Below are 273,278 nucleotides of genomic sequence, written 5' to 3' on the forward strand. Positions count from 1 at the left end.
AGGCTGGAAATTTCTCTCCCGAAAAAAAACTCACCGATTGACGAGACACTACTCTCGGACCGGTATTAATTATCTCAAAGTTGCCTAAATACGGATGTATTCACGAGTAAAAAAACATCTAGATACACGTAATATTTCTACAAATAATTTCGGCTGGACGAAGTACTACGCAGCACTGTAACGCGCACTACGTACATATGTCGCGTGTATATCGTGCTTCCACTGCGCGAGTCACGGTATTACTGCACCAAACGCCCGCCGAAGAGGGGTCGCTTTTAAGGTGTCACGTTTTTATGGTGGCTCTTAATCGGCCGGCGGTCCCAGTCGACCGACAGGACAGCACACAACGGGAAGATAGACATGTATGGCTTGTCCCACCAGCCTGCCTCAATCCCCACGGTGCATATCGTGCTTTTCACTTATCCGTGCGTGACGTACGAGTTGTCAGGTTGTCTAGACACACTCGTGACCTTATCTTATCTCTGATGCGCAGGGAGAAATCTTTCCCTTTCGGATCGAGAGTTATGTAAAAATGGAAAGTTCTATACCAATTTCGAAGCTCTGGTTAGCAAAAAGTGAAAGTCTGTCCTGAATTAATATTGAAAGTGTATTGGGAAAATTAAGTTTGTATCAATTTCAAAAGTTTCTCCTCGAATTTTATTGAAGTTCGTAATGTTCAAAAATCTATCACCGATTTTTAAAAGTTTTGTCCGAAAAAGCCAAATTTGATCATGAATCTTTCGAAGTTTTCAAAAAGAGAAACTTTCAAGGCTTTTAAAGTGATTCACGGGGCTTCATTAGTAGTTACAAAACTGAAAGAAATCTTTGCCGAACTGGCTTCCGGCAAAGAATTCGAAATCAGGCACGCAAGGCCCAGATTTGGTGGTCGAGGAAAAAAAATTTAGAAACATCTTTGCAGAAGGCTTGACCAAAATTGTCTGTTTCCCATGCCATTATCCGAGGCGCGAGTCCACGTGGCACGTGGGCACCTTCTTTGCGGCAGGTTTGGAGTCCGGCAAAGAATTTGAACTCAGACACGCGCGTCGCTGATTTGGGGTGAACAGTAAATGGCAGCGGCGTCAACGTCAGCAAGAAGGTGATGGTGGTGGCTAACGACGTGGTGTCGCGTGCTGTGCTTGGTGGCAAGTTCGCACGGCGGCAGGAGGAGTACCTTCGGGAGCTCGACGAGGCGCTCGCGCTGGCAGGTGGCTTCTGCCTCGTCGACCTCTTCCCGTCGTGCCCGCAGCTGCTGCTGAGGTGGATTAGCGACGACGAGCGGCGCATGAGGAGGAGCCATGGCCGCATCCAGTGGATCATCGACCACATCGTCGAGGACCGGCTGCTTCTTCCAACGATGATGAGGACCTTTTGGACGTGGTCCTAAGACTGCAGAAGGAGGACTCGTTGGAGTTCCCTCTGACTACGGAGACTATGGGCGGCATCTTGTTTGTGAGTATCTTTTGCCTGCACTGATCATCTATATTGCATCGTGTCGTCTCTCATAGGACATCTACAAGGAAATACCCATCTGCATTTGTCCATTTGGATGTCCATAACTTCGTGGACAAATAAACATTGAACCTTGTTTGTCCAAAATCTATCCGCGTCCCTTACCTTTTCTTTTTGAAATTTGGAAAGATAATAAAGACTGTGTGGCCCACCTGTCATACTCTCTCCATATGAAAATACCAAGAGCATTTTCAGCAGTAGTCTCTAAAACATGACCCTTAAATGTTGTTTAGAGGCTTTCTCCTAAATTTTTTAGCTCCTATTTCAATTCAATCTTCAACAGGAGCCCCTATATTTCAGTACTTAATTTTTCCTTTACACTCACATATGGAGCCCATCTGACAGCGAGAAATTTCCTCTTTCTTCTTCTCGTCTTCTTCCCCGAGCTCGTATGAGAGACCAGCGGGCGGCGCGGCCGTTGGCGGTGGGCGGCGACAGCCAGGAGTGGCGCGCAGGAGCCCCGGCGCTAGCGGCGCGGAGGCCGGCGGGGCAAGACAAGGAGAACGAGGCGGAACGACGGCGCAGGGCGGCGGCGACGCAGCGGTTCGTGGGACGGAGCAGGGGCGGCGGAGGCGGCGTGGCGGCCAAGGGCGCTGCTGTGGGAGGAGGCCGGCGTCAAGGCGCTGGGCGGCGCGGCCACGTGTGCCGCGGCCGGGAGCGACGGGGCTGAGGGCGGACGAGCGCGGTGCGGCAACGGCGAGGCACGAGGCGGATGCAAGGCGCAGCGGCGAGGCACAAGGCGGCGGGGGCAGCCGGCGGTGTGGCCCCTGGTACATATGGTGACGTGGCATGGCATGGGAGGGAACAGGGGCCTCCCTCCAGAGCCCCATGAACGAGGACCAAGAGGGGCGATGCAGGGGCCTTCCTAGTTTAGGGGACCCGTTGAAGACGTTTTTTTACTTCAGTTTCTAAAACCGGAGTAGGTGACTTGTTTAGGGTCCTACCGAAGATTTTCTAAGTGACTTGTATTACAAGTCACTTAGGGCCCGTTTGGTTCACAGGCAATAATTAATCTAGCCTTGTCGACAAGGCCAGGCATGCTGTTTGGAATTGTCAAAATTTTCTAGTTTTCGGGGGCGAGCTAGCTTGAACGGGCAAACAAATCCCACGCGAGCGAGCCAAATTGGCTCGCCTCCGACGGCAAGCACACTTCGTGCACAAAAATCCAACAGCAACCGTCAACCTCCTGCCTCACGTACTTAGTATTTATCTTGTAACTCTTGCCATCCTCAACAAATTAACCAAACGGGCGTCCATGGTAAGCCTAGCACAGCCAGAACGAGCTAGCTGGCTAGCTGGCCTAGGCCAGCTGAGCGAGAGAACCAAACGGACCCTTATATTTCCAAGTGGTGGGAGTACATGTATTTTTCCTTCTCTCTTCCTCTGTTTTTCTCTTTCGGAAATCCTCTGTTTCTCTCGCTAGACCCGCTCCGCCTCTGCCCCCGCAAGTCGCAGCCTCCTCTCGTCGATGACCCCAACCGCCACCTCCTCCTCTCGCCGCTGGATCCTCCCCCGCCTCCTTCTCCGCAGCCTCGCCGCCGCTTCCCTTCCCGCATCCCACCGCCAGATCCGTCGCCGCCCGACTTCCCCTTCCGCCTCGCCGCTGCGCTCAACGGCCGCTGGTCCGATGGCTTCTGTCCACCGCAGTAGTCAGTAGCCGCCATCCTGCTTCTGCGTCGTTCGGTCGAGCCTTGCGATGCAGCGGTTTGCCGCGGAGTCGGAGGGGTCGTGTGATTCCCTAAAATATCTCCCCTGTATCTCAAAATAGGCGGCTCCCTTAAAATATTCTCCCCTAAAACTTTCCCAACTCCAGCAATTCCCCTAAAATATCTCCCCTATTCTATATTGTTAAGAACTTTGTGTAACCAACTCCATCTTCCCCACCGAGCAGCCCGCCCGCACCTCCTTTCTTCCCCATCGAGCAGCCCGCCCGCCTCTCCTGTCTTCCCCATCGAGCAGCCTGCCCGCCCCTGCTCCTTGTCCCGAAGCCCACCTCCACTCCCCTGCTGGCCGCCTTCCCCTTCCTCCTCCTCTTCCTCATCCCCTGCTGGCCGCCGCTCTCCACTCCCCTGCTGGCCATCGCCCCCTTCCTCCTCCTCTTCCTCATCCCCTGCTGGCCGCCGCTCTCCACTCCCCTGCTGGCCATTGCCCCCTTCCTCCTCCTCTTCCTCATCCCCTGCTGGCCGCCGCTCTCCACTCCCCTGCTGGCCGTCGCCCCCTTCCTCCTCCTCTTCCTCATCCCCTACTGGCCGTCGCTCTCCACTCCCCTGTTGGACGCCACCGCCCGGATCTGGCCGCCGCCCCCCTCCTCCTCCTCCTCATCCCATGCTAGCCACTGCTCTCCACTCCCCTCCTGGCCGCCGCCACCCGGATCTGGCCGCAGCCCGCCCCAAATCGTAGGAGAAGGAGGGAGGGCGGGGAGTACCTGCAGGTGGCGCGCGTGGTGGCAGGAGGGAGGGACGGTTGGTCCTCTCGGTCGATTGGGGAGGGGATCGGGCTCCCCGATCAATAGGAGAGAAGGAGCTCTGGATAGGGGATCCCGAAATATCAGGAATGCTTTAGGGGAACTGCTGGATGTCGTTTTTGGGCTTTTCTTCCCTAAATTCGGTATTGGGGAGGCTTTAGGGGAACTGCTGGATTTGCTCTAACGCGCAACGGTTGCGCGGTAGCCTTCGCGCGCGACCGCGCGTACACAGGCAGCTGCATGCATACAATGCTTTGGATATCGCTGGCTCCGCATGCAGCGCCAAGAGAAGATGCTCCACATGCACGCACATGAAGCTGTTGCTGTATGCATGTGAGTGATTAATATTTTAGAAAATTTAAAGTTTTAAAATATTTTATGTCTAAAATGGTGCACTAAATTTACGATATTTATGATCCACTTTCGCTATTAGCTTTGTCTCGACGAAACCTTCAATACTAGATCACTTATGGGTATGCTTTGATGATTTTCTCGCTTTAAAAATTACCACCCAATAATTTATGAAGTTGCCATCTTATTGGTACGAAGTTGCCATCGCAACTTCTTACAAAATAGGATGACGATTCATGCATCATGGCATGGTATCAAAACTCTTACATCGTATACTCAATTTATGATTTATATTCACGATTAGTTTGGTCTCGACAAAATTTTCGAAACTAGATAACATGTTGATATGTTCAACAGAAAAATTAATCTTAAAATTACCATCTAATAATATATCAGGTTGCCGCCCCCGTTAGTAACAAATTACCACGCGGTAACTGCATACAAAATGGGTGGTAATTTGTGAGTTAAAACTACCACCCGATAATATCTAAAGTTACCCCACGGTAATATATGAAGTTGCCATCATGTCAGTAATAAGTTACTACGTGGTAGAAAAATTCAAAACATGATGGTAACTTGTGCATTGTTGTCCGGTAGCAAAATACCAGATTTTTGTTTTGTTGAAACATATTCAAGAGGAATCTAGTCTTGAAGCTCTCATCGATGCGAAGTCAATAGCAACAACCGATTATGAATCGGACAAACGATTTGAGTTAGATAGCATATTAAATATGTAAAGTTAACTAGTGCATGTATATATGCCCTAAAATGCTTGTTGCAAGCTTAAAAAAATACTGCTTGGTACATACATCGACGCTAGAAAAAAATGATGGCGCTAGCTCGCGTGCGGCGCGCGTTGCTCTTAGTGGCAAGCTTCTAAAGTTGCCACCTACTAACATATCGAGTTGCCACTTAGCTTGTTATATACTTGCAAATTATCACATGCTAACTTTATATTTAGTTATACATTATGAAGTTGCCACCCAATAATGTATGAAGTTGCCACCTAGTAATATGAATAGGAGAAATTGAGGATTGGGATGGCATGCACACGTCAATCCTTACGAGTTTTTCACGAGCTCTCATCTAGTGCTAAGAATCCTTAGGAATTAGGTCAATTTTGAATAATCCTTAGGAATCTAGCATTTTTGTTCCTGGGAAACGAATGCTGCACATAGAAAAAACCATAAGGTTTGAAATCCTATATAAATCCTGCAAAACCGAATGAGCCCTAAACGTCCCATTGCGTGTAACTCTCACCTAGCCTCCACGTAGCCCGTGGCAATCGTTGCACCAGGGCACCATGTAGCGTGAAGCATAAGGGATTTGCTTTTAATCTTCATGTGGCTAGAGATATATGCTGCAAATTGGGATCGACAAATTTGTGCCGTAGATCAGAAATACATGTTCTTCTTCAACCGTAGACTTGGTCATTATAGATACACCACTTCTTGTTGGAGGAATGAGAATCCAAGAAAGCAGGTCGGGGTTGTTTGTGGATCTAGAGAGCAAAACTGTAGATTGTATAGGAAGAGAGAAGACATGGGCATAATTTTTTTGGGGGGGATATGCTAAAATCTCAATAAACTTAAATTTTGTTTGTGCTCAGCTGATGCCGGCGATCATTGAGTCCCAACCCCAAGATTCATATAGTTGTGTGTCGTTGAGAAGAGACACGGAAGAAGGGTGCAAGCAGTTGTTATTTCTCAATCGACTGAATCAAAGACTATTGAGAGAATGGTAACGCCTGCAAAGGGCCAATGCATACACACACCAATATGAAGTAGCGAAAATGTGCAGTTCTTGTGTAGAAGTAATGGCGCACAATGTGGTTTAGGCTTCAGACATGAGTGTGTGTAGTACAACTTTATTTAGAATACTCCTCCGTTTCGAAATTTATTATTTTATTATTTTACACCAAATATCATGACATTAGACCACTAATGCATATTATTCTTCCTTGTTTATTTTGTCATCCACCTCTAAATCATGTTGTCATACTACACTCATATTATCATGCAATTTTGTTCATTTTGCAATCTCACCCTTAAACATATCTTCGGCATTTTTCTCCACCATACTGTCATTATCGTTTACTTTTCATGCATTCAACCAATTGATCATGTCACTGATACTTCTCTACCTTTCTCTTTTCCTATAGATGGAAAGCCCACCTTCCTTTGGCAACGTTCCACCATTCACGCGCGTCTACTACCCCTCCACCGACGACGAGCGACTGTTCAGTGCGCCCTTGGCGACACTGTGTGCGATCCTCGACCTAGCGCTTCCCTGTTTCCGAGGCCGCTTCGAGCCCCCCGTGCCCGAAGGATGGCAGCCCCGGTGGGAGATAGAAGCGAAGATCCGCGGACGCAAGATCGCTCCACCAACGGCCGATATCACCTTCATCGCCTGCTACCCCACCTATGAGAAGGGCCTCCAGTTTGCAATGCAGTGGGCCTTCGCACACGTGTACCGGGATTATCGAGACGAGCTCCCCGAGGACTCCCCCTTCCTCCTATTTGGAAGGCGGAACCATGCGTGCTCAGCCGTGGAAGCAGCCCCCGGCAAGGAACTGTCCGAAGTGGCCGCCCAATGTGAAAACATGGAAGTGAACACGGTGGATTTCGAGACCTGTCTCGGTCAGGGCTCACTTAGCCGAGGAGTTTGTTGGCCAACTGTTGGGAGACAAGGCCCAACTGCAGGAGGACAAGACGGTGCTGCAGGATACCGTCCTCAACATGGGCAACGCCATAGGTCAGCTGCAGTATGAGAGGGACCAGGTCCGGTATCACTACGAACAGCTCAAGGCAATCCTAACCGCCGCCGCCGCAGCCGCACCAGCTCCTACGCCAACCACCACACCGGCACCTGTTCAGACCCCACCTCCGCCTCAGGATGAGGAGATGGAGCCTCAGGAGGGGGTGCCGACTGAGGAGGAGCCTCAGGAGGCTCAGGAGGTGGAAACCCCTGCCACCAACACCCGCTCCAAGAAGAGGACGGATGGGGCCACCACTTTTGCCGCACTTCCCTAGCCCTAGTTGGTGACTACCAGACTTTATAATTTATCATATTTATCGTTTTGCGAGTTAGTCATTGACCATACAGACTTTGTGTATGGCAATGCAGATCGTTTGCTTTATTTATTTCCGCACATTTTATTATGGGCAGTGTGCCATCGAGAACAAGTTTGCGGTTTGCTGAATTTCCAAAGGTTTTAATGAATGAATGATTGATTGTGCGATTGTGATATGCTTGAGTTAATGTTTTCTTGTGAGGCATAGATATCCTTAGTCATTGTCTATCTATTTTCCTCATCTATGCTACCCTAAACAGATGCCTCCAAGACGCCAGCCCAACAACAACAACGATGATGTTAACAATGCTGATGCGGATGGAAACGCAGTCACTAAGCAACAATTGTTGGCACCCTAGGTTCAATTCTTCCAAATGATCACACAACAGATGGCCAAGAACAACCAGCAGAACCTCAACAACAACCAGCAACACCCCCCGCCTCAGGTGGACATAGTGACCCGTTTCCTACTGCTACGTCCACCCACCTTCTCCAGCTCACCTGAACCCATAGTGGCGGACGATTGGCTCCGTTCCGTCAACAAGAACTTGGTGACTACCAACTGCACGGATGCGGAGAAAGTGAGGTTCGCAGCCCATTTGCTTGAAGGACCGGCTGCTTCATGGTGGGAGAACTACCAGATCACCACCCCCAGATCACCACCCCCATTGAGGATGTCACTTGGGACATGTTCCAGGAAACCTTCCGCACAACCCACATCTCTGCGGGAGTGCTTAGCCTGAAGAAGAAGGAATTTCAGAGGCTGAGGCAAGGAAGCCGCACTGTGGTCGAGTTCATCGACGTGTTCAACAGCTTATCCCAATATGCACCCGACGATGTGAACACGGATGCCAAGCGCCGTGAGAAGTTCTTGGATGCCCTGAACGATGAACTCTCAGTTCAACTAGTAGTCGCCTACACCCCTATCTATCAGTCCCTGATAGATAAGGCCATTGTCCTGGAGAACAAGCTGACCAGATGGAGAGCCGCAAGAGGAGACTTCATCAAGGAAGCTCTCACACTGGGGCACATCAGAGGCAGCACACCTCCCAAGATGGCAGTGGCAGTTCGACAGTGATCTGGACTGGAGGCCACAATGGTCAACGCCATGGTGGAAATGGCCACAATCGCCATGGAGGACATGGACACGGCTACCAGGGTGGAAGTGGGAACAGGTCGCAACCTCAGCATCAACATCAGCACCCGTGCCCAAACCATCACAATGGCAATGGAAATGGCAAGGGGAACCACAATGGCAACGGAGGCAACGCAGGATAGAATCGGAATGACAATCGCCCCAAGCGTGACCTCAGCCAAGTGGAGTGCTTCAAATGCCACAAGATGGGGCACTACTCCAACGACTGCCCAGGAGGTATTGACGGGAATGTTCACAAGCCCAACAACTTCCAGAAGGGGCACATGAATCATGTGGATGTGGAGGACGTCACCGAAGAACCAGGTATTATCATTGGTACTTTCCGCGTAAATACTTTTGAAGCACTCATGTTATTTGATACCGGTGCATCGCATTCCTTCGTATCGAGGTTATTTGCCAACAAACATAAGCTGCCCACTAGCACTTTAGCCGACCCTATGAGGGTGAAATCGCCTGGTGGTGCCTCGATAGCGGCTTATGGATGCCGCCTTTTGTCCGTAGACATTGGGGGTCTCCCACTGACCTTGTGGTGCTTGAAACACAAGGACTGGACGTGATCTTAGGGATGGATTGGTTAGCCAGATATAATGGGCTTATAGATTGTGTCAGGAGAACCATCACACTCACCACCCTAGAGAATAGGAGAATCCTCTTCAAGTCTACCTATGAACTTAAGAGACCTGAGGTCAATTCTCTTAAGGGGGTTAGCCTGGAAGAGGTACTCATAGTGAAAAAGTACCCGGATGTTTTCCTAGAGGAATTACCAGGCATGCCACCAGACCGTGACGTGGAGTTCATCATTGAGTTAATGCCTGGAAGTGGACCCATAGCCAAGAGACCATATAAGATGGCTGTGGATGAGTTAAAGAAATTGAAGAAGCAATTGGCCGAGCAATTGTCGAAAGGTTTCATTCGCCTCAGCTCATCACCATGGGGAGCACCTGTCATGTTTGTGGAGAAGAAGGACAAGAGCCAACGGATGTGCATTGACTATCGTTCACTGAATGAGGTGACGATAAAGAATAAGTACCCCTTACCTATAATCAACGATCTTTTCGATCAGTTGGAAGGAGCCTGTGTGTTCTCAAAGATCAATCTGCGATCAGGGTATTTTCAGTTGAAGATCCGAGAAGCGGATATACCCAAAACAACTTTCACCACTAGGTATGGTCTATATGAGTATACCGTGATGCCTTTTGGTTTGACCAATGCACCTGCATACTTCATGAACATGATGAACAAGGTATTCATGGAATATTTGGACAAGTTTGTCGTGGTGTTCATCGACGATATCCTGATCTATTCCAAGAGCAAAAAAGAGCATGAGCAGCATCTGCGCTTGATTTTGGAAAAGCTGAGGGCGCACAAGTTATACACCAAGTTCAGCAAGTGTGACTTTTGGTTGTTAGAAGTCAGTTTCCTAGGACATATAGTGTCGGGAGCCGGAGTAGCTGTTGACCCAGCTATGGTAGCAGCGGTCATAGAGTGGGAGTCACCTAAGAATGTCAGAGATATCCGCAGTTTCCTAGGACTCGCTGGATACTAGCGGAGGTTCATTGAGAATTTCTCCAAGATAGCAAAACCCATGACCGAACTCTTAAAGAAGGAGAAGAAATTCGACTGGACTAAGAAATGTGAAGAGAGTTTCCAGGAATTGAAGAAGAGATTAGTGTCCGCACCCATCCTTGTTTTACCCAATCTGCAAGAAGAGAGTTTTCAGGAATTGAAGACTGAGAAATGCATTTTATTTTTGGCACCGCAACATCAGGACGGTCACAAAGATTTTCCTCTATGACGCCAAGACATATAGTATGAAGAACCTTGTTATCCTATTGGCTCACGCCATCATGGTCACAATAGGATTAGCTTCCTATTGTGGCATACACACAACATGGTTTTTTCGTCCTGGATTGGTCATGCAATAAATTGCACCATCCTATTTTCTTGCACCATCATGGTTGCAATGGGATTGACTGCCTATTATGGCATATACACAACATGGATTTTTCGTTGTGGTTTTGCCAAGTAATAATTGTACCTTCGTATTTGATTGGCACCAACATGGTCAAAACGGAATGGATCTGGCATCATGGCATGGATTTCGTTGTGGTCTTGCCAAGCACAAAAAAAAATCAGTAATAAAAAAGTGATGTCATGGCATGGATTTACGCTATGAAAACCGCTTTATCATTGGCAGGCACCAAGTAAGATACTTTCCAATACCAATCCATCCTGATGAGAATCCTTTTGAGTTTTCCGTCAAAGAGAATCCTTTTGAGTTATAGATTGTGAAACTCAATGGAAACAGGCAAGATTTCCGGCGGAGGGCATCATAACTCAGTTTCACCAAGCATAGTGCTAATTGCTACGCATTCGCACTCGGTGAGGGGCATTTGTTCGATGGATTTTTGTCACATTTTTTTTTATCAAAAATGGTAGAAACAAAGACAGAAATTGACATATATAAAGAATGATAGTTTGCAAACAACATGTTCAAAATGCTACTAGTTTGTACATGAATACAAGCCTTCACTTATATTATTTTTGGTTGTCCTGGTGAAGACACGCATGTGTAGTTGTGCACCAAAGAAACAAGCTCCTCAAAATCAATCATACACTGGTTCATGTATTAGTGAGAAGGATTTGCATGACTTGTGTATCATGCGCCTGCTACTACTTTCAAGCAAATAGACTGAAAGTGGGACCCATTGCATGCTTGGAGAAATTGATCGATCAGCTAACCTGGCCGGTTTAACAGCACGTAAGTTTTGAACCATATCCACACCCCATAGTCCATCAATGCTGGGCGGATAAGTCAAGCGTTTTGAAGAGTTAGATGGATAAGCATACCGGCAGTTCGTATGCTAAACGGCAGGAGTCCCGATCGATCTTTTAGGACGGGAGTTTGTTAGCTAACAACAAGAGCGGCGAGACCAAGGATAAGGAGGGCTCGGGCCGGCTGCTCTCTTTTGGGGGGAGCAGGGCGGAGGAGCACCGCGGCGCCCTACACGAAGAGCCTACACGCATCGCAGCTGGCTAATCACAGCGCGTGCCCAAGGCGGCGGCGGCGGCAAGCTGCGGACGAAGAGAAAAGGATAACTCCCAGAGCAGAACACAACACGAAGTACACGCAGAAGCAAAAGAAGTCCTTGAAGTGCTGCTGGTCTTGGGTCTTGCATATGCATCAACGAGGATGCCGTCTTCTCCTCCACCATTCATGGGTATACGTATACTTTTGTTTCTATTGTTTTTTTCCTCGATCCAGATGCAGATGCAGAGATGAGGGCAGTATGAGAAGAGAGCAGCGGGAGGAAGATAGCTGGAGAGAGGCAGGCAATCGGAGGAGCAGCACTATGTCAAGATAAAGAAGAGGATCAGAAGATAGAGGAGGAAGAAGCCAGGCGGCCACCTCCGGAAGATGACTCAGAGGAGGATATTCAAGACAAGATCGCGTCAGGCGACTGCTCCTGCAGGGATTGCAGCAGAAGGAAGATCCTTGAGAGAAGATCAGCCGGAAGGTGCAGGTTGGCCGCCAAAGGGATTATCAAGCTGATCGATGCAGAGTGTTGCAGTTGTGTCATCGAGTAGTCTTCAGTATACTTGATTACGAAGAAGAGTTAGAAGATGGCATACAAGGCTCCTGTACAGCGCCAGCAAGGAGATCATGCTCTTCAATTTCCAGCGGTGCCTTCGTTTCAAGAGCAGATCGTCGGGACGGCCTAACGGTCGATCTCGCATCTTCAACAAGAGATAAGAGATAGTTTTGGCGCCGTGTCGCTGCCACGGATGGACCATCGTACTCGTGTGCTTCTACAAAATTCGTGATGCTCGCGGCTCTACCTGGCACCGTGTCGTCGTCGCGGGCGGTTATAAAAAAAAAGATGTTTTATGGCATCCGTGGCTCTACCTGGTGCCGTGTCGCAGCCACGGATGGATCACCATTGCCGTCTATAAATTTGTGAGGTCTGCGGCTTTACCCGGCGCCGTGTCGTCGTCGCGGACGGTTAATAAAAAAAGAGAAAAATATACTATGGCATCCGTGGCTCTACCCGGCACCGCGTCGTCGCCACGGATGGACCACCATTGCCATCTACAAATTTGTGAGGTCCGCGGCTCTACCCGGCGCCGTTTTGTCGTCACAGACGGTTAATAAAAAAAAAGAAAGAAAGAAAGAAAGAAAGAGATACTATGGCATCCGTGGCTCTATCCGGCGCCGTGTCGTCGCCACTGATGGACCACACTGTTGTCATATGTTTCTACAATCTTTGTGATGTCCGCGGCTCATCATGAGTCGTGCGGACGGTCACTCTTCATTTGTGAAGAAGAGGCAACAACTGCTAGGCATCTCGTGTCTCCACCTGAAGATCTTCATTTCGTTCCCAAGGATCGTCGATTGGAAAGGGCAAAGCTCCAAGGTCACATGTGCTCTATGAAACATGTGTACATCATGGCCGATGGATGGCATACATACACATAAGAGATTACTGCAAGAAGCCCTGCTTCATAGGCCGATCACAAGAACCAGAAAATAGAGATTAATTCATTGTTTGAAGCATCATTGTCTAGTCTTGTGTGCCTTCCGTGGCCACCATCACCCTTCACATGCTGAATGTTGAATAGATGAAGCAAGAAAAGATTAGTTGTGCATTGTCATACTGTTAGATCAAGATGAACTCCAAAGAGAAGTCAAGAGATATGTTGCTAGTCTGGTACAACCGAATATCTTCATTGATATCCTGATGGTCACGGTCGCTAAGAGCGCAGATGAGACCAGAGGTTCAGATTCTCATATCCGACCGACGAGGTTGGGTTTCATGATTTAAATGTCATCTGATATTAATTCTCATACGGCTATACATGAGACAAAATCATTGTAACACCCATTTGTATGTAAACAATCATATAGTGGATTTGGTCTCCGGGCCACCGTGGTTTTTTCCCGATTTAGGGTTTCCACGTTAAAACAGGTGTCCCTTATGTTTGTGTTACTTGATTGGCTGCATAACCTTGCGATGATCTGAGCTCAAAATTTTATAAAGATGACCATTGACACTTTGGTGTAGCTTAATCAGAGGTGTTCTGCGATTATATATACTGCAGATGTAATTAACTGAAATTCTTTCGAGATTTCAGGAATCAAGAATCCTTGCAATCGTCGAAGTCAGATGATTATCCAGGCCGCACTTCAGAAAATACATGTGAAAAGGAAATTTGTAAATTGTCAAGAATCGACAAAATACAAGTTTTCCTATTCCCATTTGTTTATATCAGTTCAATTTGTATACTATAGTATACTGGCACGCCCGCACCCAAAACGCCATAGCAGATAAATTTAAATATTTATCTTGCAAAAACACCTACCTTATGCAGAATTCTCATACAAGAACAGTTTCCAAGCCAGCATTGGAATGTCACCATTTGAAGCACTATACGGCAAGAAATGCAGAACACCATTGCTATGGGATGGAGTAGGGGACAGCAGCTTGTTCAGTCCTGACCTAGTAAAGGATGCCGAGGAAAAGGTTAGACTGATTCGGGACAGACTAAAGGTAGCTCAGTCAAGACAAAAGAGCTATTCAGATTCCAAACGTAGGGAAGTTACCTACGAGGCTGAGGATAGAGCGTATCTCAGAGTCTCACCGATACGCGGAGTTAAGAGATTTGGAATAAAAGGGAAACTGGCACCCCGCTTCATTGGACCTTTCAAAATCTTGTCTCGCCAAGGAGAAGTAGCCTACAAGTTGGAGTTGCCGGAAGCCTTGGAAAGCGTGCACAACGTGTTCCATGTTTCGCAACTAAAGAAATGCCACCCTGAGATGGCCGACACACCGTTGAGGGATACGATTCCGCTGGAAGAAGTGTAGATTAAGAGTGACGTCACCTACGAGGAGAAACCTATCAGAATCCTGGATACAGCAGAGAGGCACACCCGTTCCAAGACTATCAAATTCTGCCAGGTTCAGTGAGATCACCACACCGAAGAGGAAGCTACCTGGGAACGTGAGGAAGATCTCCGAGAAGACCACCCGCACCTCTTTACTAGCCAACCAGAATCTCGAGGACGAGATTCATCTTAAGGGGGTTAGGTCTGTAACATCCCAAATTTTACAAACCTTTCATCATGCATTTGCATTCATAAGCATCATGCCACCTATGCATTTTTGAATCCCTTTTCAAAGCCTTCCTTATTTCAAATCTGATTTTCACCTTCCTTTAGCAAACTGGATTTTCAACCCAATAGCGTTTTGATCATAAAAGGGGTTTATTGCATAAATGAGCTACCCCATAATTTTTGGCATTTAAGTTGGAGTTGAAAAACTATTTTACTTTATTTATTATAAAGCCCTAAAGGCAAGTATACAAGCAAAATTATTTTTAAATATTTTATTTTGGAATAAATCAAGTCCCAGAGGTTAAAGCATTTGAGGATTTGATTTTACAAATTTTTTGGAGTTTATTTGGATTGATTTGGAGTTCCAAATCAAAAGTTTTAAAAGAAAACAGAAGAAAAAGAAAAAGGAAAAAAAGAGAGAAGGAAACGGACCGGCCCGGCCAAATGGGCCGAACCAGCCCGACTTACCTGCGTGCCAGCCCGCGCGTGCCCGAGCTGCCACTGACAGGTGGGACCCACCTGTTAGGGCTTTCGTTCCTGAAGGAAAGCCGCGCTAGTCACGCGCGCGACACCCGCGCGCCCTCCCCGGCAACTGACCTCACCGCGCCATCGCCTCCGTGCCTCCCTCCACTTTCCTTGGGCGTTCCTATAAAGCCAGCAGCCTCCTCTGCATTTTTCCCTTTCCGATTTCGCTCATTCCGTGCCCACGCTGCCCTAATTCATCGCTGGAGCAAGCTCGCCGCCGCCCGTTTTTGGTCGCCGACAACGACACGGTGAGGCATCTCCCTTAAGCCGAGCCACCTTCTTTCCTCTCTCTCTTGCGCATCTTTTGAGACGGCCGCGATTAGATTTTGTTTTTTAAATCGAACCGGTACGCAGATCTGACTGTCGGATCTCACTTAAGTTAGATCCGACGGCCTGTGCTTTATTTTGACCCCGAACCGGTACCGACCAATCACAGCATGCCACGTGTCCCTTGTTTAGGATTAAACTTAATTCCTCGGCCAAATGAATTTGTAACTTTGCAGAAAACCCCATGGAACTTCAAATGCTCATATATTTTAATTCATTTGGCAAAATTTAGTGTTCTACACCTTTTTGGAAATCTCTCGGCCTGTAGAATCTTTTGGAATAGTTTAATTGTAAATTTGTGTATTCTACACCCAGTCAAATTACAGAAAGGTTTTTAATGCCATTTAATTCATATATTTTGTTTTACAAATCCTTTTTGCATGCAACCGACTCTAAAAATTGTGTTTTGATGCACTCTGTCCAGTAGGACCAGAGGATTTTAAATTATTTTACTGTTGTTTTCGTATAAAAACCTTGCTCTATGCTTTTAAAACCCTCATTTTAGAATTTTGCCTTTAACTAGTGTAATAAATTTTTATTGCTAAATCTTTTTGGACCAGAGTTTTATAACCTGTGAGTTATGCAAAACTGAAATCCCTTTTGTTAACTAAAAACCTATCAACTCATGTCACGTGCTTGCATTGCATCATGGCATATTTTCTACTTGTGTATGGTTTGTTTATGTATGTTTTATTACTTCGTTTAGTTTTCTCGGAGAGCGAACCATGTCACTGTGAAGAGTGCTTTAACGCTGACAACTACCAAGGCAAGTTCACTTTGATCATAAATTTCTCATTACATTACTTACTTTAAATACTTATGCACTAGTGTTGTGTAGTTTGCATTGATAGGGTTATTATTCTTATCTATGCTAGCTATATTTTTGTCCTAGTAGAGTAGGATACCTCTGCCGTTACCCTTCCACCAATTGCCATCGTTTGTAGTTGAGTGCTATGCTATGTTAGTATAAGTGGGATGGAAACTCAATTACCATGAAACTGATATTGTGGAGTATTTTGGAAATCTGGTAAAAACAACTTTAATGAATCATCCTGGGTGGGCTGCTTTGAGTATTTGAGATGTATGCGGCGGCAAGTCCATTTTTATGGGTCCATTTCTACGAGTCGTCTCTCCATATCTATGGGAGCGCCCACGTCGCAAATGTGGGATGCCACCCAAGGTAACCAGAGACTGGACTAGTTTCCAGTTTAGTAGATTCTAGTATAACCACATGCTAAATGGGTTCTGGCTTGATGTAGTAGGTCATATGATCCTGGGCCCGAGGTGATCGTGATGATGTAGCCGTGTAGGTGGGAGCGGGTCCCTCGGTATGGGTCTAGGTGATTACTTCTGAAAATTCTCGTAATCGATGCCGTTGCTACTCTACCCTGAGGATAGCAAGGGATTAACCCATCGGTTTCTTGTGGGTAAAGTGTACAACCTCTCGAGAGTGTCAAACTAAGTACTTAGCCGTGTCCCCGGTTACGGACAATTATTGAGCAACTAGATTTGGGGCTGTAAGAAAGGTCTCAATCATTCTAATTTCTAAATAAAATGAATGGTTCAAACTTGGGTTTGGAGCATTGATGTGTCTACTCAATGTCCATAGTTTAATAGGAGCATCGGTGTGTCTACCCGGTGTCCAATAGTTTAATATTATTGTATCATTCAATTGTAGTAGGGTAAATTTATGTTCTGCTTTCACGCAAAAAGCCTGAACTCCACCTTGCCATATACTGCATGTACATTGTTAGGTCTGTTAAAATTACCAGGTGAACTTGCCAAGACGTTCAATGTATTGACCACGTAGTGGCTGCAATTAAATAATGCAAGTGGATCAGACGACGAGTGAGGTTCGTCGTTGTTTTAGGATTACGAGTTTACATTTCAACATGCTCTCGCTGTGGTGTTGATGTGGCTCTCGTTCTTCCATTTGCTTTCCGCTGCCAGACTTTAAAGTTATTTGTTTTGAGCTAACCTGAGGGGTTATGCAAGCTGTAAGTACTATGAGTTCTGAATATGACGATATAATAAATTTGCTTGACCTTTGTATCTCGTATTTCATCATGAAACTATGTGTGCTGGTGCGTCGATCTAAGAACTAGCACTGTAATCACAGAAATCGAACACTAGCCGGGGGCGGTCGCTTTATGCAATGCTCCATCGATCAAGCTCTTCCGCTTGATTTTGCAACAAAATTAGCTATGTGCATCGATCGATTGTTGTCTCCTCTTGTTGATTGCCCCAAGCCCACGAAACATTCAGTCCACGGTGCGTTGGTCTTCGAGAGATTGATCCTTCCACCCATCCATATATTGCCCCAAGCCCACGAAACACGTGTCTTCTGTTGAATGTTGGCTACAAATGGGTACTACACTTTCAGAGGACGACTTGGGCTTTGGAGACTAGAGGGTGTCCTGGTTTCTTCGGAGTTTTGCCCGAGCATCATGATGGCGCCGTGTTGTTATATTATTATCATAGGATTTTTCTGTTGTGTTTTCAAACTCTGTTAGTGGAGTTCTTTATTACTCTCTCCATTCTAAATCATGGGGCGTTTAACTTTTGGTTACAGTCAAAATTTCTAAACTTTGACCAACTATAACAAAGATTATCAACATCTATGGTACCAAATTTGACAGTGAATATGATCATACTTTTTACTGTATATAAACTTGGTCAAATTTTAGAGAAAATTTGACTGTCAACAAAAGTTATATGACTTACAAAGGTGGGTGTATTTATGCAAGGGCTTAGGCCCAGGTTCTTTGTACTCTTTAAAGTAGTGTAAGAGCATCTCTAGTAAGTTTCCTACGACTAATTTTAGAGATAGGAGAAAGAATTAAAAAATTTACGCTCTCCTCCAAGAGGTTCCCAAAAGAAACATTGATAACCAAATGTTGAACTCCAGTTTCACTAAAAGTTCCAAAATCCCATCAATGTTTCACTACGGTTTCACTCTTGTTCTTTTCTTCTTTTTTTTTACCAAGACGGTTTCACTCTTGTTTCGCAACTACTGCAAAAAAAGACTGAAGCATCGACGAAATTTTAAAATTTTAATTGAAGCCCTGGTTTCACCAAAAGTTCAATAATTGAGGGAGGGGCCGCGGCACGTACTTCTCCATAAGACCAGTCGAAGAGATATTTTTGCCGCGGCACTAGTGAGCAGTAGTAGCCTTCGGTCCAGCTTTCGTTTCGCATAGCCTCGCCGGCTCTGACGAGTCACGATCTCTGACAAGACACAACAATTACCCATATCAACAACAAATATTCCATCTATACCCGCAAAAGGAGATTCTCGACATAAATTATAAAGCTGTACTTTGTTGATGTTACTGATGCTGGCTGGTGAAGAAAGTTTCTCCATGCTGCTGCTATGATATGCACTGTATCGCTACAGCTGAAAGCCATTCGACCGTGGAGATGGAGGAGGGGTACTGGTTAAGCTTAAGCTTGGGCTTCATAGCCCTATCCACCACCATACTAGCCTTCTGGTTTCTGAATCCCTCCTTCGTCTCCGGCGGCAATCGCAAGCCCAAGAAGCAGCAGCTGCCTCCTGGGCCATGGGCGCTCCCGATCATCGGCAGCCTCCACCACCTGTTCCTCAGCCGGCTCCCTCACCACCGCACGATGATGCAGCTGTCCCGCCGGCACGGCCCGCTGATGCTCCTCCGGCTAGGCGAGGTCCCCACGGTGGTCGTCTCCGGCGCCGAGGCGGCCGAGCTCGTGATGAAGGCCCACGACCCGGCGTTCGCGAGCCGGCCGCGCGGCGCCACGCAGGACATCTTCGGCGGCGGCAGGTATCTAATGGGATCGATGCACCTAACCAGTTCATCTTAACAGGAAAGGCCACTTAATTAGTAGTACTGTAACGTATATTTCAACAACAGAGACATTACCTTCGCGCCCTACGGCGCCGCCTGGCGCCAGATGCGCAAGATCTGCGTCGTCGAGCTCCTAAGCGCCAGGCAGGTCAGGCGCATGGAGCACATCAGGGCCGACGAGGCTGGCAGCATCGTTCGCTCCATAGCCGTCGCCGGCGGCGTCGTCAACGTCGGCGAGAAGGTGATGCGGGTGGCTAACGACGTGGTGTCGCGGGCGGTGTTCGGCGGCAAGTTCGCGCGGAGGCAGGAGGAGTACCTCCGGGAGCTGGACGAGGCGCTCGCACTTGCGGGCGGCTTCTGCCTCGTCGACCTCTTCCCGTCGTGCCCACAACGGCTACTAAGGTGGATCAGTGACGATGAGCGGCGCATGAGGAGGAGCCACGGCCGCATCCAGCAGATCATCGACGACATTGTCGACGAGCGCAAGGCGGCGGCACGAGCCGCTGCTGCTTCCAGCGACGAAGGCGGCCGCAGATCCGTCAACGATGATGAGGACCTACTGGAAGTGCTGTTGAGACTGCAAGAGGAGGACTCATTGGAGTTCCCTCTCACTACAGATACTATGGGCGGCATCTTGTTTGTGAGTTTCTTTTTCCTACACTGATCATCTATATTTTATCGTGTCTTCTCTCATAGGACATCTCCAAGAGAATACCCAAACTCTCTCCATTTGTCCATTCGGAAGTTTGTAACTTTATGGATAAATTAACATTGAACTCTTGTTTTCCAAACTCTCTTCACTTGTCCATTTGGATTTGGAAGTCCATTCTCTATGGACAAATAAACATTGAACCTTTTGTTTCTCCAAGATCTATCTAAGTCCCTTGTTTATTTCTCAATTTTCCCCTTCTCTCTTCCTCTGTTTTCTTTCCTTTTTTTTTGCAGAAATCCTCTGTTTCTCTGTCTCGCTCGACCCGCTCCGCAGGCTCCTCTCGTCGGTGACCGGATCCGACACCTCCACTCCTCTCGCCGCTGGATCCTCCCCCGCCTCCTTTTCCGCAGCCTCGCCGCCGCGTCCCTTCTCGCATCCCACCGCCAGATCCGTCGGCCGTCGCCGCCTCCCTTCCCCTTGCGGCCCGCCGCTGCGCTCAACGGCCATGCTCTGATGCTCCCCGTCAGCCACCTCCCTCCCTTTCCCGGCGCCATGCTGTTACGTCCTGTGTCCACAGGCCCCGTGCTGCTGCATCGCCCTGCTCGGCTGATCTTGACGAGGGCGCCGAACCCCACGACGTCGTCGTCGCAGCTTCTGGTAGTCCGATGCCTTCTGTCCGCCGCACAGCAGTAGCCGCGGGGGCGAACGAGGCTTGCGATGGAGCGGTTTGCCGCGGGGGCGGAGGGGTCGTGTGAAGCTTGGCTCGGGGGAGGATGACAACAGCAGCAGCAGCACGACGACGGAGATGGCGACGGATATGGGGGGCGTGGAACATTGCAAAGGTGTGCGAGACTTATTTGCCTGCGATAGCACTTAGCTCCATCTACTAAGGGCTTATTCAGTTTACATGATTTTGGAATCATAGGAATAGGAAAAATTGAGGATTGGGATGGCATGCACACGTCAATCCTTACGAGTTCTTCACGAGCTCTCATCTAGTGCTAAGAATCCTTAGGAATTAGGTCAATTTTGAATAATCCTTAGGAATCTAGCATTTTTGTTCCTGGGAAATGAATGCTGCACATAGAAAAAACCATAAGGTTTGAAATCCTATATAAATCCTGCAAAACCGAATGAGCCCTAAACGTCCCATTGCGATGTAACTCTCACCTAGCCTCCATGTAGCCCGTGGCAACCGTTGCACCAGCGCACCATGTAGCTTGAAGCATAAGGGATTTGCTTTTAATCTTCATGTGGATAGAGATATATGCTGCGAATTGGGATCGTGAAATTTGTGCCATATTCATCATCGACTGTAGACTTGGTCATTAGAGTCTTAGAGATACGCCACTTCTTGTTGGAGGAAGGAGAAGCCAAGAAAGCAGGCCGGGGTTGTTTGTGGATCTAGGGAGGAAAACTGTAGATTACGTAGGAAGAGAGAAGACATGGGCATAATTTTTATTTTTATTGGCTTTGCTAAATCTCATTCACCTTAAATTTTGTTTGCACTCAGCTGACGCCGGCGATCATTGAGTCCCAACCCCAAGATTCATATAGTTGTGTGTCGTTGAGAAGAGACACGGAAGAAGAGTGCAAGGACTTGTTATTTCAATCGACTGAACCAAAGACTATTGAGAGAATGGTAACGCTTGCAAACGGCCAATGCATACACACACCAATATGAAGTAGCGGAAAATGTGTAGTTCTTGTGTTGAAGTAATGGTGCACAATGTGGTTTAGGCTTCAGACATGAGTGTGTGTAGAACTTTATTTAGAATACTCCTCCGTTTCGAAACAGTGAACTTTGTTTCAAGTTTCAACACCCTTTCTTAATTTTATACTACTATACATATGCAATTTATATCTAATTATATGTAACATCATCGTTGTTTTCAGGACATGTTTGCAGCTGCCACGGACACCACAGGAACAGTTTTGGAGTGGGCTATGTCAGAGCTCGTCCGTCATCCTAAAGCCATGGCTAAGGCACAGACAGAGATTCGAGAGGTGCTAGGTGATCGAGCTGTCATCACAAATAGCGACTTTGGTGAACTCCACTACATGCGGATGGTCATTAAGGAGACTCTTAGGATGCATCCACCCGCTCCACTAATCCCCCGGACGACCAGAGAGGACTGTAAAATTATGGGTTATGATATGCTTAAAGGCACCAATGTATACATTAATGTCTTTGCTGTCTCCAGGGATCCAAAGTACTGGAAAAATCCTGAAGAGTTCGATCCTGAGAGGTTTGAGAACTTGCACGACATGGATTACCATGGGACACACTTTGAATACACCCCCTTCGGGGCTGGGCGGAGGCAGTGCCCTGGGATACTATTTGGCGTGTCAACCATTGAAATTGTTTTGGCAAATCTTCTCTACCACTTTGACTGGGTGCTTCCTGGTGGGTTGAGCCCAGAGTCGCTGGACATGTCTGAGAAATTCGGGATCACTGTAAGTAGAAGGTCTGACCTGCAGCTCAGAGCTATTCAGCGTCTATGCTAGCTGCAAAGCAATGCTGTCCAAGAAATTATCTATCTATGTGGCATTGTATGGTTTTATAGGTGCACCTTCAGGCTTCAGCATATGCTTTTATTGTAGTTGTAATAAAGGAAGTTAAATGCAAACGTTCTGGTATGGTACTACCTGCAATTTGTATTTCATTGCATTGCAGCAAACACAACGTAGTACTCCATGAGCCACACAGAACATGATTGTATTAGTTGTATGTTTACGAACTTAGTAATTTGCCTGTGGAACTGCACTCTACTACAGTTTACTTGGTAACATTACATATAACCGACTAGTTGTAAACATAACATTTTCAGCATTACCATTTAACAAATGCTGAAAAATATACGAGTGAAGGCAAATATGTATTTTCAAAAATTTCAAAAAACAAATTAGGAAACAGAAGCTTTGCACCAACTGAGGATGCATACGGCTGCTTTAAGTTTGAGATCTAAATGATGTAAAATTATATTGGCACACAGAGTTTAAAAAGTTTTGCCCAATACGTTACTTGTTTGGGCACCACAAGTATGGATGTGCAAGATCTTTTACTTGAAGCAGGAATGCAGGATCCAAATTCTTGACTTAGCAAGAGCAGTTGGTTGAGAAACTCAGGTTGCATTTGCACATGATATGTTTCTTCTTCTCGAAAATGTGTATGCTTGCAGACATGTACAGCTTCTTTTATGAATATATAAAATATTAGCAGCCAAGTAAATAGCATACCACAGGTTCAATGTCACCGATCACCACTCAACTATGTAAGTGTAAACTATAGCTCTATGTTCTCTATAATCTATTAAGAACTGATCAATGGTATTGCCTTGCCAGTGTTTCTTCACACAGCTGGTTCTGCTGACAATAGTAGCGTCTCATGACAGTCTCTCTCAACAAAGCTGCTGTGCCTCGAGTAAATAGGAAGATCAGCTAAAGCGCTCAAAGCGGGAAACGATACATCGAATTGAGTGACCGAAGGATCTGCAAAAGGAAGTATCGGTCAGTTTTGAGCTTGTTATAGGGATTTGCAGTACACAATAATGCATACTACTAGCCTACTATAGCCTACTCACGAAACAACTTATAGCTTCCTGGGTCTTAACAATAACCTAGGCAGTTGTTGACCACATCACTACAGGGAAAACAAACTGAGAAAATGCAAAAGCTTTGCGCATCGATGTATTGAACAGAAAAAATGCTAGAGGAGGACACCCGGTACTCCATAGAGAAGATAAAAATACTATTCAGTGGCGCCTCCTTGGTGTTGCTCTTCTAATACACAATGACACAAATTTAGATGTGGGTTTAAGAGAGTGAAAAAAAAACTAATTAGTGTCGGCAGTCATTACCATTATTTGCAAAAGGCACATCGTAAGCATCATGGCCCATTGTCAAGGATGCTTGCCTCAATAACACTGATCCTGTTATTTCTTTTGCAACAGTAGTCGGGCAATGGAGTGTCACTGAACCTGCTATGTCATTTGCAGCAGTGTTCACACAATGTTGTTCAGTGTCAGCATCCAGGCAGAAGCTGAAGTCAAAAGATGCTTCCTGGGATATTATGATTAGCAAAATGATATCAGATGAAAGGTATATATAGATAAAATGCTACATGACTGGTAAACTGGCCACCGGTGTAGGTAGTAGAAAACCAGGAGATATTCATATCGTCTGAGAAAAAAGTAGATATTCATATTATATTCCATTTGTAGGACTTTTATCTTCTTTTTTTGAGAGAGAAAAGGCAAGAACTCTGACATGCATTAAGAAGAACTTAAAGAAAACAGAGGTTAAAGATGGTTAAAGATCCAGCAACTAAAAGGGAGCTGCAATGAACTACTCCCTCCGATCCATATTAATTGTCGAAATATTACATGTATCTAGACGTTTTTTAGGCATAGATACATACATATTTGGGCAAATTTGAGACAATTAATATGGATCGGAGGGAGTACATCACAATTCGCATGAAAATGAAAATAGCACCATTCAAGTTTAATATGCTGTTTTTAAGTAAATAGAGAAAAGTAATAAGAAATGATCTACATATATGAATCAAGGCTTGCTCAAAGGAAAACTTCTCTGATACTTCCTAGCTGTACAATAACAGGATAATTCTAGACCACCCTCAAAAAAGAACCAAATAATATTTAACAGAGATACACACTAATTAGTTGTTTGGTTCTGGCACAGTGGCACCTGAGTAAATTGTGAAATACTTCAAATTTACTTTGAAGGATAAGGAACTATCTGTATTTTAGTTGCATTAATAAATATATTTTTGAGGAACCTTACATCTTCATTTTGCGTCACTCGAATGGATCCAACCCTTTTTAATGTGCACTGCTTGGAATGACTGCCAGCGGTACCTTGCTGATGATCGGTTTCATGGACAATTCTCTCTGAAAAATCTAAGTTTTCATGTACATTAACCACTTCAGTTACTTGATTGTGAAGTTATTATACTATTGTCAGAAAGATGAAACAGATATGTAGACTATTACTCTGTTCACTGATATGCCCTTCCACAAATTTAGGCTCCAGTATGCTTGATCCAGTGTAGGTACCCTGGTCGACTGCTCTTGGTTTGCCATTATCCATTTCATAATCAGGTTGACGGCAAGTCAGGTTTTCATACGCAACTTTGCTCCATTGTCTCACCCGTTCCTGCAAAGGCGAACCAAGAAAAGAATATATAGCTTTCAGTGTGCACTTGAACAAGTGTCTGCTGCAAAGCAAGAGCAACAGCTATTGCAACTTCCTGCAAAACAAATTTGGAACTTCATATACCCGTATTATCTGTGCATATTACAAAATATACTGAGATAGGGAGTGATGATTGGATTATTGATTGCCAAATGTCTCTGGTTGCTTGACCTTTTGTTGAAATCAAGTTGAAAAAAAAAAGGTTTTGAAAATGTTATAATTTTGTGTCAAAAAACAAATGTATGATCCAGAATAAAACATATGTATTTCTCTACTTTGCACTGAGCTGTAAGCTGTTGTGTGAAAAATGATTAGGTACTCTGTTCTTTAATTATGTTGTCATTTGACACAAGTTGGATGACTCATAAATGCTAAACAGCTTTTATGTGTGCACCAATCATGCAGAGGCCATAAAGTAATAAAGTGTCCCCCCTTATCTAAACACAGAGCTCTGATATTAGAGGGACACCTGCCAAGTCTTATTGAGACCATCAAACGGGGTGTAATAGTCACCCAGTGTCACTCCAACAATCTGATAGAAAGAATTGAAGAAAAGGATAGCATTATGGCCTTCCGCGGCGAAAGAGTATATCTCCTTTCCAGGATCACACAACTTAGCATGATCAATGATTGTCGTCCAACCTAACTCTGTGGCCTTGTGGAGAATCTGAATGCAGGAAGAACGAAAGTAACTTGTTATAGTAGTCAATATTGAAATGAGCAAAATATACACTTGAATTCTTGTCTTACTTTGCGCAGCGCGTGTTCATCCTTATAATAAAATCTCAAGAAGTCTTTCACACAGAAGATTCTACTCCCTTTCAGTGCCTCATGCAAGACACCATCCTTTGAAATTTTCTTTAAGCGCCATAAATCATCATCCAATGATGGAGTGACATGCTTTTTAGATCCTACGAGCAAATGAAACAGCTTGGTCACTATGTTGCTAGTGCAACATATTTAAGGCAACACAACTGAAAAAATTGAAATCCATGGCTACCTTCTCCACGGCGATCTTTCACCGTGAAAGGCTCAGTTATGCCTTCCTGGACTCGTTCACTGAGCTCGCCAACAACCATTACCCCTAGCCTGAACTTACCACTCCTCGTGAACTTGGAATTATCGATGAAAGTAGCGTCACGGAGGTTGGCCTCGCCATTCTTGAGGCTAAGATCCAGCTCTCCTGTCAGCACTGCCCCAACTTTGTCCCGTGGACGCACAATATGTCTGATGAAATCCTCCGATGTCCAGTATTCTTTATCGTCTCTGTTGAAGTCGCCGTCAAGAACAACTACTTTTATTCTGGCAGAAAGAAGGTGTATATTGTTCCCTTGTTGGTTGTCCTCCTCAAGGGATATCTTGAGAGAGTCTCCATTTACCGCACAGATGCCCTTCTTTGTGAAAACTTCATTGCTCAAGCCATTCGTGAATTTAAGCTTGTATCTTGTAGGTCGGTTTGGGTCAACGACCATTCTGCAGAAACTGTGTAACACAGCACACAGGAGCGATGATTGGATTAGTGATTCAACACTAGGAAAAGCAAGTACTTATGTGTAGAGAAAAAGAAAAGTAGTACTGGCGATGCTGAAAATGTTACCTAGGAGCGCTGCTAAAGAAGCCTGTAAGTGCTTTAGTCACCTCTTCTGGTATCTGCCAAAAGGAAGAGGAAAACTTTGAGGATCGGCATGTCAGTAAGACTTGTGAGATTAACGAAATAACAAAAGTTGGTCATAGGAGATGAGACTACTGCTTCTATACTACATCACAGATATCGATTGTACCATATAGGATAAATTAATTCCACTACATAACATGTATCCATGATAAAATGGCAGCCCGAATCAGATTTAGCAGTATCACTACATTGCACCACAGTTGCTGACAAAAAATAGCACAAAATGATAAGTTAAACAGATTTATATCATGATTTCAGCTCCAAAATCTGAAACGATGTGGTACAAAAAATTCAAAACTAGTTCAACCTATCATTTGTAACAAACATGGCTAACCTCTGAATTTACATTGTAACAACCTATCATTGGTATTCCTGGTCTTGAATCTTTTAAATGTGGATATGATCCTCAGACCCAACCTTGGTATCCCGATAATTGTCCATGAAAAACAATAAACAGGCCAAATCTTGATGTGCCATGAAGAACAAATTTTTTTTATCAATATCGGAAGTAAAGAGTCCCGTCTGAACAACATTTCACAGATTGGTATCAAGTACTCTCTAGTTTGTCCTTCAAGATGGTTCAGTAACAGCTTTTTTTTTTAATTCAATAGTCAAGAATATCAGATGTAGAGCTCTGGGTGCCTAAATTTCCTTTTTTGTTTTGTTTCAGGTCAACAGATTCAGCAAACCAATTGGTGCATTCACAAGCTACATGTGCCAATATGTGTCGAACTAGAAACACCATGAACGGCAACCATTAAGATTTACCGCCAAAAAAAGCAAAAACTAAAAGAATTAAGCAGGAGTTGTTTAGGTTGTCACCATTCTGATAGGTTGCATATTACTTTAAGCTTTCTAGACAGTTGAATATTTCCAAATCTGAAGTTGCAAGCAAAATTTTCAATTTTCTTTCTATTCCAACAATAGGCTTGAATGATGATGCGGAACAACAATTGCTCAAGCATCCAAGCTATATCCGAAACAATCAGGTTCATGTGAGTTCCGGATTAGATTACCCGGCTAATCGCGGACTCGAGCGCGGCCTCCAGCCTCCGCACGACGCCCCCGGCGAGCTCCTCCAGGTGCCTGCAACCCCTTACCTCTCTGCGCCCAAACGCGCAAACAGTTATTAATGGATGCCCCTGGCAACGCAAAGCGGAGAAGAGGAGGAGGGAACTCACAGGTCGAAGGACCGGCACCGCTTCTTCAGCGCCGGCGAACGCGAAGCCGCGCCGCCGTCCAGCGGCCGCTTCGCCGTCATGGGAGTGATGGGACGCTGTGCTGCTGCTGCAGCCTGCGCGCAGCCACGGCTGGTCAACGAGAGCTCTTGCTCCCTCGGTTTAGTCCGTGTGGGGCAGTGTTGCAGCTGCTAGCAGGCAGTGTGTTGGTGGCTTCGTGCGCCGTGAGCGTATATAATGGGGATTTGGGGGAAGATGGGAAAAGTAGCGCCGTTTTCCTCGATCGCCTATAGTGCTACGTGTGCTAGAACGAGGAGAAGATTCCTTCCAACAAAAAAGGTTTCAGAGAGAGGTTAACTTTCAGTGACCATAGCACAGGTGTCAGGTTTTGGGAGTGTTGAGCGTTTCTTTATCGTCCTTGGAAAGGAATGATACGGAGATACGATACGACCGCACGACATTTCACAGGGCAAGGTTTATCTTTGGGAGTAGTCAACAAGAGGCGAAGGGGCATTTCACAGGGCAATTTCCAGTTATTCTTGGTTCTTGATAAAGTTGATATGGTGATTTCTTAAAGTGAAAAGAACTCTAGGTCATACTACGTTGCTTCACTTTGTTCACTCATCTACGAGTACGTGGAAATACAGTCACCGGTCTTTTTTAAGTGGGTCATTTTGGTCACTTACCAGTTTGTTACGTACTCCCTCCATTTCATAATTTTTGCCGAAATATTATATGTATCTAAACACATTTTAAAAATAGATACATCCATTTTTGAGCAAATTTGAGACAAAAATTATGAAACGGATGTAGTATTTTCCTGAGTTGATGATTTTAGGAGTTTTAGAGAATTCCCCAATGAATAACAAATGTTGGAGGTGTGATGATCTATAAGCACGCATAGTTTCAAGTTCAAACTAAATGTACATGAATAGTGCCAAGCAGTGGAGATTATTCCAGCTGAATTTGTTTTTTTTTGCCCTGGTGCAAAATGCAACCGAGTTTGGGTTTCAAATTGACATGCCTAGCATCATTTTCTCAACATATTTATATTTTTAGAAATCTTTAAAAACTTCTATGGTTGTTCTCATGGACTTTTCACCATAAAGTATGGTGGTTTTCGCCGGGTATGTGGCCCCAGTTCTCATGCTTCATAGTGCATTCGATGGACCTATCAAGGGTCTCTAGATATGTCTGACATCTAGCCTATCAAGTTTTGATGATTTAATTGCACGACAATGTGTTTTGGCACTATTTCCCCCCCCCCCCCCCTCCTCCCCATTTCCTCCCTTTCTTCTTCATTGTACATGTAGGCCTTTCAAATTTTCTCAAAATGCTTGTATATTTAGGAGTACTCTATATTTAGAGCTGCAACATTGTGACCCTCAGAGTACCCTTTGACCCTACTTAGTTCAACCAAATGAATTAAAATTTTAAAATTACACAACTTTTTGAAAACTAGTTCATTTGTTTGAACTAAGGAGAGTCAAAGGGTACCCTGAGGATCACCATGTTGCACCTCTATCTATATTTAGACTTTCAAAGCCTAATTAAACATTATGTTCCTACCCTCTCTAGGCAAGTTTTACTGATAGCAAAGGTGGGGTTAAGTAGGGATCGGAGAAAAATAAATGCATAGTGCAGTATACTTAATTGCATGGGAATACGAAGACGGCGACCAAGTGGTATCTTGTCTCTAAAAGACTAAGTATAGTTGCATCTCTTACGAATTTACTAATAAGTTCTTTTCCCTATGTTCACGAGTTAATTAGCTTTCATGATTTAAAACTTGCAAAATCTAAAGAGTGGCAAAGTTGTCGGGGCGTCTAGAATTTGCATATTAAATAGTGCTCGAACTCTATAGATGTGTATCTAAAAGGATTTTGGAAAGAGAAAAGTGCATTGGAAGTCTTAAAAATACGTAGGATGTGATTCAAGTATAAAAATGCACATCTAGTCCGTAATTGTGCATTAGTTGGTTCATCACAAGTTATGCTGAAGCGTAACCTATCCATATGGCGCGTTGACTAGTGCCACATTGGACGGCTTTTGGCGGGAAAATTTGCGTCAAAGGTGGTTAGTTATCTTGCCTTTACACCTTGCCATTTATAAACCCTCACACGCTCTAAATTGTCCCCTTCTGCACCCCACTTCATTTATATCTCATTTCCTCCTTTCTGTCTCCCCCGTCATGTTTGAGATTTTAATGCATCTTAAGGCTCGCACGCATCCGTGCCATCTCTAGTAAAGTGCAATCTGGAGGAAAGTGATTCAACCTGTGAGACCCTCTTACCCTCCCCAGAAGCTGACAATGGACCATTGTATTTCCAACCCTTGAATCGTTGGTCACTTAGAATCGCGTCGTACATATGCTGGATTTGGGAAACGTGAGGGAGGGACTGAGGAATAAAAGAAGTAACTATCTGAGTCCTTTGTATTGTTCTCACACTTGTCGGCTATCTAACATGGCATTCTTGTCTATGTGGCGTTAGTCAACACATTGCTCGAGCAGGTTAGACCTGAGTAGGGCCTATGATGAAGAACCAGTTAATGCACAATTAGGATCTGGTTGTGCATTTTTCATAGTTATGTTACTTAGTGGACACTTAAAAAACATTCATAGTTGTACGACATGTTTCATAACATGAACACTTGTCAAATTGAGCACATTATGAAAAATTTGTATTTTACAGAAAAAAAAAAGACAATAGAATGATTAGTTTACCAAATAGCCGTGGATTCTTCTTTTTGCAGTAAAGATCAGTATCCAGTAAAGCGCACTAATGGACTAGATTGATAAGATGCTTTACCAATGATGAAAAATTTCGAATTTTTCTGACAAAATTAACACAACATACATCTACCGTGCCTCAAATTTTCATATCCGAATTAAATTCACAACTCAAGAATGGAATGACAAATCCAATTGTGAGTAGTACCATGTGATGTTTGTTTGCTCCAGATTTGAATTTTTGTTTTGTAGATTTGAATTTGTTACCATCCACAGCATGTTTTGCCTTTTTTATTTATTATCCAGCTATGTATCGAGTTCGGATTTGAAATTTTGTGATACTTATAATATTATATGCATTGTGTCAATGTCAAGAATTACGTTGTGAAAAAAGTCACGGTCATAAAAAAACATACGTATCGTATAAAGACCGTAACTTTTTTCGTTTCCCAAGGTTTGATCCGGCCCCAGATGAAATGCGCTAAACAGTTAGACAGCATTTCATTAAACAATAAACATATGTCAAAAGGTTAGGGTTGTAGCATTTGTGCTGCAAAAAACTGTTTGTGCTGCAAAAAACTGTTAATTAATTTAGTACCATTTAACAGTGAGTGTGATATACTTATCACATGAACTAAAAAATTCCTTTTGACCGATCTCTTCGCGTAATCAAGCCCCATTCGTGCACTGATTCCTGGATCAATTGATGAACGGAAATCCCAGCATGTCCATTTCAGAGAGGAGAATCTAATTACCATAGGCAATTATCAATTCGGAACCCCCATTCTTGTCTTGCACTTCCACATAAGCTCCAAACGCGTGAAGAGGCAACTCTAATTTTTTACGATTGACGCGTAAATGGCGAGCAAAAGTCAGATTGTTGGGCCACGTCTTCTTCTTAACGTCAATATCAAGGACTCCAGTCTCCAGGCATCATTAGCATCAAAACCATCACTCGGTCCCTCCAATCTGCTTAGCTGCAAGTGTGTATGCATCAACGATCTAGAAAACATGGTTTTCAAAACATTCCTTCAGTCTGCTTCGTTGTGTACATCAGACGATTAAGACACTGGAAGTAGCCTCTTCAGTCTCCACTCCAGTTCCCCAGTTATAAAACAAAAATTGTTTTGATTTTTTTTCAGATTTTTTAATATGCGTATTTTTTTTCAAAAAGTTAAAAAAACTATCTTTAAAAAAACAGGCTAACTAGGTCGTGCAACATGCTAAACCTATGCCCTCTCCAGTAATATTCACACCACACAAACACATGAAATGAGGTCCGAAGATATAGATTATTCATTTCGGCAGTCTACCAATAATACATACAACAAGGGGCACAGGACCCCTTCTTACAACATCTCTGGTACCCATAAAACAAAGCTATACATATTATATTATTGTCCATGCGACACCGGCCGGCGTACTAAAGGAGCATCTATATTCACAACATCCATTTTCCTCATCAGCCCACAACAATGCTGCCATCCCTTTTAAATGGCAGATCCACGAGCAGCAGCAACTTTGCACTTGGTATGACACTTCGATGGAAGCAAGAGCTACCTTCCTCAACCAATTTTCAGAACAAGACATTGCTCATAAGATGTCATCAAACATCAGGGACAGCACCAGTCCCTGCACAAATTGGCTCCTCCTAGTTCTCTCCTCCTTGACCTCAGGGAGCAAAGGCTCCTCAGCACTGTTGAAGAAAATAACATAATCAGCAGTCATTCTATGATTATTAACAGGAAATATGTTCATATGATATCACTATTTATGAGACATGGTCCATATATGAGCGCACAAATAGCCTGCTCAAGGCTCTGTTCATTTCAACCATTTCCCCACAAAACCATGTGGATTGGCAGAGATTGAGGGGGAATTTAGTTCATCTTTCCCTTAATCCCTCCCAATCCCTCAATCCACAGGGAACATCGTGAAAACGAACGAACCCTAAAGTGGATGATTTCATGAACTCTCCTCAGTGACAGATTTTCTAAACACGACTGTCGAATTATAAAGCAATTGTATATCTCACATGACAGGAAACTCTTGGTGCAGAGTCAAACAAGTGAATGAAAAATGTTGGTTATGAACAAATTTCAATACCTTTCTGCTGCTTTAGGCTCCAAGGAATCACTTTTCTCAATAACATCATCCAAGAACACTTCTTGGACCTCTTTTGGCAAATCATCATCAATGAAGCTACTGACGAAGGAGGAGAGTAGAGGATCAGGCACTGTGTTGAGCGAGCAAGCACGAGAGGATCCACCATAACGGTACTGTATGTACGCCGCATTCTTTTTCAATTCAGAATATCTTGAAGAAGAATGTGATCCAGATGAAGCTTGTCGGTTTCTCGACCTGCCCTGTATGGACATTTTGTTTAATGGAGTCAAACACTAAATAATTAATAATCTGGTTTCCCTAATTGTCAATCATGATTGATTGATCAATAACCGCAACCTATTCCATACAGTTTCACCATACATTATTGGTAACAATTGATTGACAAATGATGATGCCCATTGAAAGTAATAATACCTTGAAGAAAGTGGGATGCTGCACAGTCATGTGCCCAACCAAGTCAAGCCCAACCCTCTCTGAGCATATAGGGCATCTCTGAAAGAATAAAAAGAGAATACGATCAGTAAGAAGCAAAACTGATGGCTGACATATTTGTGGGCAAGTATAATTGTTCGAATAGATCCTTGCATAAAATAGGAAACGCATACCAAGGCCAAATGCACGCTATAGCTGCTACGAACCTACCATTATTATAACGGTACCAGTCAGAATTATAACATTTTTTAAAAAGGAACCACTTCGTGCCACACTAGATAACAGATAACTAGTTGTGTAAACCATAACTGAGCTTTTACCCAAACAGGAGTTAATCCAAAAATTCTAAAGCACTAAATTCAAGCCCAAAATTGAAAAACAAAATATTGATTCCTCAGCTCTCTCTTATTCACTGCCGTCGGTAACTCGATAATGCAACCAATGGAAACATAGGATTGCTGTCTTGATATTGTCCAGTGTTGAATCTAAATTGTATGCAATTAAAATTCGATTGTGCCCTTTGTTCTTCACATAATCCACGGGAAGTGAGCAATATTGCCTTGTACCCCACGTCATTGAGGGTTTCTAACATTTTGTGCAGTTGGATTCTAATTTGAGTAAGACTGTGTTTCTGAGTTGAGCCCCATGCATCAGGGCCTCACATTGTAAACATTACAGTGAGAGAGCACTGGAAAAAACCTATTTCCTTACAGATAACAGATCTATGGAAATAAATCCATTTAATGGCGTTAAGCGAATGCACCAGGAGGACTCAATAACAGAATGCACACACATTTACCAAAAAATAGCTAACAGAAATTCCTGGCATCAAACTTAACTCCTGATTGTTTACCAATCAGTGCATCGAATTCATCTCACCAACTACAAGTGTCATAAAAGCTACACATTTAAGATAGTAGTTTATGATTGTATCCACTCAGCCACGTCATCTCGTCAAATTCAGCATCTCCTAGAAACTAAATAAAAAAACAACAGGTGAGATGAGATTAAACATTAATCAGATGGATCTAATCTTTACAAGTAAAGGAACAGCTCAATAATACTGCCATTATGACAGATCACATCATTACACCCAAAATTAGCACATTACTGGATCTTTTAACAAATCCATATATTATCTAAACATGGAAAAGCTGAAATAGCTGGGTCTTTTAACGAACTCTTATCAAGTAAGAATGGAATAACAATGCCGCTACTAAAAACCCAACAGAGACATCATATTAAATCACCCAAACTTCCTTGCGAACGAAGCAAAACTGAAGTTCAAAAAAGTAAGCCAAGGTCCAACAAGCTATAGGTTAGGCAGAAGCAACATACATACACTGAAAATGCTACATTAGCACATGAACCCTAAGATCGATAGTCATAAGCAGATAAAAGAGGCACCATATAAAAGCCAAAGCAATCTAAATTCTTAGCTCAAACATCTAATGTGCAACTCAATCTGCTTCTACACTAGCAAAAGAAGATATGAGCAGAAGAAGCTTATGCCGCAAATTCCTGCCTTTGCTACAGAGATATCAAATTAACAACTAAAATCACCACATACAAAAAAAAAACAAGCATTACACCATTTAATACCAACATGCTACACAAAACATTAACCACAAGCCCTAATTTGGAGCTAGAGGTACCTAAAAACTAGGAGGTACTACTGTAGTACACTTATCCACCGGAGGCTGAGATCAAATCAATTACCCCGGCCTTGCTCTCCAGCGGGTGGTCGTCGTCGATGTGCAAGACAAGGCCGACGCTGTCATACTCGTCGTCGCAGAACGGGCAGGCCAGCTCCTCCTCCGCGCCCCTCTCGTCCTCCTCATCCTCCTCCTCGTCGGTCCCCTCCTCGTCGTACTGGATTCGCCTCAGCGCATCTGCCACACAAACAAACAAAAAAACCATAAAGAACCTCAAAATCCCGAGATTTCTATTCCCAAGATCGGATCTTTGGAGCAGGGAGGCACGGACCGCGGAGCTTGCTGTCGGCCTGGAGGCGCTCGAAGGAGTCCATGTTCATGGCGGCGGCTGTCCTGGGAGGAGGGGGGCTCCTCGCCTCCTTGTGGCCGGGGGCGGGGCGAACCAGACGGCGCCGGGAGCGCCGCGGCGGTGGGGCGGCGATCGGTCAGCGAGGTTTAGGGCTAGGCTAGGGTTTTTGCGGCGGGGGTGGGGGAGAGTCAGAGAGAGACACACACCGACACGGCCGGGGGAAGAAGAGAGTGTGGCTGTGCTATTTGGGTGAACAAGAGACAGGCTTTTGCTTAGGGAGGAAGGAGGGGGCGGCGGTGTCGCGGAAAACCCCCTGGAGTTCGGTGGAAATTGTTTCATGGGCTTGTAACGGACGCTAACGGGCTTCCGGGCTGGAGGCCTCACGAAATTACGAGCCCAGTGGTCCTCAGAGGCTAATGCAAAGACGGCATCGTTTTTCTTTTTTTTTCTTTTTTTTTCTTTTTTTTTAGATGAAGACGGCATCGTTTGGTTGGCGTGAGTGAGTTCTTCTCGATTCAACGTGAAACTGATCCGTTCGTTACTGATAACAAGGCCTCAAATTCGTGCCGTGGGCGCGGGCGGTTGTGAAAGAGTCTACTCTTGCTACACCTTTTTTTTTCTATAGGTCTAGCAATGGATGGATTTGTCCATGTACACACTGCAATTTCCTTTTGGAGAAAATTACAGTATACAAGAGTAATTACACACTGCAATTACTGCTTGTGTAGTATGACTAATTTTATCCCAGATAAAGGGTTAGCGTTATAGACCTGAAAAAAGTTGTGTTGTTGAAATTTTATTTGGGAAATATAACATCAAGCTCTCGTAGCTCAGTTGGTTAGAGCACCCGTTTAGTAAGCGGGAGGTCTTGAGTTCAACTCTCAACGAGAGCAACAATGAACCTAATTTTTTTATTTTTTTATTTTTGCTTCTCGAGCTTTAGACGATGAAATTTTCCCGTGGTAGAACCATAGAAGAGGACGAATCTGACTGCAGGCTCAAAGCAGCAGAGCTCAAACCCCCTAAAAGGATAAGGAAGTTTTACAGGGTGGGCAGCCGCTCACGCGCAACCCAGCACCACATTACAGCTACCACAGAGAACTAGTTAGGTGTCCGTGCGTTGCCATGGAATGATAACACGTTTTAATGTTTGATTGTACAAAAAACTATTTGCTCTGCTTTGTTTAATCCTCTAACACAAGAGTTTTGGTAATTGAATGGTCTAAATAAAGCAGAGTAAATAGTTGTGCCCAAGTCAAATATTCAATCTTTTTTATGTCAACAATTTATCATAGAAAATTATTATTCACCATAAAATAGTTAAATAACCTCACATGTGGCATAACCGTGTGATTTGAAAGTTCCACACATTTTGCCATGAAGATTTCCTGATAATTCGCAACGTAAAGTTAAATAAATAGACTCTCCACATAAAGTATCAAAGCATATCCATAGAGTTAAGTTCCTTGTACATCCTATAATTTAGGTTTAGTTAATATCTTTTAACAATATCCAAATAAAAGTAAATATCACAAGTCATCACCTCTCCATCTCACCTCAGCATCAACATCAAGACCAAAGTGCACTCTACTAAAGGTAATAGTATGCGGACAGTGTTCTAGTTAAGAAACAACAAGTCACATATTATAAAATTCTGTTGGTTATATGGTACGTGAAGTGAAAGTACATATGGCAAAGTTACCTACTGTATGTTAAATTATAAAGAAAACAATCAAATAGTAAAGTCAAATGAAATGAGCTAGCTTTACAATCCTGAAATTGATAGCATATTTTAGTTGCTGAAAATTGCAAGCTAAATTGGGTATCCTGAATTACGAGGACACTTTCGTCCTAAAATCCCATGGAAAATTTGATCAACAAAAGATGAAACTCTATATGCATAATGAAGCAAGCATGCCATAAGAAATATATCCATACCGAGATCACTACCATTTGAGCTTTCTCCTCGCCCCAACATGTCTACTGATGAGAGGGTACTTTGAGTATGAAACATTATCAGATTCTAGTTCTCATATCTTCATCCTCTGAGGATCCGCAAGTTAGGTTTCTATTGCTTAATGCCTCAATTGCAAAGCGACCAGTTGGAGTACTGCACACGTCATTGGGACGACATCTCTTTGCTTTTTCATCACTACTACAATTATTCCAATATGAACCGTCAGTGCATATGTTATATCCTTGTATTCAAGACTGGTGCTAGGGCAGCAAGGCAAAGACTTCTTTTCCTTTAGAAGAAATAAGGTTGCCCTTGAAGGCAGAGATACTTTTGTCAAAAGTCTCCTATCTTGAAAGAAGTCAGAGTAGTTATCACATTAGTGTTATCCAACTATTGGAATCAACACTGAAAGAAAGACTCTTGTAACCTTACTGATACCACAAAAGGGATTAGTCCGTGGTTTCATTCACTAGTAAGTGTGTACGTGCACGCACGTCCCCTAAAAGTTAAAACATATCTTTCAGTTTCAAATCTCATTTCTCTTCAAATAAGTTACTATTTTTTATTATCTTTTCTTACCGAGTCTAAAATTTAAAACACGTCTTTCAAATCTCATCTCTCTTCAAAGTAAGTTGACTTTTATTACCATTTTTCTTACCGACGCACTCAAATCGATGTCACGATATATGCTTATCATTGCATTAGATAAAATTCACAAGCACAAAAATATATTGTAATTAGTAGCAGAGATTTTACAATTCCAACCTTAAAGCCATAAGCCATACTTAAAAGACCCCAATAGATCAGAAGTATTTTTCTGTCCATACTTGTACCAAAATTGCTAACTTCTGACCCAAACCCAAAGTATCTTTTTACATAAAAAAATATATGATGGCATCCTCTCCATCATATTTGTACAATCAAGACAATAGCACCTGATTTGCACCCCCCAAATTGTGATTTTTCTAGCACTCATTATTTATGTTTCTATCATAGCCATTTTCTGGCCATCATTAATACTACTTTACATTAAATGAACTTCAATCAACGAACAAAAATTAGAGACACCGAATTACACTCAGCAAGTTTGAGTCGACGCAAGCTTCAAGTATCATCAACAGCTCCTTGGTCTAGCTTGTATACATTGGAATTCTTCTCCTTCACAATCTGGCCAATTACAATTATCTATACCCAATCACTTTGGTTGAGTGCAAGAAATAGGAAAGCCATTACACACGTTTTTCCATAATGTATCACACATTTAAAATAGAGATCGTATCTCACCAGAACCGTGATACTCCGGACCACTCTCTGAAAAAAATAAACAAAAGAGTGTAACCAAAATTATCAACTATTCTTGCTCTATGATTGAAAAAATCAATTCATTCATACACGCAATTTATCTAGTTTCACCCTTGTCACCGCATATTGACAAAAAATAGAGAGGGAGTGACAAAGCTACAGACCATCTCCCTTGCCGCCGCATATTGGCAGCGAGCAGGTTGAGGGTCTACTGAACATGAACTCCAGTGGCGTGGTCTTTTGAAGAACAAAAGGTAGGGGAACTCGTCGAAGTTGACATGTCCCTGCCGTCAACGACGACGCGGAGAAGGCGAGAAGCTCCTGCTCCACCTGCTCCAGCGTGACCGGAGCCCGCGCCATGTCAGGCAACAAAAGGTAAAAGTAATGGAAAGATCAAAACTTCTTCCATCTATCTTTACCTTGTGGTTTATATGCTTCCCATCAACGCCTCCAAAAGGAGTTCAAGCAAGCATCCCCTTCTCAGTCCTAGCGGACAACCTCCATGCTAAAGCAGAAATGGCAAAAGGGGAACTGCCTACATACAAACATAAACAAGCATCCTCTTCTCAGTCCTAGCGGACAATCTCGATGGTAAAGCGGAAATGGCAAAAGGGGATCTGCCTACATACGAACATAAACATGACCAAATCAAAAAATAGATGACTTTTTATTGTTAGTATTGTACAGGACTTTGTTGATGCTTTTTTTGGATTAAAACAGACTCTGATATCTCACATTAGTTCTAAAAATTCTTACATAACTTCAATTTTTGACAATCCTCACATTACCCCAAGAGAACTTTGTTTCAGAATAGTAATGTCTACATTTAGTTCCAGTACATTAGCTCAGGCAAAAAGGAGAAAGGCCAACAACCGAAGTTCCACCGGCCACACTCAAAATAGCCATCCAGCACACACATCCCTCCATTGGAATACATGAGAGACCATAACAAGTAGATGCAGGCTTCACAGAATTACAGAAGGGTACAGCCAAGCTAATTGAATTATTGCTCACAAAAGAACTATTAGCTCTTTCTGTGTATTAACAATTGTTTGTATCCAGTTTGTTCTAACCTGTAATATGCCATGAAACCAACTTATCGTGGTCTACCTCGAGAATAAGATTAAACAGATTCCAATTAACTTAAGAAAGAGAAAGGTATATGGTCCTTGGTAAATCTGATATGAATTGCTTTGCATTACTATATTGTCGGAGAAATCAATGGTTTGAAGTAAAAATGATTGATCGGTTCAGAGATATACCTTTTTATTCACATGAGTATCATCATGGGATTTCATAGAACACCTTGCTGGCAGTCAACATGAAGAAATTAAGTGCTGCCATCCTGTGCATTTGAGACTGCAAGGTGATCTTGTATAGAACTCAAAACCAGAAAAAATAAATGAATATGCGGGGAACTGGGAATACCTTTGTTGCTTGCGTTTTGAGTCTGAAAGTTTTTTAAGTATACTGCCGAGATAATTAGCCCCTATGTGTGTCATCCAAACTGCTAAGAGTTCAGTCAGGCTATGGTACCTAGTTATTGCCTTGGAGGCTGTGGTGCTACAAATTCAGGTTGATGCCTTACCTAGTTATTGCCTTGGAGGCTGTCATCTACCCTCACTCCTTACTTCTTTATTCTTCTGCCTTTTAGTTCCCTTGAGCTCTTCCTCCGTTTCCTTATATCTCTTCATTACCCTGAAGCAAAGAAACTTCTGACCAAAATCATTTCTATTACTCTCGTAATAAAATCTTGACCAAGCAACGGAATCAACTAATAATTCAGTCGCCCCAAACACGTTTGCATTTGGATTGTGCTTTTGCCATTTGAAGTAAAAATGAAGCACAAATCTCGAAGGCGTGATTCTCAGCGGCGTGGTGCGCAGGCCGGTGTGACGGTGGGGAACGGAGGTTGCAGAGGGGCGACCGCGGCCGGCGTGGAGTGCGACGGCGGGATGGGTGGCGGCGACTGCGGCGCAGCGCGCGGGCCTGTGCTGTGAGGGTGGCGGGGCGGATCTGTGACGGGGGGCACGCAAGGAGAGGCGCGACGGGTCGCGATCGGAATGCCTGGTCGCGTGGGCCGAGGCTTGGGGGTGGAGATGGACGGCGACGGCTAGGGAGCGGGAGGTGAGAGGGAGGGCAGAGGCGGTGCAGAGGCAGGCCGGGGAGGGGGGGGAGGGAGAGAAGGAGGCGGCGCCCGCATGGGAAGGGAAGGAAGAGGAGGTAGGTGGGGGAGGCGGGCCGCAGGGAGGAGGAGGAGGCGGCGCCCGCATGGGAAGAGAGGGAGGAGGGGGGGTGGCGAGGCGGGCCGCGGGGTGGAGGAAGCGGCGGCGGCGGCAGGGGAAGGAAAGGAGGAGGAGGCGGCGTCGAGGCTGGCGGGGTGAGGAGAGAAAAAAAGAAAAGAAAAAACGTTTCGGGACGAAAGATTCTCTTGTGGGGTGAAATTTCAGCCTCAATAGCTAATCACTAAGCGCATACGGTTAACAAGTAATCTATGTTTAGTGAGTCTGATTGTGGGACTATTAGTATTCCGTGTACGTTTAGTGAGGTGGACATTGAAATGAATATATTGGTGTCTTTACAAGCAGCAGCAGATAACCCCAAATTCTTCCTTGCAGAGACCGAACTGTAGCAGCAAAATGTTTTAGACTGAATATAATAGTAGTATCAGCGTTCTGCTTGTCTACATGGAATAGCATAATTTCTTTAAATTTCAGCTGCGGGGTGCAGGCCAGACTGAAACTGCATTGCGTCTGACAGGCAAAGGCATGAATATATTATTTCAGGATGATAGAATTCGATGCCAAAAGTATGGGTAAACATAGTGGTGAACTTGTGCAGCCACTGTTTTTCCAACAGATACAAGCATTGCATGAACTTGTTACTTTATATAGTGGTGAACTATATAAAATGGACCGAGGTAAATATAGCTGTGAACTCTTTTTAGTGGTGAACTTGTGCAGACTGAAACTGCATTGCGTCTTATATTAGTCCAGATAGCTGTGTTGTGGGCTTTTCTTATATTACTCCCTCCGTCCCATATTAAGTGACTCAAATTTGTTCAAATATGAATGTATTTATACCCAAAAAACGTCCAGATACATGTAATAATACGTCACTTAATTAATATGAGACGGATGGAGTAGATTCCAAGAATGATAGATCAGGGTAGATACTAGCTGTGTTGTGGGCTTTTCTTATATTAGTCCAAACAGATTCCAAGATTATTTTTTTTGAAACGGAGGCAAAAGCTTTGCCTCATCTCATTAAAAAAGAAGGAGTTCGAACAAGGTTGAAAGGAAAAACAAAAAGAAAAAAGGCAACAAAAGCCTACTCTCCCGGCATAATACTACTCAGATGCTTAGCGCCCGCGAGCATCCAATTGCGAGTTTCATTCTTGATCTTGTAGAAGATAATAAGCGGCATGGTCGAGATGTTACGGAAGGCCCTCGCATTTCTTTCGTTCCAAAGCTCCCAAATGACCAGCATGGCGATAGAAGCAATCGCCTTACTTCTCATGCCAACTCCCAAGATGTTGGAATCCCACCACTCCCGCACCGAGTTGATGTCTTGCCACGAACTTGGGTTGAGCTCAGCCAGCCCCAACCAATCCCTAACCATCAGCCAAATGCGGATAGAGAATTTGCAAGAAAAAAGAATATGCGCCGCGATCTCAGGTTCCCTCTTGCAGAGCTGACATATACCGCAATTCAGCCAACCACGCTTCTCCAGCCTGTCTGCGGTCCAAACTCTGTTGTTGAGCACGAGCCATGCAAAAAACTTGCATTTGGGGGGCGGCCAGTTTCTCCACACCACTGGATTCATGGAGGTGGAAATTAACCCGGCAAATTGCACCTTGTAGGTAGACATGGTTGAGTAGACCCCAGAATTAGAGAGGTTCCAAGATATATCGTCGTCGATTCTGTCATAGAGGTGAACGTCTGAAAGTAGGGTCCAGAGCTTAAGAAAATCTTGCGAGTGTTGGGTGGAAAGACCATGCTGAACATTGATATGAGACACCCAAGCACGGTCCCGCGTGGCATCCCTGACGCACATGCCTCTCTTCTTAGAGATAGAGAAAATGGTCGGCGCAATATCCTTAGACTTCTGACCTTCAAGCCATGGCGAGTGCCAAAAGCTTGCCTTACGGCCGTCGCCAAGGGTGATAGATGTCACCGCGCAGAAAAGGTCCATGTCTGTGTCATCGCACGGGTTGCCAGAACCCACCCAAGCGCGCTCAGTCTCCTTCCACTCTAACCAAGGCTACCGCAGCCTAAGCGCCCTGGAAAACTTCTCAAGGTCAAGAATCCCCAACCCACCCAAATTGGTTGGGCGACAGACCATGCCCCAATTAATCTTGCACTTGCCACCTGAGACTTTATCGGTGCCGGCCCATAGGAAGGCCCTTCTAACTTTATCAATGCTCTCCATGACACCTTGGGGAAGGGCCAGCGAGGTGAGGTGGTAGGTTGCCTGGGCTGAAATGACAAATTTGACAAGAGTGGCACGCCCGGCAGCCGTGATGAATTTCCCTTGCCACGTGACTAGTTTTCCAGCAATTTTATCCTCAAGGTGTTGGAAATCAGACCGACGAAGGCGATGCACAGAGAGGAGGAGACCAAGGTACCACATAGGGAAGGAAGAACGCACAGCCGGAAAGCATTGAAGCACCGCAGAGAGGTCAATACCGGAGCATCTAATGGGAGCAACCAAACTCTTCTCCAAATTTGTCACCAGACCAGTGACTTCGCCGAAGCCCTCGAGAATATGTGTGAGCTGCTCGATGTCCTCTTTGAAAGGGGCCACAAAAATAGCCGCGTCGTCGGCATAAAGGAAGGTGAGGATGCAAGCGCCACGCCCCCTCAACCTGTGCAGATTCCCCCTCTGCGTCGCCAAATCAAAAAGATTCTGAAGAGAGTCGATAGCGAGCACAAAAAGGAGAGGGGAGAGGGGGTCCCCCTGACGAAGGCCCCGACCATGCCTGATGGGCGTCCCCGGAATCCCATTGAGCAGCACCCTAGAAGAGGAGGTTCAAAGGAGCGCCGAGAGCATATCTCTAAAATGATGTGAGAAGCCCCTTCTCTGCAGAAGATCAAGAAGGTAGTCCCACCGGATAGAGTTGAACGCCTTCTTTATGTCAAGCTTGAACGGCAGAGTTGGGGTTTTATGCGCTGAAGCCTCCTCGCGAAATTCCGGACATATAAGAAGTTATCATGAATGTTTTTTCTATGAAGGCACTCTGGAACGAGATACGAGGCAATTCTTTACAGATTCCAAGAATAGTACGTACTCCACTTATTTTTGGGTGGAAAACCTACATCTGGTTGTTCCCTTTCGAAATGGAGCCAAAAGATTTGTCTCGGTCCATTAATTAAGTGAGAGCAAGAGTACAAGCAAGAAAGAAGCAAAAACAAAGAAACATACTGCGCGTCATAAGAAAAAACTCAACTGTCTACCTTATTCGTGATGCCTAATTCCATGTCTGAACAATTCATCATCAGGTCAGGTCTGCGAGAAAAATAAGCGGAGTGTGATAATTATCAAGTCAGTCAACAGTACAGGCGTACGCGCCTACGTAGTGATCATCAGGTTGATCAGTCGCATACGTACGTCAGTAATCGCTGCGACTGAGGCCTGCTTGGAAGCTCGTTTTTGTTTTCTTTTCCGGCTGGATTTAGCCCATTACACGGGATTCCGAAATGGCAAATGACAGTCCGGAAGATTCGCGGCCCAAAAAACTCCCTATCCAAACAGAACATGTTCACAGGAAAAGAATTCCCTTGTTTCTGTTTTTGTCCAGCAATACACATGAGTGTAGGAGTGTCGTCTTACAACCGGAAAACAACGCCAAAGTCCCAAGCTGGGCCTAATCGGTATTGCTAAATACGCTAGTACATTCGTCCCTGCGTTCATCGCACATGAAAAGAAGGAAAACGGTTTTGCTATATCCAAATCGTTGTTTTTAGTTAGAAGTCAGTCGATTGTTCAGCCATTTCGTAGTGATTAAATGTACAGGGTTTACTATTTAGACATGGATCGATCAATGATCATTCATACTGTGGATGTGAAACACACTCACTACTGCATAATGAAATAGGTACTAAATTTATATAGATTTTAATACATATCAATGTCACTTATTTTGACGTCATGTACCTTTGGTTGGAGCATGAAGTTGCCGAACAGCAGCAACGTCCCGTGAGGTGAGGAAGAGAGCAGTGGCCATGACGAGACACACCACCAAGACGGTTTTGGTCGCCATATACACTGTCCAATGAGACTTCACCTTCAGTTTCCTTTCCTTTTTGTGCTTTTCGCCCCTTGCTCCTCTCAGACTCGAGCGTCTGTATTCCCTTGCCGTGCAATGAAAATCAGCAGTCTCACGGCTGCTGTTTCTTTCAAAATAAAAACTACTGTTGTTGGTTACACAAATTGGGCTGACGAGAGGAGTAGGAGTAGTGCCGTGTAGTGGTGATATGGCTTTGGAGATCTCTGCCTGTCTGGTGGCATATTTATAGTTTTTCTGCCACACCACCTGTGTAGTCCTGTACCGATCTTATTCGTGGATGCTTCCATATGTCTTAACACTATCATCTTTGGTTTGTTCCTCGAAGAATAAACATATACTCCCCCGTTTCATATCAAGTGACATATTATTACATGTATTTAGATTTTTTTAATATATATACATTCATATTTAGGCAAATTTGAATCACTTAGTATGGTACTGAGGAAGTATTACTGTATATCTGATTGTATATCAAGTCAGTCGTCGGGCGTACTGAGATCAGTGGTTGGTCCAGTATGTTGAATCGATCAACGGAAGCGGGCAGCAATTTTTGTAATTTTGTGGATGCAGGTCCCGGACGGATTCGCGGAGCCATCCCAGAACTATGCACGAGACTTACCGGCGAACCTTGGGGTTGACGAGCCAAATTAAAGCCAAGATGAGGGAGCAAACACGTTGGTCTCCGTGTGCCAAGACCACAGATCGATTGCATGTACGCGTGGAACGGAACGTCTTGTCACGCAATTTTCGTCGGTTTTGTTAGCCGAGAGAACCTGCAGCGGGCTCTTTAAATTGCAAAAGAACTCCAATCGAAAAAAAAAGACTTCACTTATATACTGAGTAGTATAAACTGATATGGACCATTAGATCCACTAAAATGGGTGGCTCACGTTTACTTGAGGGCACTGTAAAAGACGCCCCCAAAAAATAAGGTGCTCAAATCAACCAGTGGTCAAAGGCAGCAAAAGAGACTCTTGATACGTACCGCAATCTGCGTTCAAGCTTTTATTCACCAACTATAAGTTACTGCAAGTGAATATATTTTTTTACTCCTTAAAACATTACGGTTCACTTAAAAATAGTTTTACGGTTTTTATTTTGTCCGGGCAAAACAGTAATAAAAAACAAGTTCTGTAAGAAAATTTAAAAAAACATCTCTCTAAAATTCGAATAGACAAAGTTCATCCTCTTCAACTTGTTCACCGTCATCCAACATCATATATTCCATCTTCAACAAGACATTAAGTTAGGTAAACCTAACAAAAGGTTTGAACTTCTCACTGGAGCCTTTGGACACGCCGAACGCCCCTGGAGAGCTCCCCGGCTGAGGGTCTGTGTCTTCGTCTCTGAGCGCCAACACACTGCCGTACTCTCGAGCTCCTTGGACAGCTCGATGGCCCGCGTGGTCGTCTCCTCATCGATCTTGTGGCAGCGCTCGACGTAGGTCTGGAAGGTGACACTCGACTCACACAGGGCTTTCGGGATGAAGCACACCTCCCCCTCACTGGAGTCGCTGTCGGAAACGGAGGTGGCACGTGATCGGTGGCAGGAGGCGGACCAGGGGCGCCTCGGACCCAAGGCGGGCGGCAGAATGGGAGCAACCCAGCTCCTCGGGGCGGGCGGGCGCATTGGAAGCTCTCCAGTTCGGTGGCGATTTGATCCTCCATCCGACGACGCTTGGCGAGGACCTCCTCCAGCCTGATTTCGAGGCCGACCGGACATGGTAGCGCCCCACCCAGCTTTGCGCGGCAAGGCGGAGCGATCTTCCCGGCCTCAACCCGCCGCGATTGAGTTGTTGACGGGGTACATTGGGTTGTGGGATTGCTGGATTTGGTGGGGGAGGGGGGGGGGGTTATTTTGCTGGCAGCGGCGATGGCCGATGGATTGGGTGGATTTCGTGGCGGCGGTCGTAAGATGCTCTTCACCCAGACTAAAATTTTCTACCTACGATAATCGTAGGATGAAAGTTCAAAACATCACAGATCGATTATTCAGAATGCAAACCTCTCATCAACCGCATGGGACGGTGGGAGCTTCATCTATCATCCGGCGGCAGGCAACTTTTTTTCTTCTTCTTTTACTGGCAGTAGGGCTGCACTTTGTTGTCATTAGTGTTTCTATATTAATATTTCGTCAGTTAATGGAGGGATTATATTTTTACGAAAAGTGGAGCTAAACAATTAAGAGGAAAAATACGCTTTTACAAATTAAAAGTACGCATTGCATGGTGGGCTTACCACGTACGTGAGGACCGTGGATTGAACGATGGCATTTTTTGAACTCCAGTAGTACTTGCAATGGACGGGCAACGTGCCTAAATTTGTGTGCAAATAACTTTCATTTGAAAACATATGCTTAAGTTGGAAAATGAAGGATATTAAGTATTGAATTGACTGCTCTGATCCATAAGTGCATTGGATTTAGCACAAAATTGCACTAACTTTGTACTAAATCCGAAACACTTATTATGAATCTGGGAGTACTACATAGTATATATTTTTAGGCAAGAAATTTGAATGGATATTAAGAGAGAGGGTTTTGTACTCTCAAGCACTCGTGATCTCTGAATTTTATAAGTCCAAAACGTGTACTTTTAACGGACGGTTTTTTATGGGATACGCAGTGCCATTTTTGTTCTTTTAAGCGTATCGAATGAGCTAACTGGAGATCTTCAATTTTGAATCGATCTCAGGCTTAGTACTACCACTACAATCCTTGGCGCTAAAGATATTTGATTTCGTTTTCAGATGTTGGAATCTACGTACACGCTCCAACGGTTGGAATCGATACAAGTCAACTTGGTCTGCAAACGATGTTGACCTTTCTCAGCATATCCGGGGATATGATGCCGTCGGTGGGACCCAGCTGATGCCGTCGGAGATATGAATGTGCAAGGAAACACTCACAGGAAAATGGCCGCGGGCATCTCTATGCCCGCCGAAGCCGCAGGTCACTTCTAAGTAGTCCAATACTTAGCGATGAATGTGTAATATCTATCTGCAAAATTTTGTTGACAAATATTTTAATTTGTAGCATACACAACAAAGAAACGGAAAATCTAATTGCCAGCCGTCTGCCATTTCTCCTTACGCGCAGACGCTTTCTGTGTCGTCCGATCGTTATCTTCTGATCCCAAGCGCCTTCTTCTTCCTCCTGTTTTTTCCCTGCACCCAGCCCGTTCTCTCTGTTAGCCCGCTTGCTTTCTTCCCCAGCACGTGTGTGCTCTCTCCCGACAGCGCGCCGCCGTCGCTTGGTTGCTGCCTCCGCGGCTAGCGCGGCCGGGTATCTTACCTTCGCCACCGCAGAAACTCATCGCTCTCTCGAGTGCCGTGAGGGAATTCGTGTGACCAGACACAGGCTTAGGGCAGAACCGCTACGCCGTGATGAGGGGGGTAGGGGGAGGGGTCGAGGAGCTGCACGGCGGGCCGGGATCCAGGGAACGGCGCCCCGGGGGACTGGATCTAGGCGGGATCGGTCAAATAATTCAAGCAGTGAGGCCATGCCTGCGGTGAGTAATACTAGCGAGTAGGCACTGGTTGTGCGGCTTGGTTTCCATCGCCAGCTCTGTGTGGGCTTCTTGCTTCTCGACGGCATCTCAGGCTGGCCGTCTCTTCCTTTTATTCCCCCAGCAAGACCAAGACTGCTCCCATATCTGACACCACTGCTAGCTGGAGCTCAACGATCACCCCCTTGATCCACATAAGTTAGCACATCATCCTTGCTTCCTCATACGATTATAATTCTAGGTGTCATTTGTGTTAATGCTACCATGACATGCTAGTTGTTTTGGTTCTTGTCTTGCTAAGAGTAGTTAGTCCGTTCAGGTTTGTATGGTGACGTGAAGATGCACAATATATAACACTAGCTACTACTTCAGTCTTTTTACAGAAGTTCTTGAATTCTGAACATGGGCAGTCCAAGTAATTTTATTCAAGCTTTACTATTTTCTCTTCTAGACTTCTAGGTGATCCTGTAGCATGTTTAGGTTACAGTTACCAACATGACACTCATGTAGTTATCCGGTCACTGAAGTTACCGTTACCATCTTGACACTCAGATAATTATCCAGACATTTAAGTTGCGGTTGCCAAAACGACACTCATGTAGTTATCCAGTCATTTAGTTACAGTTACAAACATAACACTTATTTAGTTATCTGGTTATTGAGGTTACAGTTACCATCTTGACACTTAGATAGTTATCTAATCGTTTAGGTTACAGTTACCAACATGACACTAATGTAATTAACTAGTCATTTATAGGTTATAGTTACCAACATGACACTCGTGTAGTTATCCGGTTATTGAGGTTAGCGTTACCATCTTGATACTCAGATAGTTATTCAGTCGTCTAGGTTACAATTACCAACAAGACACTCCTCATGTAGTTATCCAGTCGTTTATGTTACAGTTATCAACATGACACTCATATAGTTATCCAGGCGTTTAGGTTAAGGTTATCATCAACATGACACTTTTAAACTTGGAAAAAAAAAGTGGCCAAGAATACCCAACTGGATCTAACTTTCAAAATAATCATGAATAGCCCAATAACTCACTTTTTATTGCCCGGTAACTTTCAAGCTCTAAAAAGGTTTCGAAACACCCCGAGTAAGTATAGTTTTCACATCAATAACTAATAGTGAATATGTCTGGTAACTCGCACGGTTATGGTTGGTAACTCCTGAGCTTGAAAAAAAGTCATCGAAACATATCTAATCGGGATCTTGTTTCGAAGCCCTCGCCGATACGAAGTCAACTGTGGAAACGGATTATAAATCAAGTACACGGTTTGATCTAGACAAGTTTTTAAATTTTCTAGAACATTTTAAATGCACGTGCGTGTTGATGCTACAGCCCCCTTCTCACTTCTATTTGCATGCACGGATGCAACCAGTGGTTCGTTCCACACGGACATGGAAAAAAGCAAGAGGTGGGGGGTGCCGCACGATCGGGTTTGTGAAATGGATCGGGGGGAATATTGGCAGGAAGCGTGCGGTGGCTATGGTAACTGCCACACACGGCTGTTATATAGTCCAGTCCATGTGGATTTATGGTACGGTATATGCATGGTTCATCTAGGGCAGATCGATGAACACATTTGTCTTTTTTTGTGTACCTCACATGTTAAATTATTTTTAGTGAAATTTTAAATACATGTAGTCTACATGCATATGTACATAATTTTTTGGAACTTTTAAATACTACTTTTGAATTTCTAAAATTACGGGTCCCATGGAGCCTGATCCCCAAACGTCCCCTTTCATCAAATCAATCCTATATTCTTCATCTCTCGGCAAAGCCTGCATCTGGGAGGCACCCATGAATAACATTTGAAAGCAATGATTTTAGGCCTTCCATAACAAAAGAACTAGTGCAAACTAGAAAATGTGGGTCCTAGAAAAAAGCAATTCCCTTGCCTCACCCAAACCAACCATATGAGCTGCTTTTTCTCCAATTCCATCCTATTTTTCCTCTTTCTTTACTCCCTTGGACCGGTTCATGTACATGGACCGACCCATGAAATTGTTTTGTTTTCTCCACATGCACATTGTGATGTGTCATTCACATGAGTGAAGTTTACATCGTAATAAACCATATTGTGGAGAAGGCTTTAGAGGCTCACAAGCGGGTCATGTGATTGCCTTAGCTTTTTAAAGTTTAAGACTAATGTTTGTTTTATAGGTGGCATGTACATTTATCTTCGTGACAAAGGAGATTGAAAGAAAAAAGAATAATAGTGTATCATCTTTGTACATAGATAGATGATTAATATTTTCAGGGTTAATTTGACATATGTCGCTGCAATTCCTACGTATTCGGAAAATGCCACTACAATAGGTTGAAAGATGTCATTGGAGTGGCTTTTTTCAAAAAATGAGAATTGGGGTGGCACTAATTGAATTCGCAAGAACTACAATCGCACATATCAAATTAGCCTTTCTTTTAATCGCTAATCTAAACATTAATTGTATAATGTTATTTTTCTCTATTGCATGGGATATCTTTCTTTAGCCATTTGTTTTTATTTAATTCTAATCATGACATTAAATAAGAAGGATAAATTGCAAGATAAGCATTTATCTAGATGACGTGGAGATCACTTGAGAAAACATCCTACATTAATTGCAAGATAAATGATATGAAAAGGACAATCCATTTGCATAGCAAAATGTTATTGTCTCATTACATTAATATGAACATTAATTGCTAGACAGGTGACATCAAAAGACAACCCATTACAGAAATTTTTCAGTATCGCATAACATTAACACATCATTACTTGCTAGGTTAGTGAGATCAAAAGATAAATCATGATTTGGCAAATTGTTATTGCCTTATCCGAGCGACGTCTCTAATGATAGAGAAGCGCTTATCCGTCATCGATAAGTTTTCTAGTTTTATCATAACATTACTAGGGTAAACATTAATTACTAGATATGTGACATCCATGGATAAACCCATTGTGTAGCAAATCGTTATTGTCTCATAGCAATAATACAAGTATTACCACTAGACAAGTGACATAAGAAACAACCATCGTATAGCAAATTGTTATTGTATTACTACCCGAGATGCCCTTGTCGACCCAAGCCACTATTCGGTTGGGCCCACACGACCGTGCAAGCTTCTTCTCGTAACGACTAGCACATCCTATTGGAGATGCTCTAACACACAACCGCTCGAAGCGGCCATACTCAAAAGTTGTACACATGTGCAGTGTATGCAATGATACATACAAAGATTGACCCCATCTCGGGTAATCCTCCACTTAATCATCACTTCATCACTGAAAAGCTAATCTACTATAGACAAGACAAAAGAAACCAAAAAATAAAATAAAAATCCCAAACACTTTCAACCGGACATCACTGCACTACATCAGCGCTGACAGTGCACTCCCAGCCAAACAACGGCTAGCTCTCTCTCCCCCCGCCCCCCCCCCGCTCTGTCGAAATCAAACCCCAGCCGTCCGATCGGGCATCCCACGGCCAAATCGCACCGACCGTTGTAAACATTCGAAACGCTCGCACGTCAGAAGCCGACCGTTGGGCTCTCGCCGGTTTCGAAAAGGGAGCGAGGGGGAAATGAAATTGAATGGGGATAAATAACTCGGCGCCGGCGACAGCCTCTGCCACAGCTCAGAATCCTCCCCTCGGTCCCCGAGCCCCCACAATCGATTGCTCAATCTTCGAGCTGAGCTCTTGTGATTGAGATCTCGCTATAATTTCCAGCTCGGCCCGCCGCGAGCAGCCTTTCCGTTCCTTCTGTTCTGCTTGGCTTTCTTGCTTGAGCTGAGCTTTGCTTCTTCGTTTCTGAGCTGAGCTGATTTGGAGCTTTGAGCTGGTTTGGTGGTGGTGGGATGTCGCGGCGGCTGTCGTTGCCGGCGGCTTCGCCGGTGACGGTGACGTTGTCGCCGGGCCGTGGTGGCGGGGGGAGCCCCGGTGATGGGGTGGTGAGGAGGGGGTCCGCGCTCACGAGCCCCGTGCCCAGACACTCCATTGGATCATCGTCTTCCACGGCGACGTTGCAGGTCTCGCCGGTGCGCCGGAGCGGGGGCAGCCGGTACCTGGGCGCGTCGAGGGATGCCGACGCGAGCGCCGAGTTCGTGCACTACACCGTGCACATCCCGCCGACGCCGGACAGGAACGCGGCGTCAACGGACGCGCCGCCGCCGCCCGTCGCCGCGTCCGAAGAGGACCGGCCGCAGAGGAGCCACGTGTCCGCCACCATCTTCACCGGCGGGCTCAACTGCGCGACGCGCGGCCACGTGCTCAGCAGCTCCGTCGACGGCGGCGGCGCTCGCCCGGCCGCGTCCTTGAACATGTGCTGCAAGATGCGCGGCTGCGACATGCCGGCGTTCCTCGACGCCGGGCGCCCGCCCTGCGACTGCGGGTTCATGATCTGCCAGGAGTGCTACATGGATTGCCTCGCCGCCGCCGCCGGTAACGGCAACTGCCCCGGCTGCAAGGAGGCCTACTCCGCCGGCAGCGACACCGACGACGCCGACTCTGCTGACGAGGACGAGGACGTGTCCTCGTCCGAGGAGAGGGACCAGATGCCCATGACGTCCATGGCGAAGCAGCGCTTCTCCATGGTGCACTCCATCAAGATGCCCACGCCCAGCGGCAACGGCAAGCCGGGCGAGTTCGACCACGCCCGCTGGCTCTTCGAGACCAAGGGCACCTACGGCTACGGCAACGCTCTCTGGCCCAAGAACAACGGCCATGGCGCCGCCGCCGCCGGTGCCACCAGCGGCTTCGTCGGCATCGAGGAGCCGCCCAATTTCGGCGCCCGCTGCCGCCGCCCCCTGACCAGGAAGACCAGCGTCTCCCAGGCCATCCTCAGCCCTTACAGGTAACCAATTTCTTCTCTGAATCTTTGACTAAAGGTGAAATGATTTTTGTATTGACGGCTTCATCTTCTTCCTCTGCTCCGGTGACTGTAGGATGCTGATCGCGATCCGGCTGGTGGCGTTGGGCTTCTTCCTGGCGTGGCGGATCCGGCACCCGAACCCGGAGGCGATGTGGCTGTGGGCGCTGTCCGTGACGTGCGAGGTCTGGTTCGCGCTCTCATGGCTGCTCGACAGCCTCCCCAAGCTCTGCCCCGTGACCCGCGCCTGCGACCTCGCCGTGCTCGCCGACCGCTTCGAGTCCCCCAACGCCCGCAACCCCAAGGGCCGCTCCGACCTGCCAGGGATCGACGTCTTCGTCTCCACCGCCGACCCGGACAAGGAGCCCCCCCTCGTCACCGCCAACACCGTGCTCTCCATCCTCGCCGCCGACTACCCCGTCGAGAAGCTCGCCTGCTACGTCTCCGACGACGGCGGCGCTCTGCTCTCCTTCGAGGCGCTCGCCGAGACCGCCAGCTTCGCGCGCGTCTGGGTGCCCTTCTGCCGGAAGCACGGCGTCGAGCCGCGCTCGCCTGAGGCCTACTTCGGGCAGAAGCGGGATTTTCTGAAGAACAAGGTGCGGCTGGACTTTGTCCGCGAGAGGAGGAAGGTCAAGAGGGAGTACGACGAGTTCAAGGTGAGGGTCAACTCGCTCCCAGAGGCCATCCGCCGGCGCTCCGACGCCTACAACGCCGGCGAGGAGCTCCGCGCCAGGAGAAGGCAGCAGGAGGATGCCATGGCCGCCGCCGGCGCCTCGCTGGGCACCACCGTCCGGTTGGAAGAGACCGCGGCCGTGAAGGCGACGTGGATGTCTGATGGCTCCCAGTGGCCCGGCACCTGGCTCGCCGGCGCCCCCGACCACTCCCGCGGCGACCACGCAGGCATCATCCAGGTGATTTGTCCAATCCACACATGAATTTCACAAAATTCCTCAATTCGATTCGCAGAATGCTGATGTGTGTTTGAAATTGAAACGCAGGCTATGCTGGCGCCGCCGACGTCGGAGCCGGTGCTGGGCGGGGAGCCGGGGGAGCTGATCGACACGACGGGGGTGGACATCCGGCTGCCGATGCTCGTCTACGTGTCCAGGGAGAAGCGGCCGGGGTACGACCACAACAAGAAGGCGGGCGCCATGAACGCGCTGGTCCGGACGAGCGCCATCATGTCCAACGGGCCCTTCATCCTCAACCTGGACTGCGACCACTACGTGCACAACTCGGCGGCGCTCCGGGAAGGGATGTGCTTCATGCTGGACCGCGGCGGCGACCGCGTCTGCTACGTGCAGTTCCCGCAGCGCTTCGAAGGGATCGACCCAAACGACCGCTACGCCAACCACAACCTCGTCTTCTTCGACGTGGCCATGCGCGCCATGGACGGGCTCCAGGGCCCCATGTACGTCGGCACCGGCTGCGTCTTCCGCCGCACCGCGCTCTACGGCTTCAGCCCGCCGCGCGCCACCGAGCACCATGGCTGGCTCGGCAGGAGGAAGATCAAGCTGTTCCTCAGGAGGAAGCCCACCATGGGGAAGAAGACGGACAGGGAGAACAACAACGAGCACGAGGTGATGCTGCCGCCGATCGAGGACGACGACCACAACCAGCTCGGCGACATCGAGTCCTCGGCGCTGATGCCGAAGCGGTTCGGCGGCTCGGCGACGTTCGTGTCGTCGATCCCCGTGGCGGAGTACCAGGGGAGGCTGCTCCAGGACATGCCCGGCGTGCACCATGGCAGGCCGGCCGGCGCGCTCGCCGTGCCCCGGGAGCCGCTGGACGCGGACACGGTCTCCGAGGCCATCGGCGTGATCTCGTGCTTCTACGAGGACAAGACGGAGTGGGGGCGGCGCATCGGGTGGATCTATGGGTCCGTGACGGAGGACGTGGTGACGGGCTACCGGATGCACAACCGCGGGTGGCGCTCCGTGTACTGTGCGGCGACGACGGCTCGCCGGGACGCCTTCCGCGGCACGGCGCCCATCAACCTCACCGACAGGCTCCACCAGGTGCTCCGCTGGGCCACGGGCTCAGTCGAGATCTTCTTCTCCCGGAACAACGCCATCTTCGCGTCCCCCAGGATGAAGCTCCTGCAGCGGGTCGCCTACTTCAACGTCGGCATGTACCCGTTCACCTCGGTGTTCCTCCTCGTCTACTGCGTGCTCCCGGCCGTGTCGCTCTTCACCGGCAAGTTCATCGTCAGCCACCTCAACGCAACCTTCCTGGTGTTCCTGCTCGTCATCACCATCACGCTCTGCCTGCTGGCGCTGCTGGAGATCAAGTGGTCCGGGATCACGCTGCACGAGTGGTGGCGCAACGAGCAGTTCTGGGTCATCGGCGGCACCAGCGCACACCCGGCCGCCGTGCTGCAGGGGCTCCTCAAGGTCGTCGCCGGGGTCGACATCTCATTCACGCTCACGTCCAAGCCCGGCGGTGCCGACGACGGTGACGACGACTCCTTCGCCGAGCTCTACGAGGTCAGGTGGAGCTTCCTCATGGTGCCGCCCGTGACCATCATGATGGTGAACGCCCTGGCCATGGCCGTGGCGACTGCGAGGACGCTGTACAGCGAGTTCCCGCAGTGGAGCAAGCTGCTGGGCGGCGCCTTCTTCAGCTTCTGGGTGCTCTGCCACCTCTACCCGTTCGCCAAGGGCCTCCTGGGACGCCGGGGGCGCGTGCCGACCATCGTCTTCGTCTGGTCCGGGCTCATCTGCATGATCCTGTCCCTGCTCTGGGTCTACATCAGCCCGCCCGCCGGCGTCAGGGAGGGCATCGGCGGCTTCAGCTTCCCCTAGTATCAAGTTTATCTGAACTGAAGAAGAAGCTCACATGAAGGAGTACTCGCTTCATGGGGTTTTCAGGTGTTGTTAGTTAATGATTAAATTACTGTTTGGTGCTGGATTGTTAAGCAGCTGAGCTCTGCTGCTGCTTTTACCAGGATTTTAAAAGCTTTAGCTATACTATATCTAACTATTGTGACTGTATACTGTGACTGTTGCTACTGTCCTAGTGTATCATTGTTATTCATCTGTCAATTGAGCAATTTCAGACATGGCAGCAGAAATGCTGAACATTGCAAGTACTATTCATCTGTCAAAAGGAATTTTGCTTGTTCTAACTGTATACACTGGCTTCTGAATTCATATTAATCTGTCAAATGAGCTAGAAATTTCAGTTGCAAGCAATTCAGGGAAAATGGCATTTTGTATGTAGGTTTTACCTTTCATGTTATATCAGGCATTATGAACATAATTTTCTGGCAAATTTCAGGCAGTCTGCTGTAGCAGGGGATCTCTTCAGACCCAGTGGCATTTTGCATTGCTGTAGTTGTAATTCGATACTGATGTTACTTCTTCTTTTTGCGGGTAAATACTGATGTTACTTTTTTTTTGCGAGAAATAAATACCGATGTTACTGCATTTGCAGTACATAATTTTCAGGGAATTTTCAATGCTAGAGAAAACTGGGTAGTGTCATTTTGCATTGCTGTAGCCTGTATCGTGAACAACATTAGTGAGGAGTGAACTCTACAAGTAATTCAGAAGTAAGAAAATGTTGTTGCGATGTTAGCCTGGATTATGAACTGTGGAGAATTGCTTGTAAATGGAAAAGGAGCTCAGTAGAAAGAAAATTCAGTGGAGCTCAGTGGAGAATTTTTTTTTTGGGTACAAATCCGACATTTCAAGGGAGCGCAAATCACCCCCGCGTCGCTCCCGCAGGGGCGACACGGGCGGCGCCCCCATAGCCGCAGCTCCCGGCTTTCCTCCCTCACCGCTGCCGGTGGTCGCCGCCGGGCAAAGCCCGTGCGGCTGACGGTGGCGGCGGGGCCTTCTCGTGGCGTTCTTCTCCGGAACAGCGGGTGCTGCGCCGGGAGCTTCAGAGGCGGCTGCGCCGGTTCCTCGGCCGCAGGACTAGATCCGGCGGTGGCATGGCCGGATCCGTGGACGGCGGGTCCGGATCCGGTGTGGGGGCGGCGGGCCGTGGAGGTTCGTGCCCGCGTGGTGCCACCGGTCTTGGGGGCGCGTCTGCCGTGCGGCGGCGGCTTCCTGTAGGCTACTGCTGCGGGAGGTGGCTGGGGTGGCCGGCGTGCGGGGCCCGCGGCAGGGCGGCGGCCGCCGGTGCTCTCTGGCGGCGGGGCTTGTGTGTGTGAGCCGGGGCGGTGGCTCCGGTTGTGGGACGGCGGCGCCCCTGCCGGCGCGGTCTCCGGTAGGCGGAGGCGGTGGCGGGATCCGGTGCTGGTGGGTGTGCGGAGCGTTGGTGGCCAGGTGTGTCGGCGAGTTCTGCAGCTGGGGGCCGGTGCAGGGCGGGATCTGGCCGTGGTGTGCTGGTGGCCGGTGGAGTTGGGTCCGGCGATGGCCGGACTGAGGTGTGCGCCGCTCGTGCTGCGGGGCTGCTTTGTCGGCGGCCTGGCCTGCCTTGATTGGCGGACGGCGGGGATTTTTGGGAGGCGTCCTTGATTGCTGATCTGGAGCAGTCGGTGCATCCCCCTGCCCTCGCGTGAGGCTTCAGCGCGCATGCTTCTGGCCGGCGTGGCTGTGGCAGTGGATGCCGGGACGGCGGTCCCGGGAAGTGGCCAAGGCAGTCTTTGCAGTGGATTTGGCGTGTGGGCGCGTTTTTTTGCGAAGCCTTGCTTTGGCAGAGGAAGGATGTCGAGGCGACGGCCTCGGAAGGGGGTAAAGGTGGTTTACTGCGCGGGGCGTGGTTGGGTATCGGACGCCGGAGCGGCGGCTTCGGGATGCTTCGGTCCTCGGATGGTCAGACGAGAAGAGATTTGCAGGGCTCTTGAGGCATGCCTCGCCTCCACCTTTGTCGGATCGGCCCAATTCTGCTCCTCTCATAGCACAATTGGTTTCTCTCCCCTACAGAGGGCGGTAGTGTGTGCAGTTGGATGGTGGTGCACTGGCAAAGGTTCATCGTGCTCCTTCGGAGCCTGTCAAGGCCCTTCAGCCCCTTTCTGGTGGGTCATGCCGGATCTGGCTTGCTAGTTGGGGTGTGTGATGTGGTTGCTCGATGTGGCGGGGATCTTCTTCAGCTACTTCCTTTCGTTTGTTGGAGTGTAGGTGGTGCGTTTTTCTTGTCGTCTCGGTCTCTGTCGACCGTTGGCGGCTTCGTCCTCTTTGTATCTGGTTTTTGCCCGGTTTTTCCTAATTAATTGGGCAACTCTTTCTCATATAATGCAATGCAGCTCCTGCCCCTTTTGAGGTGTCCTAAAAAAAAATTCATGCTAGGAAGCAGCTCCTCTGCCGTGCCGGTGGCTGTCAGTTGGGGCTGGATCCACGTGTCAGCCACCACAACGTAAGGCACCGTACGGCAAGCGATCTGTCTCCTTCATGTTAATATTGCCGTCTAATTGAGTCTGTTATCTTTGTCATGTTCAATGAACATCAAGACTATTTTGGATTCGGTGGTGTTGGATTCCCGGGCGAACATTGGAAAATCAAGAGCTTGTCGATATATTCAACACAAAACCAAACTATATCTTCTTCATTAATCGTTGAAGCAAATCATACAAGAATTACAATCTTAAAACAGGGATTACAAGCTCATATAAATTAGTACTTAAGATTACAGCTTTATTCTTCTCATGAACTCGACCACAGAGCACAGAAGATCTTGTAGCGTGGTCAGATTATTCCGTGCAGCACTAATGCTGGATGTTGTGACTAATTCAGAACCCAGCATTTTGTAGTATTGCTGTGGGTATGTTTAAAAAAAAAACAGTATTGCTGTGGGCAAAGGCGGAGCCAGCGTTCCGGCAAAGCCTGGGCACATGACAAGCTAAACCAACATGTTACAGTTTACCAATCGCAACGTCCCTCTATCCCATATTATTAGGGTCTGTTTGTTTGGCTCCGAAGAGCTGCTCCAACAGCTTCTAAGCACTAGAAGCTGGAGGCCAAACATGATATTAAATCACTTAAAGTCGTTTAAAAATAGACGTATGTATATACTAAAATACGTCAAGAAACATGTAATATTTCAACACTTAATATGGAACGGAGGGAGTATTTAAATATAAGTGGTAATGTCGACATTTGTCAAATAAAATTCCACGGACAATATGTCAATTAGATTATATTAGTATCTGTACATGGATAAACGCAAAATCCGATTAAAAAAAGCCACTAGCTAATAAGCGACCATCAATTTACAAGTCACAACAAAAGTCCAATATTTTGGTTTGAGAAAGGGTTTTGGGAGAGGAAAAGCCAGTCGGAGCTCTCGTGGAAAGGAACAGAAAGGGTTCAGGACTCGAGGCAGATCGATTGATTCGATGCGCGTCAGCCTAAGTCTCGCTCGAACGGGCTGAGTAGAGACCAATCCAAGCCCAAGCGAACATAGTGGGGTGGACCTACCTAATTACCAAGCCCAGGAGAAAAACAACTAGGCCCAGCCGGCCTGAGAGGAAATTAAGAAGAGAAAAACGGTTTGAGCCCAAAAAAAACCGGATCGACTCTTCGTTCTTAGGGGCACGATCCGTTCCTGACCAGTCGATCCGCGGTTCGAGCTCACCGGAGCTCCGGCAGCCGGCGCCGGGGCAGCCCGGGCACGTGCCCTAGGTGCCCCCACGGTGGCTCCGCCCATGGCTGTAGGTAGGATCATCAGACTGTACACTGTGACTGGTTTTACCTATCATGATATTCATGTCGAAATGGGATACAAAATATCATGCAGTGCACTGCAGCAGGGGGATCTTGTAGCATAGGAGGTAATTCAGAGCCAGTGGAATTTGCATTGCTGTATCCTGGAGGTAGGAACAATGGATCATCCTGAACAACCTTCAGATATGGCAACAGAAATGCTGAACATTGCAAGTAATATCTACCAACGGCAATTTGCTTGCTGTAGCTGTAATTTGTCACTGTATACTTCGTCTGGTGCTAGTTACAGGTTACAGCCAAAATAGAGAAAATTGGGTAGAAAAGTTTCAGGCAATTTAGGGCAGGTGGCATTTTTGCATTGCTGTAGTCTGTATCATTGTGAACTACTTTTGTTCACCTAACTAATCTGAATCTGTGATGGACCAATTTTTCATTTGTATGCGTTTCCATAGGATCATTGGAACGCACATAGAAACAGAAAGGCATTTTTATTTGATTTAAAACGCTGATACGGCCGATGACCGTGATAGGAAATCTCTGTTAATTCAGCTAGGAAAGTCACCTTGTGATGAGAAAATCCATGTTAAATATATCGTGACTGGTGTAATGTCATAATACTGTTGTTATTCAATCTGTCAGATGAGCTAGACATTGCAAGTCATTCGGAGGCAGTGCACTGCAGCAGGGGGGGTCTTGTCACATTGGAGGTAATTCAGAGCCAGTTGCATTTCGGATTGCAGTACCCTGTAGGCAAGGATCATTGTCATGGAGAACGCATCTCAGCTAGAAAATTCACCCCGCGATGTTCAGAAAACAAATAATTGAGTTGGTCCGAATTTTGCAGACTGTATTTTCCTTACAGCAAACAGATAATTTCCTTGGCCTGAATGTTGAAGACTGTAATACAGTAACTAATAAGAACGCTGACAGAAGGCCAGCGTTTCGCTAACAGGATTTGCCGTTTGGCTAACAGTTATGATTATCTGAACCTGTGATAGGCAATTTCTCATACATTCATCACAAAACCAAATTACAATCATATTCAAACTTTATTACAAGCTCAGGATTACACACTCAAAACAGGGATATTACACACTCGCATGTACCTTGCTCTGATTATTTCACCAAAAACATTTACTCAACCGTAACATAACAGGTTGATTTATTCCACTCCTCTTCACAACTTACTCTCTGTTGGCTCAATTTAGGCGTTGCACGTACTACTCTTCAGGGTGTGCGACGAGGTAGGCCTCGACCTTCTTGAGCAACCCAAGATACCCAGAAGCCAGGCTAGCCTGATCCTCCGCCGACAGCGCGCCGCCGCCATCGATCCTCTCATACTCCACCGTGAGCTTGGCCACGCATCCGGCATCAGCGGCATCCTCGACGAGCCTCACCTCGGCCACCTGCGACTTGAGCAGCCCGCTGACCCGGCCGCCCTCGAGCACCTCCGTCCGGATCGCCATGGCGGCCGCGTCGCGGGACACCACGCGGCTCTTCATCGTGGCCGCCCCACCGAAGCCCGCCGCCACGGCCGGGCTCAGCGTCATGGTGGTCACGCTCCCCGGCCCGCCGTCGCCGTTGACGTCCACGGCGTCGATGAAGCCCGCGCAGGCCTTGCGGAGCGCCGAGTGGCCGTCGGCGCCGGCGCCGGAGAAGGCCACCTTCCACACTCGCTCTGCTGACACGGACAGCGGGCAGTCCTCCGTCATCACGCAGCCGGACACCATCTTGATTCTCGGTCAGTCAGTCGGTAGCTCACTGATGCTTGGTTGATTAGTGCTGATGGCTGATGAGAGCAATGCAAAGCAGGGGGCCTTCATTTTATAGCGGCATTACTGCTACTTAGCTGCTAGGTGCAGAGGAATTTGGATTAAGGACTGAGGAGATTAATTCAAAGTAAGAGCAAGTTGTTGGACTAAGGAGATCACATGGTTGGACGTCTAGAGCAAATTCATGGGGTTTTATTTGTGTTTTCTTTTCTGCGGCTTTTAGTTGGATCATTTTTCCTATGCGTGCTGCTGACTTGACTATGGGGGTGAGATTCTAGAAGGGCTGAAATTCAGACGGGGCGAGTGTGTTTTTTTTAGGGGAAACGGGCCGAGTGTTGTTCTTCTGCAATTCAGACGAGGAGGAGTAATTCTAGGAGTACTTTTCTTGGAAGTGGGCCTGGACCTGGGCTTTCTTGGGCCTGGACCTGCGCTTTGTTGGGCCTGGGCTGCGATTGGCATACTATTAGTCCGAACATGGATGTCTGTTTGCAGATCGAGTCCGCAGATGAATTTCCGGTAAGCATGCTGCATATGGGAAAGATATCCATATTAAGTGGATTAGTATGATGTTGCAATTTGATACTTTGGTTTGAAACAAGGGCCGCAATTCGATTTTATCTGTTTGGCTTGGTATGTGGAATCCAGTCTAGTTCAAATCAAAGTTATAATCTTTGTGCTTGCCAGCACGAGAGCTTTGGTGCGTCACCGGTCGGTTCGAACTCTTCCATGCCAAGCATCTACTCCGTATTTGCTTAGATTGGATGCCTGCCGGCCGAAGGCCGTACTGCTGGTCCAATTTCTTGTCATCAACTTGGTCGAAGGCACCACGATATGGTCCTCCCACAAATCCATCAATGCGCTCATCCGATCCAATGGAAAGATACCAAGAGCTAGTGAATTTTCTTCCTGTTGTTCTCAGCAGTAATTCCACTGAATTCTGCAGTAGGCAATAAATTCCCACTGGAACCTCTGCAGCAGCTGCATTCTTCTACCACATCCAGTTACATGTGATCAGCATCTTCTTCCTTCCTTTGACTGCTTTCAATTCAAAGGCTCTACTCATCTGAAACTTTCTTTTTGGAATGGCATGCTGTTGCATCCCATCACATGAGCAGCTCAGTTCTTCAGTTCTGACCCAACTAGGATCCAATGTTGTTGTTGTTATTATTTTTAACTGAATCTACTGTCTTGTTCTTACCTTGATTTCCTGATCAAGGTACTGCAGCTTCAGCAAGTGAGACCCGCTACTGCAGGAATACCATCAATTATTTCATGAGCAGCAGCAGTACATGCATCAGGAGATTGATTGCTCCTCAGTGTACAATCTTGGAAAAGACAGCAGGTTGCACATGCTGCCCAAATGAGGCCACATGAGTACAGGAGCTGCCCAAACAAGGCCACATGAGTACAGGAGCTTCACCAGCTAAGAGCACCAGCGCCAGCTCCTCTACATGGCTTATAATTTAGCTTGTGAATGGTTATGTGAGAGAGAGCTGGCCAAGCTTGCACAAATGGCAACCCCAGGATGAGCATGGCGACAAAGCGAAGGTAATAAAAGCCCCAAGGAGGGGGACAAAGGAGGCCATCAACATCGGCCTAACAACTCCATTGACACCTATTTACTTGACAGCAAGGACAAGGTGCATGCTGGACTATCAGACGCCAGCCTGTGCATTCCAGGCCAACATGTGAGGTTGTTCTATTGGATGCTCACAAGAATGATAGGATGTACATGATGACTCAATAATGGTGTATTTATTTTATGACCAAATAGACAGCAACTCTTTGGACACAACCTACCGAACAAAATTTTCTTACAGATTGAATGAACAAATTTAGCTGTACATGGAAACACCTTGCCTAGGTCCATACCCTGGTGCACTTGCTCATCAATAACGCGGACTGAAATGTATTATGAGCCTCAAAGCTGACTGTACGGGAATGATGATTCTTTTGAGGCGCCCATTAGGAAAGAATTTGGAGAAGACTGTGATCGAAGCTAGATCCTAGATGTCTCCAGATTGTACATGGACAGAAACAGGAAAGAATGAATATCGGGTCCTCTGTGCATTTACGCTGCCGCAAAGGCATGATAGCTAAAGTGCGAGGAGCAGATGGAAGAATTTGAAGATGGACTCTGGAGGTCTGTGCATGGCTCGGGAAATACCAATTCGGAGTATCCGGAAATGTTGGAGCAAGACCAGGAGGTGGAATGTGCCGAATCAGGTATGGAGAAATTGACATTGGAGAGGCAGATATCGGTGAAAGGGTCACCATCGATTCCCGACAGAACTCCTGCAACTGAGATGTTTGTCCCAACCATGTTCTTTAAGGTGATTCCACTGATCACAGGGAGTGCAGAAGGATCAAAGTGCTCATCTGGGTGGCTCGACCAATCACCAGTGAACTCAATGGCCACATGGACATCTTCCATTTGGACATCTGATATTATCACATCTCTTATATAACCTCCACGTCCTGGTGCAGTTCTGAAAGAGACACCTTTGGATGAAGCATGGATATGAAGGTGATCAACATGAACGTCTGAGATCCCACCAGACATCTCACTGCCTAATGCCAGAGCAGCACCCAATGAGGCTTGCAGATCCACTCGGCAAATGTGAATGTCTGAAGTTGGCCTTCCAAACGTAATGCCATAGTTATCCCACCCACTTTTTAGTGAGATGGCATCATGACTGACACTAATGCGGCTGTCCTCAATGCACACATTTGAGCACGAATCTGCAGCAACAACGATACATAAATTATTTCAAACTTTCAGTTTCAGTCATGCTTCTGCACAAGATCAATGTGCGCAAAAAATAACAAAAATCAACACAACAAATTCAAATAAACAATAGGTTATCTTGGTGTACTGTCAGACATCTGATGTATGTTATCTTGCAGTCCTGATAATTCAATTATTTTTACTAGCTTCTCAAATGCATCCAAATACACATAATATCAACTTTAATATGGGTTGCATGGACTTAGTAGTTAGTAATAGCGTGTAAAGATCAAATGCAGTGTTACCTGGAACAATTCCATCGCTGAGTGGAGCATCCAATGAAGTCTGAATTGTGATGTTATTGACCGTCACATTACTGGAAAAATAGTTTTAACTTGTCCTTAAACAATTTGCCAATACATGTACCAAAATTAAGCAGATGGGTTTAGAGTATATCTCTGAAAGAACAAGTCAAAATACCTGCAATACACAGGATGTATAGCCCATGCCGGGGAATTCAAGAATGTCAAGTTTGAAATCACAATTTCTTCAGAATCCTCAAATTCCACGAGATGAGGGCGGCTGTAGTTCAACTTATTTGAGCGAAACCAGTTCCACCATGTTAAACCCTGGCCATCTATGACTCCATTGTTCCCTGTAGAAAATGTATATTAAGATGCGATTGCAGAAAGAATATACTAAAACAGATAACCAACCAAATAAAATGTTTCACAGAAGAATGCATTTACCTGTAATTACAACATCAGTAACATTGTGCCCATTTATTAAGCTGCGATGCCTTGCACCTGGAAGATCGATGCCTTGGCCGTATGATGGCAAAGGTTCCACAATTGGCCATTCTGTCACCTCCTGTAGTGAAAATGTTACTTTGATTAATATGTGCAGATAACGATTTGTTTCCTTTTATATTAATTTATGCCACTTGATATATTCCTTTTTCTTATCATTTCAAACTTCAAAAGTATGTAGCGGAATACAACCCCAAAAACGCTCTCCATGTCTCACTATGCACAAAAATATTGTGTATTCTAGGCAAACAGCCACAATCAGCCTACTAGCAGGCATGATTAGGGGAGCAGCTTGACTTCAAAACAATGCAAACCCAAATTGTCTTTCCTTGGTCACTGGTCTCACATGGACCGCTCAGTGTCACCATCTGATACCCTTATTTATAATTAGGATTTAGGAAAGACAAAAAAAGATAAATTGGCAGTTGAATACTAATATAGCTAGTGTTAACTACGATCTACACACATAAAGACCCTAGGAAGAAGAAATTAAATGATATTTTCTAAATACGTGCAAGACCAAAACAATAATTATACTCACAAGAAAAATGCCTTTCCAGGTAAATTAAAACATCACATATGACCTTTACCTAGAAATATGTCAAAATCATTCCAACTAGACATCTTCCACCAACCATGCAAGAACAAACAAATGAGCTGACAGCTAAGACCATCCCAATTTCCTAGCAGTTCTCAGAATTAGCACCGTCGAAAACGACAGATAAACCTACATCCATGCAACAATAATCCATCCAGCCAATCTCCGTGCATGCTAACAAGTCAATTGTTGGCCGCAAAACATCCTAAACTCCTACTGCCAATGTAAACCAATAGCGGTAGATGGTAGGTATCCCCGATCAACCCATGGAATCAACATCACTGCAAAATGCTCATGCTGATAAAATGAGAAGTCATGTAGTGTCATAAATGTGTGAACAACCTTGGTGCCGACAATGACGGCGTCCTTCTCCAGGAAGAGGGTGAGATGGCTGGTAAGGTTGAAGCTGCCGGTGAGCCACCGCCCCTTGGGCACGTACAGCTGCGCGCCACCCTTATCTGCGAAAGACCGCAGGTAGAAGATGGCGTTCTGGAAGGGCACCGTGTTGACGGTCACGCCATCGCCAACGGCGCCAAACTCGGTGATCGTCACGCTATGCGGCCGCGTCCGGCCGACGTACCGCGAGCATTGCGCCTCCGCCCGGCCGAGGCTAAGAACTGCTAGCACTGAGGCCAGAACCACCACCTGCAACACCCAGAGCGGCACAAGCACAGCAGCCAGTCAGTACAAGTGAACTGTAACTCCACCGAATCCAACACAAATCTTCAATCTTCAATCTTCCAGACTAATCAGAGCCGCAAACACGCATTAAAGCAAGAAACAGCACACTCGGTCGGAAGATCTCAAAAGGTGCCATTCGCACGGAAAGATCTGGAATTTGGGGGGCGACACGAAGCGGCGCATATCAAGCCCCGGCTCCATGCGGCGTGGGGGGTAAACACAACTAAGCCCATTCGAGAAGGAGACCGCGAGAGGGAGAAAAAAGACTCCTCCGCGGGGCCGAAAACCACGGGAAACCCCTTAATCCAAGCGGTGATCAGACGTACTTACTACTAGCCTCGCCATGAGTGTCCCCCCTTTGCGGCGGAAGGGGGGAGAGCGGAGCGGCGAACCAGAGTGGGAGGGACCGAGACGGCGGAGCTCCAAGAACCGCAGGTGAGGGAGACGAAGGCGTGTGCTAGTGGCCTGGGTGCTGAGGAATTGGGTTTGGGATTGGAGAGAGAGGCGGCGGAGAGAGAAGAAGAAGGAGAAGCAGCAGAGCCGAAGTTTTGATTGGCAGTATGTATAGTTTAGTTTCTTTTGACAAGGGGAATATTTGTTTTTGTGCTTATTTGTGTAGTCTTTAAACCTTTTCAAACCTCCATCTACGGTTGTTGGACTGTATTATACCGAGTTCATTAATAATTTGCTGTGAGAAAAAAATTTATATATACACAAAATTGTTGAAAATTAGTTGGCCACGAGATGGGCAAACGAGATCTATCGCATTGTCGAACACACTCTAACCGGTATACATGTAAAGAAAAGCATAAAGAGGCCCACTATTTTCGCATTGCCAAACTCAAGCTCAGTTGTTGCGTTGAACTTATTTTATATAATCTGTTGTGAAAAAATACACACGAAAATAGAGAAAAATTGGTTAGCCAAACACAAAAATAGTGAAAAGCGGGTAAAAATGGGGATAGTAAAGAAAACCTAATGTATAGCGTTTTCAACTCCAAATCTATGGTTTGACCAGCATCAATAATCCAAAAAATATAGTATTTAAATTGTTTTCAATAGATTTGTATTTGAAAACACTTTCATATCACCATGATTTTGTAATTATTAGGAAAATAATAAAAAATACAAACCGAGTTTAGAATTAGACGTCCAAATACACATGCATTTTACTAAAGTAACGATGGCTTTTCGTACAAGCGGACATATATAAAGCACTTTAAGGAGCCTGCAGTTGCATATTATGTTGCCACACATTACCTGTGCTTGACTGCTCGTTCCCCCTGCATTCATACAATCAAAACAATTGATATGTTCTCCTCTCGCTGAAACAACGACCATGTATGAAGCTAGTATGCATAATGGTAAATAACATGTATAGAAGGGGGAGAAGTTTTTCTCTAGTGGCTGACTTCTTGTGTTCGTGTATAATGACTACATATATTTGTTCTAGAACACAATCAAGTTTGCAATTTGCATACCATTTAATAAGATGATGGTCAAAGCAGCCATTTGGAAGTGTCCACAACGATGTGTAACTAAATTGACAGCACAGTGGCTAATATTATAAACAAAACTAGTAGGAGAAAGCAGCTAGCAAGAGTGTAAAGTAATCAGCTGATACAAGCAATGATTTGTACGAGACATAACGTAGTATACTGTACACCTTTGATATAATTGTTGGTCTACTAGTGCCATGTTATACACCTAATGTTGGGACCCACGGGGCAGCTGGCACAATTATAGTGACACAGGTGTGAGGCTGTGCCCTCTGTAGGTGGGCCCAGTTGGGGTACTCCCCAATCCTTAATACTACCATACATGGATGCTTAATTTGGGGTTCCTTTGCAGCTAAACTTGGCAAACTTTCCCACTGGTACAAGATTATTTCTTTAACAAATACTGTTGAACCCCAAGCTCAAATAATAATATTAGGAAGAGACCATCTGGAAAGGTATAGGACAAACAAGTGGGTTTTTAAGCTGTAACACAAACCATTGTTGTCGGCTACATCATATCATCAATTTGTCATTTGTGTGTGGTACCATTTTCGGCTATAAGCGTAACAGAGAGTACCATTTTCGTGTGATCATTGTGGAATTAAAAATATTGAAAAACCTCAATTACAAAATTCTCAAAAAGATTGAGCATACAAGAAAAACGTTTTAGTAACACGGCAGGGTGTACACGATGTCAAAAAGTATTAGTGTGTTTTACTATATTAACTTTACCCGGTTAAGTTTACAGCTTTGCAATTGCAATCTAAGTGGAGCTAGAGCTAGATGGTAAAACAACTCATGCAATGATTTTTATCTTAAACTGACTCTACAAAAACGAAGTTGAGACTCTACTGATGGGTCTTAGTTGACTCTTGGTTAAAACCTGATTTTTTTGTGAAGGGCCGTTTCCTTTTTCTGTTCAAAACACTAGCAATTTTTAAATAAGAGTCATCTGAGAGTCATCTCTGTGGTTACTCTATAGAGTTGAAACTTGAAACTCTGGTTCCATCTTTTCGAATTAAACTAGGTTAGTGAAGGCCCGAACACAAGCACGTGCCATTATGCATCAATCATGGTAGTACCTAGCTAGTTTTCACATGCCATGCCCACCAAGTACGTAGATCTAGACAAGAAAACTCAAAATAAATCAGCCCATAGATCATGTACTGAAAAATAATGCACATCCGCGGTCGAATCAAACCCTTTAAAACGTCCATCAGTTCGCTGTTCTACAGTAGACGCTTAACATAGAACAAGCGAGAACGTGACGAAGAATGTCCAGATAATTGTATATATGGAGAATTAGACGCCCTAGGGGACCGTCGGGACGGACGCCTGCTCTGAGTGAGTGTCCACAGATCAGAAGTAGTAGTACGTAGATCTTGTGCGGGGATTGGATTCCTAATTAAGGTTCTCAGATTAACGGTCTATTAATTGCTTCTGGTCGCTAGCTGCAGCCTGCAGAGTACGATATAGAAATTGATCAAAACTTGAGGGTCTTTTCTTTTTAGATTCTTTTCTATCCTGGTCCTGGGCTCCACAACCGTCTGATGCCTCGTACAGAGCCCAAATACATTTTCATTTCGTACAAACCGGCCGAGACTAGATCAAAATCCCCTAGTCAGCCCGCCCAGCTCAGCAAGCCTAGAATCAAGTCGATGATGCGGTTCCTTAATTCACACGTACAAAGTTGGCATTCGATCTTTACCAAGAATTGCGTTTCGAAAGCCTGTTTGGAGAGCAAGGTTCTGAAATCATTGCCGGGACATAAATTCAGTTCTATGAGAAAAGGTACTACATGAATTTTGCAAGAACCAAAAGAGAAGATTTACGAAAGTCGCAGAAGTCTTTTCATTCATGAGATGCATTGTCATGTTAGAATTTGGTCAAACTTGATAATATTTGACTAATTAGGACAGACCTAAATATACAAACATTATCTAAATCGGTTTGGACATCTGGCCATGGATTCGTAATTAGGTTGTGAGATTGAGAAGGAAAGGCACGGGTCGTGCCTTGGGCAATATTTCGCTTCGGATCGACTTGAAGATGAAATATGTCAAATTTGAGATGATGAGGGATGAAAAAATACAAAATTTTCCTCAAAGATAAAAAACGAACTCTGGAACAATTGAGAGATGGAAAAAGTTTTTCGTTGATTCGTTCCTTCCCAGCATTTGAGGGTGTTAAAAAACAACTCTTGTGACAGGGTCTGTCTTTCGTCGATTTGTTCCCACATGCTGATGGACGAGACCACGTACGTGCTCCCGACGAGCGATATGGCTTTCTGAGTAACTGGGCCCACCCGGTGTACTATGTTTACTCGCCCGTTTGTATATCCTCGTATATCATGCTAACCCGCCCATATGTGAATTTATGAAAAGCGACAAATAAATCACAAATCACTAGTAATATATATACTCCACAAAAATAAATAACAGATCAGTATGACTAGGAATACCAAACGCGGTTATAAGTTTTAGGGCTCGTGCTGCTGGGGGCGCCCTTTTCAATTCCATCAATCGCCTGTCCCGATCCTATCCCGTTCTCGATCTGTTCGCCCGCCATACGAATCCGCCACACACGACGGAGAGGGAGAGGGAGAGGCGTCGGGATCAAGTTAGTGGGCAAGACAGCGCACGGACTCACCGGATTTCAGACCTGCTAGCGCTCCGTCGCGGCAGAAAGCAGGGGATCGATCCCCGCAGCCATGCCCACGACTGTGAGGACCCGCGGGGATGATCGAGGAGGAGAGGGAGCCGCAAAAGATATATCGATCTGGGGATGGAGGGAGAAACGGGAGGAGGGGTCTCCTCTCCACCCATCTCATTACCCATCCGTCCAGAGCTATTTCCCCCCCTAAGGCTACAAAAGCCAATTTTGAAGGGGAAAAAAGGTAATTTGTTCGTCAAGCCCCTCTGTTTCTCTGCCATGAATATATGAATATACTGCAAGTCATGCTAACAATCGGTTCTAGTTATTTTATTTTACTAGTACAATGCCCGTGCGTTGCAACGACACAACAAAATTAAGCATACGAGCACCGATAAAAAAATCATTATTCACAAACGACTACATTGTTTGTGACTTATCACTCATTGATATTGCGCATTGCATAGAATCAGCGTCATCTCTAGCGTTGAAAATGGAATTCTTGTGAAATTAATGATACTCCCCCGGCTCGAAATATTTGTCGCACTGCCTTATATGGTATTGTTTTAACAAAAAAAAACCATCTAATTCTAATCTTGTCAACGTGGCACATTTCTCAAACTTGGTCTCCTTCTTCCGTCGTCTCCACCGAGCTCCGCGCCCGCATCCCCTCCCTCTCCGCCTCCCTTCGAGCGTCCGCATCCGCATCTACTTTGCTCGCCGTCGGAGGTCTCATGTGGGGGTCGTGCCACCTCACCCTGCTCGCTGCCGGCAGGGGGGTTCTCCCTCCTCGGTTGACGCATCCTGCAACTCCAGTGGGCCAGCCTGATAAAATTTGATCTACACAGCAGCAGCAGGGTGATTACTCTGAGAAAATTTGATCAACAGATCGCAAAAATCACACAACAGCATGAAGATTACTCATGTAGTACTTTGATAAAATTGGATCAACACATAGCAAAATCACACAGCCACATCAAGATTCATGTGTACAGCCACATCAAGATTCGTTTATTACTCCTGTAGTCCTCTGTTAACTCCCGTAGTCTGCCACCAATTCATGTTCCACGTACTGTTAACTGAACTGATATGAGAAGCACTACTACTAACTGGCACTAAATAAAACAGGAAAAGTTAGTCTATTCAAAGGCTATGTGCAAATCTCTTCAGCAAAACACAGTATTGGTGAATTAACAACAGAAAATGAACCCCCGCAAAAAACAACAACAGAAAATGAAGTTCCTGTTTCAGTTCGTGCTATTCTGCTTGAAAGCAATCTATTGCAAAAAGGAGAGAAGTGGCGTGTTGCGCGATCTCGGAGGCCGTTGGTGTGCCATCGCTGCTGCGGTCTTCCTCCTCGTGACCCTCTTCCCGTCCCACTCCTCCAGGACCCAGTTGCCCCCGACGCTGGACGCCGCTCGAGGGCGCAACAACATACTGCAACGTCTGGATCCGTGCCCGCAGCGAGATGATGGGGTCGCGGCCATCGGGCTACCTCGTCATCGTTCCCTCCTCCTCTGACGCGTGATCCATGCCGCGCCCCCTCCTCTGATGCCTGATGCATCGGCCTTGCCTGGCAAAGCAAAGGGAGGGAGGGAGGCGAAGGCGGGGGCGCTAGAGGGGGGCGATGGCGCAGATCGGGAGGGCGGAGGCGGAGTGGGGGCGGGGGAGTAAGGGAGCGGCGGCGCAGAACCAGGTCAAGAGATTTTTTTCAGTGGACCCACACGGCTCGACCCGGTTGTTGCGGGGGCGTCCGCGGGGTTGGATGTACTTGCCCGACGGTTTTTTTCCTCCTTTTATTATTTGGTAGATTTTACTTTGGTTGTTGATCCATACAGCCTGTTGAGCAAGATGTACCTGCATAATTGCGTCTGATTTATCAGCATGATAGACAATTTCATGTAGGACCAAAGAGATGGTGAGCTAGCTAAGAGATGCAACAAGTAAAATAGCGCATTATAAACTTGAGCAAGTAGTTTTACTTAATCAAATTATTAGCCAGCATGTATGGTTCGGAAGTTTGGCTTTCTCTAATGATGCCTGTGCTCATACATTAAATGGCATGATGATTTTATCTGTGCTTGAATGTTCCTTGAGGATCTTTATTTAACGTATATTTAAGCAAACACCTGAAGTGGTGTACTGAAATTGGTGTGTGTGTGAGAACCTAGCTGGTTGCACAAGCAACCAAGAGGGGAAACATATGAACCCCAAATTTGCAATGATTCATAGCTTAGTTGAGCATAGATTGCAGTACCAAATTCTTCAGCTGAAATGTCCACAGGGCATGATCTCAAACAGCCTGCTCTATTTTGTTGTTAACAACCACTATCTGCTTCTAAATAGTTCTTGTTGTACGAGTAGTATATTGCCATGTCAAATTTTTTTTGAGGGGTATTGCCATGTCAAGTCAGCCGTTACCCTTTGGCCTTTGTTCTTTACAAGATTTTTCTCTTTTACGAACAAGTGAAATACTCAAATGCAGAACCCTGCGTCTCTATTTCTAAGTGCTAATTTGTACTCGAACTAAAACCACAACAACAATTTAGGATCGGAGGGAGTAGTATTTAACATGCCCCAAATTTATAATCCATCATTCTTCTAGGAGTAGTAAAATCATTCGTTTTAGTTTGCCACTTGTTCTGTTAATTTCTTCACAACATCTTGATTCTTCCATATTTAGGTACCGTCGAGGCTTTTCTGGCAATGGGGCAAACTGAGCTGATGTTGCGGTGGCATATATATCAGCGCGTCTTGGTGGCATATATATCAGCGCGTCTTGCTACGTTGAGCACCTGTTTGCGCCATCACTTAATAACTTCACATTCCTTTGAATTTAGTAGTTTTCGTAGGGCACAAGCTTAAGCTTGAATTAGTCAGACAGTAGAAGTAGTATGTAGTTCTAAAGAATACCTTCTTCCAATAAATGGTCAAAGGACCACTCCGGTGCGGACAGTACTTCTTGCCAAACTCCTCTCCTCTCCTCTCCTCTCCTCTCTGCGACCCCCTCCGTGCCGGCAGAAATTGGGATTGTTGTGGTTGAAAGAGGGGGACGCGAATACGCGCTTCTTCCACATGCATGCAAGCCACCGGCGACGAAAAAAACTACATCAATCATCTCCAGGTGGCGGATGGTCAGTTGCTTACAGGGCATGAGGAGAAGGCGGCGGCTGCGGGCGATTTTTTCGAGGGCTTGCTTGGGGTTTCCTTTGAGCGACCTTTCACCCTTGATCTGAACTTCCTGAATGTGGGTTCACATGACTTGAGCTCTTTGGAGCACCAGTTCACGGAGAAGGAGGTTTGGGAAGTGGTTCGAGATCTCCCGATGGATAAATCGCCGGGACCGGATGGCTTTACGGGTCGTTTCTACCGGGACTGCTGGTCCATCATTAAGGGAGATCTCATGAGATGCTTTCAGCAACTCTTTGCTTTGAGAACATGTGGCCTTGAAGCTCTGAACCAGGCATTAATCTGCTTGTTGCCCAAGAAACCTAATGCGGTGGAACTGAGGGATTTCCGACCGGTGAGCTTGATTCACAGTGCTGGGAAACTGTTCGCTAAGGTGCTCGCTTCCCGCCTCGCCACCAAGCTCCCGGATATCGTGGGTTCGCATTAGAGCGCTTTTATCAAGGGAGATGTTTGTACAACAATTTCATGTTGGTTCAGGGATCGGCGAGACGTCTGCATGCGACCCGAGCTTCTTCGGTGCTCCCGAAGCTTGATATTACTAAGGCATTCGACTCGTTGCACTGGTCCTTTCTGTTTGACATGATGATCAAGTTGGGGTCAGTAGAAAGTGGATGGCTTGGATCGCCGGTCTACTTGGGATGGCATCAACGGCTGTGCTCATGAATGGCTACCTCGGAAGATTCATCGTAAACCAACGGGGTTTACGCCAGGGCGACCCCCTGTCACCAATGCTCTTTGTCATGGCAATTGATTGCTTGAACAACTTTCTTGCTCGGGCCACGGAGGAAGGGGCTTTGTCGGACTGTGGGCTCTCTAGGAGAACTTCCATCTTCGCTGATGACGTGGTGATTTTTTCTTGCGACCAGAGAGGGTGGATTTGCAGGCGTGCTCGGTGCTTCTTGAGAGTTTTGGAGCTGCTTCTAGGCTGCATGTCAATCTCACTAAAAGCTCCGCACATCTGATCCATGGCACGGACCAGCACAAGAGTCTGGTGGAGGATCTTCTGCACTGTCCAACCAAGAGTTTTCCTTGCACCTACCTCGGCCTTCCCCTTGGTGTTCGAAAGGTCTCAGCTGCGCAGTTGCAACCGCTGGTGGACAAGGTGGGGGTTAAGCTGCAGAGCTGGCGGGCGACTATGCTCTCTAATGGAGGCCGACTTACTCTCCTTAGGTCGACTCTCTACGCAATACCGCTTTATGCCATGCTCTCGCTTGACATACCTGTGAAGACCATCACTAATATTGACAAGATCTGCCGGGGGTTTTTGTGGAAAGGGAGGAGGAACAACGTGAAAGGGGGACATTGTCTCGTCGCTTGGGAGGATGTTTGCTCCCCCAAAGAGTTTGGGGGACTGGGTGTTCCAAACTTGAGGCTGATGAACACTGCTCTCCGCACTCGTTGGTGCTGGCTGAAACGAACTAAAAGAAGGCGTCCTTGGCAAGGTCTTCCAATAGATCTTGCGGAGAATTCGGTGGAGCTATTCGAAGCTGCGACGTCGGTGACGCTGTGGGATGGTAGGGGCACTGATTTTTGGGACGATCCTTGGATTAATGGTCGACGACTTCAGGACTTTGCACCCCTCCTCTTTGCGGCGAGGGTGTCGGGAACCGGCCCCATGTCGATGGCCGAGGGAATTGAGGGACAAGCTTGGGTGAGTTCCATCTCACCAAACCTTCACACCGAAGGGATACATAGATTTCTGGCCCTATGGGAGTATGCGAGGCAGGTGGTTCTGGCTGACGGGGAGGACTCCTTTTGTTGTGCGTGGTCTCCCTCGAGGATCTTCTCTGCGAGATCCACCTATCTGGCCTTCTTTGCAGGGAGGACAGGCATGGCGGGGGCTGATCTTGCTTGGGATTCTAAAGCACCGACAAGGTGCCAGTTCTTTGTTTGGCTTGCATGCCGGCGCAGGTGTTGGACGGCGGATCGCCTGCAACGGCGAGGTTTGGATCACCCGGCGAGCTGTTCGTTGTATGATCAGGATCAGGAGACTACTGATCATCTGCTGCTGGGCTGCGTCATGGCGAGAGAGGTTTGGACGAACATCCTTACCAGATGGTACAAGGAGCGCTGGATACCTTCCTCCTCCTCCGTTCTTGCTGATTGGTGGAGTCAAGTGGATGCTACCGGCAAGGACCGAACGGATGCTGCAACAGGTGCAACGCTGGTTCTCTGGACGATTTGGAAACACCGAAACAATTTTGTTTTTGAAGGTGCAAGACCTAGCCTTGGAGTGATTCTTGCCGACTTCGATAGGGAGTTTAGGGCTTGGCGCATGGCCGGGCTCTTTGTAGCGGCCGTTAGAGAGTGGAGGGACACGGGCTAATCGTGTAACTCAACTTTGTAAAACTGCATCGCAGTTCTTTCCCCTTTCAATAGATGATGTGCTAGCTTGGTGCATTCTAAAAAAAAAAGTTATTATGTTCTACGTTCAAGATTATGTATTAAATTGTTGCATCTATCTTGATAGTTTAGGAACGGGCGCCTTCATAATTAGTTAAGTTCAAAATGTATCGTTGCAAGCTCACTAGTGAGCTTACATCCGAAAAGATCCTCTATATTTTTTTTTTTAGGGGATCGTCCAGACGGTGCATGCTCCATTTTTTCTTTTTTTATTAGGACGGTGCATGCTCCAAATGTGCGCCCATCCCGAGTCCCAACGCTGCTCATCTAGAGCCTCAATCTTGGGCCGGCCCATAATCACCAGCGTGGCAGGGAACAAATCCGTCTGCCAGCTTCTTGTCCGTGCAACCTCCACTGGGCCGGGTCCGTGGCCAGGAGGCCCAGGACTAGCCTGGGACGGTATATAGCAGTCCCACCCCCTCCCGTCAACCCGGATCGTAGAAACCCTAGCTGGACCTCCTATCTGAACTGAATTACCTACGAGAACGCCGCTCGTTGGTACTCAAAATAAGAGATATGGAGAGAGGGGAGGCGGCGTCGCGGGGATTGAAATTCGAGGCGGATTCTTCAGCTACAAGATATATGCTGTTCGAAGATGATTCTTTAGCTACAGAAGAAGATATTCTGGTCGCGGGTGATTCTTTAGCTACAGGAGATATGCCGCTCGAAGGTGATGACGACGATTCCTGGATGAGGGGATTGGAAGTTGATGAGATCTTCCCAGCCAACGAAGCGGAGGAGGAGAAGGACAACGAGTCCGCCTCCGACGAGAAGAATTATCTGCCTCCGTTGCTGGACGGGTAAACGCCCGGCCCACTACCAAGACACTAGTAAGTGCAGCTTATCTCATCATATTTGCTTAATTATTAATCTGTCTGCTTCTTCCTGACCTTTTGCTGCATATATCGATATATCGATCTATATAATTTGTCTCTGCAACATATATCTATTATTCCTATTCTTGAAACTCGATCTTAATTCTGTTCTTCGGTAGTTCGTTTATATGCCCCTATACCTAGTTTTTTTCCATGTCCTTAATTCGAGATGTACATACATTATTCTACAAGATATACGCTACTAATGGAAGTTATTAACTTGGTGCGATGCAGCGGCATTTAGTTCCATGATGTTCACATACGCCACGCCGGGACGGCTCCCAAGATTGGCTACCGTTGCCACCGCTTTGCAAGTCTACTCCTTACGGATCGGACCAGCCGATCGCGATATTTATGGAAACCCGACGATACAAGAGGATTACTTGAAGTGGCCACTACAAGTGTATGGTGTGGTTGCTGCCCGAGACTCTGTGGATTACTGCCGCAACCTTCTTCTTGCGTGGAAGGAATCATTGTCAAATCCTCGATGAATATGTATATGTTCTTTCTCCCTCTCATTTTCTTTTGTTGCCACCACATATGGCTAGAGTTGTCCAAAATCACACATTTAGAAGAAAAATTCTCATGGTCTTGCAATTCCAGTTTCCATTCATTCATGTGGATTGGTTAGATGCATCCTGCCTGCAGCTGCATCATTTTAAAATTCTGTTGGTTAATTTGATACTAGCAGTTAACTTAAGGTAAATGATGATGTCTGCAGGAACCCTTTCTACAGCTGATTGGCCCGTCTCGTGCCATTGTGTTTGACAGCCCTGTCATCTTTGAAATCGAACTAAAACTCAAGGGCGCCACAAACTCGAAAGACAGACCATTATTCACCGACACCTTCCAATACAAGGGTACTTACGGTGGCTTATGTACTCCTCTATCCAACGACCGTTGCACAGTGACATTAAGCTTCGAGGAACTTTGTGAGACGGTTCAGGCTACTATCTTGAGTGTCAGAGTTTCTCAAGGGCCATGGCCTTTTGAAAATGGATGCCGAGTTGCTGCATGCACGGATTCTTCAAATGCTAAGCTTGTGCTGCTCGAATCTTTTGACCCCCTTGTTCCTGATGGGGATGGTAATTACCTTGATCTGCCCAGACGTGTGGTCTCTGTTGGGCTGAAAGGATGGCTGCATGTTTACGTGTGGGCAGACACAGAAACAGCGGCACCGCTTTACAGCTCTACAGACCGCAGAGGCGTGGTCTCCTTCGCGCCGAAACTAGGCGGCGTTAGCCAGGATACATGTGTTGTTGGGGACTCTACGGTTGAAGTCATTGTTGCTTGGTCCCTCGTCCTGAGGACGGACACTATCCTGGCGAAGGGACACTTGCGTGATAATGCCCGAGCTTGAACTGCTCATGTGAGATAATGTCGATATCGATATTTAGTCTTGGTTTCCAGTGGGTTTGTTAAGATGTCATGCTATGAAGAACTATGTATTCTGTACCTGTGGTAATCGGTATCAATATTTAGTCTTAGTTTCCAGTCGGTTTGTTAGGATGCATGTCATGCTATGAAGAACTATATATTCTTGTATCTTGTCAAGTCTGGCTATGTATGTTGAGTACTAATTTCGGTATCCTACCAAGGCTGGCACTGTTCGTGTATCATATACAGGCTGGCTATATATATGTTCCGGATTTAGACTACGCTGTGCATGCAATCTGCTTGGATTATTCATCTTCAGTTTAGCTTTTCTTGCAAATTGCTTATTTACCATGCGTAAACGTTTGGTTACTATGCAGCCAAAACTTCCCTGCCAACACGCCCTAACTAAAGTGGATTCAGTGAAGTTGCTCTGTAAAAGGACATGTCTGTCCTTGCTAGCAAATAAGCAAATTTGGGAGGCAGGCGCAGTCTGCTGCTCAATGCAATCCAGAGCACAGGGGGGTTTGTGGAAAAGAAAAGGGCTGGATTAGGCATGACGCATGGGTCTTGTAAGTGTAAAAATTGTAGTAGGACAACGATTACCATTTGATTTCAATCGGACGATGCAGAATCAGGGGATGCACGACCCTGGCGGGATTCACAAGATACGTGCCCAGTGAGAAACACAAATTATTAGTTCAATGAAATTTGTGTAAAAAGAAAAGGATCTTACGATCTGCCAAATTTGTCGATGCCTTCATGCACCAAGTAATGTTCTGCCACCGCAACTCTAAAAAACCATTAAGAAAAAAGATGACGCTGCAACTTTTTAAAAACAATAGGAACATAAATCTGAATGTACTTCGTGAAGAAAAAAAGGTGCTCCAATTGTTTATGAAATATGTTCCCTTGGTCAAAAAGAAAATCGTTTATGTACATCACAAAAACATGTTCCTTGCTTGCAGGTACTAATTTGTTCACTAAATTCGAAATAAAGTGGGCTATTTCTAAGAAAAGTTACCACTGAGAAAACTCGTCAAAATGTCGGCAAGAAAAAAATTGCAGTTTAGAATCTTTTCTTAAAAAATAGGTGAATCCAAGTTTTTTTTCACCCAAGAATTGATGCATGGACACTATCTAAGAAATGCAACAAATATACATTTAGAGTGCAACTTATGTGGCCCGAAACTGAACCGATTTGAGAAGACAAAAAGAGGGCCAGACTCGTCTCCCATGCAACTGATAGCTTACCACTAACCTTTTGTTTTCGTCTTTCACTAAATACTACATTTTGCGGTAAATTCATCATCTAAACCTTCCAAAATTGTGAAGACATGTACTCCGTACAATGTGATGATGCCAGCCTTCTCTTAACATTGTAACATTAGATTAGATAATTGCTAATGTTGGAGGGAGAAAAGACAAATTTCATATTTATTTAATTAATTATATACTAGATTACATAATTAATACTCCCTCCGATCCTAAATTGTTGTCGAAATATTACATGTATCTAGACGCTTTTTAAGAATAAGATACATATATATTTGGACAAATTTGAGTCAAGAATTTAGGATCAAAGGGAGTAGTATTCATTCAAGCATTAATCGAGAACTATTATGAGAATAAGAGATGATATATTGTATATCATGTTTTATTGTCTTCTTTAATGACGAAATCAAAAAATATACGACTTGTCCAATCTTCTACTTTAATGCGATGAAATAAGGTAGTGAATGTCGATACCACATCCACTTACAAAAGGCTTGACATTGTGTTCGTTCTCCTTCACAATACACAGATCAGGCAACAACAACCGGTACCTCTTTCCGTAAACACCACAACTAGTTAAGATGAGGACAACCCAGACGTTGCTCCTCCTGACCCTTGCCTTCCTCATGCTAGCTTCAGGTACTCATTTGTTCCTGTAGTATCTTTCTTCTTCAGCAAATTGTGCAGAAAACCATGGTCATGTCGTGACCCTCTCTTTCCTTCGTGGTGAGATTTCACAGATGCGGTAACGAAGGCGTCAACAGAAGGTAGCATCAAACCCGACAACTGTACGAAGAACATTATCCCATCACATGTTCCATGTGATCCTCAAGATTGCCAGAAGGATTGCTACAAATCGGTCCATGGAAGTGGTGAGTGCGTTCCTCGAGGGTGCGAGTGCACATTCTGTATATTTGCCGAGGAATAAACGGGTAGTAAATAGCTAAGGTATGACAGTATGTTTAGAGGAATAACAGCAATGGAATAAATGAAATTATATGAAGTGAGCTATATGGTGTTTGTGTTCGCAGAAAAAGCTATATGGTGTTTCTGTGTAGTTTCTGCAAGCATGTGTTCGCAGAAAAAAGCTATATGGTGTTTCTGTGTATTTTCTGCAAGCATGTGTTTGATACAGGGAAATAAAACTCGATACTCAATTGGTGCTTAGCACACATATATGTAGTTTTGTATTCCAGATGGAGAAGTGGAGACAGAATCAGCTTTGGTAGAAAGCACTCTGAAATATCTAGATTTTCCCTTTGGTACAACTTTGGGAAAATAGTTTATGGATCTCAAAGCCATTCATAGTATATGAACAACATCTGGCTACCTACCGTGGTAGCTATATACGCACACACCTACACTGTCAAACTGGCAGCATGCAGTTATATGAAACCTTAAATCGCTGCGGCATCAACCTAACGAGGTTTACATCATGGGACGCACATGAGGACTCGTTCAATTTCGCCGTTGGTTGTTATACTCTTTGATCTGATTCACATTGCTGGCTTTGTCTCTGCACCGATACACAGGCCGTGGTACGGGCCTGATCTTGATTCTAGGACAGTATAAAGGTCATGTTGAGTATATAGGCCGTGGCTGAGGACATGTTGAGTGCTGCTTTAACCAGACGTCGATGCAGGCCAGACGTTATCTTCATATTGAGTATATCAGACGACACACCTGCCAATGAGGACATAAACGATTCAGAATATAGGTTTTGTGTAATCGGAGTATAATAGTTCATATTATACTCACGAACCTGTCATACCATACCAATCAGATCTAAAAGCACAAACTTAATACTACATAAACAAAGTTGACAACAGATAATGTCAAAATCAATAAAAAAAATCACCTCAGATTGCAAACATGTGGAATATCTTCTAGTGACAGATTGTTGATCTCATACACATGAAGACAGTAAATTTTCTCACTTTGTTTTCTCAAATAAAAATCTCACTTTGAAGGTAATGAGCACATGGTGGCCTGCCTCAAGGCTGTAGAAACATCCATTCAGTTTCAAGCCTCTTTCTTGGTAATGCTTTCTGCGAAGTAGGCATGCATATACATGCAAATTTGATCAGGAGACATAGCAGAACCTCTCAAAACCAAAATCAGGGCCATTAGCAGAAAAATAAATATACTGAGGCATCAACAATCACGAGGGTATGCAGAATGGCTCGTTCAAAAACAAATTTTACAATAGGAAACCAAAGGAAATAGACAAATTTAGAAGAACTAAGTACTTGTTTAGTCAGCCCTACAAGCTTTTTCTATTTATAAATGCAAAAGAAGAAAACACAAGAGGTTTCAGAGGTACATTGTCCTGGACTAGGAACTGGTGCCATATGTGCTGAGTAGTTACTTGAAAATATATACAAACATGACATACCGTGATCAGCATTCAAAAAAAATCTGCCACGGAATTCTCTGAGCAATCCTAAGAAAACATAAAGGTGATTTGGAGACCGTGCGGAGGAAGGACAACTTTCTTTTACTGATTTACCCATCTTTCTCTTCCGTACTTAAAGGAGAGCTGCAGAGGAAGAAACAAAAGAAATTGGAGAGCCGAAGGTGATTTAGCTGCATATATCCTCTTTGACTTTTCATTTTATGACCAAACAGTAAGTATCTAACATATGCAACGAGTTTAACACAGAAGTGATTCAATATGATTAATCTGCACAAAGCATCATATCTAGGGATCCTATCTAATAACAGGCTTTATAGGAAGAAATAGTGATCTGTCAAGAGTTTGTAGGTTGCATATACTTAGTGATCTGTCAAGTATTTACCAAAAGATTATGCCCACAAAAAGATTCACAGTTTTAATAGTTCATAGTTTGAACTTAGGGAATCATAGGAAATAGACACATATAGAAGGACTGAGTAATTGTGCGGTCAGCCCTATAATCTTTTTTATAACTGAAAAGTAAGAAACTCAAGAGGTTTCAGAGGTTCATTATCCAGGACTAGGAACCAGTGCCATAGTGAGCTGAGAAGTTACTTGAAAATATATAGAAACATGAGATATCTTGATCAGCTTTAAAAAAAACTCTGTCATGATTCATGAATCTTTGATCAATGCTAACAAAAAAGCTTTGCCTGGTACAAAGAAGGGTCTAGTCAACAAATAGATTACACTGCTTGGGAATTCAAAGATAATACATGTAGGGAAGCACTAGCATGGTTATATGACAGGTAAGTGCGATAATTACTGGCAAGTGAATATATATATCACCATGTTAAACAGTTTGCTGCATCTAAAAATTATTCAGTTGTTTGATCTGGTAAGTTGTATCAAATCTTTGGGACATATCAGAGAGAAGAATTACTATGGAGGTTGCCTCAAGCCTCGAGCTCTTTTGTCTTGCAAGCGAGCTGCAGCATCAGCGTCTCATTCTCAGCTCTCAGATACTGACCTGTACGTACAGAATATTACAGCCAAATCACATGTGTTTTTATGAAAGTAAGATCTAGTGATGATTATTTTATACCATGAACTTTTTTGTTCTGGGTCTCAGTTCCAGTTGTCTGCTGTTTGATGGATGCCATGGTTGCTTTCCTCTTCATTCCTTGACCCGACCCCACCATGAAGCTCAACACAGGTATGCAAAGAAATCTCCTCTGCATTTGAACATTCCATTTTGACACACATTCAAAACGCAATCCACCTCATATAAAGAAGCACGGATTCTACTCAAAATAAAACTGCAACAGAAGACATGAATAGTGTGTTCTATAAGTGTCAATCCCAAGGATAATCAATATTTGTATACCTTGACATTTTCATCTTGGGTGATTGGGTCTCAGTTCCAGTAGTCCACGGTTTGTGTGTCGCAGTTACTATTCTCTTCCTTCCCTGCAACCCACCTTCAATCTGGAAATGGCTATCCTCAGAAATCTCCTCTGCAATTAAACATTCCATTTGCGCACACTCAAAATGCAATCGGTCGCAAAGATACAGAAGCATATATTCTACCCAGGATGAAAGTACCAATTGCAACGAGGCATAAGCAACTAGTTTCTACCTTAAAACTTTTTTGTCCTGGATCTCGTTCTTACTAGTCTGCAGTTTATTGCGCGCCACGACCACTTCCCTCTTCCTTCCAAGCAGCTCATCTTGAAACTGACCATAGCCATCCTCAGAGACCTCCTCTGCATTTGAACATTCCATTTGCGCCCGTCACTCAAATTCAATCAATCTCATATATAAAGAAACACCCATCAATCCTACTCATCATGAAACTGCTCAAATCACAAGAACAGTGTACAGATTGCAGCAGCAAGCGACGATTAATACAATTTCTAAAGTTCCATCTAATGTAGAGCAACTGCAAGACCATTTGAATCTGGTCAGGTGGTGAAATGGTGTGCTCCTGCAAACTGTGTTCACTAAGTGCACGTAGCATTTCCTAATCCATGATCGATTCAATAGTTTTCTCGACAAATTAAACCCTAATCCATTGGCTGATCGTTGGTTAGGATCGAAATCAGTGTCTTTCATATAAAAAACCAGCGGACGCGATCGACTGAATTCTTTCCTAGACAAAATCCCAAACTAGGCAAGGTTTCCTGCTGGATGACCGAATTGAACCCCCTCACCCCACACACCTCACCGAAAAAGAAATTTAAAAAATAGAGTACTCCCTCCACCCAAATTAACTGACAAATCCACGTCAGATAATTCGGGACATCTGGTTGTTGGCCCAACTACAGCCATTCACAGGCCTGGCAAAACCAGGATAGTACTCTAGTGCTCAACGCCTCAACCGCTCATGCACCTTTTTCATGAGTAATAATTAAATGGTGTGCATGCAGAAACTATAGAAGGTTAAGAACGATTAACTCAATTCTGATAAAAAAATACTCCCTCCGTCCCATATTAAGTGACGTAATATTACATGTATCTAGACGCTTTTTGGTTATAGGTACATCCATATTTGAGCAAATTTGAGTCACTTAATATGGGATGGAGGGAGTACATGATTGGTTTGCATGCACTAGTTTGGTGATTCAAGAACACAAGCATAATGCATGTTCGTACATGTACTTACTGCCAACAATTGAAATATGAGTGTGATATGCTCACAGAGAAGCACCAAACATGGCTTCTTTAAAGATTGAAAAGTATAACAGTGAAGTATCACATGCTGCAGTAATAGACAGAAGGAAAAAATGAAATCAAACACTGCAGACTGCTGAATGCAATATAAGCTCAGTTAGATGCACATGATGCACTAACAAAATTGCTCAATGCCTTTCTAGGCTGCAAATAGTGACATGCTGCAGGCGTGCAACTGAAACATGCCAGCGATGCTTTGAAGCGCATAGAATAATCTTGTAAGGCGGGAACAACAATAGATCAATGCTGTTAGGAAAATAACAGATAACACAGTGCTCGCGCTGATGAAGTCCATGACTCCTTACACCAGCAAGAACCAATCACATCCTCATGCATTAGCCTGCCTCTGACAACTAAGACGCAGCTGTAGTATGCCAGAGATGCAGCATGAAGAGGGTTATTCATCATGTAATGTTGCCACACCCATGCGCATGACAAAGCTATCTAGATCTATCACGCAAAATAAATCCTTCTGAGTTTGGCTCCGATAATGAAGACATGACAGGCCCATCTACTACTCTTAGATGTATGAAACTATAAGCTAACAGTAAGGTAGCATAAACTTGCCTTGTAGATGGGTGACAAACTCTCAGCACTTCAACTGGCAAGGTTCCTGTTGCCAGTAGGATCAAGTGCTAAACTGATTCCGCCAGCATTCATTAACCAGCTCATCTTTTCTCATTGCCTTGTTGCATGCTCACCGGTCTCATGATCTGGATCTGGATCTGACATTAAACTACACGCTTGCAGATGAGTTTGCCTCTAATAATCGAGACATGGCAGGTTTATCATAAACCCAACTAGCAACTAGAATTAGAGATGCCTCTTCCGCTGAGTACACATAAAAAATCAGCAGCTTGTCCTGAAGATGGTTGGCCGGCATTCATTAACCAGCTCATCTTTTCTCATTGCCTCGTTGCATGCTCACCGGTCTCATGATCTGGATCTGGATCTGACATTAAACTACACGCTTGCAGATGAGTTTGCCTCTAATAATCGAGACATGGCAGGTTTATCATAAACCCAACTAGCAACTAGAATTAGAGATGCCTCTTACGCTCAGTACACATAAAAAATCAGCAGCTTTGTCCTGCAGATGGTTGGCCTCTGGGGATGGCAGCACAATATTCCATGATCAACAAGATTCTGGCTGTCTAAAAGTCCTCTACATTGTCCGCAAAGCTATGGCTTCTGCTTCTTTCGTTATATATGGGTAAACCATATCTGTACCATCACCATAACAATACGGTTTCACTTCTCTTTTCTTCCATTTCCAAACAAGAGTGTCTTCCAGCCCCTGCTCCAACGAAATCAACATCGAAGAACTGCTGCAGATCCTGAAGGCCAACATCTCTTCAACTTCTGCGACCATTGACACAATTCTCGATGGTTTCAGAAGCCAAATTACCTTTCGCCAGCCACAGCAAAGGAAAGCCATGGAGCTCGAGCACTCTCTTGCACTGCTTGGCACATCTGCAACACCATCCAAGAGAGCTTTTCTGAGCTCAAGACGAGAACTCATGAGATGCAGTTGGTTCTTAAAAGAGGAGATGACAAAGCTATTCTAGCCAATATACAGTCTTCCATCCGTCTGACCAACAAGGCGCAACAACAGTTCAAGAAGATAATCAAGACGTGTGATTCAGCTGACCAACAGAGCTGCAGGGTGGTCATGCTGTAAACTGAAGAAAGAGAGGCCTCTGTATCAGTGCTTGAATCATCCTCACTCCTGTTAAGGCAAATTGTGAAGCCAGCTTGTACCAAGTGGCCTCTTATCTTCAAGATATTCCAGAAGAAACAATTTGCATGTGATCTTGAGAGCGGTGTTGAGACTTTGTTCAGGAGACTGATCCAGATCTGAGTTTCTCTTCTAAATGCTCTGAGCATGTAGATAGACGATACACCAATTCTGCCCCCGAGGTGAGTGGCATCTTTTAGTGGACCTGCTGATCATAACAATTTTCCAATGTGTAAATTACTAAATTACAGAAATTGTACAGAAAAATATAATCAGTTGAGATAGAAAATCAGTTTTTGATCTATTTCCTATGACATACTTTACTATTTATGTTTGTTGTGAAACAATCACCTAAATTTGGAGGAGTTAATTCGGACGGAATTTTTAGTAAATCAGAAGATGCTGATAATTGTTGCTATTAAAGAAGCAGATAGCTACGTCTTGCAATATGAGCTTTGAAACGCTTTAGTATGAGATGGCCATGCGTTTCCTCAGCAACAGGCAAAGGATCCTTGAGCAGTGGATCAAGCTAAAAGAAGCCAGCTCCAACGGTCGAAGTGGAGCATGCAAGTAGCATGCATTGTGCAGAATAGAGCACCTACTAAATACAATAATTATAAAATACCTACATAGCACGGATACCACCAATAAATACTCCATTAGGACTCCGTTAAAAGTGTGCGATCACGTCAAGATCCACCAATAGAGCAAACTCCCTGCTGATTCTTGTCGCCAATAGCTGAAACATGGCAATGTGATATCTCATTGGAAGAACAGCTAATGCACTAAAGAATTTGAACCACACATGAGCAAAGATTCCTAATGTTGCTGCCAGATCTAAAAACCTTGATAGACAGCATCTGTGAAGATGAATTGGCATGATTCCTTGTGTCTACCATTCAAATGGACTTGCATCATACAGTTCCTAAGTATAAATAGGCCTCAGGAGAAGGGTAAACACATCAAACCAAAAGGTGCTCTCCCATTCTCATATCCTCAAACTCAACACAGAGAAAAGAGTTTCAGAATCAGATATGGCTTGCCATCTTAGATCAATCAGTCTGCCTTCTAGGCCTCACACCAAAGTTGAAGAGGAGCTGCAGAGCCTAGAGGCATGCATCTCTTCACCTTCCATGACCATCGAGACAATCTCTGACGGTCTGAGGAGGCTTGGAGACATCTATGGAACTATTGAGGAGATCATGTGTCTTCCTAGCAATCAAGTTTGCTCCAGCCAACAAAGGAAGATGTTGGACGGAGAAATGGGGTGCTCCCTTGAGCTCCTAGATCTCTGCAATGCTATGCACGAGGACTTCACCGAGCTGAAGGCCATTATCCAAGATCTGCAAGTTGCTACCAGAAAAGGAGATGAAGCAGCCATTCAGGTCAAGATCCAGTCTTACACCCGGTTGGTGAAGACAGCGAAGAAACATTTCAAGAAGGCCGAGAAGAAGGTTACTTCATCCAAGGATGGTTGCAGGATGGTCAGGCTGTTGAGCGAGGCTAGAGAGATCACTACCTCTCTGCTTGAGTCAACATTGAACCTCCTGTCCAAGCAAATTGCAAACCCTAAACGATCTCTCGTCTGCAAGGCATTCCAGAAGAAAACCTCAGTTGTTTGCAAGGAGGAGCAGTTGCAGGTCCTAGAGTGCAGTGTCGGAGATCTTGAGGCTGGAGCAGGAATTCTGTTCCGGAGATTGGTCCAGAGCAGAGTTACCCTCCTAAACATTCTTAGCCCATAGATACTCCACATCTGTTAGTCTTAACACCTGCGATTGGCTTCCACCTTTTAAAGGATTGCCATTCCCATTGTATATGTAGAAATGTACAGAAATCTCCATATAGAAAAGGAAACAGAAGTTTTGATCCAACTCATATCGTGTACTCAATCCTCGTGTGCTTCTGAGATTCATGATGTGGTTATGCACTCTGGTATAGGCTTCCATTTTTATGGAACGAAAATGGATAGCACATATAAAAAACGATGTGATTATGCAATGTGATGCTGCAATATTGCCTTTCTGGTGAATATACAGGACAGAACCTAGCAAGATAATTATGCAATATGTACTACCTTAATCATATGACCTCCAGATATAAAGATTTGTCAGGCAATTTAATTTGGCCATTGCATGTGGCCATGTTGCCCAAGCTTGTTTACAAAATATCATAATTAGTGTGTGATCCTTGTTTGGTGCATCTTGTGCTATATCCATCATACATGCCAGGTCCGAGCCTCAATGGCAAGCTTGCGATTACAATTAGGACAACATATTAGCTGGCCAAATTTACTGCACGATCACACAGCCTAGCCTGGTATTGCTTTCTTTAGTTTGTATATATCCACATCATGACAAATGAACTCTCCAACATAAAAATATAGTTACAATGAACGAGATAACAACTTCAGTTTGTTGGTTGGCACAACCATGGTGGTGGTGGTGGTTGCAAAACGATGTCACAAATTTCTAAATAACAATTTTCCACTGTGTACACATAAGAGGAATTAATCAATTGAGAAACAAAAACACAAATATATTTTTCCCACTTCCTGTTGTACCTACATGTTTTACACACTTCGGTACAATAACTAAGTTTGGGGTGGTTAGTTCAAGAGATTGTTTCCAGGAAAGAAGAAATAATCTATTTAGAAGATGCTTATCATTGTTGTTCATGCTTAACTTTAAAATAACTTAATATGAGATGGCCATGTTATTCAGATGCTATGTGTTGCAGCAGAAAAAGCAAAAGATCTTTTCTAGTTGACCTTGCTACCACATCTAAAACAAAGCCAGCTCCAACCCAAGTATCATGAATTGTGCATAGCAGTACACCTACTGGAATTAAAAACTGCACAAAAACTAGATAACATGCTTGTAACGAATACTATAGTTAGCACTGGAGCATGCAAATATGTCAAGATCCCCCAGTAGACTGAACTGACGTGCTGTTCCTTGTTGGTGATAGCTGGAACCAGTCCTGGCTGGAACATAAAGAACACGATGGCTCATCCGGAGGATACTTACTGCTAAGTGCACTAAGAAGTTGAGCTACACATGACATGAGTGATTAAACAGATTGTTACTGCCAGTGACTGGAACACGATAGCATCAACGATACTACTCAGTTATTTTATTTGGAGCATGCAAGCTCCTATATACACTCATTCCAGCTGCTAGTATTTGAAACATATAGTTTGATTCATTCAATAGTGGGAAATTGGACAGCACATGGGTCACCTTGAGATTGGAATAGATCCCAAAGGCTTCAAAGCACGACACGTGCACAAAACATGCCAATGCCACACAAGTGATCGAAATCAAGATAAACACTAGAGGCGAAGTCAACTGCTCTTTGATTAGAGAAGTCAAAGCTCACGGATCTCATGATCTGGGTCTACACACCCGTGCAGATGAGCTTGCCACCAAAATCGAGACATGGTAGCCTTGTAGCCTCAATTAGAGAGATGCTACCTGATGAAGATGGTTGGGAGCTAGATACAAAAGAAGAAGAATCAACTTGTCTTTGAGATTGTTGTTATTTGTTGCACCGGCAGGCAGCAAAGAATATCATCATCGATAAGATTCTTGTTCTCTACCGGATCAGCAATGCATGCCATGGCTTTCTGCTTCTTTCAGTATATATAGGGCAAGCCATGGCCAGATCTCAACACCATTGCAACACAAGCTTCTCTTTGAATCTCCTCTTCCATTCCCAATTAACAAAGTTAAAACCCCAGGAAGTAGGCAATTCTGAACTCCATGGCCTTCTGCTGTTCAGTGGTAGAATAATTCTTCCTATCTGTTGGAGGTTGGTGCTGCCTTCTTTCACTATATAGAAGGTGCAACTGTTACTGAAGAGAGGAGATGACATGGCAGACCATGCCAAGGTTCAGTGTTGTGGCCGCTTGGCAAGACTCACAGGCAGTTGAAGAAGATCACCAGCAACAATGCCTCTGACATGGAGGGGTCCGGGTTGATCAAGATGATAGCTAAAGTGAGAGAAGTCACTGTCTTGATGCTCAAGTTGATGTTGCATTCCTTGTCGAAGCAGAGAGCGTGATACCAAGTTGTGCTACCGGGTGGTCTCTTGTCTTCAAGGCGTTCCAGAAGAAGAAATTTGTATGCAAATGCCAGGAGGAGCAGTTGCAGGTGTTGGAATCAGACATTGTTGATCTTGAGAGGGGAGTGCAGCTTCTCTTCAGGACATCGATCAAGACCAGCATGTCACTTGTGACACTCTTAGCTTGTAGTGATTGATCAAGGGATAACTCCCTAACAATAATCTGAATTCCCACGTTACACTTTCTTAAGTGCCACATAAGATCGGAATACGACTCTTGATTCTTGTAAGCACTATTCAATATCTTTTTAAAGAATATGGCAATGCCTCGGTGTTGGAGTCGCTATTTTCAGAGTTTGATGTTGTTCCTGGTTTTCTGTATAACATTGTAAATTCAGAATTGATCTCGTCTGAGAAATAAAAATGAGGACATTTGTTTAAAAAAAATCAATGTCAACAAATTGGAAAGGATGAAGTCGGTTACCTTCAGGAGACAAGGCGGCAATACCCTGGCTGTGCCTTCAGTGATACCCCGGAGAAGGGCAACAGGGAGGTCCTGTGCAGGGGGTTAAGAGAGGGGATGCGGTGGTTGCGGAAGGGAGAAGGCAGACAGGAGTCTCATGAATAAAATGGGACTGGGGGGAACCCCTATTTTTCTAAAAAAGAAGGCAGACAGGACAGGGGCACAGCTGCCGCCTAGGGCATAACACGGGAAGGCACAGGAAGAGCGAGGGGTAGACGGGCTTTATGAGCAATTTCATATTTTGTGATGCAGATATGATTCTCTGGGGCTTTGTGATGAATATGCATGGCAAGAGGAAATGTACAATAATGTGGTTTCTGCTAATTAGGAATTAATGTGGTTTGGATCTCAAAACCATGTATCTTCAACTATGATCTTGTCACTCAATAGTGGTAACATATGTCTAATATAAATCTGCAGAAAAAGTACGTAATTTGGGCCACAAAGGTTTCTGCACTTGAACACCGACTCGTTTATTAGCAGTACAAGACTGATTTGAAAGTGTAATTACATTCCGAAATTTGAAAAGGAGCACTAGAGACAGACCTCTGATGAAAGCAGGGAAGATGGAAATGAGCTCGCTGGTGGCATATTTCGTTCTTCTGGATATCTGATTTTTGGCCCATCCTCATCTCAGATCAAATTCTGACCCGACTCCACCCATTCACAGGCCTGGCGAAAATCAGGCTAGTAACGATTAAATGGCGCGCATGCAGAAACTATACAAGATTTAGAATGATTAACTCGGTTCTGATAAAAGGAAAAAATAACATGATTGGTTTGTGTGCACTTGTTTGGCGATTCATGAACACACGAATACTGCACCTTTGTGCATATACTTACTGCCAATAATTGAAACATGAGTGTGCTATGCTGACAGTGACAGAGAAGAAGCACAAAAACGTAGTTTCTTTAAAGATTACAAAATATAACAGCAAATATCACATGCCGCAGCAATAGACAGCAGGAAAAGTGAAATCAAACGCTGTAGACTGCTGAATGCATAAAGTATTGAATCTTGATACCGATATTTTGTGGTGGAATGCAATATAAGCTCAGTTAGATGCACATAATGGACTAAAAAAATTACACAACTCCTTTCTAGGCTGCAAATAGAGACATGCTGCAAGCGTGCGACTGAAACATGCCAGCGATGCTGTGAAGAGAGTAGAATGATCTTGTAAGGCTGGAACACCAATGGACCAAGCTGATAGGAAAATAACAGATAACACAATGCTCAAAGCGCTGATGAAGTCCATGACTCCTTACATCAGCAAGCACCAATCACATCCTCATGCATGAGCCTGCCGCTAACAACTAAGACGCAGATGTAGCAAGCCAGCGATGCAGCATGAAGAGGGTTAGTCATCATGTGATGTTGCCACACTCATGTGCATGACCAAGCTATCTACATGTAACACAAAATATCTCCTCATGAGTTTGGCTACAAAGAAGACATGACAGGTCCATATACTCGTAGATATATGGAACCATACGTCAACAGTAAGGTAGCATAAACTTGCCTTGTAGGTGGGTGACAAACTCTCAGCACTTCAACTGGCAAGGTTCCTGTTGCCTGTAGGCTCATGTGCTAAATTGATTCCTCCAGCATTCATTAAACGGCTCATCTTTTCTCATTGCCTCGTTGCGTGATCACCGGTCTCATCATCTGGATCTGGATCTGACATTAAACTACAGACTCGTGCAGATGAGTTTGCCTCTAATAATCGAGACATGGCAGGTTTATCATAATCCCAGCTAGCGACTAGAGTTAGAGATGTCTCTTACGCTGAGTACACATAAAAAATCAGCAGCTTGTCATGCACACTATTCAACGATTGACAAGATTCTGGCTGTCTACAACTCTACATTGTCTGCAAAGCCATGGCTTCTGCTTCTTTTGTTATATATAGGTAAACCATATCTGGATCATCACCATAACAACACAGTGTTGCTTCTCGTTTCTTCCATTTCCAGACAAAAGAGCCTTCCCGCCCCTGCGACAAAGAAACCAACATCGAAGAACAGCTGCGGTGATCCTGAAGGCGATCATCTCTCCACCTTCTGCGACCATTGACACAATGCTCGATGGTTTCAGGAAGCTTGGAGGGATGTACAACAACACCGAGGAGATTGTGTGATCACCAAGAAGCCAAATTACCTTTTGCCGGAAACAACAAAGGAAAGCCATGGAGCTCGAGCACTCTCTTGCACTGCTTGCCGCATCTGCAACACCATCCAAGAGAGCTTTTCTGAGCTCAAGACGAGAACTCAGGAGATGCAGTTGGTTCGATAAAGAGGAGATGGCAAAGCTATTCTATCCAAGATACAGTCTTCCATTCATCTGACCAACAAGGCACAAAAACAGTTCAAGAAGATAAGGAAGAACTGAGATTCAGCTGATCAACAGAGTTACTGGGTTGTCATGCTGTTGGCCGAAGCAAAAGAGGCCCTGTACCAATGCTTGAATAATCGTCTCAGTCCTGTTAAGGGAAAATGTGAAGCCGGCTGCTACCAAGCGGTCTCTTATCTCCAAGATATTCCAGAAGAAACAATTTGCATGTTAGGAGCAATTACAGATATCGGAGAAGGGCATTGTCAATCTTGAGAACGGTGTTGAGACATTGTTCAGGAGACTGATCCAGATCTGATTTTGCCTTCTAAATGCTCTGAGCATCTAGATAGACGATACACCAATTTCGCCCACAGGTGAATGGCATCCTTTAGAGGATCTGTTGATCATAACAATTTTCAATGTGTAAATGACAGGAATTGTATAGAAAAGATATAATCAGTTGAGATATAAAATCAGTTTTTGAGCTATTTCCAATTACCAACTTTACTGGTGCACTTATTTCGAATGGATTTTTTTAGAAAATAAAATCAGAAGATGCTCATAATTATTGCTATTAAAGAAGCAGACAGCTACATCGTGCAATGTGAGCTCTGAAACACTTCAATATGAGATAGCCATGTTATTTAGATGCCATGTGTTTCCTCAGCATATAGCAAAGGATCCTTGTGCAGAGGATCTTGCTATCCATAGCTAAAATATGCCAGCTCCAACGGTCGAGGTGGAGCATGCAAGTAGCATGCATTGTGCAGAATACAGCACCTACCAAATACAACAGTTATATAATACCTAGATAGCACGCATACCACCAATAAATACTCCATTAGGACTGCATTACAAATTACTTTAAGTGTGCAATCACGTCAAGATCCACCAATAGAGCAAACTCCCTGCAGATTCTTGTCGCCAATTGCTGGAACATGGCAATGTGATATCTCATTGGAAGAACAGCTAATGCACTAAAGAATTTGAACCACACATGAGCAAAGATTCCTAATGTTGCTGCCAGATCTAAAAACCTTGATAGACAGCATCTGTGAAGATGAATTGGCATGATTCCTTGTGTCTACCATTCAAATGGACTTGCATCATACAGTTCCTAAGTATAAATAGGCCTCAGGAGAAGGGTAAACACATCAAACCAAAAGGTGCTCTCCCATTCTCATATCCTCAAACTCAACACAGAGAAAAGAGTTTCAGAATCAGATATGGCTTGCCATCTTAGATCAATCAGTCTGCCTTCTAGGCCTCACACCAAAGTTGAAGAGGAGCTGCAGATCCTAGAGGCATGCATCTCTTCACCTTCCATGACCATCGAGACAATCTCTGATGGTCTGAGGAGGCTTGGAGACATCTATGGAACTATTGAGGAGATCATGTGTCTTCCTAGCAATCAAGTTTGCTCCAGCCAGCAAAGGAAGATGTTGGACGGAGAAATGGGGTGCTCCCTTGAGCTCCTAGATCTCTGCAATGCTATGCACGAGGACTTCACCGAGTTGAAGTCTATTGTCCAAGATCTGCAAGTTGCTACCAGAAAAGGAGATGATGCAGCCGTTCAAGTCAAGATCCAGTCTTACACCCGCCTGGTGAAGAAGGCAAAGAAACATTTCAAGAAGGCCGAGAAGAAGGTTACTTCTTCCAAGGAGGATTGCAGGATGGTCAGGCTGTTGAGCGAGGCTAGAGAGATCACTACCTCTCTGCTCAAGTCAACATTGAACCTCCTGTCCGAGCAAATTGCAACACCAAAGCGATCTCTTGTATGCAAGGCATTCCAGAAGAAAACCTCAGTTGTTTGCAAGGAGGAACAGTTGCTGGTCCTAGAGTGCAGCGTCGAAGATCTTGAGGCTGGAGCGGGAATTCTGTTCCGGAGATTGGTCCAGAGCAGAGTTACCCTCCTAAACATTCTTAGCCCATAGATACTCCACATCTGTTACTCTTGACACCCGTGATTGGCTTCCACCTTTTAAAGGATTGCCATTCCCATTGTATATGTAGAAATGTACAGAAATCTCCATATAGAAAAGGAAACAAAAGTTTTGATCCAACTCATATTGTGTATTCAATCCTGATGCGCTTCTGAGATTCATGATGTGGTTACGCACTCTGTTATAGGTTTCCATTTTTGTGGAACGAAAATAGAGAGCACATAGACTTACAAAAAAATGATGTGATTATGCAATGTGATGCAGTAATATTGCCTTTCTGGTGACTATACAGGGCAGAACCCAGCAAAATAATTATGAAATGTGTGCTGCCTAATCATATGACCTCCAGATATAAAGATTTTTCGAGAAAAATTTAATTAGGCCATTTAAGTTCTGCGCTGGTCTGAACTACCTGCTTGTTTCTATATGCATGTGGGCTGTGCCCATGTTGACCAGGCTTGTTTAATCTCATAATTAGTGCCCGATCCTTGTTTCGTGCATCTTGTGCTACATCGATTGTACATGCCAGATCCAAGTTTCAAGGCAAGGTTGCAATTAGGACAAATTATTAGCTTGCCAAATTTGCTGCACGATCACCACACAGCCTAGCCTTGTGTTGCTTTCTTTAGTTTGTATATATCCACATCATGACAAATGAACTCTCCAAGATAAAAATATAGTTACGATGAAGGAGATAACGGCTTCAGTTTGTTGGTTGGCACAACCTTGGTGGTAGTTGCAAAACAATGTCACAAATTTCTAAAATCCCCGTATACTTCTAAAGTTCTAATTTCAATAATATCGACAACATCCCGAATATCAATTTCGAGCACTTACACAGTAGTGCACACAGTATGGTTTGCATTACCAACACCAACCAAATATATCCCTAAAGCGAGAAGAACAAATTTGAGGGGGAAGATGACGAGATGAGTGAGAAATTGCCTGCAGAACCGGATGGTTCTTAAGCTGAGCAAGAGGATTAAAAAAACCCAATACAATGCGAATTTCGCAGAGGACCCAACAACCGCTCATCAACCAACCAACGAACTGGGCAAGCTATCAACAGTACAGCTCAGGTAGGTCACAAGGCATTGCAGCATACTGCAGAGAACTAAGGGCTAGCTGGATGCGTACCACGATGGGGAAATCTGGCTCTTCCAGGGGGGGCGCGGCGTAACTTTCTTACGGAGGGGATCGCCGGTGGCGGTGGGCGCCGCCGCCGCGGTTTCTCTCCTCCGCTTTTCCTTCCCTCTCCGGTCAGGCGATCGAAGGGACGGAGAAGAGACGAATGAAGTTGGAACTGGACCCCTCTGGGCTTTTACTTGGGCTGGTGTTCTGGGCCCCGACGATGTTATATATTAGCCCTTATATATCAGGAGCATTCAAAATAGAAAGACTGAAATAGAGCAGTTGGGCCCTTAACCTTGCCTCCTGGGCCTGGGTGCCTGGGCTGAGTCTCTGTCCTGCAGCCTGCAGCCCTGCTTCTCGGTTGCTTTCTTCTGCGGTTCTTCCTCTGGCTGTTTGCCTGGCTGCGTGCTTCTCGGTTGCCTGGGCCTGGGTGCCTGAGCAGAAGGAATGGGAATGGGCCAGAAAATGGACTGAAAAAAAAACATGTTTCTAAATTTCTGCATTTGGGTTAATACTTTGATGGATATATAGCTGCAGAAATATTTGTATTCTATGGGCTTAGGGCTTTGCTTCCGTACCTTGGACTAAATTCTATGGATCTTAAAGAAAAAACAGTTATCAATGATTATCTGTACTTTAGACCCGAGGTAGAAGTCCCTGTCCCTCTTTAGTACAAATGCATTGTGATTTCTATTTCAAATACATAACTGGACCAATGTCCAACATAGCCACACTTGACATTTTGTTCTTGGTACTTCTACGTGCGTGCCCTCAGTTGAGAATGATCACACCAATTACTAATATTGAGTAAGTTTTACAAAAACTACACTTTTTGTGGTTATGCATGGTTTCACAAAAACCACGCTTTGACACTAATCACCACCGCTCTTGAGGCAGACGTTCTCAAATAACCCAATACCAGTACTTCCAAACCCATGGAGTTGCAAATTAAGAAAGTGATAGAAAGAGGATATACCCCACCAAGGAAGGAATTACAATGGAGGAAGAGCAGGTTCCATGCATCGGCAAGTAACAGTTTGCTAAGCACGTCCCACAAATTACCACAAATAAGGAAGTTAATGGAACCATTAGTATTTGCAATGTTGTAGCAGCTTCTGAATTATTCCACCACAAGGCAAAGCTGTGTCAGCAAATGCAAGCAACAAATTCGGTTATTCAGAATTTAGGAAAATTTGGCTCGAGAAGTGAACTGGACACGCGAAGAAAACAGTAGCACATCAAAAGCAATTGGTATGCAATCAAATCGGTAGTCAAAATCATATTCAGAAGAAAAAAAATTAATTAGCCAACGCTACCTTCAGTAAGAGCACTTTGGGAAGCTACTATCACCAAAATCTACAAGGCCTTGAATCAAGCACTGTTTCAGATTCATATGGAATATGCAGAGAAAATTAAGGAAATGCTGTTTGTACAAAAAACAATCCTTCAGGAGAATAATTCTCCCAGGTTGCATAATGTAACTTCCATTTCAAAAGTACTTGTGCAGAACAATTTGCTCCATTTGACAACACATGACAAATTATTGGAGAGCGGCCTTTCTCACCAAACTATGCTGAATGAGGCCTTGAATCAAGCACGCTTGAGTTTCTTTGCGGCACGAGCGAGAAGGTCAGTGAGCACCGAAGGGCAGCTTGCTTCCAGGTGCCTATACCCCTCCGTCGCCATGACGGCGTCAAGAACCGTTGGGCTCCCGACGATGAACTCGACACATCTATCCTTGAGCTGCCCACACCCGTGCTGCTCCGCCAGAGCCAGTGTCGCCACAGCCGTTTCGACTTCAATGTCAGCACAGAGCTTGGCTTCACAGATCGCCTTGAGCCTGTCCAGCCCGTACCTGTCGGCGGCTGCAAGAAGATGCTGCGCCATCACCGCCGACTCCGGCACGGTGTCGTCGTCGGCGTAGATGAAATGCAGGAGCGCCTTGAACACGGCCGCGTCCATGTCCTTGATCTCCACGCTCGGGCAGCTCTTCTCCATCATGTCCCCGTAGAACTGGGCCATCAACACGGGGGACCTCGCGGCGAGCACCGCCTTGTGCGCGGCGAAGGACTCGCCGGAAACCAGGAACTCGACGTCCGCGCCTTTCTCGCTCTGCAGGAGCTCGGCGATGTGCTTGTGTAAGTTTGAAGATGGAACGGCAGGTTTCTTGGAATACAGGGAATTTCTGGACCGGCAATTCCTTGAGCACCGTGATGGTGCACTGCAGAGTCAAGGCATCGTCCTTGAGATACCCTGACGCCTCAAGATCTTGCCTCTTCATCAGGAGCAGCGTAGATGAGGAATCTCCTGACCTACAGAACAGTCGTGTCTCAGTCTTCTCTTTGGATGGTTTGAGAATTCCCCTCGGATCTACGAGCCGGCAGCCGAGAGTTGCCCTCACATACGGGCGGCCGGTGCGGGGTTGATGACTGCGAAACGTAAGATCTAGCGCTACCCACGAATTGGGGTGAGGATAGGTTGAGGCATCAGGGTAAATACGGATCTCCCAGCCGTACCCATCGACATGCCATTCAGAAGCGATCGTGCAGCGGTCGTTGCTCATGGCTTTGGTCGTGCCGTAGCCGTCGATCTTGAGCAGCTGCACCAAGCGCGCGGCGTCGGTGAGGCTCGTTGTGCCCGCAGTTTCCATGGCCAAGGCTGGACGCCGTGAGTAGTGATTGTTGTGGAGTTCTGTTCCCTCTGGGTGAGAATGGCTAGCTGTGGAGCAGTAGGCAGGGTTCCACGCTAGGACAATTTATACGGGCCGGTATACGCTTTTATAACTAGCTACCGACTGCTCGGGTACCGGGTACGTGCGGATGAATGCGAAGCGAATTGATGGACTTCGGGAGTCGAAACGAAGAGGTTTTGAAGGTTTTGAAGAATCCAAACAGATCCCCAATTGATCATTTATATTACATGCATGACTAAAATCTAGTGTGCGATCAGATGGCGTGAGACCCCCACGGATCGGCTTATATTTACATGCACAGGAGTAGCTAACGACGAACTGAAACTGATCGGCAGACCAGTCGAATACAGTATCTGCCAGGATTTCGGCAATTAATATCATTTTTGCAGCGTGCACCAAAAATCGCTCTTTGTTCGTGCACAGGATTGAGAAAATCCGACGCTTACGGTAGAAACTTACGTACTCCCACCGTTCACAAATAAATGTACTTTTAGATTTGTCCTGAGTCAAAAAAAAATTAAATTTGACCAACTTTGTTGAAAAGAATAACAATAGATATGACATCACAATCCAAGATATTGTGAACTACATTTCAAAACGGATCTAATGACTAATTTAGTGTCATAAATTTTGCTACGTTTTCTAAAAAAAATTAGTCAAACTTTAATATTTTTAACTTTAAGACAAACTTAAAAGTACACTGATTAAATTTATAGAAAATGTGCACGGAGGGAGTAAGGTTTTACGTGTTACTTCCTTAGTTTCTAAATATAAGAGGTCCTATTTTTTTTGTCATCAGTCAAATTAACTTTTTAAACTTTGATTAAATTAATTTATAGGAAATTTACCAACAGCTACAACTCTAAATTAGTTTTATGAAGAAACTCCATATATATCATTCATAATTTACCAAATGCTCGAATGCCACTATGAATTTCCGTCTTCCAAATTTACCACTCAACTTTTGCAGCGCGTCAAAATTAACCACTACCATCAGGTGACCGTCGAGTAGCTGATGAAAAGATGATTTTGCCCCCAGCAACAATTATTCTTTTTTTTTTTGCACAAACAACTATTCATTATGATGTTACATAATTTCGCCATGAGTTTAGCAAACAAGTTTGTAATCGACTTTAGCAACAAAATAGCAAATGTTAATAATTTTTTGGCCTGAAAAGACATGAAAATTGAGCCACATTCCCTTATTTAACTAAACATCACAATTTTCACGATAAATTCCTGAAAAATAATATACTCAAATTCATCATAATTACACAACCAAGATAGTGTTAAAAATATCGCAACAGAAAATATGTTGGGGATAATTGGTTAAAGGTGCTAGGGCCAAAAGCGTCTTTTCATCAATCACTTGACGGTCAACTGGTGGTCAGCTAGCGGTCAAGTGGTGGTCAACCGACGGTAATGGTCAATTTGTATGCGACACATATATGGAATGCTTCCTAGTTTTATTAAATTATCATCATGATATATATTTTCATAATATACTGATGTGTTATTATGTTTTTCTATAAACTTGTTTATAGCTATAGCGAGCTGTAGTATGGCATGAGATCGACGGTCAATCGATCGATCGATGGGCTAAACAAAACAAAAGTGGTTTTGTTTGCCTCCATCCTGTTTAGTCTCTCTCTGTTTCTCACACACTCACACACAAATATGTGTGGATATCAGTGATACATATATTGTCATCTGCAGAATGATAAGTTGAGCTACACAACTGTGTTCAAATATATGGATCAGACATGTATGTAAGGATGATGGGGTGGTTTCTCTACTGAAAATCAACGGGGGTGCCCATTGTTTTTTTAAAAAAACTGCAAAACAGGAGATAAAATCCCCGCAAAAAACTACCCTGGCGCCGCCGCCATCACCCCGGCGGCCCGGCCCCCCGCGCCGCCATGGCCGCACCGCCTGTCGCCGCCAATTTCCGGCGCTCGCCGCGCAGCACAGCCTCCGCCGCCGATGAGGGATGCGCCCTGCCTCCTCCCCCTCTTCCTCGGCGGCCGACGGCAGTGGAGGGCCGCTCGACTTCTCCCTCCCGCGTTCGCGCCGCAGGCCGGTGGGTCGCTCACCTCTTCCGACCGTCCCCGCGGCGACCAAACCGTGGGCCGCAGCTCCCACAGGCGCCTCCGCGTCCTCCTTCGTCCCGCTGTTCACCCACTGACGCCGCTGATTGATCTCTCTCCCTGGCTCCCAGAAGACTTCTTCAAGGTTAGGCCGTACGTACATTGCTTCGCGCTTCGCGGGCATCTCTTCTGACTTATTTCATCTTCAGAATTACTGATAGTCTTTCAAAAAAAATACTAATAAAATTACCATATCCAGGACAAAGAAATTATTCTTGAAATGTGATGATAGTTTGTCCTCGACAAGGCGTTCTGCTTACAGATTTCATTTCAAAGCCTTTTTCTAGCTGGTTGTCTCCTGGGATCCATAAAACAATTACCTCCCTTGACATAGATGCATATTTTTAAGGTCTGCTCCAATAGATGTATATTTTTCAGGTCTGCTCCATAGCAATGCTGCCCTGGCTTGACTTATAAAGATTATAGCCGTAGATTGTGGAGTAGTTTAAATGTCATGCAATCATTGCAATTTCCAGTCACAGCTATAGATTGTGGAGTGGTTTGAATGTCATCGGCCTTGATTTGTTATCTGGGACTGGGACGCAACACCTTCTGTCAGGAATAAGATTTGATAACTTTGTTTTTTTTTTCCTCCAGACAAGGAAGGAATAAGTCGGAGGTATTTTTACCGCCTTCGTCCCGCTCTTCTCTTTGTCTAGCTGATTTTGCTAATGAGCCAGCTATAGCATTGTAGTGTCCTTTTGAATGATGGAGAAAGATTCGGCGCATTCTTATATTGTGTTTGAGTGAGTAGCAAAGATGGATTTAATCTCCAGTCCGTAGAGTCTTCAGTAGGGTCATATTTGTGTTCATTATCTGAATAGAGATAGCGTTCTGATAAATTGAGGAGCTCCATTATCTTGGTGGCCGGAAGTATTCTTGAGCTTCTGTCTGGCTCGCTTAATAAGCACCATAGAGTTTAGCTTATACTTTGATGTTACTTGCAAAATTTCCATTTTGTGCAGTGATAAAAATACCAAGCCCTGCCCCTGTCAGGATGGTATTCAGATTTGGCGTGATAATTGGGTACCTGGTGGGAATCTCAGGGTCTCTGCCTGGCGCACTAGAACTCCCTGTTGTCGTGTGGCTGACCTGCTTCAACCGAATTCTTATGAATGGATATGGAACAGCCAGCTGGTTAGGAACATTTTTCAGAGATTTGATGCCGACGAAATTCTGAAGATCAGATTGCCGCCTTCGGGGACGGATGATATCCTTGATTGGCATTATGAGCGATCGGGGTCCTTCACGGTTCGTAGCGCCTATCGCCTTGCTCTGAACATGAAGCACCATCTTGATGCCACCAGTGGAAGCACTAAGGCATCATTGCCTTTGGTACCTTATTTGGAAAACCCCGGTCCCTCCTATTAAGGTTTTTGATTGGAAGTTAGCGTCTCATTCTCTGGTTCAAATGAATTTATGTAGATGCTTCATGGAGGTTCTTCCCACCTGTTCTATTTGTGGCATGGAACCTGAGGATGGCTTTCATGCGATCATGGCCTGCACCAAAGCTAGAGCTCTCCGTACAAGTCTTCGTGCGAAATGGCGCCTCTCCCCTGAGGATGATTTAAAATACATTGGTGATGACCGGGTTCTTATACTCCTTGACAGGTTTGATGAAGACTGCCGCACCAAACTCTTGTTCTATTGGTGGCGTGCCTGGCACTTGTGCAATGATGTAATCTTTGGTAAAGGAGATGCGTCAATCGAAGCCTCTGCTCAGTACTTGTTTAAATATGCAGATATTCTGTCTGGGCTCAGTCAGCTCAATCACCCTGCAATCTCTAAAGGTAAAAACGTACTTGATGGACGACCTAGGCCACCTCATGCCACAACGATGAACTGTGTACAGGAAAGGTTGACTCCCCCTGTTGCTTCTGTCCATTCTAGCTTCTTTTCGGCAGACAACTCGGCTGCTTGGGGTGCTGTTCTTTGTGATCACAGAGATACTGTTTTGGGCTCAGCTTGGAACTTAATTGATCACTGTCCAGATGCTGAAACGGCCGAAGCCACTGCTTGTCTGTCTGGTGTTCAGAGTCTCTGCAGGTTCTCTTCTCTACCTATTATTGTCAGAGTGTGACTCGGCTTCTGTGGTTCAAGCGATCAGCAGTCCAGACCTCTCACGCTCTGCTATCTCAGGCTGATCTGCTAGCATTAAAAGGTTGAAAGTTTTTTATCTGGGTATTTCTTTCTGTAAGATTAACCGCTCTGCAAATGAGGTTGCGAATTGTATTGCTCGTTGGAGCCGTAGTGTGTTGAGTGGTGGTGTTATGCATGATGATGTGCTGTCCTGCGCAACGAGCCTCATTATGCGTGATTGTAATCCAAACATTATTATTAAGTAACATGTAACCACTTAAAAAGAAACACCAACCCCTGCAGGTTGGTTGCTTTTGTAAGAAGCATCTGAGCTACGGATGTAAATGGCGCCGCAAGGCCCGTTAGGAACTTTTTTCCTTCACATTTTTTCTCCTTCACTTCGCTCATTCTGCTTACGTTGGAGCTAAACGGGCTGAAACGGGCCCTTAATGGCTGCCCGTTTACATCCCTGATCTGAGCAGAAAATAGGAGAAGGAGAAATGATATTATAGTAGTTTATTAGGAGAGAGTAGATAGAGAAATTATTATTTCTCCTGTTTGTTAGTATATGATTATTTCCATAGTCATTTTCCTGCAGTTGAGAGTGATCATGTTCGTGCTGCTGGATAACCTCTCTACACACAGAAGGGCGACAATATATTTTTAGTGGGAAGAACTGAGCTGGATAATTGGCTATAATGGGCATGGACTGTTTGTTTAATCCATTCTTACATACAGAAGGGTGATTGTGTTCTTTTTTTTTAATTTCCTTTTTAGGTATCTCGTGTAGAATTTCATCAGTGTGGGTGGTGTCCAAATTTACAGCAGTGATTACAAGCATGCCCTACATGTATCAGTATCAGTATCCTTTATATCCTTCAGGTTGGACATGGGAGCTTATCATAGCAAGTACCGGTATATGTTCTAATCAGTTTCAAGAGTGTTTTTTCATATGAATTGTTATAGGTATGCCTTTTGCTAGTAAGTATTCCCTCCGATCCTAAATCCTTGACTCAAATTTGCTCAAATATGGATGTATCTATTCTTAAAAAATGTTTAGATACATGTAATATTTCGACAACAATTTAGGATCGGAGGGAATAATAAGCAGCGATAAATACAGATGTACCATTGTTGGGTTATATTTGGGCCCATCGTGGTTTTGTTATCTTAGCCCAAAAGCCCAGCTCGGTCGACAACTTCCATCTCCATCTCCAGATATAAAAGTCGCCCCACCATCCCCTCTCTACCCAGATCTCTCTCTAACCTAACCCTAGAACCCACCTCCCCTCTAAGATCCTCTCCATTTTCTAGCGCCGCCGCCTTCTCCCTCCTCCTCGCCCTTTCGGCGCCACCGAGGAAGATAGAGCCTCGAATCCAATGGCTACCACACACGTTAGGGTGGATCCACTCCGCAACCTCTTCTTCTCGAATGGCAGATCTAGTCACGGTTAAGGGGCGGTATGAGGGCGACAAGGCCATGGTGCTGTTGCGCTTGCCGTCTCTGCGGGGGGTCACGTGAAGTACACCTACGTGCACGGCACCAAACGCCTCACCACCATGGAGCCTGCTACGATAACGCTGGCAGCAGCTATGGTAGGGAAGGTACGTGTATGGGGCCATCCTCGGCGCTCACAAGGTATGAAGTTTTTTTCCTCTTTGTTTCTTCACAAGATGTCATATTGTGTGTCGTATTGTACTATTGTTCTTGATTGTGTTGTGTTGATGGCTACTAGAGGTGGCAACAACATATGTGGGTTGTATTACCATTCCTGATCATGACCATTGATGGTTTCGCGTCTGTCAATATTTGTATTTTCTCCTTACATGATAGGTTATGTTGATTCAAATGTGCAGGAAGCTCACTTCATTTTTGATACAATAGTTTTTGTTTTTATCCTTTTGTGTAATAATCTTGAGAAAAACCCTGTAATTTTTCCTTTGCCCTTTAACTTGATTCCTGATCTTGTGGTGGTCCATATGCAAACTGCCACCCTCAACATCTTCGACGAGCTGCATCAGGGCTGCCCTTTCTTGCCCTTATCCCGTGTGGTGTTTTGTATGGTTCATAGTGCCCACTGTAGATCCATGGCAAACTGTACACGAGAAAGATGGGTTTGCATCTCATTGGTGCCACAGATGACAAAGACAAGCTTTTGGCCGGCCTCGCCGACACGTCGGAGGACGATGACGAATTTTGAACATTGCTGTTGAGGTCTGCTTCTCCTCTCTTCCAGCATCTTCTTCTCATGTAATATTTTAATCCTCTAAATTTCTCTTTTCCTCTTGTATGTGTGCTAGGATCCGAACTAGAGATGGGACACGGCACCATCGATCGATCAAGTTCCACTACTCCAACGAGCTCAAATTCATTGGTAATACAATTCTTCTATACGTCCACCGATAGAATTCATGCATACTTCTAGCATTCGATGAGAACATACACAGGAATTGCCAATTCTTCCTGCCCTTGGTAGCAAGGACAATATTGAATTCCTCTTGCTTGTGAAACCTTGTGTTTTGGAAAGGAGAAATAACAATCCAACCAGCATGTATGGCACACACTTACTCACTTGTCTTCACCCCCATGATCTCTATGCACTTAACTCTTGAAATTCTTTCCATTATTCGATAGGATCATCTAGACCTAATATCCCTCTCCCTAGCCTCGTATCTGTTTTTTCATCATGTAGAACTCTTGCTCGATCTTCGGGAACAACCAACCATTTCTCTCTCGATGAGCATGGCCGGGCTAGAGAGGTTGGCAACCAGACCATCCCTATGAAATTGATTAATTTGACGTGCAATGGCTCGGATGGTCGGATATCATTTGCTCAGATGATATTCCACCCTTGGTGACCGATCCCGACCTCGTGGAAATAAAAAATCATACCTTTGTGCGTAGCCGATCCGCACTAATCTCTAGATAAGAAAGACATATCCTTTTGTATGGCTGCCACTCACGCATTGTCCCGCGAAGCCACCACCTTGGCACACCGTCCCATGAAGCAACCATCGTTGCGCGTAATCGTCTTCCCGCAAAGCCACCGTTGTCACCATCCCATGAAGCCGCCACCAGTTACGTTGCGTGCCATAAGCCACCGTCACCGCGCACCTTGCTGGAGCTGTGGCGGAAGCGCACTCCGCCAAGGTTCCCCTTCACCACCGCCCCGTGCCACTTCTGCCCGATCTTCAATGTAATGTGCCGCTGATCCCTACCCATCGACGTGTCGCCACCCTGGCGTGCACTCCCGGGGGCTAGGCCCACAAGACGCTCGTGTGAGATGTATGTGGTGCGGTGGACCGAGACGATAACATGCTCCTCAGCAACCACAGTTGCCACACCTTCAGCCGATGTCTGTCCTCGTTGCTGTGCCGCCCGGCTCCTGGTTCTGCCTCAACTTCGCCCCGCCAGTCCAAGCCCGTCATAAGTGCGTCACCCACCTCGTCATTTCTGTTTGGGGGCACTTCCTGCTTTTCCGTACGCATTTTGTCGCATTGTCTTCCTAGTGGAATTTAGGTTTTTCTGATGAAGAAACGGAAGATAGTTGCTTTCTTCCGGATCCATGAAAACACCATGCTTCTGGATCCGGAAGAAATCGACGATCTTCCCTTGCTTCATTGGAAACCCTAAGATACACCATGAAAACAATGAGAGAACAAATCCACGAAAAAAAGGAGCGAGTACCCCAAACATAAATGAGAAGATAGATCAAGGGTGTTGCATGGTGGTGAAGCGTTTATGACGGCTTGGACGGCGGGACGCAATTGGGGCAGAGCCAATACCCGAGTGGAACAGCGCGGAGGATGATACTTCGGAGGCAAAAAAAAAGTGTGGCGTCGCGGTTGCAGAGGCCGGAGCATATCCTCGTCTCGATCCACGGCACAGCACACCTCCCACGCGAGGGTCTCGTAGCCCTGGCCCCCACGATCTTGTGCCACGGGCGGCGACATGTTGACAGGCAGGGATCGAGTGAGTGACGCATGATGTTGGACATCGACGTGAAGCAGCAGCAGGGGCAGTGGTGAAGGGGGTGCCTCGGCTACCCTGCACAGCGAGGGTGCACGACGGCGGCGGCTTCATGGGACCGCGCACGATGGCGGCGGTGGCGGCTTCATGGGACAGTGAGCGACGGCTTGATCTAGAGATGCAAAAGACCAATGTTCTTTTTCTTGAAGAGTGAATTCCATTTTTCTTTTACTCACAAGTTTTAGTTTTTTGACGGTTTTGATCCCATTTAGTGAGATTTTTGTTTTTTGACCCCATTTAGCAAACGTTTTGCCATAAATGACCCCATTTAATTTATGTAGTAAATGAAATTCACTCAAAAAAATTTGGAAATCTCATTTAAGCTTTAACAACTGAGACCACATGGTACAACGTCTGCGCCCTGCAAAGAATCCAAAAAATAATTAATCATGCGAAGCAGAGCAGGCACGTACACACGAAGCAAGCTGATCGATTGATTAGTATTCCTTCGATCCTAAATTCTTGACTCAAATTTGTCTAAATATGAACGTATCTATTCTTAAAAAATGTCTAGATATATGTAATATTTCGACAACAATTTATGATCGGAGGGAGTAGCTGGCTAGAGCCGCACACGCGAAAAAACGATTTGGAGAGCTATACGAGCTTGATCTTTTCTTTATTTTCTGGGCGAATGTTACACGGTACGGTGTGTACCGTATTTATACATGACGAGACGCAAACTGACTCGACTAACCGAGCTAACTCAGATTAGGTAACATTAGCAACAATGAGGTGGAACTAGATGGCATGATCCACTTGTCAGAACGGAGAGAAATTGGGTTAAAAGCTTAAATGGGGTCATAACTGGTGGAAAGTTTGCTAAATGAGGTAAAAAAAACGGTAATCACTAAATAGGATCAAAACTGTAAAAAAACAGAAATTTGAGGGTCAAAAATGGAATTCACTCTATTTATTAAGGAGGTTTATGCAGACATCCATGTTTGTTAAGGTACAAAGCATTTTATCACTCAGGACTGAGTAAAAATAATAATTCTACAACATCACTTATCCTTTAATTGTGTGCTCTCGCACCCATACCGAGTCAACGGGCTCCGTGCTATGTGGTTGAATATACTTCCTCCGTCCCACAATTCTTGTCGCTGTAACAACGACAAGAATTATGGGGCGGAGGGAGTAGAAATCTAGTGTATCCTCCACATCTGCACGTTATGGTAAGCACCAAATGTTTTTTTTTACCAAAGCACCAAATGTTGTTACAACGGGGTAGACGAATGATCCGCAAATAACTGGAAGCTCTAGTTTTGTTAATAAAGCGAAAACTTCCATGAGAATTTAATCCTTAATTATATGTCGTCTATTCAAGTCCTGCTAGGCCATTCTTAACATATTTGAGACTTAGTCGGTGGTAATTAAAGTTGAAATCTACCAGCACCACGGGCCACCACAAGGCTAATCAGCAAGCAGTGGTCACAAAAGAAATTTGTTAAACCTTAATTAATACAACGGCCAAAAGGGGCGTTTTATCTTTAGCCTAAATAAAAGATCATCTGTTAGTTAGTTCCTCACTCTTTTCGACCATGATCTGATTATCCTACGTAGCATGGTGTCACTGAGAATGGCCTATTGCTTTCCGTCAAAAAAATAATAATACTGACATCACCCTATGTAGCTGTAGCAAAAGCCCAGTGTTGGAGCTATGAGCATATACCGTGTCGACCAGATGATCTTTAATTTCGAATATTCAGATCACACGCTAGCTTCTACAGTACTACTAGTTGTCTTTACTTTCGGTTATAGCTGTTGGAATTCTGTTTTTAGAAAGGACCATGCATGTCCGTGCCCACGGCTATACGTAGGCGCGCTCCAGCCTAGGAAATATTCTACGGGGGCACGCACGCCTGTTACTACGCGTTAATCTTGTCGCGCCCTAGCTAGTGATCATGCATACACGGGAATATTTATTTTTCTTCTTTTTGACAAGAAGAACACGGCAGAAGAATTGTCCATAAGTCCATATTGATCAAAGAAGAGGAAAATAATTGGAAATTGTAAGATAGTTCTAGAGGGGAATCTCGCATATATAGTCAAAAACAACACAAGGAGGAGGGGCTAACATCGTATAGAAGCGACTACCTTTTATTGGAAAATCTGCACATATATTTCTTCTAAACAAATTGCCCACACCAAGCAGAGGAGAGAGGATTCTCGAAAAAAAAAAACAGAGAGAGGAGCATTTGGCTAATAAAGTCTTGTGACACTCTGACAGAGGTTCGGACCAAGGGACCACCCAACTGCCCAACTGTCAAAAGCGAAGGGAATATTTATCTTTGTTTTCTTTTATTTGTCATTCTTTGAGATTCTTATTGAGATATTTTGGTCTGGCTCGCTGTTTGTTCGTTCTGTTAGGCAAACATTGCGCCAGCTCTGCTCCACTGGCCACTACAATAGGCCGACCGAAAGTCTGGAACTCCAGCTTTCGAAGCCAACGAAGTGATGGGAGAGGTGAGATTATCTCATTATCCCCGTCGACATATTAATCTTCTGGCCAGGGAAACTGATGCCATTGCGGCCATATGCCTATTTTTCTTCCATATGCCAGGGACCGTGCTACGTGGATCAAAACCAGTCAAAATTGTTCGAGCCAGGGACAGGACAGGAATCAAAAGTATCCGGTTTTCTTAATCGAGAGACCAAGTACGTGTATATGATTTTGAGTTCAAAAACCATTTCTAGACTTCGTTGCTAAATGAAGGACCAAAAAATATACTTTTCTCCGGTTTTTACAAAGATTTACGAGGTAAGTCATTTCTACCTGTGTATTATCTCGCATGACTCTTTTGGAATCGCTTTGGAGTACCGAATATATCATGTATGACTTCGATGGTTGTTGGCTAACTTTGGTGTTTCGTGTGATGCACTCACATCTAATCTTTGTAATACTCCATCCGATCCATAAGAAGTGTCGACTATTTTGTACTAAAGTGCCGATCCATGCTAAGTGGATGACACTTTTTGTGAATCGGAGGACATATTGATGTGCATCATTCATACGATTGCACCGCCGATGCAAGAGTCCGGCCACCTTTTATAAGAGCCTCAAGTGGTAGGGTTTTCCGCTCAAACTATAGAACATCATGTTTTTCTTTTCTTCATATTCTCAAACTCCCTGTTTTAGATCCACCATGAGTTTGTGAGGGAATGTTGAGAGCATTATTATCATGTGTACATCACGACTCACGCACATGTTGTTTTAGGCTCACAAAGTAGCAAGCCGGCCATAAAACCCACGTAATCCTACGATATATATTCTTCTACTATTCAGTTAACAGTAATCAATGTTGTTAAAACATTTCATGATTCATAAAAAACATCCATTGGGAAAAAACTGCATGCAGGTGCTGCACCTAAAAATATCCGACCGTTGAGAAAGTAAGCATTTTTTTTAACTTACCCTGTACACTGGGTACAGTAGAATGGCTCAGTTAGCGTGATTCGAGAAAACCCTAACCCTAAGAAGTGCGATTTGTGAAATTTACTCTACTAATATAGCCAGTTGTTGGCTATAGGCCCATGTCATGTCATCTATATCCAATAAAATAGCCAACATATGTAATAGTTAGTTATAAGGACGTACTACTTTATTAACAAATGGCCCATAGCTCCCTCTCACAGGGAAACTAAGAGCATGTGTTGTAACCGGTTGTTAGCTAACTTCCTGCTTCTCTCTTTTCTCCTCCACTCTTCCCTTCAATTTAAGAAAAATATAGTACATCCTCCGTCCAACAAAGAATGTCTCAACTTTGACTAAATTTGAATGCATCTATACACTAAATCATGTTTAGATATATTTAAATTTTAACAAACTTGAGACATCTTTTGTTTGACGGAACGAGTATTTAAAACCTTACAGCTGCCCACGTCACTCTGCATCAGCGCTTAATTCACAGCCTCTACTGTAGCTACAAAATTAAGCTAGTACTCCTTCTTTTGCTGGTACGATACAGTAGTACGTAGCATTTTGCTCACCCAATTAGTTTGGTTATTTTATCTCCTTCTTTTGCCGGTACGGTACAGTTAACTGGGACGGTATTGCATTTGTGTATTGGCTGCTCTGTTGTTTTGGTTTTTCTTTTATGAGGTACATGAGCGAAGTGGGGCCGTAGGTTCGAGGATTCATGTTCTCGATGGAACACGTGGCAGCCTAACAATAGGCTTTCTAGTCTACTTTCCACGCCTGGGCTGGGCCGGGTTTTCCTTTGAGCCCACCTCACCGTTACCGAGAGGTGGTCCAGTGGCCCAGCTAGGGGTGCAACATGGTGACCTTCAGGTTACCCGTTGATCCTTCTTAGTTCAAACAAATGAACTAGTTTTCTAAAAAATTGTATCATTTTAAATTTTTACTTCATTTGGTTGAACTAAAGAGGGTCAATGGGTATCCTGAGGGTCACAATTTTGCAGGTCTAAGCCTAGCGAATGATTGCTCTGCTTTCGCGAAAAAAAAACAAAGTGCTCTGGTTAACTAGCGAGCATCGTTACGATAATTGTGCCAATATTCCATCTTGATCTATGAAAAACAGTGCATATCTTTTCTACTCATAAAGTTTTTAATTGGTGGCCGTCAATTCATCCCCATGCATCTCTTTCCTGAGCATTGGCAAGTGACACCAATCTCTTCCGGTATCTTTTTCTTTCTGCTAGCCTCCTCCCCCCAATCAACCGACAGTTGCCGCCTCCACTCTCCAATCCCCAATTCCCCATCAACCAGAAGAATAAAACAGAATAAAAAGTAATGACAAAAATCAAACAACACAGAGTGTTATGGTTCGATGGTACCGTCGCAATTTAGATGTTCTGTAGCAGCGCACGGGCACCTTGCTAGTACAAGTATATAAAACGAGGTTAATTCACCTTGCTAGTACAAGTACATAAAATGAGACAAGGATTTTGTGCGTGAGGTTAATTCACCTTGAGTCTACATCCATTAGCTCTGACTAGGGGCAATCCTCCACAATTTTAAGACAATTGTATGAGTTACGTACATCTCGCAGTACTCGTTCGTATATAAGGGAGTCCAGGTTAAGCATCTATACTCAACTCAAACACTAACCCTAACCACTACACAAAGTCCAACCTTAACTATACATAAAATATTCGACACAATTCCAACAAGCTTTGGATAATGATTCGACATCTTGAGGTTGTCCCACGCGAACCTCCATGCATTGTTGGACTTGGTCTTCTCTTTTACTCGCTTGATTGAGCCAGTCACCAAGCCCTCCTTGGACTCATCAACCAACACCTCAAAACTTACCATGCCTAGTTCCTCAGCTCCATCCACAACAATATGTACGCACCTGCATCTTGCACAAATTGTTATTTGCACTACCATAGAAACAACCTCTAGTGATGGTCACCACTAACGGGCAACCATAACAAGTCTGTACCACAAAAGGGCTGTATTTTGGGCCTATAGGTGTTCCTATTTTAGCCTAAAAGCCCAGCCCGACCAACAACGCCCCCACCAAATATAAAAGCCATCTACGCCAATCGACTCCTAACACTAGCACCCCACCTCCCCTCTAAGTTTCTCTCCCATTTTCTACCGCCGCCACCCCTCCCCCTCTCCCGTGTCCCCTACCACCGGCGCCACTTCCTCTTCGGACTTCCATTCTTACTCGTCGTCTCTCTTCTGGTGCGACCGAGGAAAATGGAGGCTCGAATCAGATGACTGCCGCTCACATCTAGGCAGATCCATGGCGTCTCCGCATCCTCTTCTCCTTGAATGGCTGATCTAGCCAAGGTTAAGGGCCGGTACGAGGTGACAAGGCCATGATGGCCATTGCGCTTGCTATATCCGTGATAGGGGACCTCCGCCATCAACGCCACCTTCACCTACCGCTTCACCTCCCTCGCCCGCTCCCCATCGCGTTGTCACGTGAAGTGCACCTACCTACACAACGTCGAACGCCTCACCACCATGGAGCACTGCTACGATAAACCCAGCATCGTCTATGTTACGGAAGGTACCGACGCTCACAAGGTATGAAGTTTTTCTATTTCTTCACAAGATGTCATGTTGTCTGCATAATTGTTCTTGATTGTGTTGTGGTGATTGCTACTAGAGGTGTGGTGACCGCCAATATGCATTGCATTACCTGTCTTGTTGATCACCATTGATGTTTTCATGCATATATGTCAAGATTTGTAATCTCTCTATACATGGTAGGTTCCTTAACTATGTTTCACCATGTTGTTAATTTCGAATGTGTAGGAAGCTCACTTTTGTTTTGATCCCTTTGCCCGCTTGGTGTTTGGATGGTTCATATCGCCCACTTTTAGATCCATGGCAAGATGTACACGAGAAAGATGGGTTTGCATCCTCATTGGTGCCACTGACAACAAAGAAAAGCTTTTGGCCTCGCCGACACCTTGAAGGACAGTGACAAGTTTTGAACATTGTTGCCGAGGTCCGCTGCTCCTCTCTTCTAGCATCTTCTTGTCCTATAATATTGTAATAAATCCTTCTCGTTTCCTCTTGTATGTATGCTTGGATCCGAACTAGTGATGGGACAAGGCACCATCAAGATCCACCCCAATGAGCTCAAGTTATGTTCATTAGCAAGTACAATTCTTCTATACGCCGACCGAAAGAATTCATGCATTTTCTGGCATTCAATGAGAATGTGCTCAGAAATTGACAAATCTTCCTAGCCTTGGTGGCAAGGAAAATCAATGAATTCGTCTTAGCTTGTGAAAACCTTTTGGAAAGGAGAAATGACAATACAATATGTATAGCGCTCACCTATCTTTATCCCCATGATGTATGTGCACTCAGCTCTTGCAATTCTTGTTATCATTCGATGTGATCATCTAGACCTAATGACCCCTCTTCCTACTAGTGGCGGAGCTTCACAAAAAACTTTACGGGTACGTGATCAAATTTTCCTAATTACTAATGTATTCCTATCTCCACTTAATCTGCTTCTAGTTATTGTTGCCCACTGTGCTCTATAAATATCACACATGTTATGCAAGCTAGATACAACAAACAAAAGAGGAGAATATCGATAATGGCCGCTAGCTAGCTCCAGCACATACCAGACCATCCCCATGAAATTTATTGACTTGACTTCAAATCGCTTGGGGAGGATCTGGTCAGATCCTTTGCTCTGTTGATATTCCACTGTCGGTGGCTGATCCCGACTCGTGTAAATGTAAAAGCATACCCTTGCACATAGCCACCACTCGCAGTCACGCACCGTCCTGCGAAGCCACCACCATGGCATGTCATCCCATGAAGCAACTAGCTGTTCCCACTGTCGCACTGTCCCATGAAGCCGCCACCACCCCCGGCATGTCCCATAAGCCATAGTCATCGTGAGCCTCAATGCAGCTGCGGCTGAAGAGCACTCCACCAATAAGGTGCCCCCTTCGGTAGTACCATCCGGTGCCGCTTCTACTCGATCTTCAGTTTCATGTGCCGCTCCCTGCCCATTGACGTGCCGCCGCCTATGGCGTGCAATCCCGGGGGACATGCCTACGAGACCCTCATATGAGAGGTGAGTGGCGTGGGGGACTGAGGCAACATGCTTATCTGCGACCATGATTGGCACACCTTCTGCCGCTGTCCATCCTCACCGTTGTCCTGCCCGGCTACTGGTTCTGCCTCAACTTCACCCCGCCGTCGAAGACTATCATAAGTGCATCACCAACCTCGCCATTTCCGTTTGGGGGTACTCCCTCTTTTTTCATGGTTTTTTTGTCTAACTGTTTTCATGGTGGAATTTAGGTTTTCCGATGAAGAAATGGAAGATGGTTGCTTTCTTCCTGATCCAGAAGGGCGCGGGCCATCCAGGCACGAAATGTGTGCTTCATCAAGGCAATTGCATAAGGAAGAAGATGTAATGTGTGCACATTGTTTATGTTGGAGCATGTGTCAGATGACGGATGTGGCAGCCAGTACGCTATTCGATTGACTTTGTTATATGGCCTAAGCATTAGCATTGGTGATAGAGTAACACATGATAGGCAGGCTGCATTACCATCACATTTTCCATCTCCTTGTTGGTCCATTTTCATGAACAATTTTCATGGTAATTCAAATGATGTAGCTCGAGACTGCACGCGCACACGACGACGGCCACTCAGGCTCGAAACAATTATCTTCTAAAGTTTTATGCGTGCACATGTGTTTGGCTGCCGTCGGCCTATCTATCATGCGACAATTGGTTTGAGCCTGACTGGACACCATCGTGTGCATGCGTGTAGTGTGGAGCTACAGGCTCTTGAACATGAAATTGGTTCAGGAATATGGATGATGAAGGATATGGACAATTTGCACTCAATAGATGGCAATATGCAGCTTGCCTATCTCATATGACAATATTTCATCACCAATTCTAAAGCTTAAGCCATACAACAAAATCGATAGATCGAATGGCCTACTGACTACTGGCCTCATCGATCATCAGACACAAGCAATCAAAATTCCAAACATAAACAATGGCGCACACATTTCATGATCTCCCCTATGCAATTACCTTGAGGAAGCACACACTTTGACGCCTGGGCATCCTCCATGCCCTTCTGGATCCGGAAGAAATCAATGATCTCGTCCCTTGCTTCATTGGAAAACCTAAAATACACCATGAAAACAACGAGACAACAAATCCACGAAAAAGGAGCAAGTTCCCCAAATAGAAATGGCGAGACAGATCAAGGATTGCATGGTGGTGACACGTTTATGACAGGCTTGGACGACGGGGCGAAGTCGGGGCAGAGCAATAGCTGACCAGAACAGCGGGGAGGATCGGACGGAGGCAGAAAGTGTGCCGGTCACGGTCGCAGAGGAGAATGTCCTTGTCTCGGTCCACTAAGCCCTACACCTCAAACATCAGGGTCTCGTAAGCCTGCCGCCTGCATGCGATCGCGCGCCACGGCCGGTGACATGTTGACAGGCTAGGAGTGGTGCATGGTGGTGGTGAAGTTGGCACATCCATGTTTCTTATAAGGTTTTAAATTACAAAATGTTTCATCACTCTGGACTGAGTAAAAGAAATCAAAAGCCGCAACATCACATATTCTATTTATGTGCTCCCACACCCATGTCGAGTGAACAGACTCCGTGCTATGTGGTTGCATCTAGAATCCAGTGTATCCCACACCTCCTTCACGCTATGATAAGCACCAATATGGACACAACGGGCAGACGAAATGACCCGAAAAGAACTGGAACCTCTAGTTTTGTTAATAAGGTGCTCCCATGAATCCAAACCTTAATTAGACGTCTATCGACAATTCGTAAATAAGTGGAAATCGACGAGCACCATAGGCCACCACAAGGCGAGCAGCGAGCCAATTGGCAGGTGGTCGCAAAAGAAACAAGCTTATTACTACGTAGCACAATGGAGAAAGGCATTTTATCCTTCCAAAAAAAAAGAGAAAGGCATTTTATCGTTAGCCTAAGAGATACTCCGTCCGTTCCATAATTCTTGTCAAAATATTACATGTATTTAGACATTTTTTAGAAATAGATACATCTACTTTTGGGCAAATTTGAGATAAGAATTATGAAGCGGAGGGAGTAATCTGTCAGTGAAAACAAGACATTTTTTTTATTTCTCTCTCTTTTAATGTATTGATTGTCTCGATGTACTGATAACCCTATATATCGTCGCATATGTATCCCTGAGAGGTCACATTGTGTATTGTGCCTTCCTGACCCTTAATTTCGTGATGTACGTTTTTTTCTTTTCGAAAATATAGAACCTTCAGTGCACACGCTTCTATAATTCGAAAACACTCTTTGGCGCTCGTCCGCGCTTGCGATAGCTTCTCCCCGATTCCCCCTTTCCCTTTTCTCCGACAACCGAAAGCGCGCTGCGGAGGGAGAGAGTGCCCTTTCCCCTTCTCCTCTAAATGCACCAGCACCGAGCGATCCCCTTTTCCCCTTCTCCTCCAACTCTCCAAGGCACCAGCCAGCGCTGACCGCCGCTTCTACCCGCCGCAGGTTGCCTTCGAGCCGTCGCTCACCGCGGGCCGCACCAAATTCCAGCGGCTCCTCGTCCAAATTTCCCTTCTAATTTTCCCCAATCCTCTGTATTGTTTGCTGCCAAATCAGGCGCCGCCTCCCTGCCCTTATCCTCAAGGTGACGCCTCAAGCAGGCTGCAGCGGCGCAGCTTTCCTGTCCTGTCTCTTTCACTCTCTTGGCGGCGTGCCATGTCGTGTTGTCGTGCCGCTGCTCTGCAACCCATCGAAGTGAAGAAACATCAAGAGGAGAAGGGGCTTGTGGAGGCGGATCCAGTGGGCTGAACTCTACTGGAAGTATGGTGAGGTCTGGTGAGGTCTTCATTGCTTTTAATGTTCTAGTGATGAGCTTTTTATGATCCCAGGAAGAGTTTTTAATTAACAAGTCGTGTCATTTTTTTTTTCAAAAATCCTTGAGCTTTAACGATCTTAAGATGAGATTTTAGCATTCTAACGATGAGCCTTTTTATGGATCCCATGATTAACTTTCTAACAAACATTGTGCTTTTAATTTTAAAAATCCTTGAGACATGCTTTCAATTATTTTTCTAAGTTCATAATGAGTTTTTGATGATCTCAGCACGAGCTTTAATGATCTTATATATTCTATATCTTTTTTAATGAACAAGTGTTGTACATTTCAAGGAACAAAAATAAAAAATCCTTGAGGTGTGGTTTCGATTATTATTCTAGGTCCATTTTTCGTGAACTTCTCGTATAACTTAAATTTTGGGAGCTCTATGTAATGATTATAAAAGCTTGAATAATCCATAATCTACATCATAACAACCAGATCTACTAAAATTTGTAAGGTTATGTCAAGACTTTAAAAGTTTGAATATTTGTGAGGAAAGGCATCAAATTCTGGCATCAAAAACTTCTTATGTGATTTCTAAAATTTTGATATGATTTGAAAGCGTCTAGTCTTTTTTATTGAAAGTGATATTCCCCACCCGTTTAATTCCCTGAAAACCACTCTCCCAAAAAGGGAAAAGATGAAAAAAAAAAAGAAGCCCAACAGCAACATTTTTCTGTTGTACAAAAAAAGCCAAAATAGGAAAAGAGAAGAAGACTGAAGCGGGCTTGTAGTCATTTGGCCTAGCACGAGTCCCAGGATGCTGACAAACTCAGGCGTGAGCACGGGACCAGGCGGAGCGTAAACTATAAAAGGAAGCGAGGAAGCGGGACTGCGACGCGGCCGAGCGCGCGGGAGTCTGGTCGGAATCGTCCGCCAGATCGTGTACTGGCGGAGCTCCGCGGATTAGCATCCCCTCTATAATTGTCTTTACTTTCGGTTATAGTTGCTGATGTCTGTTTTATATATAGAAAGGACCATGTCGGTGGCCAGGCTACGTAGGGCATGCTCCAGCCGGGAAATGTTCTACGCGTGCACGCATGCATGTTTACGCGTTAATCTTGTCGCGCCGGCCTAGGCGATCATGCATGCACGGGAATATTGATCTTTCTTCTTTTTGACAAGAAAAACACGGCAGAAGGACTGTCCATATTGATCAAAGGAGACTAGGAGAGGAACATAATTAGAAATTGTAACATAGTTCTAGCAAGAGGGGAATCTCGCAGAGTCAAAAACAACACAAGGAGGGGGCGACACCGTAGAAGCGACGACATTACATATTGGAAATTCTGCATTCTAAATTGCCCACACCGAAGCAGAGGAGATAGCAGCATTTGGCCAAGTCTCGTGACAGTCTGACAGAGGTTCCGACCGAATGACCGCCCAAGTGTCCAAAGTGAAGGGAATATTTATCTTATTTTTCTTTTAGCTTGTCATCCTTTGAGATTCTTGTGAGATATTTGTAGCTGTTTGTTCTGTTACGCAAACATTGCGCCAGCTCTGCTCCCCTGGCCACTACAATAGGCCGACCGAAAGTCTGGAACTCCAGCTTTCGAAGCCAACAAAGTGATGGCCTGATGGGAGTGGTGAGATTATCTCATTATCCACGTCGACATATTAATCTTCTGGCCAGGGGAAACCGATGTCATCGTTGCTATTGGCTACCAGGTAGCAGCTCCGATGCCAGACTCGAAATCGTATTTTTTTTTCTTCAAACCAGTTCTTGAGAAATGTGATGAAATTGTGGTAGCATCCCACGTGAAAAGTCCGGGGAAAACCGCGCTACCTGAGAGGGTCCAAAAGTATCCGGTTTGCCAACAGAGGAACCAAATGTATACGGTTTTGGTTAAAAAACATGTATTTTCCAGTTTTACTAAGGTTTTACAAGGTAAATCCTTTCTACCCGTGTATTATCTCCACGATTGTTTTCGAATTGCTTTGGATTATCAAACATACCATGTATGATGTATATATGACTCCAATCGTTGTTGGCTGACTTTGGTGTTTCATGATACAACCAAATCCAATCTTTATGATAATACTAATGCTATTCCAGAAATGCAAACGATCCAGTCAACATGATCTGACCGAACAAATTGGTGTGGATGCATCATTCATGCACTCGTACTGCCAACAATCCACCATTCATCTTCAATATGTTCCTCTTTTCCCCGTTCAAAAAGAAAAATATGTTCCCTTTTCAGACATTCAAGTGGTAAACTTTTTCACTACGGCACAAACTAGAGAACAACATGATCTTTCAAATTCTCAAACTAAATGTTTCAGATCCACCTTGAATTTGTGAGGGACTGTTAAAAGCATTACATTTATATCGCGTACTATACATGTAGCTTCAGGCTCACAGTAGCAAGCCGGACATAAAACCCACGTAATCCTAAGATACATAATCCTAGGATACATATTCTCCTCGTTGCAATATACTCCCTCAGTTCCTTAATTCTTGTCGTTGTTTTAGTATAAAATTGAACTAAAACAGCGACAAGAATTATGGGACGGAGAGAGTACTTCGTAGATGGTTTGGTCAATAATACTCCTCAGTTAATAGTATCGTTGTTGTTAGAACATTCCATGACTTTTTAAAACGTCCATTCGGAAAAATTGCGTGCACGTGCTGCACCTAAAAATATCCGACCGTTGAGAAAGTAAGCATTTTTTTAACTCGCCCTGTACACTGGGTACAGCAGAATGGCTCAGTCCCACTATCCCGACCAGAATTCCAGCTCCCAACCACACTAAACAGGGATTGAGATTATCCCCGTACCTTCGTTCGTGAAGAGGAAAATCATTGCCATCGATCGATCGAAGGCCAGCTCCAAAGCCGTGATGGCACGCCTCGATGTCTGCTAGCTGCTAACTGTCTTTCCAGCTCAGTTTAGCTATGAAACAGCATCAGCGTCTTGATGATAACGAGATGAGATGGTGTATACACATGAAACAGAATCATTATTATACTTTCTCCTTTCCATATTAAGTGATACAAATTTATCTAAATACGACGTATTTAGATACTAAAATACTCTAGATTTACGTAATATTTTGACATTTAATATGGGACGGAGGGAGCAGGTGATGTGCTGTTGGAAGCAGATTATGGAACAAAAATTCAGGTTTTAGTTTCTAGATTTCCTTTTTCAACATAGAGTGCAAAAGTTATTTTTTTCCTTCAAAATTTTAGATGTACAGAAAGGGGACACGAATACGCGCATGAGTAATTCTTTTACATTGACATTTTCTTTACTTTTTTTTTCAGGTACGGTAGACATTTTCTTTACTTGAGAGCGCGTGCTCATGGGTGCAGATTTTTGAATTACCCTGTTATATGGGTGCCCAAATTGCTAGTGAATGACACGAGAAATTCTAAAGTTTTTCTTTTGTATGCATATAAGTTTTCTGGAAGAAATAGTTAAGCCTTTGGCAAAAAAAGAAAACTCAGTGCTCTAAAAGCAGTTCTTAAGTACTCCGTACTAGATTTACTTATAGTGCAAAAAAAAATCTCAAAAAATTTAGGTGTAGAGAAAGGGGACACCGACAGGAGTACTTAATAAAAAGAACTGACATTTTAAAATCATTTTCTTTTACTTGAGAGCGCGTGTTCCCGGACGCAGAACACGTGTACCAAATTGCGAGTTGACAGTACGCTCACATGGTATTTCGTGAGAAAAAAATGTGTTCTGCACTTTCCAAAGGAGAGGAAGTAGAGGTAGTTCAATCAATCGAAGCTACTCTCTCTTTTTTTTGTCTTATTTTGCTTTGTCAATCAAATCACTGGGATTTCAAATCCAAGCCTGCAAGAATGGAATATCCAGGCATAAAAACGGAGAGATACCGAGAGAATATACACGATTCCTCCAGGGTTATACCTTGCCCCCAGGCATGAGCTAGCTAGCTTCTCTGCTGCTGCAAACCCCAAAATCCCAAATCACACGGCCTGATCCAAGCTGATCTCCGCACAATAACTTGTTAATTGAAGAGATCTCTTAATTAAATCGAGTAATTGCGGATGCGTGGTAGCGTGTAACCCTTTATCTTCTTCTTCACCGGGCTGTGGGGCCACAGGCCATTGTAGAGCTTTCATCCCATGCATATTCTCCTCAGTATTCTCCTTCACCAATCGCAGATTCCAGCTTTCAGAGAAAGGCAGGCAGCAGCAGCATCCTGCCGTATGGAATGACCAGGGTGCCCTTGCAGAGAATCTAAAACAAAAATATTAAGAACATCCTTTGTTTGGTTGGCCGGGTTAGACCAAGTCCAAAAAAATGGCTCAACACAAACGGAATTTGTAGTATGTACAAGCTTGTTTACGAAGGGCGATGTGTTCGGTCAGTTTGAGATTGTTAAATCTTAGTACGTACGAGGAAATAACCATGAAAGAGGAAATGGTCAGTTGGCCCAATAGTACAATAGACTAAAGTTGGTCGAAAAAAGTTGTATTATCATAATCCATCCAACTCAAACATAGCTAATTCCTTGGAATTAAGCTGCTCCCTAATACCCATAGTTTTGATATCAATATAGTCTACAGAATTCAACCTTAACCATTAATTTAATTAATACGGAGTATATTTTATAAAATAATATACAATTTATGTCTCGAGAGTTCTAATTTTGACATGCAATTGACTAGCGAGCGGACCAAATCCAGAAATTTATTGTGAAATCCACATGAGTGCAGGACAAACATTTAAGCAGTGAGATCAACTTCACCCGGAAACCGCATTTGTTTGTTGCAATTTAAAACATGTGTTTGGGACTAGCTAGCATCCTAGCTCCATGTTAGGTTCTCTCTTTACCATTAAGGACAGAAGAGGAATGATCGCAGCGTCCGTATTAGGACGGATCAGCAAGTCGACGACAAGTAGTACAAGCTACGAAGAGCTATGTTCGATGTGAGGTTAGCTAAAAGCTCTTTGTGTTTTATTTGTTAGACGTGAGCTAAAAGCCTATCCTTACTTGCCTGAGATGGCAATAGTAGTGAGCGGTAAGCATGTGCATGCAAACGTTGTATGGTTTGTCCGGTCATTTTGGGGATTTATTAATTTAAAGCCAGGCTCTTGGAACCTTTGGTCTAACCGTCTAAGAGAAAGCATGTGCATGCTAATAATTCAACTCACAATCATAAATTAAATGGAATGATGTTCTTATGCGCAATATAGTTTGATGACATGATTAAGATGCACGAGAAAACTGGTATAGCTAGGCTCAATTCAAAGACTTAAAGAACACCTAGGAAAGCATGGAACACTAGGATTCCCTTTTGATTTGTACGAAAATACTACAAGAGACGTAGGAACAAAAAGAACATAAAATTACATATTAAAATCATATGGAATTCATTTGCACAATATTAAATGAGAGGAACCTTGCTCAAAGAGGTTGAAGCCAACTTCTTTCTTAGAACAAAGCCAAATAAGTTTGCATATAAAACTTGGTGCAAAGGAATCCTTCATTAAGGATTCCTTTGCACCATAGGCACACTCTCATGACTGCACCCGCTTAAACCATGCCAAATGGCGACAATTTTTTTATAGGAAATACAGCTGGTTGAATAATGATGTTATCAAGCATCGTGCCAAAATTCATTCCAAAGAATGAGTTAAAAACAGATCTAACTATATATCAGTTCTTTTTTTCATTTCACACATTTTAGTTTCAAGAGGATGGTCATATTTTCTTTCTTCATGTGTACATCTATTTTGGTTCAGAAATATTCTGTAACAGTCAACTGATTCCATAGCAACATTATAAGAGTTTCTCGAATTTTTCCATGACCATTTGACCCAAGAGTCAGTACACACACACACTTTCTTAGTACTTTCTATTCTTTCCTAGTCCATTGTTGAGAAAACTTCCAGATTTGAAAACTTAAAGTTTAAGCCTGGGATCATCCAACCTGCGATTCGCCGAAGTCCTAGACTTCATCAACAAGCAAGAAGTCGCGGTCGCCGCCGGTGTGCTAGGAAAAAAAAAACGAAGACGTCCCTTGGCGGGGCCCGGGCGGGCAAAAGCGTCTTTCCCCAAACATTCTCCCTTCAATTTAGCCGTTCCGCCGGCAAACCGCAGCAACGCCCCTCCTGTTTCCTTCCAAGTTCCAGCTTCCAACACGACGAGGCGACGACTATCCCCCTCTCCCTTGTCCCTTCTGCAGCTCTCCTCTGAGGGGGGCGCCCCCGTACGTGCTTCGATGGGCTCGCCGGGGATGGCGACGGCGGCGGGCACGGCGGTGCTGGTGTACCTGGTGCTGTCGGGGCGGCTCTGCGGGGACGTCGACGGCGGGAGGGGCGCCACCGAGGACGAGATGATAGCCTCCGCGGTGTCGTCGGCGGCCGCGGCGGCGAGGGCGCGGCGGAAGGAGGAGGAGCGGAAGGCGAGGCGGCGCGCGCGGGGGCGTCGGCGGCGGTGGGCGCCGGAGCGGGCGCCGGAAGGGTGGGGCAAGGCGGTGGCGGAGGCCGCCAGGGCCGTGCGGTTCGCCTACGGGGAGACGCTCGGCAAGTGGCCCCTCGGGGAGCTCGCCTTCGGGATCAACTTCTACATGCGGCAGCAGGTGCGCGCGAGCCTCTGCTCAATTGCTGATCACTGTATGTAGTTAGTACCGTAGCTCTGTCGCCGACGTTACGCGAAGGAGAAATTTGACCTTTCTCCGTTCTTGCGCGAGATTTTTTTCGCTTCCCTTCTCTGTTTCTGTTGCGGTGGTGCGTACAGGGGAGAGGATTGGTTGCTTCCGTACGTACGTGGGGTTTTTCTTGGTCAATATTGTCGCTGTTACTTTTTATCTTGTTTGGATTTGCGCGAAAGTTTTCAAGGTGATATTCCCCTTCTATTTATTTTTTGGAAAGCAGCATTCTCGTACTACTTGCTTGCAAGCAAAGAAAACGAAATATGCTCTTGAGTTAATCGATCATTTTCATACCGTGATTTTTTTTTGTCATTTGTCTGTTTTTTATTGCGATTACAGCGTCCATGGTTAGTACAGAAACAGAAAGTAGGAAGCAATCTCAGATATTCTAGTGGATTTTATTATTTCTGTTATCGGAATTTGCTTTGCTGATTTTTATGGGACATAATTTAATTGTATCATAATAATAATAATTGTAGGAGCTTCTAGCTTTTAGAGCTTATACGTGGGTGCTCATGCCCATATTAAGCTGAATGGCTCTGTATGTGTGGGTTGTCACTTTTGATGCTTGATTTGCTTAATGTTAAGGTTAAGGAAAGTTTAGTTGGTTGACGCTATCGACTACTGGATAATCTATGACCGTGACTCTATGAATGTTATCTAGTACTCCCTCCGTTTCATAATTCTTGTCTCCAATTAGCCCCAAAATGGATGTATCTATTCCTAAAAAGCGTCTAGATACATGTAATATTTCGACAAGAATTATGGAACGGAGGAAGTATCAATTTATCACTGAATATATTAGCTCGTATGTGATGTCTGTTTCTTTGTTGGATTGTTACCTGCTAGCTATGAAGCGTGCAGGAACACGATTAAGATTAATTACATAGATTACCTAATTGATTGTAACATATGTTTGGTTGCTGGATTACTACTTGTTAGAAGCATCTAGGGAAAAATAGACTATGAAGAATCGATGCGAGAACCAATTGAAGAATTTGTGTAAACATTCTAATTTTAAGGGTTGAATTAGTATTTTTGCTCCTCCCTCCCTTCCCACCACCGTCTTTTGGAAAGTTTGGTTATTTTTTAAAATAGATATCACTCCCTCCATTCCGAACTATAAAACATAATGGCAAGCTAAACCAACCCACCAAAACGTCTTATAATATGTAACAGAATGAGTAGTAGTTAGGTCCTCTTTTGGATATACTCCCTTTGTTCTTAAATGTAACGAGTCCTAACTTTGTCCTAAGTCAAACTTCTTAAAGTTTGACCGAGTTTATAGAAAAATGTATTAGCATCTAGAATATTAAATAAGTTAGGACAAAGTTAGGACATTAGAAACGGAGGGAATAGATATTTAGCAGTATTTGTTCTGTTTGCCTACTAGGTCACTTGAAGGAAGCTCAATCGTGCAATGCTTAGTTTTCAGTGCGTTGCCGCTACTTTAAGTCTTAGCCTTCCCCTTAAATTGGAATCCACAATCTTGAATAAAAAATCATTTTATACTGCAAAGAATGGAGCACTCTGTTTCCTGCTTTAATTAATTTAGGCTCCAGTACTGTAAAAGTGAAGCAATTATTATGTTTGAAATTGTGTACCTAACTTTAGAGAAAAATTAGCTGCTAAACAAATTGCACTCCAGAAGGATCAGAACAACACACTAGGTTATTTGCTGGTCTTCCTCTTTTATCAACTTTTTATGGGAAATGTTGGTAAAGTACATATTTTAGCATGCATATGACTTATGATTTTTCTTTACCAGGGTAATTTGCAGCATGAGTATGCTGGGAGTGATTCTGTACCACTGGGAGGGTCTGGGGCAAGGGAGGAGCTGATTTCATTGCTCAGATATATGAGGTTATGCATGTATTTCTCAAAGAAGCCCTATAAAGTGTTTTTGGAGTTTGGCGGATGTGATGAAAGTGATGTTCTTATCAAGAAATCTAAGGCCAGGGTGCGTAAGTACCACTGTACTAGACAATGCTCCATTGTTTAAAAATTTACTCAGATTTTTATCTACACACTAAAGTTTTTGGTGTGTCAATATATTTGCTGTTCCTTTTAGTACAGATTATATATCAGCACATCTTGGTTGAGATTATGTCCTATTGTGCAGTTTCTGAAGCCTGCCTTCACAGTTGTGCGTGATAGAAGTACCAAATGCTTTCTCCTTTTTATTCGAGGGGCTATTAGTGTCAAGGAACGGTTGACAGCAGCAACTGGAGCAGATATTCCATTTCATCATGTTGTGGCTAAAGATGGCCTTGTATCCAACGTAGTGCTGGGATATGCACATTGTGGAATGGGTGCAGCGGCTCGCTGGATTGCAAACCAGGCCATTCCTTGCCTCAGTAAAGCAGTGGTCCAATTCCCAGACTACAAGATTGTGGTAATTTATTGCAGTTTTCTGACTCTTTACAGATGCTTTAATGTTCTGCAGTACAGAAAATTAATCATTTTATGTATTGTCAAAAGCACATGCTCTTGAAAAATAATCAGTTAGAACCTTTTTTTCTTTAATTCGAGACACAGAAAAAAGCAGTGACACTCATCAACAATTTAGACAATACTTTATGATGCAGATTATAGATTTACCCTTCTCTCCTTAGGACAGGGATACACTGCCAAACAAGGCTTCTTTGCTTATAGCTTCACCTTGACACACATTTCACAACAGATGGAACTGCAACTTGTAACAACCAAATATCCACTACAGAAATGAAATTGCTTAGCTTACAGCCAAAGTTAAAAATGTTGATTTACTCGTATACATAAGTTACCCTTATGGATTAACTAGAATTCTTGAGTGCTGAGGGAGACAGGTAAAAATTAAGCATGGCCCAAACAAAGCACTCTGGGGTTAAAAAATGTTATTGCTACAAGACACTAGTAGAAGCAACAGCTAATGAGAGTGAAAAATATGCTTTGCACATCTTCTAAATGAGCCACTTCTTTTCTACTACCCCCGTTCCATAATTCTTGTCGAAATATTACATGTATCACATCCATTTTTGGGCTAATTTGAGACAAGAATTATGAAACGGAGGGAGTACCAATTTACAGCTATATTTAATTTAGTATTTAGTTTAATTTATTAAGCTAAGCAGTGCATTTCTATCTAATCCGCATCTGTTAAGAGAACCCTAAAAAGATTTAGAAAATGATTTGAAAATGTTTGTGCTTCATGTTATTTCCAACCTACAAGCTGGATTGTTTTGTTCCTTATGGATCTTCCATCTAGTCTGGCAGCTCCTGGTACTAGAGTTTTCTCAAAGTACATGATGCTTGATACTTGTGTGCTGCATACAAATCTTATTTTAGTTTTGTTTGTTAACTCAATCACAGCATTTTTTTTGTTATTTCAGATCATTGGGCATTCAATGGGTGCTGGTATCGCGGCATTATTGACATACATTCTACGTGAGAATGATAAGTTATCATCAGCCACATGTATCGCATTTGGGCCAGGTATGTTTTTAAGCACAATGACATAAAAGGTTTACTGCTCCTTATCTAATATAATGTGACAAAATAATCATTTGCACTTGTGAATTTGTCCATCATTAGAAAGATGTATTGGCTCCTTACAGAAATATACTCCCTTCCTCCCATATTAAGTGACTCAAATTTGTCTAAATATGAACGTATCTATATACTAAAATATGTCTAGATACATGTAATATTTCGGCCTTAATATGGGACGGAGGGAGTAGTAACTTGTAATGACAGGTCCCTTATGTTCATATGTTGGAACTTGTAAGCCTGTGACCTCTAATTGATGACCGGAAAATATATATATGCTGTTCTTCATGTAATGAGAACCAAATGGTGACAGAAAATAACCAAAAACAAATCAAATGTATGCTTAATGATGACGACGACGACGATGATGATATGATATTTTAGATATATATATCTACAGACTGACATATCCAAAATAATTAACTTTCGATTGATGTATAAGCTTTTGACATCTGTAATGTAAGGAACTCACTGTTCTTTTCTTGATGCTGCAAAATCATGATGTATGAAATTACGATAATATGTGTGACATGTTGACATTGTCTCTACAATTACTGTTCAGCTGCTTGCATGACATGGGATTTGGCTGAGTCTGGTAAAAACTTCATTACAACTGTTGTCAATAGAAATGATGTAGTGCCATCTCTTGGCAGAGTTTCAACTGCCAAGCTCCGTAAAGAGGTACCTCTCAGCCACCTTAATTTGTGAGCTCGTTTATAGGTAGTTGTTTAAAAGTGAAGTGGTTCCTATAGAATGTTTTTGCCTGGTAAAAGCATCATATATTTACTGTTGGGGTCAATTATGGCAGGTTATGGCATCATCATGGGTACATGAACTTCGTGAACAAATCCATCAGACTAGATTCTTAGGTTTCGTGAACCGCTCTGTGAGCTTCATGCGATCTCATGTGCCCTTCATATCTGACCCAAGATCTAGAGTTGTAGATGCCGATATGCTGCAGCCTCCCACTTCTAAGGTATAGTAAATATGTTCTTCCCAGCACTATTTTTAGAACAGATGAACAGTCTTGTTGCTGAATTATTCTGTCATATGGTTTGATTTGCCAGGTTGAGACTGAATCTTCAGAGGATGTCCATTGTGTGGTTAAGAAACGCTCCACTCTCATTTGCTGGTCATGTGTTTCTGCACAGAACCAGACTATTGACCCTGCAAAACATACTCAGGACATGACAAATCAAACTGATGTTGATGTCAAAACTGAAAAAACGGACACTGAAGCAGCTGCTGCAGAGCTAGTCTCAATTTCTTTTGGGGAGTTAAACATTGAAGATACTGACGGAGACGAGAACGAATCATCTCCGAAAGGAATAGATGAAGGCCAGCCAATGGAGATTCTAGAATCCTTGACCGATAAGCATAAGGAGTCATCATCGTCAAGCCCTTCTGAAGATTCCCTCCAGCTATACCCTCCAGGAAGAATCCTGCACATGGTTGCATTGCCAGTTGCAGAGCCAAACACAAGTGATCAAGGGGGGCAGCAGGACGTTGTCGCCCTGTACGAGACACCTAGACATCTCTACAGCAAGATTCGCCTGGGGAGGTCCATGGTAGGGGAACATTACATGCCCAAATACATCAATACAATGGAGCTGTTGATTGAGAAGCTTGCAGAGGAGGACATCAAGGGCGGCCAGCTGGGTTTGTTGTAGCACTTGACCAGTGTACAGAAGAATTGGTGTACAGATCATGGAAAGGAAAGGCATGATTTCAGATTGCTAGTACACTAGATCTGATTGCTACACGGTTTGTTGTCATAGAAACCAAGAAGCTGTACAATTCCTAGTCATTAGAGCCGCAGGATCAGCTCAAAGAGCAGAAGCCTGATGATAATTTCAGTAATACAGTATGGTTATTTTTTTAGCTGTGAATATTAGTCACTAACTGAGGTTAGCTAACCCATGATAGTTCTGAAAAATGCACTGTTTGTTAGGAAGGTATTTGATTCTGAAGCTTTATCAGATTCATCCATTGTGTGAACTTTTATCAGACCTTGTTTCTGCGATTGATTTTGTTCATGGAAGTGCCTCATGTACGATGAATATTGCTGCAATTTTTTGTTACGCATGAGTGAATCAGGTGAGAGTTTATTTCTAATCTTCTAGGCCTACAAAATCAGATTAGTCTAATTGTAACTAAATCGTACGTATTTTGTGGTACATGTATCATCGTTCTTTTGTTCAACATATGTGTGCAATTTCGTAAAATGTACTCCCTCCGTCTCATATTAATTAAGTGACTTTTTATTACATGTATATAGATGCATTTTAGGTTTAGATACATCCATATATTGGCAAATTGGAGTCACTTAATATGAGACGGAGAGAGTAGCTAAATTTCGTTGATTTTACTTGCCGTTTTCCTAAAAAATTTAAATCCCACTTTATGTCTATACCATGTTTTAATTTTTCTCCTGACATATTTCTTTTCTGATTTCTTAAAATGTTTTTTTCACGTGTTTTGATTTTAAAATTTGTTGAGTTTTCTGTTCTTTGGCCGGCTTCATATATATTAGTTTTACTGACAACTATATTAGCAAGCAAATCGGAGAAAACACATAAAAAATTAGAAGGAAAAATATGCGAAATAGTACTATGGAAAAAATGTGCAGTAGAATTCTTGGTGGGCTCATGATGTCGCTCAAGGAGTCGACCACAAAGAAATGCCACAATCAGATATGTAGTAGATAATGGACAATACTTTAGTACGGAATAGATAACAATAAGCAAAGTGCAATGGAGTAACGGACACTGATAGAAAAACTCAGTAGAGAGAACAAACTGCAGTAGTTAATTAAAAAGAAGTACTTCGTAGTGTAGAAGAACAATATAATGCATCTAGGAATATATCCGATAGACAGTTATAAATATTTCCGTAGAGCCATAGCATGATTTCAGAGAAAAATATAGCACAACAAACTGTCAAAACATATTTGATCAAGGTCTAATTTTTAATATCTCGTTGAGATGAAAATAATAGTGAAAGCAGATAGAAAGGTTAGGTGTCCAGTTTTAATAGTTGAGGAGGCACATTAAACTCAAGAGGCTTCAATATTTTCCATTCGACAGATTTAACGTGTTGCCACCCACGTTGACGTGGTTAATAACTATTAAATCTTCTTTAAAGCGGATAAATTACAAAAACAGAAACTATTTGCTCTAACAAAGTATACTTAACCATTTTTTTCTTTTGAAGTAATAACACTTGACATAAAAAGAAATTATAACGGGTGAGCATTTTAGTACGGCAAGTTAAAAAATTGGCTTAAGTGGCACGGTAACTTGTCCATCGGATGCTTATGAACGATTTAGTCTTAATCTACCACGTCCACGTGGCTCCATGCTGGAACTCTGGTGGAGTTCCGAGAGAATTATCCTTTCGGTCCCCAGGATGTTTGGGACTGATGCAAATTTACGAAAAGCATCTCGGTTTCTTTGCTTTCTCATTTTCTTTCGTACCCTTCAATCTTCACCGCGATCGATTCGCCTTTCACCTCGAGCGCGTTGGTGGCAACGACGTCGCACGAACCACACCTATGAGGTTGGGATGGCCTCTCACCGCAATATGCTATGTTCTTCCTCTTTGTTTGTGTCAACTCCGATGCGATTCTAATCAAATATGAATCGGCAACCAAGTTACTGTACCACTTGAGGTGGTATGCAAATCATTGCTGTCATACTTGATCTTCTAAAATACACAGTATGTGTGTAGATATATTTTTCTACTCGCTTGATATGGGATGGAGGGAGTATAAGGTTGGACAAATTTTAAATTGATTCATGTTTTCGGACGGGGTATTACGAGAAAAAGAAATGCACCTTACCAGTGGGCCCACCCTACAGCCTCTCCAGTCTCCACCCCGGTTCAGCGCCGGCCTTCGTCTCCACCAAAACTCAAGTCCCCACCCCTCCCCCTCCCCCTCCGCATCTCGTGACGCCCCCCCGCCTAGCCCCTGTCTCCGGCGACCGCTCCGCGGAGCGCCTCATGGAGCAGTAGTGCTAGCGAGGCAGCTAGCTCATTACCCATCCCGGCAGCGGCGGCGGCGGCGGCAGCGTCAACGATGGCGAACTACCTGGCGCAGTTCCAGACCATCAAGTCCTCCTGCGACCGCGTCGTCATCGCCGGTATGCCACACCCTTTCCCTAAACCCTACCCCGTATCCCCTCGGATCTCACCCCTTCCGTGATAATCGCTCTGTCCCGGGCAGCCGCGGCTCGGATTACAGCGCGATCTGCGCACCGGGGCCCGCGTGATCTCGGGGGTTGTGTGCCCGATCGGGCAGCTATTGGAGCTGAAATGGGGATATTTCTAGGGAATAGAGCTCAAATGCTGGTTTCATGCTTGCTGGGGTCGTCTAGTTTAGTGAGATTCAAGGTGGTCGTGTTCAGCTTCCTGCTGGTCGCATCTCTATTAGTGCCTAGTAAATTCGTAGTGCTTAAGCTAATGGGAAATGAGGGGAAGTCTCCAATTTCCAGTTTGTACGCACAATATTGTTTTGCATGGAAACCGCATGTAATGCATCAGCTGATCGGCATATTGGCACAAGCAGACTTGTACTAAAATTATGTGAAATTGAACACACCGGCGTAGCGAGTAGGTGATAGACAGGCGGATGTTAATGGGTATAGCCTGGCCAGGTACATCGAAAGTTGATTACACAACCACTTTAGTTCCTTGCTGTACACACAGACTAATGTGAATTCAAGTTCGTGTATATGCATAAATTCCTTCTCATACCACAAATAACCTTTTGTGACAGTTGAGGATGTGAGTGACTTGTGGCTCAACGTCAGACAGAGTTTTGAGCAGCGCTTGCCTGTCAAGAAGGCATGCCTCAATAACAAGGCGAGGAACCCTGTTTTTGTGGAAAACTTGCCAGCTGAGTTTATACAGACTACTGATTCAAGGCTGCGTAGTCGATTCCCACAAGAACAATACTTATTCTGGTTCCGGGAACCATATGCCACTGTTGTTCTTGTTACTTGTGAGGTACTCTCTTCACATTTCTTCATATCATGCTACAGGCAGCATGCTCTGCTGATTCTTTTTAAATACCACTTGTGGAACATGACCTTAATTTCCATTCTTCGTATATAAAAAATGTACAGGATCTTGATGAGTTCAAGACCATTCTTAAGCCCCGTCTCAAATTAATTGTGCAAAATGATGAGAGGGAATGGTTCATCGTATTTGTGTCGAAGGCCCATCCTGGCAATGATCAAGCAACTAAGATGGCAAAGAAAGTATATGCTAGGCTTGAGACCGATTTCAACACTAAAAGAAGAGAAAGGTATCCATAGTAGAGTTGTGTGACATTCATACTGTGTGCTGAAAATTTATATGTATTTATCGCTTTAATGTAACATTCTGCCATTGATTTTATTTTTATGAGGATGCTTCCACTTTGAGTTCTCAAGGAACTCTTTTTTGGGGGTTTTGGTTTAAATGTTACTACAAATAGTGCTGAGTTATATGCAAATATTAAAAATGCCTGTTTATGGTATAGATGCTGCAAATTTGATCTTCATGGAACTGATGCGGATTTCTGGGATGATTTTGATTCAAAAATGGTGGACTGCATAAGAAACACATTGGATAGAAGGGTTCAGTTTTATGAAGAGGAAAACCGCAAGTTAAGTGAGCAGCGATTCACCCCAATATGGAACTTCTGCAACTTCTTTATTCTGAAGGTATAACAATGCAACCATCCATGATGCTCGTCAATTGTTGTTTCATTCTTGGTGGCACTGGGTTTATTTACCTTTATGCTTCCGTGGCTTCATTTGACTTGACACTTTTTATTGTCCAGGAAAGCTTGGCATTCATGTTTGAGGTGACTAATCTTCATGAAGATTCACTACGTGAATATGATGAGCTTGAACTATGCTACTCAGAATCAGGTTATCTCGAACTTTGATACGGCAGTTATGTTGCTTTAACTCTTGAGCTTCCACTAATTAAATTTGCATCATAAAAAGATTTTCTTTTCTAATCTATCAGGATTTCTTTGTAAGGTGACTTCAAGAGTGATGGAGTTTTCCATGAATTCACAGTAACTACATACTGCATATGATCTATCCATTAGTTATGTGCGGTTAATTCGTAGGTTATAGGGCTGGCACACCGGTGTTCGATGCTTATGGTGGTGGTTAGGCGCTGTTGCTGGCAATTTGGGATCAAGGCAAGAGAATTAGAGTGGTAGGAAGATAATTTGGGAACATGGATTTTTGTCATTGCTTGAGAAATAAAATGTACAATGATCAAGGCAAGAGAATTAGAGTGGTATAGCATTTGCAAAAGATCTAGAATATGGCAGACATCCAGCCGTGAAAAATTAGTTCAGAGTCTAGAGGAAGAGGTTAGGAGCGAATCCATTATACAAGAGTGCAAGTAGTCCTTCTCCAACACGAGTTCAAGTTGCATTTTCTATTATGCTTGTGAGCTGTAGTAGTCTGCTGTGGCAGATCCCGCCTGCAGCGCAGCACCCCCTTGCCCCCTCCCCGCTCCCTTGGCATGTCTGAATTTGGTAATGTCCTCCGAGATGGTTCTTCTTCTGAGCCAGTGATTCCTTCTCCTTGTTGTCTTCTCTGATAATGTTGAACCCAATAAGAATATGCCACAGTTCATGTTTATAGGCTAACTGCTAACATGAAATCATATTTCAGAACTGCAGCACAGATACTTCATCTATAGCACATGTAGAGTGTCTATTGGACCGTAGGTTAGAATTAGTTTGCCTTTAGAAGGTTTGTAACTTGAACCCATCTTCTGATAGCAGATCATTTAGATAGTTCGAATGCCAATATGATCATAAACCATTGATATTACTTCCAACCGTAAACTAATGGATCTATCTGTGAAAGCTTGCTTGTTCTTTCTGGAGACAACTGTTTATTTACCAACTATTTGGCACGATTCTTGCTTTAATACTATACTGACGATATGGTCAACTAAGTTCTTTTCTTTCTATGTTAAGAGAAACTGTTACATTCTGACATAAAGCTTATCACGTTGGTACCGTATCTAAAAATTGGGCATATCTATTTCACATTATAGCTACTCGTTGGTATTGGTATTCATATGTCTGCATGAATGCAGTAAATCTCCCTGGGAAACATCGGGAATTCGGAGGACTGGATACTGGTGATGATCAAGCTGCACTGTTAAATCCAGGGTTCAAAGCTTTGACCCAAATTATTCAGGATGATGTATTCAGGGAATTTGAGTTTAGGCAATATATATTTGCTTGCCAGGCTAAGGTATGTACATAATGGATTATTTGGTTGCTGAAATAGTTTCTGCAATATAGCACTACTGCTTACTGTTTTGTGTAAGTATCTTATTGCTTTTTTTGCAGCGACTTAGAATTATACATCGTTTACAATTAGGAGATGGGCATTAAAGAACCTATGCTTATTTAATTACTTAGTAAAAGCATGCTATTGTTGTTCTGAAATGAACTGGGTTATATAAAACTACACATCTGATGTTTTTCTTTTGTGCTGTAGATAGTTTTCTATATTTTCTTAGTACTTAATTTTAGGGAAACTGACAATTACATATTGTCTTTACCGTTCATTTTATTTCACCTTTTTCAGTTATTATTTAAACTGTCTCGTCCGGTTGAGGTTGCTGCAAGAGGATATGCTTTTGTTGTTGGATTTTCCAAGACGCTAGCCCTGCATGAAGTATGTAAACATGGTTTTCCTATTTTCTTACGTTTCAAGAACCATTTATGTTCTTGCAAAATACTTCTTTCTTAATCCTGATTTTGCTTCCCCTTTGCCCTTCAGAATGCTCTACCATTTTGTTTCCGTGAAGTATGGGTGATAACTGCATGTTTGGGTTTAATAAAATCTACAAGTGCACAGTATGACAATGGAATTGTTGCTATTGACTCAGAGAAGGAGTTCCATCGTCTTCAGGGTGATCTTTATTCTCTATGCCGTGTTAAGGCAAGTTTTAATACTCCTTGTGTTCCATTATTGATCTGCAATATTGTTAATTGCCTTAGTGTCCTGATTTTATCATTTTTCCTTTCTGTAATTGAGAAACTTAAAACGTATACTCCCTCCGTCCAACAAAGGATGTCTCAACTTTGACTAAATTTGAATGCATCTATACACTAAGTCATGTCTAGATACATCCAAATTTTGACAAACTTGAGACATCTTTTGTTGGACGGAGGGAGTAATTGTTTTGGGGCCAAAGACTGTTGTCATGTGCAGCCCATCAAGGGACCAACTTGGGTACTGTTGACGTGTGATAGTTGTAGGTGTGGTGTAAATAGTACACACACAGTTACTCTTCACATAGCATCGACATCTATACAAGGATGGGGTTTTATCTTTTTCAGAGGCAAGCGCCAAGAAATATATCAATCTAGTCCTACTTTTCTTCCTTGCCCCTATGATGTGGTTACCGTAACACATTTACAGCATGGTCATGCTGCTTGGTTCCAGGGCCATCTAGTTCTAATCCATGTTGTGCCTAAAATTCTGTGTGTGGTACAGCTGAGGTATTGCAATTAAATGAACAATAAAGTCGAACAGTGTGGTGTTTTCTGCAAATTTTCAGAAAATATGTTTCACTATTGGTACACAAAATGATGTGGTTTATTTTTTATTGTTTATCATTTTAGGAGTTACCTAGCAAGTGTGGTTATTTGCTTACAGTTGCTTTATACAATCAACATGAACTATTTTCTTTCCTTCTATTGGCAATCATATCTTTCGTTTATCTTAAGCTTGGGACTTAGGACTTATGAGTTTCCTAACAGTACTGTCCTTATTTTTGCAAAATTGCTGTTTAAAATTAAAACATTTATATGCAGTGCTAATGATTTATTTACTGATGGTCAACCCTACTCCTAATGTTTTATTTTTCATCAACAGTTTGAAGTTCAAATAACATACTATTCTATGCTTGCTTTGTGTTTTGGTACTTTATTATTTATTAGCTTCTTATTGCAATCAAATTCAACTGTGTGAACTCTTTTTTGCTTATCTTTTGGGTTACATTTGCCTAATTGGTTGAAAATGGGCAAAACTCTTTGCTTATATATTACTTTTGATGGATATTGCAGTTTATGAGGCTTGCTTACTTAATTGGTTATGGTGTTGAGATAGAAAAAAGCCCAGTCAACAGGTATAAGATCAATGCCAGTGCCACTATTAGATTTTCTGAATTCACCTTTCCATCCAGTTTTACGTCCAAACTGACTTGTTTGATGTATATGTAGCGCATCTTTAAGCATGCTATCTTGGCCAAAGCCAGCTACTTGGCCTTCAATTCCACCTGATTCATCGGCGGAAATCATGACAAAAGAGAAGGCAAGCATTTTTCAGCTTTACTTCATGCCTTCTACTTAGATTTCATGGCAAAGGAGAAGGTTCTTTTGCATTCAAATGTCTTGTGGGGTCTAATTGAGCCATACACATACATACAGACAGCATGAACATGTTGCAAATCAATCACTGAACCTAGCTGCCCCCTTGCTCTTTAATTTGGTATGTTCAAAAGGCAAAAATTTCTATATCAACTGGCATAAAATGATGTGTGAAATATGGAAATGGACAATGCTATTCCATATTGAGTGACCGTACCGTTTTTATTTTTATTTTGTCGGAAGGAATACCTCTTATTTTTGTCCATGAACATGCAACTTTGCATGGCACGCAAACTTTTCGGTTTATAACAAATATAAATTATGCATTTGGTACTGGTGTAGAACAAAAGAAAACCCATGGAAAAGATCTCCAAGTAACATAGCACTGAAGAGTGATGACCAGTTACCAAAGCTGTTGCATTTTCTAGATCTAATTAAACATGGGATGGAGTAGAATATGTAATCATAGAGATGCCGAATTCTGGAGTTGAAAACGGGAAATCCTTGTACCAACTCCCCCTGTCTTGGACAAACGGAATGCTTGTGATGTTTAGCTGCTCATAGCATGCTTAATGCAAACCGTGGCCTAAAGTTGTGAAACTTTTCCCTTATGCAGATAACTCTTCAAGCAAAACCAAGAGAAAAGCTCTTCAACATTCAGAGGAAACCACTGCCATTAGAACCTTCTTTTCTTCTTCGTGAGGCTAATAGGCGTAGAGCTTTTCTTTCTGTTGGAAATATGTCTGAATTATACGATTCAGTTGATGGGTAAGGGTTGTCGTTCTCCCATTTAGTGATGCATTTATATTTGGAATGTGAATTTTGGCGTAAACTTTGGATTATCTTATTTATTATATATATATTTGTGTTTATTTTTGTCTGGGCAGTTCAGGTTTAGATGCACATTCAAAACTTCCTTCCAACAAATCTTCTTCTAACTTGATGATAAGAACTATGTCCGGACCAGCAACCTCGGAGACTTCCCTACCAGTTGATCGGCCCATGAGGTTGTCAGAAATTCATGTTGCAGCTGAGCATGCATTGAAACAGACAATATCTGATCCTGATTTTATGACATCACTTTCATCACCAGAAGAATTTGAGGTATTTATTCAACCATGCTCATCATGATAGATTTTCTTTTACTGTTCCATTATAAATTTTAAATGTTCATTACATGTTTGAATTTTCAGCCAGTGTATTTATGCTGCTGATTTTTTTTGTTTTCTCGTATCAGATAATTTAGTTTTCATTGCTTTGTCAAACTACTTAATTTTAGAGACATGTGATTGAAAATTATGTTATTTATAGAATTTTTCCCAAGCAATAGATAAAAATAAACTGCAACAGTAATTGTTTTTCTGTTACCAGAATAGATATATGGAGCTTACTAAAGGTGCAGCTGACAATTATCACCGCTCTTGGTGGAAAAGGCATGGAGTTGTGCTTGATGGAGAGATTGCAGCTATATTCTTTAAGCATGGAAATTATGATTTGGCTGCAAAATCATATGAGAAAGTCTGTGCTCTTTATTCCGCAGAAGGCTGGGAAGAGCTGTTGGCAGATGTTCTTCCTGATCTTGCAGAATGCCAGAAGATTCTTAATGATGAAGCTGGTTATCTGGCTTCCTGTGTAAAGTTACTTTCTCTAGAGAGTAGCTTGTTTTCGTCTAAAGAGCGGCAAGCTTTCCAGTCAGAGGTTGTCCGGCTTGCCCACAGCGAAATGAAGCATCCTGTGCCCCTTGATGTTTCATCACTAATTACTTTTGCTGGAAATCCTGCTCCACCACTAGAATTATGTGATGGAGATCCTGGTACACTATCTGTAGCAGTTTGGAGTGGCTTCCCAGATGACATCGCACTCGAGTCTCTCAGTTTAAGATTGTCAGCTTCCTCTAGTGCGGATGAAGGTCTTAAGGTACAGTTAGTTTGTAATTACATTACCGATAGCTTTCTAATTTTTCCCTGTGGGATGTATACTTGTTATTTATAGTCAGATATACTAGTGTATCCAGTTCAAAACTTCAAATTCAGTTCCATCATTTCTTTGCTGTCACCTAATGGATTAATGCTGCCGTGTCATGCAGGCAATAAAGAGTTCAGATGCACGTGTTCTTGTACCAGGTAGAAATATTATCACCTTCGCCATTCCTCCTCAAAAGCCTGGTTCCTATGTGTTGGGTGCTCTCACTGGACAGATTGGCAAGCTGTCATTCAGATCGCATGGATTTTCTCAAGATGGTCCAGTGGACACTGATGAATTCATGAGCTTTGAGAAGCCAACAAGACCTGTTTTGAAGGTAATGCATTAAAATAAGCTGGATAGTTGTGACAAGTTAGTCCCTGTGAATCATGTCAACTAACCACCCGTCAGTTAGCAATATTTTTCAAAACTAGATGACACCCCGTGCGTTGCTGCAGGATATTTGCTCAAAATAGACATTGGTGTGCGTAAGACAGTAAAAATGTAAAGAAATCCCCGCATAAAAAGAAGTAAAATGTAAAGAATTGAAGATCAGTACTAAAAGATTTTGTGGGCATTCGTAATATTTCGTGCAACTACCTCAGATATTTTATCTAGGAAGATTAATAATTTCTAAAAATTATTGTACTGCCATTGAAGGATATCCGAGTTCAGCGTAAATTACTATTGTCCATACTAATTCACAAAAAATCTGGTAAATCAATAGTTTTTTTTTTTTGCATGTCAAAGTTTTCTTAAGCACATAAATGTATGTCGTGCCTATATATGTAGTGGCATCCACAAATTCATATGTTTATATTAAGAACAACAAAAGCTTTGTGGTCTCTTACAAACTTTAAATAACAACAATTAGGTTGGGTAGGTATAAACTGCCAAATGATTTAATAAATGGAGTCATTGGCCAGATTTGCTTAAAGGGCCACAAAACTAATTGATCTATTTCAAACTTTTATCCAACGATATTTTTTGTGATAACAAATGTTTGGCACTGCTCAAGCATGGTAAACTATAGTAGTGGAGGCATTATACCAATCGAAATGAGGATGAAGCATCTGAACTTATCTGTTCAAACCACTTTCAGTCAATGGAATTTCAAAAAGATAAATATTTTTAATATCAATGAGAAAACAGGAATTTGATTGAATATTTGTGTCACTCCTTCAATTCCAACGTAACCTATTGTGAATAGCACTGATCTATTCATTCTCATTGAATGGAGCAAAGTTTGAATAAAAACTATTGACTGGATCATCAAGTTGTGTATATTCACTAAAATTTTCATGAAACAGCATGCAACAGAAATAAAAAAAACTGCACAAAGATAACTGCGGTGGCACAGATAGTTTATTCTGAATTTGAGAGAAGTGAAGAAGGGACATGAGTAAAGGATTGATAAGGCTGCTCGGTTTGGTGGAAGCAAGCAGAGCGATGATCTTGACGGACTGGCCGGAAAGCATGCGGAGCAGGACGTTGGAGATGTAGATCCTGGCCTCTCCTTGTGGATGGAGCAGGCATGCGTACCGAGATGCAGGCAGCATATCCATCAACAGATCAATGACTAAAAATAATAGTGATGATGTGGCTTCACCATAGAGCAAGACAAATCAGTAGTGGGTTGCAACTATTTATTTTCGCAAATAATATATATATTAGTAATAGAGGATTAAAGAGGGAGGCCGCATAACAGGATAAACCTTTCTTATATTAATGAAACACTGTAAGTTCTATTAGGCCTGTCTCACTTTATTATGTGCATGCGGTCATTGTAGGTGAGAAAACCGAGGGCTTTGGTTGATATTACTCCTGCTGTATCCTCTGCATTACTTATGAATGAACTCCAGTGGATCGGGTTGATTGTCAAGCCTATAGACTATTCTTTGAAAGGTGGCATATTGCATATAGATGCCGGTGCTGAACTGAAAATCGAGGAGTCCCAGATGATTGAGATTGAAAGTTACAGAAGCAACGGGGAGCAATCTGGTCCTACTGATGCTTCAAAGGCATTATCAAGCTCCAGTGAACCTGGAAGGGTTGAGAAGGTGCCCATCGAAAATGGGAAGATAAAACTGCCAGATTGGGCTAGTGATGTAACCACTCTTGTTTGGTTTCCTGTTCGTGCTATTGACGATACCATTGCAAGGGGAACATCCCCAGGTCCGTATGAAATTGGTAATAAGTCTGGTATGGTAGTTCATTCCAGCCATATGGTTGACATTTTTGTTTTTTATTTGTCAGCATCTCCTCTGAAACATAGCATAGTAGATGGGATGAGAATGATTGCTCTCAAGCTTGAGTTTGGAGCCTTCCATAATCAAGTATTTGAAAGGTATACTCTCAAGTATTTGTGCTCTCACTTTGTATTTAGATATGCCAAGTCAAATATTTACCATTGTGATTGGTTTTCAGGACCATTGCCGTACATTTCACTAATCCATTCCATGTAAGCACACGTGTTGTTGACAAGTGCAATGATGGAACTCTACTTCTGCAGGTATAGTTTTCATGTTCACACAATTGTTAGCTGATACATTGTTAGAAAAAAGGCACATAAAAACATGGTCTCGTCTTGTATTAGGTCTCAGCAACAATGCTGGCAACTCTAAGAATATGTTTCTGCAAATGCAAGTATTAATTGAAAACTATTTCTCTTGGATTGGATTCTTGAATTCCACCAACATATGTTTATTTCATGTTCAGGTGATATTGCATTCTGAAGTGAAGGCCACTCTGCATGTAAAGGACGTATCGTTAGACCTACAAGCTGGATTTGAGCACTTAGGCAACGGAGATGGACGGCCGACCTCAAGTTTGTTCCCTCTGGTTATTGCTCCTTCTTCCAGAGCTGGAATCTTATTTGTAATACGTTTAAGTGGCACAAAAGGTACATCTTTCTAGAAAGTACACTTTTCATATTTACATGCCAGGGATGCTCATGTCCATTACTCTTTACTATAACGATAAGTCATACTCCCTCCGTCTCGTATTAAGTGACTTTCTATTACATCTATCTAGACATATTTTGTATATAGATACATCCACATTGAGACAATTTTGTGTCACTTAATATGGGACGGAGGGAGTACATTATACTGGAAGTTATTGTCTATCGTTCTATTTTTGGACGAGTATTTCTTTACGAGAATGTGACCAAGAAATATTATTCTTCCAAGAAGCCCCATAGGGTTGAATAGAGTAGTACCAGCATACAATAATGGCCATCCAAAAAATACAATGTAAATTCCATTTTTCTAATTTTCTTATAATATACAGCTCCTTAACATGAATCATCCTGACTAACTTTCACATTTTCAGATCTAGATGAGCTGGAAAATTCAGACAGCATGATGACCATCAAGTATGGGATATCTGGTGATAGAACAACCGGAGCACACTCTCCAGTTCCGGTTAAACCTGATGATTCTGAAGAGCTTCTATTCAAGATTTCACTCAAACTGAAACGCCCTGTCCTGGATCCTTGTCTGGCAGTTGGATTCCTTCCATTTTCTACCGATTGCCTGAGAGTTGGTCAATTAGTCAACATGAAATGGAGGGTTGAAAGGCTGAAGGACCTGGACGAAGCATCTCTTCCTGACGTAAGTCTGCTGAGCATTCTTGTGATTTCTTGCATCTCATTCCATGCTATTGATCCAGTTCAGTAGGCATCATGTTAATGCAGTAGATGAGTAAACTCATGTTTGGTTTTCTTTCCTTTTCTTGTTTTTCTTGCTGAAGTTTTGTTTAGGCTAGGATGCCTTTTTCTTCTTTTGCCTTTTGGGTTCATTTTCTAAACCTTGTGTCGTCTCAGTTGAGAAAAAAGGTAAACACCGAGGACAGAACACAGTGGAAATTTTCTCTAAAACTAAACTTGAATTTGTTCGGCAGGATGAAATACTTTATCAGGTCGATGCTAATCCACAAAACTGGATGGTTGCCGGGAGGAAATGCGGTCACATTTCATTCTCGAAGGCACAAGGTTAGGATCTACCATTCAATACACTTGTCATCCATCTTTGTCCAACACCAATGGAATCCATCTGTACAAGTACAATTACAACGCTAAGCATCGATTTTACCCACAGGATCAAGGATTGAGATTGCTGTGACATGCGTCCCGCTGGTGTCAGGGTACGTCCACCCTCCACAGCTAGGCCTTCCAGACGTAGGCGAGGCGAATGTGAGCTGCAATCCGGCAGGTCCCCATCTGGTGTGCGTCCTTCCTCCCACCCTCAGCACCTCCTACTGCATACCAGCTTGATCCGCTATTACAGTTGGATGTAATAGAGGAAGCTGACCATTGCGCCCCGAGAAGAGGCGCGGGGTGTGTTTTTTTGCCAGGGCCTTCTTCTGTGCGGATGAGAGTAGGCAGAAATTGAGATTCTTGTATTTTTCATGTACATTTAGTGGACGGGAATCTGAATTCTTGTTTTGAATCTTGTATTTTGCATGTACATTTCGTGGATGGGAATCCGAATTCTCGATTATGTAACATGGTTTCTGTACATGTACATGTGTCGCTAGTTAGTGTCTTAGTGATGAGCTACGTCCGAGGGCTCTTGCATTGGAGATTGGACTAATGTCATTTTTATTTTGAAAATACTCGGTAATTCTTTTTCAAGAACACTTTTGAGTAAACAGTACTCCTTCCGATCCATATTAATTGTCAAAATATTAAATTTATCTAATCTAGACGTTTTTTAGTTATAGATACATCCGTATTTAGACAAATTTGAGACAATTAATATGGATTGGAGGGAGTACTTTTTCTCGGGAATCTCATGTTTGGAATACGCCTTACATTTGAAAAACTTTCAAACCGCTGAAAGAATCTGGATGGCCCACCAAATTTGTAGCCAGATACCTCCGTTTCATAATCTTGTCTCAAATTTGCTTAAAAATTGATGTATCTATTTCGAAAAGTTGTCTACACGTAAGATTACGACAAGAATTATGAAACAGAGAGTACTTTATTTCAGTTGATATTGAAAGTTAGCCAAACAAGTGCTCCCTCAAATCCAAATTACTTGTGGCAGCTTTATCCAGAATTCCAGATACCTGTGTCTAGATTTAGTAACGAAAACTTATTGGTACTGCATTTGCTAACAGTTATTTGCCTACACTCTTATTTGCCCATATATTAAAACTGTTGTGCAAGAATTAGGTTTTCACTGGTGTTGGCTATTTACTTTTAGCATCTGATAGCAGCATAGAATTTGCTATCTGACAATCATCACTTATAGAGTGCTGTTAAATAAGTTGGGCACTTCAAATTGAGAAATTTTAGACATAAATTACAAGTTAGCAAGTTCAATGTAAGTAGTTGGTCTTCAGAATAAATCTGCCTGTTGAAATGGCCGCCCGGTACGTCTTCTGCTACTGCACAAACTGGAGCAGGGTAAACTGCTGCGTTCTCTGCTGTCCAGTTACACGTTGGCAATCTGGTGGTTTTAACAAACAAAAAAAGATCTCGGAAAACAAAATATCGAGACCAAATTCAAAAAAACAAAATGCATTTTCAGTTGTTAACAAATGTGCCAGAAGACAGGTAACACGACGCAGTGTGATTATGCATCGTGCTGTTTAATGCTGGCTGGTGTTTCCATTCATCTATGCTTCCCTCTACAGGATGACCAAACTGTTATCAACAGGCCATTCTTCCAGTTGTGAAGCAACATCAACAACAAAAGTGTTTTTTGCTACGAAATTTATTTTCATTTCCAAATCCACAATAGAATAAAGCATGAAGAAATCAACAAAATCAATTGTACTTGTTACTTATATTGGCAAGATATAAAAAGTGTCTCCTCAGTTCAGGTCTCCAAATTGCTTCCGCACCGCGCCATGAGATAGCGCATCAGAAGAACGAAAGTATTTAGTTTCATCATCATCGGAGAACACTCAAAAATAGATCTTGCACACGAAGATAATAAACAGCGCACAAAACAGTGGATTAGATTTGCTCTAATGGCAACCTCAGAACATGTGCACAAATAGTATCAACAGATTGATATTTCTTCAGACAAGGCTGAAACTTAGAATTTGTCCAGTCATTGGGAGCCGATAAAAAAAGATGCACAAATTCGCAGCAAGAAACAAAAACAAAAGATAACAAGATCTGGCAGACGGGTGGTTCAGATCCCTCTGGGTGATAATATAGATCTCATCAACGTATGAATCAGGCCACTACTTTTCTGCATCACAGGTCTTCATCGAGATCTATGAACACCCATCTCCAACCATTAGGAAAACAAATATCAAATTGATGCGGGTCTCCTCAGTTCAGGTCTCCAGTTCTTCCACACCGAGAATTTCAGAAGAACGAAAGTATTAGTTTGATCATCATCAGAGAAACACCAGAATGATAAAGGCAAATCAAGGAAACACCAGAATCAAATCGAGAACAACGAACTTCCAGGGGCGAAAAGATGGGTACGGAGAGAGAGGTGACCTGCGGCGGCGGCGGCTGGCGGCTGGGGGTTTGTTGTGTTTTGGATGGAGGATTTCGTTTGTATTTATAGGCTCCCTGTTAGGGCTGGGCCGGTTGCCGTTCAACTCCTGCCTAATCTGCACCGTCCGATCTGGAGGATCTGGTTTTCCTCTTGTGTGCGGAGCGGACCGTGGAGAGTCGATTCAGCGCGGAAGCAAATTTTCGAATCGAACGGAGAAGGAATACGAATTGAACTGACAATGTCTTTGCCACTGATTCAAAATCTGAATATAAGTTTAAGTATTCTTTTGTATGAAGAAAACTTGGATATGTGTCTGGAAACTAGATCTAATCATGCCTCAGGCCGGGCCAGGCTTTGCAAAGCTGACCAGTAGCAAATTCCAATCCTAAGCCTGCACGAAACACATAAGCATGGTTATTTAATTATTTTGATGCGCCTTTTACATTGATATTTCTAGTGTGATATAATAACGATTTGAGAATTAGATATCAGCCAGATAAGCTCTGCTACAATCATGACACATACGGATGATATGAACATGTGGGAGGGGAGGGGGTCATGTGTACCATCGGATCTGGTCTTGGGAATTGCACACTCCACCTACCAGTCACGCCACTGTCGATGTTGCACACCGTCAGAATATGGTTTGGAATAGCGCACGACCAAGGATCATCGATGGTAACACCTTGAACACGAATTTATACAGGTTTGGGCCCTGGAGAGGAGGTACACCCCTACTCTTGTTTGTGGCTGCTTGTATTGAGCTTGTGCTCGGTGGGAGTTGGAACTCATTCGTAAGTCTCTGCAATTGTCTTGGGTGCCACTCCAGGGCTCATTCGTGAGTTGGCAGTTGTCTTGGGTGCCACTCCAAGGCTCATTCGTGAGTCGAAACTCCTTCTCGAGTCTCTGGTCACCCTGGGTCGAGGGACTCGAGATCAACCCTTGTGGGTACAGTCAAGTTCCATGTCTTCGTCATAAGGGTACTAATATATTTTCTCCAGTTAATCCGCTATGTCTCCTTCCCGAGCCCTCCGTGCTCAAGTCATGCCATGTCATGGCCTTCGTTTGGGAAGGATCGATCCCTTCGTCGCATTATTCCTCCTCCACACATACCTCCGCCTCAGTGCCACGGCACCCGGTCTACTGTTGCGTCTTACACATCCTCATGCTCCAGCAGCAGGTCATGACGCTCCAGGCCTAGCTCGCCTCACTGCGTTGTTCGGCCACATGGCCACAACAAGGGCAACAACCTAAACCGAAGAAAGCTCCAATAGTAGCACCCCTGGAGAACCAAAAACAATAAGATTAGAAGATTCAATTGATGTGAAAAATTAGAGGAACAGGGTTACGATAGAAGAGAGAGGAAAGCCGAGAGCAGGCGCACAAGAGAGTGGAAGGCAGAGAACAAACGCTGGAGAGGGAGAGGGAGCTAGTAAGGAGAGGGGGGCGCTTATAAGTTCTAAAATTGTCTATCTAGCTAGTTTTTATGATAATAAATTCAAAGTTCAAAAATTCAAGCCAAGAGATTTACTTTTTACAAAAGATTAGATTCATGGTTTAATAAAGTATACGAAAATATGAAAAATAAGAGTTTCCGTTCATAAATTTGTACAAAATGTCGACTGATTCGTAGGCGTAGCCGAATTAGAGTTATTTGCTCCAATCCGAAACAGAAACAAAGACAGGTATAATCTTTTGAAAAAGCACTTACTATCGAAAAAGTAAACAAAAAAAAGTACCCACAGGAAGTTTAAATTCAAAATAAAATAATTTAAAATAATTAAAATAAAGGGTATATTTTACCCCGAAACGGATATCGTCCTTAAATCTACACCACTTATTTCGTCGTCGTCAAACCCGTCGCCCCATAGCCGAAACGTTTTTTTTTCGGAGTTCCGCTGGAAGAAAAAACACCCCGCCTCCTGAACCCCACCAGCCACCGCACACATCCTCTCCCGCCGGTCGGCCGGTCGCTACCTTCTCTCCCCTTCCGCCTGTCAACCCCTACGTCGTACCCCTTCTTCCCCTGCACTCGCTTCATCTCCTGCCTTCCACTCCGCCCGCCGCGCCGCCTACTCTCACCCCACGGTCGCCTCCTCGAGCCTCGGCCCGCCATGGGCCCTGCCTGCTCGGCCGCTTCCTCACGCCCTTCGCTCATCGCGGTCGTGGCGGCCCACGCGGGCGGTGGAGGACACCACGGAGCTGCGCCGCGGCGCGCTCGGGGTAAGTAGGCGATGCCGGCACGGTGGTGATCTCCGGTCTAAGCCAAACAGTTGCCCGAGCGGTGGCAGCAACGTCTCCCAATTTCGTACTTCAGTTCGAAACCCTGTTAAGGCTACGGTTGTTTCGTTCCTAGAGATTCCGCGCTCGTGTTGTTGCCTCTCAAAAGTAATGTGGCAAACCCCTGGGGATTATCGATTGCTGAGTGCTGCCGGGGCGATGGCCTGTCCTACCTTGATCTTGGTTAATTATCCAACCCCGATCCGGCCATCCCAGTTGCGAAGTTTTGATTTTTCACATGATACTCTGCCATCACCATAGGATAGCTGTGATTCTACTTCTATGCATCTCTCCCTCTGGAGGAGAGATACTATCTGATACCCTTGGTCAATTTTGCACCTGAGTCAGTATGAAATCCAGTTCCTGTACCTGATTCTCCTGCTTCTGTACCTGAACTTCATTCAGTTTGTAGCCAAAATTCTGTTGCCTGTTTTCTTTTCACTCGAACAAAATTTGGCTGGCGTGATTCATGATTGATTCACATTCTAAATTAGCGGGTGCTGCAACCAGACTAATATGATGTGGTATCAGGAACTTTGGCATCTGTTCTCCCTTCTTGCCACTCAGATTTTTTGGTTTGTCCAGGGAATATAGGGCGGTTTCCCCATGATATATTAAATCAACTACTGCTGATCTCGAACGTGCTTGCTGCATAAATTAATAACAGTATGAAGTTCTAACAAATTCCTGCATTGGTAGTACTATTAATCTACTGTGCATAACTGATGGCTGGCAACAGTCTGCTACCTAGCTAGCTTCGACAACACCATCTCCTCAGTCTAATTCAACGGAAGAAAACTGGTATACCATCTTTTTTTTTATTTCAACAATATCAAATAATATACTCTGTGAAGTGGTAGTGCATTTGTGTTTTTGGTTCTCTGTCCTCTTGCGCATTTCATGTCATGTCCTGAACCTGGGCTTACCGGCTTTTAGGGTCTTCACTTCTGCTATACCGATATTTCGTGTCTATCTAAACCTGGCTTCATGAGTACCATGTGATCAATGCAAGCATGTCGTAACTCAGAACACCTGAGTACGTTGTCATACCAAAATTGTGGGTATCGCTGTTTGCATACTTCAGTCGGAACTTTCTTCTACTGTGATCATTTGATGAGTTAGCTTTATGCTACCATAAAATTAAGGGCAAGACCTTACGATAGATACCAATCATGTTTATTGTTAAAGATTCAGCTTCTCTGAATCTTAACATTTTGGTTCTTCTGTGCTTGCAAGTGGAAGAATCAATTAGTGTGTGTACCAAATTAGTTTGAATCTTTTTTGCAGATTTGAGTATGTGTAGAACTATGGGTGGTCACCAAATTAACACCATGTAATTTGTTTGTTTTCAAACAGTGTCAGATTGTTGACTTGTTCAGTTTTGAAATGCGAAAAATATCCAAATCTAAAATGCAAAGGTTAATTTTATTATTTTCAAACGGAAGATATTGTTGTCTTTTGAGAGATTAGACTACGTAGAGACAAAATCTTCTGAAGAAACATTTTTAAAATGATATTTGGTGATTGTCAAAAAAGATCAAAAGAAGGACGAGGCATTGAGTGTGTCATTTTATTTTGTTATTCCGTTGCAATCTGATCTTGGCTGAGGAGATGTGTACCGAAGCAAAAGTGTTGAATAGGATATGGAAAACAACACCGACAGACGGAGACCGACGTTTACAGTAACTAAGTTCTAACTCGAATTCATGTGCAACTCGATCCGATAGTCCACAGCCTTAAAAAGTTCCTCCGATCGATATGTGGACTCTCCGATGACGTTTGTGAGATACTACGATCGACGATGGCATGCCAGCGGACCGCATGGCCGGCCCTGCCGCGGCATCTCCTGGGCTCCGTCCTGTCCCGCCTCCGGTCCCTCGCCGACCGCGTCCGCCTCCGCGCCGTCTGCCGCCCGTGGCGCATCAAGCTCCTGGCCCTGCCCACGCCGCCGCAGCTCCCTTGGCTCGCTCTCCCGCTCGCCGGCACCGTCTACGACGTCGCCAGCAACAAGACGTACCGCCTTCAGATCCCCAACCAGGACTCCGCCGGCAGAGACAACATGGTGTTCCTCCACCACAACGACGGGCCCTGCTACAGCGCCGGCGGCAACATGTTCTTCTTCCTCCACCAGGACGCCGACGACGACGACGACGACGGGCGGTGCTCCTGCTCCCTGGTCGACGCGCTCTCCGGCGCCGCCACGCCTCTCCCCGAGCTAGCCGCTCTCCTGCAGCCCCACATGGTAAACACCACCAACAAGATGAAGATCGAGAAGGCGACCATATCCTCACGGCCGGACCGGCTGCTGGCCGTTCTAGCCAGGGACGGCAACAAATCCAGGGTCTTCATCTCCACGTGCCGATCACCGGCCGCCGGCGAGATCACCAACACGTGCGCCGTGATGCGGGAGATGCCCCGAATCGTCGACATCGCCTTCTTCCAGGGCAAGCTGTACGCGCACCTCGCCATGTACTACGAGCTCGTCGCCGCCGACCTCAGCAATTTCGAGGCCGACCTTGGCCATGGGCCCCGTCTGGGCCGGTGGATCAAGAAGGCCCGCGGCCTCGACGGCGGCTGGGCGCTCTTCGTCGGCAAGCCCTGCTCCAGGGCTGTCCGTGCTAGTGGTGTCAGGCGGGGAGCTCGAGGAAATTGCATCTACTTCGTGGGAGATTACGGGAACCCCTTTCAACATTCCGGCGTGTATAGCATGGCGGACGAGGTGGCCAGGCCTTTGTTGAAGAGCTCGGTGTCGCGCAAGTTTAAGCGGACTAGGGATAATTATCAGCGGTGGCGGTTTCCGGCGTGGTTCTTTCCGGTTGAAGTTTAGTGAGTACTGTACTAAATTAATGACACAGTTCTCTACAGTCTACTGTCATTACGTTGCTTAGGTTAGCGCCTTGGCCGCCTGTGGCTACTTGATTAATTATGTTTCTCAAGTTTTGTAAAGACTTAACAAATCTGCACTTTGGTTTGAGGTTTCAATGTAATTGGAATTCCCACCCCTTTCTCTCTAGAAAAATGCAGTGCATATTTCCTAAGAATTTAGTTATCTGTCGCATAGAAAAATGCAGTGTAAATCCCCTCTTCTTGCACCTGGTGAGCTGAGGAAAGAGCCAATTGCAGAGGGGGCGATCAACAGCAGTATGGCCAATGTTTTGAACTGGTTCGGGTCTGTGGATGACGCAGATAGTGGGATGCGTGATCTTTTTGCGTTCTCTGAAGGAGGTGTTGCTACTGAGATTGTTGGTCTGTCAGTTGGTATTTTTTGGTCTGAAGTTACTGAAGATGTGGTGCTTACTGGCCTACCTGACGCCGCTGCTTGCGGTTATGGATACGGGATCTGCTGGTATAAGACTTGGGCTAATGGGAAGGATAGATGGGTTTTCTTGGGAGATCACAGACTTAGGCCGGCGAAATGGAGAACCCCAGAGAATGGCCTATGGCGATTTGGTTTGGGCCGGGCAAGAATCAGTCAGTTTTGGATAACAGAAGGGGGCGAAGGATTCCCGGAGCAGGAAAGGAGAGAGGATAAGGGAATCAGAGTCGGGCGTTGTTTTCTCCAGGTGATCGTCGGACAGCAGGATCATCAGGATTTCTGGTATACTGTTTTGGTAATATCGAATCCCAACATTATCGTCCTGGGTTATGGAAAGGACCCCTGTAATTCTGATGCCGAGTTTTGCAAATCAGAGGGTGGGGCGCGTTTTTATACCTGCAGGTCTCCGAATGCAAGTCTCAATACCACCTCTGTAGACCATCCCACAAAGCTGCCATGACGGAGAGCCAAGGAAGCGCTGCTGGCAATGGTGCATCCGAGTTCAGACGCCACCCTGATAAGATGCCGATGAGAGAAGCGTCTAGGAAGCCGGCGGCTCTAAGCAAGGGGGCGGGGCCCTCCGTTGTCAGAGATCCTCTCGGCTGGGAGCTGCCGGGGGAGGAGAAGAAGATCCTGCGCGTGAACATGGAGGCGCTGAGGAAGGAACTCCCTAGCGAGTGGATGATAGTTGGGAAGTACTACACCACCCACACCTTCAGCTCCACTGCTCTGTTCAATCACTTGCGTGATACCTGGCATCCGAGGGGGGGGCATGGAGTACAAGGAGCATGCTGATAGCTGGTTCCTGATTCTGCTGGAGCAGGAAGGGGATTACCACCGTATCCTTGGAGGTGGGCCATGGACACACCTGGGGGACGTGATGGTGGTGGCTGCCTATGACGGCCATTCGGCCGTGGGGGAGATGAAGCTGGACATCCTCCCCATATGGGTCAGGATTTTTGGTGTCCCTGTTCCGATGATGAACGAGAAGGTAGGAAGAGAGATGGGCGAGATGGTCGGGAAGGTCAGGAACGTGCACGCTGACAATAGAGGGAAGATCTGGGACGACTTTGTCCAGGTGAGGATTGTACATGTTATGTCAAACCCACTGAGGAGATGCATCTATGTGGAGGAGGAAGGCAAGCCGGGAGTTAGAACCTGCCAAGTCAAGTATGAGAAGGTGCCACGATTTTGATTCTACTGTGGGCAGATTGGCCACGCGGCCAAATCCTGTTTGATGCCGGAGGAGCTGAAAGCCGTCAGATTCTGCACGGAGCAGAGGGCGTCCCCATATCGGCAATTCGAACACCGGAGCTTCTACATCCCGAAGGCACCAGTCCAAGCAAAGAAGCACCTTTGCTTCGGCCCACCCTCGCCAGGCAAGTGGAAGACTGGCGCTGTTGGGCAGAAGGTGGCACAGGTGAATGCTGCAGCTGAAGAAACGGCGTCGGAGGGGCGCACCTTCACCGACCCCATTGCTGCTGCGGTGAGGGAGGTGGTCCAGGCGGTCGGTCAACTACAAGTCGAGGAGGGAGGAGACAATGAGCACCACGGAAAGAAGGCGGTGAACCAAGATGGAATAAAGAAAAGCAGTAAGACAAGGGGGAGCCGAAGACGCAGCACTGCAAGAAAGGACAAAGCTTTGGCTGGATCGTTCCTTAAGTCCAAGACCCTGATCCTAGGCAAAAGGGGGGAGATGGAACCTGTGCTGGAGAAAACAGATGAGGCTGAAGCCACAGATCAACTGAAGAGAGCCAAAACCATGGTGGAGGAGGGGGAGCAGAACAAGGAAGTGGAGACGGAAAAGCAAGCTGAGGAGGCAACCAACTCAGGGGCCACTGGTCAAGCACGCCTGTCAGGAGCCATGACGATCCTATGCTGGAACTGCCGAGGAATTGGCCAACCTCGGACAATTCAAGAGTTGGTCCGGCTCGTGCACACTCACAGACCGAAGATGGTGTTCCTTTCTGAAACCAGGCAGCACAAGGATGTAGTGCAGAACCTGAAGTGGAGGTTGGGTCTTAGAAATGTCGTGACTTTTGAGGGAGAAGGAAAGGGTGGGGGTTTAGCTTTATTATGGGAAGAGGGTTTAGAGGTTTAGCTTCTTAAAATAAATAGTCGTTTTATTGATGTTTGCATTCATAATTTGCCAATTGGAATAAAATGGAGGTGCACGTTTGTGCATGGGGAACCGAGTAAACAGTTGAGGCATTGTATGTGGGAGTTGATACGCAGGATCAGACCGATGGCCGATGGGCCTTGGTTAATGGCGGGGGATTTTAATGAAACACTGTGGCAGAATGAACACTACTCAAGACGAAGAAGAAGCGAGAGACAAATGGCTGAGTTCAGGGATGTGCTCTCAGAGTGTAACCTACATGACCTGGGGTTCTCTGGAATCCCTTGGACGTTCGATAATAAAAAGCTGAGTCTGCAGAATGTTAGGGTGAGGCTTGACAGGGCCGTTGCCTCGCCCGACTGGTCTGAGATCTTCCCTGAGTGTAGAGTTGAGCATGTCGTTTCCTCCAAATCTGACCATTGCCCGATTCTCATCGTCACAAGCCCCGCTCCCAGTAGCTGCCCCTGAGGGAAATGCAAGAGGTATGAAGAGTTCTGGGAACAAGATAGCGGCCTCCCGCAGCGAATCACTCAAGCTTGGGAAGTTGGGCCGAGTGGGGGTGACCTGGGCCAGATCTCGGAGAAGCTTGCCTCAGTCATGGGCTCTCTCCAAGGGTGGAGCAAGAGGACTTTTGGATAGATCGACAGAGAAATTGCAAAATTGAAAAAGAAGCTCGCATCGATGGCACATCTGAGAGACCCGAGATCGCAACGGCTGCAGAATGACATCAGAGTTAAGATTGATGAGCTGCTTGAGATGGAGGAGGTTTTCTGGAACCAGAGGTCTAGGGTGGGATGGATTAAGGCGGGCGACAAAAACACAAGCTTCTTTCACAGGAAAGCCACGTGGCGAGCAAAAAAGAATAAGATTTCCTTGATCCAGAGGGATGATGGTTCTGAAACTTCACAGATCGAGGAGATGCACGGTCTGGCAACAAGTTTCTTCCAGGACCTGTACACTGTCGACACCTCAGTTGCTCCAGAACGGGTGCTCGACCTGTTTCATGAAAGGGTGGATGCAGATATGAATGAACAACTCTATGGGGACTTCTCCGATGAAGAAATAAGCAATGCCCTGTTCCAAATTGGACCAAGCAAATCTCCGGGGCCGGACGGTTTCCCGGCTTGCTTCTTCCAAAGGAACTGGCTTCTGTTAAAGAAAGACGTCACCGAGGCTGTTAAGAGGTTTTTTCGGGAGGGGAAGATGCTGGTGGGTGTGAATAGTACAGCGATTGTGCTTATTCCGAAAATAAAAAACCCGAAGAGATTGAAGGATTTCAGGCCGATTAGCTTGTGCAACGTCATCTATAAGGTGATTGCAAAGTGCCTTGTCAACCGGTTTCGGCCTCTCCTCCAACATCTGATTTCACCGGTGCAGAGTGCCTTTATTCCCGGGAGGATGATCACAGATAATGCGCTGATCGCGTTTGAATGCATCTTTGCCGTTCAAAAGAAAGATGCGAAAGGAAAATTCTGCGCGTACAAGCTGGATTTGACCAAAGCCTATGATAGGGTGGATTGGAACTTTCTTAGAGGGGCACTCCAAAAACTGGGTTTCCACACCAAATGGACCAACTGGATTATGGAGTGTGTCACGTCCGTCTCCTATTCTTTTCGTTTCAACGGTGACCTTCTGGATCAATTCACTCCGACCCGAGGGCTTCGCCAGGGGGACCCCCTGTCACCTTACTTGTTCCTGATAGTGGCGGAAGGGTTGAGCGCTTGTATCCAAAATAAAATTGCAGATAACTCGCTCAAGGATCTGAGGATCACTAGGAATGCACCAGGTATTTCGCACCTGTTGTTCGCCGACGATAGCCTCCTTTTCTTCAAGGCCACGGCTGACCAAGCACGGGTGGTTAAGGAGATCCTCTCAAGATATGAAAAAGGTACAGGACAGTTGCTCAGCCCACAAAAATGTTCCCTGTTTCTGGGTGGTGCTGTTACAACGATTGATGGAGCACAGGTGGCTGCCATCCTGAACGTCGATAATGTTGGACTTGAGGAGAAGTATCTTGGACTCCCTATTCCTGAGGGTCGGATGAAGGATGGGAAATTTCAAGCAACAAAAGACAGAGTGACTAAAAGGCTTAATGACTGGACAGAGAAGTACCTCTCAGCGGCGGGAAAGGAAGTTCTTATCAAATCAGTTATACAAGCTATACCAACCTATAGTATGAGTGTCTTCAAATTATCCGCTTCATTGTGTGAGGATCTAATGTAGCTTACGAGAAATTTTTGGTGGGGCGATGAGGAGAACAGGAAGAAAGTTCATTGGTTGGCTTGGGATAAGTTGCTGCAGCCAAAAAAACCAGGGGGGAATGGGCTTCAGGGACCTCAGGGTTTTTAATCAGGCGCTGCTGGCCAAACAGGCCCAGAGAATCAATGCAAATCCTGAGAGCCTCTGTGCTCAGATTCTGAAGGCAAAATACTTTCCTAATGGACATCTCCTTGATACGGCTTTCATCCAGCACGCCTCACCAAGTTGGCAGGGCATCATGTATGGGCTTGATCTGCTGAAAAAGGGTGCAATCTAGAGAATTGGAGATGGAACTAAGGTGCGGCTCTGGAGAGATAATTGGCTCCCAAAAGGAAATCTAAAGGCGACGGGCAGAATTGGTAGAAACAGATTTGGATGGGTCTCGAATCTCATTAGGACTGATTGTCCTGCGTGGGACGAACAAAGAGTGCGAGACACCCTGCTCCCTTTCGATGCAGACACGGTGCTTAGTATCCCTTTGATCTCGCGAAACACTGAAGATTTTGTGGCCTGGCATTATGAGAAGACGGGGATTTTTACGGTGAGGAGTGCGTACAGATTGGGGTTAGCACTCAAGAATGATGAGGAGAACTCGGGCCAGGGAAGCGCCATGCACAATGGTGATCGGGCCTTATGGGAGATGCTCTGGAAAATCCCTGTCCCCCCGAAAGTTAGGGTGTTCGCTTGGAAGCTTGGAACAGAATCCCTTGCGGTGCAAACCAATTGCCACAAACGAGATGTTAGAATCACACCGCTGTGCAGGATTTGTGGTGATGAAGAGGAGAACGGATACCATGCCGTCATGAACTTCACCAAGGCACGCGCACTCCGCCTTGAGATGAGGAATGTCTGGGACATCCCTGCAGAAGAGAAGCTCACAAACATTGGCCTGGATTGGGTTATTGTTCGGCTCAGTCAGATGTCCAAGATCCAGGGAGCGTGTATGCTGTTTATTTGGTGGCGGGCCTGACACCTCCGAAATGATATCGTGTTCAAAAAAGGGGAAGGCACCATTACTCAGTCGGTGGGCTTCCTTCAGAGCTACCTTCAGACGCAGCTAATGGACGAAAGGTGTGCGCGTGTGGATGACAGAAAGGGGAAGAGGGTGGTTCATGGGATCCGGGCAACCCAGCTGAACGAAACCGAAGACCCTCCCAATCGTTTCCAATGGGAAAGGCCGGAAACCCGCTGGCAGAAGCTGAATGTGGACGTGAGTTTTAATGCTGATACTGGGCAGGCGGCCTGGGGGTGCATCCTCCAAAATCATTTGGGACAGATCGAGATGTCAGCCTGGGGGGAACTACCTCGAGTTCCTAATGCGGGCATGGCTGAGGCGCTGGCGTGTTTTCACGGTCTCACAGACGCCTCTCGAGTCACCGCTTCCCCCATTGTCCTGGCCATTGACTGCTTGCAGCTGGTTCCGTCCTTTCAAAGGAGGAGCCAAATAGATCCGATATTGCGATGATTGTCAGAGAAGTTAAGCTCCTGTTTGATAAGTTCCCCTAGTGGGCGGTCGGGAAAGAACCGCGTCAGGCGAATGTTGCGGCGCACGAACTTGCTAGACTTAGTTGGCAGGGTCTTGCAGACGACTGTGTTTTGGGGTCAGCCCCTAGAATTGTTTTAGACGTCTGTCTAAAGGATTGTATGTCTGTTCCCGTTGATTAATGAAAGCCCTGCTTTTTCAAAAAAAAAAGAAAAAGAAAAATGCAGTGTATATTTCTTAAGAATTTATTAAGTGTACTCCCTCCATTCCACGGTAGTTTACATACACCATATGCTACACCAACTTCAACTTCTGAAACTACACTTGGATTCATCTAAAAAAAGAAACGCAATGCATAATACTTCTGATGCTGAAAATACTTGATGATTTCATAAGCAATCTGAATGATATTTTCAGAAAGTTCAGAAGGGAAAATAAAATTGGTGAACACAGATCAATGTTTAATCTGAACATCCAGAAGTACGTTTAAAAATTGACAATTTGTTAGCAGGCCAATGTGCATCTTAGACCTGCGATTCAACAATACGATGTAGGATCCAAGATTGGGAGGGAGGGACAAAAATGAACATCCATGAACTGTCAAACGTTTACAAGGAAGTCTAGCTAGATGATGGGAGGTGGAAGCGCCTCCCACACATCCACCACATTCTCCTCGTTATGTAGCGCGAAGAGACGGTCGCCCCCAATGGCCAAGTCTCCAATGGCGCCGCCGCTTCCCCACAACGTCGACGTCAGGACACGGTGCGGGCCACTGTACACCGACACGGTATCATTCCTGGACGCCACGAGCAGCCCCCCGTGCGCGGCGAGCTTCGGATAGTGGCTCACCGGCTCCGCCATTGGTCTCCACGACTGCAGCACGCCGCTGCCGTGGTCGTCGTTCTTCCGGACGTCGAGGAACCCGAGCTCGTGGAACTTGTTGACCACGCAGACCCACCTCCCGTCCTCCATCATCACGGCGTCAACCACGTCGGCGAGCGTCGTCCGGTCGGAGCACGACCAGACGACGCTCGTGTCGCGGGAATCCAGGAGGGCGAGGAAGGGGCGGTCTTTATTATTAATCCCGGACGCCTCCGTGGAAACCACCAGGAGCGCGCCGGTGGTTTCCAGCCACTGGAGCTTGGCGGCGTCGCTGAAGGCGAAGCCGGGCCGGTCGGGGAAGAAGGAGCCGGCCAGCTGCTCGCCCGTGCTGCAGTCCCAGGCGCCGATCCCGTCGTGCTCGCTGGGCAGGTACAGGCTAGCCTTGGAGCTTGCGAAGGTGGATTTCTTGTCGTCGTACGCCAGTGCCCGAGGCGTGAAGGGACTGCGGGTGGCGCTCCGAAAGTGGTGGGTCAGGCCGCCGGTGCGCGTGGAGAAGGCGGCCATGCCGCTGCCGGCGCCGACGACGAGGGTGGACGCGTCGAGGTAGGCCGCGTCACGGACGGGCGCCGCGGCTGGGGCCAGTAATAAGCCGGGCGGAGCTCCTCGAGCATCCAGTTGTAGAGGCGGACGGTGGATCCCTGCGCGACGCAGCACCCTCCGTCGGGCGCCGCGCGCACGGCGGTGGCGTCCGGCGGTGGCTGCAGGGACGCGGCGAGGCGGAGCCTGTCGTCGCCGTCCAACTCCGGGACGCGCGCGGCGCGGACGCGGTCCAGGAGCCCGTAGTAGAGCGCCTCGCGGAAGAGCTGCCGCTCCGGGACGTCCGGCGGGACGTGGAGCTCGCCCGAGCAGAGCATGCCCAGCAGCGCCCCGAAGCAGGCTGGGTCGCGGTCGATGAAGTACTCCGGCATGCCGCTGGCGTTCCAGGACGCGTCCACCTAGGGGTGCAACATGGTACCCCTCAGGGTACCCTTTGACCCTTCTTAGTTCAAACAAATGAACTAGTTTTTCAAAAAGTTGTGTCATTTTAAAATTTTAGTTCATTTGGTTGAACTAATAAGGGTCGAAGGCTACCGTGAGGGTCACAATTTTGCAGCTCTACGTCCACCATGGCGCCCAGCATGGTCACGCGGCCCGCGCTGGCGAGCGTGGACGCCGCCGTCTCGAAGACCCGCCCGCCGACGTTCACCCGGACGCGGCCGGCTGCCTTTGCAGGCTCTGGAGTAGTGCACACTGCTCGCCGTATAGTAGAGCTTAATTACGGCTTCGGTGTGGTTCAGATTGGTTTTAGTTTGTGCAACAAAAACTGGCGATTATTGGCTGTATTTATGGGCATTGATCCAGGTGAAAGAACAAATCTGAGTCCGAAGAGGATTACGGGATACCTGCGTTCCGAGTCTGCGTCCTCATATGACCAAGTAGTATATCGTTCCGACGTTCACCCGGCGGAGGCGGCCGGCTGGCTCTGGCTCTGGAGTGCACATTGCTCGCGGCATACAACTCAGGGCTTTTGGGCGTGGTTCTTCAGATTGGTTTTTGCAACCAAAACTGACGATTGGCTATATTAATTTATTCGGATTGATCGATCCAAGCGAAAGAACGTATCTGAATCCGAAGAGATACTCCATTAAAGTTACATATAAGCTAATCACGGCACTAAAAGATACTCCATTAAGAAACTTCTGAATGTGAGAGAAAATAAAACAGATACATTTTGAGATATTCCTCCCTCCTAGTAGAATGCACGCCAATTGAAAAACACCATGGTACTTTGAGGTTGAACAAAGGATATACGAGGAATCCTCCCTCAGCAATAGTTCCTGAGATCGATCCGTGTATTTCTAGTTTAAGACAAGGCCCCTTCCACTCCAGCATACTAGCTGTGAGCTGAATAATGGCTTGTGCGAGTAAATCTCAAAGTTTACACACCCATGGTCGCAGAGCTAATACAGGCGTGAGTTGCCACCAATAAAACTCTGTTTAGAATGGATATGGTTTTGCCAAGCAGAATGTTTATAGCTCCTGTGAACTTTTGTTAGGAGTTTGGGCATACCAACCAAAGCTCTTGTTTCTCTTCCCGAATTCGCGTGTTCTCGTGCCTGCCTGCCTACCTGACCCGCGTATCAGCACATGCCTCTCATGTCCGTGTTCCGATGACACCAATAAATGGAGAGAGCTTGGCGTTTTTTGGGTTCAAATGATAAAATGATAAAATGTGGTGCTGGCCGTCTTTTGCGCTCTCTCACTCCATCTATCATCAAACTAATTTTCTCTATCGATCATTATTGGAGGAGACTGTGAGCTTGGATCTTGACCATGGCGGCATCCCAAGTCAACACCTTGTCACAACTCTCTGTGGAATATACTCCTCTCTATTTGATCGACCGAGAAAACAATGGAGGCCGTGCCCGTGCCCGAGGCGGTGACGATTGAGGCGAGGGCGCGGTTCGTGGTGTGGCTGCACGGCCCGGGCAACTGCAGCCGCGCCAACGAGCCCATAGCGGGCCACTTCTCCTCCTCCGCGTCCGCTGGGCCTTCCCCACGGCGTGCATCGCAGCTATCACCTGCAACCATACTTATACATATATGATTTTCTGCTTGATTCATAGCCTGGCCAATTCGGTCGCTTGCTAGGCAGAATTGCCAGTTGATCTGTGTGCTTGTGTTTGTGTTCCGGTCTCAGGTGATATGCATATGCCTTCGTGGTTCGACATTCACGACTCGCTAGTCTCGATCGAGGCCGGGCATAACGGGACCAAATTCCTACGATGAATCGGCATGATCAGCCTTGAGTTCAAGGCGACTTTCAGATTATGATGTATTTGGCCACTACTACAAATTTTTCATCGTCAATTGACATATTTCTTGTAGCATCCAATCATTACAAAAACACAAACTCAATCCAGCTAGTCTAGTTATGGAGGGGGGCCATGCCCCCCTCTCCCACCACTTTCTAGACATGCATATAGAGGGGGCAATGCCCCCACCCCCAATTTTTTCGTTGTAAATAAAATTGGATTTAGTGCAATATAAGTTGTAGAAAAATAGTATGAGCAATACAATATGATTGTTTTTATTTGTGTAGCAAGAAGTATATGGAGTATTCCGATGTTCAACACCCTGTCAACCATTTTAGCCATCGTTTTAGGGATACTTCTACTAGGAGAGAGCCTCACTGTTGTGAGTTAAGAAAGCATTTATTAGACGAAATGTTATAGTTTTAATCCCCTTGTTGCTTTAATAACAAATACATTTATCCATTTTATGACAGCTTGCTGAAGAGTATTGGTTTTCTCTGGGCTATACCTATATCTCCACGAGAAGACCAGAACTAGAAGCAGCGAAGATGGTATCAGAGGTTTATGTCGATATAGAGCGAAAGTATGTTCTCTAGGTTCTATATCTATGCTTAAGTTAATAATCAAAACACGGCGTATGTTGTGTCATGCTCCTGATTATTTTTCCTTGTTGAGTTTTGCTCCATGCAAAGATATTCTTAATGATTTTAGTGTTGTTACTAATATCTAGATGCACTATTATAGAAAATAAAACCGGAGGTTAATGAAACCAGCTTGAGATCAACACACTTAGTGTACTTTTCATATATTTCTTTGTTCTAGGTGAAGGACACTTGCAGCCTATTTTGGTTTTAAACAACAAGTGTCCTTGATAGACTGCCAGTAGGTATTGTATATTTATTTTCATTTTTTGTTAATATGAGAGTTGGGTACTCCAGTTCTCAAGGATCTTGATGTTAACACATTTCTTTCCTACTCAATTCCAATAACCAGTAGACGGTATGTTTTTCTTCTGATTTATCTACATTAATTAAGGGCTCTTTGATTCACAACGAGGGATTCCTAAATCACAGTGTTTTTCTAAGAACGCCACTTACTCTTCAATCGTACATGACTAGGTTGCATCAGATGAAAAATGATTTATTTTTTTGAAAAAGAGAAGATCTCCGGCCTCTACATCAGTCGATGCATACAACCATAAAGAGGATGAAACTAAGAAGCTAAAGAGGCTGGAGGAAGATAAGGTATCCATCCTTGCTCAGATGGTTGAACTGAAGAAGATAATCTACGGGAAGTTTAAGGATGCCATCATCAACTTGGAGGATTGAAGTAGAGTATCGGGCCTTTTTTTGGGTGTTGAATCATCTGATGCCCGATCTTACCGAGTGTTTAAGTTTTAGATGATCGTTATCCAAATCCCTGTTATGCATTGACATGTTTGATGGTTGGACCGAAATAGGTTAGTGTTGCTTGTCCGGGAGAAATCATGCAATTGATTACTTAAGAAAACAACGAGGACAAAATTACGGACTAACTCATGCTTGCACAGGTGAAACGAAGGTTTTAGTTCAGTATCTGTGCAATTAAATTATTATAGGAAATACGAAGTGTCAAATTGGATGAAAAATTGAACTCTTTTTTGTTTTTGTCTATCAATGTTTAGCAACGTCTCGCTTTGTAGGTTGCCTTGTCCGCATCCCCTTGCTCCGTCCCCGCCACCATCAAATCTTCATGCCGGGGCTGCACGGCCTCGGCGACTCCAAACCCGCAGATTGTAACTCAACTGCTAGAAAGAAGATTGACCGCGGCAGGACAATGGCACTAATTGATGAATTGCTCACTGGACGAGAAACACAGAAATCTGTTGTCGATCATAAAATTAGTTTGTCAACCAGATAACAATCAAAGCTGTAAGGTAATCTCAACTTGGGGAATGGAGGGTCTTGGAAAAACCACTCTACTCGGAAGCGTCTATCGTAGCCAAGAGCTTGGTGGCTAGAAGTATGCTTGGGTGACTACATCGCGTTCTTTTTAACCCTCAAGTACTCCTTACATCTTGTTTGCGTCCTTTTTAACCCTCAAGTACTCCTTACATCTTGTTTGGACGTAGACATTGAGCCTTGGTATTATTCTCAGTTTCCGGACTTGCCACCCCCTGTTCTGTTCTGGCACTTGTTGTGAGAAGAATGCTTGCCATTTGTGTCCGTGAGTGAACCTGTTGACCTCAGCAATGGAATCGGTCAATCGGGGCCGGGGATCCGTTTAGCGTCGAGTACGTTCTCTTGGGAGCATCGAGCCGTGATCCCGCCGGCGTCCTGGGAATGGGATGGCAGTTCTTCGGAGGAAGCAAAGCAAAGCTCTTAATAACATTCGTCTCTTGTCCGTGTTGCGAATTTGCGATTCTACGCGACGTCACATCGCACGCAACATCGTCTCAGCGCACGCCACGTCACCGGGTCTTCTCTCTACCAACCTTCCTTCCTCCTCCACCGGCCGTACGTTTGTTGCTCTGTCGGTGAGTTCATCAGCCATTAAGCCTCAGCTTCAGTGGAGGAGTAATTAGTTGCCACAAGGCGCAGCGCAACCTAAGGCTCCTCTCCCGCCGGCTAGACCCCAAGAAACATGCCGGCGGCGCCTCCTTAATTGGAGGAGATCAGGAACGGCGAGCTCAAGCCTCCAGGTCAGTCCAGTAACTGCCGCTCCCTCCCAACAACCTCTCTTTCGCTGCCTGCTTCAAAGATTTTCCTTTTTCCGACACTCCGTAGAATTTTAGCACTTCCTTTGGTCGGGCAGATAAGTGCCTTCCTGACAAAATCCACGGGTCCAAGCTTGTTCCAATCTAGACTGCTTTCCATTTGGTCAGAGTCAGGGGCTTCCGGTTGGAGCTAGCACACCAAATCCTGACACTCCATGGAACCGTAAAGAGGAACCCAGGTCTTCTATGGCTAGAGACCAATTTTCTATTTTCATCACCTTGGAATGGCCGTCTCCTATGACCAGAACATGTAGTAGTTCACTAGAGCCATATATATCAGCGCAAATTGTTCATCGAGAGAGCAGAATATATGGGGCGGGTTACCTGCCTCACCACAATTTCTGTCAATCTGTGCCTTGCCGTGCTACTAACTTCATCTGCCTTTTATGGTCTGAGAACTCTTCACATGCCTACCAACCAGCCTTTTGTACCTACCATGCCACATGCATTCTGCTAGCCAAAACAAAAAATTGATGTTAATCTTAGGTTAGGTATGTTAGCATAGCTTTTATCGAACTTCACCCTTTTTCTTCTAGTCTAACTTCACCTTCTCTTCTTGTCTGAAGCAGCTAGCTACCTGTCATCACGGCATCACCACATATCTGTCATTCATCATTTGTGCTTTGAGTTCAGTACAAGATAATGAGGCTGGCAAGTGTAAACGGCCTGAGATTCAAGCACGTCAGGCTTGTGATCCTGGCTGTCTTCACGGTGTTCCTTCTCTGGAAATGGGAGAAAGGGTCACTGTACAGTATCGATTTCCTCCGGCCGGAGCCATTGGTCTTGAGTGAGTTATCCAGGTTCTCTCATACCATAAGCTCAAGAAACTGATAGTACTGTGTTTTAAGTTCCTTTGTGTGGATCATTTTTTGGGCTGGTTTCCCTGTAAATTTGTGTTGCTAACACATGGTTTATAGATCGAAATACCTCCAATGAAGAAGGTTTCTCCGTTACCCATCCGTTGGTGCGGCCAGTCGCTGAAATACGAAAGGAAGCCACTTCTGCACCTCCACCTCTAAGCATAATTCGTGACGTCGAAGATGTCGCTGATAAAAAGAAAGCAGCAGCTCCTCAGAAGAAAGGTAATTTGCCATCTCACAAATAATGTTTTGGTAGCTTTTTATGATTTTAGAAGATTTGAAGATGGCTTTGGTTAATGTTTCTACTACACTTAATCTACCTTGCAGAATGTGACTACAAGAATGGACAATGGGTTCCTGATGATCATAGGCCACTATATTCTGGTCTCAGATGTAAAAGATGGCTCTCTGAGAGCTGGAATTGCAGATTGACGCAGCGCAAAGATTTCGCTTACGAGAAATTTAGATGGCAGCCCGAAGGCTGCAAGATGCCAGTCTTTCAACCAGCCCAATTCTTGAGAAGGTATATGCTTCTACTTCCATTTGAATTTGCAGGAGACGAGATATGTTTCAGAATTCAGTTTCTTGAGTCTTTCAGGCCACACTAATTTGGACATGTTTCAGAATGCAGGATAAAACCATTGCTTATGTAGGCGACTCTTTAGGGAGGCAGATGTTCCAATCGATGATGTGTATGGTTGCCGCATCTCAGAAAGATCATTCAGATATAGAAGATGTTGGCTCCAAATATGGATTGGTTCTCAAACAACGTGCGAAACGACCAGATGGCTGGGCCTACCGATTCCGAAGAACGAACACAACAATCCTGTATTACTGGTCATCAACGCTTTGTGATCTGGAGCCTCTCAAGCCATCGAATCCAGCTGCCGGTTATGCCATGCACCTTGATCGTCCACCTTCATTTCTTGACAGGAACCTTCACAGGTTCCATGTCCTGGTTCTGAACACTGGACACCATTGGAATCGTGGTAAACTGAAGGCGAACAAGTGGGAAATGTATGTCTCCGGAGCACCAAATAACAACCGAAAGACCGCTGTCATCTGGAAAGCTAAAAACTTCACCATACACAATGTGATCAAGTGGCTGGACGCAAAGCTTCCTAGCTACCCCCATCTGAAGGTCTTCTACAGGTCATTGTCACCAAGGCATTTCTTCAATGGGGAGTGGGACACTGGAGGCACTTGTGACAACACAGATCCTTTGGCCATGGGGAACAAAGTATTTCAGAATCATTCTGAAGATGCTGACGCTGAGACAGCAGTCAAAGGCACCAGGATCAGGCTCTTGGATATTACCGCGCTTTCACGCCTAAGGGATGAAGGGCATGTATCAAGGTACAGTATCAGAGCTACACCAGGGGTTCAGGATTGCTTGCACTGGTGCCTCCCTGGTGTTCCAGACACGTGGAATGAGATCCTGGCCACTCAATTATAGGCAGCTATCTGCTGCTGCCAGCGCAGGAAAACCTAACATTGAGCTTAGATTGTTTTGAGAAGCTCTTCTCATCTCAAGTTATGATCTGAGAAAGGTCTTTTGATCATCATGTAATACTCTATGTGCGGCAGTACAGTTCAAGAACATTCTATTCATCTATGATGGAAGTACAGTTCAAGAACATTTTTCTTTAGCATGTAACACTAGATATGAATGGAATCCAAGAAAATCTGTACACAACATTGCTCAAGGAAACTGATAAAAGCACTAGTATGGTGAATCCAGCTGAAACTGGTTTACAAGAAAACCCCATGAAAAAGTACAAAACTGGGAACAACCAAATGGTAGATAGTAGTAAGATGTAATTTTAATATCACTAACACACCAAGCTAAAAACTACCGGTGAAAAGCACTGATGGTCATGCCATAACTTGAAAAGAACAGAACAAAAAGCTTCTGCGGTCACCAAAAGCACCAGGAACTAAGCAGTAGTATCAAGATTAATCCAGCCAGTATCACCACTACTAACTAACTGTCAGTCGTAACTGGCATTCAGAAACTTCAACAGTTCATTGCGCTTGCTCTCGGCAGCCTTATCTTCCTTGGATTTTTCAAGCTTCATCATTATCTACAAATCAAGTCAAATAGTTCATACTTCACAGTTCACTGAGATTGGAATGATTTTCATTGCAGCAGGCATGGTATCCTATTGTCAGCCAAGTACAACTCTGAAGGTACAGATGAAAAATAGTACAAACTGTGATCCTCACCTTTTTACCAGAGATAACACTCCTTTTACCGCCCTCATCTTTCTCACGAGCAAGGAACTGGTTTACAAAATAAAATTAAGTTTGAAAATGATCAAGAATACAAACAAATTGAAAGTTCAAAGCGAACTATATATACCTTGGAAAGCTGCACAGGACCGCTAGAACGTTCACTCTCTTTCTTCTGTATAAAGCTCCCGCATTGAAGAGAACAAAACCAACCAATCAACACAACCAGCAAGCCAATCCACCATGTTGTCACCCGTTCACGAATCCCAGCTCCAATGTCAAAGAGCCAACCCAGAAACAGGTAGCAAGAAATATAAGGACCTCTCATGTGGAAATATATAAATAATAAGACATATTTCTGCCGTTCGGACAGTGCACATGACACGACAATAAGATGTATGTTCATATAGATAGTGTATGATCCATCCAATCCAACCAGCAGTTGCGGATTTAAGGATGATAATTATTACGTGCAATAAAGATTTATTTACCAAAACTTTCAGCCAGGACAAAAGGTAGGTGTTTTCGGAATAAGTAGAAAATTTACCTCTCTATGTTTACCCTTGTCTCGTTTATGATGCCTATCCTTGCTTCGCTCCCTCTCCCTAGACTGTCAGATGAGGGTACAGTTAGTCACAGAGAAGACAAAAACATACTGCCTGCGCTGAAAAAAACTAAAAGACATGAAACATGTATGCATTAAAGGGGCAGTACCTTCCTTGATCTACTGCTCTTCTTATGCTTACGTGATCTTCCAGATGCCTCGCGGTCACTGTCATAAGAGCTTGCGCTACTACAAAAGGAATCAGATATTTTAATATGGCAGCAGTGGGGCCAACCTGACAAGACTAAAAATTTGCAACAAAAAAAATATATTATTGGATGTAGTCTAAGACAATAATCCATATCTCGTTCATAAATCCCAGACAGAAGATTAACAACTGGAAATTAATAGTAGAATATATTTGTTCATCCAACACATTTACCCAGATTAAACCACGATCTGAATCTCCTCAAAACCTGGTCTTCGCCATCTAATACACTACGATCATGAGCCATGACTAAAGATTTCCCCTGGAGTTGAGGGATGTTAATTAGTATATGGTTCAATCAAGTTCACATGACATTATGATAACTTTTATCTTCCTTTTTTGCGCAAAATGACAACTTTTATGAGGATGTGGCATTTTCTATTCCAAAATTTCTCTGGAATGAACTATCTTTAGCTGCCCAAGCTTGACAACAAAATAGCTCTTATACCAGAGAAAAGTAGCACCACAGGAAAAATTATTCATGGTCAATGACTAGATGAGCCACTTCATAAAACATTGTATCTTTCATCGACTAGAACGAAATCGCAAAGTGTGCACTCATTCTGAATGAGTCAGCAAGCTCAACTCATACCTACAAAGCCCTGGTCTTACCAAAGATTCCTCTTAACTGAAAGAACCAAAAGCCTCTTATTGACGTTCAAGATCAATTGCTCCGGCTTAACAGTCCTACTACAATTGTTGCCCACACGGATAGCAGTCTGATGTGGAACCACCCAATTTGCTCAGTTTCGAGCATTTATTACTGCCCTGATTGGTTGGTCTTATCCAGCCTAGACAGAGATACCCCCTTGATCCGATTGTAAGCCTCAGGACGAGCTAATGCAGGGATGACAGACGTTGCCATCCCGGACCATCCCAACTTGGCAATATCCCAGATCACGAGCAAATTCAGCCTAACCCTAGCCCAGGAAACCTACACACAGAGAGAGGTTGGGGAGGAGTGGGGGGAATCACCTGTAGCTGTCGTCGTCCGACCGGGACTTGCGCCGCTCCCGGCGACGCCGCTTGTGGCGGGACTTCCTGTCCTTGCGCGCCTTCAGCGCGGCGGCGGAGGAGGACGAGGACGGCGCGGCGGCGTCCTTGCGGCGGCTGTGGCGGCGGCGGACGCGGCGGTCGCTCCCCGAGGAGGAGGAGGAGTCGCTGGAGCCCGAGCTGTCGGAGCAGGAGGACGAGGAGGCGCTGGCGGACGGCGCCATGGCTCGTGGCGGCGGGCGGCGAGGGGGAGAAGGAGGGGGGGTGTTTGACGATTCTTCTCACGCTCTCCCGAGAGGGGAAAGAAAAAAGGGGGAAAGGGCACGGCAGCGACTCCGGCTCGGTCGGTCTCGGTCGGACTTTGACACGACCGGCAAGACTCGGTTCTGGTGGCTCGGACCGGACCGGACCGGTTCTTCGTCAGACTTCTGGCAGACTTTTGGTTCCGTCGGACCATAAAAAAACCCAAAGGCGTGCCGTGATCCTTTATCTCCGAGGGTAGCTATATACTTCTCCGATACTTAAATTGTTAAATTGTTATCGAAATATTACATGTAAATATGCATAACTACATGATATCGTAAATTTTGTAAGTGTGTGCATATGAATACATGCAAAACATTTGTGCAAATTCGACTTTGTAAATCATCACACCGTGCAAATGATAACTATAAGTACAATTTTTCAATTTAATGGTATTCTTGATTTTTCTTTCCTATGCAGGACTAGTGTACAAGTTATTTTGTACGGAGCATATTTTTTTATACAGTAGTACAATAACTTTTTGCATGGAATCTTATCCGAAGTACTCGTATTTCTTGAAGCACGCTAACACCAAATTCGTTTTTTTTTAAATCATACGATTCTAAATACCCATGGTAGGTATCCGACTGTGCAACACCCATTGCCACCACTCTTTTGCTTCTGTATTGCGTGTACGAGCAAGACCGCATGAACTTTTTTTTTTCACAAAGCACCATATTCATTTCGCTTAACTTTAATCCTAGTTGGGCTTTGGATGTGTTTTGAGTGTTCTGAAAGTGCAGATGCATTCATGCATGTAGGGAATTCTATGAACAGTCTATTTCTGCCATGTGCGAAAATCACAAGAAATAAATAGATTTTTAATGCCTTTATTTTACAGAATATATTTTTGATGAATTTTTCAGGCTCCTACTCCGTAGAGATATTTTTCATATTATTATTTGGCAACTTATAATTAAGAAAAACTAAAGTTCTTTTTTTGGCGAGAAGCCTCCCAGAGTTCTCGAAAAGAAATGAAAAAAAGGAACAATCCACACTTTGTATAAAATACAAAGTGAGAGCCGCAAATAACTGTAAACCAGCATCTGTGTTCCATACAATTAACACAAAGATGAACGAATTTCTCATATTTTTGCACATGAGATAAATAATCACATTTTTTATGAATTGTTATGGGCTATCATTTCATAGAATTTCTACATATTGTTTTCAGGCTGATATCCAGTATCGCTTTTCGAAACAGTCTTCTTACCTTCATTTTAAACATTTTCAGAAAATTCAGGGTTTCATATAGACAGTTTCGCCGTCAAGGGTTTTTGTTCATGATTTCAAAAATTTACTTACTTTTCTCGCAGCAAAATATGGCGCACAGCCTCACAAGCATGGAAAAGAAGGAACGTCCTGAGAAGTACCAAAGAACGTTCGCTAGTTAGTTAACTGCTGGGAACTTCAGTGTTTGCAATTGATCACAGAAAGAACAAGTAAACAACTTTGCACGTCACAGAAGTACCACGACTTCATCTGAAGATCATGTAATCATGTCCCTCTCAGATGGGAATACAGGCACGAGATGATGTTTACTCCGATGGTCACCGCGAAGATGGCGTTTACTCCGATTGTCACCGCCAAGATGATGGCAAGAACGGCCATAGAAGCAGCCCTACGATCCACTGTCACCACGGCTACTCCTCCCTGCTTTGTTCCCACCTTGCTCAGCTCACCGTTGCCGCAATCTTGGTCTTGGTACAGCTTCATTCCCGACTCCTTCCATTCCGGATTTGCAGGTCTCTTCTTCTCGGCTGACTTGAGAAGATACTGCGGCGAAGAGATCACTGATGAGTCAATGACGGCCGCGACCGCCGGCTTTTCTGCCGCCTGTTTATGCTCCTCATGTTCAGACACATTCTCCTCCATGGTTGTTCCTTTTGCCAATTCTTCTTCTGCTGCCTCCTGTTCAGACACATTCTCCTCAACGGTTGTTCCTTTTGACAATTCTGCTTCTGCTGCCTCATGTTCAGATACATTCTCCTCTATGGCTGTTCCTTCTGCCAATTCTACTTCAGCTGTTTCGGCCATGGTATCCGCTTTCGCTTCCTCTGAGATCAGCAGTTGAGGTGCCGTCGCCTGTGTTGATGCAGTCTCTTGAGGACCATCATTATGTTCTTCACGCGCGATCTCCAGGCTACTGATGGTAAGAGTGCTTTGATCACAGTTCTCCACACTCTCCACGCCTTCGATGGCCTAGATGATCACAGTTCAGAAGAAACAAGCAGGATAAAACCACTGTAATGCATATATCATAGATGATCACACAAAGCAGCTTTCAACAAATTTAACGAAGAACGAGGAGCCATACATTTGGCATGACCTCTTCCTCGATATCGTTCTTCCTTGAATTCTGGTCAGCCTTGTTCACGTCTCCACTCTCCTGAAGCCAATTGGTTGGATTTGCACAAGGGAAAGAAAAATAATGCCATCAGACAAATGCAGGGCATTTTAGTTTTCACAGTTGGGTACAGAAAACAGAGCTGACCTTATTGGTACAGAAAGCAGAGCTGACCGTATCAACTGTGACGATTTCGGCAAGTCCCCTGCTTGAGTTCGGATCAAATTTCTCTACAAGTTTGCTATCCTGAAACCCAAGTTCATAAAAGTTTGCACGAAGTAAGGCATCCAAAATCCGAACAACAAATATTGCATACAATACATGCATGTTGTATCTTTGATTTAGGCAAATTTATCCAAAGATTTGCACAGGAGACAAACCAATTTATCAGCATTGATCTCCTCCTCCTTTTTCTCCTCTTCCTGATTCTCATGTAGATCGTGTGTTTCCTTACCATCCTGAAACAATAGTTCATATGAATTTTCACAAACAATTTCTTATTTCACCAGAACAATAAGCACATAAACTAGAAACTACTCCCTCCGTCCCAAATTCTTGTCATTGTTTTAGTTCAAACTCTGTCCCTGCTCGAATTATTGTTTCATATCGAGGAAGTATAACAAAATTGGCAACACTACATGCAGATTACATAGACTAACCAATCCATTGGTTCCAACCTCCGTATCCTCCCTGCTCGAATTCTCATCAGATTGATCAAACTTGCCCTGAATCTACAACCAAACGCATTTCAAAAACATCAAAATTTCACCTAAAAAAGAAAGAGGTTAAGAACACAACATCTAACTAATGAAGCCCGTCAGCTCTCAGTTCTCACTTCTCACCTGCTCATCCTCAACAACTCCACCATCCAAAAACCCCTCCTCCTTGCTGCAAAATCAACCAAAGAAAAGACTCGATCTTTTCAGCTCGGACGCAAGAAAAACAGCACGAATCATACGAACTGAGGCAACTAATCCAAGTCAAAAAAAAAAGGAAGAATCGTTTCTCCGTACGCAGGCTGCTTCTCGCGGTGTTGATGGTGGTTGGCGCCCTTGCCGTCGCCGCGGCGCCGCCACGCAACGACGGCGGCTCCGACGATCGCGCCGCCGACGAGGAGCAGTGCCCCGACGCCGTGCGGCGTGCGTACGCGCGCGCACACGCGGGCCCTCATGGCACCGCCGCCGCTCCTCGCCTTCTCCTCCTCTCGCGATTCTTGCGCGGCGCAAAGATCACCTTCGCCGCTTCTTGTGCTGCTGCCGGCCGAGCTCCCGCCAACTTCCATGACAAAGACGGCGGGGCAATTAAAAGAGCAGAGAGGCGCTCCAGCAATAATACTCTCGCAGTTAAGAGGTGGGAGTTGGGACGGGAGTGGGGACTCGGACGCTTCCTTCTCGTGTTCTTGAGGGAGAGAGGAGGGCGGAGAAGGTTGCGAGGTTTTAGGTGCGGTGTGCCGTATGCCTAGGGCCGGCGGTCGGATCGCGTGGACGACCCACGACTCTCGGATCATCGACTGGAAAGTCTCTTTGAACTGGCGGAAAAGGAACTTACTTGTGACTGGCCTTTGTATGTAAAAACATATGTGCAAAAATTAAGTAGGAGTACTTATTTTATCTATAAACTGGCCTTGTATGTAAGTCCGACCTTGACCACTCTAAACCGGCCGAAGGATGAGATTTGTCTAGCATTGCAAGTTGATGGATGAAGTTTCTCCAAAAATTAGTTGAGGGACGAAATTAGCATCCACCCGCAAGAGTTGAGGATGAAAAAACAATTGTCTCCATTTATATTTTTGGTAAATTTTGACTAACTATTAGACAAATATTACGAAATCATCGTGATTCAAAAGTAATGTTGTTGTATTGAAAAGCACTTGTTAGTGGTACAATTTTGTACATATATTAAATATTAGTAGCATTTCTCTCATAGTTGGTCAAATTATTTTACTCTAAAATATGTATTGTTTACATATGACTTGTCTTAGACCAAATTGTACTAAGAGCAAGCATAATAGCATAATGCATACATGCTGTAAGAGTTTAAACATTATTATATTTTTGCTGAGTTGGTGAAAAAAGAGAGGAAGCGGATTATTAACTATCAATCGGAAGCAACACACGTTTCAAAATCTTTGTGAGAGCATAAGGCGGGTTGGGTATAAGTAAAATAGTATTTCATCCGTTCCAAAATTACCTTGTGTTGACCCTCAAACTTTTAAAAGTCGACTAACTTTATGACAAAAAATTGCAACATTTATGATGGCAAACGAAGATCATTAGATCTGTTGTGAAATATATTGTCATAATATCTTGATTTGACACTGTAAATATTGAATCAAATTTTAAAAATGTTTGACAATCAATGAAAATTATAAAATTTATACTTCTTTGAAAGAAAGTACATTTTAAAATAAAAAAGTGCTTTATATAACAAAACTAATATACGTACTGACTATTTCAGTCACTGTAAATAACATGACAACGATCAACAAAATATAGACAGCGTTTAGCTACGCTATTGTATTGCTTTAAGCTGCAACTGCTCTCAAGCTGCCGGTTGCCGACGTCTCGCTGCCGCCACGTGCAACGGCGGCCCTGTGGTTCATGAGCACGTACGCACGCAGCCGCTTCCGGCCGGACAAGACGAAATAATTATACTCGCCCACGACCGGGCCTGTGATAGCAGTGAAAAAAAATCCAAGCCTAAGGGCTGAAGAATCATTTTATTTTGAGAGATGCCCAAGGACAGAATCTGAGTTCCAACGACTCCGGATGGTGTCGTGACTTGCAGCGGTGGCGCCCGCACGATGGAAATTAAAAAAAAAGAGGAGCGACGGCTCCACGTATGGCTCCTTTGAAAACAAAGATAAAATTGGGTTTTATCGACTACAGTATTGTGCATTTTCGGTGTGATTGTAATGAACCAACGCTGAAAATGTCTGTGTTAAAAGCAAGGATAATACAGTACTACTCAAGTAGGCTGGACCTGTGAAAAATAAATCCACACAATTACGCAATGGCTCATTCCGATGAATCGATAGGTAAACCAGGGACTTCAGAAAATAATCCACAATGTTGGTTAGTTCAACGTCTAGGACGGAGCTCAAATTCGATTTTGGAAGGACGCTGCGTTTGGAGATGTTCCATTCCCTGGACAACATCCACACCTTTTCCAACGTTGTGAGGAAAAAAAAATTTAAAATTTCATAAAATCACACTTCTAGTGATCGAGGAATCCGGCTCATTTTCGTCGCCACATCACCTCCTGATCCAACCCGTTAAGGGTTAACTTAGCCCGATTTGCCCCTCCCCTAAAATCCCGACCTGACGTGGCGACGGAAATACCATCAAACGTCTTTAATCCTCCCGATTTGGGTTTTGTGAGAAAGACTGTCGCAATAATTGTGGTTCCTTGAGATTATTACCAACAACTGTGAATTTGTAAAACTTTAGCCGCAATAAGTGTGGTTTTGTGAAAATTACTGGGGGAAAATGACATTGTGACCATGTCCTGAACATGGATCCCTTGAATTTCTTCTCTAAGAGGGGCATGGCATCCCTCGATTTGTACCTTATCACACGAGTAGCTCAACTGCATTTAAATGGCAGCAAGGACATATTCAGATGGAACCTCCAATAATATTTGTATGAAAAATTGACGCGCTTGGATGTTCCCATTATACGCGTCTAACAATGTTCTGAGCTAACAAAAAAAACCTAACCTTTGTCTTTGATCACTTCAAACTTCGGCATTTCCTCTCGTCTCTGACAACCGATCTAGCATTTAGAGGCACATGGGGCACAAATCAGCATGTGGCATCTAACTTTATGTGTTTACATGATCATAGCGGTGGCGTTTTGACCGTGGAGATAATTTCGTCTAGAAGATTGGTGTCATGGCTCAATTCTCGTCTTAATGTAGGCATCGTGCCCTACGCCATGGAGTCAGTGCTTCTCTCGCAGCTCATCCTTTTGTCTCCCCCCCCCCCCCCCCCCTTCCCCCGTCAATTCATCATTGGATCAACGTTTTGCATCTTGCTTTGTGAGGGGTGTCTCCTCCGCCATGGTGCATTTTACAACCTTAGGATTCCAGTATCTGAGACGGACGGCTCATGCAGCTTTCCGAAACCTGTGAGGTTAGTCTAACTTGTACAAACGCGGTATTCTGCAATTTCATCACCGAAAACTTAAAGTAACGTCAAGATGTGAAGGATTGATCTAGAGGCATTGATTTCGAAGGTACATAATGGAGCTTTTAGTTTTACCGAGTGTCTTCGTTGTTTATGTTTGTTTAGGTTGTATTGATCTGCTGTATTTTTTTCATGAATCAACAAAGCCGTTCTAAAAGTATATTCCTATTATCAACCATAATTTTGAAGTTAAATTTCTAGTACTTTATTATAAAAGTTTTTATGTATGGTACTTACTTAGGTGAGCTATCCTCACTACCCCAAAATGTTGTTTCACTGTTTATCTAATCAAGATTGATCTATTCAAGGCATAATAATCAAGATTGATCTATTCAAGGCATATTTTTTCGCTGCCCTGTTGCTCGTTTCGCGTAGTCACACAAGCAAGCAAGGTCTACAGATGACATGTTTGGGCCGTGGCTCTACAGTTCGGGAAAATTCCTACCCGCACTTGTCTTAGTAGAAGCATCTGCTTTGTTTTGGTCTATCTGACTTTACAGACATGATATTATTTGACAAACAAAAAAATATAAATGCTGACTGCCTCTTGCACACGTGCAGGCTCTGAAGCTCACATGGAAATAAAACAACTCTTCCTCATCTGTGCAACTCATATATCACCAGTTTTAGTGCCATTGCCTGGACCGATGAAAATCAACAGAGCTACATCACAAAACAATGGAAACACAACAACTCTCCACCTGGGATTATACACAAATTTGGGTCATTGATATGCCATCTTCCACATGTTGAGCACTCTGTTGTACGGAGTACCTATTACATGTTCGGCATCAGATGCCATGTTGCGCAGCATAAGAGGCTTCAGTGTTACATATCGTATGTTTCACATCAGATGCCAGGTTTACCCACCATCATAAAACGCGAACACCATCTTGATCTCAGGGATGAGAACAGGCAAACCATGCGATTATTATCAAGAATTAGCTATAAAGCCATGGGAACTTAAGGTTCAGATGTTGACGATATGTAGATCTTAACACTCCTCAAACCTCAGGCTCAGATGCCATCCTTGTAGACGAGAGGCTTGTTGACCCATCTGATGCGGCAGCCACAGGCCTGCAGCAGCTGGAGCAGCTCAGGGGACAGCACAGACTTCAGACTGCTAAGCATCTTCAGCTTCTTCAGCCTGCCGCAAGCAGCTCTCAGTGCCATCTCAAACCCTTCTATGGAGACCCATGAGAGGTGCACCATCTTCACGTCCTGGAGGCACCTCAGGGAGCTCAGCAGGTGGCACAATCCCAAGCCAGTAACTTGGCAGTATGATATGGTAAGCTGCAGAAAACGACAAGCTACTGAGGTTCCTGTCTCATCAGAACTTGCGTAAAGGAAGAAGCCAAACTAAGGATAAATTTACCTGTCTAAGGTTTAGGGCATATCGTGCGAGAGCCCACAAGCCAGAATCATCAACAGAATAGCAACGCTTCAAGTCAATTTCTACCAGGCTCTTGCAACCAATGGCAACTGACGAGATTCCAATACCTGTAATGCGGACCAGGCACCTCAGCTCAAGGTTTGTAAGCTCCTCCAGAGAGCCCAGGTGGCTCAAACCACCATCAGTAATCTTGTTGCAGTAGCACAGGTTCAGCATCTTAATCTTTTTGCAGCCCTTTGCTAAAGTTGCTAACCCATCGTCGGTAATAGAGTTGCAGCTGCATATAGCAAGATAAAATACAGGTTATTCTCATGCATAGAAGATGCTGGGACTCACTATAAAGGAATAGACCAGGAGATCAAATTACCGATAGAGGTCAACTTCTGTGAGTTTTACACACTTCGAACTAATAAAACCAAGGCCTTTGTCAGAAATACTTGAGCACAAGCCTAACTTCAATATCAGCAGTTCAGAGCACTTAGCCAAATGCTGCAGCGCTGCAATGGAGTTGATTTTATTTGTCAATATTCAAATCATGAGACAGGCTTAGATGAAAAATAATCATACATGTAATAAGCGGCAGCACATACCTGCATCATTCACTCCACAGTCAGTAAGATCTATCTCACTAAGATTGGGGCAGCAGGTAGCGATTCTCTCTAGTCCTTTCTCACTTAATGAAGAGCAGGACTCCAACAGGAGGCATTCAAGCATCTTACAGTTGTCAGCTATTGAAACAAGGGCATTGTCAGTGAGTAGATTACAGCATGTGAGATCAATTTTCCTTAGGTAGCCACACCGAGCTACAAGCGAAGAGATGCCTTCATCTGTAACACCATTGCATTTGCTAAGTCCAACCTCAACCAAGTTGTTACAGCCTTCAGCAATCGCTAAAAGAAGAGAGGATGAGACTTCAAAGCCGTCAAGTCTCAACATTGTCAATGTTTCCTTCAGTGTTGCTAGCTTGGATAGAAAATTCTGCCCAATCTCCTACAAGATTCAACCAAATAGAAGGTCAACAATCATTGGCAATTAAGTAGTTGTCCTCTGTCCTTTACATTATTAATTTACTTATTTATTCATCATGAGGGATGAGTCTCTCTCAATGAAACATGCCAGCTTTTTTAATCTAAAGATGTAGCCAACGTGTGCACCAAGCAAGTAACATTAGGAGTACTAACTCACATGCAAACTATCAGCAGCATTTAGCTTCTGGAGAAAACTGTGACCATCTATGAGTGAAGCTAAGCCTTCGGAAGTCACGTGATCACATCTTGACACATCAACACTCTGCAACATAAGACAATATTTAGAATGGACTGATGCTTACTAATATCGAAAAGAATAATGAAACATTCAAATGCTGGTAAACTTGAACACTCAAAAATATTTCCAAGTAACAGAGACTAAGCAATATGACTTCAGATGATCAAAGACATAACAATTGCATGAGACTAAACAACAGCATCCCTGCAAAGTGATTACCTGCAGTGAATTACTTCCTCTGCTTAGCAATTCCAGGCCTTTGTCATCTATACATAAGCAACCAACCATCGACAACTCCTCTAGCTTTTCAAGAGTCGATATTGATCTAAGAGACTCATTGCTCACCTGCGACAGAAAAATAAAATGTAAGTACCTTCATGAGTAAACTTAGCAGAAAAAAAGAGAGGTGTTTTTCGAAATTTTAGATCTTCACGATGGAATCTAACTAATAACTTAAGTACTCCGCAGGTTCCTCATGTGAGTATACAATCCATTGTCAGGATAATCTCCAATAGGAAGAGTAAATAACTATACACTTTTTGATCTAAACTGTTCCTGCTTCCTGCCAGTAGTAGATGAAACTAAGAAGTAATGAAATAGTGCTGAAATACTAACTTATAGTCCTACTGCACGTTTGTCACAGCTAGAAAAATAGTACGTGTATTTTCTGTAAACAGGAGTCCTTCCTACCTGAAACATGAGAATGGTATATCATGTTTCGAAGTAGAATTATATTGGCAATCTTTCCTAACCAGATTAGGCTTTCGGTTGAACGTGCATGAAACTTGATAACATGGATTTCAAAACAAACACTATATACCAAAAAGATGCATCTACGTCCACTCATTCCAATAGCTTTGGTACAGCTTTTCTTACAAATTGCACCACATCTTTACAGATATAGAAGACTCGTGATGGCAGCGGTCTGTCACATTTAGACTGCGTCACTTGATTTTTATTTTCCATCACTTTCACTTGTTGATTTGGCACAATCATTGAGATGCAAATGAATATGGATTATACGATAGGATAATCGATGATTAATAGTATAACATTTTTTGAACATATTATTTTGTGTAGTCCATAGCAACGCATGGATATTGTGCTAGTTAAGACCGAAGGAATATTTAGTCTACTCTATCCCTGAGCCCGGCCTAATTGCCACCACTCAATATTTTGACTACTCATCCTTTTCCAGCAGCATGCGAAAGGGTGGGCTAAAGTTTTATAATCTAATACTGAAGAACATGGCCAAATGATGAACATATCCAGTTCTATTCAGTTCCATGACTGAAAATGTACCAAAATAAAACTTCTCCTAATGTGCCCGAAATACTTATCTAAATCGCACTCAATACCAATTCACTCTGTAAAAGAGTCTAGACTCAACAGAAACAGTTTCATAATATCCTGAAGTAAACTTCTACTGGTGCATCATAATTACCTAATCAAAAGGACCAAAGACAGTCCGGATTAAAATCCACCCTTCCTATAACTCTACTATCACATGATTCAATTTTCGCAAATGTACTTTTGCCATCTGGTACCAAAATTTAACTTTTCTTCAGAAGGAAGATGCAACTCAAAGAGTGATCCAAGATGTCAGGAGGCTTTTTTTTTCTAGCAACCTATATGCTAGCAAACAGAAGAAAGATCTAAGCAAATTTTCGTATTCCAATTGCATTCCTCAAAAAACATCTCCAATAAATTTGACCCATACTATCTTGAGAAGCACCTCTTTCACTCAAATGCCTCAATTTCTAAATTGGAAGAGTGCCCAATAAGTGCAATTTTTTGTTTTGATGCTTTATTGATTCAAAAGCAATCAGTACACGACGAAGTCCCCATTTACTCCGTAAATTCGTTGTGCTCGCGGCGGTTATGGCAAGTCACGGCTCAAGTGTTCAGTCATTCGCAAGGTTGGGCCCCTGTGACGCAGCAATTAACAATCTGAAGAAGTGGTTCATGTGTGAGCTGGGGGATGTTGTGCTGCTTGGAAGATGTCGTTGTTCAGAACTTTAGTTCTGCAGATTGTCCTGGTTCCAGAAGATTTAGTTTAGGGTTCGCCTGATCTGAGGTCGCTCTTCAGTTTGTTTGCTTTAAACTAGTACTCGTATTTATGTAAGTAAGACACTGGTTTCCTTTAATGAAGCCGGAGGGGTGGCCTCTGTTATTACAGGAAAAAAATCTCTGTATATTCGTCGCCAGCTCATGCTTTTCACCTTTCTCTCAAGGATAATGATACTAATGCTAAACCGAACCAATCAATAAATGGAGTAGCAATCAAATAAGAATTGAATAGTTCGAATGGGAATAACCTCTAGGTAGGAGATATCAAGGTTGCGGAGCTCGCGGCACTTCTTGACGAGCAGATCAACACCGATGTCGGAAATCTCACGGCACCACTTGAAGCTCAGCTTCTCAAGCTTGGGGCAGCCCACAGCTACCTTGGCGAGGCCCATGTCAGTGACGCCGAGGCACTTCTCCAGATTCAGCTCCCTCAGCCCAGCGGCCGCCGCCAGAGCCGCGGCCTCCCTGTCCCCAGCGCCGACGCAGTGCGACAGGTCGACTGCCTCCAGCCTGGGGCAGGCGGCGACGAGGGCGTCCAGGCCGCGCCACCCGACCCCGCTGGCCCGCGCGAGGCAGACCTGGCGGACGGCGCCGAGGTCGGCGCCGGCCACGGCGGCCGCGAGAGACGCGTCGTCGAGCGAGGCGCAGGCGGAGAGGTCGAGCAGCTCGAGCGCCGGGAACGCGCGGAGCAGGCGAGGGAGCGGCTCCCGCCGGAGCACCCGCAGCGCGCGGCGGTGCGCGGCCTCGGCGCGCGCGAAGGCGCGGCTGACGAGGCGGCACGCCTTGCGGTCCCGCCGCTCCTGCACGCGGTCGAGCACCTGGCAGAGCAGATCCAGGGACAGCGCCCCGATGCCGCCGCTGCTCCCGCCCCCGCCGCTGCCGCCGCCGCCGCCGTACCTCTGCGCATCCTCGCTCATCTCCGGGATCGATCGATCGAGGATCGACCCCGTAGGAACAGCTGACGATTCCTCCACCAGGAAAGCTCGGCGGCAGGGGGACAGGACGCGCCGGACGCGTGGAGCTTAGGTGGGGATGAAGAGGAAGGAGAAGACGGCGACGAAGGGGTGGCCGTCGGGGATCGGGTGGCGCGGTGTGGTGGCCCTGCGGGGTCGGTATAAGGCGGGGCGTCTCAGCATGGTAGGATCCGCAGGGCAGAGGCGGCGCGCGGAGCTATCCTTCCTGATCCGGCCGGCGGAGGGGGGAGGAGGCAGGCGGCCGGTGGTGACTGGGGGAGGGTACGGAGGTGAGGGAAAGAGGAGAGAGATGGAGATGTGGATAGGTAGTGCCTGTCGGAGTAGCACCTGCCTCAGCCCTCAGGCGACGGGGAAGGAAGGTAACACCTGAGAGAGACGGACAAGGTGACCACATTGCCCCTCACCCAAGAACAGATTTCTTTTTCATTTCTCAATCCCCGCGTGTATTTTATCTGTCTAAACCAAACCATGATAAAATCTAACAGCCGTTTGCTAACCATCCTGTCATTTCATTTGATAGAAATAAAATAAAATCTAATTTTTTATAGGATTTCATTTGGTTGAATTTGAATTCATTGTTCAAAAATCATGTTTGTCTACCACATGAATTTGTAGAGTGAGAGATAATTCCAGAAAAATGATGGCTTAAGAGAGAAATTGAGATTAGTTATAGTACAATTTCATGGAATTTGAGATTGAATTCCCGTGGCGAATTCCGTGCCATCCAAACAAGTTCGTTTCTGGAATTCGAAATGAATTCCTGAATTCTAAGCTCAAATGATGGGTACCAAACGAGCGGTAAAAGTTGGGTTTTAGGGTCTCTTTGATTTATAGGATTTTAATGTCGGTGTCCACTTGATTTTCACAGGATTTTTGTTTGTAACAAAGCTTGTTTGATTGCACTGTTCTTCGTAAGAGGTTACCGAAAAAATCTAGAGGTTCGATTCTTAATCAAATGACCCGTATAAGAAAAATACGTAAGAATTTTAACCCTCTAAAATTCTCATGATTTTTTTTTAATCAAAGAAGGCCTACATTAGAATGATTTTGTTAATATAATATCGCTTTTGAATAATGTTACTTTGCGGGTACGACATATGATCCACGTGTGTCTTCCATGCCACATATTTCTTTCATAATGTTCCAACAATTTATTAGACCTAAGAAATATAAAATGGAAAATGGGAAAATTATATGAAAATCATATATTCCAAATTTATTTAATTTCCTACATTTTGGAATAGTTATATTTTCAATGTATGTTCATAAAAAAATATGTTATTTTGTAATTTTTGAATAATTTATTAATTTTTCCGGATATTTAAGAATTCTTTTAATATAAATTTGTGGATTTGTACTGCGCTGCTTGCGAAGTGATTCGCAAATACGTTCATCTATTTAGGATATCAAAATTGTATATCCCCGAAGGCTTCTTAGGGTTTTGTTCTCGGTCTTCGATCCCGTCTCAGCAGCACTCTCTCCTTGTGCTGACGTAAAGCCCGAAGATTTTATGTAGGCATGTATACGCGCGCGTGTGTGTGTGGCGGGCACTTAGAGCTATGGATCAAGATTTCAAGCTGTCACGGCGACCTTCTCTAGGAAGTCGGCCCCATGGATCATAGCCTTGACTTCCTGTCTATGGGCAACTGGTGCACCATCTTAGGTTTCAGAATGAAGTGGCAACGCGGTGCACCATCTTCAGACGGAGGGAGTATTTTCTTGTAACAATGCTGTTGTTTAATTAAGTTTATTGCTTTTTTTTGGAAAAAAAAGTTACTACTCTTTCCGATCCATATTTATTGTCTCAAATTTGCTCAAATATAGATGTATATATAACTAAAAAACGTCTAGATACATGTAATATTTCGACAAACAATATGGGTCGGGGTGGAGCAAGCATTACAATTTACAGAATCGTCTCGGGTCTTCATCGGTTGGAACGCGTGACGTGATAGCGATGCACTCACGTGTGTAGATTGCAGTGGTGTGAGCGCGCTTACTGGTCTGTATCGTAACCATAAAGAAAAAAAAGGAGAGAAAAAAAAGAAAGAGATAAGATGCATCAGGACGTTGGAATAAAAATTTTCCACGGGCCGGAGTTCAACGTTTGGTTTCCCCTGAAAACTCGCATGAAGAGAGTAGGAACGTGTTCGGGGGTCAAAATCGTGACGGAGAACGCGTACGATCGGCAAGTATATTCCGTTGCCTCAAGAATATCCCTTCTCACCGTAGGCCCCAGCTCGGCTGAGCTCAAAACTCAAAAGCAGCTAGTGCTACACTTCAAGAAGTGTTCCCGTGCAGGCGCGGCTGCACCCGGTGACCACTTAATTATGTACTGGAGAAAATCCTTCCACGAAAACAACGATTCCGGGCGATCTCCCAGCCACCAGAAACTATCGTCCCCAGGACATGGATTCTGAGCAAGAACTTATCAAGAGAGACTAATTAGCTGGATTAATGTATTGGGTTTCTGGTCTCGTCGACCTTGACCAGCTTATATTAGTTTTGTAAACGGAGCTCGAGGAATCTCCACGTAGGGAGTGACTGGGCCGATCACGGCACCGAATTCCAATCAATCAACGGAGCACGTACAAACCTTCTCCAATTTTCTCTCCTCTCGCTAATTACTTATTCATGACCGGCTGTCGGAAGCCGGAACCCCCTGAGAGCGATAGGCCACACGGCAGATATGCGATAAGGCGACGAGACCCTGAGACGGGTTCCCAGCTCCCCACCACCACCACCACACATGGGATACACGGCACGGCATATCAAATCATTAACCGGCAATCCTACATCTTATAGCCTCGGATCAACAACACCTGTAGCCAGCAGGCCGCATTTAGGCTATATCAATCAGTCATCTTAGTACTGGAATTTTTTTATCTGATGTCGATGTATTGATAATGGCCAGGCGCATTTCACTTTAGACATCTAGCGGCAGTGCGCTTTGGGAGGACAATGTCAATGTGATATTTGTGATGTGCCGAACAAATAATTTGGACTTGTGATGGGTGCATTCTGTGGCTGGAGTTGGGTAGAGAAAATTAGGTGCGAGATTTGGTTGATAAGGGGAGACGAATATTGGACTGTATCCTTCCTGGAGAAATAAAAAAGCGAAGAATATTGGACAATATCATGGGGTTTTGTTTAGAGGAAAAGAGTCGTGGATTAGATGCCTGGACAATGGACATCTTTATAATCCCCACTGAGGTGTGCAATGAATATTTGCAAACTACACATTCAGGCGGTTCACGTTATCATCCACCTCACCAACCACAGCATTCACATCATGCAACTGACAAGCAATTCATTTTGGTCACCGGAAGAGCCACCGCCCGGCCAGTTAGGGCAATTGCCCGGGCTCCAGCACGTTATATACACTATCAATCAGTGTTGATTGAGTGATTTAAGGTTGATTTTGTTGGGCAAATATATATGAGAATGGCCACTTGCTGGATCTGCCTGGGCATCGGGAGCCGCCTGTGGACAATTCAATGTTTTTAGCACCCAATATTTTTCATCTAAATATTTCACCAAATACTCATTTTTTTGTAGGAATTGCGAATATTCAGGTTCCGTAGCTTCTCTTCTTTCATTTTTCTGAAATAGTCAGCGTTCATGTACATAAAAAAATGCTCATATTATTTTGCTGTATATGCGTTTCCTATGACAAAGTAGTTTGGTTCTACAATATTCATATTTCTTTTACATTTGATCATTTTATTATCACTAGTTTGTAACATCAAATGCGAAAATGCAAATAGAATTTTTTCCCTGCTACGCGCGGAATCATCTAGTCAGGTAGAATATTCGGCACGCTTGATCTAATCTAGTTTAGTGATCTTGGCTTAGATATGGCCTACGTCATCACTTTCCAACACAATTTCTCCCGACGTTGCTCTCGAAGTCTTGATCCCGTGCTATCATGGAGTACCAGTCTGAATCCCGGATGGTGGGCTCTTCCGGTGACATGGGCCGTTCCCGTGGGCCTTCAGCAACGTACCGAGTGACGGTACCGTTTCTTCTCCAGGCCGAGGCGTCGTTGCCGTTTTCATTTTCTCTCCCGACGTTTCTTTTCTTCCCATGTCTGTTGCCCTTCCAATCCAAACCCATCTCCCCCTACACCCCAGAGTCCCCGGCCCTTGGGTTCACCCGTCGCCCCGCCTCCGCCGCCATGATGCCCCAGCCACCGCCGGCCCCGCAGCAGGCGCCGCGCCGACCAGCGCGCCATGGCGCAGTGGGGCACCATCCTGCCCCCATGCCGCCGCGCCATGGCGCAGTGGGGCAGTTCTACTGTTTGTCAAGATCGAGTTGACTGCAACAATTTTGATTCATGACCGAGGTGAACGAGCCGCCAGTCTTTTACTTTAAAAACCTAGCCAATTTTTCCTTCGATCACCACATCTGAGCTACCTGCTACTGCTTCCCAGACGGACTCTCACAAAGATACTACTCCATCGCCTGCAAATTCCAAGATCAGCACCGGGACTGGAATGAATGAGTGCATGACACGTGCAATGGCCATCTGCTTGAAGATCTTGCCCGTACTAACATCATCAAGGGTATTGCAGGTGGATTTTCTCTGTGATTTTTGCATCGGAGCTTAGTTTACATGTTTATTTAATTATAATCATCCTGAAAGGCGTCGTCTTCCAATGAGATGCTAACGTTTAGCGTGCATGTTCCTTGGATTCCTGTCAATGGTTTCTTTGCCAGCTCGCTGCATCTTTCTGGAATAAGTTATGTTATTGCATTCATCCTTGTCTTCTTTTTGCTGCACTGTTCGAAGTTAGAGGGGCATTCTCGATTTTTATCCTAAATCCTAAATCTAATTAAAAGGAGGATTTCATGCAGCAGGTGGAATGGAATTCCATAATTCCATTGTACATATATCTGATCAATGATGTTCAGCTTTCTTGCAATCGTGTGCTGACATTTGGAAAAGGGCAGTCAGTCAATTTGTCAAAAAATATACGACAACAATCTTTTTTTGTGGGAGAATGAATACCAACCGAATTGTTCCAGCAGATTTCAACTATTTATGCATTACAAGAGAAATTAAAAAAGATGTGTTTGATGGGGCTTATGGTTCCAATTTTCAGAGAGACCAGGGAGGCGAGTTTTCATAAAGGACATGACTGAGATTTGGTCTCTCCATGTAAAATGGTGTTTTCCAGAAAAGGAAAAAAAAACATTGACACTACACAAGCAGGATTGGGGCAGCTATCGAGGAGGGCCATTTATACATATCAGGTATACATTGTTGCAATATTACTTTGTTTAATTTAGATTTATATTGTGTTTTTTATTTATAGGGACATCAATGGTGTTCCCCATTAGAACAATACATTGACACTACACAAGCAGGATTGGGGTGGCTATCGAGGAGGGCTATTTATACATATCAGGTATACATTGTTGCAATATTACTTTGTTTAATTTAGATTTATATCGTTTTTTATTATAGTATGAATGTTTTATATCTTTCAGTTTCTAAACAACTGAACTCAGAAGTTTGAAATTCTCCAAGGAGGACCATTGGTTCCCTCTTCACCAAGATGTGTTTACTGCAGTATATATAATTTTCGTTTTACTTCTTGCTTATAAATAACCATCTCTATAATGATTCTCTCATAACAACCTGTTTTGACTAAATCCTAAGTATTTGCAAAATCGAATGTTCTTTGCCATACACGTTTACATATATCGTTAGTATATAATTTCTACGCATGTTTCCCGCGGCAACGTGTGGGGTATTATCTAGTTCGTTAAGATGTCCAGACTACAATTTTTTTTCCTCAAAAGACCCGGTTCAAGTTCCAGGGCCAGGAGGCCGGATTTAGCGAAAGAAACTACATTGGGTTTAGAGAGGATAAAAATTGAGTATAAAATACTACTACCTTCGTTTTTAAACATAAGTAGTTTTGCTTTAACTCAAATTTCTTAAAATTTGAACAAGTTTACGGAAAAAATATACTAATATCTGCAATACTAAAAAGTATCCTAGGAAACTATATACATCGTGAGGGATTTAATGAAACTAATTTAGAGTTATAGAGGTTCATAGATTTTTTTTTACAAACTTGGTCAAACTCGAAAGATAAACTTAGAACATCTGATATTCAGGAACAGAGGGAGTAGCATATTTTTGTTTTCTCAAATACTATGCAATTTGCTCTTGATATATTTTAGAGGGCACATGGCCCTTGCTTGCCCTTCCCTCTCTTGTTTTCTTTCCTACACACGTGTCCTGGATTATATTGGTAAACCATAGGTTTTCTACCTGGTTATCATCTTCTACAAGCGTGGCGTTTCTTTATACTAATAAGGTAGAGTTCAACGTTGAGGTGGATTATGATAATCTAGCCTCGTCAACCAGATTTTGTCACTTTTTTTTGTTTTCCTGACAAACTTTTACCGCTATTTCATGTGTATTTTTCCACGGTAGATTATAAAGTAAATTCAGCACGACATTGTTCAGTAACCGGAAACTGAGCCGAAGGTGTCCATGCATTGCTACAGGGCAATACAAAGATATATATCAATTTAAATTGCTGTTCACTTACGAAATACACTAGTCAAGCACGATTATACAACGGTAGGCTGGTAGGTCTCCCGGTTATGTTGGGAATCTATGTACACACAACTTGGGTTTGGGAATGAGATAGTAGAATTTTAAAAGATCATGTGTGTAACAATGTCAAGCAAGTCAAAACAAATTAAATAAATTTTTGGTGATTTTCAAGAAGCACTAAGCTAGAGCATAACAAATGGTGAAACGGAAGTCGGAGAATATGGATTGACTAGAGTTGATATTGAAGACTCGACAAGAGAAATTTAAGTTGTTACTTCTCGGCGTCACAAGGCCTAACAGGAGCTGATGAAGATGGCTTCTATGGCAAAGGCAACATAGTCAATGAGGTTATGTAGAGTTTGGACGGTGGTACTCCTCGACCAGAAGGCGTGGAGCCAGCTTGTCTGTTGTCAAAGATTTTTTTCTTTAAAAAAGTGTACTCAATGTTTTTTTCCTTGAGGAAAGAGATAATCCAAGCTGGGTTTTTTCCCCGAGGGAACAGATAGCCATTGTTTTCTTTTTCGAGGAAAGATATCTTACCTTGAATTTTTTCCATTGAGGCAAGAGATAATAAATATCGAGAGATACTTTTTAGGCAAGATATAATCGTATTTTTGTTTGAATTAGATAATCCACCTTGATTTTTTTTTCTCTAAGACGCCTAATCTTTTCTGATTTAAAAAGCCCGTCTCTCTTTCTCCGTTTCGAAGCAGAAGCACACACCAGTTCACGTCGCCTCTTTCTAACCCCCAACCTATCATATCCCAATCCCATCCCACCTGATCTAAAACCCTAGATCCCGAGAATATGACGGATTGTTGAGGTCATGGAAGACCAAAGGGAATTCGACCATGCCAAGAGAGCCGCCATTGGATATCATATCATCCTCTACGAAGGTACGAGGAATTTGTATGTTTTATTCTTCTGGTCTTGTGATCTACGTGTGTTAGGAATTTTATATACAGACTCCCATGTGCCATGGCAAGCAAGCTAACAGTGCTGCTCGGATAGTAATATTATTATTATGTATTCCTTGTTGCTTTTATGTTGTTGGACCAATGGTGTAATTTGTGCTGTGCTCGATCCCAGAAGTTTGCCAATATCTGAGCAAAGAAAAGAAATGGAAGTGGAAATCCAGATGAGGATTTGCTTGCTGACGAAGATTTTATTGCCAGTCCAAAAACTCCCGAAACAACCAAGGGTGCTGCTCCTTCAACTCCCATGTCATGGTATGATCTCAATAATAAACATTCTCTTCTTTTTCTTGTTGCATATTATAACGTTGGTCTTAAGTCCAATTCATGTTAATGCGCTCTGAAAAAACACTCTTCTAGGACTGTGGATGAGCAGGACAACAAGAGCAAGAAGAAAAGGAAAGACATGGGAGGGACCCAAGGTATAATTTTACAAAGAGAATGCACTTGCTCCAGCTTCTTTATGTGTCAACTATTTATTTTTCTTCTGTACAAATTGTCGCAAACACACCACTCCAATGGGCATCTCTCCACTGATGTTGTATTAACCGGCAATATCAATACTAACTTCAAACTCTTGAAGTTGCCAATCAATAACAGAATTAAGGCATTCTATTTGTAGTGTTGGAGGTTTGTCTTGTTTGTCATTTGCCATGGTTTATGCCGATTGACATATTGCTCATTCATATTTTCATTTTCAATGTGATGTTCTTTACAGAATGTATTTGCCTTCTCTAGAAGTGTGTTCCATCAAATCTCCCTTAGTTCTTGCAGCTCATTCCTTGTTGACTTCACACATGACATGGCATTTAGGATGTTTTGATCATTCTTTTGTAAAGACTATGACAAAGTATTTGCACTTCCTAATATATGCAGTGTCATATGCAAATAAATGCAAAGTCAAAGGTTTCAAAGTATGCTGCAAGACCACTTGCCTGGCTTTTCTTATCACTTTTGCCTTCCTTCTCAATATATTTCAAATATGAAACAATAGCCGGGTACATTTTCACTAGAGTTGAGAGGGTTCTGTAGTGTGAACCCCAACGCGTGTCACCAGCTCTTTGAAGAGTTTGCTCTTGATTTAACCCTGTGCCACTGCATGTCCGTCCACTTCCTATGGCTTTTTGTACCTCCTCTAGATGTTTCTCCTTAATCATGTCTTTTATTTTGCATGAAGGTCCAACCATATTAAACAAAAGGGAGATCATCTGGAAAAAATCTGCAATATCTTCATCCTTCTTTGCTACTGCCACAATAACCAATTGGTGCTGGTGAGCAAAACAATGCACATATGCTGATCTTTTTTTTTTTGCAATATCTTGGCTTCCAAGCCATTGAACTCACCACGCATGTTGCTTGCCCCATCGTAGCATTGGCCTCTCACCTGTTTTATGCTAAAGCCAATATCAGTGAATAATTTTTGAAGAGCAGTCTTGAGACATATTCCTGATGTTTCCTTCACATGTACAACCGCAACCAGCCGTTCAATGATAAATGCATCTTTGCTAAGATACCTCAAGACAACAACCATTTGCTCTTTGTCAGACACATTGGAAGCCTCGTCAATCAGCAAACAGAACACATCACCTCCAATTTCTTCAGTAATAGAATTTATAGTTATCTCAATCATAGCTTGTAAGAAAACAAAAACAATACATAACTGAATTTAATCATGATATTACCTTTGCAAAATAACTAGTAATTTCCTTTTGAATATCCCCACATATCCATTGACAATTTTCTGGAGCATTTCTAATTGCCTTCTGAATATCATCATTTTGATTTCCCAAAGTCTGTACCAACTCTCAAAGTTTCCTTTATTTTTGCACTCTTTTGATTCATCATGGCCTCGAAAAGCTAACACGCCTCTAACACCATGTCGAGAAATATGATCGGTACAGGAAACCAGTAAGAAAACATAACGTCGTTAGACAAAATATTTGCAAGCAAACTAACTGAACATTTATAAGATACTTACAAATAGCAACAGTGCATTTCCTTTTATTGTTCATGAAGCTAGTTTCACTCCCTCTTCTTTCCATCTCATGATACCGGCTATCGAAAAGTCCACAGAGAAATCGCACAACCATAGCTCATTCAGTTTAGCAGGCCACAAGGGATCGAAAAACTCTTTGTTCATAGACAAAGTGGCATTTGGGGTCGCGAGGTGACCCAATACCAGAATCAAGTATGTCCTCACTTGGTTATCACCCTGGAGCCCGTTAAGTTTGCCCGACAACGAAGACAATGTAAGAGACCTATTCTTATTATCAACACCTGACTTGGTTTTATACGCTTGTTTAGCTGGGCAATGACGCCTTCCAACGATGACTCAAATCCTGAACTAAGCGGCTAATAGAGAGCAAAGAGTCTCAAAGCGTTGCTGCCACGGTTGACGCCAAGAGCGTTTGTGGAGCCCACGCCGGTGCCGTCCGGTGTGTTCTCCGTGCGGCTGAGGTAAACGTTGACGCGTTCAGTCAAGTTGGGGCGCTGCGACAGCGGCGGCTGCTAGTGACGACGTGCTCGAGATGGTGTATACCACGGGGAGCGACGAGGACATCGCCGTCATGTTCCAACTGGCCAGCACTGTCGTGCATCGCACCGAGGGCGCGTTCCGCAGGGAGCTCTGCGGGCTGCTGCAGTTGGTGCCGCAGTTCCGTGCCCTCGGGATCACCGACGACCAAGATTGGGACACCTTGCTGTCGGCTGACGCAGTGTCGAACATCCTCGCCAAGGCCTGGCGGGCTCATCGCCTAATGACCTTCAAATTCGATGTGACCCTGCGCCGTCATGTCATTCTGGACCGCGAGGTTGTGCTCTTGATGGCATGAAAGAAGAGGGTTGCGACAATGAGTGAGCATGACGGCGGCAAGATGGGCAATGACAAATGTGCGATCTGCCTCAAAACTTTAGCAGGAGATCGGTCCATGTCGGTGGAGCTGTAATTCGATGTGACCCTGAGCCGTCATGTCATTCTGAACTGTGAGGTTGCGCTCTTGATGGCATGAAAGAAGAGGGTTGCGACAACGAGTGAGCATGACGGCGGCAAGATGGGCAATGACAAATGTGCGATCTGCCTCAAAACTTTAGCAAGAGATCGGTCCATGTTTGTGGAGCTATAGGAGTGCAAGCACGCATTCCACTGCAACTGCATTCCCGAATGGTTTTCGGAGGTCACCATGTGCCCGGTGTGTCCTCATGATCTAAGAATTAGGAAAACCAAATGACCAATGTCACATTGACTTACGTCAAACCAAATCAGTCTCGAAACATGATAGTAATTGCGTAAACTTACAAGTAAGTCAAAATGTTAATACAGAGAGGTTGTTGCCATTACAATATCTCATTTTTTGTTCACTCGAACACCGTGGAGAATCAGTAAGCAAAATTGCAAGATATAAACTAAACAATCACCTTTAAGAATGACGAGTTGATACCCATTTATTCTTCTGGAGTACTCAAGAGAGGCTGGTATGACACTCCTGAAAATAATATATCACTATATTTATCTTCTACATCTGGAATAACTCGAGGGACCTCATTAAGTAGTCGTTTTTTCTTTTCTTCTCGGGCCCTGTTTTCAATATCCTGTCTTCAGTGCACTCAAACATTGTAAATTTCAGTTAAGGATATAACTGTCAAACTTCCTACCTTAAAACTTACAAGTAATGTGAAGTAATGTTTGAGCGCATTGAAGACCAAAGGATATTGAAAACAAGGGCTGAGCAAAAAAAAAACGACTGCTTGATGAGGTCCCTCGAGTTAATCCAGATGTAGAAGATAAATATAGTAACATCATTTTCAGCATCAGAGGAGTGTCGTATCAGGACTCTTAAGTACTCTAGAAGAATAAATAGATACCAACTCATCATTCTTACTTTATATCTTGCAGGTTTGGTCACTGATGTTCTGCGCCTGAAAAGATGGTGATTCTGCTGTCCCATTCTTGTAATATAGTGTTTGGCTGGACAAACAGATCCTCCACGGTGTTCGAGTGAACAGAAAATGAGCTACTGTAATGGCAACAACCCCTCTATTAGCATTTTGACTTTTAAGTTTAAGCAATTGCTATCATGTTTTGAGACTTTGATTTGGTTTACCGTAAGCCAATGTGACATTGGTCATTTGGTTTTCTCATATCAAAGCCCTCTCTCAATGTATAGGTTCTTTATCTTGCAGTGCCTCAGGATACCAAGAACGCACACATCCCTTTGGCTACAATGATATCAACCCAAACGATTACAATAGTGGTCCGTCTGCACCCAAACCAAATTAAGCCGGTACAAGACACCAAGCATACAAACTAGTTTTCCTCAAACAGCTTACAGGCTACGCTTGACAATTTAGATAATCTTCTGCATGACATAGAATTTGATATCGTGGCGACACATTGGGCACGTGGTGGCCTCCGAAAACCATTCGGAAATACAATTGTAGTGGAATGCGTGCTTGCACTCTGGCAACTCCATGAACATGGATTTGGGACATCGCTCGAAAGGCGCGCCGTTGCCCAGCTATATGAGCGTATAAAACCGAGTCAAGTACTGATAATAGTCTCATACATTGTCTTTGCAGCCGGGCAAGCTTAAGAGGGCTCCAGGGTGCTAACCTAATGAGGACATATTTTCTTCTGGTATTGGGTCACCTCGCAGCCCCTAATGCCACTTTGTGTAAGAACAAAGAGTTCTTCAGTCCCTTGTGGCTTCTTAAGTAGAGGAGCTAAGGTGGTGCGATTTATCAGTGGAATTTTTGGTAGCCGGTGTCATGAGACGGAAGGGACAGGGAGTGAAACCAGCTTTGGCAACAATAAAAGGAAATGCACTGTTGGTATTTGTAAATATCTTATAAATCTTCAGTTCTCAAGTAGTTTACTTGCAAATAGTTTGTCTAACAACGTTATGTTTTTTTACTGGTTTCCCGTACAGATCATATTTCTCGACTTGGTGGTGTTAGAGACGTCACTAGCTTTTCGAGGCCACGATGAATCAAAAGAGTCGAAAAATAAGGGAAACTTTCGAGGGTTGGTATAGACTGGGAAATCAAAATGATACTAAATTCATGGTGCCAATTTGGATGGGATTGCCGATTTTGCTAAATTAATGGTGCAAACAAATAAGCATAATACTTTTCATTTGGTCTATCAACTTCTTAAGTTAGTATTGATATTGCCGGTTGCTACAACATCAATTGAGAGATGTTTTTCATCTATGAATGTTCTCAAGAAAAAATTGCGTAATGAAATGGGTGACCAATTCATGAGTGATTGTCAAATTTGCTATGTGGAGAAAGACATGTTTTCTACATTTACCAATGAAGACGTGATTAATGTTTACAAGAAAGATGAGAAAGCGACAAGGAAAACTTGGAGATGTGAGTGATTTACACAGGCCTGACTTTTTATATATTTAACCTAATTGTATTTATTTTAATACTTGTAAAATTAACACTATCGTTTTTTATTTTTCAGGAAGAGCAAAACTGTCCCCAAAAAGCTACAAACTTGTTTATTCACTATGTTTCATATATGTAAAAAGGTGGTTATAGAATTTCATTCAACCGGTATGTCTTTGTCCTTTAGTTTTAATGTGATGATTATACATGATATGTTATTTTCATTTTTTATGCTCCTTTGAGTGGTATACTCTTGTTTAGAGATGGTCTAAGATCGTAAAATAGTATAGTTAGTTTATGCCCAAATTTTGAACGAACCCATGGACCAAAATTTCTGGCTCCACCCCTCCTACTACGTCGGTGTTGTTCTTCCAAATATAATGGTGCCATTGTATATTTACGAGGGTATTTTGCTAATTTTATTGAAGGATGGTAAAAATCTATTGGTGTGGCTCTATTGTAGGTTAATTCGGCCTTGGGTTTGAGTCCTCGTCCTCAATACACCATCACACCCACTCGTATAAACTACACCTTCGTCTACATAAATCGCATGTGCTGCAATAGATTCCTGCCACTACACCATTCACGTACAAGGAGTTGCTAGTGGAGGTGTCGCAAGGGTCACGAATAGTCAGACTGAATTTTGGGTTTACCGGAGGTCCGGAGCAGGTGCATACTTTTTTTTCCAGAGCACGAGAAACACTAGTGTTATCTAGATATGTGTAAGCGCAAACTTCCTAGAATATCAAATCACCAAGGTCGACATTCCATCTTGAAAGCTTAGGGAGTTCCTACTCGAGCGAAGTTACCAAGGACGCTGAAAAGCATGCAGATTGCCAGTTGAGAGGTTGGGAAGCACATAGACATCCTAAAAAATATACGAAGTAGCATGAAGGTGATGGATTCTTTGTGTGGTATTTCTTTGTCTATCCGCATGAAGTATGACATGGATCGGGGATTTCATAATTATCGGGAGACGAAGCTCCTCTCTTAGAGGATGTAACCTCCCAAGGACATTGACAATTCTGAACCTCCAATCCAGACCGTCCTTCATGTGCGAAGACCATGGGTCTATCACATGAGATGCAATGTCACACATAATCCTTTCCTTCATGTTTCTAGACACTTCTCGCAAATTCTATGCTTCGGTCGAGAAGGAACTCATATTAAACTCTTGAGATGCCATGTCAGCCTTGTAGATTTGATATACTAGGATTTTGTGGCTATGCATATTTGGATGACAACGATCTTCTGTTTCTCGTCCTCTCGAAGTTATTTTTGTATGCGGACTGGCTTTGCCTTGGTGAACTCGTCATCCAATCAACGATCTGGTGCGGTGCATCGTCCAAAAACTCATGGAATTTACCGATAGAACTTAACACTATCTTTGCCTTTGTGGCGTACCTCACGTTGAGACCGATGCCATCGTAGAATCTAGCTATAGCAACAGGGAGGACTTACATAAATGAAGGCGCCAATGAGGTGGTACGACGGTTCATCGCACCTAATTTGTTGGCGCCTAGCGATATCTATATGCCTACCTATCTAAAAAATACGTAAGATTCCCTTTGCCACGCGTTTTCGTTGTTCGTCAAGCCCCTGATCTCGCTCCGTCTTTGTTCGCTCCCTTCGTCCACGTCCTGTCTTCGTTCGTTGGTTCATCCAACCCTTCGCCCCAAAGTGGAGGCTCAGGTCCGCCACCGATTGATTTCTTCTGCTCCCCCGATCTTCGTTCCACCTCCTTCTCCTGGGCCTTGCAGCCCATCGCCCTCCCTGTCCCCAGCCATGCCAGCAGAGCGGCCCTGCCCCCGACGATCTCCTCAACTGGAGTGCCAAACGGAGGCACCGGCAGCAGGCCGGGCCAGTGGTACTAACCTCGTCGGCATCGTAGTGAGAGATGGCAGAGGTCTCGCCAGCCGTGAGATGTCGTCGGCCGCTGCCTCCATCCGTGGTGTTTCTGATGAAAGTAAATTTCAATGCAGTAGGACAGATTCTCCAATATCCCCATGGTAGCATACAGGAGACCGCGCCACCAAATATATTTTCGAAAAATGAAATGCAGCTAGGTAAGTGAGTACCTTGATTTTTCAGGCCGAATGGAATACATGTATATGTACAGTTGAGTTTTCTCCATTGGAAAAATTTTCAGCCACCAGATGGGTACACCAAACGCAGGTTGCAGATTTACAAACTGACTAGATTTTTTATAGATTTCCTTTGTTTGCAGCTTCATATAGCAGGAGGCACATATGTGATAATTTCAAGAGTGTCAAGGTTAGAGATGGAATTGACTTTTTGCTATCTACAATATCTTCTCTGCCTCTTATATATATGTTCTGAAGTTGCCCTTTTTTATTTGAAAAAATTGTACATCAACAATTCGAAAAAAATGGTGATCACCGTAACTACAGATTTAGCTTCTGACTTGAATTTACTGATTTCATTAATTTGCTGATTCATATAGTAGGATGCCATCATTTGGATATTACTGTTGTAGTCTTAAGTGTCACACTTACAGATGGAATTTACTTTTTCTATATCTATGCCTCCTACATCTATGCCTCCTACATAAACATTCTGAAGTTGCCAGGTTAGTGTTCATATCTTTGGGAGGCATGTGAGAACCAAATTAGATACTCTGGTTTATCATCATTTCTTGCTCTTCAAATTGTAATGACACTGCAAGAGATGACAAGAATTGCGAAAGATATGGCAGGTTGTTGATGTATTATAAATCTTACTCATGTTCGTGTCTAAATGAACTCTTCTGATACGGCCAGAAGAGTTTTGCTCTCAGGGACGACAGGTAGAGTTGTTCCTGGATGCTGATGTGATGTGTTCTCTGTATTTAATTATACAGAAAAACTGAGATAAAACTGTTGCTCTGGGGAGAGCGAGCTGAAGAATTTGAGGATGATCTGGTTCAACAAATGGGACGGGAATCTGCAGCGGTTGCTATTTTTGTGGTTGTTCTCATGAAATCTTACAGTAGTGAGTCCATGAACAATTTAATTTTGGAATTCATCCTTTTAATTTTTGTTCCAGCAAATGGTTTGTTACATGACAACTGAATTTGTTATGATGAGACAGTGACCAGAGGCTCGGTGTGCGGGTGGTACCTGAACGAGGATTTACCAGAGATTAACAACTGCTTTGAAAGGTCGGTGTTCTTCTCTGCCTGCGACTTGTCTATTCTCCCATGTTCCACATAGCATGACAACTTTTTGTGATTACTTAAGATTTGGTGACCAGCTTCAAAAGGTTCAGTGGATAAGCATTGGAAAGCAATTTACACCCGTTCGATCAAGGGTTGACCTTCCAATTAAGACAGTTGCCGAGCTTACATATATGGATCCCTGGGAAACGGAGGTGCCACTCTTTCTATTTCTTAAGCGCCATTGTATGTCACATAACCTTCCAATTTTTTTAGCAAAGGATAATTAAGTTTAGAAATAATAACACAGGAAGGATAGTGGAAAAGCAGATAAGTTTGGTTTCCAAACTGCCGGTGATAACGACATAAATCCTCTTACTCCGACACGGCTACGTTTGTCTAATCCTTCTTCCCGATGTCAGGGTAATGATCCAAAAAAATTAAGAATTATCTAGTTTTTCTCGTTGCATTTATATTGTTCATCAGTTGCTTCCTCAAAAGGATCGATCAAACTGATTCTAGTCATTTGATTCTAGTTTATGACGAATCTGATCAGGAGAACAATAACAAAAAGGAAAAGCGAAAACATGGGAGAGATGCAAGGTAGAAACTTGAGAAAACTGGTTCATATATGCGGTTGATTAATCATTAACGTTTCTCGTGCGGATGCCCTCACTAACAAGCGTGGTTTGTTGGTTCAGGCCGTGAGAATGCCAAGTCCGCCTTCATGTGGGTCAGTTTAAATGCAGATGAGAAGGTTTGTCAAATTACTTACCGAGTTACGTTAGTGCTTCTGAAATGAGCACACTGCACGAATGCTAATTATGTAATGCTGTTTACCTTAGCAAAATTATCGTTGGATACATAATTGCAATTGGTTCCAGTAGATGAACCCAGTCCTATTGAACATCCTCAGATTTGTTATCTTTGTACAGACCACAAATAAATGTATTTTTACATGAAAATATACAGATATGTAGCATACGTCTTCATGAAGTTTGGACTGCAGAGAGCATTGGATCCCGGGAACCAAAATGGATTTCCTCTGGGCTAGTCCCTTCATGCCGGACCAACAACAATCAAGCCCAGCAAGTAGCCTGTCAATAACAACTGCCTTCGACGTCCGCAGCGGCCCAACCTCTGATAAGCTTTTTTTTTTGTTTTTGCGGGTTAACCTCTCATAAGCTTGGTGGTGCACGATGCTGGAGCTGCCAAACAGGCAACCGCACCTCTTCAGCCTGTCCGATCTCTAGCTTCTTTGTGTACCCCTCAACCTCAAGGCACCAACAGTCCTCCTACGGATGATCGAGCGGCGCCCATCGTATTGTGCATCTTGAGTTTTCCTCCGGTTCGACTTCGAGCTGGGCCTTATGGAGTACAGATCTACGAACCGCTTTTGCAAAAAGGTAGACCAATATAATTTAATTTTTCGCTAGTCCTATATCTAATATGATATCTGTTCCTAATTAATTCGCGTCGGAAATTTTGCAAAAAATCTTTGTTATTTCCTGAAATCGACCTGCAGGTCATGTTCTATCAGAACTTTTGCAAAAAAAAACGCGCAGTACACGTTCAATTGAAGATGTATAATGCAGGTTGATCTCATAAATTAATAGATTTTTTTTTTCAAAATGGCTGGGCGGAACTGAGCTAAATAATTAGATCGGTGTGCATTTGTACTTATTTGCACATATTGAAGCGGCAGGCATTTATATCATCCCAAGTCAGGACAAAGGTGTGGCCAGCTGATGTAGCCTTATGGATGGAGTACAGACCGGCAGATCGCCGCTGGAAATTGCAACCAAACCACTCATACGTGCGCATCGATCACATGGCTGTCCATGTGTCATGCTGCATGCACACCACGCCAGCTGCAGATCACATATCCCCACCGCCAAGTCGCCAACAGACTCACACAGACGCTATCTATATATGAACACCTCTCCCAAAATCTCAATCTGTCTTGCACTCTTCTGCTTCGACAACAGCAACTAGCTAGGACATCATCAGATTACAGTACTAGAACAAACCATGGCGCTTCTTCTGCTGCACGCTTTGCTGTTGGCAAGTGCAGCAACGGGGATGAGGCTAACCAACACCGGATCCGGATCAGCTGCTGCAGCATCAACAAGCGGCAACGCCGCCACCAGTGTAGAACTGCATCCTCTGCCGATCTACGGAGGCCCTCCGCCGTCGTCGTACACACCGTCGCCGGGTGCACCGGCAGCCCCCGCGGGCATGCCGCAGCAGCCGCCGTGCCCGCCGCCGCCGGCGGCGGTCGTTTGCTGCGGCGGCGGAGGCGTTGCTGGCGGCCAGACGGGCCAGGGCCAGTACACGCCTCAGCAGCCGCAGCCGCAGCAGCAGCCGTCCAACTACGCACCTCCTGGCAGCTACATGCCGTACTACAACAAGTCTGCGTCTCCTCCTTCGGCGCTGATGCCTGCTCCTGTCGCCGCCGTTGCTTGCTTCGCGGCCGTGGCTTATCTCCTGTTGTGGGTTCTGGTCTAGGTGAATGCTCTGGGTAATTGATGTCGTCCCAAATAAATTAAGTGAAAACTTGAATATTTCGGCATTTATGTATAGTAGTTATAGATGCAATATGTATACTTGGAAATTGGAATCAGGAAATCCTTTGCAAGTACTAATATTTGTTCTATTTTTCATGCAAAAGAGCTTGTCCTCTTTTATATGTAGTATAAAGATCAGTGTATTTTTCGTCTCTCTACTGTTGTCGAAGTGTGGACTTCATCTTAACTCTTTTTCGGGACAAACTTTGTCCCTCAACGATCAATAAGGGGTAAATTTCATCGTGCTGGTTTTAGGTTGGTCAAAGCCGGATTTGACCCGACGTTGCATGGGTTGTTGGTGTCTTTGCCATGCCGGGAAATGATGCGATGAAATTTTTCATGGGAAGGGATGGTGGGGTTCACGAAAGTAGCCATATGACCATATAATCTCTTGAAGTGTAAATACATGTAGTGGAGGAAGAACATTTACATTTGTTTTTGAAGACAAGAAAAGAAGAACACTTTACAGTTAGAATGAAATGAAAGAATGATCTTAGCAAGCACCACAATTGGTAGAAGACAAGAAAAAGAACAAAAATCAAATTTTATCTTCATGAAACACCATCAATCTCGTTCTCTTCAGTAGTGTTTCCTGTTGACCCTCCTGCAGTTGTTCCTGACCTCGCCATCCTTCCCGGTCAGCAGACCGATGTTCCCCATCTTGATCATGGACGCGGCGAAGTTCTTGAAGAAGTCCTTCTCGCTGTGGGAGAACCAGAGAACAATAGGCGCCGTGGTCGTGGCCGCGGCGGGGTCGGTCAGCATCACTTGGTCCGACGCGATCTGCGCGCGGCCGCGCAAGAGATTGCCGTAATACTTGTTGTCAAAGACGTCGGGAGTAGCCTGGTCCAGGTTCTCCAACGCTTCGTCAGCCTGCCCCGCCGTGCAGTTCTGCAGCGTGAACTGACACTGCACCCGCCCAAATGTGTGCGCTCCTGCAAAAATTAGCACCGATTAATCAGTTTAAAGATGTCGCAGTCTGTAAACATTCTGAATATTTCGAGATTTGATTGTGTAACTTGGTACGTAGGTCCTAGAATGTTTACCTTGGAGGGCGACGAGGTCAGTGTTGTCAAGGCCGAAGTTTCTGAACTTCTCCTGAAGAGTCTCAAGGGGGTCGAAGGGGCTTGGGAGATCGTTGGCACTCTCAATATTGGTGCTCGTGCCGTCACGGCGGCCAAGAAGCACTCTCCAGTGTGGCCCTCCAGCCAATTGGACGGAGACCTCGGACGCAATGGCGAGGATGTCGGCGCAGGAGACGACGCCGGGGCAGGCCTGCTCCAGAGCGCGCTTGATGTCATCGACCACGGGGAACCCGCGCGCCGAGTTGTCGTTGGCGGGGACTCCCTTCTCGCTCTGGATCATCATCTGGAGGTCATCGTCGAGAAGAATCGAGCCGTCGCAGCCCTGGACGAAGCAGTCGTGGAAGTGGAGCCGGATGAGGCTGGCCGGGATGCGCGCGTCGGCGACGCGGGCGTCCTGGATCACGCGCCGGACTATGTCCTGCACGCCGGGGCAGGACTTGTCGTAGAACGTCGAGCTCAGACCTCCTTTGGAACCATGGCCGTGAGCTGATCCGATTGTCAGTGCTAGTAGCAGCACTGCTACTGTCACCAAGAAGCTGCAGCGGGTGAAGGAGGCGGCCATGTGTCGGAACTGGATGTTTAGAATTGAAGAAGCTGATCTTGTCTGCTCTGCCGAATTGGAGAGAGATGTCTAAGAGATGGATTGATGTGAGGGAAGCTTAACGCAATGGAAGCTATTTATACTCTTTTTCTCTTGAAAAGTACATCATCGTGTTGAACCTTTAGTTTTCAGGAGGGATGTATGGGCACGCGTTTGACATGTTCGTGCGTGCGCATGTGTTTTGTCAAGTTGAGTATATTTGGCATGCACTGCCGATTGGCTGCCGCAGCCTTCCTTTTGCTGCACGCGCCACGCGGTTGCTCATGTTAAGTTATTTTACGGCGACAGAAGAGGTCATCATGGATCCATGCCATTGCACTATCATATATCATATTGTAGTTGGTATTATTACTTAAATGAGGGCGTGCCGTGGTGGGACAAGGAAAAATGTGTTGGCAGGTTGCTTCATTGACTCGTATGGTACACCATCAGTACTATTGCCGTTTTCCACGAAAGTGTTGAGACCGGGTCATAAAGTTATTAGTGGATAAATTAAGAAACACACGAGTTGGTTGGTGTGCCTCTATTTTCAATCTGTGTAGTCTGTTGGGAAATAAGGACGAAGCAAGGCAAAAACAGGTCAAGGGGTCATCTCTCCTATATTGATTTATCTTTCATAAATAAGCATGCATTCATATTGATTTATTGAAGATATTCCTAATTTCATCGAGTCAGTAAGTCAGTTCATAGTAGTGTCAGCTTTTTTTTTGAGAATTAGTGTCAGCTTTTACAGCCGCTACAGCTTCTTGTGATACAATTTGAGAAGCTGGTCTGGGCTAGATGGCCAACAGGCCGCCCCGTCCAGGCCCCAGGTAAACGGGCCTAGACCGGGCCCAGCGGCCCCAAAATGCATCCCCCTGGCCCAGGCGCAGCACGAAGCCCAGTCGGGCAGGCCCAGCTCGTTTAAGCCTGCCGGGCCTGTCAAATAGACCATGCTCGTCCAGCCCAACAATGAGATAAACCAAAAAAGCGCTAATTGGACCCAGCCCCAACAAGGAGAAGAAAAGAAAAAGAAAAGAAAAATGCTAATTGGGCTAGCCCAGCAAGAGAAGATGCCAAAAAAGTAAAAGAAAAGGAGGAAAAGAGGCCCAGGCCCATCTGCTGGAGGCCCGTTATGGGAATATGTTGTTCTTGATGTCCCAGATCTGCACAGAAGTCCCCTCAAAAAAAAAAAAATCTGTACATAAGTGTTTGTAGTTTGGGATTGGTTGTTTTAAAGAAGCAAAATGGCCAAAATTCAGGATGTTTACCGAATTTCAGATCCATCAATTTGGTATTTTTGAAATATTTTTACAAATTACAGTGTGCAGCAAACTAGTATCAGCTAGTCAAAACATGGCAACAAAAAATACTGTCCGGTACTACACTTGGAATGCAGTCACTGTGCGGTAACTGAAATTACCAATACCGCCCGGTAACCAAAGACGTTGGCTCTACATCGTCACTGAGTGCAAACGAAGATTGACAAAGAGAATTGAAGGCGCCACAAGACAAGAAACAACTGATGATACTGTAGATGCCTGAGATGTCCAGTACTCTGGAACTAGAACGTTGATGGTTGATCAAACTGAGCTCAGAAGATGTCCCCTCTGCAGTCTTCATGACGACAAGATACAGTTTTATGTTCAGAATAGATAAAGAACAAGCATGCAGTACAGCTACCAACGAGGACCATTTCGGGTACGCGGAGCGCGTTTGCTATTGCTGTGAGGCCGGCATCCCGATTGATCGAGTCAGATATCAAGTTTTTTTAGCTAGGGAAGTCACACATCATTTGACCAGGTAGTATGTCCACACTGGTTACCAGGATACGCGTTGTACACCCAACAAACAAACACCTATATATACAGAGACCCCAGCATGGCCAGATATCGTCATCCCACACAACACCATCGATCCATCGTCTCTTTTGCTAGTCGACAACACACAAACTCACAAAATCCCTGATCATTCAAACCATGGCGACCAAAGCTCTCCTTCTCGTCGCCATGGCCGCAGCGGTGCTCGGGACTGCATCCGGCGCCACCCACACGGTGGGCGCGCCGGGAGGATCATGGGATCTCCAGACCAACCACGGCCAGTGGGCTTCCACCGTCAAGTTCCGCGCCGGTGACCAGCTGGTGTTCAAATACGCCCGGGCGGCGCACAACGTCCTGGAGGTGAGCAAGGCGGACTACGACGCCTGCTCAAACTCCAGCCCGCTCGCGTCCTTCCACACCGGCAACGACGTCGTCCCGCTCCCGGCTGCCGGCAACCGGTACTTCATCTGCGGCGTCCCCGGGCACTGCGACGGCGGCATGAAGGTCCGGGTTAACGTGCAGGCAGCGGCTTCTTCCACCGATGCCCCGTTGCCGGCGGGTCGCCGTGCGCTCTCGCCGGCATCGGCGCCCTTGCCGAGCGCGATCACACCTGCCGCTGGTGCCCAGGCGGTGCCTCCGTCGAGCTCGGCGGTGGCGGTCAGTGTTGGGTCCGTGGGTCTGTCTCTGGGTGGCATCTTGGCAGCGGCTGGTCTCATGGTCTTGTACTAGAATCAAGTCGATCAACACAAAGAATGTCGGTCACTATTGTTTTTAGTTTTTTTTTACACGTATAATTGATCATGTACGCTCGTTGCATTTGTATTTAGTATTTGTTTGTTACATATATACTTCAATTAACTTGATTGTGTTAAATTTGTTAGCTTTGTGGATATGGCATTTTTTGCGAAGGACCATCCATCTGTTATAATCATGGATAACAGTACAAAGAGTTCTAAAAGTAATAAAAGTTACAAATATGTTATTGGACCACTCAGCGATAGCGACGGGCACTAGAGCAAGCCGAAGGCGGGCCACCGTTTTTGCCCCTCCATCACCGGAGCCCTAAAAGTAATAAAATTTACAAATGTGGTATTGGACCACCTAGCAATAGTGACGAGCACTAGAGAAAGCCAAAGGCGGGCCACCGTTTTTGCCCCTCCATCATCGGAGCCCTAAAGTAATAAAAATTAAAGATATGTTATTGGACCACCTAGCGATAGCAACAAGCACTAAAGCAAGCCGAAGGCGGTCCATTGTTTTTGCCCCTCCATCATCAGAGCCGGGCAGATCTTGCCAAACGAGTGCCTGTGGTGGCAGACTTGGGGTTGTCGTCGTGCTAAGGCCCCAAAGGACCATCGCATCAGAGTAGCAACCATCGTCAAAGATGAGAACCTTATATCGGCAGAGCCGGATCATATGAAAAAACACGAAAGCCGACCGAAACCCAAGAAGATTCGTCGGAAACCCGAAAATCCAACCGGATCTCAAGTGATTTGAAGGACACAAAACTCCCCGCAGCCTCCGCTGGCGCTCCGTGCTCGCACCACCAGAGCGAGGATAGAAAGGGGAAGACCTTATTCTGGCTGCAAGATGTCGCCGCCTTAGCATCTTGAAGAAGACACAGAAAAACCATAAAACAAGAAACGAGAAGCCCTTCCGCTGCGATCGGCTGGGATCCGCCATACCTCCGAAGCCAAGGAAGCTATCAGAGGCGGGACCAATATGCAGCGCTGGCGGTGGAGGGAAAGGCAGAAGACCTAGCTAGAACCACCGCTAGAGGTTCCTCTGCCTATTAAGGGGTCATTAGCACACCTATCATAACTTATGAGCATTCACCTCTTAAAAAGGTGAATTCCAACAACCAAATGATGGCATTCATAATGTTTTCTCCTTACATATAACAATGCATCTTTGTTAGATCATAGATATATAGGAGTTCCATCTTCCACTTCATTTTACTTGTTAGTACCAGGATCCTATTATATGAAGTTTGTGATGGCAGTCAGATGACCAAAGCAATGTGAGGAGGGGGAAGAAACGAATAGATGCTAGAACACGCAGGAGTGGGAGACGTCGAGAGAATGCAATGGCGAAGTTAGGGATTTCTGACACACACACTGCACAAACTTCTGCCCGGAAATGCTATATATTGTGACCATGAATACTTCAAAACTAATTTGGTTCTGAGGAATGATCGATCCGGCCTAGAATCTCGCAACAGTTTTTTCAGTCACATTGTTCTTAGCAGCATGCAGCGACGAGACTGAGAGACAGAGCGTAGTTGTCTAGTTCGAAAAGGTATCTGGGAAAGGGATTACCCATTCTTCGTTTTGAAACATGAAAATAAATGAATATATGTGAGGATTGCAGCTCCTAATTTTACCGTCTGAGGGCCATTTTGGCTTGTTTATCATGTAAAACAATGCTTAGGCATGTGGTAGGCTGAAATAGGAATTGTTTGCACATGTTAGGAAGCTGAGGGACTGTTTGCAAAGCTTTCTTTATAGTATTCTCCCTTTCCTCGAAAATAGACAGTGAGGTGTTGTTATTCTTGTTCCTGAGAACTCTAGGGTTAGGGTGAGAGGAGAGTCATTTGATTTACCAAATCCACCTAAATTTGTGAGAAATTATTGGGGATTTGAAGCATCATCATCTTTGTTGATTTTCACCTTGTACTCTTCACATAGTGAAACTTCGTGTTCGCTGCCGCCCGTGGCTTTTCCCCCATAAGGAGTTTTCACGTAAAATCTCATGTCTCCTCTTGATTTGGTGATTCCCATGCTAAAATATATGTCTGTTCATCATCTTTACTTGTTATTGACATAAATTGCTCAAGTTTGGTGCTACTCTGAGTTAGCACTTGAGTTAATGCATACTTGTGTTATTTGATATGTGAATGATTCCGTTAGGATTATTATGTTCTAGTAATCTATCCTTGTAGTTGTTAATGTTGTGTTCAGTTTGGACAACTCGGTCTTTTCAAATTGTTCGACCAATTCAGATTTGTTCCAGCACACAAGGTGTTTGGTGAAATGCTTGTAAGTAGAAGTTTGCTGTTTTGACTGTTCCACTGCCACTCTGTGCTCACAGACTGGAAAGAGGATCAATTGAAGTAGAGAAAATTCAGGAACAAATCAAACTAGTGAGGTTTTACAAATCAAACTGCTCAGGTGACCACTACTACAATACTACTCCTGCTCGTTCGTAGCCAAGTCAACCATTATTAAAAGGAAAAACAGGACCCCAAATAGCTAACCATGAGATGGACGGATAGATAACGCTTCTTCAGCCGAGTCGATATTCTTTTCCGAAACATGTATACGTCTCACACTTAGGTAGAAATAATTCATCATCACACGTGGGAGAAAAGATGAATGCTCCACCAACCTCTCCACTACCATCCTATTTCACCTGAGTACATAACACACACGGTATTCACTTCATTTTAGCTACCGCATTAAGGAACGTTCCCTCAAAGAAAATTCCCGAAAAAGATAAAAGCGTTAAGGAAGGAGATAATATATGAGAGAAGAACCAGTGAAATACATGGGGATAGGAGGCGCCAGGAGCATGATCAGAGCCAGAAACTCCTCAGGGAGAGAGAGATATTTTGAAACCACTTCATTTACCGTGGCAAAAGGTGCGTCGCAGAATTCTGAATACTGATAAGAGCATAATGACACCTACATTCTCATCTATAGAGTCCCTTCCGAGGCAAGATTCACACACTTTTGTGAATGAGCTGATAGGTGGAGTAGCCTTTTTGTGTCGACGAACGGCTGAGGAGGTAGCTTGATCTTGAGTAGACCCAGATATTCAAGGTTTGAGCAGTGACCCCTGGTTTTTCTTAGCGGAATTTTTTTCGGTACTATATATGCATGTGTGGTTGTTTACGGTTCGCAAAGGGACTGTGCTAATGAATAATCCAAACGTGTGCTTCTCATAGGTTAACTTCAAGGGAAAAAGTAGGAAATCCTATTGTGTGTATCTTCATGAATTTTTGGTTTTCATATATATGTATAAAATTCAAGAACGAAAAAACACCAAAAATTATTCTTAGTGCCTAATTTTTTTTCGGACACTTCTGATGCGCAACAGAGTGGTAAAAACCAAGATTATGCCCGTGTGCTTTTCTGACACTAAGAACACATCTATTTTGGTAGCAATTATAATAGAGTGTCAAAAACAAAGATACTGTCGATCGGTCTCTTGTTTTCCTTGTGATTTTTAGCGCTGGCCCATGAAAACATGTTGATAAGACAAGGACTTGAGTAAGCAGAGCAGAAACAGAAACAGAGAATTCCCAACCTCATGTTTAAGGATTTTGATGCAACCCAACAATATAGATTACAACTTACCTGTTCAGTTCAAAGAGCAGTTTCGCCTATTTTACAGCTGAAAACCCCAATCCTGTGCAAGTAAACATTAAAACAAAAAATAGATGCAAGTAGAATTTGACGAGACGGCATAGTTGAATACTGAGATGGTCCAAAGAAACTTGAACCGTGTCAACAACTTTTTTTTGATGTATCATTCGTCAGGATAAGAATGACGTATAATTCAATACCAAAACACAAGAAACTGTCATATGAAGCTATTGCGACATTCTGTAGCAATTCCACAGTACCTCAACATCTGGTGTACCATAAGGTTTTTAAGCTGTCCCTAAGTTTCTTTAACATATGACTTCTCCATCATTGCGGCATCCTCAGTTGTCGCAGCATGAACAATTGCTGCTCAGGCACCAACACCATTGTTCAAACCTCATTAACCAGTTTTGACGATGTGAATTTAAATGGGCGGTACCTTCTTGTTACGATCCCTTTGCAACTGGCTATACTGATTCAGCAATAACTGCAGATCCTCTTGGGCAGAACAAATCATCATCACTTGTCAACCCTCCCGCCGCCTCCTACTCCCATGTGTTCTTTTGTCCCTTGGGTTCTTCTCTGGATGTAGTCATTGCCACCTACTTGATGGTGCAGTAGCTAAGCTAGCTAGTGTTGTTAGCATGTTAAAATGAAGTGGAGGACCGAGTGTTTCGTGTGGTGAAGATGGGTGACATGTATATGAATAAAAGGGTGTTGCTCCCGCAAGTGAAGTTTGTTGGTGCAATGTTCCATGTTATCTACTCCGGTGATAATGCGGCATATATAAAGAAAAAATGTTACTTGCACATGTGAAGGTTGCCGCGCATTTATTTTTTCCCATATTATCTACGAGGTGACAAGTTAATCCTAAAATTAGTAAATTGCATATTTAGGTCCCAGTATTTTGTAAAGTGGGTCATGACAGGTCCTAAGCTCGGACATGAGTGTTTGACCGGCCTACGTGGCGCGGTGACCTAATATACGTAGGCTAAGGGGCCCGCTAGACGTGGACAACCACGTGGACATGCCGTCATGTAATGTTTGCAAATAGCCCCTCCTCTTCTAGTCTCAACATGGAACACATCCTCTTCACCACATCCTCAAACACGAGGCTGTCCGTGGCCACGGCGGGCTCATCGGTGCTACCGCCGCCGAGCCATCGGGTGAGCATCTCCAGGAAGGCGTGCTGCAGCGACTTCGTCTTGAAGTTGGCAGTGAAGGAGAGGAGGTAAAGGTTCCAGAGCAGGTGGCTGGCATTTCGATGATGGGGCCCAACGCCGGCAACGAACTCGCTGAGCTTGCATTACTTGCGTCGGGAGATGTAGGCCAACCCGATGCTGCGGAGTTAGTTGAACTTGAGGTCGACCCACTCAAGTGCCGCAGAGTTGGGAATCGCCGGCGAGATCGGGCCGGAGAGGTAGTTCGACCAAAGGAGGAGATACTGCAGGCTAAGGAGGTGGCACTTGTCGGCGTAGGGGATGTCGCCGATGAAGGATTGTTAGCGAGGTCCATGTACTGCAAGGCGGAGCAGTTGCAGAAGAGCGTCACCGGGATGCCGCCGGTGAGGCGGTTGGCGGACAGGTCGAGGTAGTAGAGCTCCGGTAGGAGCCTGGGGCGGGCAAGTATCGCGCCGGAGAGGAGCTTGTTCGTCAGGCTTAGCTGCCTCTCCCCGGCGCGCACAGCTCCGATGGGATCTGCCCGCCCTTGTAGTACTTTCGACGGGAGATGCAGGTCGACGCGATGCGGCGAAGGAGCTTCAGGAGGCGCGGGAGGAAGGTAGGTGCCGCCGGGGTGGTGAAGACGGTGGTCACGCGCCGCAGGAGGTTAGCCGCCTTGAGCCTAGGAGGCCTCAGGCTAGGGATTTGGAGGAGGAAGAAAATGAAACCTCTTTTTTTCATTCATCGTGATTTTGCAATTAACCCCTCACATATTAATTCAAGGTGTTTTTTGTAAATAAGTCCAATTGTTTAAATAAGTCGAATTGTTTTAGTCCACGTCAGCGCAGAAACATACGAATTCGTATTTTTGACCTCACGTGCTCATAAGTGCCAAGTTATAACACTTGAATTTAGCATTTTTCAAGTACGGTGACTAATCTGCACATATGTGCCAAGTTAATAGACCGACGGTGCATTTACCTCTATATTTTATTGGCATATGATATATGAGTGGTATATTTTATTAGTATATGGTATATGGATAATATATTTCATTGGTTTATGGTATGTGAATGATATATATAATAAGTACAATTCAATGGTATATAAATATTATATTTTATCGGTATATGAATTAAAAACACATGGATCCAGGTGGGAACCACATGGCACCGTGTGGTCCTGCATGCCACCGGTAGATGACCGAGCGCGTAGAAATGACTTTCGTTCTGGACGGTGCATACTAGCAGCAGATAACATATGGGACTGAGCCATTTCTCTCCTTTCTTTCTCTCTCCTCCTACCTCCCAGGTGCTCTCGGTCCTTCCAGTTCGTCCGCCGCCCTCTCTCCCTCTCTCCTCCGCTGGCTTCGCCGGTGTGAGGGAAGAGGGAGAGGGGCTCGGCCCCTCCCTCTCCTATGTACATCCACCTAGTTTTAGGGTTGTTATGGTTGCTTTAGAAGCTCGTGGCGTAATGCCGTTATTGCTCCGTTCTCTGACGAGTAGGAGCGCTCGCCGGAGATCCTGGTGTGTGAATCGAGGCCTTGTCCTCCCCGTCGGCTTCCCTGTCGTGGAGCTCATGGCTCTCGTGCAACCACAAGTGGACCCCAATAAATCGTCGTCTCCCTCTGATCTAGCTATGTCGCAATAGTGCTGCTGCTTGCTTCGTCCCCTTCGTTCATGGCGGACGGGGGCTTGCCGAAGCTGAGCCGGGCAGCCAAGCTTGTAGGTCTGGTGCCTTTTCCCTCTGGATGGTGACCTGGTATCTTCTCCTTGCCATCCTGTCCTCTTTTTTCTTCTTTAAAAATCCCTGCAACTTTTGGATTTTGTGGCCGGATAAGCTTCTCAAGATCTTCTTCTCCGGCATGCATGCTGTTCCTAGTGTTCCAATCTCTTCTTCTTGGTTTTCCAAGCGTACAGGTCTTGAGGGGATGCATACCATCCTTGCCTTCTTTTGGTATTCCTCTCTTCTCTTCTTGGTGATGGTGTTCAAAAAATTCTCACGCGTCAGGAAGAAACCTGTTCTGGCTAATTTCACCATCAAGACTACGATGCTTACCCTCCTCAACCTCTGGTGTGGAGGCCCGCTCAGTGGTCTTTGGGGGCACCGGCCTCTTGGTGGTGTTGGAGGCATGGCTTGGAGGGCCGCAGAAGATATCAATCAAACTAAGGGGTTCTTTGATGCGGCTGAAGAAGGGGTCCATTGAATCATATGACTTTGGCTGCCTTTTCTACCTCTGAAATTCCTTTTCAGGGTTCTAGCGGAGGCCGTTTCTCTGAGGAGCTGCTTCGTTTGCCGGTGGCGACTGGCGCTAGAGCTCGTCGATGGCGAGATCGAGACTGGTCGGCAACAAAGCAGGACTTTGGACGCGTGTTCATACGCGTGGCATCCTGTGCAGAAGAGTTGGACGAGTTGGACGCGTGTGCTTCTACTTGGCTATCTCTTACACACGTGTGTAACAAAGGCTTGTATGTGCTCTGTAAATCTTTAGTAGCCTCTTCTGTATTCAGATGTAAGTTGGATTTTCTCCACTATGCTTATAATATAAATGCAGGGTTCTTTAAAAAAAAAGCAGCAGATAACATATGGTGGGGACAGGCATCCATAGCGTGTGGTCACGGAGTAGACGCTGGTTGTCCCTCCTAACAATTTATTTTACTTAATAATTATTAGTCAAATCATTAATGAACAGCTTAGCTCTCTAATTTCCTTTGTCCTAAGCCTAACTTAACAGTAAGTCTGTCCCTGCATGTGGCTCATTGCATAATCAATTTTGAACTCGGAATATTAACTCGTGTTCTAATCATGTGCTGTGAACGGGAATGCATCACGAACACACGCCGGCGAGCCGAGAGCTTTCCAAAATACCATGTTTGAGTAAACAAAATGACCGAGGAAACCTGAAAGGCATCAAGCCGCGAGTTTGGAAAATCCTCTGTTTTCATCAGCTGCTCTGCTTTTCGTTTGAAAATCTTCATGTTTTCAGTTCAATAGTGCCAATCAAGATGCTAGGTCTTCTTCTAGCGTAATGAGGTTCTAGCAGTACTCTTTTGGTCCTGGGTTCAACTATTCTTGGAAGCGAATTTCATACCAGTGAGTTAGATGGGGCATTAGGTTTGGTGATTTTTTTAAACCTGTATCAGAATGTCTTTTTCTTTAAAACGATACCGGGAATTTCTTCCTCCCCGCAGGCCTAGTTTTTAGTTTAAGACCCACCTAGTAAACAAGACGTAGAAAACCACGCTAGTGCCACTTGCATGAAAATAAAAAAATGCACATATGACTATATATATAGGAGCGCGCATTCCTGCTTCTTAAGTTCTTAGTCATAATCCACCTCATACAAAATAAAAAGAGGGGACATTGTTCAGTGAAAAATGATTACACTACGCATGCAGTTAATCACCAAATATTAGGCGCCTATGCTATGCTTGAAGCGCTGGGCATGACCTAATTAAGTGAGCTTGCATTAATTGCATGTGCAAGCAGCACAGCTGCAAACAGAAGCACATGGCTAGTAAAACAATCCGTAACTCACTCGTGTGACCCAATGTCCTTCAAGTTGTGACTCTCTGGCCGATCATAATGCCTCATGTTCCAGTGTTCTTACAAAAAAATTAAAAAAATTGGGTTGTTCTCTCGTACTCTTCTCACCCTTGTATATCCTTGACACCCATTTGATGTACTAATTAAACTAGTATTACCAGCAATGTTTCGAATGAGGCGAGGAAACTAACTAGCTACCTTCGCGATAGGAACACGGACAGAAACCCATGGAATACGGTTCGGTGTTTGGTGTCTGGTGTCGGTTTTTCTGTTTCTTTTGCTCTGTACTAGCAGCAAGCTCAAGTTCATCCTGCATGAAAAATAACCCACAAATCCGTCCATGTTTCCCGACGTCTTCCATTCTCATATATTTTGCGTGGCTTTGGTTCTTCTATCATGTGAAATCCTCTTTGTTTATGTGATTGTCACCTACCTACTTAAAGGTCCATTGCCACTAACATGCTAAAACGAAGCAGATGACGGAGGGCGTTGTCATTTTGGTCAAAATAGGGTGTTATATATAAGGGAGAAAAATTGTTCACAAAGTATGGATTGGTGGGGCATTCCCTTTTCTGTGTGATGAATGCCCATAAGTTATGATAGAATATTGTATGATTATATTTTATAGTTTGTAAATTTTATTTATATCTCGATGCTATAATTGTGGTTTTTGAATATGAGATTCAGAGGAAAACTTAGTTGAATATTTTCACGATAGTTGGAGACCGAAAATACATTTCTTTTTCTCTCTCCATATAAGCGCACGACGACACGAGAAGTCAAGCTCAGTAACATTTCATGCTAACAATCTAGCGGCAACAAGCTAGTACAAGAGAGCAAGATTTTTTTTTTTTTTTGAGGGAAAAGACAGTAGATCAAAAGACCTACTGCCATACGTTAACAAACATGGGATGATCCATTCGAGATAGAAGTTTGATTGCTCTACATTCTGTCACAACCTTGCTTACCTACTTACTTAAGCATTCATCCAGGATTATGGCCAACTAAACAGAAATCTCAAGTTCTGTGCGCACATACTTTGAATTTAGAGCATGTCATGCAGGAGCAACAAAAAACTAGCAGGGTCACAGGTCATAAAGTTTTGGATAATTTCAGATCCAGGTTTATTCATGGTCCGTGTCAGTTATACACTGTGTTAGAGGAAAGCACTTGCATAGAGATTGTTTTTTTTTTCGAGGAGTACTTGTATAGAGATTGTCATGAGTAGTGTGACAACGTATGTGCAGTTGTATACATCCATTCCTCCTCATGATTGATACATTTGTAGTAGTAGAGCAGCAAACCACACTAAAAGAAGGACAGAGGATCACATAACCGCAAGGTTTCTTTGTTTCAGCTGCATATGTGATCTGTTTTTTTTTTATGCAGCGGCTGGGGGCTCCTTTTTGAAAAAAAAAATGTATCTACTTCCTCGGGCTTCCGTATTCCCCAAATGTTTTCAATATGCCATCCGGTGTCCAGAATCCACGTGGAAAACAAGACACGGACAACTTTTCTTTTTACCACTCTATGATTGATATCATGAATGGCTGTATTTTTTTTTAAGGAAAATTGGTTGCATTATTAGCACTCTGAAGGCGGAATACCAAGCCGTGAACCACCATGCACCAAGCTGTAAATGGTCTTCTTTGGGAAGCCGGACTGGACCTTTACCCGCCAATGCACTTAGGCCTATCATAATATGTGTTGGGCTTGGCTCCTTCATTGGACCGGTTGTTGTGTCCAATCGTATTACTACTACATTTTGTCGAATCTAATTAATTCGACAACAAGCATAGGTAAATCCTCTCCTAATGCATTGTCTCTTGGTTCTAATAATAGAAGACTTTTACAATGAATTATCATTCAACGTTGTATCAAAAATAATTATTATTTAATATGCTTGTGAGAGGGATTTAATGAAGAGACCGTGTCCACCATAAGAGACAACATCATGCTTGATCTCTCCTCATTAACTCTGTGCAATGTAGGCAAAGATTTGATTTGAACAGTAGAGCCATGTCAAAACGTTAAGAGAGACCTAACTCTCCCAAGTGCACATGGCAAGTGCGCTTCTGTAAACTTTCTGACGAGTCAAATAAAAACGGGCGGCAACATCTCACTTTTGGTAAGATGATTGCTCACAGTTTGTTCTTAGCCCTCACTACTTTGCCTCCCGATGTCTTCTATTCACACTTGTCGTATCCTCTTTCCGATCCTGTGCATGTGATTGTCCCCCTAGTAGATGCACTAACTAGAGCTGCAAATATTTATAGAAAAAAGCTAGGGATATAAACATGTTTAGTTAATGAAATGGGAAAATCAAAGAGTGTTTGCTATTTGCTCACTGGCAGATGGAGTGGTGTATATAAAGGGCTAGAGGTTGAAAAGAGCATGGAGGTAGGTAGTAGACAGCTTGAGGTAATTGTTGGGTGGTTTATGCATGTCCTCTCAGAAAGGTGTGGCTATCACTTAATAGATTGTGTGGTACGTTAGTAGTTACTGCCATCATTGCATTTGTTAATTTTGTAGTCGGTGGAGACTTCCGTAGTCGGTGGAGTGCACTTCAATGCAGAGGACAATGGACCTACAGAATTATTCTGGCGAGTTGAGATTAGTGGAGCATTAATACAGTGAGGTGGATACCATGATTTGTCCTAACTCTGTACTCAAATTATAAAAAGGACTATTTTGCTTGCAGAGTGGGCCGGGTGAAACTCCGCCAAGTCATCACAAACCGCCTTGCAATGATTCGAAGAAAAATGAACGATGTTGACCGTTTAGAGTAAAAAATAATAATATATTTTTAATTTAAGGAGAAAAATTACATTGGCTGCAATAATAGTTAAAGGCCTAAAAAAGCTATTTTTCCGAATAATATTAATTACCTGGATTACCATACCATGTGGGCATTCATCTCACGGAAATAATGAATGCTCCATCAACATTGACTTGTTTGAATATGTAAATGTTATTCTTTATATATAACACTCTATATATCTTGGTCACCTGCGTATGTAACAAGCTCCGTTGTCCTGTTCTATTTTTTACATGTTGGTGGCACTAGAATATTAGTGAATCAAATAGTTGAAAGTCACACATGCAAAGACCAGTAAAGAAATGGACGAGAGAGGAACTATATATACAAGAGAGGTGTATGGGAAAATCGTTAGGAACAGAGGGCATCGATCGGGCACAATGATGGAACAGTAGGTCTAAGAGACCGACCTAGGACTAATTTGGGAACGTGTGTTTCCCTTTATCTATCTCATATGTTCAGATACCATGAATATACACGTGGGCACATTGGCGCGGAAGATATTCTAGTGGCGCATGTGGTTGGCCGGGCGATACTTAACCTGTTTAGGCAACTACACTGTGGGCCGAGGAGATATACTTCATCGGTACTACTCTATCCATCTATGCGAAATGGTCTATGCACAGAAGTACAGAACCACTTCGGCTTGAAAAACACGCGATTGATCAGGAAACACGATTATTCATACGATCAATGAGAGCACGGACGTACGTTCGATGACTTCATTTCCACGATCCACGGTCCATTACAATTAATGAAGCAATCGATCGACTAGGACTAATTAGGACAGGCTGCTGCTTGACAAATTAATACAGATGAAGTATATCAGCTAAGCTCTATGTATATATATTCTGGTTGGTTTCCTAGAAAATAATAATACAGATGAATCACCTAGAATTGCCATGATTAGGAGTTCAATTCCTCATGGGCCCGTGCATTGGCATTCATAATTGAAGCCGATCCTAGGCCACGTTGCTGCTAGCTACTTTGCTTAAGTAGTCAAGCATAAATTTCAAAAGCATGTTTAGTGTTGTTGAAGAAACACGTGTTTAGAGTTTAATTAGATTCCCACCTGGCTGCTAGCTGGCTAGCTAGCTTGCTTGCTTAAGTAGTTAAGCATAAATTTCACGTGGTCAACGAACCTATGATGGCATGCCTAGTAGTTAAGCAGCTAGCACAAAATGGCTACGAATTTTTTCATAGAAATCAAAACTTGCGGGGACGGCTAAATTAACGACCTTCATCTCTGTTGTCATCTCTTTCTGCCCCATATAAATCAAAACTTGTGGGGACAACTAAAGCTCCGTCGAAGAAAGAAAGAAAAGAAATGCATGTCAGGGAACAAGGGACTTCCTTTTTGATTGCATTTTTAATTGCTAAAAGGGACTTCCTGATAAACACGTGGAGCACCCTGCAGGTTTGTTTGGAATGGACAGCCCTCACAAAAAATACATGCAACCTAAACAGGAACTTAAATGAAATTTTTTGCTCAGATTTTTAAATAGTGCACGTGCTCTCGTTAGAAAACTGAATATAATTTCTCCACCAACCTCCACTTGTGTGAATTATTATGTGTGGTCATTTTCTTTACGGATTTGTGATAGCTTGGACTGATTGGTGCCGTTAGGTGTTTTGGGTTGGATGCATGAGGTTGCAAGTTCAAGTCCCTTGTCCGCCATCTTTTAGTTTTTTTATTTCTTTTTTCTTCCTTTTCTTTTCTCATTCTTCTTTATTATTTCCTTTTCTTATTTATACTTTGTTGTTTTTTTTGTCTCTTGATTTTTCTTGTTTTCACTATATCTCTTGTTTCTATATGCTCCCTCTGATTCTAAATTCTTGAGTCAAATTTGCCCAAATAAGGATGTATCTATTTTTAAAAGTCGTCTAGATATATGTAATATTTCGACAACAATTTAGGGTCGGAGGGAGTACAACTCTAATTTTAAGAATGCATTTTTTTGTTTTCCTCTTTTGCTTTGTTTTTTTTCTTGCCAAGCGTGATCTTTTTTTTTTTTCATTCTGCAAAAATGGGATATGTATTTGAAATAGATGTCCAAGTTATCACGTGCATCATGATCGATATAGAATCGAGTCATCTGTTCCTTTACCCAAGAAAAATAATTTCTATTTTTTATGTCCAATCGCAGATCCCATAATTTCTACTGTAAATTAGATAGGTAGCTAAGCTAATCTAGTTTCACGTGTAATTTTTGGAATCGTGCATAAAATTTCAGCCGCAATTTTTATGTCCAATCGCAGATCCCATAATTTCTACTGTAAATTAGATAGGTAGCTAAGCTAATCTAGTTTCGCATGCAATTTTCGAGTCGCGCAATTTCACATGCAATTAGAATTGCGTGTAAAATTTCACGTGCAATTGTTTGAATCGCGCACAGGGATAAAATTTCATGCAATTTTTAAAATCTTGCATAAAATTTCACGTGCAATTTTTAGAATCAGGCATAAAATTTCACGTGTGATTTTTAAAATTTGGTAATCTGAAACCTGATGTCATTAATGAATTCAACAAAATAACCACAAAAAAACAAAATACTAGGCTACCTATCAACAGCCAAACACAATACCCATCCATGCGTGCAAAGTGGCCGGCCTAGGCTGGTCGATTGAGAATTCTTATATCTCAGTCAACTGAGACTAAGGCAGTCCCAATTATATATGCCACTTCATTTTCCCATGAGCAAACAGCAAGCGTCATTGTCCCATTTCCTTTTAACATGCTCGTAGCACTTTTTGATGAAGTGTTGGTAGCACTAGTTTTGTGTACATTACTTTGACATGCCTAGATCAAATAGAGGATGTGAGAGCATGAAATTTTGGGAATAGGAGACAACAGCATGACTAGAGAACGAGCTGGAATGGAAAATGGAGAAGCCCGATTCGAAGAAGAAAACCTAGAGAACGAGCTGGTAGCTGGACAGCTCCGTGGAATTTGACACCTATGATCTTGACACGTGCAACGGTGTAGTAGTCTTTCTAAATACCAGCAATCCTAGCTTGTGCTTTCGATCGCTGAAATAATACTACTCCCTTCGATTCATAATAAGTGTTTAGGACTTAGTACAAAATCATACTAACTTTATTCTTTTTTTTCTTTATACTAAACCTGGCAAAGCAGGATGCTTAATGTCAAGTGGCACAGTTCCAACTTCTGTCTCATTTACCATCATATGATTCTTACGGCTTGCGTTCATACAAAAGAACATGTGGAATTCCCAAATTTGTGGTTCGTGACTGCCCTTGTTTTCTTTTATATTTTTCTTTTTTTTCTTGACCTTAGTCGTATCATTCAGGGTACCTGCTATTGAGAGTTCCAGATTTCCTGCATGAATTTAATTCAAGCTCATGCATGGGGAATGGAAATTGCGTGTACACATATACGCGTGTGTCTATGGAGCTTACAGGATGAAACTGCACACACTCTCAGTGTTAATTATTAGAGAGTTATATATATGCTAACCAGCCCATTCCGCACAAAATATCATGTACTCCCTCCGTTTCATAATTCTTGCCGTTGCTTTAGTTCATGGGACGAGGGAGTATATCTTAATTGCAATTACACATAATGATGGGAGCAATCCACTACACATGTCAACCTTGGCTAGCTCAAGATTTAAATGCAAACTTATTCGTACCAGCACACCCGCTGTAACTCGCGGGCGTTGATCAGCTATTGAAAAAAATGAATATTACTCCACCAACTTTCGCTGGTGTCAATAAAAAAATTCTCCTTACATATAGCACTCTGCCTTCATCAAATCATTGACAGAAAGCTTCGGTCCCCTAATAGCACAAACTGATCGAGGAGTGAATGAGGGAAGAAACAAAGAGATGCAAAAACAATTTGGGACTGGAAGGCCTCGGGAACAATGGCGAAGCTAGGTGTCGGAGGAAAACTAGAAAGAAGAAAAATTGAATTGAGACCCTCTTGAGATCGACCATTGTGAGATGTTGAAACTCATCCGGATCTGTCGGTGAATCTGAAACTGTCAATGATGAATCCGGTCAGGATTTCACTCCACCAATGAGGGAGGATGAGTGAGTGACTAGTCTTTTGTCGACTACACATGTGAACACTAAATCTATTGTCTTTGTTAGCTTGAACATTAATTAAGCAACCGACTCGTACCTTTCTTTCCTTCCACCAAGCAACGCAAGTCTCAATCTGCTGGGTGCAACCTTAAACATCATGTCAGCTCAATTTCCACAAGCAGCAACTGTCTCTGTTAGCACTGATCATATGCTCCCACATACGTAGACACAACTTAGTTGGTTCTATTGTCATCGACAAGGTTGAAAGAGGTCAGTATAGTCAACTAGAGGGAGGGGTGAATAGATGACTAACAAATTTTAGTTTCTTTTCAGTTTAATGGGGATACAAGCAACAATCTCAATAGGTTCACTAGATATACTATTCGTTGAACAATCCTATTATGATGCAATACCCTAAGCATATACACACAATTACACCTGCTGACAAAGGCATGACTAGGGTTTCTTAAGGTAAGCTCTTTCTCCCTTTTAGTAATGTTTTACATGGGTGCAATTTAGTGTTTGCATACGTGGAGTTGAATCGCCCAAACCATTCTCATGTGTACTCCCTCTTAATAGTACGGTTTTCTATGACACGATCAAACAAAAAGCCGCTGAAAACCCTTCTACGCTTCATTCCTTGTTAAGGGTCAACAAATCGTCTTGTGTCATTTGATATCAAATCTAAAACAGTTAGCGCAAGTTAGTCCACTAATCATGTTGTGATTAACACCAAAATACTTAGGAATAGAAATGTCCTTTCAATCTCCCCATCAGATGTGTGGTAGCTTGGCAGGTTTGGGCCGTTATCCTTGGTCTTTTGGGGAGACTGGATTGGCTGTCGAAGGAGCATGACTCTTTGGCAAGCTTGTCGACTTGGTTGTTTGTCATTGGCAAGAAGGACCGCCACGATCTTCATACAGGTGTCACTTTCGTGTGCTGGTGCATCTTGAAACATAGGGATGCTGTCATGTTTGATGGTGTGTGGCTGGCTACAAACCATATCCTTCATGCCATTGGGCAAGAAGTAGTGGTGTGGAATGTTGCTGGTCCATTTAGGGGCACTAGATTCGGTGTTTTTGGTTTAGTGATTGTACCGTGGAATGTAAGTGAGTAGTCCGTGTAGGACCGGCCTACTCGCGGAACTCTTCTTCAATATATGATACACCTGCTTAGGTGTATTTCAGAAAGAAAAAAAAAATCAGACATCGTCTATGAGTCTAAGGTTCGAAATAGACTTTACCAACAAAAAAATATCTGGAAGCGTTGTCAACTCCAAGGGAGGCCACGTCCCTTTATATTGATGATCCGGATCATACTGGATAGATACAAATTTCAACTCGCACTCCCAATGCACCGTGTCTTATATTGTATCTGATGCATTAGATACACATTTAGATACAACTCTTTCAATGCTTTGTATCTTATTGTTATATCTAATTAAGTGATACTTTAGATACAATAGTAAGAGACAATGCATTGGAGGTATGGTATCTTAGCATTTATTATGGGCTAAGAGACAACACCTAAGAGACGATGCATTGAGAGTGGCCTTAGCCATCTCTGCAGTCAGGCTTCGCCACAGCTCCCGGTGTCTCGTATCCTCCTTCTATTCCATGCATGTGATTGCCACCTAATTGATGCACAAAACTAGAGCTATACAAACATTTTATATAAAAAATATATATAGGTGCTATATAACAGCTCAGTTGTCCTACTTCATTTCTACATGTTGGCAGCCTTAGAACATCAGTACATCAAATAGCTGAATGCCACACACGCAAATTAAGACCAGTCAGGAGATTGACGAGAGAGTCAGACAGACAGGAACTATAAGAGTATATGAAAATATCGTTGGGAACAGAGGGCATCAGGCACAATGGTGGAATTAATAGAAGGTACGTCTAAGAGATCGACCTAAGATTGATTTGAGAGAGTCATGCATGTGGTTTTGGCCGGGCTGGTACGTACTTAATCAGCTTATAGAGTGTATAGAGCGTATGCAGTTTCGGTCGCCAAAGAAGTTGGCAACTACACACCGGCAGTGGTACCTGTTAAGACTGTTACTGACATTTTTTGTTTTTCAAATGGCTGCAATTCTAGAATCTTCAAAAAAAATTGTTTTACTTGCCTCTAGAGTCATGATACTTGGATTAACTAACCGTGCTTTAAAAATTGTCATCTTCAGAAACAGATTGGCTGAGAAGGGAATGTGACAACTTACACCGAGGAACAAGTCAAATGCTTAAGGTGCAGAGGATAAAATCAGTTGAGGAACTAGTCGGCACTGATACTTGATTACTGAAGGAGTAAATTGTATATATATCCAGTGAAATGCTCGATCGCTCCGACGACGAACTACAAACAAGTCTGGAAGAAGCCATATATCTTTCCATGTTGCTGGGCAAAGTAGCTAGACCCGCTAGCTGGTTGAACCGAGAGTGGAATGTCTAGTACTTTGGTTTCGATCCATCACCGACCGGCCATGGTTACCGTTGATTTCGTGCATCTCTTTAGGAGCGAAGACCAATCAATCTATGTTCTGGCCCGTTGTCTAGAAAAGAAAACTGATGCATCGCACACAACCCTAAAAAAAGAAGTGTCATGACTCGTGATTAGGAGAATTCCTCCTGCGCCTCTCTGCGCATTGGCATTCAGATGGAGCTGGCCCATGTATTTTCCGCATAAATCGAAAATCCCGTGACACAGACACCAGTAGGCCTGGGCCTTCGCCGTTCCGCATAAATCGAAAATGTGGTTAGGAAAATTCGGTTTATTTTGAATCTCGGTTACCAGCAAACCCTAACCGAAACTAGGAGCTTGACAGGCAAAACCGAAATTTCGTTCAGTTAACAGTGAAATTCAGTTCGGTTTTCAGTGTCTATCTGTTTTATTATCATCAAAAAAAGTAGACACGTGCAGCCTCTTGCGTCGGTTGCGCCGCTCAATGGGGCCGCCGGCGCCGGCCGGCGAGGGTTGCTCCGGACAAGACGGCGGCCGACGCAGAAACAAGCTCAATCTGTTGCTGAATCTCAAAGTGCAATAGGTTGTACTCACTCGTTCCATATTAAATGCTGGAATATTACATGTATAAGATATTTTTTAGGTATAGATACAATCATATTTGGACAATAAACATATGAGTCTAGCAAAATAAACTGATTCGGGTTTTACAAAATCCTTTGTCTCAGGCTTTCAGCTGCAGTGCTTCTTTTAGGTTACACAAATCCTATCCTGTTTCAGGAAAATGATAGAAAATGGGTTCTCTGTCTTTCCACATGACTTTTGTTCACTGACGAGGCTTACCATGAACAAGACAGAGAAAGTTATGACTTAAGAGGAGCATCAATCCTGAGAGGGGACACGGCTCGGGTGCAGGCCAAAACACCAAATTATTTCATCACGTCCAGGCTGGTTGAGTTCTGAGCTTTGCCACTGTTCCCAATGTCTCATATTCCCTCATGTTCTTGCTTCTCTTTGGTCTTCCCTCGTCGTCTTGTTGATTTATTTATGTGACATATGGGACAATAATTTCTTTATTTTTGGAGAATATGAGACCTATTAGGTGTACTGGGCTACTGATGCGGTGCTACCAACATGCATGTTAAGAGCAAGTGGGATGGCATGGCACTGCTTGCTATCTACTCCGTAGTCAAGTGAAGACTGAAGTGAAGTGGTATACAACTATATATGGCCGGGACGACACTTGAAAACTGGTGAACGGAATACGATAGACTTTGTACTCCAATATTATATCATTTTTTTCCACGGTATTTGTCACTGGTGGAATTAGTACTCATTTTTGCTCCCGTCACGTACATGCAATTAATTACTCCCTCTCGCGACGTTGAATTGAACTATTCTCAATCTCACATTCTAATTAAGCATGGGCTTTGAACAGGAAAAGCATGCATGAGACGAGCGAAAATAAATTGGTTCTAGTATAAACAAAGGAGGTAGAGGGAAAAAAAGGAAACGTCAGGACACAGGAACCACAAGATTGGGACATCCTCTGTTCCAGCCAATCTGTTTTCTAGTTTCACAAATCCACATATTTTGTTTCAGAAGAGGAAAAATATTAAGAGATCATTCCTTTTCCACTTGATTTTCAGCCTCTTTTTACGCATATACATATAACTGAATTTGTAGCTATGACGTGAGCGGTACTGCAATATTTTCAAGGTTGATGTAATCAGAATGTATGCTTGTGAGTTGTGACAGGCTGAATGTTATTGTTTGGGACTTTAATAATATATTGTTTATGTGCATCAATCTATGACTTGAGATGGATTATTAATTGTGGGCAAGGTCATCACTATCGACACACCTTTCACAAAATTGCTGCATCTCATGAAGGATAAGTAAATATTCTCCCCGATTGATAATAATCCCTTCGTTGCTTCATTTCGTATACACAAGCTGCTAATTACAACTATGTGCACCTTTAGCGACATAATTATCAAGTATGCATATACACATCTGCACTCTCAGAAGAGCAATAGGGTGAGAAAACTCGTGAGTGATCCTTGCGCCATGTCGAGAGACCAAGAAGGTTCCTGCTCTCTCAGTTATGTATTCCTGGCAGCGCCAGCCTTCTGAACGCGAAAAGAAATTACCCCGATGCCTCCCATTTCCATGTACTGTTGTATTTTACATGTCTATATTGTTCTCTCATACATATGTATATGCAATTATCCACCGGCCGGCATACTAAAATGAAGTGAAAGGACGACGGAGCATGCTACGCCTACGGCTACCTATTCTTGTTTATATATATGGGGTGATATACATACACGTAAGAGAAAAGACATTATTCACAACCGGGTTGTTGGAGCATTATTTTCCTATGTGATGCTATGAGTTGCAAATGGGTCAGTTATTAATTTATATTGGGGTGCATGCACGAGCCATTTCACCCCGAAATATTGAATCGGCGCGAAAATTTTTACTCCTTATTACTTCACTCCATGGTATTAAAAGGTGCAGGAGACGAGATATATATTAGTACATCAAATAGTTGAAAGTCGCATGCAGACGCAAAGATCAGTCAAGCGATGGACGAGAGAGGAACTATAAGATGTATAGGAGAAAAAGATGTAGGCAACTACAGGAGCGTATGCATTACTTTGAGATACATAGATCAAAGAGGGGATATGAGAAACGAAATTTGTGGGAATAGGAGACAACAGGAGTAGTGACCGAGCCAGGGGATAGGAACGCCTAGGTTGAGTACGTTTGAGTCCAATGATCTTGACGCATACAACGTTGCAGTAGGTTTTCGAAGTACTATTAAAATATTCTTTGATTCGCTGCGACTTCAGCGTTTGCAGAGACTATATGTGTGCAGGCTTACCCCTCGTGTCATAGAATTAATTAGTCATTGGAACAATTCCTGCAGTATATTCATAGAAATAAGAACTATGCTAAGTTACATATCCTTATGCTTTACTCACATAATGATAGCATGGTTGTGACTTTTTTTTTTTGAGTTCTGGTTGAGATCCTAGCAAAAGCAGGGCGCTAACTTAATGTGAAGAGACAAAACCAGTCTCTGTCTTTTTGGCGGGGTTTTTTTTACAGGACCACAGTCTCTGTCTTATGACCCTCTAAGCTATGATCCTTGCAGCTTGCAGTCACAAAAAACCATGTGGAGTTCCAAAATTTGTGGCTCTTTAAAACCCTTGTTCTCATTTTTTTTTCCTCTTTTCAGCTTGGTCGTATGCATTTATCATTCAGGGTACGTGCTATTTACAACCTGAGAATTCCAGCATGAATTTAACTCAGGCTCGTGCGAGGAATTGCATGTACACATCTGCTCGTGTCCATGGAGTCTGCAGCCAGGGTGGACACGAGTCAAACTGAGCCGAGCAGAGCCGGTCCAAGGCTGCCACCAGCCAAGGAGCCCGATTTTTTTTTTAGGGGATCCAAGGAGCCCGAATTACTCAGCGCGTGGTGGACTGGGCCGCTTTGGGGCACTGGGCTGGTTAAATTTTGAATTCACTCCGGGCCGGTCGTCGGGCTGGACCGAGCCCTACTATGAGTCAGAAAACTTGGCTTGGCTTGCGCTGACTGAGAACTGGGATTGGGCCAAGGCGGACCGAGCCACCGTACTCAAGTCTAAATTCCAGACTGGCTTCGCAGGATGAAACTGGGCGCACTCTCAGGATTAGATTGGCGTCGGCCGTCGGCAGTTTTGAAAAGAAGATCATGTTAATTTCTGAAATCAACTTACAGTCCACGTGATATCTGAACTTTTGCGAAACACGTATCTTGTTGTTTTTTGAATCAACCCACGGTCCACGTCCAATTTGCATGTTGATTTCAGAAATTAACAGAGATTTTTTTACGAAATTGCCGACGCCAATTAGAAAAGAAGGAGTATTACATATAGGCCACCGCCCCTTTCCGAGTAAATATCATGCATCATGATTGCGACTGCGCATGATGATGGGTACAATCACTACACATGTCCACATTGGCTCAAGATTTCAATACAAAATGATTTGTGCCAGCACACAGCTATTGTAACTCGTGGGCATTGATCACCTATTGAAAAAGTGGATATTACTCCACCAACCATTGCTCGTGTGAATAAAAAGTTTTCTACTTACATATAGCATTCCATCCTCATCAGATCATTGACGTAAAATTTCTTCCCCGATATCAAGTAGGTGGAAATAGCACAAACTGGTCGAGGAGAGGATGAGGGGAAGAACCAAAGAAATGCAAGAAAATTTGGGAGTGGGAGGCCTCGAGAGCAATGGCGAAGCAGAGTGTAGGAGACAAATTACGTAGTAGAAAATGTTGAGTTCAGACCTTCTTGATATAGACCAATGTGAGATGATAAACAACATCTTGTACTCCGAGAGATGGGAGCCAGTCTAGATTTCACCGCATCGATGAGAGAGTAACTATTTCTTAGTACTACGTACTCCAGTTGACTACACATGCTTCCACTAATCCACTACATATGCACAGCTGGATCCGAAGATGGCTGCAACAAACCTCTTCCCGTTTCGCACTTCGCAGAATGCAAGCTGAGTCGGTATATACTCTCGAATAGACCTGGGCATTCGATCTTTTCGGTTCGGTAGTCCGCCTGTGCGCGCCGCAGCGGCCAGTCCGCGCCATGCCGGCCAAGGTCGTAGCTGACATGGACGGCCCGGCGTGCCCGGTGCTTGTACGCCGACAGGAAGCACTCCCCCTCCTTTGTGGCGCGCCAGAGGACGAGCGGGCGGTTGGTGATGTGCCTGGATCCTCAGCAGCGCAACCTCCAACCTCTCCTCCTTCTATCTGCAACCCTTTGCATGTTCCGTTGGCCGATGAGATATGAGCATATCCTGCTCAGCAGACATGCAATTTCCACCCCCACAGACACTGGCGGCATACCTCTTTCTTTTCTCCGAGGAATTTCTAATCATACATCAGTGGACATCGATCTTTCTGCAAGGTTTATTTTTGCAACGGTCTACACACACAAGGACCGGAGGTTAGGATCATAGCAAAGGCTGGGTGTTCGATGTCAAAGGGACACAGACGCTTATAGTCACACAAAAAATAATTGATTTCCAAATTTGTGGCTCGTGACAATCTTTATTCTCTTGTTTTTCCTCTTTTTCTTGACCCTGGTCGTATGCGTTTATGTTCAGTTTATCGTCCAAATCGGAGTGCATGCTACTTAATTAGAACTCCAGATTTCCGGCATGAATTTAATTCAGACTCCCATGTAGCTTGTATGATGAAACTGCGCACACTCTCGGTGTCAAAGGGTTACATATAGGCTAAACCACCACATTCTCCACTAAATAGCATGTACATCTTAATTGCGATTACTTACCCGCAAAAAAAATCTTAATTGCGATTACACACGATGATGGGGACATTCCACTACACATGTCCATCTCGGCTCGCACATATTTTAACTGGTGGATATATATTAACCTATTGAAAAAAGTGAATATTACTCTACCAACCATCGCTCATGTGAATAACTAAAAAATATTCTCATTACATATAGCACTCCATCTTCGTCAAATCATGAACTACAAGTTTCGCTCCCCACTTTATGCTAACTTCATTTTACGTGCCACTAGCTTAGTAGTTAGTACATCTAGTAGGTGGAAATAGCACAAAAAGGAGAGGATGAGAGGAGGAACAGAGACATGCAAGGAAAATTGGGGGTGGAAGGCCTCGGGAACAATAGCGAAACTGAAAGTGACAGACAAACTAGAAAGAAAGAAAATCCGGGTTCACCTCATGACGAGGCGATCCGAGAGATAGGAAAAGCCACCTCAGTAATGCTTGATCTTGGTTTTCTGCCCCAAAAAAAAACAATCGGCATGGGGAGAACAGTGTGATGTGCCAATTCCCAGCTCCATCAAGTTGGGCAGTGGCGAACGAAATCCATTGGTCTCGACAAGCCCTGCGCGGCTGAAAATCATACTCACAATGGAATTGCCATTACATCAGATTGGAACCGTTGATGCCTTGATGGGGCAGATTGATGCGAGGACCGAAATTGAAATTAAACATCAACAAAGAGTAGAGTAAATTTCAGAAAGCTACATTTTTCTTGTCTCACAGAACCACATTTGTTGCTAATTTGTCGGCTGTGCCACGGCCATTCGGGCAAATTGTAACAGCGAGCTCAAAGTACACGAGTTAGCGATTTTGACGGGATTCCGCGAAGAGTCGGGTCCACGCATTGAACGTAGCTTTAGTATACACCCACTTAATTAAATGGTGTGCTCCATTTTGTAGCTAGTATAACAAATGTACTGATGTCAACCGGACATGAGGCGAGAGAGACTAATTTTGTGTTCCAACTATTTCTGTGAAGCTAAGCGGAGAAGACTGAGGCAGCGTTTGACGGTTTGAGTGCATGGCGAGGAATTTGCTATGGATGATGACGGCATATAATTTAGCCTCCATGCGAAAAGGATGTCGACCAATGTTCAGTTCCTACTTCCTAGCGCCGGTGGCACCGAATGCGAACGGGGAGAAAACAATGGCGTCACCTAATATTGCACATTGACACATACATGTACCATATATATCCTTAAAATTGACATCGACCAATGTTCAGTCCCTCGACGGCTTGAAGCATGGCAAAAGCTTACTATTGACTTTAACCTCGAGACTAACACATGTAATCACATTTTACCAGACAGTACATGGACTAAATTGTTCGGCGTCTCAAGTAGTTGGACTGCTGGTGTTGTTACCTGTTTTGATGCCAAGGCCTTTGCAAAAATAAAGAAGGCAATTTCTTAGAGACATTGATGAGAGAAAAGGAAAAATGCCGTCCGCACCGTACGTGATCTTAGGCCGGTTTGGAATGGACATAGCCCCTACAGAATATATATCCAGCCAAAAAAAGGAACTTGAATGAAAATTGTTTTCTCGGGTTTTTTAAGGACACGTCATATTGTTTGCAAATCTGGATTTTAAATTCTCCACCAACCTCCACGTGAATACTTATTTGTGCTCATTGTTCTTTATATATAACACTCGCTTTTCACATGAGGAGCAAGCGCTAGCACCAGTCATTTGTTTTTTTGTTGAAGTGTTGGTAGCTGGCTATAACATGCATAGATCAAAGTTAGAATGTGAGAAAAGAAATTTGTGGGAACAGGAGACACCAGGAGTAGCGAACGAGCTTAAGTCTCCAGTGCTTCATTAGTAAAATCAAATAAGTAGTGAGATTCCGGTCGCCAGATCCCTGACCGCTGGAGACGAATCGCCAGATCAAGTTCGGCTTCAAAGGTATCAAGACAGCGGCGCAGGACCCTACTAACGACAGAAAATTATTTTTTCTTGGAACTTTTATTTTTTAAGTCAAAATTTGAGCCTCGAACAAAATATGTCATTTTTTGGTGGTATGAAGGGGGTTTCCTATCACCCGCAGGACACCATACACTTATGGGAGTGGAGCTGTGGCACGGCACGGCTGGGCGGTGTCACGAGTGACCTTGATCAAAAAACAACATGTTTACGGAATGGCCTTGAACAAAAACAGATAGAGTTTCCTCGCAAAAAAAACATACAAATATATCTAGTTGCAAAATCTATCTGAATTAAAGTCAAGAACATGTTGCATACATGGGGTTTTGCTAGGTCTCTTTGATTTGTAAGAAACGGTGTAAGAAAACGTGGTTACCATCTATGAGAACAGTTTACGCATCCCTCTTACAAATCATTGCCAAAATACTTGGCAAAGTGAGGACCAATGCAAGAAATCTGTAGCATAAAATTTGGTAAGCCAATTGGTTGAGTTGGATTTGTCACAAAACAAACAACCCTAAACACTTGCAATGGAATCTGCAAAAGGAATTGCACAGCAGAAAATGATCATACACGTTGGGTTTTTCACTCGTTAACGAGTTCTGTGTGCTACGGTGCTAATGCAAGCAGTGGGGATTTATTTTTGGTTACATGTCCTGAGCCGACAAAAATCGATCCAGGAGCGAATGATTGGGCCGACGGGAACCAGTGGGCGCCTCCGGTCCGACTGGCGAAACCATCCCAGTGCCCACAGTTTCCAGAGGAGTCGCGAGCCACGTGGCCAGTAGCCAACCAGATCACGTGACGCTGCAACGGAGGTCCCACCCGTCAGACCTCTTCTCGCGTCATCATCGCCGCCTGGCCGGTTTAAGAGTAGTACACGCTGCTGCCTGCCTGCGCTTCCTTTCCATAATTTCCGTTCGACAAGTCTAGACCCGTCGAGACATTCATCCAAGAGGGTTGAATTGCGTGCCGTGTCGTGGAAGAGAAGCCAAAGCTTGGTGGAGAGGAGAACCAGCCATGGCGGCGGAAGCGGGAGCGACTGCGGCGGCTGGGGGAGAGGGGGGAGCGGCGGCGCCGGCGGGGGGGAAGATGACGATGGTGGTCGGGGTGGACGAGAGCGAGCACAGCTACTACGCGCTGCAGTGGACGCTCCGCCACTTCTTCGCGTCCCCGGACCCGGCGCTGCAGCAGTACCGCCTCGTCGTCGTCACCGCCAAGCCCACCGCCGCCTCCGCCGTCGGCCTCGCCGGACCAGGTGCGAATCTCACCTCGCGCTCTTCCTTCCTCCTGTCTCCGATTTGGGGATTATCGGTGGGTTTGTTCGGATCAATTGGGGGGATAAATTTGCTGACCGATTGAATTTCCAACCAATTAGGCGCCGCCGACGTGCTGCCGTTCGTGGAGGCGGACCTGAAGCGGAGCGCGATGCGCGTCATCGACAAGGCCAAGGAGCTCTGCGCGCAGGTACAGATTAGAGATTTAGCACTACTCTGTTTCTGATTTCTGTACTAGGATTTTGGCTGCGGGATCATTTCTGTATATATTTCGGTTGCTGCTGTCAGTCATAACGATTTTTGGCTGCAGGTGAGCCATGCTGTCTTTGAAGTGATGGAAGGGGACGCGAGGAACGTCCTGTGCGAGGCGGTCGAAAGGCATCACGCGGAGATGCTGGTTGTGGGAAACCATGGATATGGAGCAATCAAAAGGTGTTTGCCGTTTTTACTACTACTTATTATGCTCTGTTCTTCCCCTGTTTTCGGTTTAGATGATTGACATGTGACAGTTTTAGAGCAAATGTTATTTAGCTTACCATGCACTATATATAAGCAGTACAAACAGATTACTCATACTTAATTTGTCAGGACTACAATTTCTCATAGTTAATTTTTCGAGAAAACATTTTCTCATAGTTCTGATGATGAATTAATGAACTAGACTGGACTATAATTTGTCAGGGTATGGTTGTGTTAACCCACAAAATGATCCAGAATCTGCTTCTTCAATTATCCATTTCGCTTCGAATTCTTCTTATCCTCACCAGTCTCATGTGTATTGCTACCAGACTTACCTGAACCTCCTTGCAGGGCTGTTCTCGGAAGCGTGAGCGATTACTGCAGCCATCATGCGCACTGCACTGTCATGATCGTGAAGAAGCCAAAGCACAAGCATTAATGAAGCAATGCTCCAGCTTTGCTTAACCCTGCAGTGATCAGTACGCTGTTTACATGCATACATGTGAATTTGGGGCCGGATTGTTGTTTATCAGTGTGAATAAATGGCTGGTGGATCTCACATCTATAGTGAAACTCCTGCAAGTAGCATATACTATCCTGAACTCTGGATTGATAAGGCCAATAATTTCCTGCCTGGCACATAGAGCAGCGGATGTCTGTGTACATCCTTGGATGCAGACACTCACTGGGAGAGTTTCTTTCTAGATATGTATGTAAAATAAAGTGTGTTCTGTGATGTATGCAGTACAGTGAAACCCTGTTTAATCAAGATTGGTAATTCCATGCATATATGCCACCTCTTCAGAAAAAAAACGGATTACTCTGTTTTTATTTCTTCCCTTGAAAAGAGTTTGAACAGAGAAGGAAAAAAGACAACAGATTTTGACAGCCACAGGACGCAGCAGAGGGAAACCCGTGCTTCCCGCGCTCCCTCCGAGCCCTCCTCCCAGCCGTTGGTCCCACCCGCAGAGACAGCCATCTTTGTTGCATAAATAACTCCCCTGCTCAGCCACTTCCCCTGTTTTGTTCATCGATCAAGTCCAGGGCCATGGCGGCGGAGGCAGAGTCCCTCATGACAAAGGAACCGCTAACGGCGGAATCTAGCGGGAGCAACAACAACAACGACAAGCCGGCGGCGGGGAGCGGGAAGCCGGCGATGGTGCTGGGGATCGACGAGAGCGAGCACAGCTACTACGCGCTGGACTGGACGATCCACCACTTCTTCCCCCCGGGGACGCACCCGCAGCCACAGCAGCAGTACCGTCTCGTGGTCGTGAGCGCCAAGCCGCCCGCGGCCTCCGTCATCGGCATCGCCGGCATCGGCACCGCCGAGCTGCTCCCCACCGTGGAGCTCGACCTCAAGCGCGCCTCCGCCCGGGTCATCGACAGGGCCAAGGACCACTGCTCCCACGTCGCCGACGTGACCTACGAGGTGAAAGAAGGGGACGCCCGGAACGTGCTCTGCGAGGCCGTCGACCGGCACCATGCCGACATGCTCGTCATGGGCAGCCATGGCTACGGCGCCTTCAAGAGGTTAATTCTCATTGATTTTGACAGGATTTAATTTGATTCGTCGATCATTCATTCATTCAATTCATTTCCCTGATTACTCTAAAAATTCTTTAACTGCAGGGCAGTGCTTGGGAGCGTGAGTGACTACTGCAGCCACCACGCCGACTGCACCGTCATGATTGTCAAGAGGCCCAAGCACCACAAGAAGCCTGAACATTGGAGGCCGTTCCACAAAAAAGAAGCCTGAACAGTTTATATATGAGATCCCTGATCGATTGGGAGCTTGTATTAATTAGTTGTGGCAACTTAATTAGCATCCAGACCGTGTCTGAATGTGTGCGTTTGTAGTGTACGAGTTGTTTTTGTGGTTCAAGCTCACACGGTAAATGTAGAGCACGTATGTTGTTTTAGGGCCTGCACAGTGTTGGCTAAATAGCGGTTCCAAATCCTCTATTTGGCATTTGGCACCCCTGGACAACATTGTGAGGCTGATGCCAAAATCGAAATTTGTGGAACCGAAGCAAGTAGCTGCTCCGGTGCCAAATTCGTTGAAGCAATAAAAAATTCAGCTAGCTCCTGTCTCTCGCGCGGATGGATCCCGGGAAGGCACCGAAAAAGCACCATTGATGGACTGTGCACAGCGCACCTACACGCATCTAGATCGGGGCGGCGCCGGGTTGCACGGGGACGACACCTGCCTGGGCCGCCGCCTGGGAATGACGCTGACAACAGCGCAGGTCTCCAGCCACAGCCTTCCTGCCCTCCCCGACCATGCCGCCGGAGAGCAGATCTTCGGTCCCGTCCGGCACAAGGTGCCTGTCGTCCCTCCGGCCTCGGGAAGAGAACCACGGCAAGCGGCCGCTCCAGCGGTCCAGCTTAATTTCTCAATCGGCTTGGTCTTGGCTGTGATTTGGGAGTGGAATTTGTGAAAAGTTGAGCTGGGAACTTGGGGGTGGAGAGAGTTCGTGAGAGCTCTCACGGGGAAAGAGAAGGGGAAAGCTATGTTCTTTTGGATTATTTTATTTTCAGGTGGGCCTCTTCTTAGCTAATTTGGCGCTGCACACATTGTGGAGAAAACTGGCATTTGACACCCATACTAAATTAGTATGACATGGCAAATTTGGTTTTGGCACACTATTGAAACCCTTAGAAGCTGCATAATACGAACTAGGGTTGATTTATATCTTCAGTTCCTCTTTTCTGCCTTCTGCCATGGCGTTGAGGCAGCTTGTCAGCGAATTAAGATTGGTGCATGGGGTGGAAAGGGAATCAACAAATTAAAATAATATTGAACAAACATCTTGCCTTGGTGATTAAAAAAATAGGAGTATAGAAGACAGAACAAACTGTAATACTCCCTCCGATCCTAAATTGTTGTCGAAATATTGCATGTATCTAGACACCTTTTAAGAGTAGATACATCCATATTTGACCAAATTTGAGACAAGAATTTAGGATCGGAGGGCTAGCTCTATCGTTGACCTAACCTTGTGGTCTATCCGCTTCACGAAAACTACTCAAAAGGAAACTGCTACTCTCTTGGGGAATTTCGTCTCCGCTTGTAACTCAGACTCATAGAGGTTTTGGAACTTTTCTCGGACTCTATGTTATCCGCAACTTTGACTTAATGAAATTCAGGTGGGGAGTGACTACTCAAAAAAACAAATATCCCCAATAAAATTGAAGGTCACACAAAGATTCTTGGAATACAAATATTAGATATGTCAGCCGCATCTTCATACTTATGCATGTCTTTGTTGATGAAAAGACTATAAGATTGGACCTGAACCAACCTCGTAGGTTTTGAATAAACAGGCGCATGTCTCAGAGAATGAGAACCTAGGACCATTGAATGCATTGTGACCAAAGATATATTTCTTGCAAGACAGGTTTTCAAAACGCTGCTTTGTGGCCTAACTGACAAGGAAGAATGCCAAAATAACAAAAGTATATAATGCAAGATGTACTAGCTCTATGGAATCGGCCACGATGGCTATGCCTGACGGGAAAATAGTCCGGATACCTTTATTCCACATGACACGGCCTCGACCATGAGACGTCATCGCCAAGAATATAAAAACTTTACAAAGTATTTGCTAGAGGTTGATATGTAGTTCTCCGGTCTTATGATGATGCTGAATTAGTAGTCGGAGATGATGGTAACGTGCTAAGATCAAAATTTTAATGTCTAGGGTTTGTGAAGGCTATTTTCCTTCCGACACATCGATATGCGGCCCCTCATTTCTTTGCCTCTGTTGACTCTGATCGAATTATTAGAGCACAGGTGGGAAGGGGATTGGGTGGAAGCACATTATTTCGAGAGGCTCATGTAACCAAGATTACTCCCGTGGAGGAGCGAAGACAGAGATGGGGCAGAGCTTGAGCCCAAGGCCCGGACCTAAAAACCCTTTGAAACTCTTCCAAAAAAAAACGAAATACTACATATGGATAGCAATTGGGGTAGGATAGCCCATGACCAGGCCCAAAAACTCTTTGAAATCTTCCCAATAATGTGAAAAAAATTACTCTCTCCGATACAAAATAAGTGTCTGAGATTTAGTACAGTTTTGATCTAAGTTTGTACTAAATCTGAGTCACTTATTATGGATCAAGAGAGTATATAAACTTAGCAATTCGGTTGTGCTAGCTGGCCCAAGACTAAAATCCCTTGGAATTCTTCCACACTGCAATCCTGGATGGTGTACCACGAGTCAATGACGCAATCTTTCCTTGCATTCTCTTGTCCCGCAGCACGCAACATATATGTCACTACTGCCGAAAATGTCCCTCACGACGATATATAGGAGTAGAAAAGCATGAGCAACCGCGTGGATCAGTTAAAAGAAGGCTGCGGCCGCCAACAGCAGTGCCAAATATACACAAGTTAACAAAGCACATGCGCGGCACGGAACATGTCAAATGCGTACCCATACATCCAACCTACAACTAAAAGTTCAACACGCTGATGAACTTTTCAAGACAAAACAATGAGTATAAATAGCTTCCATGGCGTTAAGCTTCCCTCACATCCAATTCTTAGACATTTCTCTCCAATTCGGCAGAGCAGACAAGATCAGCCTCTTCAATTCTCCCCTCCACGGCTCCACCTGTGTCAGCACAGACAAGACCAGCTTCTTCAAATCCTGAACATCCAGTTCGGACACATGGCCGCCTCCTCTTTCCTTGCTCGCTGCAGCTTCTTGGTGACACTAGCAGTGCTGCTAGTACTAGCACTGACAACCGGATCAGCTCACGGCCATGGCTCCAAAGGAGGTCTGAGCTCGACGTTCTACGACGAGTCCTGCCCCGGCGCGCAGGACATAGTCCGGCGCGTGATCCAGGACGCCCGCGTGTCCGACGCGCGCATCCCGGCCAGCCTCATCCGGCTCCACTTCCACGACTGCTTCGTCCAGGGCTGCGACGGCTCGATCCTTCTCGACGACGACCTCCAGAGGATGATCCAGAGCGAGAAGGCAGTCCCCGCCAACGACAACTCGGCGCGTGGGTTCCCCGTCGTCGACGACATCAAGCGCGCGCTGGAGCAGGCCTGCCCCGGCGTCGTCTCCTGCGCCGACATCCTCGCCATTGCGTCCGAGGTCTCTGTCCAATTGGCTGGAGGCCCGTACTGGAGGGTGCTTCTCGGCCGCCGTGACGGCACGAGCACCAATATTCAGGGTGCCAACGATCTCCCAAGCCCCTTCGACTCCCTCGAGACTCTTCAGGAGAAGTTCAGGAACTTCGGCCTTGACAACACTGACCTCGTCGCCCTCCAAGGTAGTAACATTCTAGGACCTGCGTGCCAAGTTACACGACCAAATCTCGAAATATTCAGAATGTTTTACAGACTGCGACATCTTTAATAGACTGATTAATCGGTGCTAATTCTTGCAGGAGCGCACACATTTGGGCGGGTGCAGTGTCAGTTCACGCAGCAGAACTGCACGGCCGGGCAGGCTGACGAAGCGTTGGAGAACCTGGACCAGGCTACTCCCGACGTTTTCGACAACAAGTACTACGGCAATCTCTTGCGCGGCCGGGCACAGCTCGCCTCGGACCAAGTGATGCTGTCCGACCCCGTCGCGGCCACAACCACCGCGCCTGTTGTTCAACGGTTCTCCAACAGCCAGAAGGACTTCTTCAAGAACTTCGCCGCGTCCATGATCAAGATGGGGAACATAAGCCCGCTGACCGGAAAAGATGGAGAGATCAGGAACAACTGCAGGAGGGTCAACAGAAAATGATCAAGATTGATGTTGTTCGATGAACATAAAATTTGATTCGTTCTTTTCTTTCTCTTTTACCAATTATGGTGCTCGTAAATATCATTCTTTCAATTTCATTCTAACTGTAAAGTGCTCTGCTTTTCTTTTCTCCAAAAACAAATGTAAATGTTCGTCCTCCACTACAAATTATTTACACTTCAAGAGAGATATTACACCCTTTTTCAGCTCAAAGATTTACGGTGCCCAATTAAACTTCTAACGCATACATAGTATGATTGTAAACAAAAAGAGGGAGAATTAATACGAGATGAACAATGGTACAGAGTAACAACATTGCAAAACATTTTTTTACCATTAAAAGAAGTTTTGCATTAATCAAGTTTCAGGTTTCCTTCTTTAAGAACAGGGAGAGAGCAATCAATAAAGCGAATAATTATTGTTATCAAGTACCAACAACACAAAATTCATCAAAACAAAATTACAAACTGCAATAGGCCGGAGTAATTGAAAAATATTGTGCTCGAGGATTAATCTACAGCACTTTTTGTGGCCGTACGTTGTTATAGGCCGGGAATGTTTTGTTACCAAAAACTTATGGATTTGCCGGTGTTAAATATCCATGGGTACATTTGATACATTTCATAGCTTATACTATATGTTCACTTCATTCGGTGATATCTTAATTAGTTTGTCGTTACGTACTTGTGTCATTATTTAAAATTTGTGATGTGCACAACTCCTATGTGATGGTGTAATGTCTATGCATATGTTTGCGTTTTGAAATATATATCCACTGCACAGGTAAATTGTGCGTGAATAGAATCAATTAATGGCGTGAATTTGGTCTTCGCATGCATCCCACCACCGACGGGCATGGCTGCACTAGGTGTTGTGAATGTGTGAAAATTGTCCTGTGTTTGGTAATCCACTGACAAGCATGTTATGTCGGCCCGTCAGCAGACGTAATCCCATAAATTCCCCTGCTAGATTTTCGCTGCTGGGCACACAAACCATGTGTTATGAGGTAGTGAGCGGCTGCATGTTTCGCTGGCTGGTGTTGTCGTATTATACCAAGGAGCCTCCGAAGTCATGCCCTGAGACGTAGGGTGCGGCTTAACTTTATTACTCCCTCTGATTTTAAATTCTTGACTCAAATTTGTCCAAATATGAATGTATCTATTTTTAAAAGACGTTTAAATACATGTAATGTTTCGACAACAATTTAGAATCGGTGGGAGTAATAAAATATCGTTTCCTGGTGTTGTCTTTGTTCTTGACAGGTTCAGTTTTTTTTCTTGAAGAAAAACAGTAGGCGAATTACCTACTGCGCAAATATATTCAAAAGAGCAACCAAAATTGTACAGCCAATGAAAACGGAAAGGAAGAAAGAAAAAGAAGAACAACTCCATGTATCTAAGTCTTAACACCCTGTAGGCTGTAGCCTGCCTACTTCTTTCTTCTGGCCCTATGAAAAAACAAATTGAGCCCAGCTTTAAAAATTCTTCTGCAACTATATAGACTTGACAGGTGTAGTTTTTTACTCTTAATGTTGACGCATGAACAACTCATACTATATGTGGGACCCCTAGCTTGTTATGGATATCTATCCTGCTTGAGTAATTTGTCCTGGTTTAGCATATTGGAATCGATCAGCCGACGAATGGCATATTCGATCGAACCACTACAGGGACGTTCATCGTGCCCGGAGAAATTTGTCGAATACGAATCTCCGGCGAATGGTGTCTTCGAATCAGTGAAACTTACTAATTTTGAACACATCTGAGGTGATGGACTTTTGCAGGATCTGAAGGGACGAAGAATAATAATTAACTTGAAGAAGATGACAACTAATTAACACAGACAAAGAGTGGCGCGAAAGAAGGCAATTAGTCGGGCAAGTGACACCGACGTCTCTAACTCTCTCTGATCTGATCTACGGAGTGCACTGTATATATATATAAATCTCTGTCCTTCCCGGTTGTACGTACAACTGTAGGAGACGATCGACCGCGCGCTCTTCTTGGTGTTCAGCTGAGAAGTGGCCGGGATGGGTGAGGAGACCGCCGTGGGGATGTGGTACTTCGCGGCGGTGGCCATGGCCGCGGCGGTGCTCGCCGTGGTTGTGGACGCCGTCGTTCGCAGGGCCCACGCGTGGTGGTGGACGGCCTCGCTTGGCGCCGGCAGGCGGGCCAGGCTGCCGCCGGGGGACATGGGTTAGCCGCTCGTCGGCGGCATGTGGGCTTTCCTCCGCGCGTTCAAGTCCGGCAAGCCCAATGCCTTCATCGACTCCTTCGTCACACGGTGAGAGCCAGTCCGCTACTCCACTGCCAATGTGCCCGCTCGCAGGAACCTTTGAGGTCCTTGGCTCCTTGCCAACTCTTGGCACCACCAAACACTCTTCAGTCACGTAATTCTGTTTGAAGCTAGTAATATAACACAGTTAGAGATCCTTTTGTTCCCGGTGATAAAATGTCATCAAAAGATCATCTAAAAAAAATGTCATCAAACAATTCTGTTTCTGTATGGCAAGTTTGTCAAAAACTATCTTACGACTATTAAAGATGCCCGTACGAGCTTACTCTGACTCATCGCGAGTGGACATTCAATTAAACTTAAACCTTAGTTTTGTTTCATTATTAAACACGTACGAGTGGACATTCAATTAAAGATTATGTCTAGAACTGACTTTTGCATATTTTCTAGCATTAACTCTGATGGTGCGTAAAGTTAACGAGATCAATTCTTAGCTTACTCTGACTCATCGCGAAGAATCGGTTTCCTTATCTCTGTCCTACACGTCATTTATTTCAAATAAGATACAATTATGAGTCCACCTTTATGTGAGAATGTCCTAAATTGCTGACAAATTAATGAACCCAAAACGAAATGCTAATAAAAATATCAAACTTTTGAAATTTATCAGTGTTTGATCCCGGTTTGGATTTCACCTCACTGAAATTTGAAAATCTTAATAAAATAGAAGTGAAATTTTATTAGTGAAACCAGGATAAAAATATAAACGAATTTTGTAATTTTTAAGTTTTACTTTCATTTCACTTAAACCTTAGTTTTGTTTCATTATTCAGTGGATGGGTCTATAGGTGGACACTGGGCCAGCCTGTTTTCAAAAAAGCCCACGAACACATAGGCCTTGCCAGCCCCGACTCGGCTTGGGACGCGACTGGGGCTCCATCTTGCCGGATTCAGTCGGCTCCATCCAGAGAAAACAGAAGCGAACTTGCAGACCAATCCGGCGTCGACCCACCAAGCCGCGTTTTCTCCCCGCTTTGTCCACCCCAGAATTCTTCAAATTGGCCTGAATCGTCGGTTCCTCCCACAAATTGATCCCTCCATCAGCATCCTCACGGCATTGCAACCCTGGTTATGCCCTTCCTTCCCTCGAGTTCCTGCGGAACCTTTGTTTCACCTAGCGGGCATTTCGTCGAACATGTGTCGAGGAACTCGCTGCCCGAGTTGGGAGGTGCATGGGTGCGGAGATGGAGGAGAAATGGTGGCCAATTGACTCATGGATATGAAGGGAGGGAAAGAGAGTGTGGGGGACTCCGGGCAGAGGCCGGATGCCTGGTGCCGGCGAGCGCAAATCGGGCGACGAGACGGCAGCGCCGGAACCAGGTGGCAACTGCTCTGAATACATGTAAAGAAATTAGCTAGCGATTAAATTGAACTCGTTTAGCGACTTTAGTGACCGCATTTTGCACTTCTCTGAATACAGTGACCAAGTCGAGCCGGGAGTAGAAGTTCAGTATTATCGATGTATCTCACTCGTGGGTACAGTGAGTGCAGCAGTTTTTGTTTGGAACTTCAGATGAACTTCAGTTTTTTGTTTTTGTGCTGGGCTAAACAAAAACTTCGGCTGCATTAATCGGCAAGGTTTCTTCAATCTGGTCTGTACTAAAACTGTATATTGGGCTACAAGCAGTAATTCAGTTCTTGAGGCTAGGCCAGGAAAAAGTAACGGTGAGTTGGTAGCATTTTTCGGTCTACATGTCTTGCTGTTATATTTTGTTATATTCTTCTGATGCTGATGCTTTCTGTTATATTTCCTTTTTCTCTAATAAACTTGCTGTTATATATAGTTATATTCTTCTGAACCAAATGCTTTCTGTTACAGTTTGTTTTCTCTAACTAGCACACGGCCCGCGCAATTGCGCGGACACCATCTAAATCGTCTACAATAATACTTCCAACGTTTTAAATAAGATGTTCTAACTTTGTCCTAAGTCAAACTTCTTCAAGATCACCAATTTTATAAAGAAATCTATAACACTTACAACTCCAAATTAGTTTCTTTTTATATCCATCATGATATATCTCTCCATAATATCCTTATTTAATATTGTAAAATATTAATATTTTTTTCTAAACATTCGGTGACACTTTAAGAAGTCTGACTTAGTTAGACATAAAACATCTTATTTTAACACGGGTAGTATATTATAGAAGATAGTTAAAAAAATGACTTTGTAGGGTATTATTTTGTTCTTTTTATTCATTTCCTGCATTTCTTTATTTTTCCTTGGTTCAATAAATAATAGAAATAATTAATCTTCAATTCACTGTCATATGTCTCGGCCATACACACCGGCCTCTCCTATATATTTTCCTTCACATTGGCATACCATTTCCCCTAAAATAAAACTATAAAGCATTGCCTATTTTTTCAAAGCATACACCACGAAGGAAGTCCTTACTTTGTCCTAACAGAAACTTCTTTAAGCTTGATCAAGTTTATAAAAAAATTACTAAGATCTACAACATCAAATGAGTATACTATGAAAAAAAAAAGATGGATTCAATATAACTTATTTGATATAGTAGATTTTCCTCGGCCATAGACACTGGCCTCTCCTATATATTTTCCTTCACATTGGCATACCATTTTCCCTAAAATAAAACTATAAAGTATTGCCTATTTTTTCAAAACATACACCACGAAGGAAGTCCTTACTTTGTCCTAACAGAAACTTCTTTAAGCTTGATCAAGTTTATAAAAAAATTCATAGGATCTACAACATCAAATGAGTTTACTATGAAAAAATAAATAAAGATGGATTCAATATATCTTATTTGATATAGTAGATTTTCCTATAAACTATGTCACATCTAAAGAAATTTGACTTGGGACAAAGTTAGAACTTATTATATTTAGAAATGCAGGGAGTAGAATACATCTACAAGAAAACAAAAGGAAATTTATGATCAGGTCACGAAAATATGCCTAGACCCAAATACTTTTCTAAAAATGTTAATTTTATTTCCCTTCACTATATTTTCTTGGTTACTCTTGTAAATCATCTAAATATATGAAAAAAATTTAAAGAGAAACAAATAAAATGAATAGAGATGTCAAATATTCACCTTTTTAAGCGTCTAAACGGATAAAATAAATCAAATTACTGAGACGTCATACTTTTATGCAATGAAGGTAAGAAAATAAGAAAGCAAATGGCCGTTCAATATAACCGATAAATGGATATTATGCATTGAACTCAGCTTAGTAATTTAAACCAATATGGAAAGAGGTCCCATTGACACATTTTCTTACACAAATGAAGGGACCCAATAGATTAAATATCTAAGAGCTGGTAACCAACAATTCTAAACCCATGTTGATCTACAGGAATATAATCTAATTCCCTGGTGGACATTGAACACGAATATGAGCATTCATAGCATAGTTAATTAATGCAACCTAAAATTTAGATTTCATATATACACACAAACACACCAAGGTAGCAAAATAACATTTGGCAATTGAGCTATATAAGAAGAAATCATCCGATGATCAACCGGTTGGCGCTAAAAGCTTAGTGGCCTGGCAAAAAGTCTGCGCTCCCAAAGAGTATGGTGGGCTAGGCATCCCTGATCTCGTTTGCCAAGGCAGGGCTCTCAGAGCAAGATGGTTATTTGCAACATGGGAAGAGGGATCTGGCAAAGATTATGTCGCTAGCATCGCAAAAGATCAACGCACCTTGGCTCTCTTCCATGCAGCTTCCTCCTTCACTATTGGCGATGGCTCCCGGTGTTCCTTCTGGTTAGACCCATGGCATAATCAGCAGACAATGGCCGAGAGGTTCCCAGCTCTTTTCAAGCACTCTAGGAGAAAGAGAATTTCTATAAAAGATGCCTTGGGAAATCACAGTTGGATTCGTAATATCAAAAGACAGCCATCACATGAAATCCTCCTGCAATTCATTCTATTATGGGGCATTGTGCAAAATATTAACCTTTCCGAGGCAGAGGACTCAATTTCTTGGAAGCTTCATCCCTCTGGTCTTTACTCTGCGAGCTCGGCTTACAAAGCTCATTTCTTCGGTCGAACTCTCTTCTCCGCTGCTGCCCTAATTTGGAAAACTCAAATCCCAGCTAAGGTCAGATTCTTCGCTTGGACTGTTACCTTGGAAAGATGCCTTACTGCTGACAGATTAGCAACCAAAGGTATCCTGCACAACCCGACGTGCCAGCTCTGTGGATCTTCTCCTGAAACTGCCAATCACATTTTCATGCTTTGCACCTTCTCAACTCAATTCTGGGCCAATTTCCTCCCCATGATCAACATCCGCATCCGGTCGCCGCCTCACCTCTCCGAAAGCTCTATTGCTGACTGGTGATCCAATGAAGATCATCTCTGCCGATCCATTTTGCATCGCAACCGCCTGAGGGCTGCCGTGATGCTCGGTTGGTGGATGCTCTGGCTTGAGCATAACCGCAGGGTGTTTCACTCCAAGCAACGCTCAATGTCCAGTCTCTGTGACCTTGCCCGCGAGGAGCTCCTCTCATGGAAATCGGCCGGTTGTGCTGCTGTCGCCTCCTTTTAGATGATTGAGCAAATGTGGTTTCACAGGGTTCGCCCTCCCGAGTTACATGCTCTTGTTTCCCTCCAGCTGTAGTTGCTCCCCACCTCCCTCTCATCTGTTGTTCCATGTTTGGATTTAAATCTCTAACTCCCCCTTAAGTAATGAAAGGCAGCGCTGCTGCATTTTCGTCAAAAAAAAAACTTATCGTTAGCAGTAACCTACCTTACCTAGGCCTGAAATATGATATGGCCGAGTGAAACAAAATCAAATGATAATAGTTATATTAGTAGCTCAAGAGCCCTTACCTCCGTCTGCATATGTGATCCATAATAAGTGTGGTTGATTTAGTACAACTTTTATGAGAGTATTAATTAAGCAAGTTCTCCAATCTTAATCAAGATAACAATGTGCTTCCAAATGACAAGGACCGTAATATAAGCAACCAAAGACATGTATATATGAGTACACAATATAGATTATCAGGCTTTATTATAAAAACCTGATGCATCTGGTTAACCAAGGTAAGAAGTAGATAGTATCCTTTTATGGGACGAACTATACACTTAGCAAGCCCTGCAGCTTGGTTCATACAGGAAAATGAACAGGTCGGTATTCTTACTCTAGCATAAGAGCATGATTTGTAAATGTAAAGTTCACCAAGAAGAAGATTAATTCATTAAGAAATGAAGTAGCACATCAATGCAGATGCTCCAATTGAATCATCACTAACAATTTATCTGTCAAGATAGTACACTCTTCCTAATGCAAGTTGGTTTTCAATAACAGTAACACAAATTTTTATGTCACGATCTCTTAGATTTATATAGTGCATCATGGTTTTATATTTCTAAAATCCTAGCACAGAAACTAAGATGATTTGACATAACTTAATTTAAAGGAAGATTTAAGATAGATGGAAACAATTGAAACCACCGGTATCCCTAGGGGGGGGTCACTTACATCGATCGAAGATGTCTATTGCTTTTACTCCTATGCTGAATTCTTCAGAGGATTCTCCATTTAGTATTTCTGTGCATGGTTCAAATTGGTAGTAAATTATGTGTCTCTTGGAAGTACATCTCTAAAGAAGTATAAGTAGGCATGGGCAAACTGAATATGCACGTGCCAGCTGCAGGCATACAAAAATGAATGGCGTAGTGAATCCTATATGCTAACACAAGTATCAATGACATGTTAATGAAATATGTTTTTGGCTAATATAGTACTTGTAACTCCGTCATCTTGCTGAGGCAAGAGCCAAGGTAAATTTAGCTTAGTTGGTGCTTCTTGATTAGTAATTTTTACCGAGGTGGTCATTAGGTTAGGAAAAAAAGATTCGTTAGAGTAAGATATCAACTTACATAATGAGAATTTTGACTTAACTCTATTAGACATATAGTTCTTGCGGTGAATGATACAAGCAGCTATTATTATTGATGATATATGAAGTACAAGGTTATCCTTCCAAGAGATTTATCCAAATTCCCCAAATGTTGCATATGTAAGAGGAAATTCTCTAGACTTGTTGCGCTTTGGAAATCTGACATAAACCCACAATTTTGCATCAAAAGGTTAAGTTGATGTTCTCATCGTTGATTCATACCAAAGTAAACAATTTACTTGCCCCTAAAATCTTGTCGTATGTGTCGTCTGTGGAAACGAATAGACAGATTGGAGACCTATCAAATGAATTGAAATTGGAAAAAAGTTAAACTGCAATTGCTTATTATGCTTATGAAAACAAAAAGGAAGTCTCTTACGCTTAAAATCCTGAAGCCTCTTCACATATATGGTTGTTGTGAGACCACAGCGAAGCAGAGCCAGATCCAGACCTTGTTCCTGCAAGCTGTTGCTTCCGGATTCTGTGAACTGCTAAAACCATTGGTGTAATTAAACCTTTCAAAATTGGAACCCTGTCACACCACACACTTGAATTCATTTGAAAAAGAATCAAATTGCATAAGATTTCTGTTCCTAAAACACGTTATGATTACAAAAGAAATTAGATAGCCCCCTGGAAAATATTTGCAAAGTTCAGAAGGGAAAACAAAACGGGTGACACGTATCAATATTTAATCTAAACATCTATCACGGACATTCAAATTTTTTGATAATTTGCATAAGATTTCTGTTTCTAAAACACGTTATGATCACATAAGAAATTAGATAGCCCCCTGGAAAATATTTGCAAAGTTCAGAAGGGAAAACAAAACGGGTGACACGGATCAATATTTAATCTAAACATCTAGCACGGACATTAAATTTTTTTGATAATTTGTTAAATACAGTAATATATAGGCCAATGTCTTACTCAGACCTGCGGTTCAGCAATACAATGTAGGATCCTGAGATCAGTGAGGAAGGGGATTGATTAAGTAAACTTCTCGTCTGAACTCCAAAAGCTGCAAAAATCAGAGAAGAAAAGAAGAAGCGGACATGCATGTTGTTTAGATCCGTGCTTAATTAACTGGTAATCTTCCCTCGAGTTTATTCGGTTGCTTTAGAGACGTTGTAGACGCACTGCAAAAGGTGCAGAATCGGAGTAGTGTCTAGCAACCGTGCCCATCTTCAGATGATGCCGGTGGCTGCTCACTGTCGCGGGATAACCTGTCCACGGGGCGCTGCAGGCCACAGGGCACGCCCAATCCGAGAGATAGAACTGGAGCTAGCGACGTACGTGGCCAGATCGGGACCGTAGGAGAAGCGGCCGGGTGAAGGGTCGCCGGCGCCCTTCTAGGAGACCAGCCGCGTGCCGGCGCGCGTCTGGTTCTTGTACGTCTGGTCCAGGAGATGGGATGGCCTGCCAAGGGCATGGGGAAGGTAAACGTGCGGCGGCATGAGGCGGCCTGATGCTGTGGCCAAGACGGGGGAGAGGAGAGGTGCGTGGAAAATTAGCCAGGGGTACACGTGGGTAATTTATTTCAACTTTAAGTTGATGATCCAACGGCTGTGATTTAGTGATTCTCTAAATAGAAGGTCAGATATTTTGCTTTTTTGTGGAATTTTCTAGTAGCCTATCTTTTTTGTGGTTGCTCCGTCATGTACTTTTAGTATATAATAGATAAAAGAATAAACATATTGCTTTGGTACAAACACATCATGACAACAATCAGAGTCGAATTTTATGTACTACTACTAATCTGACGAACAAGAGAATCAGACAAACAAGAGATGATAATGTATTGAGCTGAAATTTGCATGGCAAATGGCAGGTTTGGACGGACGGGGCTGTATAGGGCCTTCATGTTCAGCAGCCCAACGATCCTGGTGACGATACCCGAGGCGTGCAAGCAGGTGCTCATGGATGACGAAGCATTCATCCTCGGTTGGCCCAAATCGACGGTCACACTCATTGGCGCCAAGTCTTTCATCGCCATACCACATGAGGAGCACCGCCGGCTGCGCAAGCTCACTGCGGCACCCATCAACGGCTTAGATGCACTCACTGCCTACTTAGGCTTCATCGACCACACCGTCGTGTCCACACTGCAGGCGTTGTCTACCAGGGAGGAGGAGGTCGAGTTCCTGACAGAGCTGCGAAGGATGACGTTCCGGATCATTGTGCAGATCTTTATGAGCGGTGCTGATGACCGCACCGTGGAGGCGCTTGAGCGGTGCTACACTGACCTCAACTATGGCTTGCGCGCCATGGCCATCAACCTCCCTGGCTTTGCCTACCACAGGGCCCTCAAGGCTTGCAAGAAGATGGTGGAACTGCTGCAGCACGTCCTCGACCAGCGGAGAGCAGCGACAGCTAAGGGGTTCCCGCGACCGAGTGTGGACATGATGGACCGGCTGATCAAGGTAGAGGACGAGCATGGGAGGAGGCTGGAGGACGACGCAATCATCGACATGCTCGTCATGTACCTCAATGCTGGCCATGAGTCCTCTGGCCACATCACCATGTGGGCCACTGTGTTTATGCAGGAGAACCCGGACATCCTTGCCAAGGCCAAGGTCACTATCCTATGAATGAAAGCTTCACAACTCCGAGGATCAATCAATCGGCAGACGTGTTTGAACGCTCAAGAGAGTGACAATTTTTTTTTTTCTTATTCAGGCCGAACAGGAGGAGATCATGAGGAACATACCACCGACGCAGAAAGGGCTAAGCCTAAAAGATTTCAGGAAGATGGAGTACCTCTCACAGGTTGTTGATATGTTCTACTCTCAGCTCATTCATGTCATGTTTAAACAAGGACAATGCTCTGCTACCTGAAACAATTAACTGTGATCGTCTCCTGACAATAATTGTTCGATCAATCCTCTTATCTGACACATGCAAAAATAGGTGATTGATGAGACAGTGCGGTTCATGAGCATCAATTTTGTGACTTTCCGTCAGGCAACTCGAGATGTCTTCGTCAATGGTGTGCTTTTCTTTTTGAACAATCGTCACAGCTTGTTTCCCCCCCATTATATTTGAGATTGCTTGTGGGCTGAATCTTTGTGATCATTGATGCAATACTACAGGCTACCTGATACCCAAGGGCTGGAAGGTTCAACTGTGGTTCAGGAGTGTGCACACGGATCCTCAGATTCACCCTCACCCTAACAAGTTCAACCCTTCAAGATGGGAGGTTGGGGCATGTCATTCTTAATCAACAAAATCTTATAAAAAAACTACGGATGCATTATGAATTTCATGTAACTAAGGATCTGCAACCAAACTCATTTTTTTCTGCATTGTGCTCAGGGCCCACCGCCGAGAGCTGGGACATTCCTCGCATTCGGGCTTGGCCCAAGGCTCTGCCCTGGGAACGATCTTGCAAAGCTGGAGATCTCTGTCTTTCTCCACCATTTCCTCCTTGGCTACAAGTAAGCTTTCAACGTTGTCGTTCCATGCAATTCCATGTCAGTCAATCTAGATGTTAAATTTTCTATGCCATTGCAGGCTGACGAGGGCAAATCCGAGCTGCCGGTTGAGGTACCTGCCTCATGTCCGGCCAGTGGACAACTGTTTGGCTAAGATCACCAAAATCTCCTCCCACGGATACTGATGTTCAGAATCCTATTCGGCCACAGCAAGAAGCGCCAAATAAAAAATCTAGAAATAAAAATATATCTTGTGTTCCAGAAAGAAAAATAAATCGGGAATTATATCGCGTGGACGTTCTCTCTGGCGTCATCTTGCGTGACGCGCTGCTGGTCAATGGATCGATCTCCTGGTGCGATTCGTCGCTGCCGCTCAGAGCCCCCGCAGCTGATCCGCGCTGTGCCGGCCGTCGCCCCGCGCTGCCCTGGCCGCCGCCGCCGAGCGCCATCTCCCCGGCCGAGCGCGCGGCCTGCTGCGGCGCGCCTCGCCGCCGCCTCGCGCTGCCCCGGCCGCCGCAGCCGAGGGCCGTCTCCGCGGCCATGCGCGTCGCCGCCCTTGCTGAGGCGCCCTGAGCAGCTGTCGCGGCCATCGTCCTCGGGTCTTGCCGCCGCGCGCTGCCTAGACAGGCGCCTTGCGTCTGCTGCTGCACACCGTCATGGACCATCCTAGCCGTTGCACGCTGGCAAACCACCGCAGGCCCCCGTCGTGTGCCGTCACCGCCCCCGCTGCGGGCTGTCACATCAGCTCCCTAGTGCGCGTGATAACCGCACTGCCGCCGCTTGTTCCCGTCGGTCCTCTCGTCGAGCTCGTGGAGGAGGACGCCGTATCGACCGCGCGCGGTGACATGTTTTGGGCGGCGGACTGCGCCGGTGCCCGCCGCGTTCCGTGTGTAGGCCTTGCGGGGCAGCCTGGTGGTGCTGTCAGCAGAAGAGGTGGTCGAGATGGTGTAGGGTCGACGTCCACGTGGTGCGGCTGGCCCTTTCTATGAGTGATGCGTCCGGACTGCAGCGGGATGCTTGCAATTCATGTGCAACAGGGGAGCAATTTGATGTAAATTGGTAGACATGGTTATTTTTTATTTTTGTTTGGTCCGAGTTGCAATTTGTGTGCATACTCATTAGGGCGACATGGAAATATAATTTGTGGGTGATCAATTTGAATGGAGGTGGTAACTCGATTGGAGTGGAGAAGATGCACGATGCGGTGGTGGCTGTTAGATTATGATCGAAATGGATGTACATTAATTTATATTCACTATGGGTGTCAATTTGAGATCACTAGGGGTGGCAATTTTTTATCATTGTGGGTGGCAATTTGTGATCACTGGGGGTGGCAATTTTTCACTATGGGTGTCAATTTGAGATCACTAGGGGTGACAATTTTTTATCATTGTGGGTGGCAATTTGTGATCACGGGAGTGGCAATTTGTGATCATTGCGGGTGGCAATTTGTATTCACTATGGGTGCCAATTTGTGATCATTAGGGGGTGTCAATTTTTAATCATTGCGGGTGGCAATATGTGATCACTAAGGGTGGCAATTTTTTATCATTGCGGGTGGCAATTTCGTATTCACTATGGGTGGTAATTTGTGATCATTAGGAGGTAGCAATTTTTAATCATTGCAGGTGGCAATTTGTGATCTCCAGGAGTGGTAATTTTAATCATTGCGGGTGGCAATTTTGTATTCACTATGGGTGCAATTTGTGATCACTAGGGGTGGCAATTTTTAATCATTGCGGTTGACAATTTGTGATCGTTAGGGGTGGCAATTTGTGATCATTGCGGGTGTCAATTTGTATTCACCATGTGGTGGGGTGATTAATTTGTCACTGCACAGGTGTTATGAGTGGCAATTTGTTTTTAAGCGAGTTTTGCAATTTATGTTGATTAATGACGACAATTTGTATTAAGCGGGGATGGCAATTTTTATTAAGCGAAGATGACTATTTGTGCTTACTAAGTGTGGCAATTTGTATTAAGCGTGGTGGCAATTCGTGCTCATTAGGGGTGGCACTTTGTTTTATGCCGAGTGGCAGTTTACGCTTATTAGGGTTGATAATTTTGTATTAAGTCAGATGGCGATTTGTGCACGTTGAGGGTGATAATTTGTATTAAGCCGTCTTGCGCCTTCCATGCTACCTCATGCGCCGAGCTCTCTGCCATGCGCCTATTGCTAAGCCCAGCCACCGTCGTGCGCCTTCCTGCCGCCGTGCCCCATGCACCTGCCACCGCGCAGACCTGCCGCCGCCCCTACTGCTGCGCCGTTGCGCGCGCCCTGCCTCCGCCCGCCGTGGTGCGCTGCCCAACCGTAGCCACAGGCCCACCGCGGCCGTCGCGCTGTAGTCCTTCACATAGATTGTTTCTGTTCACCAACGGTGGCATTTTGTATTCAGCGGGTGACATTTTTTGACCATCAGGGTTGGCAATTTGTGTTCATTAGGGATGACAATTTATGTTCATTATTGATGGCAAGGAGTTAAGGTTTGGGGTCGTTCTGAATGGACCTGGTACCTTGTTTTGAAGGGCCGGAGATGCGACAAGCATTGATAGATTCTGACATAAATAGATAGACATAATTATTTTATTTAATCACGAGACCATATTTTGTGAGAATTATGGGCAACAAATTTCATGAAAATTTTAAGTTCTTTTGTTTCGTTCGGGACCGCTACAAAATTTGTTGGACTCAAACGAGCCACAGTGCATGCCTGCTGCTTGCGTGCAGCCATCGCATGCCTGCTGCCCTGCCCTGCTGCTCACGTGCGGCCTGTGACGTGCTGACCCATCACGCGTTAGAGCTAAAGCGCGGCACGGGCTTCGCGTAGGCCTGGTAATGGGTTGGATTCAAATGGTTTTTATGGTTCGGGCTCTCAACTGGGTCGTCTTTCGGTGGGTGGAAATGGATTGACTTCGCGAATGGATGGATCTGGTGCGGTTTTAACGTAGAAATGGTTTGGAGTGGTTTGGTTTTGGACTCAAACGCTTTGGTTTTGTATGGGCTGAACCCGTGCATTCCCTCTGGGCTCGACCCGTGGGCAGAGGAGCAGCTAGCGTCGTGTCCAGCGTCTTCTTCGTCTTCCCCAGATCCTTGCTGGGGGCCTAGGGTTGCGCCGCCGCCGTCTCCCCCATCCGGTGCTCCACCGTCGGCGTACCTAGGGCTGCCGGATTCCGCGGATCCGGTCCCTCACGCTGCCTTCCCCTAGGGATTTCTCTGCCTAGATCATCCTCTCATTGGCTGGCCCTGCTAGCGATTGTTCCCCAAGGTCCTACTCTGCCACAAGATTCCACCGGGGCAACTTTCTTTTGCTCCATCCGATCTCAATCGAACCGCCCTTCACTAAATCCGTAAGCAATGTTAGATTCTGTTTTTGGATGAATCCGAGGATTGCTTTCCAGAATTTTCGTTTTACTCCCGTTTTTGTTGTTCAAGTAGGTGCAGTACTAATTGAATACCTATTTTATTTGAAGGTACTGATTGAGTAAATGTACTTAATTTGGCCGTTGGCTTCAAGTACTGCTTACAAGTGATTATTCACATGTCCTAATTTATTTTTTATTGTCTGTTCTGCTCACTATGTTTATGCAGAATTCCCTAATGCATTGCTTGAATGTATAGAGAATTAACTACTAAATACTAATATTAATTTCACATATACAGCATGAGAGATGGTTATTTTGATAGGGCAGTTGGTCCTTTGCTAAGATGTTATTCCAGATTGACAGCACATGTCCACTGCCTCCTCCTAGTCACCGAGACCTTCCACATCTGCACTGTGAGTGTATCTTAGTTGTGTTGTAGAACTACAAGTTTGTCCTGCTTAATATGGTCTGATGCAAATGGTTTTTTTTTTCCGTTAGGAAAACATAACCGTTGATACTAGAGTTTCTTGTTATGTCATGAGATGTTGTCTGTAATTACTGAATGTGCAATGCCAATCATGCAGCCAGAGCATGATAGTCTCTGCATGTATATCTTCTAGTTATGTGAAGCTTGTATGAATATATGAAAAATCTGAAGCTTATCAGTGAAGCTTATCTGAATAACTATGTATGTAAAGTCTCAAAAGTTATATGTGTGTAGCTACTGTTAGTTCAGAATTAATTGAACTGAAGCTTAATTATGTCGAGACTAATTCCTGATGTTTCATCCCTGTATAGATATCACATGGGCCTCCCCTGCTATGCAAATAATTTCCTTTCTATAAGCAGATCACTCCATGTTTCAGGTGGTGAAGTGTTCACACAAATCATTGTACAAGTGTTGAATGGAAGGAGTCCATGAAGATGGTGACAAAATTGGTGTAAAAAAATGGGGCTTTTGCTCACTGACCAGATGCACTGAAGCTATGGACCCTAGTAAAGTTACTTGTGTAGTTACTCCCTAGAAATCATGTCTAATGAAGTAATAATTCAATCTATGTAACTAACCGTTAATTAAGCAGACATTTGATGGGACTTCATAGTTGCGATTGTTTGCCTGGAAGGATTTTTTTTTTTTTTGCAATTGTCATTTCACATTACATAATATTTGTTTCATTTGGACAGCAGGGTTAAGCTGTACTGCACCTTTAATGTTTCACTTTAAAAGCTGAAGTACCGAATCCAACAGCCAGCACGTCTGCATGCGCATCGTGGATTGTGAGCTAAACTATCGATGGCTCTTCTAGTGTGTGTACCGTGGTTCCGAAATGGTCTGAAATGGTTTGCCCAGTCCATTTGGTTGATTCGGACTGGAGTGGGTTGGATGTAGATCGCGTACGAGTTGGTCTGGACTGGATCGAAGGGTCTAGTGTTTGGGGTGGATGTGGATTGGTTTTATGTATTGTCTTATCTGGTTTGGTGCGGGTATGGTCCGGATTTCAAACCATTACCAGGCCTAAGCCTTCGCGCGCCATAGCTAAAGCGCGGCGTCGCGCGGTATTCCAGCCCAAAAAAAATTACAATATGATGTCGATCAATGTTGATATGTTCATCCGCTTTCCTTGTATTTTGTCATGTCCTTTATCCTAAGATTGGTTTGTTTTCACTTTTCAATTGTGCAGGAAAGTGATTTTGAGCCAAAAATTATAAAAATTATATACATCGGCACAGCTTCCATAATTTTGTCAATGTACTGAACTTTATTCCAAAAACAATTGGTTGATTTTGCACAAATATTGGCAGTTTTCAATTACAGTTGTTGCCTAGCGAACACAGGCACGTAGAAATCTGCATTGTATGAACTTACAATATACTAAAGCATTCGATAAAATCCGATTAAAGTGAATCGTAGTATATTTGACCGAAATAATGATATATAAAAAACAAAGAGATGATCGTATTCAAAAGTGTGAAAAAAGTACAACAAAGACGCCTTGTTGATTCTAGCAGAAGGCCATGAGGCCAGCCGCAAAGACACCTGCCAGACCCAGGCCCCACGATCCAGCACTGGTTGACGTTGTTGCCGAGCTCGACGGAGGCACCGCCTGGCCGCCGGACGCGGGCGCCCTCGCGCTCGGCACGGGCGCCATTGCAGGGGCGGCCGCACGAGGACTCACTGCAGGCGGCAGGGCGCCGGTGGAAGAAGCCGCTGCCTCGACGTTCACCCGGATCTTCATGCCGCCATCGCAATGCCCGGGGACACCGCAGATGAAGTAGCGGCTGCCGGCGGCCGGGAGCGGGATGACGTCGTTGCCGGTCTGGAAGGACGCGAGCGGGCTGGAGTTGGAGCAGGCGTCGTAGTCCGCCTTGCTCACCTCCACCACGTTGTGTGCCGCGGGGGAGTATTTGAACACCAGCTGATCGCCGGCGCGGAACTTGACGGTGGAGGTCCATTGGGCGTAGTTGGTCCGGAGATCCCACGACCCGGCCGGTGCTCCCACGGTGTATGTGGCGCCCAGCGCCGTTCCGAGCGCTGCCGCTGTGATGGCCAAGATGAGTAGAGCTCTGGTCGCCATGGGCTGTAGATTGGCGTGGAGAGAGATGATTGACTGATGTTGGAGGTCAGTGTAACTGTTTGTGGTCTGAGGATGATGAGTGCTGGAGTGGATGGTGCTGTGGGATAATATTTCTGTGAGGGCAGGAGTTGTTTATATAGGTGTTATCTTGCTCCCGCGTTAGGTGCGAGTAATCCGTGTAAGCGCGTAAAGTGATTCCGTGTGAAGCGTACTTGGTCAGACTAATCGTTTGACTCGCTCGCTCTCTCTCGCCCGTTGAAAATGGTCAACAAAATTGTCAAGGAGTGGCCCTGCCCCCTGCTCTGCTGCTTCCGGGTCCATTTGACCGGGACGCGGCCACCCACCGACGGGCTGCGCGTCTTTGAAGATGTTCATCGTTGTTGTGAATCTTGTGATGCGCTTGTTGACCGACAGTCCGACACGCTGTGGCATGCTTTCGATGAACGTGAGTCCATTTTGTTGCAACTACATATCTCACCAAAAGTATACTTGTCACAGGTCTTACTTGTTTTTCATTAGGCATTTTAAATCGGTGAAGCCTTGTGTACGAAAAGTAATCCATGATTTTAGATAAAATAATTGGTTATCACATATTGGGTTTTTTAAGTAAATTTAACAAAATCACACCTTTTGGGGGCAGCTCTGTTGCGGAGCCACAGTTAACGCAATACCGTCTGCAGAACCACAATTTTTCTGTCAAAGCGTCTCACTTAACCCGAAACCGCTTATTTTGATGGTTTTGCTGACCGGTGGGCTCACACATCAGGTGACACCCTCCCCCCCCCCCCCCCGGGATGCATGCATCCCTCCCTCGGCTAACTGCCATGCCGCCCTCCATAAGGGAGCGGCCAGACTGCCTCCGCTCTCCGGTGGAACGGAGCCGCCCCGAGGTCCTTCTCCACCTCGGCGCCTGCCCATCCTACTCTGCCGCCAGACCTCCGGGCTAACGGGTTGGGTTCGGGTCGGAGCGGACGTGTCTCCCGACATGTGGGCCCCACTGGTCAGTATTCAGGCAAAGCCACCAAAATAAGCGGTTTCGGGTTAAGCGAGACGGTTTAACACAAAAATTGTGGTTCTGCGGACGGTATTGTTGTTAATTGTGGCTCCGCGATAAAGCTGCCCCAAAAAGTGTGATTTTATGAAATTTACTCGGTTTTTTATTTAAATTTTACAAAACTACACTTCTTCGGGTTAGAGTTTTATCGGATCACAGTTATCTCTCACATAACCACAATTGTTTGGAAGGACTGTTTTACATAACCCAAATCGGGTAGATTTGGTCGTTTGATGGTATTTCAGACAGGTGGGACCCACCTGTCATAAGCCATGTCGAATAGGCCGTTGAGATCTTCTCGTCTCTTTTGGTGGTTGTACGTGCGTATATCATGTTTAGATTGGTTGGATCGTAGCGATAATTAAGAAATACTCCCTCCGATTATAAATTGTTGTCGAAATATTACATGTATCTAGACGCTTTTTAAGAATAGATACATCTATATTTGGGCAAATTTGAATCAAGAATTTAGTATCAGAAGGAGTAGCGAAAACATTTATGTTTGTTTGGACGATAAGAAATCATTTTGTTGGATGACATGAAGCACGCGTATAAGAGAGGACATCCTTCTCCGCCAGTGCCACCACACTAGCCCGCGCATCAGCCACTCGGTATGGTGGAGCGAGAGAACAAGATCCTTTTTTGTGTGCACACACAGACACAGACATACATGTGACGGCAACAATTTGTATCGAGTTTACACTGAATCGAAGTATATATCTGGCAGAATGAACAATACAAATGCAATGAGCGTACATGGAGCAATTATACATGTAAAAGAAATGCTAAAAACAATAGTGATCGACATTTTTTGTTGTTGATTCTAGTACAAGACCATGAGACCATCAGCCGCCAAGATGCCTCCCAGAAACAGACCCACCGACCCAACACGGACCGACGCCGCCAAGCTCGACGGAGGCACCGCCTGGCCACCAGCAGCCGGCGTCATGGCACTCGGCATGGGCGCCAAAGCCGGCGAGAGCGCACGACGACCCGCCGGTGCCGGGGCATCGGTGGAAGAAGAAGCCGCTGCCTCCACGTTAACCCGGACCTTCATGCCGGCATCGCAATGTCCCGGGACACCGCAGATGAAGTACCGGGTGCCGGCAGCCGGGAGCGGGACGACGTCGTTGCCGGTCTGGAAGGACGCGAGCGGGCTGGAGCCGGAGCAGGCGTCGTAGTCCGCCTTGCTCACCTCCACCACGTTGTGCGCCGCGCGGGAGTACTTGAACACCAGCTGGTCGCCGGCGCGGAACTTGATGCTGGAAGCCCATTGGCCGTGGTTGGTCCGGAGATCCCACGAACCTCCCGGCGCGCCCACGGTGTGGCTGGCGCCGAACGCTGTGCCGAAGATCGCTGCAGCTGTAGCGACGAGGAGGAGAGCTCTGGTTGCCATGGTTTCAGAGTTCTGAAATATATATAGAGAGAGGGTGATCAACGAGGATGAGATCAATTTGTGGCAGAGTTTGTGATCCAAGGCTTGGAATCGATGAGACGATGGATGGGTGTTGTGTGGGAATTGGGATGATATATCTGGGCGGGTTAGGAGCTGTATATATATAGGTGTTTGTTTGTTAGGTGTAATGCGCGCGCGTACGTAGGTGGTCAGTGTGGACTGGACATACAGCCTGTGACCCTATTCGTAGTTGGTCAAATTTGACTCGACCGATGGCTAGTCGGGATGCCGCTTCCCGGAATACCAAACGCGCTCCGCGCACTCGAAATGGTCTTCTTCGGTGCCCGTGATGCATGTGTGGTGTCAATCTATTCTCAACTGCAGTCGTAAGATCTTCAAGAGAGCCAATAATACGCAACCCGTGCAGCATCTACTGGTAGTGCTAGTCCGGAGCGGCAGAGTAAACAAGTTTTGAAAGAAGAAATAATTTTTGTTCAATTTCTAGTACTCTATATAAAGTCGTAAAACATCTAGTACAATTCTTTAGCAAAAGAATACAATTGTAAAAATCCCCTAAAAAACAAAGGGATACTATAAGAAGATCATGTTCGAGAAAGAAAACCAAAACCAACCCTTCCCTTCCATTCGCGACAGAAAGGAGGTGGCTGACCTGCCGTCGGCCTCCCTCCAGCCTGTCTCGTCGGCCAGATACTCAAAATCCATATTAGCTTCGGCTTAGGGGGAACAAAGTTTACGAATGGAAGATATACAGTGGAATACAGGATTACGACGGCAACGAAATTGAGGCGAATGCCACCAATGCACATTTGGGGCCGGAACTGGCCGCACTCCGGCAAAGGCACTAATGTCCCCAGCAAAGCATTTGCCGGAGGCTTTTTCTAGGGGCCGCCGGCAAAGGGCATCGGTATGAAGGCATATGCCGGTAAAGGTCTCTTTGCCGGAGGCTTTTTTACGTGGCTTTCGGCAAAGGCTTTGCCGAAGGCAAAAAAAGTTTAGCCTTTGGCAAAGAAAAGTTAACGCCACTGCCATGGAATAACACCAGGCGAGTCTTTGCCGGAGGCAAATAACTACCGCCGGCAATGAATTAATGAAAAAAAAAGACGTGGCCCGCGGCCTCCTCCGCGTGCCCATGCCGCTGCCCAGCGCCCCCTGCCGCCGCGAGCCAGTCGCCGCCGCACTGCTGCTCCTCGCCCCGATGCCGCAGCTACTTGTGCTGCTGCTGCCTCGCCTCCCTGCCCCACGCCGCCGCGCTGCTGCTCCTCGCCCTGACGCCGCAGCCGCACAGGAAGAGGAGAAGGAGAATAGGAGAAGGCCGCCGGTGGTGGGGAAGGAGAAGGAGAGCCGCTGCCCCACGCCCGACGCTGCTGCAACTGCACCTCCGCTGGAGTTCGTAGGAGGGCCCACTGCCGTTCGCCCGTTGCCCTGCGCCGGAGGAGGGCACGCTGCCCCTCGCCCGTAGCCCTGCGCCGCCGCGCGCCTTCTGGAGCAGAGGGAGAGAAGGGGGCGAAGGAGGAAGCACGGGCCACCGCGGAGGAGGCGCGGGAGGACGGAGGGGCTGGACCGACGCGTGAGAAGAAGGCGCCCGAGAGGGGCTGGACCGGAGGGGCTGGACCATTGCCGTTGATGGAGTCCATGGGGAGGAGGAGAGAAATGAGTGGAGGAGGGAGAGAGATCGATCCGCAGTGGGGAGAGAGAGACAGGGAGAAATGAGTGGAGGGGAGAGACCGAGAGAAGCACAGGTGAGAAAAAGGGGCGATCCGCGTGCACCTCCCACTGATCGGTGACCTAGCACATGGATCCACGTTCATCATGCATCCGGATGAATGGCCTGAAATAAACCTGCTCTCTTTGCCGGTAGCCTGGCCTCCGGCAAAGAGATTTTTGGTTTTTTGTTTTCTGCAATTAAATTTATAGGAAGGTAATATATCATTTCAATTCATTATATTGGTTCACTCCTTTTATCCTAAGTTTATATACATATGATATAGTACCATACCAAAACTTGTGCATTTTTGACAAAGTTTTAGTATTATTTTATTTTTCTCTATTAAACGGCTCTAAAAAATCATAAGTAATTATTTTTACATAAAAGATGGTGATTTTAATTCACATTACTTATCATCATAGATAAATGTAATCATAGTAAAAAACTAAACTCAAAAATCTCAAATATCATTACAAAACTTGATCCAAGACCCAAAATTGGACGTTTGAACGCTAAGTTCGGGAACTTGTATGAAGATGTTGTCATTTGTGAATCATGTATCATTTTAATTTTTTGTATGGACTTGTAATTTTTTTTTCCAAGGTTATGTATAAAAAAATGGCACCATGCCAAAAATCGTTTATTTTTGACAAAGTTTGAGTATTATTTCATTTTTCCCTATTAAACGGTTCTCGAAAATGATAAATAATTATTTTACTTAAAAAATTAAGATTTTAATTCACATTGCTCATCACCAATGCCAAATGAAACTACAGCAAAAATTTCAACTCAAAAAAAGGTGGTTTACATCATAATTTGAAACAAGAGAGAAATGGGATAGAAAAGAAAAAATACGGAAAAAATTCTTTGCCGTAGGCCCGGCCGCCGGCAAAGGCTGGTGCCGTTTTCTCACCGTTGCCTCAGCGGCTAGTCCACGTGGTCACCTTCTTTGCCGGAGGCCGTTTTTATTCTTTGCCGGAGGCCTTTTTATTTTGCCTCCGGCAAATCGAAAAAAGGCCGCCGGCAAAGACCAAGGGCAAAGACAGATTTTCCCGTAGTGCCGTCTCATATTGTTCGGTTTCTGCTGGCTCCTGAAATCGTAAGTGAAAGCTGTTCATGGATGAATCCATGAGCTTATGGGTCAATAGGAACGCTCTTATCAAGCCACATTCTTCACTTTGCAACTTCAGCTGTAACAAATCCACACAGTAATAGAAAGAAAATTATGAATACGACTTTTCTCACAAGTCACAACAGGCAAGGAATGAATGATACATCGAGGATGCACATAGTACAAATACTGCAGTCTGCAGCTGAGTAGATATATAGCCTACTCGATCTCCTGGTTTTCATTGTCACAAAAGGCTGGTACAGTTGCCAACTGACGTTCCATCTTAATTTTCTCCAGAAGTTTCTGTGCTTCATTCACTAGGGAAGAGAAAGTGCCGAAATACTTCATTGCATGACCATCAGCGCTAGCGAAAATCATGAAACCCTCGAGAGCTAACATATTCTTCGAAGCACTGGACAGAGATAGCATCAAGCTGTCCAAGCTCTCCAGATCTTCTTTGACGCTCCAGGCCCTTTGCTTCATCATTGACATAACCATCTTGCTGATAATCTTCATTATTATCAGACAATTAGCCGTGGGCTTACTGTTTATTTCAACCATCTCCTTGAGCTTCCAGGCGAAGCTAAATGCAGCATCTCCTGAGGCAATTGCATCAACCAGTGGAGCCAAATCGTGACCTTCACTGATTAATTTGTCGAATATTGCTGCACTAAGAGATAACAAAGCTGCATGCAATTTCCGTTCGTCAGGTTTCTCATCCTTTTGCTGAACGGAGGAAGTTATTTTGTTCAGGCAATTATTTTCTGAATCAACAGAACCGTCATGACCATCTTCTAAGTCAGCTCCTGGTGCCTGATACTTGTCTTTATCTATTTCATTCCCTGCTTGTACTTCCTTCACAGTCGACCCACGAGGAAGTATTTCTGTGAGAACCTGCAATCGTAAGGGCATGCCTAATTTAGCCAGGGTAACAAATTTTTTGGCGAAAAGCAAGGATAACAATTCAAGAGGCAACATGAAAATAAAGAAAAATCACCTCTAGTGTCACATCTTTCATGGCTCCCATGAGTTTTCTGAAATAGTCATCATTTTCTTTGTAATACATACAAAGATGCTTGAGGGTTTCAGCTGCACTTATTCTGTATGAGTTGTTCCCATAACATGACAGCATTATTCTGAGATCATCGACAACACTACCATTTTCCTTCAAGAAGATGGTAGCATTGCTTTCGCTTAGCATTGCCAGTGCTTCGCCTGCCAATTTTCTGACGGAGCTATCTTTGGTATCAGAGGTGAAGATCTTTGCCAGCGCCTTGATGAATTTTACTCCGCTTTCGTTGCCCACACTCGAAGCTGCATTCATTGGTAGTTTTGTGAGAATCTTTATGGCTAGTATTTTCAGCTTGTCATCACATATTTCACACTCCAGAATCTTCTCCATGCTACTGATCACGTCCGTATTTTTCAACATTTGACTATGCAGCTCATTGTCACTACTTCCGGGAGTGGTCACAAGCCGGGACATGACTTGCAGTGATGCTGCAACAATGTTGGACCATTCGCCATGATCAATGAGGTGGAGCAGATCGGAGCTTATGGGCGCCATGACCTTGGAGAGAAGGCTCTGAGCTTCACATATGGCTGTGCAGTTGTGCTTATCAGCTGCAAGCCCATCTAGGATCACAAGGCCTTGCACCATCAGCACCTTAAATTCACCTGAAGGCACGCTATCATCATCATCTTGTCGCTGAGAGGTCTCAAGCAGTGAAGATATGCATGGGATCCCTTGAGGGAACTGCTTCAGACGGATCTCGCTGGCAAGGTGTGCCACTATCCTGGCGGCGAGCTCCGTGATCTCTTTGTCTCGCCGGCTCCTCGAATCGAGCGCCCGCAGCAGTTTCTCCACTATGTTGCTAGATGACGCCGATCCAATCAACTGAGCAATCATCGAGTGCTGCTCCTCAAGATTTGGCTGCGTCAAGAGCGCATCTAGAATCCTTGCCCCAGAAAGGAAGCTGCCAGATGATTCACACTTCATCATTCCCACAGCGTACGTGACCAGGTTCCTTTCCTTGACGAAGGACGGGTCCTTGGCACACCCATTTCTGGTCTGGCGCAGGTACTCCTTAACCGATTTCCGTGCCGTTTTCCCCAACTGGTACTCTTCAGCCACTTTACTGACTAGTCCATCTCCCGCAGAATATGAGAAAAACCTGTAACAAAAGAGCACACCCTGGAACAGAGCCAGTGAGTACAAGACATTCAGTGCAGGCTGGAGGTTTACATCCCCATCCACCTTGCCATAATCTCGCTGGATAAGGCGCCACAGCGAAATCCCGCCCGTGATCACCAGCCCACACAAGTAGAGAGCTGCTAGAGGGCACAGTATAACGGCGAACACAAACTGTTGAACAAACAACACCACAACAGCAAGCAGTAGGCGTGGCAAGGAGGGGTCGTTGTTATCAGCAATTCTCCTTTTTCTTCTGATGTGCCAGACCCTGTTTTTTCTGATGACGACCGTGGCATATATAGCACTCAGGAAGCCCAAGTATGATTTCCTGATATATTTCAACTTCTCGTTCAGAGATACATCGAAGACCCTGCAAACATATGTTCTACTCAGACTATGTATATCCCTCAACAAAAAAGTTAGATCATGTATATAAATGGAGTCTCTTCTCTTAAAAAAATGCAACCCTAATTAGTGGAATTTTGTGATGATGTATGGATGAGAGGACGAGAAGCCGCTGGCGAGCTGGGAGCAGCAACTTCATATCCTCGAGGCGGCGTTGACCGAAAAGCATCTAGCAGTTCCCTGTACTCATTCTCAATTAACCCCTAAAACCTGCCACCGTTCCCTGAACTGAAACAGCCCCTGTCCAGGTTCCGCATCCCATTTCCAATCCCTACAATTTGTAGAGAATTACCTGTTTTTCCTCTCCTCGTCCCAAAATCTAGGAAAGCACCTCCCCGTTCCCTAAACCCGAATAAGCTCACGCGGAAAATCCCACTGCCGGAAACAGGACAAATCCCGTCTCGTCGGTCCATCCCGCGGCAGCCAACCCACCGCCGGCGGCCTTCTCCGGCCGGCAAGAACACATCCTCGACCTTCATTCCCGGCCGGAATTGTGGCCGGCGATCTCTCCGCTGCTGCCGATTCGTCCGCCCGCCGACACAAAATCGCCGCCATGATTTCGAGCCGCCAGTGGGTCCGGGAGCACCGCTGCCACCTCCTCGACCCCCTCGAACCCTCCTCGTCTCCTCCTGGACCTGGGCGAGGCAGGAGGGTGCGGGCGGCCTGCGGCGGAGCGCAGGGAGCGCGTGGCGGCGGGCGGCGGCCCGGGGCGGGCGCGGGCGGCGGCGCGTGGTGGGATCGGGCTGTGCGCAGATGGCGCGGCCGGCGGCGCGTGGCAGGCGTGCGGGCAGCGGCGACGGCGTGGAGGTCGCAAGCCTCGGCTGTGGTACAGAGGAAGAAGAAGGCCATTCGTACAACAAAACATGTCTCAGTTTTCAAAATTTGAATATATTTAGACATGCATTCAAATTTATTCAAAACTGATACATTCTTTAGTGGACAGAAGAATATATTTTTAAGAGTAAAATTCACCACTAGTAACTCGGAACAAATGCACAGTTTAGCAAATAAAATGCACATATAAAGTTCTAAACAGTTTATATTAGTTGACACGTGCAGTACACAATCGCTAGTTTGGTGTAAATCTGCTTTTGCTTTGTGAGATCTGTCACTACAAAATGGAGTATATACATCCAAAATCATTCAATTTCAAGCATGCCTAAAATAGCCTCAATTCAATAAGCAGTGGTGTTGAGAACCACCCATTGGTTGAATGTTTAGGGTGCTAATTGTCCCCACCGTGTATCAACCCTAGATTTGATGTCATATGTGTCTCATTACAAGGTTATAATTTATCTACGAGATAACATGGATGATGTAGAGATATGGTATGGAATCGGAACCCTAAATTATATTTCACAATATTTGATTTTTTTATATCACTTTATGAGTGTATATATAGAGTACAAAGAGAGTACTTGGAATACGAGACAAATAATTTGTTTAACCTGATTTTATCTTATCTTTAATCCTAACTATATTTGACTGTGTTTATGGAGGAGGGCATGTGAAGTGTCTGGGGCCTAGTGATATGAACGGCGATGCCTTCGTGGCAAGAGGAAAATGAAAAAAGAAATGAACACGCCAAATACTGTAGTTATGACGTCATGCAGTATGACGTTGTGCACCATGACGGCAGCTCCAAAGTGCCAAGCCCAGAGGCCCCCATCGGCGACTCGCAACGACCAATTAATCCACCGACAGCAATAGACTCAACAAAGACTCTGACTCCCATTTGTTCAAAATTTGTCCACCTACCTCAAATTTGGGAAGAAAACTGGAATTGTTCTTGTTCACTTGTACAAAACTTATCTAAAACTTCTCCACTTGTTCGACCGGTCCACATGTTACGGACCCATCGAAAAGACAAATAAAACTCTCATTAGACACGATGATATTTTCTCCACACCATTTATCCAAACACATTCTAAATCATAGTTTTAAATAGCGGGTTAAGTCATTTAGCGGCAGCCTGCTCCAGAAGCTATACGTGCTATAGCGAAACTATAGCGGCGCTAAGACATTTAGCGTATTTTTAAAAATCATACAAAAGTATGAATAAATGAGGCATCATATGATAGACATCTTCTTATTGACCATCGGTAGGAACTCCAGAACACTTAAAAACACCACTTGTAATGTCAACAAAGTGGTACATAACCCTAGTAATGCCAGTAGTGCATATATTGGGACAATAGCTGCATTTAATCTGATGTTTTTAGTCAGATCTAGAAAACTACAAATGAGCTAAGGCAGTGCTTGAGAAGCGATGGAATTATAGGCCGCGCCGTGCCAAGAGCCCAAAAAAAATAGTCGGAGAAGCAGCTTAGCGCGCTAATGATCCCAAAATGTAGCGCTATAGCGTGATTAGCGGCGCTGATAGCGTTTTTCTTATGTTAGCACTAAAACTGCATAGCTTTAGCGGGAGCCCTCTCCAGACGCTATAGCGCCGCTATAGCGCGCTATTTAAAACCATGTTCTAAATTGACAAATGGAGAGGACAAATAATGGTTCACCACTAAACATGCCTTACAAAGCAAAAAAGGAAAGAAGCGGACACAGAAATAGCGGAAAGCAAAAACTTCCTAATTCAGTGGCATTTCGAGTAGCAGCGCTAAGGCTATGTCCAAACTCAAACGAATGGTTCACCAACCGCGCGCATGCAGACAGTTTACCAGCGTCGTGCTGAACCTTAGCTATTCCACTCTAAAATTCCTGTACGGAGTACTACATTCTGCTTTGAGGATTTGTTCTATCTTAAGCCTTTAGCCTTTCTTGTTAGGTCTCATCTGAATCATATATTCATATGACTGAAGGTTTAGCCGACTAACACTAATTCTGAGCAGAAATTTACAAGCTAGGAACACTCAGAATTAAGGCCGGAGGAGCCAAAGAAGGAACTAGTTTGAGGCACAAAGAGAAAAAATAGGTGCGAAATTTAACTAACTAGACAGTAAAGATCGATCAATGAGACGAGCTAATTAAACTGAGAGGAGACTCACTGACCCAGCTGTTTGGACGAGGGTAATAATGGTGAGAGACCAGAAGTCTTTCTTCTGCAGCATGGAGACGAAGCCGCCGAGGAGAACGACGGTGGACCATGTAAGCACGAGAACGCCCACCCCCCTGACGGCCATGGACAGGTACCCCATGAACAGAGCATAGCTGTTGATACAGACCACTTCCTCCCATTTGGAGTCGTAAGAGGAGTCCTTCTTCTTCCCTGAGACCGAAGAGGCCTTCTGGGTAGCCATCTCTATTTCCCAAGGTGTTTAGAGGGCTGACTGGCAGTATATCTGTAACGCTGCGATGGAGCCAATACATACTTATTAGCTAGCATATGCGCGCCCACACTCTACTTTTCTTTTTCTGATGGCCCACACTCTACTTGGTTTGCTAATAGCAAGAACAGTTCGATCTTGACTGAGCTACATCAAAGTCAAACGAAGTCGTTGTTTATTAGTTAATTAATTCGAACGTCCAGCCGGGTACATTTCAGTACTCCAGCAAGCAAAATAATGTCTTACGTTGGTTGAAATTTGCATGAAAAGGAAGTGACTGTTTATTTCAAGCTTAAGAAAATGCTACTACTACCGAGCTACCAGCTCCTTGAGATCCAACCATTTGAGTTCCTTCTTGCAAATCCAATCTCCCACCCAGCATAGAGGAATCACTGTACAGTTTAATCTCCAAACCATTTTTTAAGCCACACTGTTAGTTCCATATATTTGTAAAAATTCATTTAATATACTCCTCCAATCTAAATTAATTGTCGCCGCTTTGTATACACATGTACCTACACACTGAAATGCGACGTATCTAGTCAAAGTTGCGACAATTAATTTGGATCAGAGGGTGTAGTAAATTTTGCTACCGTGTGTCTATAGAATTGCGACAAAAGGTTTTTCATGTAGAAGAATTTGAGGCTCCGTTTTTTAAAAAGCTTTTCTTTTTGCTTGTCGATTGACCTTCGTTTTTATTTGACCAAATAAAATATGAACAGGTTGTCAATAGACTGGGACGGCTTACTACTACCTCCCTTCCTAAATATAAGATGTTCTAACTTTGTCCTGAAATCTTTAAAATTTGACTAAGTAGTGTTCTCGACGATGGTAACTTACCACCTCACGGCTTTCAACATATACCATCTTGAGCGCTCTAGAGGATCAGCAAGCTCATGTCGTCCACCCAACCACGAGCCATCTTCCCTCTCGCTAGCCAACCAGGGTTCGCTTTGCCGGCCTAACCTTATCCGCGTCGGGCAGGCCTTGTGTCTCCGTTGGCTCTGGTTCTCCTGGACCGACCAGAGCAGGCCGTGGCAAGGATTGGCCTCGTCCCTGCGATTCGACCGATCACGATCTGTTCCGAGCCTCCACCAAGATCCAGCTCCGTGATGGGGCTAAGGCCCAATTTTGGCTCCATGCATGGCTACAGGACGGGTCCATCCCAAGTCAGCCTTGGCCGGGGCTCTTCGCCATGGCCACAAGTAAGAACCGCTCGGTCCAGAAGGAGCTCTCCTCTTCCAACTAGATCTGCTCTCTGCTAAGAAACGACAACCTTCAGCGGCTAGCGCACTTCATCCAGCTTTGGGGCTGCATCCAGGCAATCAACCTCTCCCCTCAAAGCGACAACATCTCCTGGCGGTGGTCCTCTTCAGGCTCCTACTCGGCGGCTCCAGCATACCGGGCTCAATTCTATGGCTCCATCCCTCTGTTCTTGGACAAGATCTAGAATTTCGCTTGGACGATGATGGCTCATGAAAAGAGCCTCACGGTCGACAACCTGGCGATGCGGGGATGGTCTCACAACCCGGTCCATCAACTCTGCAGGATTCACCCGAGACCATGCATCCTTCACCTCCATAGAGATTGCAGCTTCACGTCCGAGGTGATGGGGCATATTCAGTGGTGGTGCCTGGACACGCCAAACCCTGACACCGCTTCCCGCTCCTTCAATGAGCATTGGGAGCATCTCATCCACGGCCTCTCGGAGAAGGATAAGAGAATCGTTAGTTGTCGCCTAATTTATTCTTGATGGGGGGGGGGGGGGGTATGGAAGGAGCAAAACCAAATGATCTTTGGCAGGGAAGCTCAACCGACCCTCGATATTGCTTGTTTGATTTCGGAGGAGATCCAAACTAGATCCCGGATGTGATCTGCTGACCTGAGAGATTAGGCCTTATGTAATGTTGTTTTGTTTCCTTTACTTCCTCCCTTTTCTCCGCGGGGACCTTGCTTAATTAGGTCCCTTTGTTCAGTTTTTTGTACTCTGCTAATCGAATGATCTAAAAAAATTAGGTTTATTAGAACCATCATGATATATATTTTCATAATATACCTATTTGAATTTTTAATTAACTAGATCAAACTTCAAGAAGTTTGTCTTGTGACAAAGGTAAACCATCTTATAATATTTAGGCACGAGGTAGTAGCAGAGATTATATACGTATGGGCCAACTAATTAAGCATCTTGTGGACTTTTCCGGCGGCTGGGTGAGGATGAGCGCCTGTCATAGGTGCTATGTATTTAAAAAGGTATTCAGTCTCATTCAACCTGAACTAATGCTCTGCTAACAAAACAGGTCTTCGCATAGGGGTTGGTTGGTTTGCCGTCACCCGCCTGCACCTTCCGACCGCATTCTTAAACACACGCCCTCTACTCGGTCATGATCCCGACACACACGGACACATTCATGTGTGAAACGTCCATGCTTTGAAAGCGGGCGGCATGCATCAGTAATAATGTGAAAAACCACATGCAATCCATGTTGAAGCGACATGCATGACCCCGGCCCTGCACGAAAACAACATGCAACTCCACCGGAATTGAACTCCCGAAGCCACGTAGAAAGCCATCCAGTTTTAAAAAGAGTAAAATGTAGTTTAGTCATTAGACTTGAGTTGATGCATGGTGTAATCTAGTCCTTGGTATTTGAAAACACTGATCGATGTCAGTAAACTTTCAAATACGGTGCAACACGATCCTACACAACATAGATGTACGTACTTCGCTGACGTGTCAAGTATATGACAAGTGGGACCCACTTACCGACATGATGTGAATTGCAATTAATCCCCCCTCATCCCCCACACTCCACTCCAGTCCAATCCCTTCCTTCCATCCTCCACCTCCTTCCTTTTCTCTGTCCTCCCCCTTCCCCGATGGAAATTCCCCGTCCCCACCTCTACCATGCCAGTGCGACGGCATGCCATGGCCTCCCAGGCCTGCCTCCTAGCGCCGGCAAGGTTGGGGAGCTCGATGGCTTCAGCGAGGGCACGACAAGTGTGAGGGTGCGCTGAAGCCTATCGGCTTGTCGAGGAGAAGATCCCGTTCCCAGTGAAGCCAACTCGTACGTGGCGCCAGAGGGTATCTTCTTCACCAACACCGGCCGCTTTTTCTCGATCTCTAGCTCCTCTCATCTTCGTCCTCGCCGTCTGACTCCTGAGAAACACCCACTTTATGATAGTTGAGAAGATGTAAAAATGCACATCCTTCCCTGCCACTATAGGAGCTCGGGCATCAGTCACTGGGCATGCATGGTGGGGCGAGGAAACACAACATATCATTTACTTTTGGCATGTGACAATTTGTATCAAAAATAAATTTAATAAAATCAAGTTGACATTGAATCGAAGTATTTATCTAACAAGAAAAGAACAATACGAATGCAATGAGGGAACGTGATCAAACCACGTGTAAAAAAATAGTAAAAACAATAGTGCCAATTTTTCTTTTGATTCTAATAGAAGATCATGAGACCAGCAGCTGCCAAGATGCATCCCAGAGTCAAGGTGTGTATTCGGTTTTTGCCTGGTTAATACGGTTTTTTATATTTCAGTTAATACAGTTTTGTATAAAAATACGGTTCAGCTTCCGTTATCACCGATCAATTTTGGTTTCCGGTTCCGGTTCGGTTTTGCACAGCCTGAGACCCAGAGACAGACCCACGGACCCTACAATGACTGACTGACTCCGCCGAGCTTGACGGAGGTACCCCATCGCGCTCGGCATGGGCGCCAACGCCGGCGAGAGCGCACGCATCAGTGGAAGAAGCAGCTGCATGCCTCGACGTTTACCCAGATCTTCATGCCGCCGTCGCGGTCTCACCGCAGATGACGTCGTTGCCGGTGTGGGATGAGGCGAGCAGGGTGGAGCCGGAGCGGGCGTCGTTGCTGACCTCCACCACGTTATGAGCCGCGCGGGAGTACGTACTATCTGAAGGCGCGGAACGAGAAGGCGCACTTTGGTTGCCATGCTGATTTCAGACGGGGATAGTATCAAGGATGTGTATTGTCGACAGTCGACAGACCGGGATGATCAATTTTTGTGGCCTTTGGAATCGATGAGACAATGGATGGGGTTGGGATAAATGGAGAAGAGAAGAGGAGAGGAGACTGACCCAGCTGTTTGGACGAGGGTAATAATGGTGAGACACCAGAAGTCCTTCTGCTGCAGCATGGAGACGAAGCAGCCAAAAAGAGAAATTAAACCCCCTGACGGCCGTGGACAGGTACCCCATAAACAGAGCATAGCTGTTGATAGACACAACTTCGTCCTATTTGGAGTAGTAGTAGGAGTCCTTCTTCTTTCCAGAGCCAGAAGATGCCTTCTGGGTAGCCATCTTGATTAATTTTCCAAAGAGTTTAGAGAGCTGGGTGCCGTGGTGGCAGTATTTCTAACGCTGCGATGGAGCCAATATATACTTATTAGGTAGCACATGATCGAATGCCCACACTCTACTTGGTTTGCCAACAGCACGACTTAATTGGATAAGCAAAATCATGTCTTCTTACGTTAGTTCATAATTGAGGTCCTTCTCTGGCCGGCTTATCCTCTCCCACCTAGCATGCATAGAGTCTGAATGATTGATCAATCAGTTTTAATTTCCTTTTTGTAAGCTGCACTGAATAAGTTGATGAATCACTGTTAATTTCATATATATTTGTAAACAGTTCTTCTAATATACTCCTTCCTTTTTTACTCCCTCCGTCCAACAAAACATGTCTCAAGTTTGTCAAAATTTGGATGTATGTAGACATGACTTAGTGTATAGATGCATTCAAATTTAGTCAAAATTGAGACATCCTTTGTTGGACGGAGAAATATAAGATGTTATAGTTTTGTCGTAAGTCAAACTTTTCGAATTTTGACCAAGTTTATAGAAATATCTGCCACATCTACAACTTCAAATTAGTTTTATTAAATCCACCATGATATACATTATTATATTATAATAACTTGATATTATAAATATTAATACATATATTTTCTATAAATTTGGTCAAAGTTTACTCAGGACAAAAACTAAAATCTAACAGAGCAGTAGTGGTAAATTTCACCATCGTTTGTTTATCGTTTTTTGCACAAGGTTTTCCGTGAAAAAAATTACGCTCACTTTATATTTTAATTAAATTTTTTTATTTTTCATTCTCGATTGTGCAAGTGTTGTGCATATATATAATTAAGCATCTTGTGGACTTCCCAGCAGCTGGGTGAGGATGAGCTCCTGTCAATTGTTTAGCAGACTGAAGTTTTTATTTATTTATGAAGGAATTGGCGACGGTCTCTGGACAATGAAAAGATGGGAGACCGGTGGAGGACATACAATGATGTAGCAGGTATTCAGTCTCCTTCAACGTCAATCAATGCACCGCTACAAAACAGGGAATTCTTTGCGGCAATGTCCCCGGATCACGCTTTTGTCAAAAATGGCCTCCTTAAAAAACTATTGACAAAACTAGCCTGGCGGAAAGAACACAAAGCGACACGTGGCCTTTCCGCCTGTCGTGATAACGACGAGCTGCTAGGTACCAACACCGCCAATGGCATTGGCGGAATGTACTGTAGCAGTGTTTTGTGCATTTGACTCTGTGTGCTGGGAAGCGCTTCTGCTCCCCTTCCGCCAACCCCAAAGGCGGAAAGACCTTTCCGCCAATGCCATTGGAGAAAAGGCCACGTGTCTCCTTATGTGCTTTTCGGCAAGCCATTTTTGCCGTTTCATTCGGGAGGGGACCATTTCTATCAAAAACGTCCGCCGAGGGCCAATTGAGCAAAAAATTCCAAAACAGGCCCTTCTCATGCATGGGACGACTAGTTTGCGGGGATTCCGACTGCACTGATCTGAAACATGGACGCCTTCCCTTAGTCATGATTCCGACACAACACATGCATGATGGATGCACCCTAATGTGAAACCTCCATGCTTCATGGACCCCAGGTGAAAACAACATGGCGCAACTCCTCCGGAAGAAGCGACATCCAAGAAGCCACCAAGTTTGAAAAATGAGAACAAGTTTTCATTCTCTCTGAGCGAACTTCCATTTTTCTAGAGAGCTTTTAAATTTGAGACAAACTTTTTGAATGAATTAAATTTCAGTTATTTTCCTGAACATACCTACAGAAATTTACGAGAACTTTGAAAAATTTTGAAGGGCTTCCAAAAAATCGAGACAAATAAGTTTTAATGAAATTTCAAGTTTTCAGGACAAACATCCAATTATTTTTGAACAATCTTTAAAAAACTCAAGATAAATTTTCATCTATTTTTTCCAAACTTCCAAAAGTCCTGGATAATTTTTTCAGATCGTATCTCCTGCAAATCTCGCAGGGGCTTGTTGCTACTCCCTTTATACTCCTCGAGAATGTGGAATCTATCTGGGATGAAAATTGCCAAATCAACCTGGAATAGGGCAATGCATGTAGTGATACTTCTGTAGCGAATAATGGTTCCCTAAAAAGCTCTCGTTCCCTAAACTCCAAAATATGGATATGGTGTTGGAGATGCTTAGATGATGCACAATAGGGCATCCCAAAAAGTTGCGGGACCTTTGTGTCCGTGCCACTACCAAAGTGTGAAATTATGTCTGCGGAAATGCATTATGGCTCGTATGGCTAACGACTTCTATCCCTAATCTTACTCACCCTCCAGAAGCTCCAGACATAGCCGCGCAATGGATAAGGCCGGCAGCATCGGACGCCGCCGAAAACATTTCCTCATTAGCGCATCCGAGTCCGCCACCAACCTGCCCATCCTCCCCTCCACCATCTCTCCACAAGAGGGACACGCAAACTGATGAGCCTTTTCAATTTGGTAAAGGGGAGGACGACCGGTGTCGGAGAAGGCCTGCATGTCGTCCCACGTCGCGGCCAAGTTCCCGGGGACAAGACGCCCCTACGCGTGCCTAAAACCTCATCTGTCACCAACCCGGCAGCACTGGTCTTGGCCCACGCAACGAACGGCGGGATATAGTACAAGCCGTTAGCGATACAATCATAAAATCCATACTCATTATGCCTGTGCCGCCGTGAAACTCGAAAATTCACTTTAATTTTAAGTTTTCTACCACTCCCTTCGTCCGGGTATCCAAGGCCCATTCACAAAAGGAGGCCGCTAGGGAGTGCGCGCGCACCTTTTGGCATAAAAAGTGCGTACCGACCAGATTCTTGTCCTACTGTGGTCCCCACGCATGTGACAGTGACATTTCCTTCTCTCCTGTGGTCCCCGTGTCCCCACGTGACATCAATTAAACATATCAAATGCTTTTTCCCCACCTCGTTCTTCTTCTGTCTTATGGAAACATCACCGAACACAAATTACGAACAAAAAGTTACTCTACCACATCTCGTTCTTCTTCTGTCTTATGGAAACATCACCGAAAGTTAATTTGTTAGGCTCAGTTAGATGTAACTTTTAGCGCCACAACTACATCTAAAATATTAGGGAAGTAACTTTTAACATCAAAATTACAACTACTTGACTCATAAAAGTAACTGTCATACTGAAATTACATCCATCGGAATAAGAAAGTAACTCTGATCCAGAATTTACAAGAAGCAGAATCACAAAGTAACTCTGACATAGAATTTACATCAATTTACATCAAGCAATGAACACACACCGGCACAAGAGCTAGGTGTGTACCTGGCAATAGGAACCAAAATCATCCATGCTGCCAACGCCGTTCATCATCCCTCGCCGGAGCAATGCCTCCTCGTGTAGGCAGCAGAGCGCCAACCTCACCACCTCGCCGGCGTCCACCTTCTCTTCCAGCCGTCGGGTCTGCAGCTGCTACTGCTTTGGTGCAACAACGGAGCAACCACACCAAAACTTCGAGGAAACCCCGTGGCGTGGTGGCTCGTCTTTTATTTGCTCCCGTGACCTGTAGTAGAAGTAGAACCACTGCTGCTGATCGCACAGCAACTGGCTGACACCATGGCTCCTCGTACCTGACCCCTTCTTCCGCGCTTTGGCCGGGGGCAGC

General features: G+C 44.5%; 24 protein-coding genes, 6 long non-coding RNA genes, 4 other non-coding genes and 3 pseudogenes across 82 annotated transcripts; 18 read left to right on the top strand and 19 right to left on the bottom strand.

The window, feature by feature from the left end:
* The first annotated feature begins 18,667 nt into the window (after nt 1–18,667).
* LOC100826470 (premnaspirodiene oxygenase) lies at nt 18,668–22,760 on the top strand. Of its 2 annotated transcripts, XM_010238877.3 has the most exons (4): nt 18,668–19,314; nt 19,405–19,978; nt 21,504–21,632; nt 21,887–22,760. In XM_010238877.3, the coding sequence occupies exons 1-4, from the start codon at nt 18,896–18,898 to the stop codon at nt 22,496–22,498; spliced, it is 1,734 nt and encodes a 577-aa protein (XP_010237179.1). In that variant the 5' UTR covers nt 18,668–18,895; the 3' UTR covers nt 22,499–22,760. The 2 variants fall into 2 exon arrangements, with proteins under 2 accessions (XP_010237179.1, XP_010237180.1); XM_010238878.3 differs by lacking the exon at nt 21,504–21,632 and having other exon boundaries at nt 18,669–19,314.
* Nucleotides 22,761–23,102: 342 nt separating this feature from the next.
* Nucleotides 23,103–28,283, bottom strand: LOC100840844 (calmodulin-binding protein 60 B). Of its 3 annotated transcripts, none has more exons than XM_024455037.1 (10): nt 28,064–28,283; nt 27,899–27,986; nt 26,805–26,857; nt 26,208–26,689; nt 25,958–26,118; nt 25,677–25,874; nt 25,006–25,168; nt 24,797–24,903; nt 23,851–24,052; nt 23,103–23,482 (listed from the first exon to the last, which is right to left on the bottom strand). In XM_024455037.1, the coding sequence occupies exons 1-10, from the start codon at nt 28,141–28,143 to the stop codon at nt 23,343–23,345; spliced, it is 1,674 nt and encodes a 557-aa protein (XP_024310805.1). In that variant the 5' UTR covers nt 28,144–28,283; the 3' UTR covers nt 23,103–23,342. The 3 variants fall into 3 exon arrangements, with proteins under 3 accessions (XP_024310805.1, XP_003575471.2, XP_024310806.1); XM_003575423.4 differs by having other exon boundaries at nt 24,797–24,912; nt 28,064–28,281; XM_024455038.1 differs by lacking the exons at nt 27,899–27,986; nt 28,064–28,283 and adding an exon at nt 27,217–27,830 and having other exon boundaries at nt 24,797–24,912.
* Nucleotides 28,284–32,059: 3,776 nt separating this feature from the next.
* Nucleotides 32,060–35,616, bottom strand: LOC100843584 (protein DEHYDRATION-INDUCED 19 homolog 2). Its single transcript, XM_003575429.4, has 5 exons — nt 35,337–35,616; nt 35,070–35,242; nt 33,333–33,410; nt 32,898–33,157; nt 32,060–32,487 (listed from the first exon to the last, which is right to left on the bottom strand). The coding sequence occupies exons 1-5, from the start codon at nt 35,383–35,385 to the stop codon at nt 32,385–32,387; spliced, it is 663 nt and encodes a 220-aa protein (XP_003575477.1). The 5' UTR covers nt 35,386–35,616; the 3' UTR covers nt 32,060–32,384.
* A 557-nt stretch (nt 35,617–36,173) lies between these two features.
* Nucleotides 36,174–36,247, top strand: TRNAT-AGU. The gene has a single exon. It is a non-coding gene; the product is annotated as a tRNA-Thr (tRNA).
* Nucleotides 36,248–38,112: 1,865 nt separating this feature from the next.
* LOC106866645 lies at nt 38,113–40,491 on the bottom strand. Of its 2 annotated transcripts, XR_002966031.1 has the most exons (4): nt 40,202–40,491; nt 39,876–40,120; nt 39,033–39,148; nt 38,113–38,943 (listed from the first exon to the last, which is right to left on the bottom strand). It is a non-coding gene; the product is annotated as an uncharacterized LOC106866645 (long non-coding RNA). The 2 variants fall into 2 exon arrangements; XR_002966030.1 differs by having other exon boundaries at nt 39,876–40,484.
* An 11,484-nt stretch (nt 40,492–51,975) lies between these two features.
* Nucleotides 51,976–56,382, top strand: LOC100845417 (cellulose synthase-like protein D4). The gene is made up of 3 exons (XM_003575434.4): nt 51,976–53,259; nt 53,351–54,185; nt 54,273–56,382. Exons 1-3 carry the CDS (start codon nt 52,265–52,267, stop codon nt 56,076–56,078), a joined length of 3,636 nt encoding a protein of 1,211 aa, XP_003575482.1. The 5' UTR covers nt 51,976–52,264; the 3' UTR covers nt 56,079–56,382.
* Nucleotides 56,383–60,880: 4,498 nt separating this feature from the next.
* Nucleotides 60,881–62,913, bottom strand: LOC100846943 (major allergen Api g 1, isoallergen 1). The gene has a single exon (XM_003575438.4). It carries the CDS (start codon nt 61,613–61,615, stop codon nt 61,106–61,108), a length of 510 nt encoding a protein of 169 aa, XP_003575486.1. The 5' UTR covers nt 61,616–62,913; the 3' UTR covers nt 60,881–61,105.
* Nucleotides 62,914–63,331: 418 nt separating this feature from the next.
* LOC100822979 (probable polygalacturonase) lies at nt 63,332–67,037 on the bottom strand. Its single transcript, XM_003575444.4, has 6 exons — nt 66,804–67,037; nt 66,135–66,437; nt 65,135–65,255; nt 64,866–65,040; nt 64,691–64,761; nt 63,332–64,399 (listed from the first exon to the last, which is right to left on the bottom strand). The coding sequence occupies exons 1-6, from the start codon at nt 66,816–66,818 to the stop codon at nt 63,729–63,731; spliced, it is 1,356 nt and encodes a 451-aa protein (XP_003575492.1). The 5' UTR covers nt 66,819–67,037; the 3' UTR covers nt 63,332–63,728.
* A 9,591-nt stretch (nt 67,038–76,628) lies between these two features.
* On the top strand, nt 76,629–78,749 carry LOC104584373. Its single transcript, XM_010238879.3, has 3 exons — nt 76,629–77,046; nt 77,326–77,586; nt 77,813–78,749. Exons 2-3 carry the CDS (start codon nt 77,497–77,499, stop codon nt 78,449–78,451), a joined length of 729 nt encoding a protein of 242 aa, XP_010237181.1. The 5' UTR covers nt 76,629–77,046; nt 77,326–77,496; the 3' UTR covers nt 78,452–78,749.
* Nucleotides 78,750–80,863: 2,114 nt separating this feature from the next.
* On the bottom strand, nt 80,864–96,764 carry LOC104584374. 3 transcript variants are annotated; one of them, XR_002960062.1, is made up of 9 exons: nt 96,607–96,764; nt 91,738–91,863; nt 83,775–83,901; nt 83,523–83,652; nt 83,241–83,370; nt 83,079–83,165; nt 82,136–82,279; nt 81,599–81,788; nt 80,864–81,423 (listed from the first exon to the last, which is right to left on the bottom strand). It is a non-coding gene; the product is annotated as an uncharacterized LOC104584374 (long non-coding RNA). The 3 variants fall into 3 exon arrangements; XR_002960063.1 differs by lacking the exons at nt 91,738–91,863; nt 96,607–96,764 and adding an exon at nt 84,801–85,429; XR_732069.3 differs by lacking the exons at nt 91,738–91,863; nt 96,607–96,764 and having other exon boundaries at nt 83,775–84,791.
* Nucleotides 87,352–88,748, top strand: LOC100826783. Its single transcript, XM_024454694.1, has one exon. The coding sequence runs from the start codon at nt 87,641–87,643 to the stop codon at nt 88,346–88,348; it is 708 nt and encodes a 235-aa protein (XP_024310462.1). The 5' UTR covers nt 87,352–87,640; the 3' UTR covers nt 88,349–88,748.
* LOC100828215 lies at nt 94,060–95,756 on the top strand. The gene has a single exon (XM_024454693.1). The coding sequence runs from the start codon at nt 94,753–94,755 to the stop codon at nt 95,458–95,460; it is 708 nt and encodes a 235-aa protein (XP_024310461.1). The 5' UTR covers nt 94,060–94,752; the 3' UTR covers nt 95,461–95,756.
* Nucleotides 96,765–98,190: 1,426 nt separating the features above from the next.
* On the bottom strand, nt 98,191–99,250 carry LOC100827701 (annotated as a pseudogene).
* A 1,815-nt stretch (nt 99,251–101,065) lies between these two features.
* LOC106866618 lies at nt 101,066–103,806 on the top strand. The gene is made up of 2 exons (XR_001407540.2): nt 101,066–101,524; nt 102,405–103,806. It is a non-coding gene; the product is annotated as an uncharacterized LOC106866618 (long non-coding RNA).
* Nucleotides 103,807–123,964: 20,158 nt separating this feature from the next.
* Nucleotides 123,965–130,116, top strand: LOC100836176 (sn1-specific diacylglycerol lipase alpha). The gene is made up of 7 exons (XM_003575476.4): nt 123,965–124,456; nt 126,297–126,488; nt 126,651–126,923; nt 127,900–128,002; nt 128,619–128,737; nt 128,865–129,032; nt 129,124–130,116. The coding sequence occupies exons 1-7, from the start codon at nt 124,097–124,099 to the stop codon at nt 129,724–129,726; spliced, it is 1,818 nt and encodes a 605-aa protein (XP_003575524.1). The 5' UTR covers nt 123,965–124,096; the 3' UTR covers nt 129,727–130,116.
* A 1,853-nt stretch (nt 130,117–131,969) lies between these two features.
* Nucleotides 131,970–144,060, top strand: LOC100833417 (trafficking protein particle complex II-specific subunit 130 homolog). The gene is made up of 21 exons (XM_003575468.4): nt 131,970–132,198; nt 132,834–133,063; nt 133,183–133,364; nt 133,581–133,764; nt 133,884–133,974; nt 135,173–135,333; nt 135,673–135,762; nt 135,868–136,029; nt 137,160–137,221; nt 137,316–137,406; nt 138,079–138,230; nt 138,350–138,566; nt 138,834–139,379; nt 139,549–139,761; nt 141,215–141,599; nt 141,681–141,771; nt 141,852–141,936; nt 142,143–142,326; nt 142,758–143,038; nt 143,328–143,418; nt 143,525–144,060. The coding sequence occupies exons 1-21, from the start codon at nt 132,135–132,137 to the stop codon at nt 143,698–143,700; spliced, it is 3,738 nt and encodes a 1,245-aa protein (XP_003575516.1). The 5' UTR covers nt 131,970–132,134; the 3' UTR covers nt 143,701–144,060.
* Nucleotides 144,061–144,969: 909 nt separating this feature from the next.
* Nucleotides 144,970–145,115, bottom strand: LOC112269075. Its single transcript, XR_002960662.1, has one exon. It is a non-coding gene; the product is annotated as a small nucleolar RNA snoR137 (small nucleolar RNA).
* A 107-nt stretch (nt 145,116–145,222) lies between these two features.
* LOC104584375 lies at nt 145,223–145,989 on the bottom strand. The gene is made up of 2 exons (XR_732070.3): nt 145,891–145,989; nt 145,223–145,735 (listed from the first exon to the last, which is right to left on the bottom strand). It is a non-coding gene; the product is annotated as an uncharacterized LOC104584375 (long non-coding RNA).
* LOC112269040 lies at nt 145,242–145,337 on the bottom strand. The gene has a single exon (XR_002960630.1). It is a non-coding gene; the product is annotated as a small nucleolar RNA Z159/U59 (small nucleolar RNA).
* On the bottom strand, nt 145,711–145,792 carry LOC112269041. The gene has a single exon (XR_002960631.1). It is a non-coding gene; the product is annotated as a small nucleolar RNA Z159/U59 (small nucleolar RNA).
* A 1,761-nt stretch (nt 145,990–147,750) lies between the features above and the next one.
* Nucleotides 147,751–151,172, top strand: LOC106866790. The gene has a single exon (XM_014902596.2). The coding sequence runs from the start codon at nt 149,973–149,975 to the stop codon at nt 150,996–150,998; it is 1,026 nt and encodes a 341-aa protein (XP_014758082.1). The 5' UTR covers nt 147,751–149,972; the 3' UTR covers nt 150,999–151,172.
* A 6,633-nt stretch (nt 151,173–157,805) lies between these two features.
* On the bottom strand, nt 157,806–160,160 carry LOC100828619 (annotated as a pseudogene).
* Nucleotides 160,161–163,338: 3,178 nt separating this feature from the next.
* On the top strand, nt 163,339–166,277 carry LOC100840756 (protein trichome birefringence-like 16). The gene is made up of 5 exons (XM_003575489.4): nt 163,339–163,705; nt 164,350–164,567; nt 164,698–164,862; nt 164,968–165,163; nt 165,265–166,277. The coding sequence occupies exons 2-5, from the start codon at nt 164,423–164,425 to the stop codon at nt 166,094–166,096; spliced, it is 1,338 nt and encodes a 445-aa protein (XP_003575537.1). The 5' UTR covers nt 163,339–163,705; nt 164,350–164,422; the 3' UTR covers nt 166,097–166,277.
* Nucleotides 166,278–166,327: 50 nt separating this feature from the next.
* LOC100842365 (splicing regulatory glutamine/lysine-rich protein 1) lies at nt 166,328–168,976 on the bottom strand. The gene is made up of 6 exons (XM_010238880.3): nt 168,660–168,976; nt 167,587–167,665; nt 167,420–167,482; nt 167,003–167,047; nt 166,867–166,923; nt 166,328–166,724 (listed from the first exon to the last, which is right to left on the bottom strand). The coding sequence occupies exons 1-6, from the start codon at nt 168,899–168,901 to the stop codon at nt 166,632–166,634; spliced, it is 579 nt and encodes a 192-aa protein (XP_010237182.1). The 5' UTR covers nt 168,902–168,976; the 3' UTR covers nt 166,328–166,631.
* A 1,073-nt stretch (nt 168,977–170,049) lies between these two features.
* On the bottom strand, nt 170,050–172,763 carry LOC104584376. Of its 3 annotated transcripts, XR_002959992.1 has the most exons (9): nt 172,341–172,759; nt 172,170–172,215; nt 171,987–172,058; nt 171,708–171,785; nt 171,475–171,573; nt 171,298–171,369; nt 170,452–171,182; nt 170,286–170,342; nt 170,050–170,193 (listed from the first exon to the last, which is right to left on the bottom strand). XR_002959992.1 is itself a non-coding variant. In XM_010238881.3 (8 exons), exons 1-7 carry the CDS (start codon nt 172,607–172,609, stop codon nt 170,478–170,480), a joined length of 1,341 nt encoding a protein of 446 aa, XP_010237183.1. In that variant the 5' UTR covers nt 172,610–172,759; the 3' UTR covers nt 170,050–170,342; nt 170,452–170,477. The 3 variants fall into 3 exon arrangements, 2 of the variants coding, with proteins under 2 accessions (XP_010237183.1, XP_024310235.1); XM_010238881.3 differs by having other exon boundaries at nt 170,050–170,342; XM_024454467.1 differs by lacking the exons at nt 170,050–170,193; nt 170,286–170,342 and having other exon boundaries at nt 170,351–171,182; nt 172,005–172,058; nt 172,341–172,763.
* A 3,325-nt stretch (nt 172,764–176,088) lies between these two features.
* LOC100845110 (F-box/LRR-repeat protein 3) lies at nt 176,089–181,560 on the bottom strand. Its single transcript, XM_003575501.4, has 7 exons — nt 180,491–181,560; nt 178,392–178,517; nt 178,092–178,196; nt 177,497–177,896; nt 177,274–177,403; nt 176,889–177,183; nt 176,089–176,806 (listed from the first exon to the last, which is right to left on the bottom strand). Exons 1-7 carry the CDS (start codon nt 181,157–181,159, stop codon nt 176,531–176,533), a joined length of 2,001 nt encoding a protein of 666 aa, XP_003575549.1. The 5' UTR covers nt 181,160–181,560; the 3' UTR covers nt 176,089–176,530.
* A 3,728-nt stretch (nt 181,561–185,288) lies between these two features.
* On the top strand, nt 185,289–199,325 carry LOC100824518. 40 transcript variants are annotated; one of them, XR_002959859.1, is made up of 18 exons: nt 185,289–185,561; nt 185,650–185,790; nt 186,322–186,627; nt 186,710–188,689; nt 188,883–189,022; nt 189,128–189,189; nt 189,945–190,038; nt 192,660–192,782; nt 193,343–193,590; nt 193,693–194,137; nt 194,235–197,149; nt 197,249–197,318; nt 197,398–197,527; nt 197,623–197,735; nt 197,849–197,915; nt 198,014–198,069; nt 198,285–198,718; nt 199,012–199,325. It is a non-coding gene; the product is annotated as an uncharacterized LOC100824518 (long non-coding RNA). The 40 variants fall into 40 exon arrangements; XR_002959858.1 differs by having other exon boundaries at nt 199,018–199,325; XR_002959862.1 differs by lacking the exon at nt 199,012–199,325 and having other exon boundaries at nt 185,290–185,561; nt 198,285–198,404; nt 198,498–198,760.
* A 912-nt stretch (nt 199,326–200,237) lies between these two features.
* Nucleotides 200,238–201,633, bottom strand: LOC100828921 (peroxidase 2). The gene is made up of 2 exons (XM_003575393.4): nt 200,926–201,633; nt 200,238–200,814 (listed from the first exon to the last, which is right to left on the bottom strand). Exons 1-2 carry the CDS (start codon nt 201,524–201,526, stop codon nt 200,459–200,461), a joined length of 957 nt encoding a protein of 318 aa, XP_003575441.1. The 5' UTR covers nt 201,527–201,633; the 3' UTR covers nt 200,238–200,458.
* A 1,811-nt stretch (nt 201,634–203,444) lies between these two features.
* On the top strand, nt 203,445–204,237 carry LOC100829219 (mavicyanin). The gene has a single exon (XM_014902586.2). It carries the CDS (start codon nt 203,524–203,526, stop codon nt 204,091–204,093), a length of 570 nt encoding a protein of 189 aa, XP_014758072.1. The 5' UTR covers nt 203,445–203,523; the 3' UTR covers nt 204,094–204,237.
* A 25,739-nt stretch (nt 204,238–229,976) lies between these two features.
* On the top strand, nt 229,977–231,613 carry LOC100829422 (universal stress protein PHOS34). Its single transcript, XM_003575527.4, has 4 exons — nt 229,977–230,346; nt 230,467–230,555; nt 230,676–230,797; nt 231,176–231,613. The coding sequence occupies exons 1-4, from the start codon at nt 230,109–230,111 to the stop codon at nt 231,261–231,263; spliced, it is 537 nt and encodes a 178-aa protein (XP_003575575.1). The 5' UTR covers nt 229,977–230,108; the 3' UTR covers nt 231,264–231,613.
* Nucleotides 231,614–231,760: 147 nt separating this feature from the next.
* LOC100832482 (universal stress protein PHOS34) lies at nt 231,761–232,836 on the top strand. The gene is made up of 2 exons (XM_003575537.4): nt 231,761–232,357; nt 232,457–232,836. Exons 1-2 carry the CDS (start codon nt 231,873–231,875, stop codon nt 232,581–232,583), a joined length of 612 nt encoding a protein of 203 aa, XP_003575585.1. The 5' UTR covers nt 231,761–231,872; the 3' UTR covers nt 232,584–232,836.
* A 2,533-nt stretch (nt 232,837–235,369) lies between these two features.
* On the top strand, nt 235,370–236,776 carry LOC100829519 (peroxidase 2). Its single transcript, XM_003575395.4, has 2 exons — nt 235,370–236,110; nt 236,228–236,776. Exons 1-2 carry the CDS (start codon nt 235,501–235,503, stop codon nt 236,575–236,577), a joined length of 960 nt encoding a protein of 319 aa, XP_003575443.1. The 5' UTR covers nt 235,370–235,500; the 3' UTR covers nt 236,578–236,776.
* A 1,801-nt stretch (nt 236,777–238,577) lies between these two features.
* On the top strand, nt 238,578–248,640 carry LOC100829826 (annotated as a pseudogene).
* LOC112272365 lies at nt 239,757–240,676 on the top strand. The gene is made up of 2 exons (XR_002966065.1): nt 239,757–240,192; nt 240,293–240,676. It is a non-coding gene; the product is annotated as an uncharacterized LOC112272365 (long non-coding RNA).
* Nucleotides 248,641–253,292: 4,652 nt separating the features above from the next.
* LOC100830447 (stellacyanin) lies at nt 253,293–254,231 on the bottom strand. Its single transcript, XM_003575398.4, has one exon. The coding sequence runs from the start codon at nt 254,129–254,131 to the stop codon at nt 253,559–253,561; it is 573 nt and encodes a 190-aa protein (XP_003575446.1). The 5' UTR covers nt 254,132–254,231; the 3' UTR covers nt 253,293–253,558.
* A 1,650-nt stretch (nt 254,232–255,881) lies between these two features.
* Nucleotides 255,882–256,708, bottom strand: LOC100830755 (mavicyanin). The gene has a single exon (XM_003575399.4). The coding sequence runs from the start codon at nt 256,579–256,581 to the stop codon at nt 256,009–256,011; it is 573 nt and encodes a 190-aa protein (XP_003575447.1). The 5' UTR covers nt 256,582–256,708; the 3' UTR covers nt 255,882–256,008.
* A 2,792-nt stretch (nt 256,709–259,500) lies between these two features.
* Nucleotides 259,501–269,682, bottom strand: LOC100831059. Of its 2 annotated transcripts, XM_024462681.1 has the most exons (4): nt 269,417–269,682; nt 265,024–265,321; nt 260,416–261,982; nt 259,501–260,312 (listed from the first exon to the last, which is right to left on the bottom strand). In XM_024462681.1, the coding sequence occupies exons 2-4, from the start codon at nt 265,269–265,271 to the stop codon at nt 259,638–259,640; spliced, it is 2,490 nt and encodes an 829-aa protein (XP_024318449.1). In that variant the 5' UTR covers nt 265,272–265,321; nt 269,417–269,682; the 3' UTR covers nt 259,501–259,637. The 2 variants fall into 2 exon arrangements, with proteins under 2 accessions (XP_024318449.1, XP_024318450.1); XM_024462682.1 differs by lacking the exon at nt 265,024–265,321.
* Between the last annotated feature and the right edge of the window lie 3,596 nt (nt 269,683–273,278).

This window comes from Brachypodium distachyon, chromosome 4 (assembly GCF_000005505.3).
Source record: "Brachypodium distachyon strain Bd21 chromosome 4, Brachypodium_distachyon_v3.0, whole genome shotgun sequence".
Classification (NCBI taxonomy): domain Eukaryota; kingdom Viridiplantae; phylum Streptophyta; class Magnoliopsida; order Poales; family Poaceae; genus Brachypodium; species Brachypodium distachyon.

What these genes read in the sequence shown, in the direction of transcription:
- LOC100840844 (XM_003575423.4), bottom strand. Translation starts at nt 28,143, where the DNA reads ATGACGGCGAAGCGGCCGCTGGACGGCGGCGCGGCTTCGCGTTCGCCG. An exon ending in CGGTGCCGGTCCTTCGACCT is followed by an intron (nt 27,987 to 28,063) that starts GTGAGTTCCCTC and finishes GTTTGGGCGCAG; the next exon opens with AGAGGTAAGGGGTTGCAGGC. An exon ending in GAGTGACGCAAAATGAAGAT is followed by an intron (nt 24,053 to 24,796) that starts GTAAGGTTCCTC and finishes ATAATATCCCAG; the next exon opens with GAAGCATCTTTTGACTTCAG.
- LOC100829422 (XM_003575527.4), top strand. Translation starts at nt 230,109, where the DNA reads ATGGCGGCGGAAGCGGGAGCGACTGCGGCGGCTGGGGGAGAGGGGGGA. An exon ending in CGTCGGCCTCGCCGGACCAG is followed by an intron (nt 230,347 to 230,466) that starts GTGCGAATCTCA and finishes CCAACCAATTAG; the next exon opens with GCGCCGCCGACGTGCTGCCG. An exon ending in CCAAGGAGCTCTGCGCGCAG is followed by an intron (nt 230,556 to 230,675) that starts GTACAGATTAGA and finishes TTTTGGCTGCAG; the next exon opens with GTGAGCCATGCTGTCTTTGA.
- LOC104584373 (XM_010238879.3), top strand. Translation starts at nt 77,497, where the DNA reads ATGGTGTGGTTGCTGCCCGAGACTCTGTGGATTACTGCCGCAACCTTC. An exon ending in GTCAAATCCTCGATGAATAT is followed by an intron (nt 77,587 to 77,812) that starts GTATATGTTCTT and finishes TGATGTCTGCAG; the next exon opens with GAACCCTTTCTACAGCTGAT.
- LOC100846943 (XM_003575438.4), bottom strand. Translation starts at nt 61,615, where the DNA reads ATGGTGTCCGGCTGCGTGATGACGGAGGACTGCCCGCTGTCCGTGTCA.
- LOC100826470 (XM_010238877.3), top strand. Translation starts at nt 18,896, where the DNA reads ATGCACTGTATCGCTACAGCTGAAAGCCATTCGACCGTGGAGATGGAG. An exon ending in CTATGGGCGGCATCTTGTTT is followed by an intron (nt 19,979 to 21,503) that starts GTGAGTTTCTTT and finishes GTTTGCACTCAG; the next exon opens with CTGACGCCGGCGATCATTGA. An exon ending in CAAAGACTATTGAGAGAATG is followed by an intron (nt 21,633 to 21,886) that starts GTAACGCTTGCA and finishes CGTTGTTTTCAG; the next exon opens with GACATGTTTGCAGCTGCCAC.
- LOC106866790 (XM_014902596.2), top strand. Translation starts at nt 149,973, where the DNA reads ATGGCATGCCAGCGGACCGCATGGCCGGCCCTGCCGCGGCATCTCCTG.
- LOC100836176 (XM_003575476.4), top strand. Translation starts at nt 124,097, where the DNA reads ATGGGCTCGCCGGGGATGGCGACGGCGGCGGGCACGGCGGTGCTGGTG. An exon ending in TCCCAGACTACAAGATTGTG is followed by an intron (nt 126,924 to 127,899) that starts GTAATTTATTGC and finishes TTGTTATTTCAG; the next exon opens with ATCATTGGGCATTCAATGGG. An exon ending in ATGTATCGCATTTGGGCCAG is followed by an intron (nt 128,003 to 128,618) that starts GTATGTTTTTAA and finishes ATTACTGTTCAG; the next exon opens with CTGCTTGCATGACATGGGAT.
- LOC100842365 (XM_010238880.3), bottom strand. Translation starts at nt 168,901, where the DNA reads ATGGCGCCGTCCGCCAGCGCCTCCTCGTCCTCCTGCTCCGACAGCTCG. An exon ending in AGAGCAGTAGATCAAGGAAG is followed by an intron (nt 167,483 to 167,586) that starts GTACTGCCCCTT and finishes CTCATCTGACAG; the next exon opens with TCTAGGGAGAGGGAGCGAAG. An exon ending in ACAAGGGTAAACATAGAGAG is followed by an intron (nt 167,048 to 167,419) that starts GTAAATTTTCTA and finishes AGCTTTATACAG; the next exon opens with AAGAAAGAGAGTGAACGTTC.
- LOC100828215 (XM_024454693.1), top strand. Translation starts at nt 94,753, where the DNA reads ATGGCTTGCCATCTTAGATCAATCAGTCTGCCTTCTAGGCCTCACACC.
- LOC100832482 (XM_003575537.4), top strand. Translation starts at nt 231,873, where the DNA reads ATGGCGGCGGAGGCAGAGTCCCTCATGACAAAGGAACCGCTAACGGCG. An exon ending in GGCTACGGCGCCTTCAAGAG is followed by an intron (nt 232,358 to 232,456) that starts GTTAATTCTCAT and finishes CTTTAACTGCAG; the next exon opens with GGCAGTGCTTGGGAGCGTGA.
- LOC100830755 (XM_003575399.4), bottom strand. Translation starts at nt 256,581, where the DNA reads ATGGCAACCAGAGCTCTCCTCCTCGTCGCTACAGCTGCAGCGATCTTC.
- LOC100829519 (XM_003575395.4), top strand. Translation starts at nt 235,501, where the DNA reads ATGGCCGCCTCCTCTTTCCTTGCTCGCTGCAGCTTCTTGGTGACACTA. An exon ending in TGACCTCGTCGCCCTCCAAG is followed by an intron (nt 236,111 to 236,227) that starts GTAGTAACATTC and finishes TAATTCTTGCAG; the next exon opens with GAGCGCACACATTTGGGCGG.
- LOC100845417 (XM_003575434.4), top strand. Translation starts at nt 52,265, where the DNA reads ATGTCGCGGCGGCTGTCGTTGCCGGCGGCTTCGCCGGTGACGGTGACG. An exon ending in GCCATCCTCAGCCCTTACAG is followed by an intron (nt 53,260 to 53,350) that starts GTAACCAATTTC and finishes CGGTGACTGTAG; the next exon opens with GATGCTGATCGCGATCCGGC. An exon ending in ACCACGCAGGCATCATCCAG is followed by an intron (nt 54,186 to 54,272) that starts GTGATTTGTCCA and finishes ATTGAAACGCAG; the next exon opens with GCTATGCTGGCGCCGCCGAC.
- LOC104584376 (XM_010238881.3), bottom strand. Translation starts at nt 172,609, where the DNA reads ATGGAAGTTGGCGGGAGCTCGGCCGGCAGCAGCACAAGAAGCGGCGAA. An exon ending in AGGTTGGAACCAATGGATTG is followed by an intron (nt 171,786 to 171,986) that starts GTTAGTCTATGT and finishes CTATTGTTTCAG; the next exon opens with GATGGTAAGGAAACACACGA. An exon ending in CTGCTTTCTGTACCAATAAG is followed by an intron (nt 171,370 to 171,474) that starts GTCAGCTCTGTT and finishes AATTGGCTTCAG; the next exon opens with GAGAGTGGAGACGTGAACAA.
- LOC100828921 (XM_003575393.4), bottom strand. Translation starts at nt 201,526, where the DNA reads ATGGCCGCCTCCTTCACCCGCTGCAGCTTCTTGGTGACAGTAGCAGTG. An exon ending in TGACCTCGTCGCCCTCCAAG is followed by an intron (nt 200,815 to 200,925) that starts GTAAACATTCTA and finishes TAATTTTTGCAG; the next exon opens with GAGCGCACACATTTGGGCGG.
- LOC100831059 (XM_024462681.1), bottom strand. Translation starts at nt 265,271, where the DNA reads ATGGCTACCCAGAAGGCCTCTTCGGTCTCAGGGAAGAAGAAGGACTCC. An exon ending in ACCCTCGTCCAAACAGCTGG is followed by an intron (nt 261,983 to 265,023) that starts GTCAGTGAGTCT and finishes ATATGTTTGCAG; the next exon opens with GGTCTTCGATGTATCTCTGA. An exon ending in TGAAAGATGTGACACTAGAG is followed by an intron (nt 260,313 to 260,415) that starts GTGATTTTTCTT and finishes TTACGATTGCAG; the next exon opens with GTTCTCACAGAAATACTTCC.
- LOC100826783 (XM_024454694.1), top strand. Translation starts at nt 87,641, where the DNA reads ATGGCTTGCCATCTTAGATCAATCAGTCTGCCTTCTAGGCCTCACACC.
- LOC100840756 (XM_003575489.4), top strand. Translation starts at nt 164,423, where the DNA reads ATGAGGCTGGCAAGTGTAAACGGCCTGAGATTCAAGCACGTCAGGCTT. An exon ending in GCCGGAGCCATTGGTCTTGA is followed by an intron (nt 164,568 to 164,697) that starts GTGAGTTATCCA and finishes CATGGTTTATAG; the next exon opens with ATCGAAATACCTCCAATGAA. An exon ending in CCAGCCCAATTCTTGAGAAG is followed by an intron (nt 165,164 to 165,264) that starts GTATATGCTTCT and finishes GACATGTTTCAG; the next exon opens with AATGCAGGATAAAACCATTG.
- LOC100822979 (XM_003575444.4), bottom strand. An exon ending in CCGTCATTGTCGGCACCAAG is followed by an intron (nt 65,256 to 66,134) that starts GTTGTTCACACA and finishes TTTTCACTACAG; the next exon opens with GAGGTGACAGAATGGCCAAT. An exon ending in ATACATCCTGTGTATTGCAG is followed by an intron (nt 64,762 to 64,865) that starts GTATTTTGACTT and finishes CTATTTTTCCAG; the next exon opens with TAATGTGACGGTCAATAACA.
- LOC100830447 (XM_003575398.4), bottom strand. Translation starts at nt 254,131, where the DNA reads ATGGCGACCAGAGCTCTACTCATCTTGGCCATCACAGCGGCAGCGCTC.
- LOC100829219 (XM_014902586.2), top strand. Translation starts at nt 203,524, where the DNA reads ATGGCGACCAAAGCTCTCCTTCTCGTCGCCATGGCCGCAGCGGTGCTC.
- LOC100833417 (XM_003575468.4), top strand. Translation starts at nt 132,135, where the DNA reads ATGGCGAACTACCTGGCGCAGTTCCAGACCATCAAGTCCTCCTGCGAC. An exon ending in GCAACTTCTTTATTCTGAAG is followed by an intron (nt 133,765 to 133,883) that starts GTATAACAATGC and finishes TTTATTGTCCAG; the next exon opens with GAAAGCTTGGCATTCATGTT. An exon ending in CATAATCAAGTATTTGAAAG is followed by an intron (nt 141,772 to 141,851) that starts GTATACTCTCAA and finishes ATTGGTTTTCAG; the next exon opens with GACCATTGCCGTACATTTCA.
- LOC100845110 (XM_003575501.4), bottom strand. Translation starts at nt 181,159, where the DNA reads ATGAGCGAGGATGCGCAGAGGTACGGCGGCGGCGGCGGCAGCGGCGGG. An exon ending in CTGTGGAGTGAATGATGCAG is followed by an intron (nt 177,404 to 177,496) that starts GTATGTGCTGCC and finishes ACTCCATTGCAG; the next exon opens with CGCTGCAGCATTTGGCTAAG. An exon ending in ATGCCCTAAACCTTAGACAG is followed by an intron (nt 176,807 to 176,888) that starts GTAAATTTATCC and finishes CGTTTTCTGCAG; the next exon opens with CTTACCATATCATACTGCCA.
- LOC100843584 (XM_003575429.4), bottom strand. Translation starts at nt 35,385, where the DNA reads ATGAACATGGACTCCTTCGAGCGCCTCCAGGCCGACAGCAAGCTCCGC. An exon ending in AGCATCCCACTTTCTTCAAG is followed by an intron (nt 33,158 to 33,332) that starts GTATTATTACTT and finishes ATGTCCATACAG; the next exon opens with GGCAGGTCGAGAAACCGACA. An exon ending in GAGCCTAAAGCAGCAGAAAG is followed by an intron (nt 32,488 to 32,897) that starts GTATTGAAATTT and finishes TTTCTTCAACAG; the next exon opens with TGCTGAGGAGCCTTTGCTCC.